Source organism: Doryrhamphus excisus, linkage group LG11 (assembly GCF_037039965.1).
Source record: "Doryrhamphus excisus strain RoL-2023G ecotype Guam linkage group LG11, RoL_Dexc_Guam_v1.1, whole genome shotgun sequence".
NCBI lineage: Eukaryota > Metazoa > Chordata > Actinopteri > Syngnathiformes > Syngnathidae > Doryrhamphus > Doryrhamphus excisus.
This window is the reverse complement of record NC_136367.1, coordinates 19,563,977-19,788,192: the sequence shown is the minus strand read 5'-3', so window position 1 is coordinate 19,788,192 and position 224,216 is coordinate 19,563,977. Positions and strand designations below refer to the sequence as shown.

At 41.2% G+C, this 224,216-nt stretch overlaps 18 protein-coding genes across 25 annotated transcripts; 7 read left to right on the top strand and 11 right to left on the bottom strand.

Annotated features, from left to right (window-relative positions):
• Positions 1-5,215: 5,215 nt before the first annotated feature.
• On the bottom strand, positions 5,216-58,979 carry LOC131099441 (uncharacterized). Its single transcript, XM_078794406.1, has 30 exons — positions 58,868-58,979; positions 56,528-56,628; positions 56,370-56,396; positions 54,294-54,435; positions 54,094-54,212; positions 51,919-52,001; positions 51,685-51,742; positions 28,427-28,559; positions 27,597-27,764; positions 26,608-26,712; positions 24,896-24,938; positions 23,512-23,587; positions 22,957-23,175; positions 22,312-22,399; positions 22,086-22,238; positions 20,533-20,630; positions 19,859-20,034; positions 19,542-19,771; positions 19,272-19,307; positions 17,414-17,563; positions 16,172-16,258; positions 14,602-15,975; positions 12,751-12,801; positions 11,722-12,078; positions 11,280-11,408; positions 10,112-10,165; positions 9,870-9,965; positions 9,601-9,681; positions 9,426-9,533; positions 5,216-8,429 (listed from the first exon to the last, which is right to left on the bottom strand). The coding sequence occupies exons 8-30, from the start codon at positions 28,463-28,465 to the stop codon at positions 8,424-8,426; spliced, it is 3,924 nt and encodes a 1,307-aa protein (XP_078650532.1). The 5' UTR covers positions 28,466-28,559; positions 51,685-51,742; positions 51,919-52,001; positions 54,094-54,212; positions 54,294-54,435; positions 56,370-56,396; positions 56,528-56,628; positions 58,868-58,979; the 3' UTR covers positions 5,216-8,423.
• An 894-nt stretch (positions 58,980-59,873) lies between these two features.
• LOC131099493 (L-rhamnose-binding lectin SML-like) lies at positions 59,874-63,528 on the bottom strand. 3 transcript variants are annotated; one of them, XM_058046049.2, is made up of 9 exons: positions 63,379-63,480; positions 63,266-63,295; positions 62,982-63,029; positions 62,748-62,880; positions 61,945-62,051; positions 61,507-61,551; positions 61,264-61,396; positions 61,061-61,170; positions 59,874-59,946 (listed from the first exon to the last, which is right to left on the bottom strand). In XM_058046049.2, the coding sequence occupies exons 1-8, from the start codon at positions 63,401-63,403 to the stop codon at positions 61,062-61,064; spliced, it is 630 nt and encodes a 209-aa protein (XP_057902032.2). In that variant the 5' UTR covers positions 63,404-63,480; the 3' UTR covers positions 59,874-59,946; position 61,061. The 3 variants fall into 3 exon arrangements, 2 of the variants coding, with proteins under 2 accessions (XP_057902032.2, XP_078650535.1); XM_078794409.1 differs by having other exon boundaries at positions 59,874-61,170; positions 63,379-63,481; XR_013629366.1 differs by lacking the exon at positions 59,874-59,946 and having other exon boundaries at positions 61,467-61,551; positions 63,379-63,528.
• A 132-nt stretch (positions 63,529-63,660) lies between these two features.
• On the bottom strand, positions 63,661-70,471 carry cdk5rap1 (CDK5 regulatory subunit associated protein 1). Its single transcript, XM_078794407.1, has 14 exons — positions 69,927-70,471; positions 69,748-69,851; positions 69,628-69,662; positions 69,423-69,523; positions 69,118-69,328; positions 68,904-69,028; positions 68,689-68,817; positions 67,403-67,500; positions 66,756-66,853; positions 66,621-66,676; positions 65,932-66,062; positions 65,702-65,851; positions 64,739-64,879; positions 63,661-64,617 (listed from the first exon to the last, which is right to left on the bottom strand). Exons 1-14 carry the CDS (start codon positions 70,177-70,179, stop codon positions 64,474-64,476), a joined length of 1,776 nt encoding a protein of 591 aa, XP_078650533.1. The 5' UTR covers positions 70,180-70,471; the 3' UTR covers positions 63,661-64,473.
• A 762-nt stretch (positions 70,472-71,233) lies between these two features.
• Positions 71,234-73,886, top strand: ghrh (growth hormone releasing hormone). Its single transcript, XM_058080696.2, has 6 exons — positions 71,234-71,319; positions 71,409-71,516; positions 71,891-71,989; positions 73,254-73,358; positions 73,465-73,590; positions 73,660-73,886. Exons 2-5 carry the CDS (start codon positions 71,425-71,427, stop codon positions 73,568-73,570), a joined length of 402 nt encoding a protein of 133 aa, XP_057936679.2. The 5' UTR covers positions 71,234-71,319; positions 71,409-71,424; the 3' UTR covers positions 73,571-73,590; positions 73,660-73,886.
• Positions 73,795-81,625, bottom strand: rpn2 (ribophorin II). Its single transcript, XM_058089076.2, has 18 exons — positions 81,516-81,625; positions 81,044-81,234; positions 80,837-80,932; positions 80,206-80,381; positions 80,061-80,136; positions 79,831-79,965; positions 79,187-79,363; positions 78,983-79,101; positions 78,481-78,586; positions 77,979-78,070; positions 77,784-77,898; positions 77,502-77,693; positions 77,345-77,431; positions 77,148-77,243; positions 76,864-76,939; positions 76,037-76,166; positions 75,534-75,627; positions 73,795-74,552 (listed from the first exon to the last, which is right to left on the bottom strand). The coding sequence occupies exons 1-17, from the start codon at positions 81,526-81,528 to the stop codon at positions 75,576-75,578; spliced, it is 1,929 nt and encodes a 642-aa protein (XP_057945059.2). The 5' UTR covers positions 81,529-81,625; the 3' UTR covers positions 73,795-74,552; positions 75,534-75,575.
• A 75-nt stretch (positions 81,626-81,700) lies between these two features.
• mybl2b (MYB proto-oncogene like 2b) lies at positions 81,701-87,678 on the bottom strand. The gene is made up of 15 exons (XM_058089094.2): positions 87,392-87,678; positions 86,894-86,990; positions 86,751-86,822; positions 86,578-86,670; positions 85,916-86,136; positions 85,702-85,831; positions 85,565-85,624; positions 85,171-85,383; positions 84,650-84,922; positions 84,427-84,569; positions 84,248-84,347; positions 83,410-83,520; positions 83,083-83,193; positions 82,872-83,000; positions 81,701-82,655 (listed from the first exon to the last, which is right to left on the bottom strand). Exons 1-15 carry the CDS (start codon positions 87,409-87,411, stop codon positions 82,527-82,529), a joined length of 1,902 nt encoding a protein of 633 aa, XP_057945077.2. The 5' UTR covers positions 87,412-87,678; the 3' UTR covers positions 81,701-82,526.
• Positions 87,679-88,238: 560 nt separating this feature from the next.
• Positions 88,239-91,528, bottom strand: ift52 (intraflagellar transport 52 homolog (Chlamydomonas)). 2 transcript variants are annotated; one of them, XM_058076425.2, is made up of 14 exons: positions 91,393-91,499; positions 90,972-91,022; positions 90,816-90,903; positions 90,580-90,709; positions 90,414-90,489; positions 90,266-90,337; positions 90,052-90,178; positions 89,887-89,970; positions 89,756-89,824; positions 89,522-89,676; positions 89,158-89,245; positions 88,752-88,860; positions 88,531-88,676; positions 88,239-88,469 (listed from the first exon to the last, which is right to left on the bottom strand). In XM_058076425.2, the coding sequence occupies exons 2-14, from the start codon at positions 91,007-91,009 to the stop codon at positions 88,428-88,430; spliced, it is 1,224 nt and encodes a 407-aa protein (XP_057932408.1). In that variant the 5' UTR covers positions 91,010-91,022; positions 91,393-91,499; the 3' UTR covers positions 88,239-88,427. The 2 variants fall into 2 exon arrangements, with proteins under 2 accessions (XP_057932408.1, XP_057932382.1); XM_058076399.2 differs by having other exon boundaries at positions 90,972-91,528.
• A 700-nt stretch (positions 91,529-92,228) lies between these two features.
• LOC131135863 (uncharacterized) lies at positions 92,229-92,982 on the top strand. The gene is made up of 2 exons (XM_058082249.2): positions 92,229-92,410; positions 92,493-92,982. The coding sequence occupies exons 1-2, from the start codon at positions 92,386-92,388 to the stop codon at positions 92,948-92,950; spliced, it is 483 nt and encodes a 160-aa protein (XP_057938232.2). The 5' UTR covers positions 92,229-92,385; the 3' UTR covers positions 92,951-92,982.
• A 528-nt stretch (positions 92,983-93,510) lies between these two features.
• acot8 (acyl-CoA thioesterase 8) lies at positions 93,511-95,758 on the bottom strand. The gene is made up of 6 exons (XM_058083370.2): positions 95,541-95,758; positions 95,142-95,278; positions 94,844-95,069; positions 94,568-94,725; positions 94,286-94,477; positions 93,511-93,862 (listed from the first exon to the last, which is right to left on the bottom strand). Exons 1-6 carry the CDS (start codon positions 95,723-95,725, stop codon positions 93,744-93,746), a joined length of 1,017 nt encoding a protein of 338 aa, XP_057939353.2. The 5' UTR covers positions 95,726-95,758; the 3' UTR covers positions 93,511-93,743.
• A 473-nt stretch (positions 95,759-96,231) lies between these two features.
• phactr3b (phosphatase and actin regulator 3b) lies at positions 96,232-123,957 on the top strand. 3 transcript variants are annotated; one of them, XM_058083327.2, is made up of 13 exons: positions 96,232-96,534; positions 103,785-103,943; positions 104,032-104,106; positions 104,221-104,361; positions 105,307-105,525; positions 105,604-105,811; positions 106,007-106,197; positions 108,230-108,383; positions 119,374-119,429; positions 120,896-120,957; positions 121,362-121,502; positions 122,656-122,732; positions 122,980-123,957. In XM_058083327.2, the coding sequence occupies exons 1-13, from the start codon at positions 96,429-96,431 to the stop codon at positions 122,993-122,995; spliced, it is 1,605 nt and encodes a 534-aa protein (XP_057939310.2). In that variant the 5' UTR covers positions 96,232-96,428; the 3' UTR covers positions 122,996-123,957. The 3 variants fall into 3 exon arrangements, with proteins under 3 accessions (XP_057939310.2, XP_078650530.1, XP_078650531.1); XM_078794404.1 differs by lacking the exon at positions 96,232-96,534 and adding an exon at positions 100,926-101,249; XM_078794405.1 differs by lacking the exon at positions 96,232-96,534 and adding an exon at positions 101,696-101,875.
• Positions 123,958-125,589: 1,632 nt separating this feature from the next.
• Positions 125,590-128,442, bottom strand: ppp1r3db (protein phosphatase 1, regulatory subunit 3Db). Its single transcript, XM_058076888.2, has 2 exons — positions 128,104-128,442; positions 125,590-128,033 (listed from the first exon to the last, which is right to left on the bottom strand). Exon 2 carries the CDS (start codon positions 128,013-128,015, stop codon positions 127,128-127,130), a length of 888 nt encoding a protein of 295 aa, XP_057932871.2. The 5' UTR covers positions 128,016-128,033; positions 128,104-128,442; the 3' UTR covers positions 125,590-127,127.
• Positions 128,443-129,283: 841 nt separating this feature from the next.
• Positions 129,284-138,166, top strand: LOC131131862 (solute carrier family 41 member 1-like). 2 transcript variants are annotated; one of them, XM_058076850.2, is made up of 10 exons: positions 129,284-129,564; positions 133,274-133,381; positions 133,532-133,603; positions 133,672-133,816; positions 133,889-134,035; positions 135,174-135,318; positions 135,409-135,488; positions 136,749-136,883; positions 136,972-137,120; positions 137,445-138,166. In XM_058076850.2, the coding sequence occupies exons 1-10, from the start codon at positions 129,412-129,414 to the stop codon at positions 137,607-137,609; spliced, it is 1,299 nt and encodes a 432-aa protein (XP_057932833.2). In that variant the 5' UTR covers positions 129,284-129,411; the 3' UTR covers positions 137,610-138,166. The 2 variants fall into 2 exon arrangements, with proteins under 2 accessions (XP_057932833.2, XP_057932824.2); XM_058076841.2 differs by lacking the exon at positions 129,284-129,564 and adding an exon at positions 131,855-132,640.
• Positions 138,106-153,966, bottom strand: LOC131131871 (carbohydrate sulfotransferase 11-like). The gene is made up of 3 exons (XM_058076861.2): positions 153,565-153,966; positions 145,765-145,844; positions 138,106-140,717 (listed from the first exon to the last, which is right to left on the bottom strand). The coding sequence occupies exons 1-3, from the start codon at positions 153,656-153,658 to the stop codon at positions 139,875-139,877; spliced, it is 1,017 nt and encodes a 338-aa protein (XP_057932844.2). The 5' UTR covers positions 153,659-153,966; the 3' UTR covers positions 138,106-139,874.
• Positions 153,967-156,682: 2,716 nt separating this feature from the next.
• Positions 156,683-164,175, bottom strand: txnrd3 (thioredoxin reductase 3). Its single transcript, XM_058069789.2, has 16 exons — positions 163,838-164,175; positions 163,475-163,535; positions 163,027-163,136; positions 162,507-162,614; positions 162,292-162,364; positions 162,070-162,189; positions 161,833-161,975; positions 161,472-161,587; positions 160,403-160,628; positions 160,183-160,275; positions 159,986-160,062; positions 158,952-159,108; positions 158,739-158,846; positions 158,548-158,643; positions 157,544-157,678; positions 156,683-157,472 (listed from the first exon to the last, which is right to left on the bottom strand). The coding sequence occupies exons 1-16, from the start codon at positions 163,952-163,954 to the stop codon at positions 157,410-157,412; spliced, it is 1,803 nt and encodes a 600-aa protein (XP_057925772.2). The 5' UTR covers positions 163,955-164,175; the 3' UTR covers positions 156,683-157,409.
• Positions 164,176-164,299: 124 nt separating this feature from the next.
• Positions 164,300-172,907, top strand: bin2b (bridging integrator 2b). The gene is made up of 13 exons (XM_058069801.2): positions 164,300-164,591; positions 165,469-165,641; positions 166,802-166,882; positions 167,652-167,706; positions 168,242-168,336; positions 169,015-169,110; positions 169,183-169,290; positions 169,571-169,656; positions 170,705-170,780; positions 170,848-170,930; positions 171,000-171,684; positions 172,303-172,395; positions 172,483-172,907. Exons 2-13 carry the CDS (start codon positions 165,549-165,551, stop codon positions 172,591-172,593), a joined length of 1,662 nt encoding a protein of 553 aa, XP_057925784.2. The 5' UTR covers positions 164,300-164,591; positions 165,469-165,548; the 3' UTR covers positions 172,594-172,907.
• Positions 172,908-175,286: 2,379 nt separating this feature from the next.
• On the top strand, positions 175,287-215,438 carry LOC131127666 (integrin alpha-5-like). Its single transcript, XM_058069774.2, has 30 exons — positions 175,287-175,628; positions 187,686-187,810; positions 189,811-189,911; positions 190,004-190,124; positions 191,207-191,268; positions 191,389-191,434; positions 191,520-191,645; positions 192,328-192,372; positions 192,611-192,654; positions 192,788-192,844; positions 194,660-194,712; positions 196,104-196,312; positions 196,847-197,038; positions 197,105-197,150; positions 197,231-197,344; positions 198,931-198,986; positions 199,193-199,350; positions 202,472-202,609; positions 205,949-206,016; positions 208,662-208,812; positions 209,464-209,556; positions 209,883-209,962; positions 210,533-210,613; positions 210,717-210,822; positions 211,385-211,543; positions 211,632-211,736; positions 212,940-213,053; positions 213,802-213,903; positions 213,995-214,117; positions 214,600-215,438. The coding sequence occupies exons 1-30, from the start codon at positions 175,435-175,437 to the stop codon at positions 214,681-214,683; spliced, it is 3,153 nt and encodes a 1,050-aa protein (XP_057925757.2). The 5' UTR covers positions 175,287-175,434; the 3' UTR covers positions 214,684-215,438.
• Positions 215,439-215,593: 155 nt separating this feature from the next.
• On the bottom strand, positions 215,594-220,646 carry svbp (small vasohibin binding protein). The gene is made up of 4 exons (XM_058079833.2): positions 220,486-220,646; positions 220,166-220,303; positions 218,983-220,063; positions 215,594-218,498 (listed from the first exon to the last, which is right to left on the bottom strand). Exons 2-3 carry the CDS (start codon positions 220,277-220,279, stop codon positions 219,977-219,979), a joined length of 201 nt encoding a protein of 66 aa, XP_057935816.1. The 5' UTR covers positions 220,280-220,303; positions 220,486-220,646; the 3' UTR covers positions 215,594-218,498; positions 218,983-219,976.
• On the top strand, positions 215,612-218,750 carry fbxo2 (F-box protein 2). Of its 2 annotated transcripts, XM_078794402.1 has the most exons (7): positions 215,638-215,702; positions 216,333-216,394; positions 217,220-217,288; positions 217,494-217,620; positions 217,980-218,072; positions 218,148-218,286; positions 218,368-218,750. In XM_078794402.1, exons 3-7 carry the CDS (start codon positions 217,252-217,254, stop codon positions 218,500-218,502), a joined length of 531 nt encoding a protein of 176 aa, XP_078650528.1. In that variant the 5' UTR covers positions 215,638-215,702; positions 216,333-216,394; positions 217,220-217,251; the 3' UTR covers positions 218,503-218,750. The 2 variants fall into 2 exon arrangements, with proteins under 2 accessions (XP_057936637.1, XP_078650528.1); XM_058080654.2 differs by lacking the exon at positions 216,333-216,394 and having other exon boundaries at positions 215,612-215,702.
• Positions 220,647-224,216: the final 3,570 nt, after the last annotated feature.

The following is a 224,216-nucleotide window of genomic DNA, read 5'->3' as shown; positions in this document are numbered from 1 at the left end:
AAAAAGTGTCCTTATTGGGACTTAATAGAATGATAATAATGACAATTAATTAAAAAAAACTATTTTGTCCAGTTGTGCAGTACATCAGTCAAAAGTTTGGAGATGGTGTTATTGTATGGGAAAGTGTCTGCAAACATTTGACTGGTAGTGTACATAATGTACAATGTACGTACAATTTTTTACAACAGCTACAGTGGCTGAACTTTAAAAACAAGATTTTACAAAGAATTGCTTCGTAAGAGTTCTGATGATTTTTTTTCCTTAATCTGCAGTGCACACCATGTAGTGGTCACAAATCAGTCACAACCACCCGCATTCAGATTCTCACCATACCTGTTGCCCTTCTTTTTCCTGGCCCTCCTATTGAAAGGGTCCCCAGTAAATAAAATTAAAAAATAAAAATTCAAGAGAATATTTCTTTATTTTCGGAAAATGTCCCTAATTTTCAAATGCAAATGTTGACAGGTATGATTTCCATGCTGTCTGCACTAAAGTCGGCTGTGTACTCCTGATCAACACATTTGTAAAATTGCAAGAATTTTCATTTTGCACTATTGCATCCTACGGAGGTTCTAAGTAGCGCTTTTAATACAAAAAGAACAAATCCTATCCTAATTTTGAGTTAGTAATGGAACAAACGTGGTTGTCTGTGTAGCATTATAGAGTGTGCATACAGGGAGCGGAGTTGCTAATGGCCATTTCCCACCACAGTCAAGTTTTTTAAACACTGGTAGTCTCGCTAAAAAGTGTGATGACCACATTACACGTTACTGTTACACGAAAACTTAAACGAGAGGCATCTTGAAGTAACCTCTTTTTGTGAGAAACTTTGGACTGTCCAGTCTCTACTTCCGGTTCAGATTCTGGATCCTACACAAGTGGACATTTTAAAAAGATGAATCGCAGTTCATGATCAACCCCTACAACTTGGGAATGTGGCCGACCAGTTTGGAGTTGGTGTGCCTGGAGGCGACCGTAGTAGAATAAATTAAAAAAGACAATTTTTGCGGGACGATCAAAATAGAGCTGGAATAGGTGCAGATTCTGGAAGATCTAGAAAGCTTTTTTTTTCTAGAAAGCTGGTTATTGTGTGGAGCTGCTCTATAGGTGTCCACAACTCAATACAAAGGGCTGGAAAACGAGCATAATCGGTCCCCTTTAAGCATTATTTTATAACACACCTAAAATAGCAATAAAATGTTCAAAAAGGGATTCAGTAATGATTAGCTATATTGTTTTTGTGAATCACCCCAAAAATTGGTTTGTGGATGCTTGTGTGATGTCGTTCCAACATGGCTTCATGGCAGGCATCCATTGTCTGGAACTTATTTTTTCCATTTTTGTGAACTACCCCTTGCTATCCATCCCCAAATGTTTTCAGTTGGATTTAGATCAAAGGAACATGAAGGATGGTCCAAAACTGAGATTATTCCTCTTGAATCAATTGTTAGATGGACATTGCGGATTGCAGCATTGTCCATTACCACACAAACGAGGGCCTTCAGTCATGAGTGTTGCCCCCTGCAACACAACAAGCTGCCGTTTGACACTCTTGCATAGCCTGAAGCTCCACTGAATTATTCCACTGAAGGAAAAAGCAGTCCAGATCATGATGGCACCCTTGCTTCACTGTGCGGTGTGGAAAACACCTCAGGTGGGACCTCCTTGACATGCCAGTAATGTCGGAAGCCATCAGAGCTCATTTACGCTACATTTGTTCTCATTAGAGAATAAAACTTTTTTCCACCTTTCAATGTCCCGTGTTCTTGTGCAAATTGCAAACTGGCAATTTTGTCCCGCTGAAGAAGATTAGGGTTTTGAAGATATTTTTTTATTCTAAAAAATGATGCCGTCTGATGGTTACAGTAACAACTTGCAAGTAGGCTAAGGATCGTCCCGGGGGCTTGACGGACAGCCAATCGGAACCTCCAGCTCAGGGCTGGTGACATATTTTGGGTCTGCTACTATATTTTGGGTCTGCTAAATGACTGTCTTACCGCAACCGACCACAGCAGTGGCTCGCTGCGAGAGGCCTCGCTTATGTAGCTCAACAATACGACTGCGTTAAAAGAGCGAAAGCTTTTTTGCCTTTGCCATGAAGAGATCATTACAGTGTGACTACATGACAGAAAATTAATTTTGCCAAGATGAACAGCCTATTTCACTATAATGGTTATTTGCAATGAATGGCTTACAATGACTTTGTTGTCTCACTCCCATTTCTTCTTTTTGTGTTTTCAAGCTCTACTTAGAACCTCCTTCTGATCCAACAATGTAAAATTTAAATTCTTGCAATTTTTCAACTGGTCTTAAAATTTTGATAAGGCGTGTATGTACTACTGCACTACCAGCGGCCTACTTTTTAAAATATGAATAGTGTTCTAAGATCCTTTAGAAAAAGATCCATGGAACAAAGTGACTGACTAAAAGGCCGGCATGCAAGGATTCTGGTTCCAGTCCGTTTTGGTAATAGAACATCTCTTGGAGACATGCTTTTGACTAATTAAGAGAGGCGTTCAATCTCCTGTGGGTCCCCGTCCCGTACCGGTGACCGAACCCGCGTGGCTTTCCCATGCTCCTCTTTCATTTGGTTAGCCCTGTGTGAATAGCGATTCTTTGCCTTCTGTGTGCCTCATCATACGTTCAAAACCCTCAGGTCCTTCAAGAGCCTTAACTTATCATAATGTATACTGAGGACAGGAGATGCATAGAACTATGATGCAGCCGCAGTGATGTTTACATGCTGCTGTGTTGATACACGCCGGATGTTGTCAGCTTCGGGAGGGGAACGGGGGCGGGGTCTGCTCTGTGTGGCAATATATATATGAGTTCTGGTGCATTTTTTTATAGTTGTGTGATTTAAGGACGAGGATTAAAGACAATGCTGCTGATCTTTCCTTTTCCCCGGCCATAGTCTCTTGATGCCCTATGGAAGGACTGTGCAGAGGTGCTGTACAGTCTGTATGTAGCTCTATGCTCTAGGGAAGTGCACTGTAGGCTACTGGGTCTTGCGCTGAATCATGCATCGGTGAATATGTAATATACTGTTTTGTACACTTCAAATCATTTATATGAGAGAAACTTTCTAAAAAAGGTGACTTATTTGCTTTGTATGTAGAACTGTTTCATACTAACTGTTGCTCAGCATGACTGTGCTTAGTCGTCTTGCTTCAGGAACCTGCAACGTTCATATGGGTCATGCCCGGGATAGGTTTATGTATATTGTATGTGTACCATGACGTGAACAATCACTGGCCAATCACGGCCATGCTTCTGTCTCGAGTCAGCCTGCCTGACGTGTCCTGTCAGCTCAACGCGAGGGGTTCCTCTGTTGCTTTGTTGTTTATATTGTGTTAATAAAGGATATTGATTTATATAACGATGTCAGTTTCTGTTTGGCTTTACCTTGACTTGTGGAAATCCAACTCAGTCCAAAGAACAAAAATATGAGGCATAACGGATCTCTGGAGTTATTTAGAAGTTGGGAATACCAGCTCCGGAAAACTACGAACCAAGACAGGATGCGTTGCCATGGGAACCCAAGCCAAATGGGGACAATAAAGCAGACGCATCGATGCGGCATTTTCGCTCTGACTTCACTTGACGCCTACCAACGAATACGCTTGCTTGACCCCCATCTGCTCGAGCCGGTGACGGACTCGAACCGAATGTGACTTCACATGCAACCCGGCAATTATGAACATGACGGTTGTGTTCAAGGACAGCGTGTAATTTAGGTTGCTACATTCATTATTTGTGACGTGCTCGCCGCTGTTGGCTAGGGGGTTGTCTTGTTCGATTTCATGTCTTTATTCAACACACCATGCACACTCACCCCTTTAGAAGTCTTTTTAACAGCAGGTATCCTATGAGATGAATGGCTTGAGTTCCTATGTTCCCGAAGACAATGTGAGAGGGGTAGCTGAGTGAAAAGAAAGAGGAAGAAAGTGAAATATGAAATCTAAAAAAATAACAATATGAAATAACAAACATTTGAAAATGAAAATAATGTAATTTAAAAATAAATGTCATATTTTTTGTATTGATTGTAATTTTCCGTAAATGAAAGTCGCGTGACCAGGCCAGGCAGCCATTTTCTATATCGCTTATCCTCATTTGGGTCGCAGGTATGCTGGAGTCTATCCCAGCTGACCCTGAACTGGTCACAAGGTAAATATAAACAACCATTCACACACATTTATACCTATATTTGGACAATTTAAAGTCACACAAGCAGAGATTCGAACCAGGATCTTCCCGATCTCATGACTGTGTGGCCAACATGCTAACCAGACATGCTAACCGTGAGGCAACCAGATATGTTTTATAATTTATTTTTATAAATTTAAAAATCTCTAAATGTAAGAAAATTTTACCCGTTCGATACACAATTATCAAACAAAACAAAGGATCACCTTGCACTACGCCAGACGCCATACATTGTCTAACGAGCCTGAATGTAGCCAGGTGGGGGTGCTAATCTGCCAGTGGTTGCCTTTCCCCCCCACCAATTTAAGGGTAAAACTGCATTGTGAGGTATGATATGATAATTTTACTCAAAATATGATAGTTAAAAACCAATGCTATGGTAACTGGTCATTTCCCATCAGACAACACTGATCCCAGGTACGTCTTCCTCAAAATGGCAGCATTTCAGGTAAGCTAATTTCCAAATGCTTGCCATTAAAGGCTGTTTAAACCCCTTTATCAATAATACTTCAATACGGTGTCAAAAATTCAATACAACTACAATTCAATAAATATACTGTAATAAGAATATGTTCTTATTGTGTTAAGTCACAGAAAATTCCTTGTTTATCGTAAAAATGGCCTGATGTGAGTTGTTGGTCACACAAATTTATTAGCATAAATGCTAATTAGCCACTCAATAAATGTCAGTTTGATTTATTTTTCATTAATGTATGTTTTAGTCCTATCGAAAGTACAGTTTTAGTACAAAGCACAAGACGTGTAAAAAAAATAATAACGTGTTCCATTTATGAGCATTATTTGTGCCGCACAACAGTAAAGTATCCAGTTACTGTTCTAAAGATGGCCGCTTGATGGCAGTATAACCTCATAAGTAAGCGGTAGAGCAGTCAAATTATGTTATTTTCACTGATTTTGTAATTATTATGAACATTTGCGCTACATTGCTGAGGGTCCTTGGGGGTAATATGTCTTTATGGTATTATAATGAGAATCAAAGACAGGCTTTGTAACATATCGAGACATTTATTTATGCATGTATGTTTTCATTGAAGACTGAAAGCATAATACAGCACATACACACCACCATGCAATGTATTACAAAAGCCTTTAGAATTGAAGGTGAATTGTGTTTAATGCTTAGGGCGGAACAAAGCTTATTTCCCTTATTTGTACTAATGCTGATTTGTACTTGAACTGTACCAATATACTTCTGCAACTTGCTAAACTAACTTAGATTTATTCACAGTCACATCCTTTCCAGAGAACTATACACACTCAACTAGGCCACTTTTTTGTCTGTATGTGCCTTGTCATCATCTGCACAGGGGCTCTGGCTCCTGCACTCCAATTATAAGACAAATATTTATATGAAATTCCTAGCTCCTAGTTGTGACAGTTCTTATTCTACCGGATAACACTCAGAAATATGAATATATATAAATAGGTAAGGCTCGTCTGGGCTCCATTTCAGCACATGGCGTGTGGAAACTCTTCATCATCATCGTCTTAAGTAGTGTGCCCTACAGCAGATATTATCCCCAGTCTGAAGCGCGAGTGCTGCATGCAGCTGCAGCCTGGTATATCATATATACTGTTTATCTATTCAGTAGTGGGACAGGATGTAAGGACCGGACAATGAGAATATCACAAGCTGTCGGTTCAGCTTGAACTATCGCTGACTGCGTGCTGTAGCGTTTTATTACACTTCGATAAGAATTACAGTTCACAGTTTTCTCCCTTTGAGAGGACAGCTGATAAGTATAAATGTCTGCTTATTGCGAGTCTCACAAGCAGCGTGCTCCATCGCTTCGGTTACCAGAAGCACGAGATTAACACCGACGGCAACGCGGCTCGGGATCTATCAGAGGGATTCATGTGGATGGTAGCAATGCAAGCAAGGTATAGTATTGAAGGTCATCCAAGAAGTATTCAGCACTGTCTAAACTGGAAGAGAAAGCACAGGCCTCACAATCAGTACTGCAATAAATAATACTTCAAAAAAGAAGAAAAAACTATGAAAAACAGTGTTTCCCGTACATTCATGTATTTGGACTGCCACAAATACGAGTTGGCCCTCACTCATGAACACATTATAATGGGACTGTCTGTGGTTGACACAGCTCTGTACAGTAGCTGTACGCATTGTAACTCCGCACTTTAAACACAGCTGCTGAGAATAATAAGACAATAATAAAAATAAGGGATTAGTGACTTTTTAATCAGACCCTACTAGATATTCTTTTCAAAAAAGTGACAAGAGACTATTGAACACACGGATGTCTCTTCTCAACGAGCTGCTGTGGGCTCCCGAGATTGCAGTCCTGTGGGAAACACTGAAAAGGAATTGGTATAAAGGAGGCTTATGTACTGTAAAGGATATTAATGGTCCTATACAGATACAGTATACACCCATTCTTCTATGTTACTATATCGACAGGGGTTGGTTATGTAGGACGAAAAGTTGAACTTATCACATGTCAATCACAGGGAAATTATAAATGTGTTCAAATGTCAGGTACACTATATAAATCACTGCACTCAAATCAAATGTGCCTGTTATTCAAAATGGAAGGTAAACATGAGCTACTTTCAGAAATGACCAACACAACAGCTCCCCAGCCCTTATAGTCTCGCTTCTTTCTCACATCCAAAAACATTAAAAAAGAGTGAAAAATTAATTATTACAGATTTTGTTGTTGGTAGTGTAGTGGTTCACATAGTTGACTTTCATGCAGCAAGCATGTTAAGGTCACAAAAGCAATAGGTGCCACTCCCAGTGATGTATTCTTTCTGAGACTGAGGACTAGGGCTCAAAACGTCATAACTCAATTTGGAATAATAAGGTCACAATATTTTTAGGCTTTGCAACATCATTGTGATGTTAAAAGTAACAGTGAAAATACATATTGTACTCCCAGTATGGATTTGATGGAACAAAATGAGCAGGACTGCTTTTCTGTTGGAATTCAATTGAGTTAATTGCAAACCAAATGTTGCCACTACACAAAGCACCTATAGCAAAGTAACAAAAGATACAAAGGTGGCATATAAGCATGTTCACACCCAAAGAATGAAAAGTCCAACATCAGAGTATAACATGTACTGTAAACCATATTGGATCCTGTAAGCCAAATGAAGTAGAATTAGGCCTTTTAGAAGAATTTAAAAAAACAAGTGCATAAACATTTCTAAAACATATTAAACATTTATAATTCATTAGCCCCTGACCCAGAAACAGAACATTTCAAAGAATGCTGTAATAGTGATGACAGAAATGGAATAAGAATAATCATTCTCAACAGTTGAAGACAGCTTGCAAGGTAAAATCCCCCACGAATGTCTCAGTTTTATACCAGAGTCCCTGAAAATCCGAAAAAGAGTCCACCACAATTTGGTCCAATAATCTGTGGAGGTTTTTTTGGAAGTTGCTTGACTCGTCATGTCAGTGCTGCATAGAGGACCAATTCATTTCCCAACATAAAAATGTCTTTCTTTGCTTTCGTGAGACCATCCGTGTATTTAAATATATATATATATATATGCATATATATATATATACCTTCTCCAATTTTGTAATTGAATCATGCAGATTATAATAATCTGATAGTATACTGATTTACGTATCGAGCAAACACTGCACAGAAGTTTAATGTTCTTCTGATAAAAATGTAAAAAGTTTGTAAGACTGTTGAAGGTGCCATTAACCAAAAAGTGTCAACATGGTGAAACCTGTATCACCAGCATTGCGCCGCTTCTTTTATCTAATCCATGAGCTTTATATATATATGTTATCATTTCATGTCATCTATGAGAGAAGATGATTGTAATATAGGAAGAAGTCATTTGTAAATAAATGTTAATGAGGCAAAGGGGATCGGCAGTAAAGCGCAAATGCAATAAATCTCACTGAAAAAAACTGTTGCCAAATCCTCTAACCAAATAATCCTCCAATAGATGATCCTCTCTGACCAATCGGGTTTGATATAGGCTGTGACGGGAACAGGAGTCCGGATCAGAGTCAGAGTTGGAGCAGAGTCACAGTCGGTTTGTCTCAAAGGACAGAGGAGGCGATCTACTGCATCGTGGCTCACAGTCTGTTCTGTCAGTGTAGGTAGTCTTTAGGAGTACAAAGTCCTCTTATCAGATTGGTGGCATGCTGCACCGGGAGAGGATCCTCTCATGTCCCCCGCCTCAGGAGCCACCATGTCCAATCAGGACTGTAAACGGAAGAAAATACAGATTTGATGTATGTTGGGGATCATTGTCTTGTTGGAATATCAAAATGTCAGCCATCTAGCTGTTGATCGGAGCTGAATTTTTAGAATTCTTAATGGTTCCATCCACTGGTTCCATTCAGTGCACCTGTACCACTGCAGCAAAATAGACCCGGAGCACGATGCTACCAATTCAGGTGAACTTGATTTGCAAATGTCAGTCAAATTTGAAGGTCTTGATTTTGGAGCAGGTGCTTCTTTCTTGATCAGCACCTTTTCAGTCAGTCCACAGTGATGAAAACTGAAAAACTGGCTTCACTGTGCATCCATCCTTTTATCCGAGGGTTACGGTATGGATCTTGGAGACCCACCCAAATTACCTGAATGAAGTTTGTACGTACAATCGTGTGAACTGATGATCTAGGAATCTGTATTTGGTGGACGTTAGACACCTTGAGTCTTCCAGACTTTAATCAGTTGGGTTCGAACCCACACTTGGCTACTCTGTCAACTTCAACTTCTGCTTCCCCAGCAAGACTTTTTCATTTTATGACCCATCAGGGATGTGGTCAGACGCCATATCATACGTTAAAACCCTCTTCTTCCGAGAACATTCTGCTAATTAAACAGGTAGGTTTTTATTTTGCCCACATAATAAATATTGACTTATTTCAGCATGTTTAGCTGTAATTAGTCCCTTTGTTGGTGTAAACATCCTGCATCCCTCTGGCTTGCTCTTTTTCACTTTAATGTTGCGAAGAGCTGCACCATGATCCTCCAAGGAGATTGGTGCATGCGTAGAAAGCCCACTCCAATGATTGGTAGATAAAAGTGTTAAACATGCAAGCGGGATCTGGTTTCCAATAGCATCTGATCCTAGCACGATCTAATTAAAAATGTTTCAACGCCTTTTTACAAGCTGGTTTTAACAAAATTCATGTCATAATTCATTTTTATGTGTGCATGTAAAGACACCGACTGACGTTTTCTCTCCTTTACCTTCTGTAGTTCCTCAGTGGGAGACTCAGTCTCCCTAATAACAACTGCTTTTGTCACCAGCATGTCAGGATGCTGCTGCTTGGCCTCTTGGATCGCCATGGCAAGAGCCTGCGGACAGGATCATAGTTTTAAGATCAACTGGCTAGCATGGCGTCCTGTAGTTACTCTTCCTCACCTGATGTTGGTCTACATCATCATCGCCTGTGATGATAATCCTTTTCTCAATTCTCGTCTCTGAGTATCCTCCTTTGACTGTCTACGGCATGCGAATAGAAATAATAGGATTTATTATTAGACATTTATTAGGACTTGCACATTATCAACACCTTGAAAACTCATCGAGATGTTCCTTGGTTTTTGCATTGACTTCCTACTGGCAGTGGTGAGAAAGCGCTAAATATACACATAGATACATATCACTTCAGGCAGCTCTTCATGGATTACCTTGGTTACTTGAGTTGTGGTTGCAGTGGTGACACTTTCAGCAGTGATGCTCAGCGGGGACACAATAAGCTCTTTACCTTGGACATTGGCTTTAATCTACACAGCACAAGTACGAGTGAAGGCGTATAATGTGTAAATATGACAGACAAACAAGCATTCACGCTCACATCTTCAATCCATTCCAGCCCATACACTCACACATCTCACTGATACGTTCAGCAGTATCTTTATCAATCACTTACAGGTGATCCATTTTCTTTCAGGCTGACTGGGGCCTCTTGTGTGAAGGAGCGCTTCTGTATGAAGGAGAAAAATGTGTCATCAGACATAGAAAATAAAATATCATACAACTGAACAAGCCCAAAGCTGTTGTAAGACCAACCGGTAGAACAAAATTTATTTGAGGGAATACATTTTGTCTTTTTTTTAAATAATGGGATGCACTGAAGAGTTCAGCAAAACACACCTTGAAGGCAATTGGTGTCAACTAAAGTGGATTCTTGCAGAATTCTTTCCTCTCTGATGAATAAAAAACCCTTTCATAACTGCGCCGTGGATCAAGAACTTGACAGGGTCATCTTATCTTTGTGAAAGTCCGAAATCCAGAAATGCCTCCACAAATTTACACTAACTTCAGGTTGCCAGACGTACTACTACTTAACACCATGCAATCAAGAAAGGACGTATTGCTCTTTGGCTTCTAAGCATCAGCCACAACCAACATGAGCAAAAGATGGCTTGATGTGCTTCAGATGTAATCGTGTGACCCCCACGCATCTTGAGCCTAACTTCAATTAAGCAAAGGTCAGAGAAGTGTTTCTAATGATTCAATTGCCTTTACAGTTCTGTAAAGTAGAAATATTGCAAATATTACCGCAAGTATGGTACAGTGGTACTCTAATACATATGGTTCTCTGACTGTGTGAATAAACTGAGCATTATTTTTGCTGAGAGCAAATTATGGTTAAAGGTATTATTATTATTATTATTATCAAGGTATTATGGCCATATTGTGTCTTTTTTGATACATATAGATCTATGTATCTATGTTCTATGTATATGGAGTATAAGAAATGCCAGGACATTACAGTTGTTTGCATCCTGCAGCAGTCAATGTCCCTGTGCTATTGCTGAGGAACAAAGGTGTTGTCTCCCTCTGCTGGTGCAATAATATCAACACAAGACATGTTGCCAATACATGACGTCATCCTCTGGTTGCTGCAGATACACACAACTACAAAGATAAAGTGGCACTTTTGAAGGCATTAAGTCAGCAACACTTCCAGATACTATGCAAAAACGGTTTATATTCATGTGTATTTATCAGAGAGCAAACCAACGAATCAGCACCGGAGAAAAGTCGTAATAAAATAGTAAAACACAGATTGTATAACATCATTATTGATTTACCTGTGGTGAGACGTTGATGGTATTCATTTGAACCTCCGATCCATTGGTGTGAGACTCCGTCTTGGAGTCGGCCCTTTTAAGCATCTGGGCCATACTCACAGCGCTGGCGTCTCTCTTTGCCACAGGCGGCTGTGAAAAACAATGTCAAGAGTCAAGTTCTGCTTCACAATGAGTCTGACTGAGTGTATATATTCATGAAAAACTGAGAGAATATTTTAAAAATAGGGGATTTATTGCAATTCCAAAAAAGAATGGCTGATGAAATAATAATGAAATGGGTTATGCAGTGGAAAGAAAATATAACGGCGGCTCCACAAATCAACCTGAACAAAAACACTGACAAAACGCTCCAAAATTCAAAGAAGATGAAAAATGAATGATGAAAGGTAGGATGAATCCATGAGGGAATGCAGACAAAGGATGAAAACATTCATCCGTCTACCTCATGAAACAGTCCATCTTCAGGGGGTTTCTCTATGGGAGATTTGTCCCTTGAGCCCATGAGACACGCCGAGTAGAACCTGGATGTTTCTTCAAAGTCCTCCCGTGCCACCTCGGGCTGCCTCTCCTTGGCTCCTGAATCGGACAAGCCTTTAGCCATGTCATCCATGCAGGGATGGAGGTCTGTGATGACGGTGAAGTCGACCTCAGCCTCTAGGCTCGATGTGGAGCTGACTGTCATGCTGGAGCACTTGCGTTCAATGCCCAAGTGGGGCTGTCTTATGCAGCCCAAATTATCCCGCTCCTGTTCCTCCTCAGGAGTTACAATTGCCTCGGGCTTGCTGTCACTCAGCTCCTTCTGGGAGGGGTACAGACACAGGGTCCGCTCTTAGATAACGTAACTGCAGACTCACGGTGGAGATGCTATGAAATGGGATGGATGCAATTTTCTTGAGAGGTTCACGCGTGTTGGTACATTCACCATCCATTCAGTCATTATTTAAGAGATGAGACAGGCACTGTGAAGGTTCTTTTGAAGTGTGTGAATAATTGAATCCAAATTGCCTCTACGGTTCCTTGAGCTCAAACTCAATCTTGATTGAGTACAATGGTTATGAAAGAAAAATACCCCATTATGAAATTAGATCCTTATTGATGTACCACTTTAAATGCTGAAAATTCCAAATCACTTCAAGCTGGTAAGTAAATAAAAATTCTTTAGCCAAATCAGATCCGGTACAAACAATACATTAAAATTAAGCTTTTGTTTCAAATAAATGTATTACAAATAGTTAAAAATGTTTCAAATAGCGATGTGATTTTAACAGACGGCCTCAGCAAGAGACAAATACAGGACTCCTTTGAACCCACACATTCAATTCAAGCTCATCTCGAAAAAGCAACACATTTTAAGTAATGTTAGCCTCCGAAAAAGGAGTCTGCCGTTATTTCAAACTCATGCAATTTTACCATACGGGGTAGCAATGAAGGGCGGAGTGAGTGAGAATGGCTTTGAATACAAATGAACAACCTTGGAATCAGTGAATGGCTCATCACAAACAAAGGGTGCAGGGACTGGCTCCTGCAGGTGGAAGCAGAAGAAAGAGCACTTTTAAAGACAAGCGGACGTTGATTGAGGCCCCCTAAACAAACATGCATTCCATCACACTGACTGGGACCCAGTTCACTAGTGGATGAACACAAAGTTAACCCAAAGTTTGGTGAAGAAATGCACATGGAGCAAATCAATATGCACGTACCCAACAGCAAAATTGGGCATGAATGAAAAAGAATTCTGCAGAAAATGAAGGGAATGCACTTCAAAGATATCAAAATGGCCAGCGAAGTTTGTTCACATCCTCTGGGATGATACATCCATGGTCATTAGGTACTGGTCAGTATACCAGAAAAGGTGCAGGGGAGCACAAGAGGGCCAGCATAGCTACATGGACCGCTATCTCCTGCTCAGAAAAAAAAGCCAAAACTCTGAAAATGGAACAAGAATGAACGCCATGCAGATTTGGTGCCTGTGCGTACAGCCTGGTACCACTCAAGTGGGTGTAGGCAAGTCTGTTAGGTACCACTGCAGACCTTAACGAGTTGTTTGTCTGCTTCAACCTGGTAGTGCACTCACGCTCACATTCACACTACAGACAGTTTAGAGTCTCCAAATAGTCGAATATGCATGTTTTTTTCAATGTGGGAAAAAAACAAGACTATCCAGAAAAAAACTCACAGAAACCATGCATGCTAACTTCACACAAAGATGTCCCAGAAGAGATCGAAAGCTGGATCTTCTTACTATGAGTTAGACGTGCTAACCACCACACCACCGATCTGCCCAGATTTCAAATTTAATCAAAATTTGGGATGGCTTTTGCCTTTATTTTTTACGGGGGTATATCCTTAAAAGAAATTATTCATTTCATTCATTTTCTACCGTTTATCCTCACAAGGATTGCGGGGGGTGCTGGAGCCTATCCCAGCTGTCTTTGGATGATAGGCGGGGTACACCCTGGACTGGTGCGCCAGCCAATCACAGGTCACAACCATTCACACTCACATTCATACCGAGAGAATGATTCCAAAAGACAAGACCACATGTCAAAAACGGCGCATTAAAGTGCTACTAAAGTCCAACAGGAAGTGCCATCCAATAAGTTGACTAATCAATCAGCTTCCCGTGTTGACAGTAGAACCACACTTTCCCACATGGTTTGATTCCAGTTTGATCCTGATTTAGTTGATGCTTGCCTGTGAGGTTGTTTACATTGACCCACGGGGAGTCAATGTATCACAGTAGTACATAGTACAGTAATATGGTAGTAATGGCAGTAGAGTACAGTACATGAGCGTTTTATCCAGGTAAACAGAAAGATTAACGAATACCTTTCTGCAAAATATTTTTTTAATCTTGATTCTATTTAATATTCTTCAGTGAACTGTGCCATAACCAATTTAACACATCATTCAACTTGGTAGTTTTGTGTGACAAATTAATGAATAGCAATGGTTTTTACCCCATCTTAGGCACATTTTTGCTTTTTTGTTTGGGACAATATGCAAATAGAATGCAAATGATATGGTGATCCAGCGTGACAATGACATGGAAAATGAAAAACCCAGTAGAGCAATAAAATATGAGCCTTTTCTCCGACAATGCAAACAAAGTCAAAATCCAAAGGTCGAACTGCCGTCATGCAAGTTACGCAAGACATCGGCACATCGGTACCAAGATGGGCGACCAACAACGCTTCACATTAAAGTAAAGATGGATGCGCTTGAAAGGCACGGAAAAAGGGGAAAAGTAAAAATGCCATGCAAGCCTGAAGCTCATGCGATGCTAAACTTCCAATGACTGAACAATAACACCAACAGTTACCGAATGTCTCTTCTTGGCTGCTTCGAGCTTCGGCTCTCTGACCGCATTCCGGCTGTTGCGTAGTATGAGTCCTGATTCTCTGGCCTTCTGGGTTTTCACCGGTGGAGCCGGAGGAATCATTTTAGGAAGCGATGAGTTCTTTGAGGTAAAAATCTGACTTTCTGAGGACCCTCTGCAGGGCTGGTAGCTATCATCAGAATGGTCTTGCTTCGTGATGCTTTCCACATCAGTTTCAAATGCCGGATGGAGCGTGGAGACGTCAGTCCAGTTGAGGTCCGAGGTTCCCTCTGGAGAGCCAACCGACCAGCGGTATTCTCGTCTTAAATTACGTGTGAGCTCAGCCTGTGCGGTCTTGTCCCTGTCATCCTTACACGCTATGCTCTTTGACCGCTCTGGTTTGAGAGGAACAATCCTGGTTATTTCCGACTGATGGCCGCCTGACAACCGGTGGAGAGAAGTTCTCTGACGTCTGTCTCCCAGGAGACCTTCGATATCCTCCACTCCGGAGCTACTTATCTTTCTCTCATGCGTCCTGACCTGTCGCAGTTTTACCTCTGCTAGCTCTTTATTGTCAATGAAGCCCTTTCCCCTTATCTTAATTACACCCTCCCCTTTTATACCGGAAAATGAGATGTCAGTGTCGACTTTTCCAGGTCCGTTTATTTCTGCCGGGCCAACCTGGTTCCGGCTTCCTTTGGGTTGTTCTGTATCTTCACTGAAAACACCCTGACATTCTCCTGACACTTGGTTCTCTTTGCCCTCTTCATAGCGCCAGAAGGTCTCAGTCTTTTCTGCTTCCCGGTTAACTTTCACCATCTCCGCTGCTGCTGATTGACAATAATATCCTGTTTCAGATGTTTTATCCGAATTATCATCCGAGTCCTCGTTTTCCTCTGCAGTCGAATCGCTTTCTCCTTTCCCAGATACAAGGTCTGGAGGTATTCCGACGTTTAGGCTCTGGGGTCTCCTCTTTTTTCTCGACTTTGAACCCGTATATTCCTTCATCTGGTGCGAGACCTCGGTCTTATTGTCCTTTGGCGCAGAGCTTGAAGCTTCAGACGGTTTTCTTGGAGATTTGTCTTGAGATAAGTCCGCATTTGCCAATAATTGAATCTCAAAACGACCTTTGCTAGTGGGCCGCTGCTCAGAAAACATAGCCGACTCTCTGGCTGTTTTTGTTGATGGAAATTCATCAATGTGGCTTTTCATTTCTTTTCTGTCAGACCCTGTCACCTCAATATGCATCATCTTGGCATTGTGTATCACTTTTTCCTGTTGTTTTTTCTCCCAGGAGGAATCAGATGTGGGAGAGTTATTTTCCTTCACTTTCCAGTCATGGTCTTGTTTTTCAATCAATACCCACTCCTCAGAGCCCTACGTTGGTATAGATTAAACAAAGTTAGACATGCCCAGCATAACTGCAACAAGTCATAGAATCTCCATGATTGATGACATTTTGAGGAACATGCATTCAGATACAGACAAAATGTTGCGGATTTTATCATAGGATTGTGAGGTTATGAATGGTGACACATCATCACGAAAGAGGAAAATCGGAGAAATATTCAACCTCAGGTGAAGTCGCCAGATTCTTCTGGATGAACCCCTCAACAAAGAGGCTGTTAATGGGGTCTGCTGCCACCGCTCGGCCTCCCAACTGGCCGGCAAGAGAACGGTTGAAAGAGATGGAAGAACAGCCATTAGTACTTTGGCTGGGTTGGAATATACGTAGTAAACCAGACTCATGCAAGAGAAAAATTATGCAAAAATGTTTAGTGCTAGATATTATCCAGACATGCTATCCTGAGTCCTTGACACTCTTCAAAATAACAAGCCTAAATCATTTGAAATGCACACAACTACTTTGCATGTTCGAAACAAATAAACCATAACCATTTTATCCAAAGCCATCACACGTACGAGTTCCTCTGGATGACTTTGACCTGTTTTCGACAGTTAGGAACATTCCCCATGATCAACGTTGCTAGCACTCGCCAGTAGAATAACAAGACACAAAATAGATTACATTTCCTGCTGTAAAAAAATGTTTGATATTCCGCGGGGATAAACTCATTCTCGACCAATCTGAATTATTTTCTGGAGACAAACCAATAATGACAACAAAACTGCCCAAATGTGCTCTCAAACACAAAGTACAGACCAGCGCAACCAAGGTCACTTGCGAAAGGGCTCCCCAGTACAATGTCACATCCGAAGTCAAAAACCAGCACAAAGTGTTCCAACACGGTCACGCTTGTCACTTTTGCATCAACGTTCATCAGTCACTGATGACTGAGGAATGACTGAGGAATGACTGAGGAATCACGGGCACTTAGAAGTTGACTGTCTCGCTCAAGGACACTTGTCAGTCACATTCAGGTACTTCTGAAATACTGTCCAGATCCTCCAAGAGTAGCACAGATATAAATACCTGATAAGGTGCTTTATCACAAAGACAGTTATATGCTGTGAAATGTAACACTATATTGACAAAAGACTCCACACGTCTTAATCATTCAATTTGTGTGTAAATTGGAGAAAAGGCCCGTGTTTGTACCGTGTAATTGTGCCAATCAGATGTCAGTTTGAACTGCATACAGGAAACCAAAATACATCCTGAATTATTCAACGACAATAGAGAGATGAAAAAAATTGACAAGGATTTCAAAAAAATATGTGCTGCCAGAGCGTGGCCAGACTGGAATATGAATAAGCTTTGACAGAAAAAAAAAAATAGATCAAAGGTCACTGAATTTGAAATATTGACAGTGTGTCAAAAATGGTGTTAAAAACAGCCTTATTTCCAACTCACAGCTTTTTTATCTGGTGTGCCGGGTGGCGAGGTTGCTGACAGACGCTTCTCACGGCTCATCAGCTTGCTGTTGGGCTCCCTCAGGGCTCGCTTCAGCTCATTGATACTGGCTTGGTGCTTTAGCAAGACATCCTGTGACTTATCCAGAAACTGGGTGGCATGATGCGGAGGGAGGAAGACAAAGAAGGGCAAAGGAGATAAGCTTACATCGGACTGCCATGACAGCATTTGCTGTTGCATTGTGGATTTGTGCATGCACATGGACATTATGTGAATGAAAACGTATGTATGAAAAATACTGCTAGATAGTTCTATATTTTGTGTATTTACACACAAATGCTAACTGGCCAAAAAAAATTGCCACCACCAGGACTTAACTAAGCGAATAGGATTACGGTTGCTGCAACAGTTCTACAAACATGTACACATTTTTCATACTTTTGACCATTAAATACGCTTATATTATTCTCTTGACTTCAGGTATGCATTTTGTTTCATTGACTTTGTGTCTCTAAGCCTATTGGCTTTACACTTAGTGAACCGTAAAGCTTTGGATGCAACTCTGGACACAAACTCTATTGTGAAATTGCAGAAACTTGTGGAAACGATAATAATAATAATAATAATCAAAGATCACGGCAATCCAGTGAAATATAACCGTTTTGCCTGGCAGTGGCGTCCTGCTCCAATTGACACAGCTGGGTTGCGGAAGCACAATGGACAAGTATGATAGTTGAAAGAAGCAAAGAGTGCAAGGTCGGGGAATGTAAGTGGAAACGGTAAAAGGCATGCAGATACATAGAAAGGCTAATTTCCGCCACATGTTTTTACATATAATATGTTATGAAATGCATCCCAGGTGACACGTTATGAGGTAACACAGAGGTAGGGAACCTATGGCTCGGGAGCCAGGTAGGGCTCTTTTGATGACTGTATCTGGCTCTCAAGCATTTCTTACCACAATAAAAATTTATTTTTGCTAACATTTTAAAGTAAACCATCACAGAAATGACTGTTAAAAATAATATTCAAAATCAACAACTTTCTTATGCATTTTAATTCGTCCATCTATATTCTGCTGCAATACGGCCAACCATATCTATCTTTCCTGATGATATTTTCCAGGTCAAACACCAAAACCTGATTATTACTGGGTAATGCTGTAGTCTACCTCGGTCATTGAGATGTCAAAAAAACATGTAAATGTAAACTTTCCTCCTTTAGTCAAATAGCTAAAGCTGCAGAACCAAGCCTTCTGACGAAGATGACCAAAAGAATGAAATACGTCTACGGAGTACGGTGCAAAACTATGCAGCAGCAGAAGTATTAATGGCAACAAGTATTTGATTTATTATTAGACACTGCGCTGCTCACGAAAGTGTGCTGGCCACACCCCATTGGCGTGGAGTAGTGTGCCTGGTCTACGTAATTAGAGCCCATTATCTAAAACTGTTGGTTTTACATAAAAATGCACACATTTTATTGCATTCAATGTTTAAAAAAAATGTATATGGCTCTCACAGATACACATTTTAAAATATCTGGCCTTCATGGCTCTCTTCGCCAAAAAGGTTCCCGACCCCTGAGGTAACACATCATATGTACGGTAAATGCAGAATTAAATTCCTCAAATATAACCTGGGATGCAAATGAAAAACCCTCCAGCAGGTGGGAGCAAGGAAAGCAACAGAGAAAAGGAAGAGATACAGGCCAATTTGGTGCAAAAATGGCGCCGTGAGAAGGTTTTGATGATGACAATTCTAAGGGCTCTGTAACACAAATTGTTTTGGTGGGGCTCCAAAGTGCTTTAATTGCAAGACCCCAAATGGGGCAGAGACCAAATGACCAGGCTATGTACCTCCTGTTTACTGCCAACTGGCGATACAGCCTCATCCTTTTGGCCAGCAGAAAAAAAAACAAGAAAACCAATGTTAGGGACAGAAGATTTGGCCTGAGTTAAAATTTTTCAGCATGGTGAGAACACCATAAAGTGGGATTAATGAGCGCTGCAGTAGAAACAGAAGTGGAAGGAAAGAGTTAGCAAATAGCAAAGCATGGCATTAAGCCTTGGAAGTGTATTTCGAACTTTGTTAAAAGAAAATTCAAGTCAAAAGTAATTCTGAGGTACCATAATTTCTTTCTTCTTGCTGGGAGTGACATCTCCATCCTGGTTTTCATCTCTTTCCGTGTCCTGGCCCTGCTCATTGTCCAAATCCTCCTCGTCTTGTTCCAAACTGGGCTCCAGCTCAGTCTCCTGCTCATCCACAGATGGGCTGTGGAGATGACGCTGCTCGCTCACGCTGTGGTGGAAGAGGCCATCGTGATTCTCACACATGGCTGACACCGGCCGGGAGAACTCTGGTGGTAATGAGAGCTGAATTGTCTCAACCGGTAAAAGCACAACGCTTGCACCCAATACTAGCTAATGGCACCAGCGGCTAGTACCTCCATCCAAACTTCTAGACAGCAGGTATCTCTTGCTGGTGGATCGTTCAAAGTGTGGAGCGGGCCTGTCAATGAGAGCGCTGGCCTGTCTGGTTTGAGCCTGCGTTCTTCCGCTGTATCGGAACTTTGAACCCATCACCAAGAAGCCCTTAGGAGGGGGCTCGGGAGAAACCAACCTGTTAAGGCAGAAAGTTTATTCCGAAAACTTTTCTTATTATATCCCTTGCCGAAAGGCAGCGGAACAAAGGGGGCACTGGAGCTGGAAATCAAGTCCGGTTTTCCCAGCGGATTTCGACTCCCAAGCCAAACCCCTTTTAAACTGCATATTGTATTTTATGAAAAGTGCAGATTCTTTAATTTCCTTTGTGGTTTAGGCCAGTCGTGTTCATGAGGTCTAGAATGTTACTCAATTTATAATAAAAGAACTTTGGTGCTTTAAGAGCCATTTTTTCATCTCGTACCTTTTCCACAGTCTTCCTTTCATTGCCATACTTTAATATTACTGGTAATTGCCTTGAGGAATATCTCAAGATACTACAGTCACATGACACAATGCAGGAAAGTGAAGAATAAAAATGCACGATAATGAAAACGCTCGGTTTGCTTTACTAGCAGGATCAGCAAACCAAGCGTTTCCAAGACAGAGGAATCAGAGGAACAATATTGATACTTACCGGAAGAAGGTGTGATGCTCAATGCAGACTTTCCACAGCCTTTTGGCAGCTCGGTGGTTGGGAAGCTTAAAACCAATAGTGCTTTCAAACTGCTCATACTGAAGGGGGGAACAAAGGACCAAAGTGAGTGGAAGTTGAGCCTTTTAACATAAAATTAGGACTGTCAAGTGATTAAAGAAAGTCATCCAATTAATCACCATTTTGAAATTAATCCTGATGAATCAACAGGTGAAATATGCCAATTTTTACAATACTTTCTGAATAAAAAGTAACTGATAGGATGTATTTGTATGGATTAATAGCTCCAGTGAACTGAAAATTACACACAAGCTATAAGACTGTACACGTCTGAAAACTGCCTAACACTAGTTTCTCTAATGTAGGCTCCAGCATACCCCCGTGATCCTAGTGAAAGTATATAGCATAAAATTTGATTCGCACTTTTTACCGCATTATTATGATCTGCATTTCAATAGAATTTGCATGTTTTGAGTGCAGATGTATTATCTCTTCCTCAGTAAGAGATACATTACTTTTTTTTTCTTTTGTCTTTCTGTTTATTTAGACCACACATATACACGCATAATGAGGACTTTTTTGGCGTGTCCATAAATGCACCCCGCTGTCGTCTACTGACTATGGGGAATTGTCGTTTTCGCGAGTTGGAAATACATACTCCATATGGTGTTGGAATTACACTGCTCATGATGTATTCAGGTCAGAATAAAGTTATTAAAAAAGCGCCAGACTGTGTGTGACTCTGTGGGGACACCGTCTGCCATCATCACAGGGAGGTGTGGATGATGATGATGATGATGAACATGCATTATGTAATTAATGAAATCAATTAGTTACTGCTATAAATACGCTATTTTTGACAGCTGTAAATAAAATACAAAGTTAAGTTTGTGTGGGAGTGAGTGTTAAGAATCTAGTATGTGTCTGCCTCTTTGTAGTATTTTTCCACCAGTCATATGTAAGTGGTGTGCAACTCCGATTGTGCTATGTGAGTGTGTGTGTGTGTCAAGGCCTTCTATGAGAAGCTAATACACTCAATCTGTGACCTGGATGCTGATTTTTCTTTGCACTTCTAATTGTTGATTGTTGATGTTGTTGATATTGAGTGGTGTTTTTTTTCTTCTTCTACATTCATCAAATGTAAAAATATTTAAACGTGATGCATGTTCAGGCTTTGGGAGAGAGGTTTTCCTGAGCGCAGCTGCCACCCTCTCTTGAAGGGACTCTTTATTTGGCCCAGTCACAGGCTCACTGTGCGGCTGTCACTAGATCGGGCGTGATGGAGGCGGTCTAACACAGTGATGCTCAGCAGGGAGGAAAATCAATAGTGCTGCCTTACGGAGGAGCAAATCAATTAGTAATTGGTGAATGATTTGATCATGAGCCATCTGCTCCGGATGTATGGAGATACACATTTTTTGAAGTGACACGGTGACACTGAGTGATGTTGTCAGGCTACTCGAGTCACTGGAGCAGGGTTTTTGACACTGATAAATATCATTGGAGCCCTTGTCGTTATTCAGCAGGAGGTATACCTCTCCGGGTCGTATCTTAATGTAGAAGTTGCTCCTCTTATAGGAGATCTTAAGGATCTTTGGCCAAGCAAAGCGGTTGATCCTCAGCCTGTCACGGTATACCAGCAGGCCGTTGGCGCAGACACCCAACATTATGTCGATGCCTTCCGAATCCTGCAACGGGAAAATAAGACAGCAAAAGTCTCAAATTGTTTACTGCTGGTATTCATAAGTTCATGCGGCTAACCTTAGCATGGTGTAGGTCCACCCCGTACATGGACAATTTCTTTGCATTCTCCAAGAAGTTAATTTCAGCCTCTGCTGGAGTCATACCCCTGTGGGTAGAAAATCGGTAAACAACATACAGGAATACTTCGTTATCACAGTTAAACGGTCCCAGATACAACTGTGGTCAGGGAATACCCACAATGTAGGATTCATAGGAAATAGAAACTGTTTATGACTTTCTAAATACGTTTTTAACACTATTAGAGACCTCTAGACAGGAAATAATACCCCTATAGTCGCCTTTACAATCATATTACCCAATATGATAATAATAGAAAATAAGACATAGTATAGACTCATGCTTGAGTTCCTTGTTTTTGTTCATTTTTTTTACTTCAGGTTTCATACTTCCTCAATGTAACATAATGTAATATTACTGACACCCGTGATCAGTGTAGAATACTACATATCACAGTGTGTCTCTGCTTGAAAATACTTGGTTTTCAAAACAAAATCCTTAACTTTATCTCAAACAAAGATGGCAAGACGGTGTGATGAAATATTTTGAAATAACGTGAAAAAGTCATTAAAAAAATGGAGATTAGAGATTTGATGTCTGGTGGATAAAAAAATCTGATCGATACGCCGGCGTGTGAAGTCGTACTTGTAGTTCCGATGGAGCTCCATCACTCTCTCCTCCAGCTCGCGGGTTTGATTGGGTGCAAAATGGAAATCGCTGACATAGTCGGAGCCGTGCTCATCCTGATCATGGTCGCCGAGCTCTGCTTGAACCGTATAGGAACCCAGCAGGGCGTGGGTGACAAACGAGCACGGCAGGCGACCTGACAGCATGTCATCCCTCAGCTGCAGACATAGGTAGTATCTGTCAGATGGAAAAAAAGGGGAGGAGAGGAGAGCTTTGGAAGTCAAACAAGGCTGAGGAAAGGCAAGCTCCGGCACGTATTCAGCAGAGTAAATCCCCGGCTGTTAGCAGCATTCCAGGTCTAATCCTTAACGGAGCGGGGGATTCGGTTTGCTTTGACGTGAGAGCAAATATACCATGTAAATTGTTACGGTACTTCTACATGAAGACAAAATATTGAGGAAAATTAAAAATAGCAAGCAATTGACATGTGACTGAATTCATATTGGCAGCACATGTGCCCCCCCCCCCCCCCCCAACAGTCGATGCCGTTTGATTGTGTGCTTTATACTCTACCTGGTAATATCTTCGGTGAGCTGAGAGGGGTCTGGAGGGTAGAACTTGACGGCAAAGGCAAAGTGCCAGAGACAGTCTGCAGAGAGAACGAGAGCTGAAAGCTTATAACTGTCATGTCTGTCCTAGAAAAAAAGAAAGGATGTACACTCCCCTGACACTTGGTACACATGTATACTAGAATTAGATCCAATACAAGGGCTGTAATTCATTCAACCTCTCCCTCTCCCAAACCAACAGCACTTGTTAGAGCATTAGCTGCAGCCGAACACGAGTCCTGTCAATGCTTGGAAAGTGTACTGCAATCCAGTATCAAATCTGGATGTTGTATACCAATTCATACGTAATGGTTTCTTCCTTGTTGTCCAATTCTATTTTGTATTTGGAACTGAGACAAGTGTGACATAATCAGGAAAAAAATTAAATTCTAATCATCTGCCATTCATAAAAAAATATCATGAAGGCTGTCGCCGTGTGAATGAAAGGCTAAAACAATGAAATACTTCATCGTTTTGATCTGAAAGCTGTGTGGACGGTCCTCCCTCTCCTCCCACTTTCCAAAAATATACCGTATTTTCCGGACTATAAGTCGCACTTTTTTTCATAGGTTGGCTGTTCCTGCAACTTATACTCCGGAGCGACTTATAAATGAAAAACTGTTGATGCTACATAAACACTGGACACCTTTTCTGTTTATGTTTATTTTTTGTGTAGCTGAATAACCATTGTGTTAGCATATCTTGCACCTATTCAGCCTGTTCTCTATTCTTTTATTAATGTTAGAACTTGCCTTCCAAGAGGACTTAATGTCTGTTTTGGTCAAGTAGTTAAAAATAAATTACCCGCAAAAAATGCGACTTATACTCCAGTACAACTTATGTATGTTTTTTTCTACCTAATTATGCATTTTAGGGCTTGTGCAACTTATACTCCGGAGCGACTTATAGTCCAGAAAATATGGTACATGCCTGAGTCTCTAAATTGTCGGGATAGCACCATAAGCGAAAACCTCGTGAGGTCCAGAAAACGGATGGATAGACTTTTACTGCAAATACTGATCCACAGTTGCAAAAGAACGCTAACAGTCGTGTCTTGATGCAGCACCATAGCATCAAAAATCAGCTGTCTCAATTGCTCGCATTTATTTGCAATTTGCAGATGGTCTCGGCACGTAACAACCGCAAATATTGAGGATCGTCTATATTTACATTTTTAAAACGGCTCATGTATTGGATTTTGTTAGATTCCGTAGTTATGCAGACACAACGAGGCTGGTAAGTGTGAATGAGAAGGATGGCGTGCGGACATGAAATTTATACAAATTGTACTGTGCGGTTTGACTGAAAGTAAAATATCTATTATCCTGGCATCTCCAGAAGACACTCACTGCGCATCTGTTTCTTGATTTCCTTGGAGGGGTCCAACCAGTTCTGGAAGACAGAAGGCAGAATTGACTCAAGGAAGACAAGAAATATGACAATTGCAAACACTGATGACACATTTTCCTTTCATTTCCGTTGGTGTCGCTAATGAAAGAATCTTTCTATGGTTAAATAAAGCCAGTGAGCCCTCCGCTGCTGAGCAGTTAAAACGTGCACAGAGTCAATTTGATGGAGCATCTGTTTCTTTATTGTGTTGCAAATGGCTCCTCTTTACCCTGCTGCTCTTATCGTATTTGATCATGCAGCAAGCTATATTGCCAGCCGGTGGCACCGTTTATTATTTGGCTGCTAGAGGATCTCATCAGGGTATATTGACCCAAAGTAACACTGGCTGTAAATCCTGGTATTTAGATGCTCTACACACTCGCACTGGAAATTGAGCACATATTCTCTATTGCAGATATATAATACTGTATTATTAGGTGTGGTTTTGCCAAATATTTTGTTTATATATTTTGGAGGACAAGATTAAAACGTGACAAGAAAAAAAACTATCCTGGCCGCTAGACTTAAAATAAATTAATTGATTATTCACAGAATAAATGGAAAAAAAAGAACTCAATCATTTTGCCGGCTTCAGTATATTTCCACGTGCCATGTGTTTCGCTTTTCCTCATCTGATGCCTCCAAACCAGCAGGATGGGGGTTCAACCTGTGCATTGCTTTCTTTTTATTTCGCTATATAACATTCAACAACATGTCTAAATTCTTTTCAGTGAAAATTTTAAATACAAAGCTTTACTTGCTATTATATCCAGTTCTTTAATTATAAATACAGATCATGTAAGGTCCCAGTGCAGTTCAATGTAACGTTGTGCTTTTGCATTTACTTTTATTTTGTATCTTTCATGTGAGTTTACTTCTGTATAAAGCCTCGCGCTTCGCCCCAATCATCAAACATGCTAAATGCATCAAGTCCCAACAAGTCCCAACATGCTGTCAAATTGTCTCTATGCTAATGACAGTTACAATTTCAAAGGGACTCTTTTCTGTCTTCAAAAAGGCGAGCTGTTCCTCTGTGGCCCGTTGTGCAATCACATACCTGCTGGGGAGACCAGCCTCTGTCAAAACCTGCAACCTACCAATCAGACAACATGGGAACAGACATAGTGCCCCCCCCCCCTTTCTGCTCACTGTAGTCAATTATTTCATTATATCATAATAAGCCGCTGTGCACCCTTACTTATCGGCATAGATCTAAGTCAAACATACCCACAGCTTCTTTCCTCAAGCAGAAATAATTCAACAGTCATTCAGTCATGTTACTGTAATGTTGGGTGAGACACACAAGCACCAGACCTGATCGCCGAAACAACAGGTAATGTGAGAATCTTGTCTCATTCATCCATTGTCCATGTCTCATTTAGGTAGAAAATGTCACCCAGCAGTTAGTAAGTCATTTCTACTGTCTACGGGTTAACACAAAAACAACATTATTTGCGAATTCAATTGAAAATGCGCATCTTGCATTTGAATCTTTCCGTCAGCAGCATGCAGTCTGACTAAGCACTTCCTCTTCCCATTCATTCCAAAGTGATGGAGAGTGAATATTGGAGGGACTCAACCCAGCCAACAAGTGAGAGGAATGCTGATTTCTTTGTGCATGTTTTCGCACTCAAATGACCCATTACAAAATTACAGCGAGCAACCCGCTGACCTTTTGGGTGTCTGCGTCTGCAAAGGTTAGGCCAAAGTAGTCCTTCTCCAGCAAGTTGAGGTGCTCGCACACCACGTCTATCAGCGTCTGTCCTTTGGAGTGTTTCTGCAATGATCAACGTAGAAATGGGTTGTTTGGTTCACTAATAGTGTTTCTCACAGGACACACTGCTATGGCCGTATAGCAAATATCACTGACAAGATAACGACAAGGCTGAAGGACACTCAAGACTCTTGGTGGATGCCAGTTATTATTGATATGATGATAAAAGTTTTATTAAAATTTGGCAATGAGACCAGCTTTGTTTGATGGTGGCTGAAAAAATGTGTACACAGAAATATTTGTTTCCTTTTTTAGATTACTTGGACCAAAGAAAAGTAATACGACATTTTAGTTTACACAATATATTTATGCACCATACAGTAGTATGAAAAAATATCCGAACCTTTTGGAATTTCTCACATTTCTGCATAAAATCACCATCTTTGTCTGTCATTGTTTGCATGCTATCCTCATTAAAATATGAAAACCTATAAATGTTTGGGTGGTTTCATTTAAAGCAGACACTGTTTTTTCATCTGTGTGATTTTGACAAAGATCAGATCACATTTGATGGTGATTTTATGCAGAAATGTGAGAAATTCCAAAATACTTTTTCATACCACTGTATGTAGTTTCTGAACTTGAATATACTGTATATTTTCTTATGTATTTACAATATTTCAGTTATACAGTTTTTCTTCCATCCAAGAGAGAAATGTCATGATTTCCCATTGCTGGCCTAACCATAACAGATCTGCGCTATTTTCCTGGTTGACTTTTTATAAAGCAAACGTAACATTGCTCTGGTCTGGCACCCGCCATGAGCGCTCAGCATGGCATCTCTTTTATTTCCTTCGCCTGCCTCATCCACTCTATGCTCGTCTTAGAACCGGAGAAAATAACAGTATAAAGAGAACCCGTCCCCGCGTGTGTTTTATGGTGCATACCTCAATGTCTCCTTTGAAATCAGACAAATCCAGCAGGGCTACTTTAAATGGGGTCGTTTTAAGTCGCTTGGAGCTTTTCTGTGGTGATTTCAGGTTCCTGTTTGGGGATGTCTTCTCAGATGTGTCATCGCTTTCTTTGACTTCATCCAGAAGCTTGGAATTCTGCTCCTTTAGTGACGTAAAAGTAACAGGAGAGTTAGTTGCACACATTCAGTTTATTTATTCAGTTTTTTTTCTCATTCACCACAATGTCATAATAGTGCAGGTAAACTGTGGGGAAAAAATATAATTTAATATTTTTGTAGTTAGAGCATAGAAAATGTGTTTCTGACTTCTAACTACCTTTAACATTATTAGAGCCCTGTAGACATAAAATAACACAATATTGTCATCTTTCCACTCTTATTGCTGCAGGGACTCCAGACGAGCCAACAAGCTAGCGACAAAAATATTTATCCTCAAATTTCTTCTATACCACTTCCACACTAAATGGGAATAAAACATTGTTTTCACCCTATTATGTCAGAGATGCCATGGCTGACTTCATGACTACGCGTTGTGTTAAGGTAATGTCATGTAAGGTAATGTTTCATTGTTTTGTGTAATTACTGCCGCCTAGTGACCAGAATACTACATATCACTTATATTCGAGTATAATAGGCCTAAGTCTACCTCCTCCTTCCAAGCCTTTTCCTGGTCAATTAACTTTATACTATTGTTACCCATATTCTTCATATTTGATTTACTTAATAGATGTCATATAAGAAAAAAATGTTGTTTCTTTAGTTGTAGACATTTCACTCGACATTAACACCAGTTAACATGCCCACCTGTTTGGCCATTTTGCCATCCAAGGCTGAGCCCTGCATGTCTGCCACTGCCCCCTGTGGTCTGGGAGGACTAATGGCCTCTCGGTGACACTCAAGAAGCACACACTTCTGTCACTTGAGCCAAGACAGCAACCTGAAACAAACAATCACACAAATACTTTCAAGAGATATAGAATGATATATTATACAGTGCAATATTCCACAATGTCTTATTGTATGATTAGTTTTGTTTTGTTAAGTCTTGTAGGGCATCTGCCTTGTATATGTGTACTTTTCCTGCACAAGACATAAAAATGATGTGCATTATATCGTCTTGCTCAACATCCCCCACTGTGGATTTGGAACTGCGGATTTGTATCATTGCCAGTGAAACAAAAACATTTGCTGTCACACCAGATTGTAGTGTTTTGAGATGTAAGATTTAAGATTTAAGTGGGAAAGAAAAAGAAGCAGTTGAAAACAAAATGATGCACTTTTTGTAATTATGTTTTTGTTTTTTGTTTTCACATACAGTCACCCCCCCCTCACACTATTGTGTTTTCTATACTCTAACTACAAAATATTCAATTTCTTAAAGGTGAACTGCACTTTTTTGGGAATTTATATGTACTAGTTATCTGTGCTAGAATGCACAGAAAAATCTTTCACATAAGGATTGAGAATGATGGGAAAAATAAAAAAAAGTGTGTTTCCCCTTTAACACTGAATCCTATCCTAAATTAATTTATTACAGTCTGGCCTGGAACGCTGTCAACGAGGAACAACTGCAACGGGAAATTCCTCCTATGAAGGCATGAACTTTAATGACATGGAGACCACAGTGCAGGACCTTGGATGTCAGACCACAGGAGAAGAATCTGATCCCACAAGCCCAGAAACATAATGCTGGTGAGCCAGAACTAATTGTTCACTCCGGTTCACTGAGGGATCGGCATGACTTATTTCACAAGGTAATAGGATTGCCAAACCCTTCCTCACCTTTAGTTCTTCCCTGCTAGTTTGTCAATACGACACCATCATTTATAATCACAGTGTTTGACAGACGCGAACGCAGCTTTTCATTTCAACAGACTGCATTTAAGCTTGGGGAGCATTAAAATAATGATACAGTATAAAAACAAACAAAAAATGTCATTATGAGCCAAGTGGAGTGCACTGAATCTTTATGAACTGCGAGGAGGGAATGCCCAAACGTTGACATTATTTTTAAATGACTGATAGGGTGTTCATGTAAAATAGAGCTTTTTATTTCCTATTAGAAACTGCGAGAATGGGTGCGCTGGCAGGTTGTTTGCAAGTATTCCCTTACAGGTCACAAATCGTTTCTCCTGTATTTTGCTTATTTTGTATATATATTTTGCTGCAAAGCAGGATTGATTTAGACTATGAATGTGCATAAATCAATGGATGCCAAAGAGGAAGAAGGTCGTTTACATGCCGGCTCTCTGCAGTACGTCCTCCTGCCTGCCTTGTTGTCCAAAATGAACTTCAGAAGATTTTAGTGGTATTTTTGAAAATCAACATGAAGTTTGTTTAATTGATTATTATTGACAAAATATGCAACAAATAGGAAAGTGATGCCAGCGAAATACCGCAGTACTGCACTTGGAAAAGTGCAAATCCAAGCAAGATTTGAAATCAAAGTCAAAAGTGCTGACTTATTTAACTTAAGTCCCTGAATTACTGGTTGATGTTTCGTACAATAACAATAACATTTGCTATAAAAAAAGAGGACAAAGCTTAACAACAGGTATGCACTCAACAAAAGCATACGTTTGGGGAGCCATAAAGTACTTGAATAATATTTATATTACTTAAAATAAGCAAAATAATTCGACAGCAGAAAAGGAAAACGTGAATTCTGTTGGCAGATAATTTTTTGCCACATTTAAATAATAAACAATAAACATTTATCGTCAGCGCAGTGAAACAAGGTTTGTTTCATTGCTGACTCTGACCATTTTATAACATTGTTACCATTTGTGGATATTGGGTAGTCAACATGTGTAGGGCATATCTATGATTAATCGGTTATCAAATTAATCCACAACTATTTCAGTATTTCATTCAAAATGTTAAATCTGCATTGACTTTGGAAAACTTTCTGATATATTACAGACTAAACCACTTGGTTTGTGTTTGGTTCATATTGATTTGGTCCATCTAGGGCCTAACTGATTAATCAGATTAATTGATTGAGAAAATAATCATTAGTTGAAGCCCTAAACGTGCTGGCAGGAAAGGCAAATTTAGTATTGCACTATTTTAGTGTTAGTGTTGGCCTTTGACGTCAGTTTACTGAAAGTCTGAAATAAATAAAGCCTCCATTATGGAGACATTTTCTCAGAAAAATGAAATAAATTGCAAAATGAACACAAATTGATGTTGCAGAACACAGCAATAGAACTACGTGGATGTGCTCATTTCATTGCAACAGACTGTTACCCACAATCGACCCAGTGAGCGAGACCACTGCAGAACAATACGCAATTAGAAAATGAATGTGCCGTGTGCTTTGCAGCGTGCATACCGGAGTGACAAAGTGTTGCGTATCTACCCTCATCGGATATCACAGGCAGAACGTTCCAACTTTGGATCCTTATTAAAGCCTCCAGAATCATCCCTGGCACGTCTCCCGCCCCGGTCTAACCAAGGGGGTGTGCATTAGTCTATGAAGGCAGACAGAGAGGGCATCAGGGAGGCAGTGCTCATGTATGCATGTCTGTGGAAGAGTACTGGCTGAGCTCAGAGAATCAGTTGCCATGGTAACAGCTCTGCTAACATTTTTTTCCCCTCACACCTGATAGTCTCTCTCCTCAGAGGGGGGGTAGATACAGTATACAAACTGATCAAGGCAGGAAGATGAAGGGCCATATATGAATTTGAGTTTTTTATGTACGTAATCCATGCAAGACCCATGAGGGTCCGTTTATGGGTCATGTGATTGTTGTTAGCAACTGAGATGTTGTGAAGTGGTTGTTGCATGTTGTTCCGTGGAGAGTAAACGCTTTATAGTACTTATCCTCCACTTCTCATTCTCAATCACAGCTCCGCATTTAGTGACCCTCGCCGTGAGTAAAATATCAACACAACAGCAGCATGGACGTAGCGGTGTCGCTAAATGCTAACGCTCAGGGGTTCAAAAATCAAAGTCCAGTTCCGACCGCGAGGAACAACACAGAACGTGACAAAGTATTTCTACCTAGTGGCTGCGCCGGACCTCCACTTTCTTTCATATCGTTTCCGTACGGTATGACGCACAATTTTATACAGTAAAGTCTCGTTATATCGATATCGGTTATATCGAAGTACTGCTTATTACGATACTATTTTCATTTCCCGGCAAATTTCTAGTCTTTTATGATATAATTAGTTCCGTTAGTACGATACCCGGTTATTATGATAATCCGGTTACTACGATGCCCTTTTCATCTCCCGCCAGCCAATTTGGTCTGCTTATATCGATACAAAAGCAGCGTAATCAATCTTTGCTTAAGGATTTCAATACCAAAAAAGAACACGGCGAACGGCTGCTTCCAGTCAACTTTATTTTTCACACTTCAGAGCGCAGCACACACAGCGATTCCCGCACTTCCTGGTTCACAGGTCATGCTCAACCCGCCCCACATAGCTGGCCAAACACATGCCTGCAACAGAAGAACCAACTGACATAGCATACACACCTATTCCACACCTATTAAGACACAAGCGTACAAATACATGTATTTAATTGTGTTGTATTCAGATATCTTTTTATCGCTTGCAATAATCACTGTTTTTCATATGTACATGCTGCCTGCAGTTGGTTCTTCTGTTGCAGGCATGTGTATGGCCAGCTATGTGGGGCGGGTTGAGCATGACCTGTGAACCAGGAAGTGCGGGAATCGGTATGTGTTGACTGGAAGCAGCCGTTCGCCGTGTTCTTTTTTGGCATTGAAATCCTTAAGCAAAGATTGATTTAAGCTGCTCGACATTGTTCTATACTATAGAACAATGTTCTATACTATAGAACAATGTCGAGTGCATTATTGCCCACTTTTAATGCAGTTCGGCGCAGGATCGGATATATCGACAGTCCGGTTATATCGATATTTTTTCCAACTTCCGACAATATTGATATAACAAGACTTTACTGTACTTGAAACCGGTAACATGCCCAACGTGCCTTCCCAAAAAATCCAATACGCCAACTCCACTATTTCACTTTGCAGTAAACACTAAGCATCTGAAGAGGTTGTGAATAAGTCTGACACATGCTCCCAAAATACGTCTGATGTGTGACAGCCCTTCTGATCTACGGCACAATAGATTCTGTAAATCACTGGGAGTTTTTGACAGGGACAAGGACACTCACCGCCATCAAACATAAATTCACCGCTTGGCACACACTCGCAACGGCACCGAGACTCTCAGATGATGCTTAGTGTTTTCTTGAAGGCATCTTGGTGTCTCTGGGGTCTGACTTCAGTCCTCACTTCAGACCACGGTTCCCTCAAACATCCAAGAACATTTGATATGGGACGGCAAAAGGTTATTAGCTATATCAGAAAAGGCAGGTTGATTGATTGTGCTCGATGCCCAGCCCACAGATCCTATTGTATCTGTCTGAGAAATACCAATCGATCAAGTCTTTTCTAACATCAAAATGAGTCATACAAATACTGTATTTATGATTCATGGTGAGATCTGATCAATATCGACGAATACTCAAAACTGAAATATGGGTATTGTATCCAGAAGTGAAAAGATCAGTAAGAAAAAACACAGACGAGCTGTTGTTTGTTTGCTATTAGCAGTACTACGTATATATGTCTGTCAAGTCATCTTGCACATCTTTCAAAGAAAACTCCTAATGACAAGTTTTGCCGTTACGGAACTCTCACCCTCGTTCTCGTTTGCCTTTGAAGCAACACGACACACACAGAGGGAAACAGTACGGAGATTTCTTTTCTTTTTGGTCGTTTGTTAATTCATTTTCTTTTGGTTGGTTGCCATGTATGAATATTTCATTCAGTATCTGCTATATTTTTCTACTTGTGTGTTTTAATCACACGCTTATGACTATTCTCATGTTATTTGCAGATGTTTTGCATTGCATTTGCATGTTATTTCTTTCCCGTCTTTGGCTAAGACTATTTTCATATTTAGTAACAAAGAGGAAAAAAAAACATTTGTTTTAAACAGACATATTTATGCTTTAAGTGTTTTGTTTCCAAAGTCAATTAGTTTTCCGTTCACACTACCTCCAAATGAATTTTAATTCATCCCGCATTTCAGTGTGATCTCTGTGTTGTGCAAGAGGCTGCCAGTGAAAACAAATGCCAACAACCTTCATGCATAATATTATGCTAATGGCAACGCTGAAATGCACTTTGAAAAGGCGTGACCTTGTCGTAGAGTTCACTGGAAAGCGGCGCCCTGGGTAGAAATACAGCTAGAGCGTAGAGAAGCGTGTCACCGCTGTGCTTATCTGTCTGATAAAGGACATGCCACACCACAGAGCTATCATCCATACTCATAGCAGTCACCTGAAATATCTTTCTTCCTATTTCCTTTTGCCCGAGGTGTTTGTAGGGACATCGTAAATCAGCGAGAGAACGGTGGTGCTCATAAGCCCTCGCGGAAGAACTCATCTCGTCTTTGCTGTGTTTGAATACAGAGTACAGTGGTACCTCGGTCTTTGTTAGTTCCTTCCAAACGGATGGTTCGATTACCGCTCCCTCGTCATATCGTGGTTTTAATAAATTAATAAATGATTGCTGTTTCGTGGTAGTTCGTGGTCTATTATTAGTCAAAACATATTGAAATGTGGCTGCATGGTGGATAAGTGGTTAGCATGCAGGCATCACAGCTAGGAGACCCGAGTTCAATTCCACCCTCTGCCATTTTTGTATGGAGTTTGCATGTTCTCCCTGTGCATGCATGGGTTTTCTCCGGGTACTCCGGTTTACTCCCACAAATTGTCCGTAGGTATGAATGTGAGTGTGAATGGTTCTTTGTGTATATGTGCCCTGTGATTGGCTGGCGACCAGTCCAGGAACAACTGGGATAGGCTTCAGCACCCCCCACAACCCTCGTGAGGATAAGCGGGAGAAAATGAATGAATGAACATTACGTTAAAGGGAAACATAAGCACATGTTTCTTTACTCTTTCTGTGCATTATAACGCCAGAAAAATAGTAAATATGAGCTAGCTAACAATGCATGTCAATGGGACACACCTACTTGTATGAAAACCGAGGCAAAAGTTTGCATACAAACTTTACTTCGGTGCAGTAAAACGCATTTCCAAACACCACACATTCAAAAAGAAAACAGAACTACAAAAATGGTTGAATTTCAAGAAGAGCAGCGCTTCTTCAAAATGCAAAAATGACTCTAAGGCACATCTCTAAAAATGTTAATGGAAGCAGCCTCTTGAAATCACAATGTACAATTTAATTGAGTATCACAGTGGAGGACACCTAAGAGGTTTTACCGCAAAAGCCTTGGCTCCCACCTCAGCACTCTCGACCACTGCACCGCTAGCAAGAGAGCCACTCAGCTACCGTTGGCTAATGGGCAGCTCCAAGTTGGGGGGAGACTAAGTGAGTGCGGACACGAACAACCATTGGCATGCCGCAGATGCAAAGAGGAAGCAGCTGAAGGACATTTCTAAGGGTGTGTTTATTCGCTTGCCACACACACTGAGCCTAATCTGTGATTCTCCAAAGAGAGCGGCGGACTCAGCAGAATATTTGGACCACGGTCTCTTTCTATTCCACGCCATGCTACATCAGGCTCCTCCACATGCATGACAAATACCACATGATGGTGCGAGGACAGAAACAGGGTGTACACATCAACCGTTTGCAAAAGACTATTTCCCGGAAAGACAGTATTCCAACAGCGCCTTCAGCATCACCCCGACTTCCTGTCATGGCCCATTTGGAGTTTATTCCCTGGCACGCAACGCAGGGACAGGCACAAAGCCAAACCATATGGCAGTCAACATGCAGTAGTACGGCGCTCTGCAGAAGAGCGTAGCTGAAAAAGGCAATACTACAGTAACGGATGTGTCTGTGATCTAAGAGGTTTTGCTTGTGTGGTCTGTGAAGGACCCTTTGCTCCACGACACCTTTGCCAGTAGACGCCATCAAAACAAAAGCCGAGCCACACTGCTTCAGGTGAGGAACAGAAGGTGTACCGCCATGTCGACATAAACACGAGTAGCCTTCAAAGAGGTGGTTGAAGTGAGCTCCATTTTATCTCTTCTCACTCACCAGAGCCCCTTTTATGTGAAATAATAAGCAATTATCTGCAACCAGTTCCATTCCAGCAGGCAGATAACGTGACACGCTGTAGATCTCAGCCGCCTCTGAGCACTGCAGCAGCAGTAATCACTGTGGAAGCTGCCATGTAATTATCATGTGTGAGGTTAAGGACAGTCCTACACGCTAATTACAACCTCAAGACCTGAAACTGAGAAAAATACTACAAAGTGGGATTTTTGGTAATGGTGGTTTATTTTGAAGCGGCTTATGAAAATGACAATAAAGCACATACGGTTACCCTGAAACAATGAAACATGGCTGAAAAGTATTAGGAAGAAGCACAACTGATTTAATCCTCTCTTTGCCGCATCTCGGCAATTACTGACATATATACTGATTATATCTTTAGAGCGCACAGAAAGGGTCATGTCTCAAATGCTGATTGTGGATGAAATTTCAACACCCCCCCCCCCCCCAAACCCCCTCCAAGAAGTGTGGTTTTCTTTTAAGGATAGGTTTGAAAATGAATGGGGAAAAAGGACAAAGTACAAAGCCAAATATGTACCACTTCCACACAGAATGGGAGGAGAACTGTTCGTTCTTTCTTTTTATTTTAATTGGTTTTATTTTTTTATACTTTTATTGCTTTGCTTCTTGTTTTTAATATCTATTTTACTATTTTATTTCTTAAATGATCTTTTAGTTTTGGATTATTACTTTTTATTTTACTAGTCTGTGCAACACAAATTATAAAATGTGCTATATAAATGAAGTGGATTGGATTGGAACTGTTGGATGTCATGTCGGAATTTTTTATTTTTTCTCTCTCTCTCTGCAACTTTAAGTGTACTACTGGTTACTACTTTTTTGTCGAAATTTTCATCCCTCCATCATCAATTCATTAGTTTTTTAAAAATGCCTTACAGCGAGTGAAGGATATTCTAAGCGTGATGTAGCAAGGGATGAGGGATGATGCAGTCTTATTGAAATATATAGAACTTCTTAATATATTTACAGGTGTTGCTTTGCCGATTTTTATGCAGTTTAAGTCATAATTGTGAGAAATATTTTTTCTTCCCTGCAACCACATGAGTTAACATATGCTAGTCGCTGATGGTGTTCTCATGTTTTGGTTGACAAAAATGTAATGTTTGCGCTTGAAGTGGAACAGCAACGAATGTGAGTACTTCAAACGTTCAATGTGACTTCCTGTCACTTAGAATTAACGCTTACAATGTGAGCTTTAAAAGCAACACTTCTTAAAACCGTATCGTGTACCAGCTTATGTCAGCACTGAGTACAGTAGCTCCTCCCCAAACCGTGAATGGAATAAGCAGTATGGAAAATAAACAGATATTTATTCATGTACATTTACAAAAACATCAATGGCTAATTCTTTTTTTCTTGGTCATTTCTAGAAAGAGAAAATCATTAGTCGGTGTGTTGTGTTGCTGCGGCGGGAGGGCAGATGTGTTTCACGGTTGACTAAACCATTTTGGGATTTTTGTCAACACAGCTTCAGACTCTCAAACCAAACAATGAGTTTTGGGAGAACGGGCGACCAGGAGAGCATCCCTCCTCGTCTCTTTTTGCTTCACCACTAAGCATTCTGAAATGAGATCATGTTGTCTAATCATTAGATTTAAAAGAAAGATTTGCTGTTTAATATTGATCCACCCTAAATTCAAATGAGTTAACTCAATTTGCAGATTGCAGTGTTACATACGCACAAAGGACTGTAAGGGAATCGATGGGAGAACAAGCTAAGATGTTCATGATGCTGGTTTATGTTAGATATAGTACAACACTTACCCTTGATGATAGTTGCCATTTAGAAATCCACCACTGGTAATGAGACAGTTGTGTCATTTTAGTTCAAAATGCCAAACTATTCCTTTGTACGTGAATACTTCAGAAGGTCCGCAAACTTTAAGCAAGCAGGTGACCAAAAACTGCTCTATAATTAACACCGAGAGACCCACCTTTCAGATCACCAACCGAGGCTTTTTCATGTATTTTAATTAATTTGCTAATTCAGTGGGAGAAAAAAAAAAATATATATATATAAGCTGCACATCCACCTCCCAAAGTATGATGGTGCCACAAGTTCCATGGCGTTATGAAAAGGGGTACACGGGCTGCTTTGAGGTGCTCAACTCACACAGGGAGTGCAAATATCAAACAACGTTATGATGACACCGAAAAAAGTGTTTTCATGTCATGCTGTTAGAAGCCTGTCCATGCGGTGTCTAAAGTTTATTTTTCACATCTAAGCTCAAAATGTTCTATCATCTTAACCTCGGGAGAGGTATCGGCGCTACTGCAATTCAACGCAATTCGATTATGATGAAGTGTTGATTCATAACAAACGTTATCATAGTATACTTTTCATATGAAGTCAACACTTTGATTTTTACACAGGCTTTGCTACACAAAGGAGAAAAATACTAATCATCATCATGTTCCAAAATTGAACTACCCAATTTCATTTTCCTTCTGGGCTGACCAATCAAAATTTGAAAAATGAGGAATTTTCCTCTGAGATTGGTGCCAGTTGATTAAAAATTGAATAAATAACGTGATTATTTTATTGTCAAATCTCACACTGCATGCAAAGAGGTAATTAAGTCGTTACCGCTGAGAGTGATAGGAATAATTGGATTGCACTCGGTCAAACTTTCTAGTTTCAGTGTGTTCTCGCGTGCAGGGATTCCCAGCAGGAAAGGTGAACCCATTTAACCCTTACAATTTGGAAACAGTGATTCTTTCTCCGCTTGCCACCTGACAGACAACAGTCGGTGCATTTTCATGCGCTAAAAAGAGAATTATTGCAAGAAGAAACGTCACATGAAGACGCAGGCTATTCAGTTTGGAAACCCTGTTCCTCCTGCATTAAAAAAACATTTCATCGATTGATCAACAGAGCGAGCTTTCTCTGATAGCGGAAGTCTCTGTGGAGAACTGAAAGTGCAGCATTGACAACAATCCATTCACAAGACGAGAAGACAACGCAAAAAGGAGAAGGGCATTTTTACATAAAGAATGAGACAATTTAAAGCTATAGAACAGGGGTCTCAAACTCAATTTACCTGGGGGCCACTGGAGCTAGGGTCTGGGCGAGGCTGGATCGCATCAGGTTTTCCAAAAAAAAAAAAAAACGCATTTATTAAAAACAGAAAAATGAATAACCTTTGCTTTGGTTCCGATTTTCTACAAGAAAAGCTCTGATAAAACATTCCACTGTTCTCAAATATATTATTTTTTTAGTTTTCTACACAAAATAAGAAATAAAAAAAATAAACAAATCAAGAATAAAAAAGCAATCAGTAATAAATAAATATAATAATAATAATAAAATGGCAAATAATAAGAACTTAAGAAACCACATATGGTTAGACAAATTATTTTTTTTCAGATTAAAATGAACAAAGCATTATTAGAGCCCTGTAGACATGACAAAACACGACTATAGTCACATTTATACTTATTTTATTTACAACATATTGCGCAACTGCAGGGTCTTGAGACACATGCTAACTCGCAAACTAGAGAGCTAGCGACCTAAACGGTAGACTTCAACTTATTTCCTTTAAACTTAAATAGCCAAAAACTTACCACTTCCACACGGACAGGGAGGATAACTATTAACAGTTATTTAACCTTTAACATGAACATTAATCAAACGTAATCATTTTTTCTGGGTACATGATACCATACAGCATCCATATCAAACTTGCGCGGGCCGCACTAACTTTAAACTTTCATATCAAGGCGGGGGCCTCAAACTAGTGTCCTGCGGGCCACATTTGGCCCGCGGGGCGCGTGTTTGAGACCGCACGTATGAGCCTAAGCATGTTTGCCCTCTTCGTGGCTTCTTCCTCCACCTTGTTGAAAAACTTCCACAGCTAAACGAGCTGAAATGGCCAACATCGCCACCCAGAGTTTTGGAGTCACATGGACTTTGGCCAAGAACCCGACTCATGTGTGCATGTGTCAGACTTTGCGTAATACTGCATCAAGTCTAAAACCCAGAGTAGAAATATTTGCTTGGCTTGGCAATTATGTAATGGGAAGTTGCTCAAACACACACACACACACACAGGAAAACATGAACACAACTCAACAACTTTACTCGGTCCTCCATGGAAACTAACACACATCAAACAGTCGGCAGACTTGGAATAGCAGGACCGTGTCACTGCAAACAAACACACATTAACCACTGCGGTGTGTCTGTGTTTCTATGACGCCACAAGCGTCTCTTCATTCCTCCCACTTATGAGCAAAACATTCTGCATCGGTGTGTGTCTGTGTGTGTCTGTGTGTGTGTGAGGGTGGATGGAGGTGTGTGCGCCTTGTCAAGCAGCTCGACTTGTTTCCTTGTGGGATGTGTAATTTGTAACAAGTCTAGTATGAAGGGGGATGAAAAAACAAAGAAAAAACGAAGAGCAAGTTAAATCCTCATTAATAAATAAATGTTTTCTGGCAGTTCTTTAAGTTAAAAGAGGAACAACGTGACCTAAGGCCTACATGTGCATACTGAATATTTACTGCTCATATGTACCATCACAGAGGTTATACCTCAACAATGCTGGATTCCGCATACTGAATATTTACTGCTCATATTTACCATCACGGAGGTTAGGCCTTAACAATAAGTGCTCCATAATGAGCTTACAGTGTGGTGTGAAGTTCAAAGATGCACAAAAAGATTGGCCATCCTCCAGATCATATTGAACACTGAACATGCAGCCTTGGACAGCTGTGGATCTCCATAATGTTCTGATGCAGCTCTGTTGTAAAAACCTTCCAATCCCACAAGGCTTGGTCCCATTGAAGCCACAAATCACACACGAGCCGCCGTCCTGGAGGTGAGTACAAGGTGAGGGCTTTCTCAGAATCAGCTCGGGCTTAAATGTGAGCGGTTGGTCACCTTCGAGACCTTCAGGAATCGGTAGCAGAAATTCTTACATCTAATCTTCCCTGTCATATGTCTTCCCTGAGCCACAGCCAGAGTTCCTTTAATGGAAATCTGTCAATTTAAAAACCCATCCGTTCAGAACAATGGGAGAGTGGAAAAATACGGAAGAATGAGAAAGATGTGTGAAGGCTGCAAGCATTGACCGTTATTGCTCATAAGCTAGTGATGACCTTTTAAATGACATGAACAATTTGTGTTGACTCCAGTTTGGACCTCAGAAACAAGTTGTTCATCTTTCTGTGTGTGTTCTATGAAGAAATAAACCACACACACAATAAAGATGGTTGAAGGATTCCCTGGATGGAATCTGTCTATGAAGCGGTCACCAAAAACCCGTCAATCGTGTGCCACTAGTCGATCTTTGGGAATTTGCCGGTCGATCACGAGAATATCAGAAACAATATACACTACCGCTCAAAAGTTTGGGATCACTTGGAATTTTTTGGGCCAGTCTGAAATATGGCTTTTTCTTGGCAATCCTGCCATGAAGTCCAGCAGCCAGGTGACGACCTGTGAGGCGTTTGTGTCTTAAACTACACACTCTCAGATATTTTGTCTTTTTGCACAGTTGTGCATCGTTTTTCTGTCCTTGTTAGACCCAGTTTGTGCCGCTCTTTGAAGGGAGTAGTTAACAGCATGGTAAGAGATTTTAGTTGCAGTTTGGATTTTTTTCTAATCATCTATTATCCTTATAAAATGATTAACTTGGATTAGCACTTATATCAGGAGATTGATGACAGTTATTGATAGTAGGCCTCTATGCAAAAATGTAGATCCTTCTTTAAAAATCATCTGATTAATTTTAATTGTTTGTGAAATGGAAAAAAGTTGTTTGGGAAATGCATGAAAATTGTGTTTCTCTTTGGAAAACAAAGAAATTTGCAAGTGATCCCAAACTTTTGAGCGGTAGTGCATATTATTACCGTAAATTCCGCTACTTTTTTCTTGAAAATTTTAATCCTGTAGATTTTATTCCTTCAAACACATCTGTTTCTGGAAAAAAGTCACCCGTGGCTTACATCCCCGCCTTGACCTTGTGGTCCTGTACTCAAATGTCATGCCATCAAGCACCTTTCACACAGTCAGCAGGTACACAATCCCCTGAACATACGTATAGAATGGCGTCGAGCAAGATGACATAACAACATACCAAAACACAAAGCCATTCTGTCCATTCTTCTCCTACTCCTTTTCACCTACCATACCTGGCTGGCTGCCCTGTTGAAGTAAGAGAAGCTGAATGTAAATGGCGTTCTGTCCTGCGTCAGCCACATCTGAGCTGGGAATTGAGTATTAGTGGCCATTTTAAATCTCATTCACTGACGTACAAACATTCAACTCTGGAGACAAAACTATCAATACTGAGCTCTTCGGTATTCTCAGAGTGAAATTGTGTAATTGGCTGAGACAAATACAATAACCCAAGGGAATGGTTTCCCCTTTTAACAATGTTATTTGCCTGACCTTTATCCAAGAGTGAATATACATGACTGGCTTTGACCCACACAAGCTTGATGAGTTGGCATACTAATTCCTCACTGCATCCATTCTCATGAACGGACATAATTGACATGCACCGTCACTGATAAGCCACAGAATAACGTTAATCATGCAATGACAGTTATCAAGTGATTGACAGTATGGGTTTCAGGGGCGCACACAACCAACGAATGGATGCTGGATGGAGATGCAAGGTAATTGGAAGGCTAAAAAGTACTGTTGTATTTATTATATTGGTCCTCATTGGTTTCATACAAGTTTCAGGTCACGGATGAACCTTCATAGTATAAACACAATTGATTAGACTTTTCATTGACTCTGAACTTGTGCATTTTAGCCACGTTTGGAAGACATTGTTTGAACAAATAAATATGAAGGATGGCAACCCTGCCTTTGAACAGACATAAAATAAACTCAACAGAAAAGAAATACGTGACCAACACTGCTCATTCGTGCATTTCATCTTCCAATACAAGAGTCCACGGTCCATTAGCACTCACTAGCGCCGAAAGGAGCTATTTAAATTTGATGCTCACTTGCTGAAGAAGTAACATTCTCAACTAAGGTCAAAACTGTGAGGCAATTATAATTACCAGTCAAGGAGCACCAAGAGTCATCTGCACTGAAGTCTGTAGGGAGCAGAGTTGCAAATTGTTTTCTGCTGACCACAGACCTCATGAAACAAAACGCAGATTAGTGTTCAACATTTCCAGTGAAGCCGCGATAGTTGTGTGGATCGTATCCTACGCTTATTTACTACATTGTATGTGTGGGCGCTAGGAAAAAACATTAGATGTTTGCAATGGTTTGTATGTAAACACAAGTCTCTTCTGCTCTGAGTACATCCTGTTGGACTGAGTTCCCAAACGACGGTTGCCAAAGGTTGGGTCTGATGCGGCTCCCGTTAATGCCACCTGATCCAAAAACTACAATCCTCTGAAGTGATCTAGTCCAGTAATGGGCCATTGTACCATTTTGGTTCTTGGGGAACATATCCCAAAGCGATTACGAACTAACAAATTGCTGTCTTACATCTTTATCCAGATCCTTCTGTGTAGAACAAACAAACTGTGAACAAAACAATACCTTTCACACCTTTGGCAGAGGCATTCACGGCATAAAAATTCCAAATTCCTTTTACCTTAGCAGACACCAAAACAAATCCCACCACAGGGCTTCTGTTCCCGCTTCTCCTTCAATATTGAGATTGAATTAGATGCAGCGTTTCTAATTGTGAAACGTTTTGCCTTGGAGTTAGATACAAATAGACTACAACTGCGTTGTGTTACGTTTTAGTTTTAGCACACTCGCTGGAGCCTGAAGCCAAACTATTGGATGTTTTGAATTTGTTACACAGAATCAAGGACAATTCAAGAGTGATTTCTGTAAAAAGTGGATAAAAGTGGATGATAGTTGTTCTTCTGACTAACAGGGGACATGCTGTTGCCATGGTTGTGATTCTAAAAGGAGCAGCAAGTGGCGGGCGGCTATAAGAGACTATACAATCTCTGCTAAGCACACAATAACAGATGTTAAGCTTGGACTCATTCTTCTTTGTGATTCTCCGCCAGCTTCCACATGTGTTGGTTCCAATGAATGGTCCATTTGGGTTATTGATTGAGGACATTTTTAATTTAGATTTGGAGGAAATAGTGCATCATCCACGGTCCTTATACAAGACATACATGTCTTTCTCTTTTCTGTGCGTTCTGAAGATATAAAACCAGCAAAAAACTGGCAGCTAATTAATGCACACCCGCAATTAAAAACCCTTTCATTTTTTTCCCAATTCCGTTTTTTCCATTTACATTTTCGGAATTCAATTTTTTACATTTTGCATTTTTTCTACCAGCCTAGTATGTGTACGTTTTGGGTTAGTGACTAAAGTGTCCGTTAACTGAATGAAAAAATGCTTGTATTTATTGATGCAATACATCAATTGAGAAATGGATGAAGCCTAGCTAACTTTCTAATGTGATGTCAACCACCGTAGACGTTGCTACAAAAGCTTGTGTTGAAGAGCTTCCTTCCTTTCATAGCATCCAGATAAACACATTATTTATTGAAGTTGGCACCCTAACTCGCTTCTTAAAACCTCACACGCACAACATGGTCTGCCAGAGAGAAAGAAGACGTAGCAAGAAGGACCAGTGTTACCAATTTAGCGAGTATACATTTTGTGAATATTCAGAGCCTTCTGATTCTGTCGGCTTTTGCTCTCAGTGCCAGATATTTGTGAAGATGAAAATGAAAATTGAGTAAATGTGTTATTGACTAAATAGCTACTGAACAGTACAGCAAAGAACGTAATCTGTGGGTTGGAGTGTTTGGTAGAACCGTGTGATGTTGAAAGATTTGTATTGAAAAAAAGTCCAACTGACGACGCAAGCTTTGAATGAGAATGTGTATGGAAAGCTTTGTATGACAGTTTGAAAAAATACCGAGACAACCTTGTGTGAGTGAAGTGATTGACAGGCAGTGTGTGTAGGTGAGCAGAAGTAAAAAAAAGAATGCTTTGCAGGGTGTGAACCAGCTATCAAAAAACAAATACTGTAAGCACACACAGAGGCGAGAAGAGACTTGGAACGACTCATCACTAAAGCTCCTTAGTTCATTTAGCTAAGATGGATAAAATTTCAGCACAACCAAAGAAGATCGCAATACCAATGTATTGAAATTGAAAGATTACTTCCCACCAGAGGTTTTATGCAGTTTTTAATTTTTTTGTAGCCTAAAAGTGCAATATGTTCCCAAACAAACCACATACAAACCAGATAACATAAGACATAAAAGGAGCTGAGTGTAGCACTGAGTTCTGCCAAGGCACTTGTGTTCTCCAGCTAACACTAATGTCTTCCATTGTACATGTCAAAATAAATACAAATACACACGACCTTATCGTGGCTTGTGCTAGTGGGTTGGGATAGTAAACTCAGTCAGACACGTGAGCCAGAAAACCAGACGACAGCTAAATAAGGAATTTAATAGTCTCTGGCATTTAAAGAACTGTTTGTTTGGATCAACAGCATGCCACCTGTCATGCCAATTATTTTTCTAGCCAATGCCTAGCAGTGTGTAGACGCACCAACATCCTAGAGGAACCACCTATTTCTCAGTCAATTTTCTCAGACCAGCACAGGAAGACCAAAGTCAGACTAACCCCTGGACCGAGCCTCAATCCATGAAAGAACAGAGGATCCCAGCTTTCATCACAGTTAGAATTAATTGTGTTTTATTTGGATGTCTGGTAACTACTTCATATGGCTAAAAAAGAAGTGTGGTCATTGCCTTTATGCTATTTGGTGGTCAATTGTTATAAAAAAAAAGTCTGAACTCTGACCGGTTGAAGCAAATGTTCTTTGACCCTTTGGTGAGCCACCTGTTGGAGACCCTTGCTCTAATTGGACTTATTTTTGATAGTTGAAGACTCGCTGTAAAAACTGCATTGCAAATCCTGTCGCAGACTTCGGTGTTAAACATTGGGGTGGGCCGAATTAGAAAGCTAATGGGTTGTATTTGGCCCGAGGGCCATAGTTTGCCCACACCTGACCTAGACGCACATACATGTACAATGAAAAGCCTATGGACTTGCACCAACAAAGAGATGCAAAGCAGTTGAGATTCAGTTTCTTACTCAAGGGCATCTCTTTTCAAAGATTACATTTCCAGCAACCAGTCACGATTCCCATATTTTTGCCCTGAGCAAAACTGCCCAACCTAAGTCTAGTCCTTACAGACAAATCTGAATGCTGATGTGGTAGAGAATACATATAAAATCCACCAAGATTCCGAAGTAAACATCTCGGTATCATCAGCATGTAAACACACAAAAGACTGAAGTCTGTAAACACGCTGAGCACACAGACGATGAGCATAATGACTGCAACTGCCGTTCAGCCTTGCAACCAGTCTGACAAGTTTAGAAGCACGGCTGGCCAAACGGGACTGGGAGTCACCTGTGCATTTAGTCATGCAATAAACAATGCCAAGAGGACCCTTGAAAGTACTTCATTTCAATAGAATTCATCTGCAAAATGACTGTACTGCTGTAGTGCACTCAGGAGGAGTCCGAGGATCTTTCATTTCCTAGTCATTTTAAAAGTAGATGTCATATCTTCAGAATCACAGAACAACAGTACTGGATTTCAGGCTAGTTATCTTCATGGTGATGCTATTGATGCTATATCGTCCTTAGAAGCTATTCTGACTAATGAACGGACATTACCGCACCAATTTCATAACTTCATTGTTACCTGTGCATGTCATTTAATAACAACATTGTATTCCTTTAGCCCATTTCTAATACCGATATAGCATATTCTTCATCAGACACAATATTGGTCTGAGATGGGATTGAGCCAATCCAGTATCGGTAAGGGGTTCCAATACCAGCGTATCAGAAATTGCCAAAACCACTTGTGATAATTCCGATCCATGACCCACGTCTGTGCTTTAAGGTTATCAGCAAACATAACGAGAAGAATATCAGCAAACATAACCAAAAAAGTATCAGCACCACACTTGCATCGCAGCCATGTGGAATACTGTGGAATACTGTGGAATACCTGCGGAATACTTGAAACTGCAAAAGTGCCTAAGGACAATTCAGTAGTCACTCAACCTAACATGAATTTTTCTGGAATGTGGGAGGAAGCCGGAGTACCAGGGCCAATCATTAAAGCGTATTTTGAGGGATCGGACCCACGTCTGTGTTTAAGGCTATCAGCAAACATAGCGAGAAGAATACCAGCAAACATAACCAAAAGAGTATCAGCACCACATTTGAATCGCAGCCGTGTGGAATAATGTGGAATACTGTGGAATACCTGCGGAATACTTGAAACTGCAATAGTGTCTAAGGACAATTCAGTCGTCACTCAACCTAACATGAATTTTTCTGGAATGTGGGAGGAGGCCGGAGTACCAGGGCCAATCACACAAGCGTATTTTGAGGTCAAATGCTACAGTATGCAAAATCTTGGGAAAAAAAACATCAAAATATATGAGATGGAGAGACAAGCATTTTTACACGGCAGTAGGAAGAAACAACCTAAAAGATGTATCAGCCATCCCATTTCCCCACACAAACCAACTCTGTTGGAGGTTCCGCCTCATTGTGGAGAAGCTGAAATAAGCAAGGCACTGTGGGTATCGCTACACCACATCAAAGACAGCCAACAACACGATAACGCTCATCCTTGAGAGTCTGGGGGGTTGTTCAAAGGCAGCAGTCAAAACGAGAGCCAGGGAGTATACAACAGAAACAAGAACGAGGGGGGAAGAAAAGGAGAGGGGAACCTGCTGACTCACCGCATCAGACTATCTGAGCGACTGCTGCTGCTGGGGGGGGGGGGCTCCTTACCTCCCCTCCCCGCCCCATCTGAAAAACAGCAATGCTGTATAGAGATATCATTCTGAGGTGAGAAATAAAGCATGAAAGAGCGTCTCCTTTTTCCAAGCACCCTGACTGAATGGTGCAGTCAGGAAAAAGCTAGCGAGTAAGTACCGCTGCTGCCACTGAAGCCCTGATCAGGCACACAGCAACCGCATGAGCATCGAACACAACAGAGGGGTTATCCATGCTTAGTCTGCACTATTAAAGACCACATCCACACTCAATTAAATGTCCATGTATACTCACCTGGCACTTCATTAGGTAAATGCTCTGACACTCCCAGAGATGCTTTCTTTTAATAATGCCGTACTGTGGTATAGAAGTATGCTGCATCATACGCATTATGATTGCGTATTGCTTGTCTCGTGATGCTAACAAGGCTATTCCAAATTACGAAAATTATGCCATGAATCCTTTTCTAAACCAAAAGACTAATGCGGCATACTTGGCTGCGTTGGAAAGCTAACACCTACGCTCATGAGTATTAATGTAGTAATCACACGTACAAAATTTTTGGGCCGTGCAATTTTTGGCATAGTCACGTTTTGTTTTGTTTTTCTGTGGACAACGTAGTTGTGGCGACCATGAGGGAGTAAGAGCACAACATGCATGGATGATGGATGAAATATCTTGACAGCACCGATTACGTATGTAATCGTACGAAAGACTCGCTGCCATAATGACAGAGAATAAGAACAGGTAGCAGGAGGGTCCACTGTTGCCAATTAGTGACTTTGTTGATATATTTAGCCAGGAATCAAATCCCGATAGATAGTGAAAAATCTAGTAGAGACTTTTGGAGACGCTGACGTTCTTCCCAACGACCAGGGACTACTGCTGTTTTTTTATGTCAGAATTTAATTTGTAGTTTTAAACATAATTGTTTTGCTTTTTTAATCATTTTGTCTGCCACAACAGATTTCCTCTGTCCAAATCACCTGTTATTTACAGTCCTGTGGGAAAAACTGATCTTCCTACAAAGTTTTATCAATATGCATATTGGATTAAGTTATTAAATATGCAACACAGGTGCCCATGTAGGAAGGAAACATGAGAAAGGTTCAGGTAGGAGGAGCTCATTGGACACTTCATCCATGTCAGTTTGAATTGCAAATTCACACACAGGAACATGCATTCTCACACTAAAAGTCTCACTCTATGATACAGTATGAATACACCGCAAACGCCTGAGGCATTTTGCACCAAAAAGAAAGATCCAAAATATGTTTTTCTCTGGTATTTCTCCGGGTACTCCAGTTTCCTCTCACAATCCAACAACATGCTTGTTAGGTTCACTGGCGACTGTTCTTCTAGTTACATGTTGTGTTTATGGATATCGAGCAATTACCGTAGCAACACACGACCCGGCAACCCCCAGTACCCGGGAGGGGGTCCTGCTGTTATAAAAGGTTAAAGCCAGTTACTGAAGAGCGGAGGAGATGTGTGAGGTTTGTAGACTCCAATGCACGCAGACGAGGCTAGCATGACACAGCGGACACACACGTGTATCTGTGTGTTGTGTATCTGCTTAACAATCATAGTGAGATAAGATAACCTTTAAAAAATGAATATTATGATAAACACAAGATTGTCCATTCATGAATTAATTCAATTCGAGAGCCCTGAACTGAAGGCCAAGATAGTCAAGCTGTTACAGAAAGAAAGAGGAGACCGACTGCATGTTTTCATCATTTTTGCGTTTCTGTCAGCCCCCCCCCATACAAACCCATTGTGTGCTTATACTGGTTGCCAAACCAACCAATTAATGCAACTGAGTTGAGAGCACATATGTTGCACACCAACAGAAAACGGCGTTAACTCCCTCGTGTCCTCGGTCTAAGCCATCACAACGCGGTACGATGTATGTAAAAATAGGAACGGATACACGTCTTTAGGCTTTTTCCCGTCTGGATTCACCACAGTGAGTCAGGAGCACGTTTGATGTAGTTTACTTTTTACACCTGTTACCCATCCTGAAGTATTTCCCTGGCTGGGAATCAAACCTGCAGCATCTACACGTACAGTAAAAAAATCAATCAGAATTTCACTGGGATTGAAAAACAATGTGCATCCACTTGGTGCCGGATTTGGAAATACAGTAAAGTCTCGTTATATCGATATCGGTTAAAACGAATTACTACTTATTACGATACTATTTGCATTTCCCGGCAAATTTCTTTTAAGATATAATTAGCTCCGTTAGTAGGACACATGGTTATTATGATAATCCGGTTACTAGGATGCCCTTTTCATCTCCCGCCAGCCAATTTGGTCTGCTTATATCGATACAAAAGCAGCTTAAATCAATCTTTGCTTAAGGATTTCAATACCAAAAAAGAACACGGCGAACGGCTGCTTCCAGTCAACTTTATTTTTCACACTTCCACCACCAGAGTGCAGCACACACAGCGGAAAACACCCGTCCCTCGCGCCTACCCCTCCGGGTGGCAACACCTTCCCTATCAATAGTTCAGTGTGAATTATGTTCCGGGGTGAATTATGTCCCGGTAACCGGTAATCACTACAGCGTAAGTTTATTTTTATTTACTGTAGTACAAAATTTATTGTAGTACAAAAGCATGCTAGATACGCAATCCATGAACTCAAGGAGAAAATTACATGCCATATCAAAGATCCGCCCACTTTTAATGCAGTTCGGCGCAGGATCGGATATATGGATAGTCCGGTTATATCGGTATTTTTTCCAACTCCCGAGAATATCGATATAACGAGACTTTACTGTACTTGCATCCAGATGGGAATGGATTGCTGGTTAAAAATGACAGAACTATAGAACGTGTGTCAAACTGAGGCCTGGGGGCCAAATCGGGCTCACACTTCAGCTTCATTCGGACTGCGGTTTAAAAAAAGAGCATTGAGTTGACGCACAAAATCCACAAATATTCTTAATAAGTGTGCACTTTAACTCTTACACTCTGTACCAAATAACACCTTAAAGAGGCATATGACAGTCAAAGGTGATCATTTAACTACAGCAAAGCATGCTGGGAAATCTGCCCATTCCACAGATGCAAACAGTTGTAATATGATATTGGCTTGCAATTTCTGGTCACCGACCCCCCTGTGGAGTTCGCATGTTTTCCCCGGGTTTTCTCCGGGTACTCCGGTTTCCTCCCACATTCCAAAAACATGCTAGGTTAATTAGCGACTCCAAATTGTCCATAGGTATGAATGTGAGTATGAATGGTTGTTTGTCTATATGTGCCCTGTGATTGGCTGGCCACCAGTCCAGAGTGTACGCCGCCTCTCGCCCGAAGACAGCTGGGATAGGCTCCAGCACCCACCGCGACCCTCGTGAGGAAAAAGCGGTAGAAAATGAATGAATGAATGAATTTCTGGTCACGTGGCAGCGACGGGTCAGTGACGCCAAGCAGTTTTTCGGGTCACCCAGAATGCCATACCTTAGTGTGATTGTAGAAGCGATGTGTTAATATAGAACGTAAAATGAAAGAATCACAGAAAGGAAAGAATAATAAGTGATAAATAAGAAGGGAATCACATAAGTAAAAACAGCGTCTACATGTCTGAGCTTGTAGGAAAAACAGTCAATGGATTTTCACCTGTGAAAATTCAAAGCCATGGTATGCAGTGCATATGACCCAGTAGCAGTGTGTGTGTGTGTGTGTGTGTGTGTGTGTGAGGGTGTGTGTGTAATTACAAGTGGGTGTGTTTGACAGGCTTGGGCACACACCGAAACAGCTGATCAGCGAGGCTTACACACAACTTGGTTGTGACATAAGAAGCCAAGAATGAAGAGAGCCTTCCCAGCTTCTACTGCATGCACATGATGATAATAAACAACACAGAAGGCGCAGAAAAGACGCTCCAATTGGCACTTAGCCGCAAAAAAAAAAAAAAAATCCTTCTATGTCATCCTTCCGCTTCTAGTGGAGGTCAGAAAGCAAGCATGAAAGTCCCAACGTGTTGTGACATCTCCCACTGGAAAAGCGGTGGAGCCATTTTTATCCATGAGCACCGACACAACACAGCAAAAAAAAAACACCGCAATTGTTAGGACGCAGGAAGGACTCACATTCAACAAGAGATTTTGCGCCAAAACATGTTATGACGACACACATTGAAGAGAAAGGAATATTAAACAACATACCGTGTTAGATAAGAAGACATCCAGGAGGGCAGCGTTGGTGTTTAAGGCAATCCTCCGCCTTTATTCCCCGGGTATGACAGAAAGAGTGTGTGTGTGTGTGTGTGTGTTTTGCCGGTTAAAATGAGAGAGGGAGCGGAGGAGGAGAGAAAAAAAAGAGGGAGGAACGCTGTCAAACGGAGAGCAAAAAGACACATGTATACATGGAATTATGCGTAAAAGCCAAACGACGCTTGCCTCATTTTTTTTTATGACGAGATCTCCATCCGGCCATCAGCAAGTACTCGCATTTCCATCCGCAGCAGGAGCAGCTGTGCCTCCTGTCAAACAGGGATATTTACAAGCCGTCACATTGGACGTAAAGTTGGCCCTCTCTCTGATTTCGGGATTCAAACTACATCAGAAGGGTTGCTGTTATTTCGCGCTGTGTCGTCAGCACTTTCCTCTTGATTGCATCACTGAGTCGGACGTCATAGTGGAGGGCGAGCGGATCGATACAAATACCGGCAATGTCAATACCATAGTGCCACCCGTATCGGATCGATACTATCTTAATGAGCTCGATATTTCAGTTCTTGTCTGTTTGTTTTGAAGTACTGCACATCTGTGTGCTTTTTCTGGCTTGTGCTGCTCATGTTTGTAGTATTTTTGAAATAAAGTTCTCTATTCTGATCTACAAAATAAAAGCAACGTAACAAAATTTGCTAAAAATTATATATAAAATATCGACAATAGTGGCTCTGTAGTTACTTGGTATCGAATCGATACCAAAATTAGCTATATCGCCCACTCCTGCCATTCGTGTGGTTTTCGCCACTGCAGTGGTCTTGAAGGGAATAAAAGGAACCACAGTTGTCACCTGGTTTTTCAAAAATAGATTAATAAATCATTGTTTTGCTGTTAAATATGGTCTATTATTACATATTGTTGCCTAAATTAAGTATTTTGAAGCATTAAAATAAGTAAATTAACTAAAATACAAATACAGTCATCCTCGTTTATCGTAAAGTAGCATTCAGTGTTGGTATAAAGAATATTTTTGTAGTTATATGCCTACAAAACAGCGTTATGACTTTCTAAATATGAGTTTTAACATTATTAGAGCCGCGTAGACATGAAATATCACCCCAATAGTCACTTTTACACTCATATTATTATTGTTTATAGTACATTGTACAGGTTATGGGATCATTGCAAGCTAGCTAGCACAGCAAGCTAACTAGCCAACATTCAACAAGACAAGGTTATTATTGTTGCTAAAGGAAGGAACGTATGACCTACACTAAATGTTCACGAAATGTTCTAATGTTCGTTTTGGATGTTTCCGTTGTAAAGTGGTATTCCACCCCCGTTGTAGCACTCAGTTACAGTCTGTTAGCATCAGCTAGCCATATACGGAATTGGATGTGTTACTGGAGTTGGAACATCCAACAGTAAACTTAATTGGAGAACATTCATTCTGGTCATTGTTGGCATGAGCACTCAGAAGTTTTTTTTTTCTTTCCAGTATACTTTTTGTGTGGTTAATAACTACGTAGAGGCATGTTTTAGGCTTAACAGTAGTGGATATGACTACAAAAAAAAACACTCAAATATTTGTGTTAGCCTTTCACTATCCCCATACTGATGCTGAATTTAAAAAAAAATCCACAGGCAAATCAAGTGAAAATAGATCATCATAATTACTTAATTCAGCAGCACAAAAGTGGCTTATTTACTCTTCGTATCTCGACTATATTGGTTAATTGGAGCATAAAGGTGACTATAGGGGTGTTATTTCATGTCTAGAGGGCTCTAATAATGTTAAAAAAAAACTTTTTCTATGTTCTATTTATGAAAATGTTCAATTTATAAATAAGGAATCCTACTTCACAGTCGGGTCTGGGACCGATTTACCTTTTTAGCTGATCCTTGTCTTTAGCTACCGCAAAATGTATTCAAGTTCTAGTTCATATTTAATAAGCTCATGTTGTGTTTACACTGTTTAGTTCATTACCATATTATCCCTAGTGGGGTCCACTTGAGAGATGTATGATTTTTTTTCAGTAAACCATATGCTCATCCCCCTGAGATGATAAAGCGGGTCCAGCTACTGGTTCCCAGAGTTTGGGGAAAGACTCAGAGGACATCAGCAGCATCCTGTCTCTTCCCTGTGTGCTGCTTTTACCCGGCCGTCCCTCCTTGCTATCTGCTGACCCGGACACGGCTACTTCCTTCTTTGCATTTGTTCCACAATCACATGAACTTTCCTCTGGTGGTGGAACGCACTATGGAAAATGCAGTATCTCTCTTGGGTAGGTGGGGGGGTTGTGTAATGACAGCAAATAAGGACAATATGTTGTCAAAATGATTCATGGAGCCTGGATTTCTATAAGCAGTATAATACTTCCGGAAAAAAATGTATTTTCTTACATAGTGTGAGGGATTTCGCATCATCTCTGTAGTGGTCTCCATATCTGCACGGTGTCATGGGGGTCAGCATGTCATGTTCCACCGTGTGCGATGACGACGACAGTACAGCTTCCTCACAGCTGCACAGGAAACCATCCGTGACTTCCTGAACCAGGTGACATTTCATCTGTTCAAAATATCAACGCTCTGCCGCCACGGACCTCCATCGATGTCTCGGTCACTTTTCATGCCAACTTTGTGACGGGGTGACATTGCAGCAATCTGGATGGACACCTCATCGGGGCTTTGAAGGGATGCCATGACATCATTTCCACACCACTGCTTCCGGTGACAAGGATTGGGCTCGGAAAAAGAAAACAAGAATGCAGTCGGTCAAAATGTAATGTTTCGCTGACCCAACCCCGACCTCATGTTTCTGACATTTTTCCACTATTTTTTTAAGTTCCCTAACAAACTAAGAAATTTAGGAAAATCCCTCCAAAAAACAAAAAAAACATAACAAACAAGAACCTGCTTTTGCCCTATTATATGAAATTTGTCAGTTTTTTTTGTAAAAAAAAAAAATTTTTGTCAAAAAATTTTTTAGTAATTTTTTTTGTAAAAAAAAGAAAAAATCAATAAAAAATATCAAATTATTTATGGGGACTTAAGAACATTTTAGGGAGTCTGAAGACCTCCTAAAATAGGCCTAATGACACCACTGGATTAAACTATGGCTCAACACCTTAATCAATACAAGTTCAATGCAACTCTAGCATGGAGGTATAGTGGAGATTTTGGGGTGGGGTCGTGCTTGTCACTGCCATCCTTCTATAAAAAGATAAAGCCAGTGTTTAGTTTTTTGACAGCACCAGCTGGAGAGCAGGGTTAAATATATCTTTATGATATGATGAATGGATAAATGTGACTGCCAAGATGGAGGATTATGGTACCCAAGCTCACCAGAAGGGGATCAGACTCTTACAACAAAGTATCATAACTTTTCCTGACGAAGGATAGCGTGCATGTACTTCATAACAACATTTTTTGTTTCATAAAAAAATAAAGAAATAAGTTGTAAGTTGAAGTTGAAGAAGTAAGTTGAATTATTGTCTTCTTTTTTGTTATTCATGAAATGAGCCACCTGTGTTAACATTAAAAAAACAATTTAAAAAAAAGCAAAAATATGAGTTTTTAAATGTTTAAATCCAGCAGCACATCTTATGAAGGCAGTGAAGAGCGTACGTGAGAATATAAATTAAATTCGCCGAGGATGTTTCTGACAACTACGGTCAGTCAATTTAACCGCTTTAAGTAATGAAAACTTGAATGATGCTCATTTGACGACAGTCTGGAGAGTTCAATTATACAATCCGGCGCAGTAATTCACACGGACGTGTAAAAGTGCTGCAGGGATTTATTTTGAATGAGAAAAAAAAAAATCACAAGCAAAACGAGAAATGTCAAGTAAGCAAAGGTCACTTTCATGCTTTCATTTTGCAGCCGCCAGATATGTCAATAACGCGTCGGGAACACCGTAATGAAGCCTCTAATTATGATCTTTTTGGGTCATAGAACACAAACGTCATTGATGCATCATATTGAGACGGTGCGGAGACATTTAATTATGCAAACAATTTTATTCCACAGTCTGTGCCTCGGGCCTTTATTTTATCACCACCAAATAACACAATAGATAATTAGGAAATGGCTAAGCTCTTGCGGAAATACCTCAGGTATTGTTTTTATGTCTTTATAAATGAGTTATTTCATTCATTCAGGGAAAATGAGCGGATACAAAATGATGCAGTCTTTGCAATGTTGTGGAATGTCACCGGATTACGGAAGACGATGCACAGTACGATGGGAATGATTTTCCATCTTGCATTGTTGAGGCCATGGATGGCTGCCCGGGTCCCTCAGCTGCGTGGCACTGGGGCATAAACAAGCCTTCTATCTAGGGCACATTACTCCTTTTATGCCTCAAACACTGAACCATTGATCTGGTGCCCCCCGCTTGGCCTCCACGCCAACGCAAGCACAAATGAAATTAGATTTATTGAGATGTTTCATATGTTGCGAAACCCATTTGCTTGAAATCCTTGAGAGTCAACAAGTACATGCGTTTTTATATGAGTCAGCGATATTGTCCACATTGTGGAGTTTTGGGGGTACCGTATATAAATTGCCCTAAAGGCTCTAGCATGATGCAGGACCCCTGTACCCCTACTTGAACCATCTGTTCCAGTATCTGCCATTGGAAAATGTAGAACATAGAATAGGTGTGTCTCACTTACCTGCCTCTTTTTAGCTGTTTTTACAATCTAAGGACGCAAAAAAAAGAGGATGCATTAGTTAAGGTCTCACATAAGGATTGCAGATGATGGACATTTGCACTTTTCCTTGAACTTCTCCACTAATGTGGTTAGCAGAAGGAGATCAATCATGCATATACCTGTGGGCTTCCTCCCTCTGCAGTCAACTTGGGACTTGCCATCAATTTGTCTCTTTGCCTCTAGAGGTCAGCATTGCACTCCTTTGACTCTTCCATCTGCACTGAGGACACATCGAGGATGATGAGAACCAAGGTTCCTCAGAAACAACTCTCAGCTCTAAGAGGAGATCAATACCGGAAAATCTTCACGGATTTAAATGGAATGAAACATTCATCCAATATCTGTCTTTTTATGTTCTTCATAACGTACCTTAGTTATGAGTTCCTCATTCGTACTTCATTACTCCTCGTTAGTTCTTCATTGGTTTCTCAGTCACTACTCTAAATGCATGTGCCTTAGTCATTAGTTCCTCAATAACTACTCTATATTGGTGTGCCTTAGTCATTAGTTCCTCAATAACTACTTTTATTAGCTCCTCAGTAACTAATCTAAATTGATGTGCCTTCGCCATTAGTTCCTCAGTAACTACTCTATATTGATGTGCCTTAGTCATTAGTTTCTCAATAACTACTCTATATTGATGTGCCTTAGTAATTAGTTCAGTAGTTCCTCAGTAACTACTCTATATTGATGTGCCTTAGTCATTAGTTCTTCATTAGTTCCTCAATAACTACTCTATATTGATGTGCCTTGGTAATTAGGTCAGTAGTCCCTCAGTAACTACTCTATATTGATGTGCCGTAGTCATTAGTTCTTCATTAGTTCCTCAATAACTACTCTATATTGATGTGCCTTGGTAATTAAGTCAGTAGTCCCTCAGTAACTACTCTATATTGATGTGCCGTAGTCATTAGTTCTTCATTAGTTCCTCAGTAACTACTCTATATTGATGTGCCTTAGTCATTAGTTCCTCAATAACTACTCTATATTGATGTGCCTTAGTAATTAGTTCAGTAGTTCCTCAGTAACTACTCTATATTGATGTGCCGTAGTCATTAGTACTCATTAATTCTTCATTAGTTCCTCAATAACTACTCTATACTGATGTGCCTTAGTCATTAGTTCCTCAATAACTACTCTATATTGATGTGCCTTAGTAATTAGTTCAGTAGTTCCTCAGTAACTACTCTATATTGATGTGCCGTAGTCATTAGTACTCATTAATTCTTCATTAGTTCCTCAATAACTACTCTATACTGATGTGCCTTAGTCATTAGTTCCTCAATAACTACTCTATATTGATGTGCCTTAGTAATTAGTTCCTTAGTTCCTCAATAACTACTCTATATTGATGTGCCTTAGTCATTAGTTCCTCAATAACTACTCTATATTGATGTGCCTTAGTCATTAGTTCATTCGTTCCTCAGTAACTACTCTATATTGATGTGCCTTAGTCATTAGTTCATTCGTTCCTCAGTAACTACTCTATATTGATGTGCCTTAGTCATTAGTTCATTCGTTCCTCAGTAACTACTCTATATTGATGTTCCTTAGTCGACCTTCAGAAGCTTGTTATTTCTTCCAGTATGGAAATAAAGAATGTGTTATTACCTTCGTCTAGTGTGGTTTTGGTGCCTGGGACTGGTGTCAGATGGTCTATTAAGAAGGCCCTCATCATGAATGGAAAGTGGAAGGTCAAGTACAACAAATAGTGTGAGTGAAACCAGATAAAATGCTAATCATTTCTTTAGGGTGCTCTGATCTGTATCTCGTAAAAGGGGGGACAGTGGCTCCTTTGATTTGAGCGTGACTGGACTCGATATCGGTACGAGTACCACCATCAGCGTTAAGTGTGCGGCAACTGTTGGCAAATATCGAATTCCACGGCGGAGCCAGGTAAAAAAAATCTGAGATGCAGGGAAGGGAAGGACATACTAAAAACCTACGCCATCCAACCCGACAGCACACTCTCTCCGCTCCTCATCCTCAACTTGGCAAGTTCACAAGTTCACAATTACACCTTTCTAAAAACAAGCATTCCATTTGTTTTCTCACGGCGTTGAACTCTGACAGGGCGCCGGTGTCAGTGCCCAAGTGTGAAACAGTGGCATGAGGGGAGCTGGACTTCTCACCTTGAGCAAGTCAGCTTCAATAAAAATGACTAATTATTTCCCAAAAGGCCAAAGTTCCATGTCGGGAAGTACATCACATTGTCCTTTTTCTTCATTTCTACAGACCGAATCTGACCCCGGGGACAAGTGATGTGGGAGGCTTCCAGGTGAGACATTAAGAAGCAAATGACAGCATTTATGGTCGACGGCAGCAAGAGGAACTAACCTGAATAATAAACAGGTCAGACCTCTTGACAGTGTGGTGGAGATGGTCCTGAATGGTGACTTGCGTTATGTTAGCACGTCAGTGTTTCAATAGCCGTTTAAAGATTGAACATATAGACTTACTGGAGCCCTGTGGACGTGAAATAACACCCGATCGTCATCTTTAATCTTCATTGTTTACAGCGCATTGCAACTCTGAAGGTGCATGGACTCGCTGGATCCGCTGCGTGGACTTGTGACTGGAAAACAAACAGCGCTATGACAGAGACGCTTTGCAATATTTCACTGTAAAATAATAATAAAATAATATAACGCTGAAGTAGATCACGGTTTTGGAGGATTCTATGCAAAGTGAAGAGTGACTCTCCGACTGATTTATTTATAGCTTTGAATTCAAATATTGTGTTCAAATATTATTTCAGACGTTGCCTTTAAGTCAACATAAAACATTGATTGGTGCGATTGTGTAACAAGTCAATAATGTGATTCAAACTCTGGTTAAAGAGCCCCATGTGCAAGAAATCGGTGTAAAACAACCAGCATTTATGGTGATAATTAACTATTATAAACGTAATAATTAATTTCTCACAGTTATGTGTGTACCTAGAGCCTGTTTATTGTCATGGAAGCAAAAAAAAAAAAAAAAAGGACATCAGTTTCTGCGGGTTCTAAATCAGGGGTGGGCAAACTACGGCCCGGGAGCCACATGCAGCTCACCAAGCATTTGAATTTATAGACTTACGGGCTCCTGTATTTCCGGGAGGTGTATTTCTTCAGCAAAAATGCTAAGCTAGCATGATGTTACTGTTCAAATGTCACCTTTATTAACTGTACACCAAATGATGGAGGTTTCGCCTTTTAACATATAAAAAGACTAAGGAAAAAAATAATCAAGCCCGCTCTTGTGGTTCATTTCAAAGATCCGAGCTGTAATTCGAACTGAAGTGGTTGAACTCGGTGTCCAGTGAACTGATCTTATCGTGAGACATCTAGTTCTCAGTGTTTGATTAAAGGCTCGATATACATCCAATCAACTGCTAATTGAATTTTTGTCGGGATGTTTGGTGTAGCAACACGTGGGCAAAGTGTAAGCGGTGTGATCACAAAAAGAGGCATTGAGTTTTGAGAATGACGAGGCACATGATCACTTTATTTATTTCATCTTGTGTCGACTCGTGCAAAGAGTCAAAGTTCACGTTCCACTGCAGACAAAAAAATAAATTGCAACTAGTTGTTAGAAATAAAAGCAGCAGAAAGCAAAGAAATACAAAAATGCAACTTATAGTCATTGTGGATTTTTGATGATGCAACTTATACGCCTGAGTACGGTACTTCAGGGAAGCTCCGATCGATTAGCCACCAACATGTCGCTGCGTCACGTAGGGTTGCCAACACCCGTATTGAACCGATAAGGTACAGACCTTTTACCGTATTGACTCGAGAATCAAACCAAGGCTGTAAAAACTTAATGGTTGGAGTTTGACAGATGGACAGATGGACATTGGCTCTGCCAATCAATGCCAGCGTATTTGATCACATCTTTATCAAACCTATTGCTGCCCATTTGCATCTTTGTTTATATACTTCAGCTCCTGAGCTAGAAAGCTTAAGCCTATCTTCTAAATGTGAATTTTTACCACCATGACATTTTGTTTTTGCAATGCAATTAGTTTGGAGCTTGTTTTTGCCCTACAAGGAAGTGGATATATCATTCATGGGGTATTTCTGACTTGGTGACTTTCAGTGGCTACCCCGATGGTCGGGGGACAATCTGGCAAAATGCGGTTCTGTGGTGCAGAATTAGTTCAGCCTAACCGCCGTTTCCGTTTTATTTCACTGTCGCACACAACTTTCCGTGAGGGAGAAAACGAGAACCGCCTGCCTTGTGGAGGAGCTGTCAATAAAAACGCATCTTGCTGAACTGCAATGTTCGGTAAGTTTTCCATGATTACTTTGGTCCATTCTGAAGCCTGATTCAGACTCTGACTGCTGAGGAGAAAAATTCAGCACGGCAGTTTTCAAAAGACCCCAAAGCCCATGATAGATTAATTTGGGTATTTTTTTTTTTTTACACATTTTAGCCCTAAAATCCCACAATGTAAGCATGTTCGAAATGAATATAGGACTCAATATAAGACCATTTACCATTTGTTGGTTATTGAAGCTGACATAATATATTTGTAGTATATTCACTGACATATTTCACCCTTTTTGTAAAATAAGACCGTATGGAGCCTACCAAAGCTTATATCGTACAGGATATTCCACTTGATGTTTTCCAAGGTTCTGAAGAGAAGGAGAAGCAGAAGTACTTACATTAATTGGTACATTGATACTCCACCTCCAGGTACTTATGTGTGCCCTCGCAGGGATCCCCAAAAATGTCATTAGTGGCGTAGACGGAGCATGCGTTTCTACCGTTGCATCTGTGCCATACAAAGAAACACAGAAGCACATAAATTACTGCTGATGTTAAATCAGCATGCAGTTGATTGACAGTGATTGCGTGATAAGATTACCTCTCTCCAACTTTAAAAGTACGTCTCGAGCATTGAGTATTTTCAACGCGAAACAAAGGTTGACCGCTAGAGCAAACGGTGTGGTCACTGCGGCCGTAATCAGCATGCAGCACAGATATCGTCTTGCCTGGATCTGATACAAAAAAAAAAAAGTTGGAGGGGAAACTGAGTGGTTCCACAGGCCAGTCACATGACACGGGTACCTTGTGTCGTCTACCGGTTCAAATTGAAATGTGACTTTACCACACTGCAGGTGAACAGCGCTTCCCTCACAGGCCACAGCACGTTCTAGCAAGAACAAAAAACAAATAAAGACGTTTTTATAAACACAAACGCCCGATCCCAAAGAAGTATTCATATCTCCTTTACATTTTCTTTTTGTAAGCGGCAACTGATATTTCCCTGAAACTTACTTATGTTCTACTGCTTTATGATTTACGTAGTGACGAAATGGAAGCAAATAGAGTCACTTGAGGTTGGCTAAGCCAGCTTCAATTTGGAATAAGATGCTGTGGACTGATTAAATTAAAATCGAGTTATTATGCACAGCATTCCAGGACAAACACTACCCACAGGAACATTTGGTGGTGGATCCATCATGCTTTTTGGGGCCGTGTGGCCAGTGCGGGTACTGCTAGCGGAAAGCTGTAAAACTGTACGCCAGTCCAAGCAGGCACTAACTTGTTGGTATGCAGGTGTACGTAGTCTTTAGATATCGGTGGATTCCTGGGCAGCGACTGGCTCCCCAGGCATGCATCTGGATTTCACACTCCTTGTGTAAATGACATCTGCAGGGACAAAGAAAGAACGTCATGCACAATCCAGTCATTGCTTCTTCAAAGGTTCCGGACAAGTGTTTTATTGCAGTTGATTGATGCCTCAGAGTGTTTATTTCTTCAGCAAATATTATAATCTAAGACTAACAGGTTGAGTACTCATGCAAGGACACCTGTGACAATTCCATCTGCTAACATTAGTTATTTATAGTATTTCAGATTGGATTTTATTCCTGGTGCTCGCCTCAAAAAGTGAGTATATCTAGCATTGGTGAAAACCCGTGTGGGAATGGTAATGGTAATGGTTTTATTTCATTTGAACATGCATCAGATTACAATTGAATGCATCCCATAATCAGTTCACAGTTCCACATGTCCAAAAGGAGTAGGAAGAAGCAAAGCTTATTAAATTCTACCCCTCCATCTGGTACTTTTACAATCAGTAACTGTTACATTTGTTCACTTCCTGCTTTCCTAATATAGTTTAAGTTTTGTTTTTTGTTTTAATTTTTTGTCACATACAGAAGTACGAGCTGAAGTACTTCCTGCCTTTATAATATATATATTTTTTAAATAATTTTTACATTTTAATTCTTTTTTAATTAAATTTTAAACAATATTATTGACCTGTGATAGACAGGTGACGGGTCCAGCTCACCCTCCCCTCCTCTTTTTTTAATAATTTCCCTGCTGATGGGTGTGATGTACCTGTTCTTGAAGATATTCCCCGTAAAATCATCCTCAGCGCACTCTGTGAGTTGGTCTGCAGGTCTTCCCTCAGCACAAGTTGAAGAATCTTCACGTCCAAAGAAAATGCTGTTCACCCGAAGGACCCCGGAGGCTGTTTGACAAGACAAAAGATGGGGACCACATAGTATTGTCACTACGAGAGTAGCTGTGCTATTTGTATTGTGTTATTGTGTTAGTGCATGAGAATCTTACCACAAGAGATACGCTGGACGTTGGCTCCTTCGCAGGTGGTCTTTACGTCTGTCAAGACAAATATGGACACTGGTTCACCCTATCAATATCTTTTCACTTTCATAAACATTTGGGGATACAAACTCAGCTTTTTTTTTTTTTACTTCTGATGTAGTTTTAGTTTTCTGGTTTCATTGTATTTTTACTACTGCTAGCCGCACGGTGGTCAGGTGGATGGATGGACATTGTGCTGTGGGTCAGTAAAATAAACCATAATAGTACACAAATAAAAAAATGAATATTACCTGCTCTCACATGCAGCGCTGCTGCAAGCACTGGAAAACAAAGAGCACTATTAGAGAAACGCTTTGCAATATCTCACGGTAAAATAATATTACTAAGTGGTGATTATACTTACAGAGTATAACGCTGAAGTACATCATGGTTTCGCAGGATTCTGTGCAAAGTGAAGAGTGACTCTCCGACTAACGGTATTTATAGCTTTGAATTAAAACAGGTGTTCAAATATTATTCTGGACCATGCCCTGAAGTGACTATAAAAACATTGATTTGTACTATTGTGTAACAGAAGTCAATAATGAAACGCAAATTCTGGTGAAAGAACCCCATGTGCAAGAACTCATGTGTAAAACAACTGGCTATTATGTTGATAATTAGCTGTTATAATGTAATAATTACTTTGATGATGTCCCTTATTGTTATGGGAAAAAAGACACATTTACACATATGCGGTTTCAGCAGATTCTAAACGATACCAGTGATGTGGATGACAAAACTCTGCCCTGAGCTGCCATCCCTTCTTTCCTGGAGACTTTTGGCAAGGCATCAGAGAACAATGGAATGATTTTTAATGTCAGATAATATCGGCCCACTAATATTATCAGAATGATATTGGCATAAAAATGTCATGTCAGTATCATTTTTTTCCCCTATAATGAAAAATATATAGGCCTATGGGCTCCCCTATTGTTTTTAATGGCTTAATCCCTAATGTTTTAACTAACATTCAGCGAGACAAAAGCATAGGGACCGTCTACAAATGTTTTCTTCAGGTGTACATGTCCATGAACGCAGCTCAGGATCGTCTGTGCTGCTTTTACCACTTTTGAATTGTATCAATCGAAATGATTCCATCCATTATTATTGTTTATTATTTATTATTATTGTTTATTGACAAATATGAACAAAGTGTGATTTTATAACAGTGTTGTTAATGTGATCACAAGTTTACTTGTAATGGACTCACGAGACAATATCAATGTGAACTCGGCAAAAAGTAACTGGAGGGTTCCTGGTTTGAATCCCGCACTTTGGACACCCTTGATTTAAGCACATCTAACCTAATATAATAATAATAATTCAGCTTGTACATTGTGTACATTACAATAATGCACCAGGTCCTAACTGTGTAACACAAACATGGAGCTCATACGGTTGACATTTTAGAAAAGCTTTTATTTCTAAGTTAACCTGTCAAAATTGCTGCTCGTGGTCAAGTTGCAATCACGGTTGGTTCTGTCGCCAAATGTTCATCACATCGATACCTGGGCAGATGTTGGGCCTGCATGAAGGAGCTTCCAAGGGAGCTGTGGCACAACGCTTGACCTCTCAGGCTCTGTGAGCTGGATGACAATATCTATGGTAAACAAGAAAAGACAGATATAAATAACTATGCATGGATAACGTCTCACACACACTACTGTACATTCTGGAGTTGATGTGAAATAGACTGATCCATGCTATGGCTCTAATCTCACCTTCACCAGTACGTAGTCCCCAGCGCTGACCGCAGCTGTATCGGACTCTGCAGACCGAACAGCCACATCCTCCCTGGGAAAGATCACTCTCATGTTGCCATCTGTTCTCCCACACAGCTCCTTGGCAGACCTCTTACTCTCCTGTAGTCAACACATTTGGCCATGAGCGCTGTTGCTTGGTAACATAAGGTTACGGTAACCCAGTACAATATGTGCGCACCTTCTACTCGGAGGCATCTTTGTTGGACGTTAGAAATCCATTTATGGAGTTTTACAAACATTTGGGAATAAGAAAAGGGGAGATGCTTTTAGGCTGCTGAGATTCCAAAGAAGCATCATTGCATAAAAAAAACGCAGAAAACCGTAGGAGATGACAGTCGCGTACAACTGATGTGTTTATAAGACCACAAATCCGCAGAAGGTGGTCACAGAAGGTCAGAGGAACTTCAGTGTGCTTAATGGAAGATTCTCTTTAATTGGGTAAACAATAGGCAACACTGAATTAACATTGTGCAGAAGGTTAAAGCATTGTAAGGAAATGTGAAAGCTTTAGTTCCAAATAATAATGGTTTTATTTCATTTGAACATGCATCAGATTACAATTGAGTGCATCCCATAATCAGTTCACAGTTCCACATGTCCAAAAGGAGTAGGAAGAAGCAAAGCTTATTAAATCCTACCCCTCTATCTGGTACTTTTACAATCAGTAACTGTTACATTTGTTCACTTCCTGCTTTCCTAATAGAGTTTAAGGGTTTTTGGGGGTTTTTTTGTAGAACATACGGTATCTATTAAATCGGAAAATTCAATGATTTCTGTTGTGATTTGACGACGTAATCGTGGTGCAATTTCGCATCACAAGTTATTGTCCGACTCCCCAACCATGATGAAACACTCCGAGGGCGACATGATGGTGAAGATACCAGCCAGACCTCGTGGAAAGGTCACCAGTGCAGTACTCACCCCCTCCACCAGGACAAGCTGCGTGCTGCCAACAAGAGCAGCGTTGACCCTTGCAGCTTCCTGTCTGAACACACTGATGCACTCCTCCAGCCTGTGTTGCTTAACCGCTACTGGCACGTCATCTTGGAGGGAATGGAACGCATGGGTTTTCTAGTTGGGAAACCCAAATTACAGTTTTTTTGTTTTAATTGCCGATTTGAGTGATTTTTTTTTTCGAGCATTTTACTCACCTTTCTCATACTGTAGGCAAAGAGGAACCCGATGTTGTAGCCCACTTCTCTGATGAGGGACAGCGTCTGCTGGTGGTCTTCCTCTGTCTCACCGCAGAAGCCTGAGATGAAGTCACTGCTGAGACTGACCTCTGACACACACATGAAAAAGTTACCTCGAGTTTAAGAAAAAAAACATACAAATACACCCGTAAAATATAATACAGGTGTTCTTTACCTTCAACACATTTCTTTAACTTACATTACGTTAACTTGCAGCCAGCCTGACGCGACATAGTGATTCAGTGTGGAAGTGGTACATTTCTAGCTTCTTGCTTTGCCTTTCTTCTTCCACACTCAGTTCCATTCATATTATTACATTCACAATTATTGTAAACTTAACTTATGCTATTATTAAAGTGAAAGCAGTCTCTTGTGTCGCTTCTGTGGTGTAAACAAAGCTAGCAATATTGTCAGAGGCTACGTGTGGCAGTTTAATGACAAACGTCATAGTTAAGAGGGATGCTGATTTTTTTTTAATGCCATGCGATCGACCCACATTCTCTTCAGATGTCTTATTATTGCTTATCATGTCTATTATATCAGCTAATACAGGTATAAATGTGACTATGGGAGTGGTGTGTTATGTTTTTGGACTGTAGGTGGACTACAAACCCAAAACAACCCAGTCTGTGTGGAATAAAGCCTACCTGGAATAATACTCCTGATGTTCCGTACCAGCTCAAGATAAGCTTCTCTTGTGTAGCTGTAAAACAAATGTTCAGATGCAATAAAAAAAAATATATATATAGTTTTTTTTTCACAATTCTGCAAAGGTTTCTTACCCACGACGCATAGCGTTCAAAACCTGAGTGCTGCCACTCTGAGCTGGAAGATGGATCTGTTTACAAATGTTTCCTCTCTCTGCTATCAAATGCAAAACCTACACATCAATAAAAAAAAAGTTAATAAAGCAGGTAAAATGGGGAAGCATGTCTACCTAAATGTAGAATTGACCAAAAAAACATTTTTTTAAAGAAACTTGGTCACTTCACACTAGAGGTAGAATGAGCCAGAAGGTACATCAAGTCACGGCGCCAAGAAAAAAGGAGCCAAGCTTAACTCTACAGCGTAGAGTAGACAATGCAGGGGTGCTGAAACCCAAAGTGCTTTCTAAATATTCAGACCGCATTCTTACAATGTTATTAATATTCCGACTGTGTTCCAACTACATTTGAGTTTAATGTGCAAGAATTATTCGAGACAGGTTCGAATTGTAATATTAGTATTCCAACAGGCGTTCTTACAAATTTTAAACCCTCTAAATGTGGGACTGTTTATTGGCCACAATGACCTTTTTGGACTTGGATGAGGGCTCGACATTGTTCTGCTCCTTCCTTATCACTATTGTTGTTATCAAAGTGCTTATATTGGACATTTTAGATGGACGCCACTACAAAATATATTTTGAAATTAAAAGGTGTTCATGTACCTCATCGGGAAAGTCCTTAGGATGGGGTGACGTGAATCTGATCCTCATGTCGGGATCCACCTGGGATATTCTATCCAGCAGGTCAGAGAAACGCAGACCTGACTCTGCTGATCTGTTGTTTGGAGTACCTCAGGGCTCTGTTTTTGGGTCCGATTTTGTTTTTGTTATATGTTCTCCCTCTAGGAAAGATTATCCAGGATTTTGATGATGTCTCCTACCATCTGTTTGCTGACGACATTCAGCTGTACTGTTCTTTTAAGGCTTCGGAGATACAAAAATTGAACTCTTTAATGAATTGTTTAGTGCAAATAAAACAATGGCTCGGCGCAATTTCCCTTCAACTGAATTCAGATAAAACTGAGGTGCTGGTGATTGCCCCTGATGAAGTTATTCCAGGGATCAAACAGTATTTGAGTGCTCACAGCCTGTCTTGTAAGTCAAGCGTCAGAAATCTTGGAGTAATTTTTGACAAGGAAATGTCATTACAGCACCACTCAAAGCAGCTCACTCGGAATTGTTTCTTTCAGCTAAGAAAAATCTCGAAACTCCGAACGATTGTATCTAAAAGTGAGCTCGAGATGATAATCCATGCCTTTGTGTCTTCTCGTTTAGACTACTGTAATAGTTTGTTTTCTTGCCTAAACAAAAAAGAGCTGTCTCGTCTGCAACAGGTTCAAAATTCTGCTGCGCGGTTATTGACCCGATGCAACAGAAGGGCTCACATCAGACCGATTCTGAAAGCTCTCCATTGGCTCCCAGTCTCATTCCGTGTGAATTTTAAAATCCTGGTGCTCACTTTTAGAGCCTTGCACGGCCAGGCCCCTGTCTACATACGAGACTTGTTGCGCCCCTATACCCCCTCTCGGAGGCTGAGATCGTCAGATCAAAATTTACTCATGGTCCCTCGTAGTCGTTTTAGGACCCGAGGAGACCTATCTTTTCAGGTTGTTGCGCCGAGGCTCTGGAATGACCTTCCACCCTCCCTGCGTTCGCTTGACTCTGTCGATGCATTTAAGAGTAACCTTAAAACTCACTTGTTTTTGCAGGCATACCCAGCTCAGTAGATTTAGGGTATTATGACCATCATATATTTATTTAGTCTATTTTATTGTATACTGTTTTTATGTACTGTTTTATGTCTATTTTTATTGTACATTGTTTTATTGTTTTATTGTATTTTTATGTGTATTTTAACCCTGTGTTTTGCCTTTTGTGAAGCACTTTGTGACTTTTGTCTGAGAAAGGTGCTATATAAATAAAACTTACTTACTTACTTACTTACTTACCTCCCTGTTTAGCGCGGTACACCGTCTTAAAGCCGCGGCTCAGCTTGGTGGGAATGGCACCACAGAACTGCTCTTCAGATGTGTCTCGGTAGCTGTTCACATTCTGGCCCAGCAATGTCACCTCCTTCACTCCCTGAAAGGATATTCACCACACACATGAAATCAATCCATAAATGTCACTTCGCTTTATTTTTTATTGAATAAATTGTTCTAACTTGCCTGGTCTGAGAGCATACGCACTTCCTGGAGAACAGAGCTGACAGGTCGACTCCTCTCGCGACCGCGGGTGAAGGGAACAATGCAGTAGCTGCACATATTGTCACAGCCCCGCATTATGGACCTGCCAGACCAAATGGCGTGAGTCACTTGAGGATGAATTAGGGTTAAAGACAAGGTAACACCAGAACGTGTCCGCTTGACACGACTTACACGAAGGCACTGTGCCCCTGCGGAGAGCGGTGGACCGGCATGACGTCAGCGTAGGTCTCCTCCAACGAAAGCAGCAGGTTGCTTGCCTGTTGACCTCCCTCGGCCACGGTCAACAGACGGGGGAGATCACGGTAGGCGTCGGGCCCAGCAAGAACATCGACAAGCTTCTCACGCTCCAAAAGCTCCGTCTTTAATCTCTCAGCCATACAACCTGGAGGAGCATACACAAACCAGGATTATTCATAACACAAAAAAACATTTAATATGCTGTTATTCATCAAAAATTGCATGTACAATTGCAGTACCTAAAATCCCAATTTTCATCGGTGTACGACTCTTCAGGCGTTTCTTCTTCATGGCTGTCAGTTGTTGGAGTCTGTTCCAGATCGTTTGTTCAGCTTTTTCTCTGTTAAATAAATAAATACAACAATATAATACGGTCTCAAATGCAAAAGTAAGCATAAATTATGGACATGCTTGAATAGGGATTATTCTGTGAACTGCTCCTACCTTATGGAACATGTTACGAGTAGGACAACGTCTGCCTGCAGACACAGAAACGGGTCAAAACAGGTTGACTACTTCGTGGCTACAAAAATACACAAAAATACACCAAAGCCAGCTGAATACCTCGTTTAGTTGTGTAGTACGTTGATAGCCTTTGTCGTGTAGTATTGACCAGGCAATCTCAGTGTCGTTTACATTCATCTGGCATCCATAGGTTTCAAAATAAACTGTGAAAAGACAAAGTATTGGTTTTACATCACTCCCAAATAACCCAGAGTAACTTTGCAGACGTATGTCATTACCTTTGCGTGAATTCCCCATCTCCAAGTCATCAGGAAGATACTGGTGTTGGTATTCGCTGTCTGCGGCACTTTTTTTCTCACTTGTGACTCCTCTGATGAAATCATGAAAGCTTGGACCAGACGACATTTTAGTTTTCAATGTTTGCCTCCTTTCATTTGAATTACAACACAACCTGACCCGGGAACACCTGAAGGGTAACCACATTTGGGGAAAGGAAAATAATGCACTACTGAGATTTCTCAATTGTTTCATGTTTGTTTAGTTTATCGCTAGTTATACTCGTTTAGATATCAATGCTTTCCAAATATATTAATCTATGATACTAAGCAATTGAGGATAGCAGCGTGAGCCTGTCATTCACCAAGATCATAATCTGCTATTTTCAAGGCATCGTCAGGAAACTCCGGAAATGGCGAATCTTTAAAACCACCACATTGGCTACAAGTGATAGAAATAAATGGTCTAAACTGTACCGAAAAAGCAAGCATTTCTATTGTTTTATATACACCAAAAAGTACAAACATTTCACAAAACTATAGCCGTTCTGTATCGATGCGCGCCGTGAAACCAATACGGAAATGTGTTACAAGGAACGCTCTTGTTTGATTCGCCTGGCAGACAAATGTCCGCCCCTGCAGTCCGTCCATCACGATGATCCGTCGAAACAAATAACTAGCATTAAGGTTCCGGCAGTGTCTTTATATTCAATATATTCAACTCAAGTTGCTTATTTACCATAGAGATTTAAACAAAACAAGACATTTGGCAAATTTATTATTTAGAAACTCTTAAACGTCCTTAAAATGTATTATGTTAAGGTTATTTACTTGCAACATATACTTTATTTATGTGTTAACAGCCATAATTCCGACTACACCAGTACAGTAATGTTTAATTTATTGAAATATATTTACATTTACACACCTGTCAAGTGATCTCCTATATGTAAATTGATAAATAAAACTACTAAACTATGTATGAATGTACAAGAGATGTTGGTATAACTATATAATACTTTTTATTATTTATTCTATCATTAAAAATACACGTAATAAATAAAAAATAAATGCAATTGACATTATTATTTTATATTATTATTGTTATTTATGCTTCCAGAAAAACAGTGCCAAATAAGTACTTGCAATACCTTATACTTAAAGTTGTAATATCAGTTAATTTGAATGAAATATAGAGCGGGTGTGCAAACAAAGTTCAGGAGAAGGTGTGATCTTTTGTGATGTGGGAGTGGCTGGAAGGTTGAATATAAAGTGACTATGGATGCAGGGAGCACAATCAGGGGTGTTCCAGTAGTTTGTGGCAGTGAGAGATGATGAGAGTGGGCATCACAGCGTAGAGAGGAACTACAGGGATCACACACTTTACTTACAGTGGGTAAGTCAGTGTGCGTGTGTGTGTGTGTGTGTGTGCATGTATTTGTGTGGTCGAGGTAAACGAGCATGTCATTTCCACTGCTGTCATAGCCGTCCATTCTTCTAAATGACAAGCTGTATGATGGAGAAAGCTGCACTGCTGCTGTGTTGTTGCCTGGTGGCGTCTACATCAGGATCCCCACTATTCCCATCCATCAGGTAAGGTCCTCTGTGTCTCATTATCATCTTTAAAAGAAGTGTATTTTAATGTTGGAGGGGCGGAGAGGTCATTTCTTTTCCTGTTAAGCTTTCCAAAATGAAAAGATGTAATTAAACACAAAGATGCAGTGCTTGGGAAGAGGTTTTCGGTTGTTATGCTAAGTAGGGGCAGAATGTCGGTCTTAAGTGCCTTCATCCCGCTATTCGGGGGTCAAAGCAGCAAGAGTGTGTGTGTTTGACGATTTTGTGTGAAATCTGAATTAATAGAATAACATCTAGGTTATAATTGGAGCTATTTCTTTGAAGGAAAAAAAAGTCAAGCATATAGCGTGATGGAGTTGAACGTTTCTTTTCTTTATTGGGGTTTTTGTCAGGTTTGGCCAGAGGGACACAGCAATCCTGATGACATCTTCTCTAAAGAATCCAGCGCAGTTTGAAGACACAAGTTCTTCCCAAGAAAGAGAAGAGTTACGGTCAGAATGTTGTTATTGTAGATTGTAGTGTATTGTCTTTGATATTTTATTCTTGCCAGTACTGTATAACTAGTGTTGGGAATGTTACTTTAAACTTTTAACTTTATTAGTTACTTCTCAAAAAAAGTAATTGAGTTGCTAACTGAGTTACTCCACTACTAAAGTAACTAGTTACTAGTAAAAGTAACTATTACCCCCCTCCCCCACAGCAAAGACGGTACCATTACAGCGGTTTTAATTTATTGCAGTCGACAGGTGTTTCTGTGGGTTTAAGTTGCTCACACAAGACGTGGACAAAGTTTTTTTTCGGGGACATAATGTACATTTTACCTTTGACATCAACGAGGTTGAAGTAGTGTCTGTACTTCCATTCGGCAAACGCTGTTTGGACTGCTCTAAGCACCCGCCCACCCAGTTCTCTGATTGGCTGAAAACGCATTCATACTAAACCTTAGCCAAACCTCATTGCTAATGTGCTCTAAACACCCGCCCACCCAGTTCTCTGATTGGCTGAAAACGCATTCATACTAAACCTTAGCCAAACCTCATTGCTAATGTGCTCTAAACACCCGCCCACCCAGTTCTCTGATTGGCTGAAAACGCAATCTTACTAACCCTTAGCCAAACCTCATTGCTAATGTGCTTAAGCACCCGCCCACTCAAGTTCTCTGATTGGCTGAAGACGCAATTTTACTAAAACCTGAGCCAATCCTCATTGCTTATGTGTTTATCCCACATCCATTACTTGCAAGAGGGGCAAACACATGAATGAAATGAGGATGTATTACTGCCATTTCTATGACTTTGTGGACTATTTCCAGTCTTTACCAAGATTGTTGCTGTCATTATTTACTCACAAAAGGCGCAATTGCATTAACTATATGACACATTCTATATTGGAATTTGTATAACTTTTTGGAGCCATTATTTTGTTTGTGCAAAGTCTCTGGTGTCATTAATTACTAATTAATTATTAAAAAGAGGGTCTATGAAAAGGCACATACTATTATGTATGAATTTGTGGACTATTTCCAGTCTTATCCGGAGTCGTTCTGATGATTTATTTTTGCTGTTGTCATTAATTGCTTGAAAAAAGGGCGATTTCCATGTTATACTATTTTCAGTATTAAGATATTTGTGTATTTATTCATTTGTGTCTAATTTCCTTCATGTATACAGATATTCCTCATAAGATATTAATTTGAACTCTTGAAAGGAAAGAATCAAGTATAGATTCTAAAATGTTGGTTTCAATGTATTTCAGCTTAGCCCGCCACGCCGACGCCATCTTTACAAACAGTTACAGGAAAGTCCTGGGCCAAATCTCTGCCAGGAAGTTCCTTCAGACCATCATGGGCAAACGCCTGGAGTAGGTATCACCCAATCAATCCAATCCTTCCAATGCGTGCAAACCTATTGTTCCTGCAGCACAATGGAACTTGAATCATCAAGTGTTCTCCCCCAACCCCCCCCAGAGATGGAAGTGAGAGTTACATGAAACGCCAGTCAGATGTCTACGAGGGAAGATATAATGAAGCTCTGACATCCATCCTGAGCAATCAGAGATACACGAGGACTTGAAGAAATGCAGCGAGGCTCGGGTAAACACGACAAGCTAATACTCCCAGGAAGCTCCGAACGTTAGATTTTTTTTTCTTTGTTCCCTGCAGACTGAAGCAGACACACGGTGTGCTCCTTTTCAAAACCATCTCAGCTTGATGTCCCTGACCAAAATATCATTTCCCCCTTATTTTCATGGAAGCATTGAAGAAAAGATCCACAATTCATAATACCTGTATTGTCAGTTATTGTATGTTAATTTTTTTTAATTGTGTAAATTAGCAATGTTGGCTTCAAGTGTTGTCAACATTTGGAGGCCTAATCATAATAAAAATTAATATATTCCTTCGTGGGGCTCGTGAATGTTCTTCTTTTTGATCAATCCAAAGTAGTCTTAGACACGACACAACAAGCGCTGTCAATCAAAAAAAACAGAATAGGCCCGTTAATAATTTTTTGTTTAGTGTTTAGCATGACACAATATGTTGCTACTTCCAATGGGTCTGCTGCACACTTGTGTACCAAATTCATTGAACACTTGCATTCACACCTCCAATCATTTATTTAATATTTTCCGTTAGAAAAAAACATATCCTCAAATTGCCCGTGTGTTAATTTATCTGGGGGAGGGGGGGGGGGGACCAAACTTTTCATATTAAATGTGAAACCACTTCTGCATTTTCACATCAAAGTCAAATCAGGCAGAAGTGGGTCAAATCTGCAGTGGAGGTGAGAACTCAAGAGAGGGAGAACTCAAGAAGAATGTACAAAAAAAATAAAAAAAAAAATCCAGGACTTAAATTCTGTCAAGAAACCACAAGAATAAAAAATTAAAAAAAACACAAAAAGTCCAATAATCTCACAGGAAGATGAAGTGCCACGATCAGATCAGTGGCCTTGCGGCACCCCAAGTGGACTCAAATTCTTCCTCTGTCATTCGGTTTAAATGTCTGATTTGATGGTCTTTTTTCCCCCCATTTCGTTGGCTTATTTTTTCTCAATTCTGTAGGGGGAAGAAAGAAAGAGTGCATATTAGTGCTTTCATACTCTTTACACTTGACTTAGTGTAAACATCCATGACGTGAAGATGCTACATGCATTTAAATGTGGCGCAGGTAATGTTACTTGGATGGAGGGGGGGGGGGTGGAACATACAAGAAATAACCATGGCTGCTAACTAATATCCAAATAGGCCTGCCACGACAACAAATTTAGCAGGACGATAAATGTGCTACTAAGTTATTAGCAATTTTTTTTCATGGAGCGAGCGACACCGTCTATAAGCGCGCACCATTCTGCGCTATTAGGACGAAGGCTCAGCTGCACCTCCAGTGGTAGGTTTGTTTTCTTATTTGTGAAAAGTGAAAAGGATGGTTGTGTCAACGAGGTTGGCCGTGTTCCCCTTCTTCTTCGTCACTACTTTCAAACAAATGCATTCATGCTCTCACCTTGTTGATTTGGATTAAAAACAAAAAACATTCCCACACTGGGGCTGTTCCGTTTGCCTTGAAAACCACCTCTTCTGTGCCGTTATTCATGTTAGCGTATGCCGGCTCACAAGGCTAACCGCTAGTAGCTCCGCCTCCACAGAGGCTGAATGAGATAAGGGTTCATTCAACCATAGGACCAACGTGCACAGACAAATGCAGAGTGAAGCCTCTTGTCATCCAGCCTGTGTGGTCCAGAGAGATGCAACACACACACATGCACGGGGGGGCATAAATGACATTAATAGTTAGATGAATTGATTAATTGATCAATTATCATGACAGGCCCATATCCAAACAATCCCACCGTATCGGCTGGAGTGGAAACCAATGGAGGGATTAGTGGAAAGTGATCATGGTGGGGGTGAATGCAAGGCGACCCAGCATATCAGTTGGGATGAGTGATCACCACACAGGCATGCATGCTGCCAGCCTACATAGAGATGCACTTTGGGGGGGTGGGGGGTGGCGGGTACAGCCTAGGAGGAAGCCCTTACTTCAGCCTGGGGAGCACAACCAGCTCCTTTGTTACAGGCGATTTATCGGAGGCTCCTATACTTTGCCAACCTACTACTTTGCTCGGCCGCAATCCTGAAAGAGGAGTAAGAGACAGCGACGTATAGAAGAGAGTAAGAGATTGGACAGGAAATGGAGACGTCCTCACTGAGTCATCATTAATTGTGGTTTGCCACTCGTATCATAAAAAGGCTGTGTGTTGAACAAGGAGAGGTATAAGTGAGACAAACAACGTCTTGAGGCAGTAACACAAGTGCCACATGGCTTGTTGGACGCTTAAGGGGGCTCGACAAGAGATTGCCCACTTGCAGCATCTCGCTCGCAGCCGTGCTTTTCCCAACAGAGAGCAACATGGAGAGCCACTTTTCTTTCTATTTTCAAGCAGCAAACTATCGAGGGGGGCCTCTAGAACATCTGAAAGCATCAGATTCCTCTCAAGGACTAAGGAGTCTTTAGCGCCAGGTGCCGTCGCCGCCGCACGTACCTCTTCACCGCCTTCTGAGCCAGCATGCGGTTCCCGGCCAGGAATGTTACACCCCCGATAATCGCCAGGTACTTAAGAGTCTGGAACATGTTCAAGTGGGTCCAGTAGACGTACATCAGTCCCAGCATGGCTGGAAAACAGAATCAATATCACATTTTCATTCTTTAATGGAAAAAGGTAACAGCATCCATTGTGCTGGTTGTGGATTATGTACATATTAAAATTCCACATTGCAAAATTAGAATCAGAGAAAAGACATAGGCATAGAAGTTAAGTTAGCAGTTCCTTATCGTTTTTTTAGTTTAGACAGTGTACTTCCGGTATTACAATACATACATCAATGTAGTCCAGTACGTCCATGCATTGTAATGGAAGCTTTGCTCTTATTACCCAATATGTAGACAAATAAGAGTAAATAAGCCACTTACGACGTGAATAAAACTCCTGCACGACTAGTGTCATAGTAAATGCGTTCCCTTGTGCCTATAGAGTGAGGGATGGCTGTACAGCGCTTGGCGCTGTTAACTGGTTCCAGGCCCGACCATACTTGTGAATTACTGCTAAGGAGGATTCCTTTTCTTTAAATTGGATATTTTGGTAGTTAGAGCACAGAAAAAAACATGTTTACAACCTTCCGGACAGTTTGTGACATTACTAGAGCCCTCTAAACACAATAACACCCCTATAGTCACCTTTATGCTCTTATTAGCCAATATAGTAGGCATAAAAGACATAAAATGAGCATAAGACATAATACAGACTTGCGCGTTAGCATTGGGAGCCACATTTATTATTATGCAGAGGTAAGACTATGTTGAAAGACTAACCTGCATGCCCTGCATGGAAGAGAATGGTGCTGGGTGAGAAGCTCAAGTTGGAAATGTTGGCTCCAAGCTTAATCCACTGCAAAGGGGAGAAGAAAGACGCAAACAAAAGGTGTTTATCATCTTACACTTCATACATGCGGCTCATTCCAACAATATCTATTAGGGTAAACTAAAACTAATACCATGGTGTTCATTGAGATGATAAACTGCACATTTAAAAAAATATTAATAATAAGATGATGACAGCAATGATTTTGCCATTTAAAGATGGCGTCCATTATTACCAGGATGAGCAGGAGCAGCAAGGGAGACAGGACGAGTGCGGTGAAGGTGTTGGAAACAACAGTTGGGGGCTTCTTCTCTGGTTCCCTGAATAAGTGCTGCAAAAGTGGGAGGCAAGATTCAAGCTGGGATTCAAAGCAACTGGTCTTGACCGGTTCCACCTGGTTGGCAGGAACATTGTGATGAAAATGAGCTTTACCTGGATCTCTGGTTTGGGTACGTAAAGAGTCTTGGGCTGAATAGCAGCGGGGGCTTCCTCATCCACAAACTTCAGCACAACATCAGCCTTTGAACAGATCGATAGTGAATGTCAACAAGACAATACGGACAACGCTGACACCTCACCGAACACTTACCACGTTCCACAGGATTGGATTCTCCAAGGTGGCATCCCCAACAATCAGATACAGGGAGTAGGTGCCGGAGATCGAGTCAAACTCTGATTTGAGTTTTGCCGTGTCTAACTCAAACTTATACACGCTCTTGTCGGGCTCTGCAACAAAAACAACCTCTTGGCCGGTTTTCTGATTGTGCAGTCGAACAAAAGTCTGCGACAGAGGAAACAAACGGGAAGACATTTAGACAGCTCGCCCGGGGTGTGATGCCGATGTGTTCGGCTCCAAATCCCGGTTACAGACCTGGTGGGGTGTGAGTTCAACCCCGGTGTTGACATCAACCAGCTGAAAGGACATAGCAAAGTTCTGGTGGCTGTCGGCTGTGAATGGGCTCTTGGCTTTGGAGGGATAGTTGACCCTGGATCAGTTCAAATCATTTGGTTTTTTTATGGGTCAGAAATATGTAGACGGTAAAAGGTGCAAGTCTTGAGTTCTAACCTGGTGGTCTTCGTGCCGATGCTCTGGTCCTTGTCCACCACAGAGAGGTCCATGTTGGTGATGGACACCTCAGTGGACACTTTCATTTTGAGCTAGATAATAATGTGTAGGTAATTTGTCAGTCAACTTTGATAAAACCCATACTGATAAAGATTTATATTTAACTGCACTTGGTCCACACAGAAGGACGGGAACTTGTTGTCAAACATCATGACTACTAATACTACCACACCACTACTATCAGGTAAACCAGAGCCCTCGGGTGCTGCCTTGTTGTAGGTCTTATTTAGCGTGAAATAGAACTGCTAAAGTACTCTTTAAAGCAGCTTGGCGGCATCAGGGTTTCATCATTTCAACTGCAAAGCCTAGAACCTGCAGGTTTGTCCGGTTATTTCACCATTAGTGGAATTCCACACTGCGCAAAAGTCGGGCCTTGGGTGTGGGCCTCGCTAGAGATGACATGTCTTATGTACGTAAATGTTAACAATAGATAGAAACTCACCTCAACGCGATTGGCAATTAATCGGCTATCTCCAGTCACAGAAACAATAAACTGGTAATATCCACTGGCCGGTTGCTGGGACATGAAGTTCAGTTCAAAGACGCCACTGAAAAACAAGGAAGGATTTCCATGTTAGTGAATGCATCATGGGCGTGAGTGTGATTGGTGGACGAGCAAGAAGTATGGTTGTCACTGGAGCTGAGAGCTATGGAAACACGTGTGCGGGTCCTCTGTGTCAGGATGCTACAATAGCTTTCATATAGAAAAATCTACACATTGTTATTTTATTAATTCAACCAAATCACCTTATTGTATTTACAGGACAGTGTCTCTTTAATTTGACTTTTTGGACTAATTTGTCTCTCTGAAAGTTTGTGAAATGTTACTACGGAGGAGCTCCATAATACAGTTGGCTATAATGTGCATGTTGGTGTGTGAGTGTGCACTCTCAACCTAGAGGCAAGACAAAGACTAATTATATCCCCCCCCCAATGATACATACTCATTGAGTGTGAATGGTGCTTGGCCAAGTATGATGGCCTTGGAGGCCATAGAATAGACAGACTCCACTTGCACGTTGGCTGAAGCCAGAGGCTGAGACATGACGTCGGTAACAAGGAGCTGCAAATCAAGAGGTAGAACGAGAATGACCAACCGATGTGATCCATGTTCACCAGAATAAAGCCGTTATTTCCAGCGGTCGTACCTGCAGAGTTGGCTGGCTGTGCGACACTGTGGCCGGGCCATGAGTACCGATGACAACTGGAACGTGGAAGCGGTTGTTGGAGAAAGTCGCGGCAGCATTCGCCACGCTGAAGGCCTCAGCCAGGGAGTCCCAGGATTTCTTGCTAAAAATGGAGTTCACCAGCTGAATGACTTGGTCCTTGCGAGAGAGAGAGAGAGCGAGAGAAAAAATGCTAAGTGGTATAATTCCACTTTTAGGCCCCGCAGTAACGAAGTGAATGAAACGCTGTCATTGTGAGGAAAAAGATCGCTTGTGTTGGATTTGTATATGATATGTAAATAGCTTACATTAATAACACAAATGAAATTGCAAGTCTTTAACCACAAACACAGGCATTACCGTAGTTTGTTGAGGATTTTGTAGGAATATGTGAGGTCCGACATCCCATTAGAAAAGTTAGCCAAGCTACATCATTTCTGTAATACTGGCCAAAATTGTGCAAAGACATATTGCATCAAGGGATTTTTCCAATTTCATTAACAAACATTTTATTTACAGTCACAAAAGGACCCATGCTATGCTAGTAGAATAAGTGTATAAGTGGATAAGGTAAAACTTAAAATAGGAAATAAAATGCAGCCGTACGCTTAAAAGAATATTTATACCTCTTTGAGGGGGGGTTCCATATCAACATGATCCGACAGGGAATAAGCCGCAGTCACAAACATGGCAGTGGCCTCCAGTCCTTCTTCAAATTGGAGGTAGATGCCACCAAGATCATCTAAACGTGCCGTCAGATCCTGTGAGTGAAATCAGGAAACAACAGCATTCATGTGGCGGTCTGACAAAGATAATTGCTGCAACAGCACCACCTGGTGGAGGGCCAAGCACTCACCTCAATTTCCTCAAGTATTCCTCCAAGCTCTGTCTGCTGGGAAAGGCGGGCGGCGGTTTGCAGAGCTGAGGTAATACTGTGCAAAAGGTAGCGTGTAAAACATGAAACTAATTTGGGCACACAAATCCCCCCCCAACAAACTTACGCCACCACATTGTCCTCCTTGTTGATGCGAGCTGTGAGTGCACCTACGACTTCCTGAGAGGTCAGAGGAAGGCCCAGGGAACTGAGCGCGCTCACAGCCCTGTGAATTTGAGTCATGGTGGAGTCTTCACTCACAGCGGCCAGGAGGATGTCGCGGGTTTCATTAGACACAGGAATCTAAGTGGTGAAGAAAAGGCTTAACATTATGAGGTCATACCAATAAATCCCATAACATTAAAAATATGTCTGGATACAGTGCACCATGCTGGGCCACAGAAGGTGGCTCCCTCTGCTCTATATGTATAATGTCATGTCATGATATCGGATGAGGACAAAACAACTCCACCATCTGCTTGGATGTGTTACCAATAATGTTTTTTACTGTACAGTTCCAAAAGCAAAATCTACAGTATATAAGCGTTCTAAAGTCAAAACAAGGACCTCAAGAAACTGGACAAATATTGACGATGACAACATTTCAGCGACAAGGAATGAGAATTGCTACAGCTGGAAGTCAACAACATATCTTGCACTTTTCCTGCAGGTTCTTGGATTTTGATCAGGAGAGTCTATGGTACAAAATCTAGTACAAAATCCGGTAAGATCAATTATTTGTGGGAACATTTGCATACCTCACACCCAGATATGGCTTGGCTGGTCTCCGCAGCAAAAAAGAGCGAGTCGATACTAGTGGGATCCAGCTGGGATTTCAGGAACTGGCACACTTCCTGTGTGATTACAAATCATCACTCAATTTTAGTTATGCTGAGCACAAAAATAAAAACGTTCAAGAGGGTTGTCTTTTGAATGGGAGGGAATAATGACAACGTTTTACACACCTTGTGATCAGGAACAGAGGCTCCAAGCTTGGTGAGGCCAATAACAGAATAGTATGCTGATTCCAGGTCAGTGAAGGGCTGGCTAAGGAGGTTTTGAAGGCGGGCAACGTCGCTCAGGGAAAGGAAGTGTGCCGGTGTGAGAGTCTGAGCTCCAGTCAGAGCCAGGCTAAGGAGGACCAACCCGAGCAACCCTGTGGACACAAGGAAATAATAGTAGTAAAAAAAATCTCTGCAGATATGCACCGTTTCGATTTTAATAGACACACAATGCCGACTATGATGTCTGACGTTTGCTACACAGCAAGCTAGCTAACTAAGGCAGTACATGAAGCAAGACGCTACAGTCGCCCACATGTTTTTCTTCTATACATTCACGAAGGTAACGCGATATTTTATACTTAATGCAACCAGCACGATATACATATGAAAACATGCACAGCTTTATAGAGAAAAACGAGTTTATTTCACTTACTGAACCGTTCCATGTCTGGCAGTCTAATGCACCGTCACCAAATCGCACGAGTACTTCCGGTGCAGAGCCCACCTCTCCGGAAAGATGTAATATCCGGTTTGACATTTCACAATAATAGCATGCCTCTGCGACGTTTAGCCCCAAAGAGTCAATTTCTTTTCAGATATTTTATTTAAAGATGTTTAACACAATGCAATGGAACATTAATGTGGATGAAGCGCTGTGGCCAACGTGGAGGAATAGAAGTTAGAAGTTATGGACTATACTCATCTGATAACTTGTCAGTTCCATTCAATTCAACATCTCCATTTAGATATCAAACATTTACATAAGACTTACAAACAGGCTTTAACATGTTTCTATTATGTCTGCAAAGAGCATGTATTTAAGGCCTAAGATGAGACACACTTTAAAAGTATACAAATCCCACAAATTGAATATTTACAATATACACACGTTAACCTGGTCTATAAATTTGAAACATTCCATGCAGGCCTGACTTCACAACCCAGTCGTTGCCTACCACATGCAACTGTTTGATGGCTTTGTAGTCACTTCAGTTGGTAGTTTTAGTGTGGATATATGAGACAATGTTCATGTAATTCAAATTAACACCACATACAAGATCACAACCGTTTTTTTGGATGTTAAACAAGCCAAGTATAGTTTGCACAAGGATTTTTTTAAAAATTACAGACGCCAAATGCAATGTAAAAGAATTTTCATTGAAAAGCAGACAGCAATGATTTCTTTTTTTTTCTTACTGCTTGACTGTCGATACAGGGCAATTGAATGATCTTGTTTTCAGGCCTTAAAAAGGCCTTTGGAATGAAACACAATCTAAAAGCCTTGATATTATTTCAATGTATCACTACTGAAGTTATTGACTTAAGGTACACTGTTCAAATGTGTTATTACATTTACAAGGCCCGTCTTCACAACGGGCTACGACGGCAAACAACGGAACCGTGTTGTGTTTGTGTGACGAGCTGGTACAAAGGTGCGAGCGAGCTAAGTCAACACCAGGGCTCGGTTGGGAGCGTGGGATTTGAGGGAGCGAAGGTAGCGCCTTGCTTTCTCTGTCATGATGAGCTGATCTTTGGTTCGCCCGCAGACAACTGTCTCCCACTCCTTGGACATCTGATGAGAAAGAATAGCATTAGGCCTCGGGAGGAAACGATTTAAAACAGTTGATGAATGAATGACACAGGCGGTCCTCGTGTTACGGCATTATGTGTTAAGGACGTACACACTCTCATAACAGAGTCTGAAGAATACTTCCTCCCATAAGTCTTCTCTCCCTCTCAGGAGAGCACAATCAGCTCATGTATGCATTCATCGCAGGATGGGACTTACTGGAGCTGGAGGCACCGCACTAGGAAATATAGTGCTGTCACACGGACCCACAAGGAAACCTTGATCCAAAATATTTTCACGGCTTTTACTGCAAATTGAGGAGCTTAAGTGAACCATCACAGGCTCTTCCTGTAAGCAAGGGGGAGAAAGCAAAACAAACAATGAATGAAATATGCTTATTAAGTGTGACAAATATTTCTCACAGTGTTACCTTGATGCTGCAATATCTGGCTTCATTCTTAGTTTTGCGCTTGGATGTGGGCATCATTTGGCAGTCGTCTAGGGCCAGTGACTTCCGCACTTTCTTCACAGGAGGTCGATGCTAGGAATAAGGCAAGTATGTCTTTGGTCAAAGTGGGTCGTGAAGTTGTCTATGTAGAATTTTATTTAGAGGACCCCTTCTTTGAATCTTAATCTTATTAGATACTAATATGTGGGAACATGGGAACTCAATTAAAAATATTAAAAACCGATCGGGAGCCGTACCATTCGATGGTCCAACAGAAACGATAACGTAGCAGATAACTGTCAGACTTACCATTGCCTTGCGTCTTTGCTCAGGAAGAGTTGGAAGTTGGACCGTCAAGTCCATCCCGACGTCTCTTAGGATGACTTCATTGATGTCATCCTCAAGGTTCGGAGTCTGAGGCTGTCACAACAAAAAAAATTAAAATATGAATCGAGTGCGGTCGGCGTCTACATTTCTACATTTGTCACGCGGCACTCAGTTCAACTCAGTTCATGAGAAGAGACGATACACAAGATGACATTTTAACATTACTATTCAAAAAATGCAATGAAAATATATATTAAAAAGACAATATACTGTAGTTTACTCATTTAATTTCTACTATGTTACACTCTGTGTGTATGCTGGGAGCCCCGCCTCCACCCACCGAGACATAGAGGCTATATGACGCACAAAAGGGCTTACTTCGTTCATGCCGTTATTCTTTCTATGTAACAAATGCGCCAAAGTGCTGAAACCAATGCACAAAGTGAAGCCTACCACTGCCTGTTTGGAGGCAGGAGATGAGGTTCCTTTTCATTTACTGCGTGATTCAGTCATTTACTTCAATATATTTTGCGCTGACTAAGAAATCTTGTGACAACCCTAGTTAACATGGTATGTTTACATGCCAAGAAACCAGTAAATAATGGAAAAGTTTGCTTACAGGTGCGGCAGGAATGTTAAAAGGAAATTCTCTGCATAAATGACAATGATGTAATACCGTATGCATGCTGGGCCGGTAGTCGGTAAAGCAAACGCCCACAACCAATTCTGTTTTCACTTGTCCGTCGTGGAAACGGCAGTGGTTGTGAGATGTTGGCATCTGCGCCACGTAAAGCCAACAAGCACCTAGATTAAAGCTTACCAGAGGCTGCAGAGGGCCATACTTCTCCATGGCATTTTTGAACGGCGTCGGAGTGCGTGGCATTGTGCAGAGCTCGGACTTGTGGTTGGGTGTGACAAATCTACATGAAGAAAAACCACCAACGCGTGACACTCGGTTGGGCATCGTCGGCCATCACATCTGAGTTCGAGAGCGCTTACACCGAGTTTTCCTTTTGAGTGATGGGGGTCTTGTCTCGCTGTAGAGGAGTGGTAACGATGGCCTTCTGGCTGCACACCGGCGTGGAGGTGAGCGATGGGTTCTCCAGGTCATGAGTATCCTGTTTGGTCCACAGGTTCAAGAACTGTAACGATATCGAGAAGGTGAGAAACTGCATTGCTCCTTCGCAGTGGCAACATCAAAGCTTGAAAAACAGAGGACTACTTGAGAAGGTGAGAAGGGTAGAATTTTCACTGGTGTGCTCTTAGGTGTCATTGCACTATTAGCATCAGGAGACAAGGCCACGTATCTGCGACCTCTGTGACTCAGGATGGAGGGGGGAGTGACCCCGCCAGGGGAGATAGGTATGAGTTCTCCTTTGCTTCCTTTGCTCAACTCCTGCAGGGCGCTGCCCTCCAGACGGAACTGGTGGCGCTCTGGGCTTGGGCTATCTTCAGCCAAGTCAAAGGCTTCTAGGTTACACCAGCCATCGAGATCCTGCAGGAACAAAGAAGCATCTTAGGGAGTGACCACACTAGATTCTCTTCAATCATTACAGTCATTCTATGACATGGCTATGTTGCATACAGTACGTCCGTGTCGTACTGTATGTTTCAAAAAAATAATAATTTGGATAAGTGAGGTCACAAGTCGCAACTGTGTCTAAACAGGAACATTCCAAATACTTCATGCACAAAGGTTTTCTAATTTGGGGCTTTTGAGGGGGGGGTATGAGTTATTCTTACCCCATCGACCATGTCGAGGACCTCCTTCAGGGGCCCAGTGGGGGAAAGAAAGCCAGAGTTGTCCACCACCCAGCTGGTATAATTCATCTCTCCCATGTTGTCCGCTTCAGACATGAGACTGGAACCATCTTTTGGGGAGGGGGCTATAGGCGAAGGACCTGCCTCCTCGTTGGGGTCTCCATTAACAGCGGCTGAGTCTGACATTCCTTGGAACTGTTGGAGATATACACAGCAATATAATTTATTGTATATTTCATGCATATGAAATAAAGAGAACATATACATATTTTTATACATAAAATTATATTTTATATACATAAATTATATATAATTTTATATACATAAAATTCCCTCAAAAGTACATTTTCCTTATATTGTGTGAGTAGTTCCTTACTGGGGGATGCGTCTCCTGCCCTGGGTCGCGACCAGCACCCTCTTGACAGCCATTGAGCATCTGTGTAATCAGTGTTCACATATAATAAATATACACCGATGCAAACACACGGGATCATTTCAGACATGACAGCCCACCTGGACATCTTTAACACGAGCTAACAGTTCTTCGACCTCACGCAGCGTAAAATCCTCCCGTGTGTAGAAGCCCATTTCTACCTTGCGCTTAATGGTTGAGTTCCAGTGATTCTTCACCGCATTATCAGTCCTGTTGGGGAATATTTCCAGCGAGAAGGTAAGAGTGTCTTTTGGCAATGGTTTCAAAGCCAGACCCCTTTTATAGCACATTTACCTTCCTGGCAGCAGCTTTGCAATCTCAGCCCAGCGGTTTCCGAGCAGGCAGTGAGCCTTATAGATAATGAGGTCCTCCTCGGCCGTCCATGAAGATTTCTTCACACTGGGGTTGAGATGGTTGTGCCAGCGCTCTCTACACTGCTTACCAAGCCTTCCCTTCAGATGCTTGGCAACCACTGCCCATTGTTTGTTTCCATAGACATTTACAAGCTCGATGACCTGGAGGATGATGGGGCAAATCTAAGATACAACGGACTAATACCAAGATACTTAGCTTGATACCGTGGACAGAACCGACAGAAGAATTTCAGAGCCGTGTCAGCTGGATTAAGGTGTGGAGTGTGTCTTGCTTTAAGCAGTGTTTCCTATACATTCATTGATTTGCGGCGGCTCGCTATGACGAGTCTTGGACGCCACAAATAGATTCGGTGTTACCCGTTTGCCTTGCTCATGAACACATTGTAATGGGACTGTATGTAGCATTGGAACTCTGCCTCTTATGCATGATTTGTGAAGTGTTGTCTCCTAATATTTTGATATTATTCTCGCAAAATTGCTAATTTTTCTTCCATATTTAGTGATTTTGTAGAATGTGCCCATTCAAAACAGTCACAGTCCACAAATGGCACCCGGGGCCACACTTTGGACCCCCTACCATACCTTGTCGTCTTCTTCTTTAGTCCATGGGCCTTTAATCAAGTCGGGATCCAAAACTTTAAACCAGCGGTGCTGACACTGGTGTTCAGTGCGATTCTAAACAAAACAAAGACACGGGGTGACACCACTATACATATGAAATCCGTATTTATAAACAATATTGTTCTGATACTCACTGGTATGTGCATGGCTACATTTTTCCAGTTATTCTGTCCCAGTTTTTGAACTTGTGCCTTCAGGTGTTCATCCTGTCAGAGATGCAAATGCCTTTAACAAGATGTGGATGCATGATGAGAGTGTGACGGCGGTGTCAGGTCACCTCCTCTTGTGTCCACTTCACTTTCACTTTGCCACCCTCCCTCTGCTCTGCTACATCCGAGTCAGTGTCAGGATGCATGGTGTCCTCCCCATCTTCGCTGAGTGATAAAGGACATTCACACAGTTGTTGAGTTTCAACGCGTAGACAAGAAATCCCAGCTTGGTTTGTTTACGATTTATTTAGGATTTACGGTTAAATCATAAAGCAAACGGCTGCTTGTCAAGTACAGGACGTTTGGGTAAAAATTTGATGTTTTTGAAAACCTGTGAAAGCATAGAAAGAATCACCCGGGAGTTACAAGTGCTGTTCCGGAAAAGGGCGGTTGGTACCCACAGCATGTCAATGAGGTCAAACGTTCTCTTTAAAGTTTACGTTTCACGTTAGTCAACCAGATGTCTTACGTACAACGTCGAAACGGACACTTTTTTAACGAGTTTTGGTTGTCAAATAAGTTTTCGATGATGAAGTGAATTTAGTTAACAAAGATTAGCAACTTACCCGCGCGGCCGCCAGGACATGTCCCACCCGTTTTTCTGTTGTTTACGACCAGACGGCTTGTCGAACTGCCCCTGTATGACATGTACATCAATGTTTTGTTTTTTCTCTTCGGCTGCCTGTTGCTTCTATGTGCGGCCAGAGGTGGGTTTTGGTGGCTCTCTGATGTTTTGAGCAACGGCTAATGCACCCATCCAACTGTGGCTGCGCGCCCGTCTGTCCGCGCTCTTGTATTCCTATCTCGCGCTCTTCCTCTTCCCTGAAAGCGAGCGAGTGACGTAGGTGCGCAGTACATGTGCGCGTAGAGAACAGCCGTGTGCAATGAAACCTTAAAGTGGTACAGCGCCGTTTTTTCACGTAGTGGTCAAACAGGGGAGTTGCGCCGCTAGATACTTTCCCAAAAAGTAATTAGTAACGAAATACCGTCATAAATGTAATTTATGAATGAATGTTAACAGTGATTTAACGTTTTAAATATTCATTAATTACCTGTTATATGGGAAAAGGGTAATGGCAAAATTTCAACATTTTCTCTTTAAAAAGTGCATTTTTGCTGTATTATTAAGTACTTAGGTCTTTCATTGTGTGCAGCAAGCTGCTGGAAATCAACCAGTCTGTGGTTGCCAGTTTCCTGTACTTGTGGCTTGTTAGGAGAGCAGCACCAGCAAAAAAGACACAAACCGGATGGATAAACTGATTCAGAATGCCAAACACTCAATCAGCACTCAGTTGGAAGCATTTGTAACAGTGAGATACAGGACAATAAACAAACTGCTAACCTTCCGTTCACCTACCATGAACACACCAATACCTCCCCACATTCATGAAGGATATACACAACAAGACCTAATGGAAGTATCAATGACTTTATTTGCTGGAATATTTACAATATATTTTCCATGTAAATGTGTATAAAATATTAAGCTCATAAAAAAATGAACCTGACCACTTTGAAGTCTCAAAGAGCATCATCATAGTCGTGACAGTTGATATGAAATCAATTCTTATGACTGTAATTTTTAGAGTAATGTGAACGCAGTCAAGATGGGGTGAAGCGTGCCTCCGTGTTGACATCGTGCTCCTGCGAGAATACAACACAATGTAAGATGACGCCAATAAAATATATATTTCAACGCTCTCACCTGATTGAGTTTCTTGAACTCTGCTACTTGAAAGAAAATGTGCTCCAGTATGTGCTTTGCATCCCTTTGGTCTTTGTCCAACTTGGGGGTCACACCCAGAATTTCGCCACATTTCCGGATGTAAAACTCCAGATCATCATCTGTACCTGTAAGCAGCATTTAAATCTGTCACTCTTTGAACATATGCTGTTTTCCATTCTATTTCAAAAGACTCTACTTACATTTATTAGTCAGCTGTGCCAGGCGCACCTTCTCGGAGGAGAATGCTTCATCTAAATCAAACAAATCCAGCGTCGGGGGGGACAAATCGCTCAAGATTGGAGGAAAGACCTAAAAGGTTAAAAAAGGTGTTTAGAGCGCTTCAAAAACAAAATGAAACTCTTTTTCTTTTGTCACCCAAGGGAGACACTGTTTAACAGTTTAAGTGACCTAATTACATGTGTGTGTGTGTGTGTGTGTGTGTGAGAGAGGATGACAAACAAGAGTACATGAGTGTGTGTGTGATCACTTGGACATGATGACAGCTCAGACGATGTTGTCACTCTTACTTAGCGTGCTTGGGTCAACGTCACGCCTAATGTCCGTGTGCTGATGTTTTGCACAAGTGGTGCATTTGTTATCACTTACTGCAGGTTGTAGCTGAGGCAGAGGGGTCTCAAACTGTGGTGCGATGAGCTGAAGCGGTTCGTCTTTGACATTAAGATGCTTATACACGCTGTGGAAAACAAGACAATCTTAACAATGAGGGAAAAAAACAACTGTGGAAGACATAAGGAGTTCCATTGCAGGGGGTTGCCAACGTGTGAGTCGGGCAGTAGCTTGAGGAAAAATGGAGAAGAACATACTTTTGTAAACATACGCTAGGAGTCAAAAGTTTGGAGACACTTTCTCATTCAATTGTGTGAGTGTGTGGATTGCAGAGTTCATAATTTGTGTAACTATGAACTCCACACTTTGAATACCGTTGAATGTGTTTATGTGACAATTTTACCTGATGACTTGGGGTAAAGTGTCGGTGGACAGATTGAAAAAGGAAACATCCAGAAGAGACGTGAAGTCCCGGGGGTTTTCATCTCCCTCTTGGAAGTACTGCGTGAGCTGTTCCGACAAACACCCGATGTGCGGCAGCATGGTGTAATCTGTGATCTAGATTGCACAAACAACAAAACAATTTTTCCAAACAATTCTTCTGTGAATCACTCTCCTGTGAATTGCACAGCCTCACCTCTGGGTCTTCCGCATCGATCTGATTCAGGTGGATGCTGTCAGTCATCAGCCACTGGATCACGACACCCTGCAACGACACAGAGAATAAATAGCGGAGATTGGCGAAATGCTGCGTAATTCCACACTCACCAGGATTTTACTGTTCTCCTCCTTGTCTATGAACTGATCACTGAACATGTGGCAGGAACCCACGACCACCAATTTGCCCGCCTCCTAAATGAGAGGCAAGGAATACTTTAGTGTCACCGAGCAATGCATGGAATGAGCATACCAAATATTTTTAAGATATCTGACCTTTCCTTGATAGAAAGCCACCACTGGTCTGTGGAGGGGGAAGCAGATGGAGCCAGTTGAAAGAACAGCCGCAGCTGGCTTAATCACGTTGAGTGTTGCGCCGTACGGGAACACAAATGATAGAGCCCTGCAAAAATAAAGATGAAGACTTAAAGAAAAAGTAAACATTGTATTTATATACATTTGTGTACATGTATGAAAATAAACCAGTTACTGAGTGTTATTCCCAATGTTTTCATCTTCACTTATTCCCATCATTGCTTTGCCGGCAGCCCGACTTATCTCTCTTAAGAAGAAACAGGAAGAATCTGTTAGTATGACACGCAATTAAAAACATATACGCTTCTAAAGTTGCCACAAACCTGTTTAATACACCATCAGACACAAGCGCCTCCTTTGGATGATAGTATTTGTAATACCTGGTCCGAAAAACAGAATCTGTGATATAGCAAAGAAATAAATTAGTCACAACATCAACTCAAAATGACAAACTACAAAGATGACATGGGAAAATATATTCATATGCACCGTTATTAACCATAATTCCAAACTCTTCCAGGAGAAAGTTGATGTTTGTGTCAAATTTCTTTTCTCCTCCTTCCCCAAGCATGACAAGGACGTTTCCTCCATCATCCAGGTAGTGCTTCAGTACTTCCAGCTAAAAAGAAACAGCAGTGTGGAATATTTTTTTCATAAGTTAAGTGCATACAACCTTAGCCATGACAACAAAACAATTACCGGGTTTTCTTCATTTCATATCTCACCTCTGATGCTGTAAATTTCTCTCTTGGACCAGCAGTTATCCACAACTTGACACCTTTCATCTTATCCAAGGACAGCTCTTCCTTCATACTAGGAGCGAGAACAGTTCATAAAACAGTGGATTTGAATCCAGTAGGTCTTAAGTCATGAATCCTTACCTTTGAATTTTCCACTGAGTCCTCAGCTGCTTCTGCATGGATTTGTATCCACTGTGGGTGGTAAATAACTCCCTTTTTGAGGCATTGAATACAACCGTATTGTGCTGTTCCTTCTCCATATTTTTTTCACATTTAATCACTAAACATTCGCTTTACTAAGCATCTACCCAAAAAGAACCAAGCCTCGCTATATTGCTAATTGGAACGGTTTTTGCTTGATTAAATGTAACATTGGATCGGGTCAGTACGGTAAACATTCCGCCATGACTATAATGCAGCCAATAAGCTTGCTAAAAGGACGCGTAAATCATGACTAGCTGTTAAGCTAATAGCTAACCTTACGTTAGCTTTCGATTAAGTCATGTACTCCGTCCTGCCCAATTACTTCAATAAACAGCGAGCAACATTACCAATAACATACTTTTATCAGTAAGGACACGTATCCAAAAGAGCTGCTTGTGTCGAGGAACTGTGGAAGACATTGGTTACCATGCACTACTCTAACATAGCAACCACTTCTTCTTCGTCGGTTCTTCTTCTTCGTCCACTTGTAGTTTTTTTTAAAAAACAACTTTATTGAAATCAATCTCAATGATAAAAACGCCTTGAATAAATATTTAAAAAACTATATTTAAATTAATAAGAATTAACTACATTTTAACAATGTGAGTAATATTTATGCTTTCAAAATGTTTATTTAATGTATTTCCGCCGAGAAACAAGAATGCTACTTAAAATAAGCAATAAGATACAGGGATTAATCGTAATGTTATTTCTTAAAGTAACCCAGGGGAAAATTAATGGAAAATGATTAACTTTTGCTCGAGCTCACAAAACGTTTGCGAAATAACTCAAAATTCTTTGTGCTAGGGAACACAAAATTGTTTGCACCAAGAGCATTGTACTTCCGTGTTCAGAGCGGATGTTTGTAACGAAACTTCAAAGTAAGAGCAGCACATTCGTTGAGTTTCTCATATGATTGCTTACTTTTACGACAAGCAGTGCACACCATCGAAATAATCTGATGTCTTACTAATTAATGCACAGTATTTCCTTCCAACTGCCAGTACTCAAAAGAGTACTCAAAGAGTGCTGTTCTTAATTTGAAGTTTAACAGCAAAACATCCGAAAATGAACACGGATGTGCAATGGTCTTCGCGCTGTTTTGCATTCTTTAACGATAGAACGCACAATGTTCTATCGCAAAATTTGATCACCCCCATATATTAAATTAAAAATGGAATTCTGGTGAGAATGTGTCTGATCTCCTGTTGCGAAGGTGTCTCCGCCCCCTCTTGATGACTTGATCTGCCTCCAGCTGAGTCAATCAGCTATCAAGTAGCTTCAAACACTTAAAAGCTGCCTGAAATTCAGTTTGTTCTCACTGGCTGACAAAAAATAAATAAAAAAAACAATGGAGAAAATGTGTCCTCTTAAAGGTAAGGTCTAATTAACATCTGTCCCACTATGTTGATAATTCACATCTATTCAATAAACTTTAAATAACATTTTCTCTTTTAGATATGAGCAGTTTTGAGTGTTTTTCACCATCAGAGCTGGACAGGAAGTTCTTTGGGGAGCAGAGTCTACCATCACTGGACCAGCTGTCGATATCAGCCAATGGTTCTGATTTCAAACCCCCCATCCTGGCATCTCTCTGCGTGCCCTCAGACCTGGCATCTCCACCTCAGGCATCTTCCCTCAGTGACTTGAACAACCAAGACGCTGAGAACTGTCACCTGAGGGTACCACTACAGGGCAAGTCATCTACTCCCTATATTCTCCTTCAAAAGCAAAAAGCGGTTGCTCGTATTGACCAGTCGTACAATGACCTTACGGCCTCGCAAATGTCTTGGGATGTGTCTCTGATCAAGTCTGAGAACAGCCCCAAACTCTTCATGGACTCGAGCACTTTGGAGACCGTGTGGAGTCCAAAACCGCAATGTCAGCTACAGCATAGACCGGACGTTTCTCCTTGACTTGGCCTACACGTTCATCAACTGGTTGACCAAGATGGTGGCCTTTTTTTTTTTTTTTTTTTTTTTTAAACAAATGTCATTTAAGAATTAATAAAGTTTAATATGTATGAGTTTGCTTGAATGTATATACTTTTAAGTACCGTTTAGCGCCCTACCATGGTAAGCAGCAACTGACCCTAGAAACCTCAAAAGCCACCGTCTCTGCAAATTCATTGAAAAGCGGATAAATATTGCAATCAGGTAAATGTGCATTGAATGTAAAACATCTGATACATGTAAAAGTACGTACATGTATACGGCATCTAGTTTTTCAGCATGATACAAAGGCTTGCAATCCAGCCACCCATTTTCTATACTGCTTATCCTCACTACGGTAGTGGGGGTATGCTGGGGCCTATCCCAGCTGACCTACAGTTGTTTAATTTCAGTACATCTACAGGCACACTATGGGGATTAAACTTCATTAGTCAGTTTATAGCAGTATAGATTTACACCGATCAATTACACAACACAGCTGTCTGAAAAGCTGACAAAACAATTGTTCCAAGATAATTGTACTCTTTAGAAAAACGTTTTATTGAAAGTACATGCAATTTAATGAAGTACCCAGACGTTTCACAGTAGTGGTTTAAGGCGAAAATCTCTAACACTGACAGTGATTAGGCTTAATATTGTTTAATAAATAAACAGGCATCATTTACTCAAATATTTAAATTTGTAAATAAAGTATGTACATTTTCAATAAAATTATTTTGTTAAAAATACAAAACCTACGAAACGGTGAGACTGGTGTCTAGAGTTTGCTGGGCTGTGCCGCTGGTTTGACTCTGAGGACGCCCTCCTGAGAACAGGAGGCAGCCAGAACGCCATCTCTTCGCCACAAACGGCCTTGAACCAGCCCTCTGCTGCCTCCTGTAGGATAAACCACGAATACAAAATTCAGGTCAGGTAAAAACCCATCCACTCACATTACACCTAGGACAATTGAGTCTCTAATCAGCCTGACGTCCAGGCTTTGGGGATGAGTTTGCCATGCTCCTGAGGCATCGTGCTGCCCATAAACCAAAAATAAAAGAAGCGGGTCTTTTATAAACATGGCGGCAATGTCCTTAAAAACATTGTGAACAAGATAGCTGTATGACATCACAGCCTCTTTACATGAGACTTCTGAATACCTTAAACTGGTATTCATGCTTAAATGTGCATATTTATGACAAATAATAGGCCGTATTGAACCATGAATACCATGATAGAAGCCATGAAATTGTAAATGTCGATCAATTTCTCGTGTGCTGAACGTCATCGCAACCAATGCAAAGTGAAAGAGATGCTGACCTGCCCATGGGCTCTCACACTCGTACAACATCCATTCATCGCTGCGGAATGTGTTGTGGAACCACATGGCGTGGTCCAGGGAGGCCGAGAACTTGGCCCTGTAGTTGGGATAAGGCAGCATTGCGGTGCCCAAAAAAGCAAAATCTGACACATAAGCAGCAACGCAACAATGCAGCTTCACGTTGCCTTCACCTGTGCACAAACACAAAACATACCAGATCTCACATTTAAATACATCAGACACCGAAACTGCTTCCATCATGTCAAATAAGGGAACTTTACCAATGTATCCACGTGCTCGAACCCAAAATAATTTCTTCGGGTCTGCTTCGGCAAGTCTGTCAAACTGTGGAGGGTTTACAGGCTTGATCTCAATGGGGACTTCGTTTGCCAGAAGTTTGTTAAGGCCCTGCTTTGCATGTTCAGCCAGGTTGGGTTTACTGTACGGGTACATTTGACAAATCTTACATTGATGTGTATAGAAAACAGTTGTTCCTTTGACGGCATCCAAGTCCCACAAAAGTACAGGAATTTGAAGTTAATGATCAGTCTCTCTACCTGAGATAAAGCTGGATGAGTTCCTCCACAGTAAGGAGCTCCTCTGGCGGTGTGACCACCGGCATGGTGAACTGGTGCTGAACGGGGCTTGGCTGCAACAACTGGAAGGACGCTTGGCAGATCAGTATAGGTTGTCCATGCTGGATGGCCTTCACAGAGCGCACCGTAAAACTGCGACCGTCTCTAGTGCGGTCCACCTGGTACAGCACGGGAACTTTCGGATCCCCTAAACAGGAACGATGAAAATGTTCAATGCACCTTGCCTTCTCTGAGTGCACTTTGTCAAGATCTATCTTACCTGCTCTGACAAAGTAGCAGTGTAGAGAGTGGGCATACAGATTATCATTGACAGACTTGGCTGCAGCAACCAGGGCTTGACCGATTATTTGTCCCCCAAACAAACGCTGAGTGCGGGGCACCCAGTGATGTGTCCCCCTGGGGAAGAAATTAAGACACAACTGATAATACTTGCAGTTATGGCGGTTTACAGTGCATCATAACATATATGATCTGAGCCACATCAAACGCCAGGGAATGACTAGGATAGTGTATAAGAAGTTAATGACAGCTGCGGCTATTTGCCATGTTAAAATATTATTCATTGACACTTTAAAATAGATGTAAGTATGTTTACCAGACATACAATTTAGAAAGCCGGAATCAATGGCTGTGGTATGACGTCTTAGCCCATAAGTACCTGTACAAGTCTACATCGAGCATCTCCAGGTTTAAAACGCTGGTAACCAAGACGCTCCTTAGATCCTGGCTGTATTTAGGAACAACGTTCTCCGTGTTTTCATCTTCTGTTGACTGTGTTGACATGGGGGTTGTTGTAGAATCACCGCTAGCATGACGTACACTTGCCACTTTATCTTCCGCCATGTTTGTTACGCGACTTCCGGGAACTTGGACACTTTCACTTTGCGTTTGGAGTGCTCACCGAAAAGTACGGCGCCAGTACCCGGATGTTGCCTTCAGGAGTTGGAGGGAACGACTCGATGACGTAGTACGCAGCAGCACAGTTAAGGATTTATGTTTGTATCAAATCAGATTTACATACAAATGTACTTAACGTATCGTATGAACGGAATTGGGTCGAATAATTTTTTTTATTATTTATAATATGTAATAAAAAGGAATCGATTCATATTTTATAACTTTGTTTATATTATGTTTGATTTGTATATTGTTTAGAAATACGTTTGTTCATAAAATAGTTTGTCGCCTAAATTATTTGCCCTGTTAAAAAATTAATTAAAGGCACAATCATGAAATAATTCAAAGAGCCTGAATATTTTCAAGTAAAAAGTATCAGTATTGGCAACTGACACTGTATTTAGGTGGTATCGGATCGATAAGAACATGTGCAGTATCGACCTCCCCCTGTGAATACTGTTTGGATGCGAGAAGGTGCAGGAGCGGCTCTTGAAGGCGACAAGATGCGACGTTCGTGATGACTGTCCTCCCATCGAGGACCAAGAGCCGCTGCATAGCATCAGTCCAGCTGCATCATTATATCTTTTGCGCCACTTGATGCCGGTCACCTTGCGGTCACGACTGTTGCCTTGTGGTTATTCTCTCCGTCATGGCATCGGACGGCCTGGGAGATTACTGCGTTTTCCAGCGGGGAAGATCGCACAGTGACCCGAGCAGCGTCACCGAGGTCCGCCTGGACGAGGCGCAACGTGCGGGTAAGACGGGAAGGGGAGACATGACCCACACGCAGTTTAGAATGAAGGAGGTTTGTTAGGAAATGTATATCGATGGGATGGACCGGGATCGTCTTAAATGCTGTAAAATATGATATGGCTACTTTTGACTTTGATGATGTCATTCATACTGCTTCAGGTATAATGAGGTGTCTTCCAGTTTGACATATTGGTCGATACTGCAAATTTTGTTATCGATCGGATACCGAGTACTGTAAATACAGGCCTGTATTACTGAGTTCAAGATCCTTTACTGATTTTATGATTATTATCAACAGCATATACTGTACACACAACAAGGAAATACAATATCAACAATACATCAATTGACTTGGTAATTTGTGTGTTTACATTTTGTCATAAAACGTCACAATTTTCTAAAAGAGAGAGAAAATAATAGACAATCTGCAATAATAGATGGACCATGAAGTGGTGAAGGAAAGAAGCAAAGGAATTTGAGATTACATAAAAAGATGCAGTGCAAAATCTAACATCACACATGACTTGCAGTAGGGTGAAGCTGATGAGAGTGCTTCTTGTGTATTTGGTTGTTTCCATGGTTATATAAATGGCAGGAGGCAGTACTTGGCATTCTAACTGTGAGCTGTCATGGTGCACGGTGTCTCAGAACACGCTCACACGAGGTACTACTACTACTGCAAACCTTTTTTGCATTTATATGCCACAGACTTTGTAGTTATGGGTAAAATAAAAATTCAGTGGAACCGGCTGGAGTTAGATGTTCATGAAATGTGATAGTTGTGGCTTAAAGCGAACGCCACGATGGACAAAGAGCATAAATGTCAATAACGGGATCTCATTGTCTTTGGCTTTCTGTGTGAAGCTGACAGGCTGGCCTTGCGTGGGTTGTTTCTGGTACTCCATCTTACGCCCACATGTTGAAAAACATGCATGTTCGGATAAAGTAGCGGTATCACATGCAGCCTGTGGGCCGGATCAGTAAAATCGTAGAATAATTACCTACAGCATTTTTCTTGGAAGACGTTCTTGGGACGTAACGCCGACAAATAGCGGAAAAGCTCATATAATGGCCGCAACCATGAAAAGCTAAAAAAATTCCCAATTTGATCCTCCAAAGCAGGGCTGTACGGCTCACAGTACAGTCTAAAAATACATTTATTTAAGAAAACAACAGCAAAAATGGTCATTTTACGATAATTAATTCTACATATTGCGAGAATAATATTACAAGAAAAAAATATCTTATGGGGAAAAAGTCATATTTTTAGGAGAATAAAGATATGCGATTTTAGGAAACATAATGTTGAAATACTAAAGAAAAAATATTATATATATATATTGTGAAAATATTTTGGGAAAAAGTTCATACTAATAATGCTTTATAATTTTTTTTCTATATGCAGCCCTCAATGGAAAAAGACTTATTCAACATTTAAAATACAATTTTACACACCTTTAGAAACAATTATAAGCACATGTCTTGTCAAAGCATCTTCCTGCTGGAAAATGTTATGATATTGACTTGCCTGACAGCGCCCTCTGCTGGATTGATAGCTGTAGATAGTGCCATCAAATCACTTTCTATTCAAGAAATCTTTTACAATATAGGGCAAAAAGAAAGGAAAACAGAAACAAGTCAGGGTTCGACCGTATGATACTATTTGACCGATCCAAAATCTGTGCTGAAATGTTTTTTCTTTTCCTATGTCAAGCAGGGTTTAAGTAGAGTCGAGTCTTTTTAGTGGTTACTAAAAGCATGATTTTATCCACTGTGTTAATTTATTGTGCTTTCATTTGAAGATTCTATGTTGCTGAACTACTAAGTCACGATACAAAACATCCAACCCAATTTATTAAATCCTAAATCCCTCTGAATCAGTTTTGTTGACTTCAGTTCCCTAAGCTTTTAATCAATCAATGAGGAAGTAAAGGCTGTATACGTAGTTGAGTATTTCAATTCATTCTTAAGTGCTTTGCTACAAATTGCCCCACAAATGGACACTTCAGATACTGCTGATCGAACCCACATTTCTCGATTCCCCTTATCTGTTCATCCCACGCCCATCATCCGTTGTGTGGCGTGACAATGATGAAGGACCACACCAGAAACACTTTATTCACTGCAATGTCAGCAGAATAATGTCCGTCTTCCTGATATGAATTCAAACGTAGCATTCAAGCATTATGGATCATTTTGCTGTCAGATAATATTTCACGGAAACTTATTGTATATGATGGTGTTCAATGTTAAAGGGGACCTATTATGCTCATTTTTCATAGACACCTATAGAGCAGCTACACACAATAACCAGCGCAGAAAGCTTTCCAGTTCTTCCAGAATCTGCGCCTATTCAGCTGTATTTATTTGAATTTCTTGTTTTCCGCAAAAACGGTCTGTTTTAATGTATTCCACCCATGGCCCGCCCCCACTCCTGAGTGATTAGAAGGACTTGTTGTTGTAAACGGCGATGTATCTTTTTTAAATGTCCGCTTTTAATATCAAGTCATCCAGAATTCAATCCGTAAGTAGAGACTGGACAGTCCGAAGTTTCTCAATAAAAGCTTATCTGGCTTACAACCACGCCCATATTAGGATGTCCGCTCCTCTGTGACATCACAAAGCAGGAGTTTTAGCACGTCCTCTGAAATTGAGCGTTTTGAGCCATCCCAAACTTCCTTCAGGGCTCACTACCAAAAGCGGAAACTCCTTATTTGAAACTTTGGCATAGTTTAACACAAGAATACAACATTTTAACTCCATTTATAGCTCAGAAAAGCGATGAAAGCATAATAGTTACTTATTGATTACATTATTTTTTAACATTTATTTCTTGTGGAAATGTCAAGTTGACCGAGGATGTCTGTTCATGCTTTGTATCAATGCAAAGTTTGTTTCAGCAGCTCAGGCTCATGGACTTAGTGTAGAAGATGCAGAGCATCGACTGACTTATAACCCTACGGGCGGGTCATTATAGGCTGTTCATATTCATCATCAAGTCTCAGTTTTTTATGACCCTGTCAATGTGTGTACACATTTGCCAGACTCCTTTAAATCAAGTATTGTGCATATTGAATGAGAGCCGCGTTCACTGAGTGGTCTATGGCTTTGTTTATCTTCTTTGCTTACTGCTTGAATCCCAGAGGGGAAATACAGCCATTTGACTTTCATCATCCGTGATGTACTCAGCCCTTCCTGCTGTTCACGTTGAGTGGCCCTCTCCGAAGATCGATATGGAGCCGCAAAGCTTTTGTTTACACATCAAGTCATGTTGCCTGAATAATTGATCATTAATCTCTTGGGAGTGCAAGAGACTCGATACAGGCTCAGAATCACCCATACTGGTGTAATGTACTGAACACCTTCAAAGCTGCTGTACCGACCTGGCCGACCAATTAGCATCAAAACCTGGACATCTTTATAACATCATATAACTGTATTTGACACATGCTTCATGTGTGATCGACTTAGGTGTTTATTTTGCTATCATGTAAATGTGTTAATTTTAATGTAATTGAAGTGCGAGTCGTATTTATGTTTTAAATTGATTATTTTCTGTTATTATGTCAACAATATTGAGTAATACGATTGTAAGATTGTAAATATTTTAGTGTTATTTTATGTCCAGAGAGCTTTAATAATGTTAAAAGATTATTTAAAAGGTGGTCAACTCTGAAAATATTCTTATATAATATACTTCCTGGGTGTGCAAATGTTACTGGAAGTGACGATCGCAATAGTTTTTCTTTTGACGAGTATTAGGGCCACACGGGAAAATTTTGATAATAAAAGTTGTAAATTTACAAGAGAAAACAAGAATAAAGTGGTTAATTTCCAAGAATAAAGTGGTGATTTTACATGAATAGAGTTGTCATATTACCTGTAAAAAAGTAATAATAATAATAATAATAATAATAATAATAATAATAATAATAATAATAATAATAATAATAATAATAATAATAATAATAATAATAATAATAATAATAATAATAATAGCACAGCTCTTCAGGAAGGAAGGAAACTTGCCTCTTGCTTGAGGCAAGCTTTTATTTATAATGTGGCAGCAAAACACAAACAGATTAGCATGTTAGCATAGCCCTTCTTACGTCCTCTTTCCTTTTCAAAGTTGTCTCTCCTGTGGCCTTAAACAAAGGTAATATGATGACTTTTGTAAATTTTCGACTTTTTTCTTGTAAATTTAAAACTTTATTTTCCAAAATCTGAGATTTTTTCATGTTTAATTGTGAATTTAAACCACTGATTGAGTCCCGCCCCTTCTGTCACATGATGCCGATGATTGACGGTTGGAGCGTGTTGAATGCAACATCCGGGTACTGGCAATGTAGTAATGTACTTGTCAGCGTGAACGCACTTATGTACCTATATCTTACTTACTGTATTGTGTTTGTTTGTCTGACAACACTACTCGTCCGTACGCAGTGTGTACGTGTGCGTGTGTTCTAGCGTAGTTGCAGTCCGGAGGGGCGGGGTCCACATGGCACATCATCCACCCGCTCCGCTCACTCACCCATCCAGAGTATGACAACCCCCTCATCGCAGCGAAAGCCGCTTTCCACGGGTTTTCAACGTGATGTCTCACCATCTGTATTTCTCCACCCGTTAAAACGTCATCTTCTGCTCATTCGGCACTTTTGGAATATTCTGACGCGATAACCGGCAGCCTGAAGAGAACAGCGGTGCAGCTTTCTTACATGTGAGTGTTTTCATTTTGACAATATTGTCAAAATTGTACAGTTGGCTCAGATTTATGGTCTTATTACGGTTTAATACTTCACGCAGGTCCAGTTTAGTGTGTATAAATGTACTGACGTTACTTTGTCATCAATCTAATCTGATGGGATAGTCCTTATTATTTTTGCATAAATCAATATTCATAGACTTTGTATTGATTGTTTCATGATGTCCATACTAAATATCACTGGATGGTGTTTGACCGATGCACATACAGTAGGCGTGCTGCGTTTGCAGAAAAAAACACCAGAACCTTACAGCGCTGAATAAATATTTCAAGAAAAGTTACCAATTATGCGTCTCGGCGGCTTACATTATGCATTATTATTTGCCGGGCTGTGATTGGCTGCAGCTTTCTGTCCCTCTGTGTGGCAACAGCCTTCCCATCCGCCCAGCAACTCCCTATTCCTCATGCCGTGGTGATTCTCTGCCTCCCAGGGCCTTCTCTGCAGCATCCAGCGTGGTAACCATGGCAACGGCAGCCTGACCCTGTGCGTGCTGTTACAGTTACTGCACGCTTGACCTGAATTCCGCATCACATCATATGGAGGCAGCCATTACTTGGCAGTTGACCTGCTTCTCATTATGGTTGGTGAAGGCGCTTTGTGAGAGTCTGAAGTGTTCGTGTGATGAGCACTGATGGCTGTTTTTAAGGAATTGTCAAATTTTGCCAAGGAAAATTGTGGCCGGGGGGTGAGGGAACATATGCTGTGGATTTAGAAATAACTGACAGAGAAGTGAAGAATCCATGGATGGATCCCTGCACAGCAGCCCACGACTCAGCTGTAGGCTCCCTGAGGTGTCAGCATCTTGTCAGAACCAGACTGTGTAGGAGTGTCTATTTCGGTCCGTTCTCTCCCAGGAACATCTTTCTTGCAGCAGGAGTGGTCTCAGCTAGCCTAGGGTGTCCATCACAGTAATCACTTCTTTATTATTTAGCCGACGTCCAGAGACAAACGCTGATTATGCACATTGTCGCTGTGGTGACACATCGCTGGTCGGAGACATTTCCACGTACAGAGATACGACCGTGACTTATTAGAGCTGTAACTAAAACTTTGTCCAGTGTCGTGAAAATGTCTCTGGAGGCGGCCAATTGTACCGGGGGCGACTCCCATCCGCATGTTGGTGCATTCCTGCCATCGGCATGCCGATCCCTGGTCTCGGGAAACTGCACTTGACTGAATGATGCCGTTTGTGTCGCTCTTTTATAAGCCTTCCTAATGGTACACATGCTCAATAGTCACTCCCTTTTGAGACATACCACTGAACTCCAGTGATTTTAAGGAGTGGTCCATGCAGGGAGATATCTAAACTTTGCACGCAAAGACCCCATGGTCCTAAAAACAAAAATAAAAAATTGCGTTTTTAAAAGTCTTTCAGCGCATTATGTGCCATGTGTATTATATTGTATGCTTGTATGTTAGCACGGGTGCCGTTATTGATACCCAACCTTGCACCACACCCTCGACAGACGCATTCATAATATTTCTCGTGCAAAGAAATTATAATTGAGCTTCCAATAGAGTCTTACTGATTCGCAATCTTAATGACAGAAGATATGAAGGCAGGGGGGGATGCACGGTGGATGAGTGTTTAGCGTGCAGACCTCACAGCTAGAAGACTCAAGTTCAATCCCATCCTCGGCTATCTCTGTATGGAGTTTGCATGTTCTCCCTGTGCATGTGTGGGTTTTCCGGGTACTCCAGTTTCCTCCCACATTCCAAAAACATGCTAGGTTAATTGACTCCAAATTGTCCATAGGTATGAATGTGAGTGTGAATGGTTCATTCATTCATTCATTTTCTGCCGCTTATCCTCACAAGGGTCACGGGGGTGCTGTCTTCGGGGGCGAGAGGCGGGGTACACCCTGGACTGGTCGCCAGCCAATCACAGGACACATATAGACAAACAACCATTCACACTTACATTCATACTTATGGACAATTTGGAGTCGCTAATTAACCTTGTTTGTCTATATGTGTCCCTGTGATGTGCCCCGCCTCTCGCCCGAAGACAGCTGGGATAGGCTCCAGCACCCCCGCGACCCTCGTGAGGATAAGTGGAAGAAAATGAATGAATGAAGGCAGGGGTGTCCAATATGTCCAATGCTACATTACCACTCTAATACAGTATTTACAGTTACTAGCATCTAAGATCAGGCCAGTTTTAGCTCAACAAGACTATCGTTCCTGACTAGCACCTTTGGAAAAAGGCCTTTGTGCTGTCGGAAACAGATTTGACTGACTTTCAAGGCACTAAATGTTACATAGTATACCAGTTTGGGGCGGGAGTCTCGCCCATGTGAGCCACAAAGAGACAACGCCATTCCCTGTCTTTCCCCTTTCCTAATTTAGACTCAAATCAATTTTGCATCTGTGACCCACATACGCCGCCTCTCACGTGATGAGGTCTCAGCCAGTTGTGTTCCAGGTGATGCGAATATGAAATTTCCTCAGTCTTATTTTAGCTCAACTGTCTGCTTTTGTGTCCCAAGACGTAATGGACCAACAGAGGGTGCTGCAGTCTGGGTGCCTGGTCCCGGGGATTCGTACGCCGCCCGTACGACGCAGCAGCAAGCTGGCGAGCCTGGGACGTATTTTCAAACCGTGGAAATGGAGGAAAAAGAAAAACGAGAAGCTGAAGCCCCCAGCAGGTGGGTGCAGGTCGTTATTGTCCCATCAGTGGCAGTAAATCTCCGTTCCATTAGTGGATGACTTTCATGAGCGCTTTTTGTTTGGCAGTGGTGGAGAAGAAGGCGGCTTTGCGACAGAAGCAAGATGACCTCATCAAACGGAACCCCGGGGAGATGGAGACAGGTGCAGTAATGCCCCCCCCCCCTTACGCACACATTTGTGCAAAATGTTATTACAGTCGGCTTGCTTTGCCACATGATCTCACATCGTGCTACAAACACCAATTCCATCATGCAGGGGCAGATCTTGCTTGTGGAGGTAACAGTGAAGATCAGGACACCCCGATTAACTCAGACGGAGAAGAAAGAGATGAAGAGCCCATGGCGCTGCTGGCTAGCACCACTGAAGATCAGGGCAGTGACTTAGAGACGTCAACAGGTACGACAAAGATGTACTTTACTTGTAGCGTGGAACCTCGGAGGCGGGGTACACCCTGGACCCCTCGCCAGACAATTGCAGGGCACATACTGCATAAACAAACAACCATTGGCACTTACATTCAAACCGGAGTACCTAGAAAACCCACAGAGAGATGACCAACAGGGATTCGGACCCAGATCTCCTGACTGTGTGGCCAACATGCTAACCGCTAGGCCACAAATATGTCTCAGTTTTTGTACACCGTCTCGGGTAGTCTAGTCGAAACCCAAACAATGCATCCAGTAGCTGGACAGTGGTTCTTTTAGAGTTAGGACACTACAGACAGATTCCAGCCGGGGTATCCTTTAAGTCATTCAAGCACTGCACGGGGGGTGTTCAAGTGCACTGCGTTTTTTTGAGTTTCCATCTGATAGAGATGTCACAAGACACTAGTCGAGATTTTTACTTTACTTTTAAGAACTTTTTACTTTTCTGCATTGTATGTGTGTATGCCAGTGGCCCCGCCTCCACCCACTGAGACAAAAAGACAGTATGCTTTATAAGGGCTCACTCCGTTCATGCCATTGTTTTATGGAATAAAATGAAAATGATTTGCTATGAAATGTGTGGACGAGATTAATTGTATTTACATTATTCTTTACAGATTAATCACTGTGGTACGAGTAATTGCATGTAATGTAGCATCTTTCAGACCATTTGTTGTCTTTGAAACCTTAAAATATGAAGAAAAAAATACCTCCACCAAAAATAAACATGTGTTTTTTTAATGTCTTTATAATGCTTCAAATGTTTATTTTGTAACAGAAGTCCACAAAAGTGTGCTAATAATAAAGCTAATAATTAGCTGACTTGACATACTGTAGTTAATGACATAGCTTCACTCTAGATGGAGCCATAGACTTCACTAACAAAAAACGTCTCCATTCATCTTTATCCATTTAGCTGAAGATGTGATGGAGGATTCTAAGACGGTGGCTGATCCCAGCCAGAGCGACGATGAAGACCACGCCTCACCGGGGGACCCCTGCGAGGAGCATTCGCAGGCCACCGAAGGCAGAAAGGAAGTGTCCTCCCATCCTCAGAATCCTCAGAGACGTGCCAGCACCCCTCCTGGACCCAACCTGCCAGTCAGAGTTCTCACCAGGCTGGGCAGTCTGGATGGTAAGATGACCCGAATCGTCATATCGGGGTTCGGGGCGTCCCTGCTGGTTTCTTGCCGCATCTCATATCCGTTTGCAGGTGCGCCGCCGGTGAGAGTTAAAAAGTCTCCCGCTACGTTGCCAAGGAATTTCTCGCTTCCCAAAGACCCTCATGGCTCCCTGTTAAGAGGCCGGATGTTGACGCCCACGGGGTCCCCCCACCTCGGTGCACTACATTCCCAGCTCCCCCCCAGTTGCATCATCGAGGAACTGCACCGTGCTTTGGCCACCAAACATAGACAAGACAGGTTGGCTACTGTTGGAAAAGAGTTGCTTCAGTTTATTTGTTCACTTTAATGCCTGATACCACTAAAGGTGCATTTGTTTTCCCAAATATAATGATCTATATTACATCCATATTATATTATATCCATATTATTCAAAAAATGTCATCCATTAGCTCAGTTTTTTTATTTTTTATTATTGTTTTTTTATGATATCAGCTTCCAGATGCCGGAGATACGTGCCTCTCCCAAACGCAGATTAGATGGTCGCCTGTCACGCACCACCAGCACCGAGAGGGAACCCGGTGGCGAGGCGCAGAGCAAGAAGCAGTCTGACGAGAACAAGGAGAACCGACGTCTGGATGAGTACTTCAGTGACCAGGACAGCTGGAACGAGTCCGTGATCTCTGGTACGTGTCCTCCTCACATGCAGACACGCTTTTACTATAATCTGCCTTTTTATGCAGCAAGCCAACTAACACTGGACGCGTTTTGATTGGACAGCCAGGCTGCGTAATCTCAGCTGTGTGTTTACACCGAGGGCATCCAGTGGTTGACTTACTGGTGTTTGGTTTCAGTGGCCTGTCAACATCTGCCGTGGTGGCCTAATTCTTGACTTATCATGTGGGTCAGTAGAGCACGGCGGCATGCACTTTCATATCGTAGGTGTTGGGGGGGGGCACTGATAAACTGTGGCGCTATGCATCACTTATATATTGTAGTCTTTGTGTTTAAATGCTATGGAAAAAAATGCTATCTTCAGATAGATCATTTGGAAAATGATTTAAAAAGTTAAAGCTGCTCAACGCCCTATTAGGGCCACATTCAAAAAGTAATCATTATCTGAGATTTTCAGAATAAATTTGTAAATTAATGACAAAAAAATTGTAAATTTAGTGAGTACAAAAATAATTAAGTTATAAGTTTACAAGAAAACATTTTTTAAAAAATGATGAAAAAAACATTGCTAATTTATGAGAATAAAGTCGTAAGACTTTACAATTATGATGTTTTTTCTAGTAAAGTTACGAGAATAAATTCACAAATTTGTGAGACAAAATCAAATTCTGATTAAAAAGTCATAAATTTACAAAAATAAAGTCATAAATTGATGAGAATAAAGTTGTAAATTTGAGAGAAAAGGACTTGACATTTTTTTCCCTGTAATGTTAAGTGAATAAATTGATAAATTTGTGAGACTAAAATATACATTTATAACAAAACAGTTGTAAATTAACAACAAAAAAGTCATACATTTACGATACAAAAATGTATCCCAAAAATTACAAGAAAAGCCCTAAATTTACAAGTAAAAAAGTTGTAATATTATGAGAATAAAAGCACAAAATTAAGTCATACATTTACAAGAATAAAGTTGAAAATTTGTGAGAAAAAGAGTTTACATTTATGACTTTTTCAGACTAAAGTCATGTTAAAGTAATTTTTAAAAAAGTCACAATAATACGAGAATTCCATCATAAATTGGCAACAATGAAGTTGTAATTTCTGAATAAATTGTCATAAATTTACAACTTTATTGTCAAAATCCCAGATTATTTTAATACTTTTCTGTAACGGGTATTGAAAGCTGTAACAGCTATGAAAAGGGGCAACTTCGGCCTTAGGCAAAAGTAATAATCAAAAGTAATAATCTCTGATGTTTTTTTTTTCATGTGGCGATTTTTGAGATTTTGAGCGACTTTAGCTTTTTAAATATCCAAATGATATATCTGCTTTGTATATCTTGTGAATTTAAATTTTTCCACTTAAAATTCCAAGAACAAGACCGTAAATGAATTATCCAAATCTCAGATTCCTTTTTCTTTCAAAGTGGGCCTAATATTTGTTAAATGAGAGTAGCCAGTTTGCTGTGGACTTATCAAGCCACCCGAGGAGCTGCTTAGCTGAGCGCAGGAGAGACATCTGCCTTACCTGCTGTACGTTGTGACTCACTGCCGTGGGCGCAAAAAGATCCACAATCAAAATCAAGCGCAGTCTTCAAAAGCGCTGCACGCAAGGAAAACAAGCTGTACCCAAGCAAAGTCAATGTAAAGCTGTCACTGAATCATTCTACGCGGAGGCATAGCTTTGGGCGATCTTTCTCTCCCAAAGCCAAAATCCAATACTGATAAACATGAGGGTCTTGGAATACACTGAAAAATATAATATTCATGTTTTTCCAGGCAACATGTCCCTTTAAAAGAAGTAGTTTTTGGAGGAATGGAATGGAAAACACAATGGAAAACGACAGTGATACAACAAAAAATTTGTAGTTTAATCAGGTTTTTCTAAAATCTAAGGATCAGGCGTTCCAAAAGTACGCCATTCCGAGACCCTCGGTCACGCTACCGTAGGTCAGAGAAACAAACAAAGCTCTACGGCTGTAGCCTGAAGACATCTGTGCCATTGTTGACCTTTATGTTTGTCTAACAACAACAACAGGGACCCTCCCGCGCAGGATGAGGAAGGAGCTTCTGGCTGTGAAGCTTCGGAATCGTCCGAGCAAGCAAGAGCTGGAGGACCGCAACATCTTCCCAGTCCGCAGCGACCAGGAACGGCAGGCCATTCGTCAGCAGATAGAGATGAAGCTGGCCAAGTGAGTGGCTTTTTGAGGAACCCCATTAACACAGTTAATACATTAATACAGTAATATGGAAGTGGAACCACCTATTAAGTGCACGCTATAAACCTTGCAATCCAGCCTGCCTTGGTGTTCCCAGCGTCAGTGTCAGTGAGTGACGTGTGGGAGTTAGCTGCATCCGTGTTAATCCGGAAGAAGATCTAGTAATTCTACAATTTGATCAAACTTACTTAAGATTGGTCGGATCAACAATTTTGAAAGTGAAAGACAGGAAGTGTTTATTGCTCATGCCTTTATTCTGTAATCAAAAACAAACGATCAACAAAGGTGAAAGTCTGAACGGTGTATAACCCCCTCCACAAAGCAACCCTATCTGTGGAACATCAGTCAAAGAATAAAATAAACAAAGTAAAGCAAAAGTGGAAAATAGAGCAAAAATGCATAAGTAGACCAAGACGAGTAAACAAGACAAAAACAGTGATTAGCAGCTAGCATTGTTCGGCTACAAGCTACAACTCAGCATTTCAAGAATGTTTGATGGACAGGACAAATTGACTGTGAGAAAATACACAAATGGCAATTCTGCAACTATTAGCTTAATTGCATAATAAGCTACCGGGGATTAGTTCGGTTCCAAGTCCGAACAAATGCTGTTATTGTCCTTTTTGGGTCAAAGCTTGTGTAGGGTAGAAAAAGAATGCAACCTAATCATAATTTGTGTTACATAAACGGTGGTAATCTGCTGCAGCCAAGACTTTAATAGGATTAACAATCAAATCAGGTTAGTTTGCTAGTGAGTACTATCGAGAAAGTGTGTGCCGGGAGGATTATGCAACGCTCGGAGTGGAACAGTGCACCCTGCGCCCAAAACCAAATACCTTGTTTGGGTAGAGAACCAAGATGTCTGACAGTAGCCGACTTCACAGAAGCGCATGGCGTCTGGTCGGGATGCTTTAGCTGCGGTAAAAGCCTTCGAGCAAAGGGTTGACTCTTCCCAGTCACATCTGAGAACAGACTTTATTTACGTTTGACCTGCTTTCTGCTGCCGATTTAGATTGGGACAGAAGCGCCCCTGTCGATGAAGGAAAGTCATAAGTTCATAAGCCCAACAGTTCTGGCTAAAGGCTAAGGTTATGGGTTTGGTTATGGGTTTGATTTTGGGTTAAAGTGTTACGGTTAGGGTGAGGGAGACTGAAAAAGCATAACTTATATGAACTTGTATGAATTTCTCCCCCCTTTTTTCTTTCATTTTCTCAATATTTCAACTTTCTTCTCAAATCATATTTATACATTTTCTTTTTGTAACCCTATTACATAATGTAACTTTTTCCCAAACCTAATTTGCCAAAGTTTTGTTTGTTTGTAATAATATTACAACTATTTTTCCTAATTAATTACTGGGATTTTTTTGCTTTTTAATTAATTGTTAAATTATTTTTTTGCTAATTAATATTAATATTTTTTGGCTTCTGCTGTTGTTTTTTTTCTTTTATTTTCCACCTATTTCAACTTTCTCCTTGTAAATGTTCTTCTCCCCAGTATGACTTTATTGCCATAAAATTTGGACTTTGAACATTATGAATTTTTCCGCAAACTAATCATCCCCCAAAATTACAACTTTGTCTTTAAAAAATTGCGTATTTTTTCTTTAGTATTTCAACAGATAGATAACAACCTTTTTCTGTAAATATTAATTCTTGTAAAATTTTTGCAGATTTTTCCATGCTTTTAACTATTTTTCCTTTTTTTATGATCACCCCTGGGCTAGGGTTCGATTAGGTTAATTAGGGCTACAAGTAAAGATTATTTTCTTAGTCGATTAATCTGAAGCTTGTTGTTTCAATTAATCGAGTAATTGCCCCAACTCATGGCACATTCTAGAAATCCATCCATTTTCTATAACGCTTATCCTCATTAGCGTCGCGGGGGTATGCTGGAGCCTATCCCAGCTGACTTCGGGCGGAGGAGGGCGACACTCTGGACCGGATTTTTAAACAACAGCAATAAAAATGAGATAATGGTGTAATAATATATCCTAGTTGAATTCAAACTGAATATCTCTCTGACAGTCGCAATCAAAACTGCGTATAACGAGGAAGACTATTTGATACAACTCCAGTATTGTGTCCAATTACAATTCGCCGCTGTAGTGAATGTTGTGACTGGTAAGAGCAGCTGACAAAGCCAAAGCTTACATCACACCGGACAAAGCTGTGCTGTGTCTTTAGACTGAAGACAATTGTACAATGAAAGCTGACTACAAGTGGTAGACATCGTAGTAGAATAATGGAAGAACAGTAAAAATATAAGTATTATGTATTTCATGGCTAATTTGCATGAAACTGAAGCTACAGCTTTAATTAGCTACTTTATATATTATATTATATTATATTATATATATTATATTATATTATATTATATTATATTATATTATATTATATTATATTATATTATATTATATTATTTTATTTTATTTTATTTATTATTTTTTATTTATTATTATTTTTTATTATTATTATATTTAAATATTCACTTTATTAAGAACAAAAAAGCATTATTGTATTTAAAGGCCGCAATAAACACAGTCGTCCCTAATTACATTGTGGTTTGAAGATGGTGGAATCGTGATATTTCAAAAATTACATAAAAAATTATTTTTTATCAAATTCCAAACAACGCATATTGACTGAAATTTGCAGTTTGATTCCAGCCTGAGAAGACGAGCTGAGTCACAAGTGTTCACGGCCAAACTGAATCTGGGACAGCCAAGTACAGACGCACATGGCGCTTGAATGAAATCCTTAGTTGGGTTTTACACAAAGAGGGAGTCAGTGAAGGACAGAAGACGAACGTGCAAACAATAGGCGTGAAATCCTGAAAACAGAAATACCAGCCAAAAAGAAATGAGAGCAAACACAAGAATAAGGCAAGGAAGGAGCACAAATGGGGATCGATGGCGATGGCGGCGGATGATACCGGGGAACGGCAGTTTAGAAAGAAATAGCAGGACTAATAAGGGGTGCACTTTATTAAAACAAATGAGGCAGAATTTGTATCAAAATATGATCTTTCTAACAAAAACAAAGACTTTCTGTGTAAAAATGCATGCTCAGCAGCAGCCGTGGGCACCCCCCAATCTTGATCACATGACATTTTTGAGATCAATAGTCGAAGCACCCCCCTCCAAATCAAACAGTGGACTACATTCGAAGTCCAGAGCGGTGAGGCATTGCTGTATTCTTTTTCTGACCGGCCATCCCACTTCTGACACCAACATCGAAAATCGAAAGAAAGACCACCTCTTGAGGAAGTGTGAGCTTCTCGGGGTCGGGCATCACATATCTCCACGTGCCGTGTGTGCACACACCCTCACCAAAGGCATTTCACAGCTGTGTGTCCATCTGGATGGCACAAATAGCTGCGCGTGCAACTGACTCATTGTTATTCCATGTGGTCCCCACCCACACACACACACACACACACACACACACACACGCACGCACGCATGCATGCATGCATCATTTACCGATGTTGAGAATTTGCCAAAAACTAATTTGCCTAGCAAGTTGCTAATGGCACTCTATTGTGCTTATGTAAATAACTCTTGCATAAGAACAGGAAGGGGTCGATAATGTGTCATTAGGGAGAGGTGTGACAGCGGAGACACTCTTTGTATAACCACGGCTAAAGGACATATTGTAGGTCAGAGTAGTGACCTGTTATGAGCCTCTTCCCTACAGTAAGGCTCTATTTTTTTCCAAAATTCCGTTTTTTTTACCTTTAATTATGCAACAGTAAATAATACATCATTGGACGAATTTGGGGCTGCACAGTGGTCAAGTGGTTAGCGCGTAGACCTCACAGCTAGGAGACACAAGTTCAATCCCCACCCTCGGCTATCTCTGTGTGGAGTTTGCTCCGGTACTCCGGTTTCCTCCCACATTCCAAAAACATGCTAGGTTAATTGGCGACTCCAAATTGTCCATAGGTATGAATGTGAGTGTGACTTCCCAGTCTACCTCCGACTACCTCTTCCATTTCCACCGTGAGGACACCAAGGTGTTCCCTGGCGCCTTCTCCCGGAACATCTCACCAGTGAGACTTCCGGAAGGCATCCAGGCTACATGCCTGAGCCACCAGCTCCTGACCCTCTCTCTTAGGGTGAGTCCAGCCACCTTACGGAGGAAGCTCATTTCAGCCACTTGTATCCACAATTCCGTTCTTTCGGTCACGACCCGAAGCTCATGACCATCGGTGAGAGTTGGGACATAGATGGACTCAGCTAACTACGGTCTGATTTTAATGAACCAAAGAGTGAACCAAAACTGGTATTATGCTGTTTACATGCAGTGTAGAATGCACAAAGGGAGATAAGAATTGATTTCTGGGAAATAATTCACTCCAGAAAAGAGACTTCAAGTCTTCTCTGACCGCTGCCTCCCTTCAAATCTGCAGGACTGCATCACATGTGACATCCGCTCACTCCTCTGGCTGCTGTCAGTCAAAATCAAGGACACCTTCTAGTCCCTACCGAGTCACTATTACATTCATTGTTATGCATTTGAATGAAGACCTTTCATTTGTGCTACGAAGCAAAGTTCCATAACCTCAGCTTAGCAGTCTGCCGCAGAATGCCCAGCAATGGTTTGGCTGTGCGTAGCGGAAGGGAACCCTCTGTTACTAAATTTAGCCAAATGCTGCAGCGGCAGCAGTAGCCATCATCAATGTCCGATGTACGTCACAGCTCAGCTCTCCCTCACCTCGGGCTCGTTCTGATGGAGATCCGGTTATCCCTGTGACCGACCGCGCTGTCCCTGCTATGGTCTGTCATTATACGCATCTGCATCACACACAGAAACAAACGTTAAATAAAGATGATTCGAACGAACAAGGGTCTGCAGAATGGGTGCTGGAAGCTCAGACACTTTGAAGGTGTCAGAGAGTGAGGCTGTCCAACGTACCCCCTTAACCTCACTCTCATCCTGGTCACAACACCAATGGAACCCACCTGGTCCGGCCTTGGAGCTAAAAGTCTGGAGTCTTAAGGTGTTAAGGTTGAGGTCAGGTGTTCACCAAGGTTGGGTTTTGGTCCTCTTTTCTGTACAGATTTGGTTTATTGGTTTTCCGATCTGGCTCAAAGCAGGATCGGCACAGGGACAGCTGAGAGCACTGATCATCGAGCTAAAAGCCTGGACTGTCAACTGCGTGTCCAGCACAGGTCTTAAGGTGTCAGTGAGGTTGACCTACATACCTCGAGAGACTTGTGAGAAATCTTTGTTGAGGTCAGTTGTTGTTGTTGGTGTTCACCAGGGTTGGGTTTTGGTCCTCTTTTCTGTACAGATTTGGTTGATCTGTTTTCCGATCGGGTTCGAAGCAGGGTCGGCAGAAAGAGAGCTGAAAGCGCTAACCATCGAGCAAAAAGCCTGGACTGTCAACTGGGTGTCCAGCACGAGTCTTAAGGTGTCAGTCAGGTTTACCAACGTACCTCGAGAGAATCGTGAGAAATCTTTGTTGAGGTGTTCAGATTTGGTTTATCGGTTTTCCGATCGGGCTCGAAGTTGGATCAGCAGAAGGAGAAGTCAGAGCGCTGACCATCGAGCAAAAAGCCTGGACTGTCAACTGCGTGTCTACCACGAGTCTTCGGATGTCAGTGAGGTTTACCAACGTTCATCCGTGTTCGAATTCGTAAGAAATCTTTGTTGAGGTTAGGCGTTGTTGTTGTTGGTCACCAGGGTTGGGTTTTGGTCCTCTGTTTTCCGAGTTAAAAACCTGAACTTGGAAGTTTCAGCCCCCTCCATAGATTTTATTTGAGATTGAAGTCCAAAGACTGGCTAGGCCAATATAAGATCTTAATCTCAATCTTCTTAGGACACTCCTTTGTTGCCTTGTCCGTATGTTTCTGGTCATTGTCATCCAATGACAATCCATTGCGGCAAAGCGTCTTACAAATGTTTTCTTGGTGAATTTCATGGATTGTGAAGAAACGCCTAACCCATCTGTAAGGGGTATTTTTGCCTATAAGTCCGAAAGACCAACAGCGAAGTGTAACGCTGATGATTGAAGTAGCCTACTTGCTCATTGAATCAATTTACCGAGTCTTACTGTACGTGGACCAGTAATTGCGGCACAAGAACCAATTTCTGCTGACACGGCAGCTGCCTTCAAGAAAGAGGGCAGAGCAACTAACCACAGCTGCTGTGCTGCCGTCCACGAATAAACCTGCACTGCATTGGCAATGCAACAGCTGAGGTAGCTAACATAGCTATGTTAGTTAGTCCCTGTGGGGGATTTGGAATCACTTTGATTCATGTTAACCAACCTTACAACCTGTAATAATATCTCAAGAAGAGAAGACTTACATGTTTTTTTTCTTGCTCTAGCTTTGTTGCTCGGAGTGACATCGTTGGCATCCCCCCCACCAGTGACGAGCTTGTCGTTGGCAGATAGCGAAACACAGTCGGAGAGGCGTACTCGCCGGATGACACATCCCGGTTATACTGTATATGGCTTGTTGGGGAAAAAAACTCCAAATTACACGTTGTCACTCCAGTCGACTAATACTGCCTCACATGCAGTAATTCACGGAATACAATGGGCTTTTTTTACCGCCATCTCGCAGCAAGTACGTTGTAATTGAACTGTCAAATCTGAAAGCTTCTATTCCCACTCAGTGAGCGCTTGTTGCGTTCATGCTAAATTCGTTAGGCATTATTGGCAAGTGACGTATATTATTTTGCATAGGCAGGTACCTTAGTGGAGAGTTAACTGGACATATTTATATTCGTCAGAGCAGGATGCCTGGTCAGCATTTGTCCGTGACCTGCAATTGGCTGAGTGAAATTATTATGCAACTAAATGAGACATTGATTTTGACATAGAGTGTTGGATAATGGGCGGGCCGAGTTAAAGGGGACTCTCAATATCCGGAAGGTAGTTGACCTAAATCTTTTTACAGATCATATATATATATTTATATATATAAAGTTTTTTAGGAAATTCTTTCTATTTTTTGGTATTATTATTATTATTATTAAACTAAATCACCTTTTTCACCATACTCAAATACATACCAGATCATATGAGCACAACAAAAACAAATACAACTAAATGACATTTTTCCTTCTTGTTGCAGAAAAGCCATAAAAAAGCCAAAGAAAATGCTAATCCTTTGATGTCTGCTGAACTAAGTACCAATGAATTCCAGTGAGGTCTCGCCCCATGTCATGCATGACGGATGGTTTGAGAATCAACATTTTGCGCCATTGTTTTGTTTCTGTATAGACCAAAAACGATGGATGTTTAAATTTTTTTATGCAAAACATTGCTTTTTGCATGGCAGACCAGGTCTTAATTAGGTTTATTATGTTTTTGAACCCAAATGTGCAGTTAGGAATCATGAAGGTTTTGGTTGGAGAGTCAGGCCATACGATGTTCTAATGCGGTGTATAATTCCCCGTAGAACAAAACAATTAGCTGTATGCCGAAGTCTCATGCAATATATGTTGACGTCCATTTCCAAATGGTACACCCTTAAGGGTGTTCATTTGCTGAGCTGTACTTTGAAGTGGGAATTTCTTGGAAGTGCTGCACAGAGGGGGGTCATGTGACTCTTAAGTGCTGTAACCTAGGCATGTATTCCAAGCTGAACAATGTTATCATCCTCCCGGTACTGGAGAAACAGACGAGATCCCTCATGATTCACTTTTCCAATCCCAATAATTCACCATCAGTAGCAACGGAGGGCGCTGATGCGATGATATCGCCATTTTTCTCAAACACATTCCTACACTGTATTAAATCCGTGACCTGATAACGGAAGACTACCGGGTCAACAGTCTTGGCGTGAAAGTTGCATCAGTGCTTTTGTTTTGGTAGGCTATGACAAAAGCGGTTTCCTTGATTTTCCCTGGCATCTCAACCCAAACGCCCCCCCCTGACAGAGAGACTCCGTCTCATCCAAGCGCTGCGCCCCGCTGTCCTCGGGCGGTGTGACTGAGGAGGACTGAGCGAGGCATTAGGACACTCCTCAGTGGGCAGGAGGAGCCCTGCCCCCGGTCCCCGGCCCCGGCCCCAGTCTTATAGCGCCTGACTCATCCCGCTCTCCTCCGCTCGCAGCGGTCTGACATTCTCATCAGCGTTTGCCGTTCAGGGCAGCTCATGGCTTTGACAGGCTGGTTGGGGAGTTCACTTAACGAACAGGGAACGTTTACCTCTGACCAAGCAGGACCTTGTGACTAAAGGACCGTTGGGAATATTTGCATCAACACTCTGGTTGTGTTGGTTTTTGGGGAATTTTGGGGGAAAAAAATCTCCATTAAATATTAGAACACCAAGAACATGCAGTACATCTTAGGAGGAATACAGCTGGGGTGGGCTACTGCAAATTTTTGTATTGATACTAAAGTACATACAGGGCCAGTGTTTCAGGGTCATACCATTATTTGGTCATTTGTTGGTCATGGTTACAATCACAATAAAACATACCACAAAAATAGTGAAAAATATAACACTATATAGTATATTATGGATGTTCAGATCAGGGTTTTATGCTGCTGATACTGATCCTGATGAGTAAAATCGGCCGATACTGATACCAATATTTTTTGCATGCTCCCAAATCCAAATTGAGGCGATACTCATCCCCAATATTTTTGTGCATAATTCATTTTCACACACTTCCATAAACGAGACCCCTGCATAAGCACCGCAGCTGATGGCATAGCTTGCCGTTTTCAATATTGTCACATCTGCGAGTGTTTTCTGTAAGCCCCCGCTAGTCCCAATCACAGCTGAGCCTGCAAAAGCTTATTTTAGACGTGTGCTCAAGGTGCTGTTGCCTCTTTGTCATTATTTTCACGGCAGTGGACAAAATGGTTCGTCAGCTGATTCAACGTCTGTGAATGCATACTTGTTGGCTTTTTTACATGCAACAAAGCAACTAAAGTATGCATATTAACTCATTCAATCCCAGCCATGTTAACATGGTACATACCAAAGGAAGGATTGAATTAGAAAGATCTTAAGTTTCACTTAATAAAAATCTAGCAATATATATTTAGCCAAAATGACTATGCCACAACATAAACAAAACAAAAACATGGTTGTTTTACATCAAAATAACACCATGAACTATTTAAAATGCTCACATTGCTAATTAAAAAAGTAATTGAATTAGTATAGAAGAGCCATTAGAGGCCGCAAACATGTTTCAGATTTGATAAATCACATTGCGGTTACAAAATGTGGACTCATTTTGACAATTTAAGACGAATGATGCCGACTGGCCGTGCTGCAAACCTTCTGCCCACTCCCATATCTGCTCTGACAAAGACGCCATGTTCTTTCTTGGCTGAAAAATCCATGTAGGTCAAAACAACACGATGAAGGTTCTTCTTTTTTATATTTAAAGCTCTGATGTTGACTTCAGTTCCTTTCATTAGTTGTGTTTTGTATCTTTTGGTCTTTTATGTTGGCTGGAATTCTCAAGCTGAGGTGACGTGGAATGCTGAGTCATGTTAGATCGGGGTTGCTTCACAGGTCATGTCGTGTTGTCACATGATCACTGTCAAATTGACGTATAGCAAGTGCTTGTTTGTTTGCACATGCAGAATTTATTGGTGAGTCAGCACGTGAGAGAATTATTTCCCCAACAAATTTATTTTTATTTGATATTCTGACACATCAAAATAATATAAAATAAAATTGATTCATTAAAAAAAGTTTTTTAATTTATAAAAAAATATTACATTATTTATATATTTATTTAGTTTATTCAAATATAATTGTTTTATTTATTTAAAAATTGGGCTAATTTAAATGGTTAAAAATACAGCAATGAGATGTGGCTGTAGGTGACCTCCTCTTGTACTTTGTATTAACGCCACCAAATACTGTATCTGTATCTAAAGTGATCAGCATCCAACAACCTCTGCATGCGTTTTAAGACGTATTTATCCGTTTTCATTAACCCAAACGCCAGATCCCAAAAATGTATTTATATATCTTTTATATTTTTTCAATTTTCAATGCGCATTGATAAATATACTTATTAGTTCCTTCAATAACAACAGCAGTGACAGCACTTACGATGTCCGCTCTCCTTGGGATGGCTGTGTTTTCCGCGGGATAAAAATAGTTTTTCACGCTAGCTGCTACAATAATAGCTGTAGCTTGGTTAATATCAAGTCAGGGTTTTTTTTTTGTGAGGGCTTTAGCGTCAAAATAGGTATTTTCCCCATGATGCCCTTTGCTAGCTCGCTCATATAAACTTGTTTAAATCCACAGAAAAGGGAAAGCAATATGTGTTCATGTTTCACATTAGGATTGTGAATGATGGGCAATATTCCCCCAAAAGTGCAGTTCCCCTTTAAAAGCAAAAAAATAAGCGCGGAAACTCGTGGTTTAGGACATTTAAAGTGTTTGGGTTAGAATAAAATGTCACCCACTCCCACAGGGCAGCTCAGGAAAAGTAAAGTGGAATACAAATGGTCTTAGGAGAATGGCAACAGCTTTTTAAAAGGATAGGAAGATAATGCCATCAATTAATCAGTGATAATGTTGCAATGCAACATGTCTGAAAGGGTGAATGTGCATTGTGTGTGTGTGTGTGTGTGTGTGCGTGTGTCCCACCCCTTTCTAGTGTGCTACAAAGGAGGCGGTGTGTGCTGCGCTCGGGCACTCCGCTCAGAGCGTACGCAGCATCCTCCACACATCCACAGGGAAGCGACCACATTCCCTCTGCTCAACTTTCCTCTTCCTGGAATATTAACTTGACGTATTTTCACAACTGAGCTGGATTTGACACTTTTGCTCCGATGTGGATTCCTAAATGTCCTAAGAGCCAAGCGAGGTGCCGTTTGGACCGTTTGTGGATGTGCGGCTCCAAAGTGCCGGTGGCACTGAGAGTCCGCCACGAACGCTTTTAGCCGAGGCTCGGCTGTGGAAAGAAGAGCCAGCAACCAATTATCGAAATGGTCCAGAACGTAATCTTGGTGTTCTTCCGCAGGAGGCTCAGCCAGAGACCTGCAGTGGAGGAGCTGGAGAGTCGGAACATCTTGAAGCGTAAGTTTCAAAGTTTGGTTTCATGTTTGAATCGATACTACCAAAGTAAGTGAGGTTGTAATAAAACACAAGATATTTTTATCATATTTTTATTCTAAAATATTGTATTTTAATTACAATATATTTGGTTGTTCATTTTGTAGCTTACTAATTTCATTCAATGAATTTCATTACAGTACATCCCAATCTTTAACAAACAATATATAACAGGTCCGTCTTGACGAGATCGGGTGCTTAATCAGCTTTGATGACTGAATCTTCCCCCTAATCCACTTTTTCCCAAAAACTGAAGCATGTGTAGACGGCCATTTTGATACATGGATGTCTATTAAAGATGCAATGTAGGTGAAAATGCAACAAAACATCCACAAAAATATTGTAGCTTATTTTTAGAATATGCCGAGGGCCAATTAAAACACATACTGTGGCCCCCGGGCTACACTTTGGACACTCCTGCGTTTCTCAAATTTGCACTAGAGCTTATCCAGTCTGCAGAAAGACTGTGTCGGATACTTCATATAGGAAAACTAGTACATGAACATCAAGTGGCATTTGAGGAATGGAGTCCATTGAGACATTTGTCCCAGCTTGTACCGGACACCTGTGAGCTGTGACCTGGGCAGCTGCTCGTGCCATCCTAAGCTCGTGTCGCCCGTCACAGCCCCCCCCCCCCCCCCAACGAAACAAAACACTCGTGTCACTCACTAGGATGAGAAAACTAATACCAGAATTACACAATGAAGTAAATACCTGAATACAAGCCACACCGTACATGGGATGTTTACACAGAAAGACACACTATAAACCTTGCAATCCTATCTACACTCGGTGGTCGCAGCTTCGCTCTTTATTGCTTCACTACTTCCTAAATCTGTACTTCTGTTATCCATAAATTAGCCGCATCGTTGTTTAAGCCGCACGGTTCAAATGTAAAATGTGAAAAAAATTAGTAGCTTCTAGTACAGAATTCATGGTACAGTCATCCCTAGCAATATCGCCTTCCGATGATTGCACAATTTTTCTGATATTAATTACTTAATTAACGATCCCTGTTGATAGTAGTATTCTTGTCACTAGGTTGCAGTAATGACACAAAGCGTTACCTTACATTATATTACCTGCATGTCCGACATGATAGAGTTCTCCTCCCACTCTGTGTGGAAGTGGTAAGTTTTTGGTAAGTTTAGAATCTATCAATTTGATGCTAACTGGTTAGCTCGCTAGCTAGCGGCCTCCTTGAGTTCCTGCGTGTTTTGCGCGTGTAATGTGTAATTTAATTAATTAATTGATCATGGTTGAGTCTGGAACCAAGTAACCCCCAAAAAACGAGGGACATGAAAATATTAAAGTGGCCCGGTGAGTCAATGTTTAGGTCACGGTTAAATGTTACGCTTGAAAAAGGTTAGGATGTTTGTTAAAAATTGGTTGTCCTCATGTGATTTTTTTTTTTTTTTTGTCATCAACAGAAAGAAATGACCAAACTGAACAGGAGGAGAGGCGGGAAATCAAACAACGTCTCAACAGAAAGGTACCCGATAAAAGCTATCGAACTTTTGGGTTGGTGTGTTTTTAAGTTTCATTTTTATGCCGTTCCGTTCGGACATCTCATGAAAGTCTGAGTACGAGATTTTCATGAGATTTTGTCAATTTCTCTTTGAAGAACTTCAGAAAGTCCAGTGATCAGTACCGTTTGTGACCCTTGACCCCTGACTAATCACAGCAGATTAGGCAAGGTCGGAAAAGATGCTGTGGAATCTGAACGTGTCGCCCAAGAGGAGAAGAATGCAGATTTAGTCTGCATACAGTTTGAGATTTAAGAAGATTAATTCAAAGAAACTTTCTATAGTGTTCTACTACCCAATCACATTTGAAACTGATAGGGCCCATTTATTGATTAGCAGTACCGCACTGACTAGTGTTTGTTTCGTGCAGCTCAACCAGCGGCCGACGGTGGATGAACTGAGGGATAGAAAGATCCTCATTCGTTTCAGTGACTACGTGGAAGTTGCCAAAGCTCAGGACTATGACAGGCGAGCAGACAAGCCCTGGACCAGACTGTCTGCTGCTGATAAGGTGAGTTGAACCATGTGATCGCTAGTCAAGAATTAATCACGGTTTTGGATTTTATATATCGCTTTCGTTTGTGTCCCGGTTTTGATATGGTATTTTTATGCTGATATTGGACCAATAATTATTGGTACGGATAATTATCGGACATCCCCAGAAATTCATCATCCTTACCATTTCCTAGTGCACATAGTTTTGTGCATGTGGAACTATAATTATTCTCAGTGAAATATGCTATGTTTTAATATTTGTGGGAGTCAGGAACGGATTAATTGGATTGACATCGTATGTTCTCATTTTTGTATGACCTTTTGGGATGAATTAATAACAAAAACTTGTCGGATATATATGATGTAATGGTAATGGTTTTTATTTCATTTGAACATGCATCAGATTACAATTGAGTGCATCCCATAATCAGTTCCCAGTTCCACATGTCCAAAAGGAGTAGGAAGAAGCAAAGCTTATTAAATCCTACCCCTCTATCTGGTACTTTTACAATCAGTAACGGTTACATTTGTTCACTTCCTGCTTTCCATAATACAGTTTAAGGTTTTTTTTATGTGATCATGCATTAAAAAGTGCACTGTTGAAAAAATGTAATAGTTGCAGTATCTTATTGTATTTTGCTGAACACTGAAACACTACCGAAACTCCATTCCTAGGCCGCATTGATACACATACTTATGCTAGTTTTGTCAACAACAGCATCATAGACACAGCGACAACACTTACAATGTCCCCTCTCATTGGGATGGCTGTGTGTTCCAGTACAAGATGTGCTCTCCAGTCCTCAGGTAAAAAAAAAAATGCTGACGGCAAACAAGCATCTTGAAGTCTTTGTAGCGAAATTGAGACCTGGAGGACCAAGCGGCTCATTATTTGATAGAAGCCAATCATGAGCTATGAGAAAACTCACAACATGCTTCTCTAACCATTGGAAATTACAGGAGGTCAATAGCAATACAACAGTCTGACTCATAGTGTTATCTATACACTAAACTCATCACACAGCAACTCAACACTCAAAAGGTATACCTAATAAATATACAGTTCAAGCAGTTGCAGTCGTACCCGTATCCCTTATTGTAAAGTCTTACCAGATTAACAAAGGGGAACAATGGCGGCGCTCATGGTGGCTGTTGCTTTTGCTTTGCAGGCCGCCATCAGGAAAGAACTGAATGAGTTCAAAAGTACGGAGATGGAGGTTCATTCTTCCAGCAAACATCTGACGAGGTTAGTATGTCAGCGATCTCGCTCTTTGCCTTGTGACATTGTGTAAAGCTCGTATCATATCAGTCCCTGCAATAATCTCTCTTGCTTAATACCTCCAAGATTATGCGGGGTTGCGCGGATGCTAGACCCCATTCTTGAGAAAAAGTCACTAGCTGCTCTTTGAGTCTTCTGAGCTTAAAATAGAACACCTGATTGATGAAGCCCTAGCGTGAGCGTAATTAGCCTCTCTTTTTTGTCCCCTCTGCAGGTTCCATCGGCCTTAGCAGGGTTTCTTCTGTGAAGAGCTGCTGATATTTGGTTCAGTCCGTGAAGCCCTTGCAGTGTCTTCCATGTGTACCGGCCCACAGTCAGTGGATGTCCTGATATTTGATATATCCAGCAAACCTTGGAGGCTATGTCTCTGGAAAAGGAGCCGCGCGTAGACCAGAAGACACGCAGCAAAATCTACTCAGAGGAGCACTGACTTTCATTGTCCCGGATACGTCTTTTGTAATCAGACTCTTTTGAAAGACTTTCTTTACAATGCCACGGGGGCAAAAGAGCACGTGGCCCGGTCGTTCTGTTCCACTCTTGTTTGAGAAGTCACCCACCACCCCCGTCCCCGTCTTCACTCACACTGGTTCCGTTGATGATGAGTTTCATATCGGCAGCATTGATGTTCTTAAAGAGAAACCTCGTCTGTGTAGAAGACAACATCCCTTTGTCAGCACTATTTATTGTCTGCACAATACAGGTTTTCAATTTGTAACAAGCGTGGGTTTGTCTTGTGTTGACTTTGGAGCTGGTGGACTTGAGTCTTGAATGAGGAGATCCCGGAGACGGGATTTGAAACCACCATAAGTCTTGAATCACAAACAATTCCAACCGTTTCTGAAACTACAGGTTCTGCAGATTCAAGTGATATGCAGATTAGAGAAGATGAGGCTTTGGTCCCAAGCAGAGTGGGGGTTTGATTACAAACGAGAGCAAGCCTGTCGCGCTATTTATGTGAGAAATTTCTACAATCACACACCAGTTTTATGTTGGCGATACTGCCGATACTCCATGAGTGAAATCGTTCGATACCAATACTGATTACGTACATGCAGTGTAAATGTTAAAGGGTCACCAAGGGTTTTTCTTGAGAGAGCTACTCATTTTACTGACATTTGTTTTCATTGTTTTTTGAAACCAAAGTGCTTGTTTTACCAGAACATGAACAAAAAGCTGGTAAAAAAAATTATAAAAATAAAAAAATTTGTTGTGAAATACCAATTAAAAAATTCATTGTGAAATACCAAAGGTACCTTAGGTATTTCACAATGAATTTTTTAATTTTTATAATTTTTTTACCAGCATTTTGTTCATTTTTTTTAATTAAAAATTCATTGAAATACCAAAGGTGAGTACTTTTGGTATTTCACAATATTTTTTTTTTATTTTTATATATTTTTTTCACCTTATGAACTAAAAAGCAGGTTTTCCCTCCTCTGCTGGGCCCCTCCAGCCGCATCCGCCGTCCTCTGAAGCGCAAATGCAGCCGACTCTCTCTTCTGTGCCCTCGGCATACTGGAAAGGAGACAAAATGTCGGCACTCGCCCGTCAGCTTGGCACCACTGAAATCAGTGAAATCAGTCAGGAGTATGTAAAGGAGATTTCAAGATAGATTACAAGCAAAAGCCACTACTGTGCATCAGTGTTTACATTTCAGTTCCTACCAATCCCACAGCAAAATGTCACTACTCTGCCTCGTCACCAGCGCCGTGTTGCATAACCGCACGACAACCAGCACAAAATGACAACACCAGCTTTGTTAGGCTGCACGACACTGACTGGATTGCCTTCTTTGTTCATAGCAAAAGTCATCCATCTTGCAGGCATGCAAGAACCTCTTCAGGAATGAATCCAAGTCCGGCTCTTTAGGCAATCATTGTTTATATATAGCACGCTCATGACGTAAGACCTCATTTGAACAATATGTTCCATCTAATATTCCGATTTGCTAAATTAGGGAAGCAGAATATTTGAAATCTCAGTCTAATGCAAAGCATTTAGAACATGATGCGGACTACTACCACAATAATAAACATCAACACGCCCATGTGTTTGCATTCATGCAGCCGTCCAAGTTATAGCAGGTCACATGCTCTTTGATAGGACTCATCTATCATGTTTAAAGCATGTCATAGTCTGCAGTGACATGCTCAGATGGAAAAAATATCTCCAAGGAGCCAAAGGTCGCAGCCTGCCAAACACTTCTTTGGCTGTCGCGACGGTGGAAACTTGACGGTGAAAGGTCACCCGGCCATGTGATCGCACCTCGGACACCAAACAAGGTCCTGAATAAAGAACGGGGTCAAGCCCTGTTGTTCAAAGTAAACAGTAACAACAAACAAGCTGCTCAGAGTGCCAACACTTCATTTAGACCACACTCACTGTGTGCAAACAATAAATGACGTTTTAGACATTTGTCACATGAGATACGCAGAAGATACCATGTTTGCTTGTCTCTGGGTCAGCACATCAAAGTGCAAATTTAGCAATTGATTTTGCAAAGCTGCAAAACTGGTGAGAAGGATTATCAAAAGCATGGCGCTCATCTGAGAAGGTGATGTAATCAGTGTTATCTTAGCCTCTAAATGAAGGTTAATATGGGAGATCATGTGTGTTTGTTAGAGTTCTCCTGTAGTGATATCCTGCATACTAATGTATGATAATGGCATTTCACTTCTCACACTGGCTTGTAATACAGAAAATGTAAGATCCGATATTTTGTCTGCCCTTTTTGGTTCCAGACCCGACAGCAATTAATGAAAATCAGCGATATAGGATTCATTGTTAATAAATTGAATATTTTCGTTTTTTTTCGTTTAAAACGGAACACAGAAAACCTATTTATGTGTAGACATGAAATAACACCCCTATATTCACCTTTACACGACTATTATTCACTGTTTACAACACATTGCACAACTCTTATACTGCAGGGACTAGCTAGCTAGGGCTAGCGAGCTAACCAGTTAGCCTCAAATATATTTGACATGAAATAACACTCCTATAACCACTTTTACACTCTTGTTATTCTTTTTTTTTTACAACTCCTATGCTACAGGAACTAACTAGCGAGCTAACCAGTTAAAATCAAATATATTTGAAATGAAATAACACACCTATAGCCACTTTTACACTCTTGTTATTCTTTGTTTTACAACTCCTATGCTACAGGAAGTAACTAGCGAGCTAACCAGTTAGCCTCATATATATTTGACATGAAATAACACACCTATAGCCACTTTTATACTCTTGTTATTCTTTGTTTTACAACTCCTATGCTACAGGAAGTAACTAGTGAGCTAACTGGTTAGCCTAAAATATATTTGACATGAAATAACACACCTATAGCCACCTTTACACTCTTGTTATTCTTTGTTTTACGACTCCTATACAACAGGAAGTAACTAGCGAGCTAACCAGTTAGCCTCAAATTTTTTTTAAGCCAAAACTTACCACTTTCACACAGACTGGGAGGACTCCTATACAACAGGAAGTAACTAGTGAGCTAACCGGTTAGCCTCAATTATATTTGACATGAAATAACACACCTATAATCACTTTTACACTCTTGTTATTCTTTGTTTTATGACTCCTATACTACAGGAAGTAACTAGCGAGCTAACCGGTTAGCCTCAAATATATTTGACATGAAATAACACACCTATAACCACTTTTACACTCTTGTTATTCTTTTTTTTTTTTACAACTCCTATGCTACAGGAACTAACTAGCGAGCTAACCGGTTAGCCTCAAATATATTTGACATTAAATAACACACCTATAATCACTTTTACACTCTTGTTATTCTTTTTTTTTTTTTTTTTACAGCCCCTATCCTACAGGAAGTAACTAGTGAGCTAACCGGTTAGCCTCAAATATATTTGACATGAAATAACACACACCTATAGCCACCTTTACAGTCTTGTTATTCTTTTTTTTTACAACTCCTATGCTACAGGAGGTAACTCGCGAGCTAACCAGTTAGCCTCAAATTATTTTTTTTACACCCAAGAAGCCAAAACTTACCACTTTCACACTGACTGGGAGAACTTTTTTCACTCTATCATGTCGTAAATGTCATGGCTGATGTCATGACTTTATGAAGTGTTAAGGTAATGTAATGTCATGTAAGGTAATGTAATATAAGGTAATGTAATGTAAGGTAATTGTTGATGTTTTGTGTCATTACCAGGGCCCATACTTCCAATAATAACACACCTGCTACTGGCTATTTGATATGAAAAAAGGAATCATAAAAACCCTCTATGAACAGCAACCTTTACTTCCAACCTAAACTATAGTGCAAGGGTGTCAATAGCAGCTGTAGTGTGTGCAAATGTCATACCGCCCCCTTGCGGCCACTCATGTAAAATGCAGCAGACTGTCCTCACATTCCCTTGGAACAGTCACCTTGTAGCAGTGACACGTCAGTTTGTAATTGCGCCCGTAGTTGTTGTCCCAGTGATGTGAGCCTCGGACATGATAGCAGATGGCAAACTCCAGCACCGCTCCCGGCTGCAAAATGAAAGGTGGCACCGGCAAACGAAAGCGGAAGATATCCGTCCCTGGAACGTTGTGTTCCCCGGGGGCCCCACCAGACACCCAGGATGCTGTTGTATCCGTGCTGGTTCTCCAGTTGGTAAAAGAGTAGTGCACTACGACTTTTTTCTCATAGTCTAAATTAAGTACTTGTATGGTGCCGGTTATTCCCAAATCGGTGCACAAGACCTGACCCAGACACACGTATTGTGCACGCACACGCTTCAGGAAGTCCGGTTGAGCTGCCATGTTCTCAGGGAAACAGGGTTTAAAGTGAGGCAGGGATAGTTCCAAAGACTTCCCGAAGGCCATCTCGGAGCTCATGAGGAGTCTGAACATCACATGTTGCGGTACGAGGGGTCGATCTTTGACTTGGAACACCTTGACTTCCTCTAAATCGAGGCCCAGCGAGTCCACAAAGCGAACCTGCGGGCTTCGGCGTTGTCTCCTCATCTCTGCAGGCGTCGAAAGAGACTGAGCTCGTTTCCTCACGATGGGTTTGGTCGGAGGATGGCTGGACGAGCTGAGATTTGAGTCCGTCTTTATCGAGGGAGGTCTCGGGCCTGGAGGGCGGATTGGGACCGGCGCCTTGGGAGGTTGAGGTTTGGGATCGTAAATGTATCGAAGGTGAACGGTGGTGGGTCGGCTGATGGACTGGACCTGGCTCCCGGTCATCGCATCTGTGTTGCCGCGTCTCCACGCCATGTCCATGTTGTCACATTAATTTGCCTGGGAAAACAAAAGCTTGGTTATTATTTCTGCATAAAAGACAAATATACTACATAAGTAAAAATCAAACCTGTTGCTCAGATGTTTTCTTCTTGCAGTTTTTGCCACGAACTCCACCGTTCAAGCCGGAATCCAACACAGAAACTCCAAAGAAAACCAACATTCTCAACAGGAAACAATCAGGCAAGTGTTGGTCAACAACAGTAATGCATCGCTTTAAGCTCCTTTCAGCTCAGCCCTTGACATATAACCTGAGATCTTAACTGGAGGTGGGGGGTGTGGAGAGAATATTTATAGCAGATAGTAGTGGGCTGTCCCTTCCTTCTCTAATAATACCTGCAGTGATTTCATAACATTTCAGTCTGCAAGTATTTTTGGCCTGATTAGAAACATGGAAAAACAGTAGTTCTGTACTACAGGAAGTAACTATCGAGCTAACCAGTTAGCCTCAAATTTATTTCTTCTACCAAGAAGCCAAAACTAACCACTTTCACACAGACTGGGAGGAGAACTTTTTTCACTCTATCATGTCATAAATGCCATGGCTGATGTCACGACTTCATGAAGTGTTAAGGTAATGTAATGTCATGTAAGGTAATGTAATATAAGGTACAACTCCTATGCTACAGGAAGTAACTAGCGAGCTAACCGGTTAGCCTAAAAAATATATTTGAAATGAAATAACACACCTATAACCAACTTTACACTCTTGTTATTCTTTGTTTTACAGCTCCTATGCTACAGGAAGTAACTAGCAAGCTAACCGGTTAGCCTCACATATATTTGACATAAAATAACACACCCATAGCCACCTTCACAGTCTTGTTATTCTTTGTTTTACAACTCCTATACTACAGGAAGTAACTAGCGAGCTAACCAGTTAGCCTCAAATTTTTTTTAAGCCAAAACTTACCACTTTCACACAGACTGGGAGGAGAACTTTTTTCACTCTATCATGTCATAAATGCCATGGCTGATGTCATGACTTCATGAAGTGTTAAGGTAATGTAATGTCATGTAAGGTAATATAATATAAGGTAATGTAATGTAAGTTAATCGTTGATGTTTTGATGACCTTTACTTACAACCTAAACTATAGTCCAAGGGTGTCAATAGCAGCTGTAGTCCATACAATCCTGTATATCGGTGTGCAAATGTCATTCAGGTTAAAGTCCATGGCGCCGCACTCGCAATTTGGTAACAACGAGCACAGACTCCAATCTGAATTTCTGTATTTTACTACAGCAAGTAATAAATAAAGTGTAAATAGCCATAAAAAGCCAGTAGTGGCAGGCAGTCACTGAACACATGGGACACCGATCAGCAAATAGCGTTGGTCTTTCAGTTGGCAGGACAGGAAGTTGGCACACTTTGGTCAATGAAACATCCAACTAACATCATGCCGGAGAAGGAATTCCCAATCCTATCGTGGACAGAATCCTCCAGGATCATCTGCCTCCAGGTGATGCCTTCATGTGTGCTGGCTGGACTCGGCATGGTGATGGCGGGGGTGCTGCTGGACCAAGTGCAGGTTAGTGTCAGCTACTAACTTAGTGGAGACACGGAATCTTGAAAACTTTTAATGAGTAACTGTCGGAAAACGATCATTGGCTCCTTTCATAATGACTTTATTGTTGGGTCTGCAGCAGCAAAAAAAAGAACAAGACTAAGTTCCAATAAGTTGTCTATATGTGATTGATATCTATCACATGTTAGGCTACAGCTCTTATCTACAGTACACCAAGATCTTTAGCTACTGATTTACCATCCGAAGCAAAGTAGAAACCCTGGCAATAAAAAATAATAACGGCCCAATCCATCAAGTGTCAGGAAAGCTGCCGCGGTCCACAACAAGCGGTCCATATCCGTCCGTCTGTCCGTCCACGCTCGCTGTCTCTCTCAGACACGACCGGATTTGATTTGTGACCTCCAGCTGTTTGGAGGCAACAGTGACCTTGCGGGTGACCCTGACCTTGTGTAAACAGAATAAGCGGCCACACAGCAGATTTACGATTTGATACTCAGACCACATGGAGAGTCTATTTACCTTAATCAGAAAATGTTGGTCAGTGTTATTAACGTGTTAGCTAAGACGTTGATATACGTTGTTAGAAATCCAAAAGTCCAATGAAATGATACAATGGCAATTTTCTATGGTAGTTTCATTCACATTTGCGATGATCCCTCTATTTTATTTCATTTATTGGGTATATATTAGGATATTTTAAGTGTCTTTTTATATGTATTTTGTAAGTGCTGTATTTTCTGGACTATAAGTCACACTTTTTTTAATGGGTTGGCTGTTCCTGCAACTTATACTCCAGAGTGACTTATAAATGAAAAAACTATCAAGTAGTTTGTAAAATAAATTAGCCGCAAAAAATACTCCAGAGCGACTTATAAATAAAAAACAATGCAAAAAATGCGACTTATACTCCAGTGCGACTTATGTATGTTTTTTTTTACCTAATTATGCATTTTTGGCCTTGTGCGACTTATACTCCAGTGCAATTTATAAATGAAAAAACTGTCAAGTAGTTTGTAAAATAAATTACCCGCAAAAAATGCGACTTATACTCCAGTGCGACTTATGTATGTTTTTTTTTTACCTAATTATGCATTTTTGGCCTTGTGTGACTTATACTCCAGAGTGACTTATAAATGAAAAAACTATCAAGTAGTTTGTACAATAAATTACCTGCAAAAAATGCGACGTATACTCCAGTGCGACTTATGTATGTTTTTTTCAACCTAATTATTCATTTTTGGCCTTGTGCGACTTATACTCCAGAGTGACTTATAAATGAAAAAACTATCAAGTAGTTTGTACAATAAATTACCCGCAAAAAATGCGACTTATACTCCAGTGCGACTTATGTATGTTTTTTTCAACCTAATTATGCGTTTCTGGCCTTGTGTGACTTATACTCCAGAGTGACTTATAAATGAAAAAACTATCAAGTAGTTCGTAAAATAAATTACCCTAAAAAAATGTGAGTTATACTCCAGTGCGACTTATGTATGTTTTTTTTCGACCTAATTATGCATTTTTGGCCTTGTGTGACTTATACTCTGGAGCGACTTATAGTCCAGAAAATACAGTATACTGCCAATTGTCCAGTATGTTATTATATTGTAAACTGCTGTATTTTGCAGCAACTGCAGTTTATCAATAGAAATAAATAAACATAGATTAAAATGACTACAAAACAAAATACTGCCAATATTAGGAATATTTTTCATCGCTCCTCATTCATTCAAGTTGCATCCAGGAGTCAGGAGGGGGAGCCGCAGAGAAGAAAGAAGCATTGTGAGCCATGTCCTATGTCCCAAAGTCAAATTTCAGCATAGTCATGGTGCTTCAGATGGTGTGTGTATGTGTGTATGTGTGTATGTGTGTATTTATGTAAGGTGGGTGACGTAATCACTACAGTGCAGGCTTTCTGTTCTCATATACAGTATGTGTACTTTACAGTGTAAACTAATGGCGGTGAAGAAGATCAATGAAGTTCAATGCATTTTAAAAGAAAAGGTCACAGTACGTAAATTGAATGTATGGCTCATTTTTTGGGATATTCGGGAACATCACGATTATATTTGATTTCCTCAAGGAATGCAAGGTTTATTTGCGTCCCCCTTGCCAGCGCCACGTGTCTGTGACAGGTACAGCACCTGCTGCTGCTGCCTGGAGTGCGTCACACCCACTGAGGACATCGAAGAGCACAGGAAGGAGGAGCTATAAAAAAAAAAAGGAGCGGAGGCGGGTGCATTGAATAGGAGGAGAAGGGGGGGGGCAGGAAGACGAAACCGCAGCATCCACTATAAAACACACCTTTACGCCAGACCCGACCAGGCAAGGCTCACGCCACTCAAAAGGCTCCCCCTTCACAGTCGTTTGCAGCCTGATGAAAATGAGGAAGGTGGTCTGGATGAGCCAAGAGAGGGAGCCGTGGGAGGAGAAGGAGGAGAAGGAGAACACTAGAGCTGAGAAGAAGCTCCTGGCCTTCTGGATGTCCTTGACACACAGGACATGGACCCTTTTTAGGCCCCGTGAGAGACCTGGTTTCCAGCGCTCGGCGTCGGCAGCCCGACTCCTCAAAAGTGAGGCATGAGTGTGTGTGTGTGTGAGAGTGTGTGTGTGTGAGTGTCTGTCAGTTGCAGAGTGTTAGAAGAGGCCTCACAGACCTGCTGTCAACTGTCAAGCTTTGTGTGCACCATGTGTGTGTGTGTGTGTCCCGATTCAAGTGGATAAAAGCTGCTAGTTCCATTCCTCCATCATTACAAAAGTGGCAAGTCAAGGCGGAGCTCACTCACGGACAAGCGATGAGATCCTTCCCTCATGTGGACATGGATATTTGACTGGCAACCTTTCAGCGGCTTTTCATGGAACAATGGGTTAACTGGGACCAGTCATGGTGGTGACCCATCTGGCGCTGGAGCTGTGTTTCCAGGGGAAGAAACTCAGAGGCTTCACTTGCAAACTGACCCGCTCGGCTCAAGGATTCCTGCCCGAGAGTTCTTGGATCATCGCCGCCCAGGTGCTGCTGCCGTATCTGGTGTCCGGACTGGGCATGGTGGCGGCCGGGATAGTCATGGATGTGGTGCAAGTATGAAAAAAAAACTGTTGAAGATGGTCGAAAATATTTAACATCACTATTTGAAGCTTTAAAGCAACAGAAACACATTAATAGGCTGCTGCCTGGTTTGATTCCCTGCATGTGGAACCTTAAGGCAGTCTAAACTATTGTTATTAAACTACCAGTATTAATCTATGAGCCTTATTTATGTCTTAAACCGCTATTATGTCTACTATATTAGGTATATTAAGTGTAAAGGTGACTATAGGGGTGTTATTTCATGTCTGGAGAGCTCTAATAATATTACAAACCATATTTAGAAGGTTGTAAACAGGGTTTCTATGTGCTAGCTACAAAAATATTCCATTTATAAAGAAAGAATCCTACTTATCACGGTTGGGTCTGGTATAATTAACAGTGATAAACGAGGGATTACTGTACATTGACTTAGAATTGGAGCTACTTACAAAAATAATAAATTAGAATTTAAAAAAGTGTGTGTTTTTTTTCTCTCAGTCCTCACAGCTGAGTAGATGGGGATGGTGGGGAGTGGCCCCCGCTGGGGGCACCGAGGGAGGGGGCCGAGGGGTCTGTCCCTCGTGATGGTATGAGAAAAAAATAACAGACTCATCGAGCTAAGGGGACGCTGTGGTATTTTTTCAGCACTGGGGGGTGTTTCAAGAGATCTCCGAGGTTTTTATCTTGGTTCCTGCCCTGGTGGGGCTGAAGGGGAATCTGGAGATGACGCTGGCATCCAGACTGTCAACAGCAGTGAGTGGAAACACAAAGCCGCATACACATACACTCACCACATTGCAACTAAGAACTCCAGAAGTGACAGTGAGGGGGCAAAATGTCATGAAAATCAGGGTGTGGAATTCTGATGATTTGGGATGAGGGTCCTGCTCCTTCCACCTACAGGCCAACACTGGACAGCTGGAGGAACCTCAGCAGCAATGGAAGACAGTTTGCTGTAATCTGGCTCTTATTCAGGTGATACACGCACATCGGTTTAACATCACAAGCAGTCGTGTGATGGATTCTGACGCAGTTCTGTGAAGGTCCAGGCCACAGTTGTAGGCTTCCTGGCAGCCCTGGCGGCCGTGAGTCTGGGTGGTGTGAGCAGAGGAAGAGTGGATGTTCTTCATGCCGCCATCTTGTGTGTGAGCAGCGTTACCACCGCATTCGTTGCTGCGCTGGCTCTCGGTCAGACAAAGACGACAACATGGACGTTATGGTTATGAGTACACGGTCATCATCCATCTTGTACTGCGGCAGGTCTGGTGATGGTGGCAGTGATCGTGGGATCCAGGAGAGTGGGCATCAACCCAGATAACATAGCAACGCCCATCGCGGCAAGCTTGGGTGACCTCATCACTTTGTCTTTGCTTGCGGGCATCAGCAGCTTCTTCCTGTTCTATAGAGGTGAGAGACGACCTACAATAACCGCCCATTAAGCTATATAGACAAATTAAGAGATCCCTTACATAAGTAAATACATGGATACCGATTTTTTTAGTGTCTGACTTGGACTTTTCAAGATTATTTATGGATTTTCTAATATTTATTTTTAATTTGTTGATCAAGAAAAAATCTAAGAAAAAACAGGACAGCATTTTAGGCAAACAAACCACATTTTTGAACAACATAAAATATAATATATCGAATCGACGCTACCCTGGTATCGATACGGTCGATTTTGAATCAAACCACTCTGGTTGTCAGGTAAGCTAGCTAATGCCAAAAGCTTAAGATATACAAGGTGGTATTTGCTAACAGTGGATTTAAGCTAAAACTAGCCGGAACAAAATATAAACAACTGTGACAGAAGGTCCCAGCAAAACACTGGACAGGGCAAAATCTAAGGCTGAAAGTACTAACAACATTTAACGGCACTTGAGGGCATTCCGGAGTGTTTAAGAAAGCCTAATTGGAAATATTAAGGAAGTGTGCAGCAGTGGCTCCACCCCGGAACTCCAAAAAAGGCGATATGCTGTGCCGCGAATAGACGGCAGCAGCACGAGGCACAAAACAGGATCATGACATAATGTAACAAATCTTTGACATTAATTAGCTGTATTTTAGAATTGTGACACCGATTCAAAATCCGAAAAATGGCATAGTGTTATGCTTTGTTTTTCTACTGATCTATGTATGTACACCTTGGGGGAACTATTGTTTACTATCATGTTTCTGCGGAAGGTGAAGTGTGTTACTCTTGTGCTACTTAATGCATTTTAAAAACACGTCAATTTCAGTGCTTTTTAAAGAGTCTTGATAACTCATTTTATTTATTGTTATTATTGTTGTGTCACTATAGACACACGGAACGGATGTATATGCGATCAGAATTATGCAATTTGAAGTTTAAAAGGCTGACATGTTAATAATGACTTGCATGTTTTTAACAATCCATATGCCGTTTGATTATGGCGTTTGTAGCCACAAGAGGGCGACAGTATCCACAGTTTGGGGTTCCTCCCAATGGACTGTTAAATACTATTAAAATGGCATACTGTATATTGGATATACTTTATGTATTCTGTGCTGTGATACTGTCCAGATATGTGGTACCTGCCTCCCGCAGTGTGTGGCCTTTTCCTGCTTCTTGTGCCAGTGTGCGTGCTCATCGCCCGCCAGTCACCCCCCATCCGAGAGGTCTTGAGGTCAGGCTGGCAGCCCGTTATCTTGGCCATGTCGGTCAGCAGGTGAGCTGGTAGGTCTCATTCGTTCCTCCCGGACAAGAGCAAACACTTTTCAGTGACTCCTGTGTTGTTGTCTCCGCTGCTGTTTCCTAGTATTGGCGGTCTGATTCTGGATAAGACGGTGAGCGATCCAAACTTTGAGGGTATGGCAGTGTTCACACCAGTTATCAATGGTGAGTGAGACAACATGTTGAAGTAGATGCTTGCTAGTTGTACATAAACAGGGATAATAATCATTATACTGTATGTACAGTATATCTAGCAGGTTAAAGGGGTTGGAATTTCCCATAATACATTCCTTTAGATGATGTCATCATTTAATTTGCACAATCGGCCATGATGCAAAACATTGGCTAGAGTGGAGATTTCAAAACACAGTGCGTCAGTGTTTGTGTGTGAACCTTTTGTGATGTGAATGAAACCTCGTTGAATAGTAGAACATGAAGTTATTGACGTACGACTCTTGGTTTCGTGTTATGCAACGCATTCATGATGTTTCCTGGGCTCCGTGTACGTGTGTGTTGCTAGTATCGCACTATATTGATGGACAGATGCATTGGAATTTTATATCTTCAATATATTGCCTTATAAAAGTGTGTCGTTTTTCCTTGTTTCCTGTCTTCAAACAGACAGGAAGAGGCTTCACTCTGTGCATTGGTTTCAACACCGTGCCGTGTTTGTTCCACAGAACAAAGGCATGAACGGAGTGAGCCCTTTTGTCAGTCATATAGTCTCTTTATCTCGGCGGGTGGAGACGGACGGGGCTGCTGGCATACACACAGAGTGCATAAGAGTGTAACGTAGTAGAAATTATATTAGTAGATTGCGATCTATCTGTGGCGGTCCAAATGTATATGTGGCAGACCGCCAGATATACATAAATGTATGAGAAACACTGCTAGGTTTTAAGAAATAACCACATAAAAAAATAAATCAATAGAAGCAACCCCTTAAAAATACTGCATCTCAGTCAAGTATACAGGATGCGCTTCGGGTCATAATTTCAGTCGATAAATCACGAGTGACACCGGCTTATATTTCAGTCAGCGGCAGGACTGGCAACTTTATTGAAACGGCACGCCTGACATGAATGCCAACCGTGTGTTTAGTCTTCTATTTGTGCAGCATCTCTCCCATGCCGACTCTTTCTGCATGCGCCGCCTTCCCCGTACAGGAAGTGCATTTGCATTCCACCACAGCACTTTCACTTCCTGCAGCATTGACCAGAATGCTCCTCGTGTTTGGTCCGGCTCATACGGATGCACCATCATTGATGTGACCATGAAGGGAGAACAGTGTTTCCATGAATGCTGCACAAAATTAACTTTTAATTAACTTAAAATAATTTTTTTTACACTGTTTGTAAATATGCTTTCACTGGTGACCCCACTGTGTTAGGTGGCTAATACTGGTATCAACACTTGTCCGTGCAGGCGTAGGAGGAAATCTGGTAGCCATCCAGGCCAGCAGGATGTCGACTTTCCTGCACCGTTGGAGCGTTCCTGGAGCTCTCCCATTCAAAATGACAAAGAACTGTCCAGGACCTTGTGCTACCTTCTGCTCCTCAGGTCAGAGCCACGAGAAAATGAAATACAATTTAATACAAAAAAAGAATTTCACAGCGATTTGTACATTTTGGTTTCTGCTTTTGTTTAGATGTGAATTCCAAATCTGCCAGAGTCCTTGTCTTCCTTGTCGTCCCTGGACACTTGCTCTTCTTATACGTGATCCACCTTCTCCAGGCCGGGCACACAGCCATGACAGTCACCTTTATTGTCTGCTACCTGGCTGCAGCTCTGCTTCAGGTCAGATAAAACTTCCATCCATCCATTTTCTGTACGGCTTGTCCTCACTGGCTTAGCATACTAGCGGGTATGCTAAGCCTAGCCTAGCTGTGATTAGATCAATAAAATTTGCAATAAAACCAAATGTGCTCAGTTGACATCATTAGTTGTGCAACTCAAGATGACAGACAGATATTGCAGAACAAAGTGGTTAAGTGAACAAGCTTGTTCAGGGGTCCAAAGACTGAACCCTGTGGAACACCACTAGAAACAAGAGCTAAGGGGGCATTGAGTCGGCAAATGGAGACAAAGGCAGTCAGGAGACATGTCTCTGTCTCTGACCAGGTGCTGATTCTGCTGTACGTGGCCAACCTGATGGTGAGGTGGCTGTGGCAGAGGGGCTTGGACCCAGACAACTTCTCCATCCCCTACCTGACAGCTCTGGGCGACCTGCTGGGAACGGGTTTCTTGGCACTGAGCTTCAGACTCATTTGGAAGATCAGCTTTTGAGGACCATGCAAGACGGTGTTTTTAGCCTTGTGACGCCGGGATACGTATGTTGCTTGGATAAATTCTACTGCAGATATTAGAATATGTAAGAAAAATACAAATAAAACCTACTTACCAGTTAATTATCAGTTGTCATCTAGCGTATTTAAATATGAAGGTATGTTAACGATGCATCAGTGGTTAATAATCCACCATATAAATTGCAATATAGACAGTAGGATTTCAAGTTTTTGTTGAAACGGTTCTGTGGACTACCCCGGTACACGTGGTCCTGATATGCATGTGACAAATTGTAGGATTTTTGCATTAAGCCAACTTGACACGTTCAGGAATTTTGACCCCTTTTGACCCAGTTTTGCATGCCAGTGAGTACATTTGTTGTAAACCGGTGTGAAGTGTGTTTAAACTGGAGAACGGAACATTTGGTTTAGAGTCGGACCCAGAAGGGTCCAGTTAACGACAGAAACCAAGGTTGTATTGTCCTGAGGTTTGTTGTGTTTATTGAATGTTATGTGTTCACGTTTGTATGTGGTAATCTAACCTGCATCCACACTGACCACCACATTCGCTTTCATTCACCAGTGTGGGCGGCTCCCACGGCAAGGTGGGTGAAGTGCCTTGCCCAGGGACACAACGACAGTGACTGGGTGGAGGGAGCGACGATCGAACCGGTACCACTTTTTAGGTTTACGTTTCAAATATAGACTGGATTTGCATTCCAATAACACAAGTCGACATGAATTTGAATAAAAATCCAATGATTGATTTCAGAAATCCCACGCCCACGCCCATAAACGATGTTGCTAGATCACATTTATTTGAAAATTGTGACCGAAACTACATATTGGCCTCAGTCCAAAAAACACAATAAATTAAAACAACAGTTATAGTAAAACAATATTGTTCTACATTCTAAAATAAAAAAAAACAGGCACATTTTTTTTTCCTCTTGGGGTCAAAATTAGGCTGACACTCAAAAGGCACATATGAGACATTCACTGCCCAGATGCAATTTGAATACTTTCATTGCGCTGTTGTAACGTCTCCCCACAAAAGCCATCACATTTATTGTGCAAATCTTTTGAATTGAAAAAAAAAGAAGAAATACATTTAAATTCAATACATAAATGTATTTTTCACACTTTCACAGACAACAACAACACTGGTACATCGTTTACAGTAAAATACAAAAATGAGCGAGTTCAACTTTTGTTGAACACTTCTCTCCTGTTTCAAGGAAAAGGGCAAATTTTTTGGCAATTTCACCCATCATCCTCAGTCCTTATGTGAGACATGAATATACATTTTTCTCTTTTCTGTGCGTTCTGAAGATAAACAGAGGCAGCTGATGGGGCGCCCCTGTTCCGCCTAAAAAGCCTTCTGAAAAAAACCTTTTAAAAATGGCCAAAAATGCACCATTTACACTACCGCTCAAAAGTGTGGGATTACTTTTTACTACAATTTTTATGTCCAGTCTGAGATATGGCTTTTTCTTGGCAGTCCCGCTATGAAGTCCAGCATCCTGAAGTCGCCGCTTCACTGTTGATACTGACACTGGTGATTGACAGGTACTACGTATTAGGTGACGACCTGTGAGGCGTCTTTGTCTTAAACTACACACTCTCAGATATGCAGCGTTTTTCTGTCCTTGTTAGAGCCGGTTTGTGCTGCTCTCTGAAGGGAGTAGTTAACAGCATGGTAAGAGATTTTAGTTTAGATTTTTAGATGGGTTTTCTAATAATCTATTAGCCTTATAAAATGATGAACTTGGATTAGCAGCCATACCAGGAGATTGATGCAGAAGACTGACAGTTGTTGATAGTAGGCCTCTATGCAAAAATGTAGACCCTTCTTTGAAAATCATCTGATTCATTTTAATTGTTTGTGAAATGCATGAAAATGTGTTTTTCTTTGGAAAACAAAGAAATTTGCAAGTGATCCCAAACTTTTGAGCGGTAGTGTACATAATGTGACCTGCATATCAACTAAGCTGCAACAACATTATTATTACTGTTAAACATTGTTTACACCAAAGAACTACATTACTGGCGTAGTGACACCGGCTAGCTACTAGTCGCCGAAGGACTAGCTTCACCAAACACTCGCACATCACCAGCGCATCGTCGCCACCCTCACAATGCTTCAGGACGATTGGGGACGATAGGCTAAATTTGAAAAAGTGCACTTTTCCTTGAAGTTCCTTGAAGGTGTACATACGTACCTTGAAGTTTTTAGCGTTGTCCCGTAGAGGAACGATGTGCCTCATCAAAACTTGAGGTATGCCGGCACGGAATAGTTAAACAACAGGAAGTCCATACGAAAGAGGTTATACAGCTTCTTCTGATAGAAGGGGCTGATGTTGCGGAAGAACTGGGCGGCCATGTCTCCTGTAGTCCTGGTGCTTTTGGACGAGGTCGGGAAGCTGACCTGGTCCTCCACCCCGGCCAGCCGCAGCACGTAATTGGAGTCCTGCTCCAGCGTCTCATACTTGCCCACCACGTCGTAGTGGATGAAGCAGGGGTGGCACAGCGAGTGCACGCGCTCCCAGTGCTCGTTGAAGGGCTCCTCCGACTGGGTGGCCGGGTCTACGAGGTAGTACACAAACTCCTCGAAGGAGACGTCGTCGCCTTTCTCCAGAGCTTCCGGCTGCGGGTTGGGCCGATGGCGGCGCACGATCTTGGTACCGTAGCGTTTATGGAAAGCCGTGTTGTAGCTTCGGGTGAATTTGTTGCGGTACGCCGACACCAGCCGCTCGAAGGGCTCGCGTACGAACACGAACTTCAAGTAGGAGCGGAGCCGCTGGTTGATCTGGGAGGTGGAGTACTCGGACAAAGCGCGGAGGTTTCCCGGGACGTGGGCCTCGTTTGCCGGTATCGCCAGCGGGTCTCTGTGAGATCCGGCCGCCCCGGTCAGGACCATGAGCACCCGCTTCCAGTTGGTGCAGGCCACTTTGGGCACGTAGCAGTACAGCAGGCCGTGCTGGTCGTCCACGATGACGTGCTTCAGGTCCTCCTGGATGAGAACTCTACGTTTTCGGGTGTAAGAGCGGCACGCTTCTTCTAACAGCTCCCTTCTGCCCTGATGGATCGCCTGAACTGCCGACTCAGCCTACAAGGGAAAAGAATTTTAGTTAAATCCAGTAACCTCCTGATCGTGGCGGCCCCCCCAATGCCGCCTACAATAGAATTCACACTCCAGTTCATGAAGTTCAGCTTGGCCTCCTCATGGCACAAACCCCTTATTTACTCCTTGCGTTCGCTCCGTTTGGCTCGCCGACTCACGCAGCGGTCAGAGCGCCAAGCCCGGGTTTGACTCCATGTGTGGTTCCTCTGTGCTTGTTGGCAGATATGAGAACATCAAGGGTATAGAATCCAACCTCACACCAAACACATCTGTGTGCTCGATGTGTTCAACACGCTCCGTCATGTCAGCGCTGGGTGGGATTTCCATACTTCAGACTTCCATACATTTTGTCAAGCTCGCCGGGATCCTTAACGCCAAACAGCTTGTGAGAACTTTCTCCAAGAGAAGAGCCCCGATGCTCTCAGCGATGACAGGCCTGTTCCGAGGGACTTTGTTTATATTCTGAGCACAGGCGAACTCATCTGTGAACTCGGGATCGAACATGACAAAGGTTACTTATTGGATTCCTCGGCCGGGGAAAAAAAAAAGACAAAGAGACAGAAGAATTTTAATGCTTTAGGCGGGGGAAACTGCAACACAAATAAGTCACTGCTGGACGGCGGCCATGTTTCTTTTTGATGGGGAGCTCACTCTACACACGGCGTATTATTTACAGGTTTTTCTCAGTTTGTCCATACTGCCAGTTTTCAGACCAATTATGTTCCCCATTAGGGATGGCTGGTATACAGTATCAAGGTTTTACCATGTTATATCGCTATTTCATTCAACTGTCAATCATATTGACCCTGACATGTACATCTAAAAAAGGTCCAGGATCTGCTAAACCAGTTTTTGTGTTCCCTGCATGATGGGTGCAAATCTACTTAATAGCAACTGGAGGACAGAGAAAGAAATAAAATCATCAAAATTTCAATGTACAAATTAAAACACAGTAATCAGCAATCTTTTTAGTTTCGCCTGTCCAGTCCCCCCCCCCCCAAATCGAATACAGGCAAAGCTTCTGAGCTCTTCATCGCCTGCAGCTTCACGCTGCCAAGACAAACACATGAAGAAATGTCACCGCAGCCATTTTTTTTACCTCCTCCCCACCCAAAACCAAATTATAAAAGTATTGGATTGGCCTGAAAAATACGTCAGCGAGATTATGGGAGATTTGCAATCCAGCCAGGATTTAATCCGGTGAGTTGAAACTGAGATGAGCTTTCGGAAGCAGACATTTCTACTTACACTCTACTTACATACACTGCTTCTTATTTAAATGTAAGAAGCAACACATCGTACGCTCTCACTTTACAATAAGATATACAAAAATACTTGAGTTACCCAGGAACTCATGAACAACTAATGAGTAGAGTAGTTACTGGGGAACTAATGAAAAAACGATGGCTTTGGCACATGTTATAAATTAGAGTAGTTACTGATGAACTTATGAAAAACTAATGAGTAGTTATAGAGGAACTAATGAGTAGTTACTGTGGAACTACTAAGAAAAACTAAGGACTAAGGCACATTTAGAGTAGTTACAGAGGAACAAATAAACTAATGAGTAGTTACTGAGGAACTAATAAGTAGAGTAGTTACTGTGGGACTAAGACACATTTAGAGTAGTTACTGATGAACTTATGAAAAACTAATGAGTAGTTACAGAGGAACTAATGAGTAGTTAATGAAGAACTAATGAGTAGTTACTGTGGAACTACTAAGAAAAACTAAGGACTAAGGCACATTTAGAGTAGTTACAGGGGAACAAATAAACTAATGAGTAGTTACTGAGGAACTAATAAGTAGAGTAGTTCCTGTGGGACTAAGACGCATTTAGAGTAGTTACTGATGAACTTATGAAAAACTAATGAGTAGTTACAGCGGAACTAATGAGTACTTACTGAAGAACTAATGAGTAGTTACTGTGGAACTACTAAGAAAAACTAAGGACTAAGGCACATTTAGAGTAGTTACAGAGGAACAAATAAACTAATGAGTAGCTACTGAGGAACTAATAAGTAGAGTAGTTCCTGTGGGAGTAAGACGCATTTAGAGTAGTTACTGATGAACTTATGAAAAACTAATGAGTAGTTACAGCGGAAGTAATGAGTACTTACTGAAGAACTAATGAGTAGTTACTGTGGAACTACTAAGAAAAACTAAGGACTAAGGCACATTTAGAGTAGTTACAGAGGAACAAATAAACTAATGAGTAGCTACTGAGGAACTAATAAGTAGAGTAGTTCCTGTGGGACTAAGACGCATTTAGAGTAGTTACTGATGAACTTATGAAAAACTAATGAGTAGTTACAGCGGAACTAATGAGCACTTACTGAAGAACTAATGAGTAGTTACTGTGGAACTACTAAGAAAAACTAAGGACTAAGGCACATTTAGAGTAGTTACAGAGGAACAAATAAACTAATGAGTAGCTACTGAGGAACTAATAAGTAGAGTAGTTCCTGTGGGACTAAGACGCATTTAGAGTAGTTACCGAGGAACTAATAAACTAATTAGTAGTTACTGAGGAATGAATGACTAAGGCACATCAATTTAGAGCTGTTACTGAGGAACTAATAAGTAGAGTAGTTCCTGTGGGACTAAGACGCATTTAGAGTAGTTACAGAGGAACTAATAAACTAATGAGTAGTTACCGAGGAACGAATGACTAAGGCACATGAATTTAGAGCTGTTACTGAGGAACTGATAAGTAGAGTAGTTCCTGAGGGACTAAGATGCATCTAGAGTAGTTACTGAGGAACTAATAAACGAATGAGTAGTTACTGGAGAACTAATGAAGAACTAATGAGTAGTTACCGAGGAACTAATGAAAATCGAATGATTAAGGCACATCAATTCAGAGCTGTTACTGAGAAACTAATAAGTAGAGTAGTTACTGAGGGACTAAGACACATTTAGAGTAGTTACCGAGGAAGTAATGAAAACTAATGAGTAGTTAACTAACAACAGCTGTCATTCCACATGGCAAAGGTTATCGTCTGGAGACAAGAAGCCACACCTAATTTTGAAAATAATGCTTCAAAACTGGTTGGAGACTTGAGACACTCTAAAATAAAACTAAAAAAGACACTAAATACTTACTATAATACTACTATAATATTTCACATACAGTACAAACTACCAAAGACAGCACTAATACAGGCAACAATACAGGCAATACAATCATGACCAATTAAGTAAGATTTATTTCGGATTTATTACATCTTTTGGGACTTTGAGTAACTGGAACCACTGAGGACTGGATGTTCAGGGTGGGAAAAGTTCCCAATAAGAGGAACTGCCAAATGTCCCGGAAAGAGCAGCATGTTCTCGAGCAACCACCTTCGAGTAAACAGTCAAGACCGAGAACTGACACTAAAGAGAGACAATTCTTTGGTGGGTGGGGGTGGGGGGTCAGGTATTTCAGAGTGGCAAGACTTCACCATTACTCCATAAGTGTAACTGCAATGACATGAGTGAGGTCCAGAATGTGGTAACGAATCATTCAAGGCAGCACTTTAATCCCCCAAATGGCTAATCTGTAATTGGTGATGGAACACAAAGTCATCTTTTGGATTGTTGTTCAGGTTTTTCAGTGCTGGGCGTTCAGCCAAAACCCCCATCAGGTATCAGTTTTGGTGTTTTCACAGCCAGAACAAAATCCAATTCTGCTTGGACTCTGATTCAAAAACAGAGTGCTCAGATTGCACCGTTCAGCACGATATGGGTATTGGAACGTCGTCTGCTTTGACAGTCGAGGCGTTGTGATGAACCCCTGAATATGTTGTGATTTTTGGCTAAAACACCTTAAAAAAAACCTCATACCCAAAGTCATCCATCTATTTTCTATGCTGCTTATCCTCACTCGGATCGTGGGGGTATGCTGGAGCCTATCCCAGCTGACTTCGGGTCAGATGTGGGCTGGTCGCCAGCCAACCACAGGGCACATATAGACAAACAACCCAGGCTTTCATGTTGACTAAGATGCACTGCGGTTGCTAGTCTTGCGATGCGATGGTTCATGTCTCAACAATCGATACATCTTTAAGGCTTTATGACTGACTGCTATTGATCCGGGACTCTAACATGTCTCCGGGCTCTAACATGGCAGAGATGTACTTTGGCACAAGACCATGAGGAGACTTGTACACAAGCAGTCTATTCTCAGAGTGACAGACAGGAAGCCAGTGAGGAGACTCAGTAGTGGACTATAATATGGTCATATTCCCTGGTTCTAGTCAGGACTCGAGCAGCAGCATTCTGGATGGACTGCAGCTGCTTTACGGTCATGGTAGGCAAGACCGTTCATTTCAGTGAACCGGATCATTCCGATTCATTAAGTAAAAAGATCCGTTCATTTCGGTCAATTGGCCCTGTGATCTCCCCCTGTGCATAGACCCGGTCAGCCGTGTCGAGTCAATCCGTTCAATCATGTTCACGTTCGTTCCGACTCAACAGAGCAACAACACGTGATGACTAGTGGTGTATCGGTCATGAACGAACAGGTCAAAAGAACTAGTTCTTTGTTGTGAACGGAATGAACAAAGTCACAGAGTGTCGGTCAATCTCTCGGTCTCAGTCTTTCAGTCAGCTAACGCCACCCACCCACAGAGCGAGGCGTGACGATAGGATAAGACATTCAAGCACACGGATAGTCCCGCCCTGCAAAAGGAACGGTGAACTGACTCCCCAGACAATCTAAAAAAATTATTTGCAACTGAACGGACTGAACGGATATTTTAGGGGCGGTGACCTTGTTCATTCCGTTCAAAAAAAGAACTAGTTCTTTTGACGCGATCGTTCATGACCAACACACAACTACTTCAAATCAGATATGTGGTCGCATCGGTTTATTTTTCCACCAAGTGTGTGATATCAGTGGATATCAGTCAAATCTCAGCGACAAAAAGGGAGCGCTGCAATATCATCATAATAGATGGCGGACTATCAGAGGGTTGATCACCATATTAGTCATGCTGGTGTAAATTCCCAATCAGATGATATGGACGATTAGAATGGTGACACTGACCTGGTCGCCGTCATGAAGTGTCTGCAGAGGACTCCTCCTGGGCTTCTGCCCGATGCTTCCTTCTGCATTTTGCTCCGAGGCTGAGAAAACATAAGTACCAGTTATTTAAAAACATGATGGACGAGGTTTTGATCCAAGTGTAAAGATGGAAAATGTGTTTAGTTAAAGCATCGCTCCAGGTCCATGTGGGGGGGAAAAATATGTATCATATGTATCACATGGAACATCGGGAGCCGATGGATGCAACCCAAAAACGTCAAGCAGAAATCCTACTGGGATCTGAAGTAGACAGTATATCAAAATATTGAAACCAGTAGGATTAGAGGCAATAAACATGCAGATGTGCTGCGTAAATTTGATGTAGGAGTGTTGTAAAGGTGTTCAAAAGGTTGTCAGTCCATGGTTTAAGACTTTTTATATAACTGTTTAGAGACTCTTAATCCATCATGGACCGACGAGGTCTTCAAGGTCAAGCTCGTGGTGAGTTTATTCCCCCCTTTGCATCATGTGTGCATTGACATGACACTGATTGTCACAACTTCTGGGATTTTCAAGGTTCAAGATTTTGGCTCACATCTGCAATGCCGAACATGATCTTAAAGTTCCTTTGCCAAAAATGCTAACTATTTGACCCCTAGCCCCAGTGCTGGCAACCCATACTCGTCCACGAGTCCGCCTCGGGGCTATTCCTGACAACATGACCCCAGCCGCTGACGACTGGATGTAGTTGAGCGGTGCTTAGTCACAGTTTGACGACTTGATAGGATTTTATGAGACAAACACAATGAATGATGGCTTTAATGTGAAGCTGTAAGCAGGCTACAAAAATTACAAACGTTATAAAAGCAGTTGAGCTCACGGCGCATGAATGATTCATTGCTGAAATTGAAAAAAAGTCGCTAGACTCGTCATTTTTCGGTGGGTTGCGATGTCACATATAGCGACAAAATCGTCACGTTAGCAACATGATGCTACCACGCATCGAATAAGCAGAATGTTACATGTAAAGTTAAATGTAACATGAATTACCACCAATATGGGGCGACATTGACATTGTCCATTCATTTTCAATGGGAAAAAACGGCACTGAAAATACTGACAGTTTCTTCCTGTGGATGCAAAACAGTTCCAAATGTGAACATTGTAAATACTTCTTGGTGTTATATTTGTAAAGAAATTGTTATTTTGATGTAAAATAACCATATTTTGTGTTGTTTATGTCGTGGTATAGTTGTTTCGATATTAGTTAGGAACTGATATTTTCCTGAAACTTACCAATGTTCTACTGCTGATTACTTAAGAATGGAAAAAGGTGGAAACAACTTTCATTTGGTAGATTCCATGCTTATATAGTCATAGAACACAACATTATGTGTGCCTTGAAAGATCGTCTAAAATGTGATAGTCAATTGAAAAATGTAACGTTTTTTAAAAAATGGCTATAAATCTAAAGTAGAAAAACGTACACATTCCTGAACATGCATTGTAGGTGCACAAGACATTCAGTGACACTCGCTCCTGGGCAAGGAAGCATCTGCAAAGACAGCTTCAAGCTAGAAGAAAATAGAAAAAGCAATTTCCAGCTGTGTAATATTAAATATTAATATTTAACTGGGATTTGAAGAGGACTTAATACAAATATGACGCACCTCCGAGTGAAGATGATGCACAGACGCCCATTTTTTTTAAAGCGAGCAGCTACTGTCATTTCCCTTCTTTCCTGATCAAAATGCAACAGAAAGATCACACAGATGGCCCAGATTACAAAAAAAGACTCCTGGCAGCTTGAAGCAATTTTGTGACCAATTATTTTCACATTAAAAAGGATTCACCAAGATAGCCTACTTATGTGAATCCATTTCAGACGGATAATCCTGCAAAAAAAATGTAGCCTCATGAAATTATTCATACTGAATCGGAATAAAGAGATGAGCTTCTTCCTGAAGGACATGATTCAGATGAGTCCAGTTGCTGCAGGGCAACCAGTCTCTTTTCCAGGCCGAGACATCTGTTTCAACCTGCATGCTTCATCTAGAAGATGACCAACTCATGGAAGTGGTCACTTATTGCACAGTACCTGCTTTCATTATACATGCATGCAGTGCTTTTGTATTGCATTTTATTACTTCAACCTGAGGCCCCACAATCGACCTACAGGGTTTATTTACTACACCGGAGGAACAATATACAACCATATGTAATATGTAATATGTAATATACATAAGGTTCCATGCAATTATTTTTGAGTCTCTTTCAACACAGCAGGACTGTCACAGCTGGACTAGAAAATGTTTGGGTAAGGACTTGTTATGAGCTTTTGATACCGCTGTGGTTCTTTTTTTTCCACACTGTGTTGAGATGGAGCCAAGCAGCTTGACACAGCTGTATTAAAACCAACAACTGGATCATATGAGGAAATATTCACAGCCACACGAAACGTTGTAGATATGCCAGCTCATATGTTGCGCTATAAATCCTACCCCAGAAGGAGACACGTAGCGTACGCTGAGTCTAAACTCCAAGTATACGGATTCTCTGTATCAGTCACATATTGGTCAAAATGACCGGTTCAGATATAAGTCGTCTGATCCGATCAAAACGCCCAACCAAAATGCTTATTTTAGGCCAAATAAAGGAATAGGAGATTTTTACTTTCACTTTGTTCCCGCTAACCTTTGGTCTCTACTTGCTAGGTCAGCAAACAGATAACAGGTTCATTCATTCAATCATTCATTTTCTACCGCTTATCCTCACGAGGGTCGCGGGGGTGCTGGAGCCTATCCCAGCTGTCTTCGGGCGAGAGGCGGGGAACACCCTTGACTGGTTGCCAGCCAATCACAGGGCACATATAGACAAACAACCATTCACACTCACATTAATCAGATAACAGAAAAGTACCTATATCCACATTCTGTGATAGAGGTAAAAAATAAAATTAAAAATTAAAAATTAAAAATTAAAAATTAAAAATTAAAAATTAAAAATTAAAAATTAAAAATTAAAAATTAAAAATTAAAAATTAAAAATTAAAAATTAAAAATTAAAAATTAAAAATTAAAAATTTTAAATTCCACCCTCGGGCATCTCTGTGTGGAGTTTGCATGTTCTCCCCGTGCATGCGTGGGTTTTCTCCGGGTACTCCGGTTTCCTCCCACATTCCAAAAACATGCTAGGTTAATTAGCCACTCCAAATTGTCCATAGGTATGAATGTGAGTGTGAATGGTTGTTTGTCTATATGTGCCCTGTGATTGGCTGGCGACCAGTCCAGGGTGTACCCTGCCTCTCGCCCGAAGACAGCTGGGATAGGCTCCAGCACCCCCGCGACCCTCGTGAGGAAAAAGCGGTAGAAAATGAATGAATGAATTTTAAATTTTTAATTAAAATAATAATAATAATAATAATCATCATAATGGTGTGTTATTAGTGTGAATATTGGCCCCTTTAACTTTATTCTACACTGTGCCGCGGGAGACGAATGATCTGCACTTCTGCAACTCCCGTTTTAGAATGCCGGGGTGTGGAATGCATTTCCTAAACACCGCGGCATATATGCCACACGCTTCATCCAAGGAGCATTTGAAGGAAGGAAGGAATATTCCTATTGGTTTAACCCTGGCTAGACCCAAACCTGCGAAGCCCTTTCCTCTGCATTCCTCCCGGCCCCTTTCAGAAAGAGCAGCAATGCAAAAATATCGAGAAGCCGATGTGTGTTCGTCCTGTTTTTGGTCATAAACGGACCTCTGTGTTTACGTCCCACTGCGAAAAGAGGGCCGCCCGCCCCAACCCTCCTTTGGCCTTTCCTGCCAAAGAGCTTAACTGAGAGACACACTGTACAAGGGAAAGCGTGATCCTTTTAGCTCCCAAATGTGTGTTTAAAGGGTGTTAGTGCAAAGGCAGGGCATGTGGGTGGTGTAGTGTCTGTTTATTGACTCTTCGGAGAATGTATACACGAGTGGATACAAGGTGACAGTCCAATTTGCATTTGGAATATCATCTTTTATTTCGTTTTCTTGACAAACCAATTGGGTATTTTTAGAAATAAATCATTATTTTTCACTTTCCCTGTCAAAAAGACCTGAAGCAAACATTCTCAATGTCACTGCAGGTGTTTTCCGATGAGGCTGAAGTGCTGAGCAGTTAATTTTTATAACTTCCATGGCCTCCAGTCAAGGAGGCGTGTTGAGTTGGGAACCACACGTGCAGCTGACCCCAAAGTCCAAACGACTTTCTCAGAAGCTGCAATTACCCGCTCGGAACTGGCAGCCTGCAAGCATCTGTAGCTGTCAAGGTTACAGCAGACATATACGTTTACGTTCTCGCTTTTATTAGAGGAGGAAGATACAAAGACGAGATCCTGACAATGCCACGGAGCAGCTGTGTGCAAAGTGCAGACCCCCCTACCCCGGGGGCTCACTTTAAATGAATTCATCATGAATGACACACGGTCAGCGTATATTGATCTACATTTGGATTGGTTCGGGCATAAACCAGGGGTGGGCAAATATTTTGACTTGTGGGCTGCATTGAGGAAACCAAATTGTCCAGGGGGCCAGAAATATATTTAACACACACACACTATTTTATGCTTATAATTTTGAATTATTGACTTATTTGGCTAATTCTATCCGTAAAATTGTTGTACTATCATCTGTATGTTCTCACTTTATGGTAATTGTAATGGTTTTATTTCATTTGAACATGCATCAGATTACAATTGAGTTCATCACATAATCACATAAACTTAATTTTTTTGTTTTTATTAATCAAAAAAATATATTTTTAATTTTTTTACATTTTTTTGTCACATACCGAAGTACGTTTAAATATCAAACCACATCAAACTATGTCAATAAATTTGATAGTTTTATTGTTGTTTACTAAATACGACGTCCGACTTGCAAGTCATGTTGCCATGTTTGTATGTTAAAAGTATAAATACTTAGAAAGCGACTGGCGGGCCGGATTCAAACACTTGGCGGGCCGCATGTGGCCCTCGGGCCGTAGTTTGCCCACCCCTGGCATAAACCATTCTCTTCAACGTGCAACAAATCGCAGCCAAATCGCAGGGCATGTATAGACAAACAATCATTGGAACCCAGGTCTCCTCACAGTGTGGCCAACATGCTAACCACTTGTGCACCGTGCGTGCCCCTTGTTTAAAACTCTTAGTGAAAATCATAGTGTAGAGTTATTGACATTTTTTTAACGGCTTCATTACGATACACAGCAATCCCTCGTTTATCGCAGTTAATTTGTCCCAGATCCAACAGTGATAAGTGAATTCCCGTGAAGTAGGATTCCTTATTCTTTTATTGTAGTTTGAGCATTGGAAGCCTGTTTACAACCTTATAAATAAGCATTGACACCTAGTGACCAATATAAAATACTGCAGATCATAAATTTCGTCTTCTTAATTAGTTCATTTAGCCGTTCTTATGCCTGAAAATGCTTAATTTAGGCAAAAATTTGCTTAAAAATTTATACTTTCTTTCTGCGCTAATAGGCCTTAGTCAACCCCAAAATAGAATGATTTATTAATAATAATACAATTATAAAAAAACCTTAATAGACTGAAGCCATGATAGTCGAACCGCGATGTGGATGCTAGAGAACACAGATTAGAACCGCTGTTCCTCCTCATTGAGAGGAGCCAGATCAGATTAGGCATCTGGTAAGGATGCTTCCCAGATGTGTTCAGGGCACCTCAGATCAGTAGGAGTCCTCAGTGTAGACCCAGGACACGCTGTCCCCGGGAGAACCTGGAGGAAGTGGCCGGGGAGAGGGAAGTCTGGGCTTCTCTGCTTAGGCCGCTGCCCCCGCTACCTGACCTTGTAGGTATAAGCGGAAGAAGATGGATGGACGGACTGATGGATTGCGGGTTGTAGTCCATTCCACGTCACATCTCATTTAGAAGCAGCATCTCTCTAGTTTAGCCTCTGAACTTTGTGAGATATTGACTTTTGGAGTGAGATAAAAATCACAAGTATACACTAAAGTTCAATGCAATCGCCACAAAAACGTACTTCAAATGTATAACAGCTCATTTCTTAGCGAGTCTGACAGCACGGAATGCTTTTCCTTGGCAAACCCTCAAGGATTAGGAATAACTTCATACATAACCCTTACCCCATGTTGCACATCGCACGTCTCCAGAACTAACTCAACTTCCTCTACCCAGCATGGGATATATAAGCTTTTTTTGGCACATCATATTGCAAGGCATGTCTGAAAGAGGCCATTGTGTGTGCCCAAGAGATCCTGGAAGGATTGACTTTGGGCCAACAACCCTGGGACTAGCTAACTGCAGCTTCTTCTGGCACTTTGTCCACCTTTATCATCCACGGAGAAGTTCTGAAATAAAATGATTCCTCATCTCACTGCGCCTTTTGTGTACGTTTGCTGCTGAAACAGGGAATTATCACAATTTGTTAGAGAATACTTTGGATTTTCTTGCTAATATTTGAATCCATAATTTTTTTTTTAATTATTATTATTACACTTCTCATTGTTCAAGTTATAATCCTGAACGCCTGATCCTAATGATTTATGTTTTTCGTGCGAGAAGCAAAAAAAGATGATGACTCAACTCTCCACTAATGTATTGTCACTTTAGAGTAATTTTAAGCCACAAGGTGGCAGAAGTACATTGGATAAGAACTCATATGGATGGAAGAATCACACATGACAGGAAGGAGGAAGTGAGACAGCATAGAGGAGTGTAACATGCAGAAGGTTTAATAAAAACGGTTTTCCTTTAGTAGTTAGGAACTGATATTTTCCTGAAACTTAGCTATGTTCTATTGCTGATTACGTAACGACAGAAAAGGGTATAAACAAACTTTTTTTTTCAGATGAAAGACAGGAGTCTAATCTTTATACTACGAGTTTATAAAGCCATAGAACACAATATTCTGTGTGCTTTGAGAGACCTGTCAAAATGGACAGATCGGTCTTGAAAAACGCCTGGGATTGAATAAGTTCATCTGATTACAATTTTTATTGTTTTTATTGTTGCAGTTCTTTGACAGTTTATGGTTGTCAGAGAACTTCATTCACTGAAAAGATACTGCAAGTTTGATTATTGGGATACAATGCGCTATATACTGTATTAAAGTCAACTGGGTAAACATAGAGTAGTCATTTTCCGACACGACACAATTCAGATTAGTGAGTCCAGACAGTCACTATTGTTGTTACAGACCAGATCTAGACTAGTCCGCTTGCTGGACTCGACTCCACAGTCCGTCCATCCATCCCATTTCACAGATGGCCTTTGTCAATCCGTCCGTTGATTGTTCACCACTTAACCTATTCCAAGACCCGGAAAAGCTGGAACTACTAATGGAATGGGTAGCCAGCCAATCAGAGGGCACATAGAGACAGCCAACAGTTCACACATTCATCCACACCTACAGTCGCCGACTTCAAAAACGCAGGAATGAATCCCAGTTATGTACATGATATTTGTATATACTGTATGTATTCATCTTCATATACAGTACATCCAGAATAATGACACTTGTACGCCCGAAAAGGAGTAGGAAGAAGCAGAGCTTATTTAAATATTTGCCCCTAATGTCTATCAATGATAATTCACCATTATTTGTATTAACAATAGTAAGAGCCTAACATGAAATATGAAACATTGTTAATAATATCAATTGGACATTTAAATATATAAGCATGTCTTGACCTGCAGTGGTTTAATAAACACAATATGAATAAAAAGTGAATGGGAGAATATGAAATCAATCCCATTGAGAAAGACAGGTAGATAATGCCAATCTATTGTTGCTCACCTGGCTTCATGTTGCTGTTAAAGTACAATATGACCATCACGAAGCATCCGAGACTTAACCCAAAAACCATCCGAAAGATTTTGGGTTTCCTCATCCTGAGTCTTCGGGCTTCGATGGGCCGAGCGGACGAGACGACTAAGCCGTTTTTGTTCTACTTTATCACGGGTAGCAGCATCGATCCGTCTCGCTGACATCTGCTGCTCTTTAGCGGCCAGCACATCCTCGCATGTCCGACGAGGAGGACGCGACGCCGGCGGCAAGTAGCTCCACTTCCGAGGCTCGACCGAGTGAAGGGTTCACGGTCCACACGCGTGTCAAAGAGGGCCAGGCAGTTCGTTCAAGGGGGCTTTAGAAGCGTGGTAGTGGCTTCCTTCCAAACGCTCGTTGCCCGGTTAACCCTTCCTTGTCCCCCCCCCGCAGAATGACCACTGCTTGGTCGGGGAGGGGGTGATCCATACATCGACAATATCGATACCAAGGGTAGTGTCAGTATATGGTTGTATACATTGTTGATATTGTTATATTTATATATTGTTTACAATTAGAATTCATATTTTCATGTATGAGCAAGTAAATATGATGCTCTCGTCTCATAATTATGACTTTTTATGTCATAATTTCAATTTGTCTCTTAATTATTTGACTTTTTATCTTGTAATTATGGCTTTTTTATATCATAATTTCGATTCATCTCATAATTAGGTCTTCATATATTTATTCATTTAACCTTTTGGAGTAATTAATGGAATTGGAATTAATTGTAATGAATGGAATGTCCTATGTATGCCTTTAAATCAAACTTTTATCTTTAACTTTTTAACTCATAATTAGTACTTTATTTGCTACTAAATAATTATAATTAATTTGAGGTTTTTATCTAATAATTGTGACTTTTTGATCATTTGTTACTTTTTAATCTCGTAATTATGACCCAGCATTTAGGTATTTTTTTCTTTCAGTGGCCCAAACGTGTTTCCGTAGCATCAGTCTTGGCTTGGTATCGAATCAATACCCAAATGTGCAGTATCGCCCACCTCCGAGGTTTTACAAGGTTTCCTCCCAGTAAATGAGGGTGGTAGCCTTACAAAAATAAAAGGTTCATATGGGCTCCATAAAGATGATACAATAAATGCAATAAAATGGTTACAGCACAAGTATATACAGTATATACAGTGTACTGTATGGTTACAGGATAAGATCGATGATTTAAATATTGTATTAAAGAAAAAGTGGTCATATAATCACAGTATCTTGGACAGGTTCCATTGTTAAATCCATTGTCAGCTCTTATTTTGTAATTGAGGTTGAATGAGTTATTTTCCGGTTCCGTCGCCTCAGAGTTGGGAGCATTTAACTCAAGCTCCAATGAAACGTACGTGTTTAGTTGTTCTTTTTCGTACTTGACCTTTATTGTATATTGTATTTGCATTTTATTCTTTAGATCTAGTCACTTAATTTCAAAAGTTAGATAAATTTAGAGGTAAAAAACTTTAGCACCTTACACAGACTCTGCTGTATGTAAGTATGCTACCATAACGATATCAAAAAGAAGATTTATCTGGAATATACATGTGGTGATAAATATAGTTTTGACAATATTGACATGTATGTACTTGCTCTATGTATTTAACATCCCAATTGCTCAGTAGTGTGTAAATCCGAAGGTTGTGTCAATGTGGAGCAATATTACATGAAAATGCAGTGCTGCCCTCTAGAGGCCAAGTCAGAAACAGATTTGTACAAGAGGCGGTTGACGTGACGTCATCAAGAAAACAACTTAATGGATTTCTGTAATGTTCAGACCATAGTGTGTGTATTAGTGTGAGTATATTTTCCAGACATTTCCATTATGCTTACATAAAAATTAGGTTTAGACAGGTTTACGGGTAAATATTGTACAATGTAATTTCCGGCATGAAATGGCCATTCCCCCCAGGCTGAGTCTATTTATCATCATAATGAAAATGTCAGGATGTGTTACGTCACCGTGGCTCACCCCACTGACTCATACGGTCACTGATAAGGGGTGTGTTGAAACTAGCAAGTCATCGTGGAACTGGGATTACTTTTTAACTGCTGTCTGATTGCAGGGTCAGCCGTTTATTAAAGTGCACTGAATGCTCAAACGATTAAATTTACAGTACGTGAAACTGGTGTCAGTAGTGGACGAATCGATCCGAATTCAACATCAAGACTGACACTTTATTTTAAACTTATTACTGCCGTAAATGATTCCTTTTGCTGACTCGAGTTCTAATGAGTCACTTACTTAGGGATCGGGTACTTGATGTACTCGAATAACCCATTAGAGAGCGGCTTGTCCGGCATGTTACTGGTTTCCGTGAGTCCAGATTCAGTAAGAAAACTCACGAGTTTTTATCGAGTCGTTCAATATTTGCACATCTCTTTACCAGGTTATGACTTTTTGGAAATAACAAGTTAGGTAAGCTAGCTCTTTTCCAAAAGCGTATAATTTTGGGGGCATTTAAAAAGATTTAAACCCAATTCAAATTTGTGAATAAGTTCTATTACCATTATACTGTTTTTATTTATTGAATTACTTCATAGAAAACAAGCTAGGAAAATATAGCTGTTGGGCTTTTAGCCTTGAAATTAGTGGAAAGCAACTCAATACATTAAAATAAATGTACAATATATTACACAAATTCAGAGTATTTAAGAAAAAAAGATAATCAGAAATGAGTTCAGATTATACATTTTCCTCCAAGCATAAAGTAGGTCTGGGTTCTAATGGGTTAAAACCATGTGTTTTGGAGGGCCATTGGAATAACAACACAGGGAAATGAGCGCCTATGATAAAATAAGCTTATTAAGTACTAAATAGAAGAGACCCATCAAAGCCTCGGTGGTCATGACAACCCAAGCAGGTGACGAGCCGTTGTCAGATGATTGAACAAAAGGTTCACACCAGTCCAGATGCTACTGATCAACACGGAAGGGTGCTATTATTTCTACGCGGCTCTCTGATGCATCATACATGAATAGCCCGTCCACTTCAACAGGAATATTTTTTGATCCACTGGCCTAGAATACATTCACAAAACGCATGACACAGCAACCTTGCAAAGCTCAATTACGAACAGTACAAAACAGACAATACTGAAAAGACGCTTTATTTTATCTTGAAAGGGAAGCTTGAGCGTTCTGACACCAATGAACAAGCGATTCAGACTTGTCCCCATATCGGAAACGTCTTTTACAGACACACTCGGTAATTATTGGACACTCTAGGAGGCTAATGCGGTATAAACAGCCTTTCAGTACACCATTCAGGAGTAATTTCATGGTCATTGTGGTCTAAAAAGTGGCTGTACACACACCAAGAGGAAAACAAGCATTAAATTAGCCAACTACAAGAAAACATTCAGTACATTTGTATGTATTGGATCAGGCACAGTTACCCATGAGCTGTATCAATTCCATACATTGTTACCATTTGAGGAGTCTGAGAAGGGGGAAAGAGGGGGGTTTGGACGAAGGGGTTGGCAAACCATCAGGAACTTCTGCAGAGGGACATCGATCCTTGCCCACCTCAGCAGTTTGGGTTACGGGCAAGAACGTCACTAATAGCTCAGGCACACACACAAAGACATCCACAGGAGCGTCGTCTGTGTGTGTTCCCTAGCTCCCCAGAGAAGGACACCGACGGAGCCTAGTAAATAATCAGCAAAGTAACCCCGCTGTTAAGCAGAGTGCTCTCATATCAAATTAGCACCAGTCAGAGTGACTTTGCATCCTGGCTTCCTCCGCTCTCGGAGCAAATCGGTACTTTTTGTAGGAGTGGTTACGGAGAGAGCACCCTGCTAAACAAGCAGGGTTTAACCTCAGCAACCAGCCGTGCTGATGTCACCGCCAGATCTTTTAGTCACTTCCATGGTGGTGAAGACCTGAGGTAGAAAGCCATTAAGTGAAAGATGAAGAGTTGTGACATGCAACCATTGACCGTCGGCGTCTTTACCTCAGCACAAGTTGGGTGGATGCCAATGGTGCCGTCTAGCTGGGCCTTTGTGGCGCCACATTTCATGGCTGCCCCAAAGCCTTGCGTGACCTCTCCTGCATTGGGACCCAGGTAGTGGAAGCCGATGACTCTGTCCTGTTGTGAGAAAACTGAATTTCAGTATAAAGAAACTTAAGACCGCAATGCAATTCGAAGTTTTAAAAATAAACCCTCTTCTATTTTCTACTATTTTGGGGCCACTCGACATTCTACAATGCACTTCCCTGACTTTTGCTGGCTATCACCTTTTTCTTCATTTGAACAACTGGTGGTATCTGCAGCTAGCAGGCATCGGCTTGTTTGTGTGGCTAGTCTGCCGCTACTCCTCTCTGCAAAGTCAGAAGTGATCTACGTCAGATATACTGTTGTGCAGACGAGTCCTAATAATGATTCTCATGCACTTACCTAGCCCAACAAGCTACAACGGGTTAGCTAGGTATAAAGTTCCCTCAGATGTACCAATCTTAGCCTGCACTGCTGGTGTCAAAAGAGGAAGGAAGGACGGCAAAGATGTTGTAATGGCTGCTGAAATCCATTCTACCTTTACTGACCCTGTTCAAACAGAGTTCATTGATCCGCCCCTCACTAATCATTTACCCACTTGGAGTGTATTTTTTTTCCAGGCAGGTGTCCAAGGGGCCTCCATTTGTGTGCATGGACTCCATTGTAAAACATTGCGTATTCAAAAATACATATACAAAAAATATTCCGATCTACAATAATCGATAAAGCCATTGCTATATGTGAATCAAGCAAATAAAATTATTATTTTTTAATTAATTTGGGTGCCCATTGATGCCTTACACTTCTGTGCTAGCTCTACGTTTTCCCTGTTTTGTCTGTGTTCACCCCCCCATGCAGCAGCCTTTATATAAATGAGGCCCCTGAATTGTGACGGTTCTCTTATCACTGGCCACTTTCTCCTAACTATTTCCAACCCCTGTATGAAAACAGTCAAGTCTCACGTTGTCCAGTTTGTTGCAGATGATCTTGGCGTAGCATCGGTTGTTGTCCCTGCCAGGCACAGTGAATTCCAGAGGCCAGAACAGACTGTGGTATACCTGAACGTAAGGGCCAAGCACATTGGGATGTAAAAGACAACACGTATCGATATCCAACACAGGTCAACTTCAGGGTTCATGTACAAGTCCGTTACCTCAAGGTTGTCCTGTCCGTACAACTCTGTGGCTCTCTCCTCAGACAGGCCGCAGGAGCCGTACTCCAGCGGAGTGAAGACAGTGGTGGGAACGTTGATGTAGTCGCACTGTGGACAGTTTAACTCACATTTATACAATGTTGGATTCCACAACTGCATAATGGAGGGTTCATTATGTTTTTAAAATAAGTTGTAATGTATACACTATGCTACCTTGATCGTTGAACCCCCAAAAAGGCGCCTGGCCAGCAACTTGCCAGCCTGGATAGCAACAGGGGTCAGTTCCCACTTGGCCTCCAAGATGTCTCCGATGGCATAGATGTGGGGCACGTTTGTTTGCTCTTCATCACTGACAGGAATTTTGCCGTTCCTGGAAGGTGACAAAAAGGTTAAAAAAGAAGAAATCATGCTTCATTTCTGCTGACATAAAAAGCTAGCATAAATGGCACTGATGAGACGAGGAATTCCTAATATGATGCCATCCCACAACGCTACAAAACGTTTAGCTTGGAATGCATTAAGGAGTTCTGTGGTTGAGAAAAAGACAATACAGGTGGTCCTCGTCTTGCGTTTTCGCAGTAAAGACATGGTTGATCAACCACCTCCTTGTCATCCTTATCACATCCTAGTAGACGTTAAAATGCAATCATTATCCGTAGTCATCATAGTGACAGTCAAGTTATTGAGACGAGCACGGACAATATTGAGCATATTTTTCCACGGCGCACTGTGCTGTAACTAGTTCTATATAAGAATTATTCAACAATGCACAGCAGAGCAGCAGTATTTGGGTTAAACTTTGCTGCCGCCGCCTCAAAATATTACTATACAGTCACAAGACTGAAAGCACATGACTCAATGCTCTTTCAAGACTTGCCACATGCTACCTTAATCCCTGCTGATCTCCTTGCCTGAACCAGTCCGACATTCACAAACCTATATTAACCTAAACAATGAAAATGACTTAAAAAGCTCATTTTAAAGATACATTGAAAATAAGTTCCTACAATTCTAGACTCTTGAACTTTTGACATTGCTGCCGTAGAACTGACAAACACTGATAAGAACCCAATCAGAGACAATACAAGAGACAGTGTAGGCTCTGCCATATTGTGCAGCCCCCTCCCACCACACACACCACCCTGCAGAGAGTCATGTGACAATAACTGCTGAATCACCATGACTCTGACATGCAACTTCAAAAAAGGTACAGGTCATGAATAATAAATCCAAAAAATAAAACTTACTTTGGGTTAACTTTGACTCCTATCTTGTCCAGCCCAATCTTGTCAGTGCATGCGTCTCGACCCACTGCAATTAATACCTAAAAAAGGACCCAAGAATGCATGTTTAAGTTGATTGAAACCCGCTCTTGGTGGGCAACTTTCAGAGTAAAAAGTTTTCAATATTATCATGCATATCCGTACATTATCTTTCTACTTACAGTGTTGTACTCTCCCTCGATGACCTCATCAGTCTCAGTGGACTTGGCTGTCACCTTCAGCCTGCCGGGGGTGCCTGCTTCTAACTCCTCTATCTGCCAGACACAGCAGGCCCAGAGGACAAGTTATACATCCACGTTGTCAGTGGATGAAGGTGATACTACGTTAATACGCTGTATTTTAACAGCATCATGTTACCTGTGCAAATGAGCGAAAACCTACCTTTACAGGGACAAATTTCCGGATAAATTTGATGCCGTGCTCCTCCATGTGCTCACCGGCACGGTTGGCCATCTCTTGGTCAAAGCCCCTCAGCAGAATGGAGCGCACCATAACTGTGACGTCAAGACCCAGGCCGGCGAGGAAGCCGCCACACTCCAGAGCGACGTAGGATGCGCCAATTACCAGGGTCTTCCCAGGGCAGTACGGTAAGGAGAAGAGGTCATCGCTGGTGGAAAACCGACACAAGGTAGAGCGTCAGTGTTGGTGGTGATTGACACGGATAAAAAAAAAGGTAACGGCTGTGCTGCATCAACACAAACGGGCTGTCAAACAGGCCATACAGGTTCCATTTGCAGTCGGATTCCCATAACAAGTCCACTCAGCCACTTTGTTTTCTATTTGACTATTTGAATTGTCAAAGCGACATTCTTAAAGTCCTATCACTCAAATGGGGTGTTCCACTTCACTAGTGTTAATATATGTACATGAGACGGCATGCCCTGTGTTGCCCAATACCACTTAAAACGCTACAAACAGCTGATAGTGGCCCACCGGTTGCAGCACATCTGTGGCAATGTGCCAGTTACAGTTGCGTACAAAATTGACTCGGTATTAACAAGTTAAACATGTTTAACATAGAAAAATTCTTCAGAAATAAGATACATATTGTGCATTCAACATTTATTTTCAACATGCATTCATTTCTGCTAGGTGCCAGTGACTATTAAGTAAAGATGCTGTACATGATACTATGTTTTATTTTGGAAACCAGGCAACCCAAACTTGGAGACAACACATGTGACCAAAGATATTTTAGCAGTCTGGAGTTTGTCATGTCTTATCTACACAACCTCCTTTCGTCAGGGGAATTATTGGACTAAATAAGCAGCGAGAGCCGGTTGCCCGACTACCAAAATAGCCCATAAATAACCACTTGAGAAGTCAATACGTGTTTTTAGTACTCGACTTCCCATTGAATGCGCCAGTGTATTGTTTAGTCGTCGCTGTGGCAAAAAGAACCTAATGGATTGGGTCAAATATACTCTCTATATATGAAATGTACTCTCACCTTGTGATGCAGTAGTCCTTGTCTCCAGGAATACCCATGTAACGCGGCCTTTCGCCTGTTGCCAAGACGAACTTAGCTGCTGTGTAAAACGTCTCTTTTCCTCGTTTGTTTACTGCCTGCGTCCAAATACAAACACAAGGTTTGAGATCAGCACTGTATCATTGTAAAACCACACAATATATAATATAGTATGCAGAATTGCATATGTTCAGAATGTTTGGACTTTTTTCAGGAAAAAGGGCAGTTAAGTCTGCCTAAAAGATTCAAAAGCAGCAATCTAATCTCAGTGCTTTTTTCGTATTGTATGACGTATTGTTCACAGTTGCAAATAAAGTTTCATATCAGGTAAAACAGGTCTCACCTTGATCTTGTGTGGCTCTACGAATTCAGCGTAGGCATTGACATAGTTGACGTTCTTGTCCCTCAGCGCCACCCTGTAGCCCCAATTTAGCGAACCGATGTAGTTGTTCACTGCCGTCTTCATCGTCTCCCAGTTGTGTTTGACTGATAAAAAAAAGAGCAAAAGACTACCCTCATTAGTAGCAAGACAAAAAAAACAACAAACTAATTTCCTGTGCCAAAGAAATGAACTTCTTACCTTTTTCATCAAATTCCCAGCCATATTTGCGTGCGTCCTGCATGGCTGTGGCCAGCATGGCAGTCTGATGCATCAGTTTCTTGGGAATGCAGCCAACATTCACGCATGTTCCCCCTAGACCTGATTACCACCGCAGAAATGAATTGCGTTGATAAATACACAGTACCTTGACCAACTTCCCACATTAAAAAGAATACAGCAAATGGCCAAGAAATATCCTACCCCAAGTGGTTCCTTTAGGCGTAGGAACAACATAGTCCAAAACCATGACCTTTTTCCCCAAAGTCGCAGCTTCCTGATGTCAAAGAATAGAGAAAATAAACACATTCAGTTATTACAGGAATGCATGATCACTTGTAGTGTTTTGTAGTACCGGCACCATAAAGCCATCACTAAAATGTTACAACAGGTCACTTTGTTACATATCAGTACCTCACCTTTGAACAGGACAGGCCTCCAGATCCTCCTCCAATGACAATCAGGTCGTAGTCATAGGCTTCACTTTCTGCGTTCAGAAGCTGCTGAAGGCTGCCGTCTTTATGGGCCTGAACAACACAAGCAAAATAACCACGTTGACCAGAATATTAGATGCGGCTTGACAGATTGAGGACTCTTTGCAGTAAAACATTCCATCTAAAAGCAATTGTGCAGCATCACATGACCAAACTCAAAACATTCCTAAATAAAATCATATCAGCTGGGTTGAATTCATGGCTTATTTTATATTCTGCTGCTTTTTGCCAGCTCATATTTCATGAAAACCTTGAAGTGAAACCATGAAGTGCAGGGCAAACAAACTACTTTATGTGCAATATTTCATAAAAACCAAAACTAGGGTGTACAAAAGCCGAGGTTTGACCGTAGTCTGGCTGCAAACTCTCATCGCTCAAGCAACTAATTTATGTCAGCAGCATGACCTAAACCAGAACATTGCATTATTGAAAAGGATGTACTCACCTGCATCGTTTTATCACAGCCACCGACATGTCTTTTGTTGATGAAGACATTAGGGACAGTTTTCTGTCCGGTCATCTCAAGTAGCATTTCCATGTAGTTGGTTCCATCCTCTACAAAAGTAGCGTGGAAAATAATGTGTTGAATGTCAATCCATTTATCTTGAAAACATTTAGAACTTAAATCTAATGTCCCCAGCCAGGACTGATTTGATACATTATGTAAACAATGACCATTCACTGTACTGTACGTTAGAATCTACAGAGAAGCAAGCAAGCAAGAAGAGGTTGACTCAGATATGAGGCCAAGACATCTACAATGACTCAGCAGCTTTTGCACTGCTGCAAAGGAAAGCCGTGTTTCATTATCAGGAAATGCTAGTCCTTGTGTTAAGAATTGACAACAGGCACATCATGCTTAGTAAGCGTTGTGAAATGCAATAAAACCTCACCTAAGAGATCCAACTCCACCACATTACACTCAACTTTGAGCTCTTTGAACAAGTCTTTTACCTGGAAAAGGAACATAAATTGACAAATGCATTTAAACACGCTCGACGGGTATATAGATTGTACAAATTCATAGGAAAAGAACGTTAGCTATTAGCCAATTCGTGATTCTAATGTTAAAGGCACCCAACAAGTATATAATACAAATAGTTGCGTTCTACCATGATATTAAGAATGTGTTGTAGTCCCAACAAACATGCCAGCAATTAGACCCGGCCCTTTTACTTCGCGGGAGAATAAGCTAACTAACTTCGACATTCAAAGTCTTTCATGATTAAAAATTTTTAAAAAATCAAATACCGTACCTTGACACAATACGGGCAGTAACTTTTGCTGAAAACCATCACCTGGTTGGAGTCAATGAGCGACTGTATTCGGGTTTTGAGGTCATTCTTCCCGGTGTCATTTTCGATGGGAGGCATTTTCAATCTATTTCCGTCCAAGCCTGCTCAAGGCACGCTTCAATGGACGGCCGGTGACACACGAAGAAAAACTGATAGGCTACAAAGTTTCTTCGACTAAATATACTAAAATGTATCCTTCTTTAGCCTTTCTTGAAAGGAACAGACTGACAGATAAGCCGACAGATCGTCACCATTCGCCTCCAACCCCAAAACCGCGCCTGAATGCGCCAAACCTACTCCTTATGCTTTATCGTCATACGTGTGGTGCGCTCGATTTATAGTACTTTCTGCACCGTCGATTAGTTGTGATTTTGTCACCATGCTCTCCGCCCACGCGGCCAAACCCGGTGAGCAAACCTCCCCACTTACAAAAAACGTCACCGGACCGTCTAATTACAAGTCATGGAAGTACAAGCGCAACAACAAATAATCAGTCGCATTGAATGTACGTGCTGCATAGGATATGACGTATAAACATCAAATATAACTAATAAGTTATCTATTCGTCAAATGTAAAACGTCGTGTAAACGTTTGGTGTATAGTCACAAAGCCCAAAGGGGTGTGGAAATGGTCCTAAAGTTAAAAGGACCAACACAAGCACCGGTTGTGGACGAGTCATCCTGAGTAGTTGCTGGTATCTAGCGCCGTTTGTTGGTAAGAATACGCTAACACAAATGTCAACTACGTTCAGTTTGTTTCCTTAACAAAGTATAATTACACAAATAATGTCACGCTTTGTTTAGTGAATGACACTACTGCATAGGTATCTGTCATGTATCCATTGTGCTTTTGTCTTGAACAAATCCGAGCTGTTTAGATGACGAAGATGACAATTGAAAATACACGCGGAATCAAAAGTAAAAAAAAAAGTTTTGTGAATATTTCAGGTATGGTAATTGCAGCTCCAACGGTTGCGGTTTGCTGCCCTCAGGTTGTTTTGAGGCCCATTTGAATGCAGCACCAATACACGTTCGACTCTTTCTGAGAACCGACTCTTTTAAAACCGACTCTTTATGTGGCCTCGTATTTTAACCTAGCTTAGCCAATGTGAAGGAGTTGTGCTTGCCTAATTTTGTGTGTTTTTACATTTTGAGCTATTAACAAATCCACACTCCTCCTTGGTGAGAGCATCCGCCCCGTTATTGAGAAGATTGGCTTAGATATGGGATTATCTTAATAGCATGTCCATCAAAACAAAGTACAAAGTTCCCCTGTCCTAAACTGAGCTGAGCGTTTGGGGGGAAACGGCTTTTATGATCATCCTGTAGCATCAAAGCATCCTCTTTTGACGCATCATTAATCCACACATGCTTTTCAGGTGAGTCCATTTCAACGCCTGAAGGCTGGAGCCCACTACACTTATCAGCTATGATTTTTAAACACACTGAGACATGTTATCAAGACCAAGCACGCGGACCATGATGTTCAGGAATGCACTCCCGGCTGCTCCCTGCTTGTTGCGTTACTGTATACGTGTGTATCCCGAAATCATGACATTTGCCTTGTTGCTCCACCTCCATCCCCTTTATAGGAGGCAGACGTAGTCACCCAAGAGGAAGCAGACCAGAGGCGGAGTTCATACTGTTGTAAAGCAAGCAGAAGAGCGGGACCATGGCTGAGAATAAAATGGGTCCAAATCTGCAGGCTGGCGCTGGATTCCTCGCTAAAAGGGTACAGAAGTCATTGAATCGCGCTCAGGAAAAGGTGAGCTGAGATACTGGTTGGGTCTTGTAAAACCACCAGTACTTGTATAAATATGGAGAAAGTGATGAACATTTTGTAGTATTACAACCTAAACTTAGTCATTGACAGTTTTTCAAGAGTACCTTTACTTTGTTTGCACACTAATTTCTGTAAAATGAATTGTTTTGGAAAAATGTCACCCTCACCTTTGCCTGTCATAACATTACAGTGTTGTTCAGAACCACGCAGCTGTGTGCATACTCTAAAAGCCACCACTTCCTGATTGTGCACTTCCTCTGCTTGCTGAACTCTACCCCCTTTTAAGTTTGAGGGTGACTTAATAGTTTAATGTAACAAATCAAAAGCAGATTTATCTCGGCAGATTAGATCCCACTCTGACACTGCAAGACCCGAATATTATTGTGGATGTTCTGGATTTCTTTTTTCTGTTGCTGCATAAAAAAATGAAGGTCAGATATGGATTGGCGACTTTTGTTACCGATTTTTAAAGGTGAAGGTCGTTTATGTGGGAAAACCTGCAGCTGGATGTTGATGCACTGGCAAAAGTTATTGTAATCGTCCAAAATAATCGTCCACTTCTGGGTATCTTTAAACATCCCATCACAGGGAGATTATTATCGGGGAATTAAAGATGTTGTTCACACAGGAAATGCATCAGTTGTGGACATGGACGGAAAGCAAAACAAAGTTGTTGCATTTGTGTTGCTATGGTAATTGTGAACACAAAGAAACAACATTTTTCAATTTGCTGTCCCCTCAAAATAACTCATCACAGAATTGTTAATGTCCAAACCGCTGGCCTTCACTTAAAATGTAACAAATTGGGCCCGTATATTGTGAATAATTTAAAGAAAGAAAACACCTTTTGAAATTTCACACTTAACCTTTCCAGCGGTGCGAGTATCATTCCTCTCTTCTATTCTTCATACAGTATAAAAATGTAATATATTGTGGAGAGAAAGCCTCTCAAACACTCGGTTTAAGATCTTTTTAAGCCGCTGTTCACCTTGACAACATGTCACAATCTACGAATACTGTGAAGTGAATGTTTTGTGCTACAAGCAGTAAGATTTTGATAGTTTAGAGCTCATCTAAAGTCAAAAGATATGAAACTTGTGGCCTAATAAACTCTTGACAATGTATCTTTCATGACAATGCAGGTTCTTCAGAAACTGGGAAAAACCATGGAGACCAAAGATGAACATTTTGAGCTGTGTTTGCAGAACTTGAACAAACAACAGGTAACTGAGCAGGCATCACCTGTTCTATAATTAGAATCGAATACAGTCAAATAAGCGTATATTATTTTTTAGCTGCTGTTTTTTCCTTTCTTGTTACACATATTCACAGTCATGTCACTTATAATTTCATTTGCTTGACTCAGCCATAAGCAGGAGAGGAATCAAGGTCCTGTTTTCCCTGTTACCATGCAACACATCCTGGACATTGGAGGGAACCCTTCCATTAAGCAACAGGAAGCTACCATTTTCACTTCATTTATGAACCTGGCACTGCATTTAAATATTTTGCAGCACCGTAGAATCAGAGTTTGACTGTTAAAAGACATCAGTCTATTCTAGTGTGGACTGCCCAGTCGTGGGGTACCAATATGAAACCAGTTTTGCCAACCTAGCGACTGTCTTTCATTCAATCTTTCATTCCAAACAAATCGAGACAATAGCGGAGTTGTACGTAAAACATGGTTTTATAGTTTAACAATTGTATGTGGTACCTACTCTTAACCCCACACTCTGCACGGTGGCGGGTATTTTGCACTACCTCAAATTCAAACTGCGCCGTCTTTAATGAAAAAATGAAAATATGCAATTTGGCCGACTGCTTGTCCCGCAAAATTAGTTTTCAGTATGCTGTCCTTGGTGGAAAACGCTTGGGCACCCCTGTAATATACTTAGTTATTCCTGTTCATGTGTAGTTGCACTTTTGACAATCCTTACCATCAGCACTTAATGGCACATACCGGAATTTAACTTCTGTTTTTGTCTCACACAGATGGATGGAAGTAGGTTGTTTAAAGATGTTAAGGCCCACTATGCCGCAGTGAAAGGTACGTTTTTTGACAGTGTGCTTTTTTTTTTTTAGATGAAGGAGTTATTGTTATTGAAATAGGGGAAGTGACTTTGTTCTATTTGTGGATCATTTAGTCTGTTTTGCAATGATGTCTATGTTGCTTTGTACAAAGAGAGAAAGGATCATGGAGTGAAAACACTCACACTTTTTCTAAGCTACTTTTCAATATGACCAAGTCCCTACCTCCGACTATAAACATAGAGCATATATATGAGCATTTAACTACATTGTACATGTCAGTGATGTCAGCTGGCTGATGTGGGGGACACATGCCATCGATCCACGCTACCTTGGTAGATCGCGATGGACTCAACAGGAACCCCTGCTGTGTGTTTATATGACTAATAAAGTATAGATTTTCCAGTGCTGTTAGCTACAGCTACTTTGAGTCCCAGCCAGGAAGCTGGTGTTATTTTGGCCTTTGCATCGTGGGGGCGTAGAAACACTGACATGAACCTTGAAAACAATACCATGTCAATGCACAAAAACGGTTGTCTTTTCTTTTTCCACAGCTGTACATGAGACATCTAAGAGAATGTCTCAGACGCTGAGACACATCTATGAACCTGACTGGGATGGCGTGGAGGACCTTGCTGCTATTACAGGAGTATGTCATTTTTTCATGTTCCACTAAAATATTTCAAGGGCAAAAAAAAAAAAGAATTACCTTAGGGTAATAAATGGCTGCAATTTGTTGCAGTTGGTAAGCTAGCCAACAATATTAGAATTTTTTTTGTCATGAGTTTATCATGAACATGGGCGTCACTAGGTTTTGAGGACATGGGGGCTTAGCCACCTGGAGATGCACAGGATATGAATGAATGTAGTAGACATTGAAAAAAAATCAAAATATCCCAAAAAACAAATAACCGGGATATAACTTTCCCATTTTTGGACAGATTTAGTGGAGATACTCAATTGTTTTAGGCCACCATTAAATTCACACAAGTACACACAATCTGCTCTGCAACCATTCTGTCCAGTGGACAGTGATCAATTATATAATAAGCATCATTATATTATTAATTAGCCTATTATTATTACTATCATAATTTTTCTTATTACTACTAGCAGTAGTAGTAGGCTAGTATTAGCCTGCTTTTGCCCTATTATATGAAATTTGTCAGATTTTTTTGGCTAAAAATAAATAAATAATATAATATAATAATAATATAATACATAAAAAAGTAAAATTATTTAGGGGGACTTAAGAACAATGACGCCACTGATCATGAATAAATAACGCTAGGTTTGACTAAAACGAAATCCATAATTGTGTCTCAAGAGTGAAGACTTGCTGTGGAATGACTACGAGGAGAAACTGCATGACCAGATTGTGCGCACGATGGAAAACTATACAAGCCAGTTCCCTGAAGTCAAGGTAATTAGACACATTGAATGGAACGCTGAACTTCTGAAAGTCCAATTGAGCTTTTTTTTTTTTTTTTTTCAGGAGCGTGTCGCTAAACGTGGTAGAAAGCTGGTGGACTACGATTCAGCACGCCACCATCTTGAGGCGCTGCAGAGCGCCAAGAAAAGGGATGATTCAAAAATAGCTAAGGTAGCGAGCGTACAGTCGGGGGCTCAAAAGGTTTGAGAATGACGCAAGTTTGCTGCTTCACTGTTTGATGTGACGATGTTGTTCACCAAAGCACTAACTTATCACTTTGGAAAAGGCCTTGTCACTAAACTGTACTGAGACGTACATACATTGTGTACTATATGCACATCACCATCATGAAAAGTGAGGCAGCAGACTTTGTGAAAATGACCATTTGTGTCATTCTCCAAGGTATAGTATCACTCTGGAATCGAAAGTGATACCATCTTCTATTTAACAGGCAGAGGAAGAGTTCAACAAGGCTCAGAATGTCTTTGAGGAGATAAATAATGAGCTGAGGGAGGAGCTGCCTGTCCTCTATCAGAGGTATGGTCGAGAGGCCGCTGCATAGTTCAGGTCTGATAGTAGTGAGAAAGCCAACTTGTTTTTCTTATTTGGTATTCAGGCAGGGCTTCTGAAGCCGCTTTGACAAAATGCCCCATATCTTTATGTACGTACATGTACGATATGATCTCAGAGCATTCAACATGTTGCTTCATCATCCAAGCAGCACAGTGTTGCATAACAACGCCTCAGGCTGGCCCACTATTAGCTGTGTTGTTAATCATTTTGATGTAACAAAATGCTGGAATTTGTTTTCAGTTTGAGTTACAAAGGCATCGATGCCGTCCACTGTGAAGCACTGAGCAACATCGTAGTTTTCCCTTGGATAAGCCTGTATAAAAATGCAATCTCATGATGATGTATGTTCTACATTTTCTACTGTATTTGGCTCATTCAACTCTTCATATAAATTTCTAATTTAAAACATCATTGACAAGTTTACTTTTTAATTTAAAATGCTATTTCAAATTCAACATTTTTAATTTAAAAGTTTTCATATTTATGTAATTTTTATTCTAAAATATACTTATGAATGTTATTTAAAATTGTACTTAACATTTACTTAAAAATGACTATTTTTAATTTAAAATGTTATTTATAATTTCAATTAATGGTATATATAATTTAAAATGTTACTTTTCAATGAAAAGTTGTATTTGAAATATTTGTATTTCATTTTGATGATCATATATTGTATTTTTTATTTTAAATGTTAGTTTTAATTTCATCTTAATTTATAATAAAACATGTTTACTTTGAATTTTTACTTTTAATTTAAATGCTAGTTTAACTTTTATTTTGATTTCTAATTTAAAATGTTGTTTTTAATTTCATTTAAAATGCACTTATTTGAATTTAAATGTTATGCAACATTTTACTGCATTTTTAAATGAAATGTCATTTTTATTAGTTTATTTTAATTTGGATTATTATATAATTTGCATTCTTTTTGAAGAATATAAACTATATCAAAAGATTATGTCCCAATTGAGTTTATGCGGATAAAGTGACTTGTGTTTTTTTTCTGTAGCCGCATTGGTTGCTATGGGACAGTGTTCCAAAACATTTCAAATCTGAGGGATGTCTTCTACAAAGAAATGAGTGTGGTAAGACACGACACCTTTTCTCTTCTTCATTTGGAAAGCACATACTTATGATTTTGCTCCCTTGCAGCTTAACCAGGATTTATACAACGTGATGAAAAAAATAGAGAATCAACATTCCGGGAAAGCTTTCATCATCAAGGGTCTGAGCAGGTGCAATAATTATTATAAAACATGACAAATAAGTGGAAAAAAATAAAACAATTCTTTGTTTTTGCACAGCATGTCAGGGAAGTCCAAGAAGAGGAAGTCCTTGATAATCTCCAATCCAATCCCGTGCAACACGGCCTTCCCGTCGGATCACATGTCCATCCTTTCATCAACCCAAAATGGGAAAAATGCTTTACCCTCCTCACCTGGTCCACAAACTCCGCCCAACTCGGATGAGATGGTTGCAGCAGAGGAGAGCGGCGCCCCCTCCAAAGTTGCGCACTCTTCAGACTCGGATCTCAGTTCCAGCGGCACCAACTCCCCCAAGAGACAGTCGCTGTGCGTCAGTGAGCACAGCGACCCAAGCACGGGAAGCGAAAGTCCAGAGGAGGTGGAAGCGGAAGCCGAACCCGAAGCCGAAGTGGAAGCGGAACCCGAAGCCGATCTCGCTACACACCAGTCTGACAACTCCGACCTGGGGGTCCCAAAATCTGACCTTGCGAGTCAAGAAACACCCGGCCCTTCTTCTGATTGCGCCAGTAGTGAAGCACCACACGTTCCTGAGCCGCAAGACGATGCGAGTGAGCCGCCATCAGAAGACGACAAAACCAAAAGTGCACCCGTTCCCGCCCCTCGAGTCTCTTTCCGCTCCCAGAATTCGACGGCTCAGGAGGAGCAGGAGTGTGAGGGAGCATGTGACATGAAGGAGACCACTGTATCAGGAGATGACCACGATGCAGATGAACTTCTCTCCAAGGTAGATGCCATGTTGTCGTCGTAACGCCAATGTTCCTGCTCAGCCTTGCCTCAACTTACAAATACAATCAGGCAGGTTTTCCATCAAGGCCACATACCCCCATTTTAGCTGTTTTTTTTAAAGGGGACCTATTATGCTCGATTCCAACCCTTTATATTGACTTATGAACTCCTATAGAGCAGCTACACACAATAACCCGCACAGAAAGCTGCCTGGCTTTCCCCACTCGTCTTGTACAGTTAACAGCTTGTACTCGGGCAAGCCCATATATGGAAGTCTGGTTCATTGTGATGTCACAGTGAGCCAGTGTTAGAAAAAACTCTTTGAAACCCAGCGTTCAGAGCCATCCCAAACGTCTTTCAGGGCTCACGTCCAATCTGAACCTCTGGGATCGTTTAACACGAGAATACAAGTGGAAATACCTTAGTTTTCTTTTTGTTAAATTACATTTTTAGAATGTAATTGACACACTGCCATCATAGTCTACCTAGTATTATTTGGGTGTAACTAGCTAATTTTTTACCCATTTTTGTCCAGTTTTTACAATTTCTGGTACTGCATAGAGGACCGCTTGTATTAGGTTGGTAATGTACTGATGTAATTCATCTTTAATACCAGTGGGTGGCGCCAGAGAGCCATGCAGCCTCTGAAGGTGGCCAGCTCCAGTGCGAGCAGAAGGACATCCTCCTGGGGCTTGCTGGTGATGAAAAGGTTTGTCTGTTTTTTATAAATCAGCTCCTCCTGTTTTGTTTTTTTCTTCCTGATGTGTTGATTTAAACGTACAAATGTTTGCAACAGGAAGAACTGCCGACGTGGGCCAAGGAGGAGAGCGGGAAACTATGCCTCGATTCAGAAAATCACAGCGGGGCTTTCTCAGAAGACGTCATCGGGCCTGTTGAGGCAGAGTGAGGCAATAGTTTGTCTCTAATAGTTTGATTCCTCCCACAAACAGCTGGTGACACACAAACACACGCACACACGCATGCAAGGTTGAAATTGTTTAGGGTGTGGAAGCAGCACGGAGAAATAATTCTTAAATGTTGTGATGCAACATGTGAAACTAAATCTCACGAGCGGCTGAAGTGAATTTTGCCAGTATTTCGATGAAGCTGCATTTTATACTACAGTATTTTCAGCTTTTTTTAAAAAATTCTTCCTAAAAATAATGTGAAGCATTTTTTTTTAAATGTGTTCTCTCAGATATATCAATAAAGGCCAAGTTATAAAAAAAAAGTTGTGTGGTTTATTGAAGGGGAAAAAGTCATCCAAATAACACATCCATATCATTTTTAAAGGAACAGCATCCTATTATCTTTTTCATATTTCATTCTACACAAACCAGGTTTTAATCTGTTTTATTGTGTGTCTGCTAACCTTAATGATTGGATAATGAGGTTCCTGTTGAAGATATTCATCATGCTTATTTATCAATAAGTCAGCTGGGATAGGCTCCAGCATAGAAAATAAATAAAAGGATGGCTTATCGCTGTATAACTGCATGCTCATACTGATGTGTTTTTCATACTAATTTGGTCCGGGCAAAAGAGGTGTGGACTCAAGTCATGATTTTGATGACTTTGGATTCGACTTCACATCAATGTAAATGACTAATCCTGATTGCTATGTCAGCACTTCATACATGAATTCTGCTTCTCGCACTTTTGGTTCTTCTGAGTCATTTCTGGTTCTGGTACCCAAGAACACAGTGGAGTTATTTTTCTCAATTTGGCAATCTGGTCCCAAATGCTGATAGGAAATGATTCAAAGCTGAACTCCTTTTTCCTCTAAAGAAAATCTGTCTTGAACCTCAGATGGACATGATGAAGGATGATGACCAACCTAAACCATAAACCATCCAAACAAGGAGAAACAGCCTTGCTCTCATTGGGCTGAATGGTAGGCCATGTTGCAGTTGGTAGTTCTTGCCAGTAGAGGTCAACAATGATAAGTGTCCAAAGACCAAACCAGGGGTGCCCTAACTTTCTCCACTGAGTGTTGCATTTTGAAAAATGAGGCCACTTTTGATGTTTGTAAATCAACCAATGCAGTCATGATAGAATGTTCTAGTATTATAGTATTTTGACTCATAAAATTACTGCTGTTAGGGTTTTTCCAATCCTTCATTGTCCATTTACTACGTTTAGAACGCTGCTGTTGCGTCTTTATGAAAGCACCTGGCTTTAAATTTATGTTTTTAAGACAATCCTTTAGTCGTAAAGATATCTTTGTTCCTGTGCCTTGCAGGTATGATACATGAGTCACAGATGTTCAAATCCAAGGGCCTCCTTATCACGCCCATCCATGAATATAGTGAAGGAGTGCAGAAACAAAAACAACCTGTCATTCTGCAAGTTTGCACCTTCGGCTCCAACAGGATGAGACAAACCTGCAGATGGATGGATGGATGGATGGATGGATGGATGTCTGGGGGTATTCCAGGTTTAGTCATCATGTTTTCTGTCTTGACATGTGAAGCACATGGTATCTGGAATGTACTCACAGTAATTCAAATTTTCCACATTTCATGATGAAAATTATAAAATTAATTCATTTTTTCCCTCATAACAACACCATGGAAAAAATATTTGAAAAATGTTGATACATGTATTAAAAATATAGGCAGGAAAATCAGTTGAAAAACAGGATGCAGCTCTCTCAGTCCAGGGCACATGATTTTTTCTGTTTTTAATTTTTAATACATTCCCAAAACATTGTACTCATGTTGTCATAATGAGGTGTTTTCCAACATTCCATTTTGGAATAACTAATTAAAATGTGGGAACTGTGTGTAACACTGTATATATGTAGTTCTCCCCCATTTACTGCGGTTAATCGATTCCAGCCCTGACCGTGATAAATGAATTTCCAGGATATAAGATTAATTGTTAAAAAATGTAATATTTTGTAGTTACAGCATAGAAAAACTGTTTATGACTTTGGATTTTTAACATGATTAGAGCCCTGTAGACATGATGACAGGTTACCACTTCCACATGGAATGGGAGAAAACATTTTTTGCTATCATGTTGGACATGCTGTGGCTGACTTGATAACTTCATGCAGCGTTAAGGTAATGTAATGTAAGCTAATGTCTTGAAAGAACTGATGAAATTTTGATGGTGGTTCGGATTCAGGAACTTTTTAGAAGATACTTTAACAAAAAAACGTGGTCAGAGTACTTGTTTGGGACATTTAGCTTTCCTGTTACGTCATGCTAGGTGTTAGCATTTTTTTCAATTTTCATGAATATGACCTTAAGCAGACACTAGCAATATTAGCATGTGTTAGCGTGTCAACATTAGCATGTTTAGCATTTACATTTGTGTTAGTATAGTAGGTGTTAGCATATCAATGTTAGCATTTTTAAAGTCATTCAAACCAATGGTATGTTTTCACGCTAATATTTATAGCATCAATCAAAAGGCAAAGGTGCTTTTTCTTGTTATTTATATATTTTTTCTCCAAGTTCTGTTGAGTCTGGTCAACCTGGAAAGCTCCTCCCCCAAATTAGGTTGGAGAGCATCCTCCTCCTCCTCCTCCTTGCTCCCTGCTCTGACTTTCCTTTCTTCACATTTCCCCCTTCTCCATCTGGATCAGTACACTGGAACCTGCTCGGGCTTCAAGAACCTCCGACCACCACCTTATGGTCAGACCTAAAGTGCCCCCACCCACCCCCCCCTAGAGAACAGCACGGATGATGCGTTGTGCGCTTCGGCTCTTCAATGACAGAGGAGACGCACCGAAGGAGAGATGGGCACCTTTTCTCCACTTCCATCTGCCAAACGTCCTTGCACCGCGTTGCTAGAACCGGCGGTGGTTCTGCTTGTGGTTCTGACCCGGCTTTGCGCTGCTTTTAACTTGGACACCGACGAGAGCGTCGTTTTCAGCGGACCGAGCGGGAGTTACTTCGGTTATTCTGTGGAGTTCTTCACTAACTCTTCGAGGTAAGTGCTTCATTAGCAGTATTATTTCATTTAGGTTCATTTTTTAACCTACTTTATGGTTGGATTTGTCTGTATTGTTTCAAATCATGGACGTGAATAATTTCAATATGTTCATGCATAAATAGCTGTTGGATTTTAATATAACATGCAAGGAAACATGTCTCTTTCTCATACACACACACACACACACACACACACACACACACACACTTGGACTGGAATCCTGGCTTGTGTGCTGATTGGAAACAGACCCACAAAGTGTGTGTGTGAGTAATGGTGTTGCACTAAAAGTCATGGGTTAAACTGCACAGCAGCCCAGAGCGGATGTTCTTATGAATATCACATTTTTTTTGTTTTTCTGGCATATTTAGTGACATGAATTTAGTCTGAATGCACACTTTATGTTAATTCCATACGTCTCCTTTACAAAGTGATACTTTTTAACCTGCTTATTCGGCTTACTGTTGATCTCGGCTTGAATCAGCCTAGTTTTGTCCTGCGGTGCATTCTTGAATGACAAGGAATCTGAATCTTCTGAATGAATGTGCTGCACATGTGATCCAGATGTTGACACCTCCTGATAACACGGAACAATTCATCGATAGTATGATACACTATGACAAGGCTTCGGACCGGATGTTCCCACATGCGGTCCCACGAGGGGCCACTGAGTTTAGAGTGTCCAGAGAGACGTATGCATAATCCAGTGATACTCAGGATCATCGATAATATCGGTAGATGTTACGATATTATCGGTCGACATTGGATTTGCTAGGATTATTAGTGCTCATTAGCGTATTTTCCAGACTGTAACTTACACTTTTTTCATAGTTAAGCAAGTCCTGTTAGGGTTAAACCCAAAACATTATCACCAACTGTGAAAGAAGACACAAAGACGTGAGATATAGGCTTGCAAGGAGAGTAGATCAGAGACTGTTCAGCAACAAATCTCCAACCAACTCTGAAACAGTCTCTGCTCTCCATCCTTTTATTAAAAGTTAGGTATGCCCTATTACATGAATCTCATCCTAAGGGGAGGGGGAGCAATACAAATTGGTTGAGAACATTGAAGCATTTCTTCAGATAACAGGAATGAATGGTTCAAAGAGACATCCTGGTTCCGGGTGCCTCAAGGACATCCCGTTATCGTGTGCCTGTAAGATGAATCATACAACTGTGTGATATATGTGTGCAATAATAACTTGGATATAAGTTATACAAATGTGTATTCTATGTGTGCAATAGTAACTTGGATAATATAAGGCAATGTAATTAAATGATATATACAGCTTTATTCCAACATTTCCCCCCTGTTTATCCAATTTACTCATCGTAGAACATCATTTATTGATCACTTCACAAGGATTTTCGATCATAAAATCATAAACACATGAGAAAAAGTTACACCTAGAGGAAAAAGGGTGTCACTCATAATCACCTGGATCTGAAAAAAGATCAGGAATGTTAAAAGATGTTTCATCGTCATAGTCAACATTATCTTTATCAATGTTAACACTGTCCTCGTCGTCGTCATGTTGTGGAATGAGTGCGTAAAGCTCCTGAACGTGTAACTGAATAGGTGTAATAGCAGAAGATATCATCTGGGTGCAAATCCTGCGAATAATGGGGACACAAATACATCCACACACTGCCAGAATGCTGACAAAAACTGTCACTGCCAATGCAATTGTCATTAAAAGTGGCTTCCACTTACTGAAGAAATCAGCGAACCCAGACCACATAGAGGTATCAACACCTGAATGCTCCTTCATCTTCTTGTTTAGGGACTGAAGCCCATCCAAAGCCCTGGTGAGGCTGCCATTTGCTGCTGTATTGTTCGGAATGAACGTGCAACACTTCTCACCAAACAGGGCGCAGACATGTCCTTTCTCCGCCAACAACATGTCAAGAGCAATGCGGTTCTGAAAAGCCATCAAAGATGTCGCTGACAATTGCTCATGAATTGCTTGAAAACCATCTTGAGTATAATTTCCTAGCCTCTGCACATTGTAGTGGATGTAGTTGATCCTGTCTACATTTTTATTTATCGTTATCCAAGGAACAATAGATTCCCACCCAGCTGCTATCTGATTAACCAGTTTGTAATCATCAGAAACACCTCGTGGAACACCTATGGCATCGATGTATGTTGGGTCGTTGTCGCTCCATCCTGGTGCTGAGCGCTTGGTCCGATACCAAGAGCTTGGAATGACGGAGGAGAGTCCAGCAAAAAGTTCTTCAGCAGTCAGTTTGTATATGCTTACTGGCAAGATGAGGGTGACAGATGCACACAGTCCTGTGGTATTGTAGGGTAGTCTGTCATAGATGGTGTTTTCTCCACACCACCACCATATGTCACTCCGTGATAAGGGTGTAAAATATTCATCCACAATTTCAGTTTCAAAACACTGAGAAGCACTTAATGAACCCAATATTGTACCAGTTCCAATCCTGTTGATACACGTGAAATTTCCCCTTGCAACTTTATTAGAAAACAGTGGTTTCTTCTTCTCTGGACCTGTAAGAGGGAATGTTTTATCAAACATGGCACAACTCCCTGTAGGATTGGTCTTGGCCATGACCTGTAAGAGACAACTTTTATTCAAGACAGAAGGAACTATTTGTAGTAGTGGTCTTGGTCCCATGCAAACCACACAGTCCTGGTCTGTGGTGTTTGCAGCTTGTTCCGCCATGAGTAACCAGTTGTTGTTTTGGCCTGACACACCAGTAATAACTTGGAACCAGTCATCATTAGTTTGAAGCATTGTTACTTTAACTCCTGCTCTAATTGTTGCTTTAGTAAGTTCTGGCTTCTTTAGCTTAGCCGTATAAGTTTGACATAATTGAATCGGGTAACATGTGTCGTATCCTGTTCTCCATTGGCATAACAAGAACTCCCAGCAGGAGCAGCCTAGCCCCACACACGAAGTATCTTTAGACGGAATTGGGCTTAGAAGTTGTCCTGAACTCAGATCTACGGTTAAGATTAAAGTCTTGCCATTGTTCTTTTCTACAAGTGACAGAAGTGGTCTTTGATGCCTAGCATACTCGGTTGTAGTATATGATGACCAGTCATAACCTTGAGGATCTGCCACTAATGTTTCCCAACTCCCTTTCCTATCGTTAATCATATACCAAGGGCTCTTATCTGGTGTAGCGTGCACTCCCATGTGACGTAACTGAGCAACTGTTAGGGTGATTACCGTTGTTTTATTTTGTGGAATGCACACTCTGAGTAGGCTGACATGCTGGTGTTGACCACAGGCAGGGTCGGTGATATCTTGCTTTATGTTTAACTCAGAGTATCGTTTGCCAGGCCGATGTATCTGTAACTGTCCATGTAGCAATAAGCTAATTCCCGTGATAATTAGTCCAAGTGCCGTCGTCAATATTACTGCTACTCCTATTTTTGTTTTAACCTGAGCCATGTCTTCAGGTATTCCCTGGTTGCCTCTAAAGTCTTACAAGGCTGTGGACAATCTTCACCGGGTTTGAGACGACTACACACTAGAAGTGCAGCCCCCTTTGTAGTCGGACTTTACCTTGCAAGACGGTAGGCACCTTGAGAACCCTTCCAACAAGCCCTTTTATTTATTATTTATTATCTTTTTATGCCTTTTTTTTTTTTTTTTTTTTATACGATGAGTTCTACAATGTAATTCCTACACTGAATTTGACGATAGGAACAGTTAATTTAGTCATACTTTAGAACCTTTTTGCAATGAGTTAAATGAACCCAAGAACCCCTTTCCGCTATTTTAAGTGCTGTTGGAGTTGTCAATAACACTTGATATGGGCCTTCCCACTTTGGTGAATGCCAATGTTTCTTCTTGATGCTTTTAATCAGAACCCAGTCTCCTGGTTCTACCAGTTGGTCATCCTGTGGAAACACGGACGTTTTGTTGTCTTCAATAAGTGATTCATTTTCACGTTTAATATTATGCAGTACTTTTCTCATATAGTCTGCTAGATTACTATCATCGCTTGTTTCCCATTCATTTTTAAAATAAGGTAATCTGTATGGTCTACCAAATAACATTTCATAAGGCGTTAATCCAGTCACACTTGTTATATTAATGTGTAATTTTACCAAGTCTAAACACTGTGTCCATGGTCTTTTTGTTTCTTCCATACATTTTTTCAGTCTATTTTTAATCGTTCCATTCATTCTTTCAACTAAACCTGCACTTTGTGGGTGATATGCACAGTGTCGTTTTAAATCTATATGGAATGCTTTCCCAATATTATCCAGTATTTGATTTACAAAATGTGATCCGTTATCGCTGTATATTCTTTCTGGTATGCCGTATCTAGGTATTATCTCTTTACATAATGCTTTGGCTACCGTTATTGCATCAGGATGTTTAGTCGGAAATATTTCAACCCATTTGGAAAATGAATCTATTATTACTAGACAGTATTTCTTTCCCTCACTTTGGTTTAATTCTATGAAATCCATATGTATGTGTTGGAATGGATATTCTGGTTTTGGAAACTGTCCTCGTTTTGGTCTCATATTGCCTTGGCTATTGTGTTTAGCGCAAATTAAACATGCTCTACAAAAATTTTTTGAATAGGAAGTAAATCCATAAGTTGTATAAACGGTATTTACTAATCCCACCATCCCCCCTGTTGAGACATGGGACTTCCCATGACTCAATAAAGCAGCCCATTTAAACAAATTTTTAGGTAGGATTGGTTTATGAACGGGTCAACAATATATTCCGTCTAATATTTGTGCTCCCTTCCTGAGCCACATGTCCCTCTCTTGTTTAGGAGATTGTTGTTGCATTTCACGGAGCAAGTCACAACAAATCTGATCCTCCTGTTTCAAACCCTTTTCTTCAGCCTGTAGAACCTTGACTTCCCCTAAGGCCGCTTGCTTAGCTATTTTATCAGCGAATGCATTCCCTAAAGAAATGTCATCCGTTCCTGAGGTGTGCGCAGCACATTTGCATATAGCTAATTTTTTGGGTAAGTGTACGGCATGTAATAATTCTGTCAACAGTTTAGCATGAGTAACCGGTTTCCCCACAGATGTAACCATACCCCTGTTACTCCAGTATTGGGCAAATGTATGGGTAGTAGCATAAGCGTACTGACTATCAGTGTAAATTGTGACATTTTGATCCTTCATTAATTTACAAGCTTCCGTGAGAGCCGTAAGCTCAGCTGCCTGTGCAGAAAAACTTTGTGGCAAGGCACCTGCCCTTAGAACCGTATCGCGTGTAACCACAGCAAAACCTGTCCTCGTCTTCCCCAAGTCATCCTTGCGGGAAGACCCGTCAACAAACAAAATCTGACCCTCAAGCAAGGGTGTGTCCTGCAGATCAGGCCTACTTTTAGATGTTTGTTCAGCCAACGCCTGACAATCATCAGGCACCCCATCCTCACAAGTTGGAATGAGTGTGGCTGGGTTTAATGCTGTGCACCTTTCTATTGTCAAATGGGGTTGTGACAACAGAATAGACATGCATGATAAATGCCTCGCAGGCGACAAAAATGTCATCTTGGTCTGTAGTAGCAAAGCGGAGACAGCATGTGGTACTTTCAACACTAAAGGGTGAAAGAGGGTCATCCAGACCTGTTGAACTTCCGTTCCATTCAGATGGTAGGATTGTCTTAGATTTTCCATTTGAGTCACACATTCAGCTATGTCCTCTTTGGGAGAGGGTATCCCTTCAAGGGCCTTCTTGATGTCATCTTTTGTCCAGGTCCTAAAAACCCTAATTGTCAAATCTTCACCATTTTGACCTGCTCTGGGGTTTGGTAATTCAATGAGGGGACAAAGATCTTCTAGCGGAGGTACATCTTCTGGTAGACGAGATGTTCCTGAAGAGAACATGTTTTCTCTACCAGTTACCATTTTCTTTGTCCAATCACCTACACTGCCCTGCGATCTAGTATAAGGCACGTTTGGTGCAGTAGGTGCAGTAGGATGTAAACTAGCTGCACTAGGAGGAGAATAAACTGGTGGTTTATTATCTTCCTCTTTTGGTGACCTTCTGTCCAACATTTCTCTTGCTTCTCTGTACGGCCCTACATACTCATCATCTTCTTTTCTGTGAAACAACATGGTTGTTTTATCTCGCTCCCTACATTCTTGTTCCTGTTTTTTATCTCTCTCCTGTTGCTGCCTCTCCTGTTCCTCTTTTTCTATTTTAGCCTGCTTTGCTCTTTTTTCACCTGCCTCTCTCTGTCCTGCTATTTTCATCCATACGTAAGTATGCTGAATACCTTCTTTGTTCATTTGTTTTTCCTTACAGTTTGTTTTGTTTCTGATTTTTTGCTGTAAGTCTTTTATTCCCGCCGTAGAAAGTTTGCCGTTAAAATCATATTGTTTTATCCAATATGGTAGCGGTTTTAGTGCTTCTGGATCTTGTTTTTTCACCACTGTTCAATCTTTACATTCTAGTTTGTCTATTTCTTTTTTACATTTTGACAATTTGGTCCCAACTATGATGAGTGCTCCTAGGGAGTCCTAAATAGTTGGGGATGTTCGTAGTGAGGTGGTGATTAACGTCTTATTGTGGTAATTGTCAAGCTTCTACCCCGGTGAGGGCGGACAATTCTTGCCTTTGCATCCACAACAAGTCACCACTTACAATCTCACTGTTTGGTATGGAGTTCGAAACCTAGTGGTTATCTTACTCCCATTTACACTCTCATACACACTGTACACACTGTCATGCACACTCCTTTAACGCGTTTTCCTTATGCCAGAGGACGCCGCCGTCCTGACAGATTTTACTGTATCTTTCAACAGAGCGAGTCTATCCCTCTCGCGTAGACTTAACTGTATCTTTCAACAGAGCGATCAACAGAGCGAGTCTACCTTCGCGCGGACTTTTACTGGACTTTGTACCTGATAGAGTCTAGAATTGTCAGGGTTTTATACCTTATCGCCTAACTCGTCTCCCCTTGAATACCGGTATTTTATTTCACTTCACACATTCCCTTTTTAAGTGAAATATGTACTCACTCACGCCTCTGCGATCCTGGATCTCCGTCAACCGTCGGATCCCAGCCCGAGAGGGAGGAACCAGTCCCGGAAAGGGTATTGATTGCTGTGGCCACAGACTTGCCTGGATCTCACTCCCACGCTGGAATCCTCAGGTCTATTGGAATCCGGCTCGAAGGACCAATTTAATGTTAGGGTTAAACCCAAAACATTATCACCAACTGTGAAAGAAGACACAAAGACGTGAGATATAGGCTTGCAAGGAGAGTAGATCAGAGACTGTTCAGCAACAAATCTCCAACCAACTCTGAAACAGTCTCTGCTCTCCATCCTTTTATTAAAAGTTAGGTATGCCCTATTACATGAATCTCATCCTAAGGGGAGGGGGAGCAATACAAATTGGTTGAGAACATTGAAGCATTTCTTCAGATAACAGGAATGAATGGTTCAAAGAGACATCCTGGTTCCGGGTGCCTCAAGGACATCCCGTTATCGTGTGCCTGTAAGATGAATCATACAACTGTGTGATATATGTGTGCAATAATAACTTGGATATAAGTTATACAAATGTGTATTCTATGTGTGCAATAGTAACTTGGATAATATAAGGCAATGTAATTAAATGATATATACAGCTTTATTCCAACAAGTCCTGTGACTTATAATCAGGTGTGACTTATATATGTAAATATACAATCATCCCTGATATCGATCTGTCAATCAACACAGCAAAGTACATGCCGGCAAGTCCTAAACTAAACTAAAGTAAACTAAAGTAAACTAAAGTAAACTAAAGTAAACTAAACTAAACTAAACTAAACTAAACTAAACTAAACTAAACTAAACTAAAGTAAAACAACCTCAGCTATCACTGGGGACTTTAAGAGGAAGTGTTATGTCACCGGAAGGCTCGTTTATACATAATTGATGACTGTCAATCAACACAGCAAAGTACATGCCGACAAGTCCTAAACTAAAGTAAACTAAAGTAAACTAAAGTAAACTAAAGTAAACTAAAGTAAAGTAAAGTAAACTAAACTAAACTAAACTAAAACACCCTCAGCTGTCACTGGGGACTTTAAGAGGAAGTGTTATGTCACCGGAAGGCTCGTTTATACATAATTGATGACTGTCAATCAACACAGCAAAGTACATGCCGACAAGTCCTAAACTAAACTAAAGTAAACTAAAGTAAACTAAAGTAAACTAAAGTAAACTAAACTAAACTAAACTAAACTAAACTAAACTAAACTAAACTAAACTAAAGTAAAACAACCTCAGCTATCACTGGGGACTTTAAGAGGAAGTGTTATGTCACCGGAAGGCTCGTTTATACATAATTGATGACTGTCAATCAACACAGCAAAGTACATGCCGACAAGTCCTAAACTAAACTAAAGTAAACTAAAGTAAACTAAAGTAAACTAAAGTAAACTAAAGTAAACTAAAGTAAACTAAAGTAAACTAAACTAAACTAAACTAAACTAAACTAAACTAAACTAAAGTAAAACAACCTCAGCTATCACTGGGGACTTTAAGAGGAAGTGTTATGTCACCGGAAGGCTCGTTTATACATAATTGATGACTGTCAATCAACACAGCAAAGTACATGCCGACAAGTCCTAAACTAAACTAAAGTAAACTAAAGTAAACTAAAGTAAACTAAAGTAAACTAAAGTAAACTAAAGTAAACTAAAGTAAACTAAAGTAAACTAAAGTAAACTAAAGTAAACTAAACTAAAACACCCTCAGCTGTCACTGGGGACTTTAAGAGGAAGTGTTATGTCACCGGAAGGCTCGTTTATACATAATTGATGACTGTCAATCAACACAGCAAAGTACATGCCGACAAGTCCTAAACTAAACTAAACTAAACTAAACTAAACTAAACTAAACTAAACTAAACTAAACTAAACTAAACTAAACTAAACTAAACTAAACTAAACTAAACTAAACTAAACTAAACTAAACTAAACTAAACTAAACTAAACTAAAGTAAAACACCCTCAGCTGTCACTGGGGACTTTAAGAGGAAGTGTTATGTCACCGGAAGGCTCGTTTATACATAATTGATGACAGGAATCTTAAATGTTTAGGCTTTTTCTACAAAGTAAAAATGAACATGACACCGTATAACATCACCACGTCTTTGTGAATTCATAGCTGGTCTAATTATTTTCATAGCTCGCTCAGTTTACCATCATTAAAATGTAGACATCGGAAGGGAAGATTATGGACTAATTTCTGGATGCTAAACAACTGATGTGGAATTATTTAGCTCGTGATATATCTCTCTAAATCAAACTATTCTTGCTGTGAGGTGAGTAAACAAGACGGCAGGAAATGCTGCTTTCCAGGGCGAGAGTGCTTGTTTCTGCTGGAGTCATGCATTCTGACAATTTAGCCAGTTTTGCTAAGTGTTTGTCACTATACTATCTTTGTCTAAGTCCCGCATGCAACTCATTCATAGAACTGAAAACAGCTCCTTCATTCAGGTTGGGAATATTTCACTCGGAATTAAACAAATTAGATTGAAAGTCTTTAACTGGGGCTGGAAATAGGTCAGCGATATATAACGTTGTCATGAATTCAGTGATGCGGAATGAGATTGGGAGCTCGGTGAACTTGCTTCCTGGTAACCGTCGGACCAGGAAGCAAGTCAACTTGAGGGGTATGGAAATAATAATACTATAGTCTCTCTTTTATCGCACTTAATTCCAGACCCGATCGTGATAAGTGAATTTCCAGTATTTAAAACCCCTTTACAAACTTCTAAATATCGTTTATAACAATATTACGGCCCTCATGACATGAAGCAAAACACCTTAACACGCTTAACTTACTCATAACGATTAAATATTAACAAGAACTTGCAGTAAACTTTGTTTTCCAATCAGGCCACACAGAAAAGCGTCAGATACTCAGGTCAAGATTCCATATGGTTTGATAAAGAATTGACAAATTGACAAATCCCTGTGGAAATGTCACCATAAGGCAACGCCACTTATCAGCCAATCCACCGCTGTTGCTTGATCCCTTCACACTGACTCACACTCATGTGACCGTATATCAAAACAACCAGACTTCACTGAGGAAACCAAAGAAAGGGGCCCATTTAACCAGGATTGACCAGGAATACTGATAAATGGAGGCCCTAAGCATGCACAAGTGAGGTCGCTATCAAAATATCAGTGGTAGTTGCCGCGTGTGTGCGGCAGTGTGTCACGATAATGAGCTTGATTATGTGCTTTTATTTATGGTGACCTGCCAAGGCACGCACGTCCCATAACTCACATTCGCAATCCAAATATACACGGATGATGCTGCTGATAGTGGGGTGCTTTACTCGGCTGACCTCAGTGCAGCGAGTGTGGGTCTGTTCTCGTTCAGTGACATTGTGAATATTATATATATATATATGTATTAATATTCATGGTTGTGTCTATATGTACCAATTTTGAAGTTCCACGAAGCCCCAGGTCCCCACAAACCGCCAGATTACATCATATACCAGGATGTCCCTCATTGTAGGGGTTTCATAAGATCTCCTGTCAAATTAATTAATGTTCTGTGAATATTATATATATATATATATATGTATTAATATTAATGTTTGTGTCTATATGTACCAATTTTGAAGTTCCACGAAGCCCCAGGTCCCCACAAACCGCCAGATTACATCATATACCAGGATGTCCCTCATTGTAGGGGTTTCAAAAGATCTCCTGTCAAATTAATTAATGTAATTAATCAAATCAATTAATTAATCAAATAATTAATCAAACTAATTAATGTGATTAATCAAATCAATTAATTAATCAAATGAATTTGAATTATTAAAATGAATTTGAATTAATAACCATTCATTTGACTTAATTAAAATTAATTTGAATTAATTAAAATTAATCTGATCATTTTGCCGGCCTCAATATATTGCCATGTATATATTGCTTCACCATTGGTTTCAGCGCCTTGGCACATTAGTTCCATAGAACAATACCATGAACGAAGTGAGCCCTTTTATCAGTCTCTTGGTCTCAGCGGGTGGAGGCGGGGCCTCCAGCATACACACAGAGTGCAAAAGTGTAGTCTAGTGACACTGAAGAAGTGTTTGTGAGTTGGAGATGCATGGATAGATACATTGCACTGCTGTTGATGTGTTCAGGTTCGGGTCAGAATAAAGTTCTAAAAGAGCGTTTGTGCTATTGTGTCTGAGTCTGCCGTCCCATTTTTGAGGCCATTTGAGAACCCCAGCTCCCAGCCAGCCATCTTCTCCATTAGCAGATGCTCATGCTTAATGGAGTTAAAGGAAAGGAATGCACATTTTCTGCCCTGACAAGCAAATCCTGACACACATCATAAAGCGCTGAAAAGCCTGTAAAGAAATTTCAAGCAGGATGTTTTTATTGGACGTGTTTTAATTTGACTCTGAGGGTTTTCTGCTCAAGACATAGACTCGATGAAGGATACCTATGCGGATTGAAACGTCAGCGAAGTGGCGGAGTAACACGTCGTCGCGTGGCTCCACTGAGAGGAAGAACAACTTCACTTTTGTTCTCCTTAGTTAACTGTCGAAATTCGACCTTTATTGTTTCTCCCACGGCAATGAGGCTGACCTGTCCAGTTTGGGGCGGGTAAAAGAAAGTGAAAGTGAAATTGTTGACATTGTTAAGATTGGCTTCATGCACGGTCCAACAGGAAGTTAAATAAGCGCATGTAGATGTCTGAGTGTATACAGTGGATAAATACGTACATACATTAGGAGGCCCTCTGGTGGGGGTCGTCTGTGTGGGAATCTAATGAAAGCATATAAATATCCCTGCTGTGTTCTCACAAGGGTGGATGGGGTGGTGGGAGTACACAGTCGGTCTGATCTCTGCTAATGTCATCAGCCACCGTTCTCTTCATTCACTCGCAATCTGGCTTTCGAAAAGGCCGTGTGGAAACTTTTAAATCTGTTGATTTGCAAAACACACACAGAGACTCATTTGGGTTTTTTGAATATTGTCAAATATAAATAATATATCTTTTTAATATACATGGACAGGTCTCACATAATAATGTGACTCATTTTGTTCTTTCTTTTTGTTGTCCAGTGTGAGCATTCTGATCGGCGCCCCGAAAGCCAACACCAGCCAACCTGGCATTACCGAAGGAGGAGCGGTCTTCCTGTGCCCCTGGAACCAAACAAACTGCAGCATGATCAACTTTGACAAGCAAGGTAGGCCGTCTTAAATCTTAATCTTAAATTCACAGTTTGCTTCCACAACTCATGGGGCGAAAAAAATCTCACTATTTGGGTTTAATATTTAGTAAACGCTCAGCTTTGCCTAACTACCCATAACGTGGATGAGATGAGTTATGAGGCCTTGACTTCTTAGCAGCTCCTGTACATGACCCCGAGGTCAGATGTACGGCTCCCTGCCATCTCAAAGCCCCTAATCCAGCCTCTCTGTTGGGATAGAAGCCGGCCTTTCATGTCTCCCTTGTGTTTTAATAATGGCTGTAACTTTCCTTCACTCCACCCCTTAGTATGTTATCCCCTTTCTGCAATGGGTTGTGTTTGCAGTGTTTCCACAGGACTGTGATTTCCTGCTGGACTCAGGCCAAGCGTTGTGGACGCTGTCGCATTTGGACAGAGTCACTGCAGGAACGGTGCTGCCTCCATCTGTAAAATAAAAAAATTATCCATAGGTATGAATGTGAGTGTGAATGGTTGTTTGTCTATATGTGCACTGTGATTGGCTGGCCACCAGTCCTGTGTGTACCACGCCTCTCGCCCGAAGACAGCTGGGATAGGCTCCAGCACCCCCCGCGACCCTCGTGAGGATAAGCGGTATTGAATGAATGAATCTCTGATTTTGTTCGCTTCTTTCATCAAATTTTGTCAACATTTCATGTTGGTTTTTGTCGATTAATCTTAGTCGATTAATCTGAAGCTTGTTGTTTGATTAATCGAGTAATTGTTAATTAGTGGTTTGGTTTGCAACAGATCAGAAAAAAGGCAGAAATGTCCATCACTGTTTTCCGAGTGGTTAGCGCGCAGGCCTCACAGCTAGGAGACCCGAGTTCAATTCCACCCTCGGCCATCTCTGTGTGGAGTTTGCATGTTTTCCCCGTGTGTGTTTTTTTTTCCGGGTACTCCGGTTTCCTCCCACATTAATTGGCGACTCCAAATTGTCCATAGGTATGAATGTGAGTGTGAATGGTTGTTTGTCTATATGTGCCCTGTGATTGGCTGGCCACCAGTCCAGGGGTGGACCCTGCCGCTCCCCCGAAGACAGCTGGGATAGGCTCCAGCACCCCCGTGACCCTCATGAGGATAAGCAGCAGAAAATGAATGAATGATTTTTTTCCAAAGTTAGGCAAAGCTGGATGGATACAACAATAAATAAATAATAAATAAATAAATAAAAAAATAAAAAATAAAAAATAAAAAATAAAAAATAAAAAATAAAAAATAAAAAATAAAAAATAAAAAATAAAAAATAAAAAATAAAAAATAAAAAATAAATAATAAATAATAAATAATAAATAATAAATAATAAATAATAAATAAATAAAATGGAATACCAAAATAGTTGTTGATTAACTGGATAATCGATTAATCATAATTCATAGATTAATTGTTGCAGCTCTGTGCCAAGCGACCATGATAATTACATACACTATAGCGACAAAACGATTGTGACCATTTTAACACACACACGTGTTCACTCTCAATTTCCTCATCAGGCACACTTCGGACACACTTACAGAAAGCAGCCGCATATATAAATAAACATACCGTAATTACAGAAAAGTTTACACAGTTACAGAGAGGAAGAGTTGGGTAATTTGGCAGGAAAGCACACACACCCATACGCCCCTATTAGTCTACCACACTCTCTTTTAATCACTCTTTCTTCTGCACAGTCGGGGACCTCTTAAAACAGACTCTGTCTGTGCGGTGCGGCCGTTGGAATTACAGTACCAACAAGGTCCAATTACATTTGACTTGTTTGATGTCGCCCTGAAAGGGGACGGATTAAGACCGCACAACAGTGCCATAATAACATAATAACAGTTTAAAGCCGAGGAACGCTTTCACATTAAGCCTTGGCAACACGACTTCAAACACTGATGACCTGGAGCTTATTTTTACGACTGGAAGTGACAACACATGACACCAGGGACTTTTCATCCCAGTTTCCCGATGTTTTGCCATCTGTCTTTTTCTAGGTGATCAGTATTTTTATATCAACGAGGTGAACACTCAGGTTGAGTTCAAGTCCCATCAGTGGTTTGGAGCTACCGTGCGTTCCTACGGCAACAATATCCTGGTAAGAGTCACTCTGTGATTGTTGATCTAGTAGTTGTGCTTGGATTCGAAGCATGAGAAACAACTGTGTGTGTGTTTGTGTGTACCTTTCAGGCTTGTGCTCCCAGGTATTACTGGAGGACCGAACATGACACTCCCTTTGCCGATGTTACAGGAACTTGTTACCTCTCTGACAGTCTCAAATCGTTTGTGGAATACGCCCCCTGCAGAACAGGTGTGTGACTGCAAAGTTAGCAATTTGATGTGTAGATCTCCGCCTATTCGCTCCCTCACATCTTTGTGGATTTCCTTTCTTAAATTGGGAGTCATTTGTTTTTATGGTAATGTAAATAGATGGCGCTATCCGCAGGGGAAAATAAGTGTTGCAGCTATGAAACCAGCAGAGGGTGCTGTCTTATAATTCAAGTCCAACAACATTTTCCTGCAGGAAGATGCTTTGACAAGAAGTGATGTGATGCAACTGCATGTTTTAAAAGTACACTGATGCATGCATTAATCCCTCATTTAATGTGGTAAATTGGTTCCAGACTTGTAATACAGAACCGCTCCAGAACCGTAATAAGTGAATTTACGAGAAGTAGGATTCCTTATTCATAAACCAAAAAACACATTTTGCTTATTGAACTACTCCAGACATGAAATAATGCTCATACACTCACCTTTACACCCATATTACCCAATTTACCATACATAATAAGACAAAATATGGCATATCAGACATAAATAAGACATAGTCTAGACTCAAATCAAATATTTTCATCGTGAGAGCATGGAAAACCTGTTTCAGACCTTCTAAATACCGTTTTTAACATCATGAAAGCCCTCTTGACATGGAATAACACCCTTATACTGTCTTTCACACTCAAATGACCAAATATAGTAGACATAGTAAGAGAAAATATGACATATCAGACATAAATAAGACATAATATATACTCAAATAAAATATTTTCATAATTAGAAAACCTTAGAAAACCTGTTTCCAACCTTCTAAATACAGATTTAACATTATTAAAGCACTCTACACATGAAGTAACACCCCTATATTCCCCTTTACACTCAAATTACCCAATATAGTAGACATAATAAGAGAAAATATGACACATCAGACATAAGTAAGGCACAAAATGTATCAAATTAGCCCACTGTATTTTTTAATTTTTCTTCATGTGGCTCTCGGTGAAACAGGATCGGACACTATTGATATGATGTATTAATATTTACTGAGACGTCTGTTTAAGAGGGAACAATATTGGCCAATCATGTACTGCAAATATTTTGGTGTTGTACCTGCAGAAAGGCACGGACCTGCAGGACAGGGCTATTGTCAAGGAGGATTTAGTGCCGACTTCACGAAGGTAAGAGCAATATTTGCTGGGCGTCGGACATCATCCCACTGCCAGGCAGCGGAGATTAGGGGGAAAATTACACACTTTGTTTTTTGGTTACGCGGAAATTCCTGCTGTTGTGCTTTTCAGGACGGGAGGGTTATTCTTGGTGGACCGGGCAGCTTTTACTGGCAAGGTGAGCTCACGTCAACGCGAATACCTTTCGGAGAAAGTCACGTTCAAAACGTCAGGTAACTCTTTGCTACCCGACTATTTTACAGGTCAGCTGATTGCAGCCACGCCCGAGGAGATCGTTAAGGCTTACTACCCTTCGTACTTCTTACTGTCGGTTGCCGGGCAGATGCAAACGGGGCAGGTGCAGGGCAGCTACGATGACAGTTACCTGGGTGAGGAAGTCACTTTATCACAATATTGATGTACTATGCCTCCATACATTAGTCCGCAGATACATTTTTCTTGGGCTTGGATATTCTAAAAATAAAACATCCATTCGTTTTCTATGCCGCTTGTCCTCACTCGGGTCACGGTGGAATGCTGGAGTCTATGCCAGAGCGGCGAGGTACACCCTGGACTGGCCACCAGCCAATCACAGGGCACCAACCACTATTCACACCTAATGTGGGAACCCCCACGCAGGGATGCCCAAACGGAGACTTGAACCTGAATCCCGGATTTCCTGACCGTGTAGCCAACATGCTAACCACTAGTTAGCTAACCACTTTGAATTTGATCATTTTGCCGGCCTCAATATATCGCCATTGTGCATGCGTGTCTGAGTTCCTTTGTCTTTTGCCTCCGAAAAGGGCAGGAAAAGAGTTCACTTTGGTACATAGAACAACGGCATGAATGGAGTGAGCCCTACAATACAATCTCCGCTCGCGTACATATGAAGTGCAGAAGAGTAAGGCAGTAGAAATGAAATTAGTAGATTGAAATACATTGTCATCATTTTTACGTTTTTTTTATTGTACTTTTCTTAGAAGTAACGCTGTAATATTATGTCATCACATAACTAATAACTAAGAACATCTTTTCCATCTTTTTCAAACTTGTCTCGTGTCTCTGCAGGCTATTCTGTGGCTGGCGGGGAGTTCAGCGGGGATGATGAGGAAGGTGAGGGGTCATGTTGTCCAAACACACAAAGGGTGTAGGGTTTGTTGACCCCCCCCCCCCCCTCAGCTCTAAAACCCCTTAGTCTCCACACACATGACTGAGTATGTCTCCTGTAGTTTTGACATATCGACGAAAAAAAAAAAAAAAAAAGACCTCAGAACCGTGTAAACATTGTTCCGGTCCTTTGATGTCGGCTCTCGTCTTTCTAACCTTTTGCCCCTCGCTGTCCTTGTTGCAGATTTCATCACAGGCGTTCCAAAAGGACTCATGCTGTATGGTTTAGTAAGGAGTCATAATACATTATTGATTCGACATAATTCTTAAAAATGCAAATGCTCCTTTTATACACAGCAATGTGTTATGAATGAATGAATTTGGTTTTATTGGCTTATAATGAGGAATCTTCCCCATGCAGGTGAGCATATTAAATGGAAGGGATATGACGTCACTGCTCAACGTGACAGGAGAGCAGGTATGTACATTTTGACTGGACTTTAGCAAGGTTCCGTTCACACATACATGTAATTTGACACTATTTTTATTTATGAAATGAAATTAAATCGTAAAAAGTTTCAAGGATTCAAAAGATAAAAAGACGACACAAAACATGTTTTGAGTATTTGAAGGAGTTTGGACATGCCGGCTACGTCAGTGGGAATCAGTTCTGTGCTACGTTGTGTATTTTCGCGACATGTACGAACATGTGACCAACCCAAACGTGCGCTTTTGCGACATGTGGGAGATAATCAGCGGGTGTTTAGAGTTGTCAAGCTCGGCATGAGAGGTGCTAAGTAAACGCTTGTAGTGAGCGATGTCAAGGCAGGACTGATAGACGCTCTCTGCGGGTGAATGCTTTGCTCTGTCGGCTCTTGGACCGAGCTGTTAAAGTCAGCTGTAAAAACACCTCGGGGGGGGAGACCCTCTTGGTTTAAAAAAAAAAAAAAATCAGATTGTGTCCATTGTTGCACGGTGGAATTTCTACTGCTTTGTTATTGTGTACTGGGTTTGGGTTTGGTAAACGTAAATTCGACATTCAGAATTCCAATACTAGTTTTGCTGATTGTCAACTCAAAGGCAAACATTTTACAGCAAATTTATATAGTATAGATGGTATTACAAGCCCAGAACCGTTTTTTATACGTATATTCTCAAGAGTCAATACTATAAAAATGAAATGTGGCTATAACTTCATGTTTCAAATTCAGATTTTTCACTTTCTTATTGTCAGACTGTTCTGGACCCCCAAAAAATGATGTGGTGGGCTGAATCTGGCCCCTGGGTCTTGACTTTGATACCTGCACCATAGTCCATGGCTTTACCAAACTCCTCCTACAAAGTCAGTCATAGACTTACAGCCGAAGGTGTCCTGGTTCTGGTGGTCCCAGTGCACTTATGGAGAACCATTTGGGCAATTTGGGGTCAGTAAAGAAATCCAATAACATAACAACACCAGTTTACATTGAGGAGGTTGTTATTCCCAATCATCCAGAAGGATACTTAGGTCAGGGTACCTGAAGGTGCAGGGAAGTGACGTTCTCGTCCACTAAGAACGACTCGAACATGTAGGCACTGAGTTAGATAAATGAAATTCCATGTCCCAATAACTAGATTTGGGACGCTTTAACAAAGACCAGATGCTCGTGCTGGACTGCCACCCAATGCGCAAAAGTACCAGACTGGTTTGCCCCCGATGTGGGGATCCCATGTGGCTTTCTTGGGCCGTAGGGTCTTGGGTTCTGTTCATGAAGGCCTTCCAAATCACTCCTTATCTGGGTGTGTTTGTATTAGGGGACCCTACCGGGGGCGTATGGCCTCTGACAACATGGCTCCAGCGGATTTGAACTTTGTCCTTTACCTTACTTCATTGATACTGATACGAGGAGCGCCGCATGATGACGACTGTAAAACAATCTGTGGCGTCAAGGCTTCTAATCTCACAACCGCCGCAAAGCGAGGCAAAGCGAGGCAAAGCGAGGCAAAGCGACGCAAAGCGAGGCAAAGCGATGTAATCTGACCTTTATTGTCATGTGTCAGATGAAATGAAAGCAGAACAGCAGCGCTGTATGAATCACTACACCCGAGACACCCACCTCGTCTATTCTTGTCCTTACAGAAGCTCTAGTAGAAAGCTACTTGCGAATACAAACACCCCAGGGGGAGTTTAGGAGGAAGCCTCTGGGGTTGACACCGGAGCGTACATAAGCGAGGAGGGAGAGAGAAAATAAAGAGATCCATGCAGAGTGATGTAATTAGAGGCTAACTGAGTCTTGTTTTTAATCTGTTCCAGATGGGGTCCTACTTTGGCTACGCAGTAGCAGCCACTGACATCAACAATGATGGGTGAGTGCATGGAGTGACGATGCACAAATGAGGAAACATCGGGAAAGGGGAGGAAAAAGAGGGCGAATAAGGGATTGATGGGATTTAAGATGGGATTTAAGGGGAAGACGTGGGTCGTTATGACAGCCCATAAAAATGGTTCCTCTAGTTGTATCCACAGCAGTCATTTAGGAACAATTTATTGGGAAATTCATTCATTCATTTTCTACTGCTTATCCACACGAGGGTCGCGGGGGTGCTGGAGCCTATCCCAGCTGTCTTCGGGCAAGAGGCGTGGCACACCTTGGACTGGTCGCCAGCCAATCACAGGTCACATATAGACAAACAACCATTCACACTCACATTCATACCTCAATTAACCTAGCATGTTTTTGGAAATCGGAGTACCCGGAGAAAACCCACACATGCGCGGGCAGAACATGCAAACTCCACACAGAGATGGCCGAGGGTGGAATTGAACCTGGGTCTCCTAGCTGTAAGGTCTGCACACTAACCACTCATAAAACAGTGATGGACATTTCTGCCTTTTTTCTGATCTGTTGCAAACCAAACCACTAATTAACAATTACTCGATTAATCAAACAACAAGCTTCAGATTAATCGACTAAGAAGAGAATCGTTTGTTTCAGCCCTAAAAGGGCAAAAGGAGGAGTTATTATTCATTCATTCATTTTCTACCGCTTTTCCTCACGAGGGTCGCGGGGGGTGCTGGAGCCTATCCCAGCTGTCTTCGGGCGAGAGGCGGGGCACACCCTGGACTGGTCGCCAGCCAATCACAGGGCACATATAGACAAACAACCATTCACACTCACATTCATACCTATAGACAATTAACCTAGCATGTTTTTGGGAATCGGAGTACTTGGAGAAAACCCACGCATGCACTGGGGAAAAAATGAAAACTCCACACAGAGATGGCCAAGGGTGGAATTGAACCCTGGTCTCTTAGCTGTCAGGTCTGCGCACTAACCACTCGGAAAACAGTGATGGACATTTCTGCCTTTTTTCTGATCTGTTGCAAACCAAACCACTAATTAACAATTTCTCGATTAATCAAACAAGCTTTAGATTAATCGACTAAGAAGAGAATCGTTAGTTGCGTGCAATTACGTGCAATTATACGAAAACAATTATTGGGAAATGTTGACTTAAATATTCCACAAATGTGATGCTGAACACATTCTGGTGGACTTCTGATTGGTTAAGAAAACTAGAAGACACTGTGTAACTTCTAGTGTACTGTATTTTTGTGTACTTTTGTAGTGTACTTTTTATCCAATTCCTCTTTAAATTGTGTTATGGCTTTTGTTGTTGTTGTTGTCTTGACAACAGCCAACAATATGATAATATCACATCCTGTGTACAGTTAAACATGTCGACTTCCTTCCCAGACTGGATGACCTGGTGGTAGGAGCTCCAATGTTCATGCGTCGCGGCTCCAATGGACATTTGGAGGAACTAGGGAAAGTTTACGTGTACCTCCAGAGGGGGCCTTTGCAGCTGGAGCCCACCCTGGAACACCTACTCGGCCGTCAACCTTTCAGTCGATTCGGAACCTCACTGGCGCCCTTGGGTGATCTCGACCAGGACGGTTTCAACGGTATGATTGCTAATTGAGTCGCTGATAGTGTTGTGGTTTTCTGGGCTGATTCTGTTTGTGTATTCTTAACGTGTGGGTTCGGTTCCCACCCAGTGATGGTGTGATAGTGAGTGTGAATGGTTTCCGGTTCCCTGCGTCCCGCCCCACAGTGGCTCTATCGAACATGCACTGAGGAAATGATCTAAATAGAGAATATGATTCAGGTTTATTTAGTACATATTATTTTTACAGCTTGTCTGTATTAAATATAAAATGCATATTGGACAGAATAATGAGTCACTGGATTATGATTCAAGACTGGTTTTTGTTGTCCACCCACTGTGGAAAGCCACCGTGTGCTCATGACTCATGTAATAATTGGGAAGCTGCTCTTGGACCATGATGTTGAGTGACATTGCTTAAAAAAAAGAGGCCAACTAAATATTCAGCAAACCACAAAAAATATGTTACTTTGGATCAGAGGTTCAAAGAAATCAATTATGTAAAACCACCAAATAATAGATGCTAAACACTGTGTGCTCTTCCTGTGTACAGACGTGGCCATCGGCTGTCCCTACGGGGGAGAAGACCAACAGGGCCGGGTTTTCATCTACAACGGTTACTCAGGAGGACTGAAGGCCACGCCCTCTCAGAGTCTTGCCGGCCAATGGGCTTCCAGCTCTTTCCCAGCCAACTTTGGTTTTGCGCTGCGCGGCAACACGGATCTGGATGGAAATGGTTACCCAGGTAATGCATTCCAGTCTCGGCGTCCTATTAAATTCCAGTCCCCGTTTTAATAACTTACTCCCGCAGACCTGATTGTTGGCGCTTTTGGGGTGGACAAATCCGTGCTGTTTAGGTGAGTTTACAGTCGTTACTCCAGCAGTGGAAGAGCAGATAAATAGATGTTTTTCTTTGTGGTACCGTGCCTTCACTCAGGTCTCGACCGATAGTGAACGCGAGTGTGTCTCTCACAGTACAGCCAACCATTTTCAACCAAGAAGAGAAGCTTTGTGAGCTTTCCACAGGGATTGGAACCACTGCCGTATCCTGGTATGAGCACACTTTTCCTCTAAAACCTTCACTTGGGGCTACCATAGTAACAGGAAGCGTATACGTTGATTTATCCCTGTTGTGGAAATGTCTTTGGCTCTTCAACAAAAAGCTTAAGTGTTTCACTAGCTCTCTAAAAATAACCAAACGTGGAAACTCTTAGAATTGTCCCGTATTGAGAACGTCAAATGACTTAATATTCGCCAGCTTCCTGTCCAAGCTGCTTCTATCTACAAACACGTCATTCTGAGACCAAACAGAAAAAGAAACAGCTCTGTTTAAGCCTTATTACACGTGGGGCTGTTTTAGACTTCTAACAAACTGCGGGCTGTTTTTCCAAAAGGTTGATTAGTACAAGCTCTGTGTTCGTGTTTATTGGGGTTTGGGAAAACGTTAATGGGAGGAAGTAGAATAAAGGTGGAATCATCATACCTGGCCTTATAGCCAAGCTTGTTTCGGGGAGGATGTGGTTGGCATGCTTGTCTCATCTTGGCTTGGACCAGTTTAGAGTTGCTTGTGTGGGATTTTTCTGGGTACTACAGTTTCTCTCCAGTCCAAGAACATACATCCCGAACAACAGTGGACCACCATCCCCACTAAACAGTCTGCAAACAAACAAACAAACAAATAACTATTTATTATTATGTAGTGGGTGCCAGCAGAAGTACATAGGCAAACAACGCTCCCGGATGCTGAACATCAAGTTGACAGTCTAAGCTTTTAGCTAGAGGGCTAGCACCCTTGACTCTTATTTTATGAGTCCCGATTCAAGCCCGGTGAGATGTATCATTGTAAGATTGAAGAGATATACCGTATTTTCTGGACTATAAGTCGCAGTTTTTTTCATAGGTTGGCTGTTGGCCTGTGACTTATACTCCAGAGCGACTTATAAATGAAAAACTGTTGATGCTACATAAACACTGGACACCTTTTCTGTTCATGTTTATTTTTTGTGTAGCTGAATAACCATTGTGTTAGCATATCTTACATATATTCAGCCTGTTCTCTATTCTTTTATTAATGTTAGAACTTGCCTTCCAAGAGGACGTCATGTCTGTTTTGGTCAAGTAGTTAAAATAAATTACTTGCAAAAAATGCGACTTAGGCTGCACGGCGATCGAGTGGTTAGCTTGCAGACCTCAATCCCACCCTCGGCCATCTCTGCGTGGAGTTTGCATGTTCTCCCCGTGCATGCGTGGGTTTTCTCCGGGTACTCCGGTTTCCTCCCACATTCCAAAAACATGCTAGGTTAATTAGCGACTCCAAATTTTCCATAGGTATGAATGTGAGTGTGAATGGTTGTTTGTCTATATGTGCTCTGTGATTGGCTGGCCACCAGTCCAGGGTGTACCCCACCTCTCGCCTGAAGACAGCTGGGATAGGCTCCAGCCACCCCCGCGACCCTAGTGAGGATAAGCGGTAGAAAATGAATGAATGAATGAAAATGCGACTTTTTCTACCTAATTATGCATTTTTGTCTTTGTGCAACTTATACTCCGGAGCGACTTATAGTCCAGAAAATACAGTAGTATTTGCCCGTGTGTATGCACAATATCTATTTAATAATTATTTCATATTTTCTTCAGTGTCAGCCTCAGTTTCTGTGTGCTGGCTCATGGAAAACACCTCCCTTCTACTTTAGGTGAGACCCCCCCCCCCACACACACACATACACATACACAAGTTATGTGGATTGCAAGCATGCACCTTATCTTTCTGCATTCTGTACCAGACCAAGATAAAAGGCATGTTTTTTTTACACATGCAGAGTGTTGCATGTGTGGTTTTTACATTTATATTTATGCAAATACTCCATGCCTTTCCTTTTCCTTGTGTGCATATTTAAAGGATTTGCGGTGGAAATTCAGTTGGACAAAATGAAGCACAGCCAGAAGAAATCTGTCAGGAGGACTCTGTTCCTGGATAGTCAGCAGCCCAGTCTGGTGAAGACCTTGCGGCTCACCAATAGAGAACGCCTTTGTCACGACACCAAGATCTATCTACGGGTCAGTCACGTTATCCCACCTGTGTGTCTTCCCAATGAAATACACATGAATGACATCATGTCATCATGTAATTGATCACCATGTAAATGTGCGATAAAACAATGCTTTGTAGAAATATATGCATACATACATATATGCATACTTTGCTGGAGAAATACAGCAACGTAAAAGGTCAGGAAGAAGCCAGCTTGCAAGCACCATTAAACTTAAATTGTCCTCAGTAGGGTCCGGACTTCCACAAAAAGCAATGTTTTTTTTGGATCAGCACCAAAGTGTACTCTTGACACATTGACTGCCTCCTGTTTGAATTTGTTACAGAGATTCATAATTCATTGGAGTGGCCTTTTATTGTGGCCAGGCTAAGGTACACCCCTGCATCCCGATATGTGTGATAGAGGAATTATGAATGCTCATTTTCAGACAGAAACAGGCCTTTTGTGTACATACAAAAAGTTTTTAAATGTCTGTCTATCTGATTTTGAGGCTTGCACGCTCCCCCAACACAATCTGTGGAGTGGCCTTTTATTGTGGCCAGGCTAAGGTACACCCCTGCATCCCGATATGTGTGATAGAGGAATTATGAATGCTCATTTTCAGACAGAAACAGGCCTTTTGTGTACATACAAAAAGTTTTTAAAAGTCTGTCTATCTGATTTTGAGGCTTGCACGCTCCCCCAACACAATCTGTGGAGTGGCCTTTTATTGTGGCCAGGCTAAGGTACACCCCTGCATCCCGATATGTGTGATAGAGGAATTATGAATACTCATTTTCAGACATAAACAGGCCTTTTGTGTACATACAAAAAGTTTTTAAAAGTCTTTCTATCTGATTTTGAGGCTTGCACGCTCCCCCAACACAATCTGTGGAGTGGCCTTTTATTGTGGCCAGGCTAAGGTACACCCCTGCATCCCGATATGTGTGATAGAGGAATTATGAATGCTCATTTTCAGACAGAAACAGGCCTTTTGTGTACATACAAAAAGTTTTTAAAAGTCTTTCTATCTGATTTTGAGGCTTGCACGCTCCCCCAACACAATCTGTGGAGTGGCCTTTTATTGTGGCCAGGCTAAGGTACACCCCTGCATCCCGATATGTGTGATAGAGGAATTATGAATGCTCATTTTCAGACAGAAACAGGCCTTTTGTGTACATACAAAAAGTTTTTAAAAGTCTGTCTATCTGATTTTGAGGCTTGCACGCTCCCCCAACACAATCTGTGGAGTGGCCTTTTATTGTGGCCAGGCTAAGGTACACCCCTGCATCCCGATATGTGTGATAGAGGAATTATGAATGCTCATTTTCAGACAGAAACAGGCCTTTTGTGTACATACCAAAAGTTTTTAAAAGTCTGTCTATCTGATTTTGAGGCTTGCACGCTCCCCCAACACAATCTGTGGAGTGGCCTTTTATTGTGGCCAGGCTAAGGTACACCCCTGCATCCCGATATGTGTGATAGAGGAATTATGAATGCTCATTTTCAGACAGAAACAGGCCTTTTGTGTACATACAAAAAGTTTTTAAAAGTCTGTCTATCTGATTTTGAGGCTTGCACGCTCCCCCAACACAATCTGTGGAGTGGCCTTTTATTGTGGCCAGGCTAAGGTACACCCCTGCATCCCGATACATATGTGTGATAGAGGAATTATGAATGCTCATTTTCAGACAGAAACAGGCCTTTTGTGTACATACAAAAAGTTTTTAAAAGTCTTTCTATCTGATTTTGAGGCTTGCACGCTCCCCCAACACAATCTGTGGAGTGGCCTTTTATTGTGGCCAGGCTAAGGTACACCCCTGCATCCCGATATGTGTGATAGAGGAATTATGAATGCTCATTTTCAGACAGAAACAGGCCTTTTGTGTACATACAAAAAGTTTTTAAAAGTCTTTCTATCTGATTTTGAGGCTTGCACGCTCCCCCAACACAATCTGTGGAGTGGCCTTTTATTGTGGCCAGGCTAAGGTACACCCCTGCATCCCGATATGTGTGATAGAGGAATTATGAATGCTCATTTTCAGACAGAAACAGGCCTTTTGTGTACATACAAAAAGTTTTTAAAAGTCAAGTCTGTTTTTTTGTCTGTTTTTGTTTCTGATTTTGAGGCCCCCCCCACCACCATTTTTTCGACATATTTGTAAAATGTCCCAAGCGAGGTTCTAAAATGCCATGCTATGTTTAAAAAGAACTTGACGCTACTAGAATGTAAACTGGATATCGAAGTAAAAAAAGTAAACATCCAAATAGCTGAACTGTAAGTGGATGCAACCACGAAGCATCGCCTGGAAGCCTTCTATAACTTTTTATATTTGTTTTTATCGGAGTCATAGAACATTGTGTTCTGCACCTGCAGCACCCGGTTGTTGCAATTACTGTATCTTTTCGGAACGATACAAAGGTTAAAGTCATTTCCCGATGGAGAAGGTTTGAAGTTTGTTTGAAGTGCTGTTTTTAGAAGCACTTATGACTGAAGGCTGAGGCCAACCGACAACAGAAGCAATCTTCTCATCACTCGGTGGTGGTCTGATCAAAGAGCAGGCCTGACAAAAGCGATCAAGGACATAATGACTGCGGCATTTTTGTTCGTCGACGGGATAAGAGGTGGTTTGTCCTGGAACTGGCAAGCATCCTGTCACCTGTCAGTTAACGCTAACCTGATGCTGCACCTTTTAGTCCGTCTGTACTCACATTTTGGTGGACGGAGGAACTGAATATCTTCGAAGAAACAAAACAGACAAAAGGAAGAAAATGAGTCGATTTGAGGACATTGAAACGGTATTTGGGGAGCTGCCCACTACACCACTACACCACTACACCACTACATCTAGAGGTGAAACATGGATTTGCAGTGTGTTTGAGGAAATTGTTGTTCTTCATCCAGGAAGCAGTTCTTGTACAGAAACCCAAAGAAACGTATGCAGTACTTCTCCTCTTTGGACGAAAGTGTGGTAGAGAACAGACCAAATTATGGACTTATTGCTCCCCTCCTATAATACTATAACATCTAGTATGCTGAGTGTACATTTACAATACACTATTATATGTGTGTAATTCATAGATCCTTCAACATTTCCCATCTTCATCTTCTCTGTTACTCAAGTGCATTTTTTTGTTTTGGTTTGCAGCCAGAAGGGGAGTTTCGGGATAAACTCTCCCCCATATTCATCAGCCTGAACTTTAGCCTGGATCCTCAAGCCCCAGTGGACCAATCTGGCCTCAGACCTATCTTGGATTATGAGACCGAACAGCTAATAGAGGAGAGGGTACGTACGTATATCGCCTCGTCCATAGCATGTGCATCATTTCCTGCTATATTCAGTACCGGTCCAAAGTGTCATACTTTTTCAATTTCCACTGCTGTGCAAATTTTTGGTCAAAAACAAATATTCATGTATTTTTTTCCCCCAAAATAGACCCCTTTACCCCCTAAAAAACATCTAATTCACCATTAGTGGGTAATATCATGTACATATCATGTACATGTATCTGTTTTTATCGTCTCTTGCCTCCAAACAGACAGGAAGAGAGTTCACTCTGTGCATTGGTTTAGCACTTAGACGCTTCGTAGAACAACGGCGAACAGAGCGACACCTCTTGTCAGTCAAGGCCGCTAGCATACAAACGCAGTGTAGCTTCCTGAGTAGTAATGGAAGGAGGGAAAAAGACGCTTACGAAGCCAAATGCCACAGTCGCCGTAAAATGGTGTTCTTTCACAGAACGTCATCGCAAAAGAAATACTGTCCCTTAATACAGTTGCATTACAAGAAATGCTGCAAATGTTTGACAGACAGTATGAATTTTCTGTATTGTTTTGTGACACGGTTTGTCTGCTTGTTTACTGTACTTTTCGTAAAATTAATGTTAAAATCTTGACTCATTTGGTTCTCGTGGACCCGATCTCATGCATCGTCTCGTCTTGTGAGTTCGGTGAAAAAACTATGGATTTTATTGTTATTTGATTCTCCCGTGGGTTTTAGCTAATGACTCCTTGTCGTCCCGTGGTGGTTTCCTGTGAAACAGGACAGTCATATTAAACTTCCCCAGTTCTGTGCCACCACGGGAAACTTGTGCATAGCATGTTTTACACTCGGCTTTTTGAACTTTAATAAACAGTTCTGAAACACTGTTGGGGGAAAAACACATTGCGGTCATTATGAGCATGATGTAAGGATGTGTTTGATGTAGGATGTAGTATTTGTATACAGTATTACATACAGTATACCGCAGCCCCAGCACAGTACTTAAATACCCACAGACCTGGAGATGTAAGCATAGAACCGTCAAACTGATTCCCAGTTGAAAGGGAGGCGATCGCAGATGGTCATCTCATCTCCCGCTGTTTTCAATTAGTCTGCTGCAAATTTCCAATAGCATATACGGAGGTTACAGGCCACCATTTTGAAACTGACATGAAACACGCAGCCCCTTTATGGTTGTGAACCTCATATGGTCGGAGGTTAAGGGTCAATCCCAATAGAGCAAGAGCTGATTACTAGACTTGGGTCGTTTTTTTCCACCTCTGGCCAAACGATGTGGGTTACGGAAGACTGCTGAGCTTTGGTTCTGCAAAAAAACACACAAGGAGAACTGACAGTTCTGTTTGGGTGGGGTGTTGCTCTGCATTCAGACATCTGGATGTAGTTTGTTTGTACGCGTTGCCAAGCGCTCTCGTCCAAGGGACGGCGCTCTCCGGTCTCAGCACGTGCTCTTGAAGGTGATGTCTACATGTGATGTGCATATGGGAATGTATACATCGCTGGCGTGCTTTCGGTTCTGTACAGAACACAGCCTGGGAACCTTTAAGAAGAGACTGTCAACGTAATCTATTGCTGTTCTTCCTTGTCTTGACTTAAAAGGAAATGGCAGCTTTCCAATCCATTTATTATCAATAAGCACAAATCATCTGATTTTCCAGCATGGAGCCCGACTCTGGACTGGACTGCAGCCTATAAATGCAGGATATAAATGACTATAATATGGCTATTGCAGAATATACAGATTATAAACAGTATGCACAGTATGAATGTGACAAGATATAATAACTAATATGTACAGTAGTGCAATGAAGTGACTATGATACAGTGTGGATATATATAGGGAAATAAATAACTAAGCTGTTCCTGAACCTGGTGGTTCTTGTTCGTAGGCTCCTATAGCGCCTCCCTGAGGGTAGGAGTATGAGTCCAAATCGTCTCTAATGGCCGGTCTGGGATCGAATGAGTTAACGTTAACATGAGCTAATGCAGTAATGTTGTTAGCTCCGTGGTGATGTGCCTTTGTTTTCATAATGATTTATAATTGGTTGCACTGTTTTACAGATTATTCTTTGCATGGCATGCATGGCATGTTGTTGGGGACCAAGATCCCAGTTCACCACATCTCACCACAGCTTCATAAAGGGGGGAACATTGTCAATGTAATGAAATGTAGCAGCAGTCCTGAGTCACACGGATGTAGTTTATAGACGCTACATCCTGCCTGACTTCGACAAACCCAGACACATCTTTCAACGCATTATTTGTTACATTGCATTTTATTCCTCACCTGTCGCTTTCTTGTACCGCCACAATGGACCAGAACAGCTAAGCTCTTCACGTTGTTCTGGCAGATTCCACCGTCTGAGTCTGCTGAGCCGGCGAGGAAACACGTCTGACGTGAAATATTAAGACAAAAGCAAATGAGAACATTCCTGTCTGTTGGGTGTTAATGACCGATATCCTTGGTAGAGAACCTGGAAGCGGAATCTTCCCCAGACAAACGTTAACCATTGCCAGTCTGAATCGTCGGCCTCTGTGGCATTCTTTTGAATTGTAATGTTTCCCATATGTTGGAGTGATGAGGGTAACAATAACAGTATAGTCCTGCGCCGAGACAAATACTTGGCAAAAGGAAGAATAAAGAATGAAATTGCATATGATCGCCGAGCAAAGACAATAAAGTCCAATGAAATTAGATTCATTGGAGTGGGTTTCTACCCAGCAATTTGTCATGTAACACCAAATGAAGCCTTCATGCTGTTAAATTTGAAGGTTACGGTTAAGAGGACTTTCCCCTCAAAAATGTAATAATTATTTAGATAACAACCCCCGTCTCTGTTACTCAAATGGTCTTTTCCTCCCATGACAAGTTACTTTAATGGTGCAAACATGAGACACCATACCGAGGGTGTGTAGTCTTTATCCTTCCTTCATGCTTTCATTAAATCCTCAATCTACTCCGACTGGCGTCTGTAAACATTCACTTCCTTGAAAGCTTTTCTCTCGGTATACATTTTAGCTCTGCAGTTTTCCCACGCAATATATCTGCAAAGAAAACTGCACTTTTTTGGAAATTTGAGATAGAAACATACTCTTTACTGTGTGTTGTAAAGATATACAAACAGATAAAATAGACAATTAGATAATTAATGCACATAATGGGACACAACTATTCTATTCCACCTACAAAGGCCGCTATTAAAACACCTCCAAAACATCCAACAAGGTTTTATATCCAAGGTATTATATAACCATGTAGTAGCAGGCACGTTCATGAAAACAAAAACAAAAGTTGTCCTTTAACATCTACCTCTTATTCTTTTCTCTGTGTCCACGTTTTCTCAGGCCCAGATTCAGCTGGATTGTGGCGAGGACAACATCTGTGTTCCTGACCTGAAATTGGCCGTTTTTGGGTGAGAGGAAATTACCTTTCTATCACGTAGCATAATCCTCCGGGCGGCTAAATTCCTGTCTGCGGCTGATGTTCCTGATGTAGCATCGAATCACGCTGTCCAAAAATGAAGCAGCGTCATCATGAAGCGGTTGCTCGTTATTTTCGCTGGTTAGGTGGAAATGACACAAGAATTGAAGTGAATGTCGGTGGAACTCACAAAGGAAACGATATCACTTACGGGAATCACACTAAGCATTAACGTATAATGACTTCTGTATTACTTGATTGTGTGGATTATTTCCAGTATTATTTCGAGTCCTTTTGATTATTTTTTTGGCGCAAGGTAGCTGCTGACATTAATTACATGCAAGAGGAGCGATCGCATTCATTATACACGGGCTGATCCTGGCTGACTTCTGGTCCGATACCGATATTGCAGCCTTGAATATCAATCCCATATCTGCACAAATCACTCATACTTAAATATTTTGTTGTGTGTAATGTTATGAGGACAACATCTTAATACATTTAGGTTAAAGTTTTACGGCTCGGCGTAATATAGCAAGGTTTGAGATGCTAAATTAAGCAATTAACCTGACTTTACTTATTCTGTGGCACCACGGGAAACTTGTGCATAGCATGTTTTACACTCGGCTGCAATGTTTTTTGAACTTTAATAAAAAAAAAAAATACACACGTCGAATATCCACGCTCTGTCTGTTGCTCTCTGCCGGATAGACTTGGTGGACCGCAGTCTGGAATCAACTGCTGATATCGGAGATTTTCGACACAGGACGATATAAATCAGATTTATGCCGATATCGGCATGATATCTGTTAATCAATATCGAATCGGGACACCGCTAGCGAGCAATCTGCAGGTTTGACTTTTGGATAATTTTGAGTGTTTGTGTTTCTATCGTTAACTCATTCATTACCAAAACGATCTCAACGACGTTTTCATACGTTTTTACGTTTTTTGCGCGAGTCATTTGAATTTGAGTACGTATTGTCGGGAAATTTTAACACATGCACACACACGTTGAAAGTTATCCTTGAAATGTATCTCTTCACAAAAAGTTGTTTTTCTCACATTTTTAGTCGGGAACTGACATTTTCCTGAAACTTACTAATGCTAATAATGTTCTACTGCTGATTACTAAAAAAAAAACGATGAAAGACAAGAGTGTAATCTTTCTTTTGATAGGTTCTGTGTGCCTTGAAAGATAAGTCACAGTTATCTACCGGTACTGAAGGGGTTGCCTTTTGAAAATGACTGGGATCGAATGAGATAATACCTTGCAATGAGCAAACATATTAGTTACATAATTCTATGTCTCGTGTGCACGGAATTGTGCCGGACCCCGGTCGACCTTGTCCAGTCATCAGCAAAAGTTAAACAACTGATAATACAGTAAAGTCTCGTTATATCGATATCGGTTAAAACGAATTACTATTTTTTACGATACTATTTTCATTTCCCGGCAAATTTCTAGTCTTTTATGATATAATTAGTTCCGTTAATAATAGTTCCGCCATATCAAAGATCCGCCCACTTTTAATGCAGTTCGGCGCAGGATCGGATATATGGATAGTCGGTTATATCGGTATTTTTTCCGACTCCCGAGAATATCGATATAACGAGACTTTACTGTACTTGTTTTTTGAAGGATGTAAGGTCAATCTGAAAGAAAAAGTCATAAAAGTAGGAATCCAACGATTACAAATAAACGGGGAATAAGAATTTGACACATGCATATTGCGTATATACATTCATACTCTTGGTTAATCAGGTAACATTGTTTGTTTTCTGGGGTCGCGCCAGACATTTGGCAACCTCTTAGCTCGTTCACAAGGCAAACAAACACTCTCTCCTCCATTTCAGCTCAGTTATGAGGAACACATTTATCTCCATGCCCATGTCATTTATCTCGGCTACAGAAACATGATCAGCTGTCAAAATGTTCCCACAAAAACTCACATTGAAGTGATTCAGCTGTTTCTCTCCGTCTACCTAAAAGATGACAAAGTATGCGGTTCACAAGTGGCCAACAGATGTCTGTCGCCCTCTTAAAAAGGAGTGAAAATATCTACTGTCCCTTCTCTGCATCTCCTGAGCGTCGGTACGATGGTATCAGTGTGACTTCCTCTGCATTGGCTTAACTTGCCCAGGCTTAATTCAATTCAGCTGCTGGTCTTCTTACCTTGCGAGGGGTCACAGCGGAGGGGGGAGGGTAAAGGAAATGGAGAATCAAAGAGGAACCCTGGTTTTCTGGTCTGTCTGCTCAATAGAAACAGTAATGTGTCTGGTTGGGGGGGCGGGGGCGAGCGGTCGAACCGTGCCGATGGGATTTACTGCAACAGTGAGAGTGTGTTTGCACACAGGAGCGTCACTGTGAACGTGGATGAGGATAGGATGTGGGGCGGCTTTCCTGAGACAAATCACTGTGATCAGATGTGGGTCGTTCCCCCGGTTGGTCATGGACGGTTATCATGAGTAAATGCTCTCTGGGGAACGCTCCACACAAAGACCACTTGTGAGGACTCGGGACCCTGCTTTTCGTTACATTTGGTTGTCAAGTTGACTACAAAATCCACCTACATTATTGCATTGTTGTCTTTGTGATTATTATTATTATTATTATTATTATTTGTGATTACACAGCGACCGAACAGAAGTTTACCTGGGTGACGAAAACTCCCTGAGCGTGACCTTCAATGCGAGAAACGAGGGAGAGGGCGGTGCTTACGAGGCTGAGCTTTATGTGCTGCTTCCCCCAGAGGCTGACTACAGAGGGATCGCACGCAACAATGCGGTGAGAAATACGCTGTATAATCTCGAGAACTGAATATGACAAAGGTACTACTAAAGGTATTACTGGATAGTTACTGGCTACTTGGATGTGTGATCGAGTACTTTGGTGGAGCCATGGCAGGAACCCCCGGTAGCACGTAGGTGAGACACCAGAGACACCAGACGGCGGACTTTTTTTTACTTTTTAACGTCCTTCTAGCAATATTTTTTGTGATATGTTTTGCAGGGTACAAAACTTATGTCACTCTCACAAATGACAGCTTAGTCTCAGACGTCAGACATGATTGTATTGGGCTTGGCACTCCACCATTAGCATAGCAAGCTAGCATGCTAACTAGTTAGCCTCTCCAATTTACTTACGGATTCTAAACTTTAAAAAGTTTCTTGACCGGAATTGGGAAGAAGGACAAAGAAGCAAAAAAATTACCACTTCCACACAAAATGAGAGGAGAACCTTTTTTTTTCCACTCCAAGCAGGGTGCAAAGTAATTTAATGCCATGTCTCATTACTGATGCCTGGTGACTAAACTGTGATAGAGTGACTTTTTTCAGTATTTTATTTGAATTCACCACGTGTCACATGAAGCCAGGAAAGTGACCCGGAAAGTCGGACAAGCGGAGCCCTGAGTGACAACCATTGTATCTGTTCCAGAGTTTGTCTCCGCTGACGTGCAGCTACGAAGCCGAAAATGACACCCGCTTCCTCAATTGCGATCTGGGGAACCCTATGAAATCTGGCACCAGTGTAAGAACCAGTAAAACGCACACAATGTTCTTTTCTTTCACAACAATCGTTGTTCTTCTGTAGCATAAATCCCAGACAAACAATTTCATAATATTTTGACACTCTTGTGGTATATAAACTTTCATTTTTATTTTCTATTTCAAAAAGTTAGAGGATATCAAAGACCAGAAAACAGAACCCGGTCTCAGTTTATGATGGGCCTGCAAGCTGTGGGGGCAGTGTACAAATGTTTTTAGTGCTGTTTAGCGCCGTTTTATTGCCTGGTAAAACAGACAAACAAATTACAGAAAAATGTGTCTTGAATTAACCAAGTTCGTTTCTTCTAGTTTTGGGCTGGTCTTCGATTCACAGTTCCAAGACTCAAGCACACTCAGAAGACTGTAGAGTTTGAGTTCCAAATAAGAAGGTAGGTATTTTTATATCAGGGGTCAACACAATCTATGGTCAATCCGACAGTTCATTCAAATTCCAAGAATGGAATGGCACTGGGGGGGTGGTGCATGGGAATTTACCCATCTAGGAATTTACCTATCTAGTCTACACTTATTTTGTGGACTTGGTAAAGTCATTTGATCGTGTCCCTTACATTGTGCTCTGGGGGGTGCAGGATTTGTGGCATGTTATTAATTGCCATTCGGACCTTAAACCTGGTTTGCATTGCCAGCAGTAAGTCGAGGCTTTTTAGCCGGTCGTTGATTCTGTTCATTATTTTTATGGACATAATTTCTAGTTTTTGAAGGTGTCTGGTTTGGGGGAGTTAGCATCTAGTGTCTGCTATATGTGGATGATGTGGTCCTGATTAGGGATCAACCGATGTTTTTTTTTCGAGCCGATGCCGATACCGATTTTTTTCCATCACTCTAAGCCGATAGCTGATTTTGCTTGGATTGCGGCTGGTTTCTTCATCCAGAAGGGGCCCGGAAAATGGATTAGGATATTTTTGAAACACTTATTTTCTCTTTGTTTTATATTGTAGCAAAAATGCTAACAACTCCGAGAGTGAAGTGGTGCTGTTCGAGCTGGAGGTAGCAGCAATGGCTGACATCATTCTGCAGGGGTGAGGCATCATTGGCTGCTCTACCTGAGTCTGATGTATTCATTCATATTGGTACTTCCGCTTCGGGGGTACTAGCGATAAACTTTCACGTCATCTGTTGCAGTGTTTCTCGACCGGACAAAGTCTTCTTCCCTCTTCCTAATTGGAGTGTTAGTCAGAGTCTGATTCACGAGCAGGACGTCGGCCCTGAGCTTCAACAGGTCTACGAGGTACGCCGCCATTTCCAGCTCCGTTCTGTCATTATTATTATTATTATTATTATTTAATCTGTGATAGGCTGCACGGTGGTCGAGTGGTTAGCACGGAAACCTCACAGCTAGGAGAACTGAGTTCAATCCCACCCTCAGCTATCTCTGTGTGGAATTTGCATGTTCTCCGGGTACTCCGCTTTCCTCCCACATTCCAAAAACATGCTAGGTTAAATTGGCGACTCCAAATTGTCCATAGGTATGAATGTGAGTGTGAATGGTTGTTTGTCTATATGTGCCCTGTGATTGGCTGGCCACCAGTCCAGGGTGTACCCCGCCTCTGTCTCGCCTGAAGACAGCTGGGATAGGCTCCAGCACCCCCGCGACCCTCGTTAGGGTCAGTCAAAATTAAAGCAGCTCAATATCATTTTCATTTATTGTGCAGCCCTGTTTTGTGGTCTTCCGAATAATCCTAAATATTTCCATAATCAAATGATGTAATAATAGTAATTAACGTAAGTAAGTAACGTTTTCTTAGCAATCATTATGCATATGGATTCAAACCATCCACTTTGTCTTTCAGTTGGTTAACAATGGCCCTAGCGTTGTCAGTCAAACCACGTTAGAGGTGAAATGCCCGCTGAAGGCTCACGGCCACGACCTTCTCTACCCTGTGGAGGTGATCACCGAAGGACCAGTCAGCTGCTCTTCCAAACACAACCTCAACCCACTGAAACTTAAGGTGCAGACACACACGCAAAACGTGGTTAAAAATCCTTCTTCGTTTAGTCTCGGACTGCAATGGAAATGAATTAGATTTATGCCCTCAGCTCCAGTCTCCAGCCGCAAGGAGCCTCGTCTCGCTGAAGTCCACAGAGGAGCATCTTGTCCGTAGGAGGGAGGTCAAAGGCTCCATGGCCGAACAAGGAAACTTGGTAATTACAATTTAGATGTTTTCTTAAAAAACTACCTGGGAACATTTATTCCTCATGTTGACTCTATAAGTCCGATTAAAACCTTGTGTCTATGTTTTTGTTGGCACGATTCTGTCGGGATTGTTCAATGTTTTTATTTGAATCATTCAATAATAGCAAAAGCTGTAAACACCAACAAAGAAGAAACAGCTAAAACGTCAGAAAAAAGAGCATCTGGCTCAGTGTAACATTTGCAATCATGGACATAATTAATGTTCAACATATTCACTTATCACCTCATACTTTGGTACGTGACAAAAAAAACAAAAAAAACCAAACTTAAACTATATCAGGAAAGCAGGAAGTGAACAAATGTAAAAGTTACTGATTGTAAAAGCACCAGATGGAGGGGTAGGATTTAATAAGCTTTGCTTCTTCCTACTCCTTTTGGACATGTGGAACTGTGAACTGATTATGTGATGCATTCAATTGTAATCCGATGCATGTGCAATTGAAATAAAACCATTACCATTACCATATAGTGACATATCATCATGCATGGTGGTGTTTCGTTCAAATCCTGAATTTTACAACCCTGCTCCAGTATACATTTGGAGAAAGCATTCTAGATCTTCCCGAATCTGCACCTATTCATCTGTATTTTTTTGGATTTCGTGGTTCCTGCAAAAACAATCTGTTTTAATGTATTCAATCAACGTCCCGCCACGGGCACGCCCGCTCTGCTGTGGTTGGTCACACCGCCGAACGTATAGAAACACTTCCGTTTTTGAAATAAAACCATTACCATTACGGTGCAGAAATGCCGCTTATCTCAAGTTGGGGCGCTACATCGGACATGACGTAAGAATGCAACCTCGAGGCTTCTGTACATGCAAATTGTTTCAATTCTAATGAAGTCAGCAGGGAAAAATGGGAATATGACAAGCCCTGAAAATGGGAATATGACAAGCCCTGGCCCGCATCTCCTGCTGTGTGCCGTAATTGCTTATGAGAGGGAGTTCATTATGTTCCTGATTTACTGGGCGGCCATTGCACATCTTGCATCACTTCCGACTTGTGTTGCTCAACCACAGTAAAAGATGTCACCAAATAGAAAAAGACACGTGGTTCTAATTCTGTTGAGTGTCACTAAACGTCACTGAAGTCATTCCATTGTGCATTCCTGAATGTCTCATGGAAAGTGATGACTGTGTCCCATCACAGACGTGCTCGACCGTGCAGTGCTGGCGGCTGAAGTGTAACGTCGGGCTGCTGAAGAGAGGAGACAGCGTCATCCTCAGCGTGCACTTCCGACTTTGGGCAGAGACTTTCATGGAGGTGAGTCTGCAGAAGTAATTTCATTGAATTCCGTCTTAAGAGGAAAAGCCGGGAAGTGTGTGCATATGCTGCCCTCTGGTGGAGGTTGTTCATCTACGCTGCCAGATGAGACCTAAACGCTACATGGTGGGGCTCTACAACTTTTTTTCAACTGAGAGCTTTTTTTTTGCCCATGCAATTTTTGGCGGCGACTGGTTCTGATCTAGGCTTAAAAAACATTACAGCTATAGTTTCTTCCATTCAAACCTCTCCACTACCACGGGCAAGACCAAAGAGCTGTTTAAAAGGACCTCAAGGACCAGAAAGAGACCAATACTGGCACAGTGATGTAGAAATACAAGAGTCTCCTCCTTCTGGACCTCCATGTAAGACTTGTAAGACTAGCTGGGTCAGGAGGATTTTGAGAAAGCTGAGGGACCAGCCCAGAATTACGAGACAGGAGCTAGTTGATGATGTCAAGGGAGTTGGGAGCACACTTTGCTGGAATGGATTGAGATCCTGGAGTGTCTGCAAGGTCCATGGCATCAACTTGACTCCCAACAACAAACTGTCTAACCTGGAGGTGGAAGAATTCTGCTTTGGAGATGTTTCTCTGACCTAAGTCCACACCAATTCTGGACTAGACTTAATTACTTTTCAGTGCTGTCCACCTAACGTCCACAGGACTTTGACCGTTCAACTTTATGATATTATTCTGTTTTAGATTTTGCTATTTTTGATATGAAAAACTGTCCTTTTTTGTCAACAGCGGGCCTATAAGCAGTATCTTTTGGAATGCTCCGTTCAGTTCACCGTGGACAAGGTTCCCTATTCCAGTCTTCCCAAATCCAAGTCATCAGGCTCTAAAAAGGTAATCTCTTCATATTGACGGCTTTTGAATGAATTTGTCAAATTTATGCAAGTGGAAATGACTGAATGGGGCGTGGCTTTTTGTCGTTCAGGTGGTGACGTCGGTCCTGTGGAACAAACCCGATAGCCTTTTCTCTGTTCCGTGGTGGATCATCGTTCTGGCTGTGCTAGCCGGGCTGCTTTTACTCTCCGTGCTTATCTATCTGCTGTACAAGGTAAACAAGATAAGCGGTGGCGTCAGTCGCCATTGTTCGCTAGTCTTTTACAGTCAAATTACGGTAAATAAGCCATTTAAAGGACCCGTTTGTTGCTACAAATGGGGAGCCGAGTGGCCGGTGGGTCTGAAGTGACTTTGGTTGTTCAGGGTTGAATTTTAGCTTAGCATGGGTCACTGCAGCAACAGAAGCCCCCTTTTTTATTAGGGATTGTTTCCGTTGTGAGATAATTAAAACCTGCAATAAAAGCCTGTTGTTTCAGTGATCAAATCTGTGTTTCATCTAGTGATTGACACCTAGAATACTAAATATCATCCACAGCATCTTTTGATATATTTTAGCTCATTTAGCCATTTTTAGGCAACAATACATCAAATAACAGCCCATATTCATTAATGAAACAACATAATTAATAATAGCGCTTACTTTCCCTGATAACTTAAATTACATTTATGAAGCACTAACTCTGTTATTCCTTCCAGATGGGCTTCTTCAAAAGGTCAGATCCATACGGCACAGCCATGGAGAAGGCCCAACTCAAACCCCAGGCATCCTCGGAAGCCTAAAGCCCAAAGTGGAGCCTCCAGAGCAGCTGGAAAATTGGAATAATATCACATTTGTGAAATATGAATGAGACTTTGTAATGATGAGCAGGAATTACTGATGGACATTTGGGGGTGGGGGGGTTGTATCACTGGAATACGCATTATCTGGTGCTGCACTAAAATATCAGCCGTGAAGAAGAAGAAGAGGGAATGCAGGTGAGGCTGCACTTTCATTGATGTTCTTTTTGTTTATTCCGGATCAGAACAAGGTCTTTAATCTAAGAGGGAACAATCTAAACAGAAGCATATCTTGGGGGTTTTGTACAACGTGATGAAACACTGATATGCATATGAATTTTCCTTGGGTTCTTTAATGGCGAATGTTTTTTCATGTCATTTCTCTTTACTCCGTCCACTCTGCACACTGGTCCTTTAAATGCTTGTTTCGGTTCAGGAAACACCAACAAAAGGCCCCTAATGCTTTGGTATTCCTTCCCTCTCAAAATATTTGTCCCCGTTTGCAAGCGCAGTTGGTCCATTCTCGGTGTGACTGATGCTATTTTTGAAAGAACTACACACTTATTGTTATTTATGCCTCGGTGTCATGATGTCGGTGGTTGAGTTGTGTACTGTACTGTCATGTAAGACAATCCTGATCAAACTGCAATGCTTAACTTGAACATTTCCTCTCCCATATTGGGAGGTACTTACTGTGTATATTGTAATGTATGCTATATATATGTTGTGCTGCAGAATAAAGCCTAATTTTGTATATCCATCCTGACGTATTGTATGCAGAGGGTCCTACTGTAATATCTGTGTTGGTGTATTATCAGAACGTCTATTATATGTGTTGTGTTTTCCCTGGTTGGTATTTCTGCTGAGTGTGTGCATGTGTGGTTCTGCTGAGTTCCAATAGATGGTTGCTCCCTCCCCACCCTTGCAATAAAAGCCCCCGTTGGCACAAGGACGCCTCATCGCCGCAGAGGAGCTCAAGTGTCCAGAGAAGTAGACTGAACCTCGACTTGCCCTTCGGAGCCGTGAGTAACCGTCCTATGTCTCTCATAGAGATCAGTGAGTTAATGGCTGTATAATGTTCAATTGCTTGCATAGTATATTGTAAATAGAAGGGGGGGGGGGGGTGACTCAGCTGTATTTGCAGTCTTCACACTCAGTGACTATGCATTTTTCATAAATGTTACTGTAACAAAACCTACAACCGGAAATGCTAATATTCAGTAGGATTGTATGCTATGCTTACAGAATAGGTCCAACTGTTATTATTGTAGACCCGTAAAGTTGATCACATTAAACCACATTGAAATCAAACATGACACTGGCTCCTGTGAGCCATCCCAGGTGGCTTTCTGCTGACTGACATCTTCTGTCAGTTGGATGGCTCATCCTCTGTGATGCTTCCTATTCAGCATCTAATGAGGGCGGATTTTGTGCTGTGGGTCAACAGATCAGGCATTTGTGCTTTCATGACTGCTGGGATTCCAGTGTATTTGTGCATTGTTAGCATGCTAACATTGGCGTGCTAACATTTATAGCCATTTTCATAGGCAGACATGTATATAAACAGATAACACTGTTATGCTAGGTGTGTATAAACAACAGTTTTATGCTAGGTGTTAGCATGCTACACTTTTTTTTATTTATATAAACAGCAGACACCGGAGTACCGGGAGAAAACCCACACACAGGGAGAGCATGCAAACTCCAAACAAAGGTGCCCAAGCGGGGAATCGAACCCGATCTGCGTGGCAAATATGCTAACACGCCAACATGCAAACCATGCATCCACCATGTGACCTAACATTACAGCTGTTTTCATAACCAAATCATTATATAAACGCTTAACACTGTTATGCTAGGTGTTAGCATGCTACACTTTTTTTAATTATATAAACAGCAGAAACCGGAGTACCGGGAGAAAAATCACGCACAGGGAGATCATGCAAACTCCACACGGAGGTGCCCAAGTGGGGAATCGAACCCGATCTGTGTGTCAAACATGCTAACATTCCACCATGCAATCTAACATTATAGCTGTTTTCATAACCAAACAATTATATAAACACTTAACACTGTTATGCTAGGTGTGTACAAAAAAGTTTTATGCTAGGTGTTAGCATGCTACACTTTTTATTTATTTATGTAAACAGCAGAAACCGGAGTACCGGACACAGGGAGAACATGCAAACTCCACATGGAGGTGCCCAAGCGGGGAATCGAACCCGATCTGCGCGGCAAACATGCTAACACGCCAATATGCAAACCATTGCATCCACCATGCAACCTAACATTATAGCTGTTTTCATAACCACACACTTATATAAACACTTAACATGGTTAGGCTAGGTGTTAGCATGCTAAAATTAATGTTAACATGCTAACAGGTTGTATGCTTTTTGGGTTAGTGAAGAAAATGTCCATTAATTAGATGACATTGATAAATGCGATACATCATCCCTTACATTAAAGCGGTGAAAACACATTGCAGCCATTTGTTAACTTATGCTAGTGTTTAAGGCCGGTGTTTTCTTCTGTTTAGACATTCTTAGGTGTTCTTAGTGTCCTGTCATCATGGCCAGAAACCTGCTAAAGAATCCCAATGGTGAAGGTAAGGTCCTGAGATGAGATTTTAAGAATGTTGCGAATGTTAAGATTAGCCGTTCCTTATTAGCCGGCTTAAAATGACTGTTTATTTGGTGCATTTTAGTGATTAGATCACTTCTGTTAGATAAGCATAATCCTAAATAAAATAAGAAAAGGAGAAATTAAACAGCCAGTACATCTTGTCAATATGACTTTGAACTCCTTCATAGAGCAGCTGGAATTTTGGGAGCTGATGGAGAACGGTGGACGCCAGTGGAGGGTGGAGGACATGCCGGGGGACTGTGGCCATGACTTTAGCAACACAGCTGTGATGAAATACTTTGCAACCTCCTTTGAGTGAGTGAATACTCTGCCCCTAGTGGAAGTACTGTACATTCAACCTAATCATTTCTACTGCGGGGGGTGCCCTTGAGCAAGGAAGGCAACTGTCCTGTCCCATTTAACAAGGTTGGATTTATTTCGCTAATGCACAAGCTAAATTTGACCTATTTGTTCTTCAGTGTTGTGCGATCCAGGCCAGCAATGCCTTCTCTGCTGGCCTAACCATTTTGCAGAAGCACTGACCCACACATCAAAAATACATAGTAGTATTTATTCCATTAAATTATATTAATCGATTATTATCTTCATTTTGTAGCTTTTTCCAGTGCTTCCAATAGTGTGTTAGATTTGTTTTTTCGCCCTTTTCATTCGAGGCTGTGCCTGAAGAGACAAGTGATTGACCTACCAGAGGAAGGTTTCACTTGCGAAGAGCTGGATGCCCAACCTGTTGTAGAGGTGGAAGACTGGTGAGACCCCCCCAAATCTCCCCTATAGGTGACCAGGCGTCATGGCTTAAGTCGTTTGTGACTAACCTTTTATAGGTACTGTGGGAGGCAAGACTGTGGCTGCACCTACCAAATGAACGTGTGTCTGCTTGATGAGAACCACGAGGTCTTAGAGGAGTTCAAACCTGAACCCGTTACTCTGGATCCAGAGTGTGACGACTGTTCATGGAAACAGGTGACACAGACAGGAGACTTCCCCTCGCCACGCTGGACTTGGTTGTCATCTGACAAAGTGGGTTGTTTTTGTTTCAAACAGGTCTCGCACACATTTTCAGGATACGGTCCCGGCCTGCGCTTCATCTCCTTTGAACACGGAGGGAGAGACACGAACTACTGGGATGGCTGGTTTGGAGTGAGGGTGACTGGGAGTTCTATTACTGTTCAGGTCTAGAAAAGAAGACAGAAAAAATACAACTATTGGTATGACGCTTTCAATAGGACCACTTTGCCTTCTGCACCGAGCTTCCCACTGGAAGGGGGCTATTTTTCTTCCCTTTATCGATAAACTTACTATACCAAATATTGTAGTAGTTGCTTGTAGTATCACCTCATTTATCTATGACAGAACCAGGATACCACATTGCATCATGGATATCTATATTGGTTTATTTAACAATAAAAAACATGAATACACACTGAGCTGTTGTCCATGCTTATTAGCAATAAATAGATAAAAATGGCTGTGAATGCACCTCATGTTATTGTCTATGCTATTCACTCGCTACGCCACCACAAGGTGTGTGTCCTTCTGCAATTTGGGTCGATTCCTGTCACTGAGGGGTGATGGTTTGGACACAATATATACTGTATCTTGTATACAGACACAGAAATTATTGAAACACAACTTATGATTATTGTTGCATTACATTACCTTTCACACTGCATGGAGACTGGCGCTGGATCCAGCAAAGCCGACCCGATATGCCACGGCTGAGATCAAATGGGGAAAAAGGTTGCACTCATTCCGTGTGGAAGTGGTATGTTTTTTGGCTTCTTTGTCCTTCTTCGCCACTCTGTTTGAAACACTTAAGTTTAGAATAAGTACATTGGAAAAGCTAACTAGCTAGTGGCTAGTTATGTTTGTAACATGGCTGTTATGTTTAAATGGATTTACAACTACTAAAATGTGTTAACTGTATACACATTTTGAGTAATCACCGTTTCAATGTCTGATTTAAAAGGTACACGTATTTATCGTGGCCAGAAATGATAGAAATCCTACTTCATTCAAACAAAAGATGTCTTGAGGTTAGACATTAAAAACACAAGAGTTGTACACAAACACGGTGCAAACTACTATTGTACGTATATGCCGAAAAATTAACATATGGCACCAAGTGTTACGTGCATGAGTTCTAACAAACCAGATATTTTTTGTTGTTTTTTTAAACAAAAACATTTAATAGGGCTGCACTCTTTTCACCCTGTGATCCCCTGCTAAGAAAATGAATTCTTTATACACGGCACACAATAGTAAAAAACAGTTTATAAGAAAAATGCTACTCTGCTAACTGCTCCCCGCCAAGCATAATAATTACAGAAGATAACATCAAATGGTACATTCAAAGCAACATAACCAGATTTGGGTGGCAGTAGCTCGATAGGTAGAGCCGGTCGTCCAGGAAAAAGACGATTGGAATGCATCTTCCATCCCAGTTACTGCTGTCCACCAGCTACGGGTTCAATACTGCACTAACCTCAACCTCAACGCCTTTTGGACGACTAGCAGTCATCTTGAGATATGGTTGAGTGTTGGGTCAGAGAAGACAAAAAAAAGGCAACATAACCTTATCCAACCATAGACAACATCTCCCTTTAGCAGGTCTTTGAGTGGGTATGGCTGGGTGGTCCAACTGAAAGGTCAATCATTCTCCTTGTGCCTGCATCTGCTTACAAAAGGTGTCAAACTGCTGTTGCTCAAGCTCAGTCATCACTTTGTTCAAAGCGTATATCTGTACATGAGAGAGGGAAGACATTTCATAACTACATGCAGTATAAATATAATCTTCACAGTTCGGATCAGGAGTGTATATATTACATAAAATCTGTTTTACCTCTGCTCTCTGTCGCTGTTTGAGTTCCTGTTGTGCAGATTTCTGTTTGGTTCTGTCTCCTCTAGTTGGAGTAGAGTTGAGCTTTGGTTTGTCCTTCCGGCAGGCAGGTTCCATTGTGATTGTCCAAAGAGGAAGGCGCTATTTTATAAGCAAAAGGAAAGGAATTAGATCATTCTGTTCGAATTCTGGATCTACTATCATTTCACTGTACGCAACAACGCTGTACAGGCCACACCGAGCTCACATATTCACGTACAATGTGGGCTACTAAGCTAATTTGAATGTTAGCCGAGTAGAATGCAGTTGAAAAAAAAAATTACCTGAATGCAGGATAATGTGTAGTCAAGGGTGTACGCCCACACGTCCTATGTATATATTTATTTATACTAAATACCACAAATAGCACATAAAACAAAGAAATCGTCGCTGTAACGAGTATAAAGGGCGAAGCTCCGTCCTCGCGATGGAGGAAAACAGCTGCCGCTCGTTGTTGTACATAAACAAGTTCGACTAGTAACACGTGTCAGCATCACAACGGTTCCGACAGAGAAAAGTTCCGCGGATTTCCATTCTTTCCCATTCCCAGTCTTTTACAGTGTTGACATTATTAAAATACGTAGTATAACAAGTAGAAGTATTGTTTTGACTTTACTGGATCATTTCCGTCAGCAGTGCAACGACAATAGCAATTTTGTGCCGAAAGTGTGACGCAGATCGACCAAACTCAAAGTCAGTAAGTGACTTTGTCAACATGTATTATTATAAAACTCTTTATATGTAATTTTTTTTTTTTTCGCAATTACAAGCAAATTTATTTTCGATTAACCTATTTGAAAAAAAATGCTGGACTATGACCACAAGATGTCGCCATTACATGACAGTCCATATATATTTCGGTTTTGTGACATAATTTAATAAAGGGCGGTAGTTTTTCAGTATAAGCCATAATACTAGTGAAATAATAGTTAAAAAAAGTTACTATCAGTATTTGCAGTCAAATTTGAGATTTGATTCAGATTCAGACTCAGTACTTTACAGTGTTTGCAGTAGATGAGCAGAAAATATTTTACAAATGAAAATAATGTACAATTAAAAAACTTGAAATGAGGTGATTTTTCTTCCCAGAGCTAACTTACCCGAGACATAAACATTTCTATGCTTAAACTGAAACTTATGTGCATGCATGCCCTCTGGCCGTGCTGCACCACGGGACAATTTATGGAGCAGCATACCAACGGTTTACCTGGATTTATCCTCTGACTGCACAATAGCGCTCCGCTTTGGAATAATATCCTGCAAAGCAAGACGTTCAAATATTGGCAACAACTGGCGGACCTCCAACTGTCCGCCGACACATGCATACACATTACCGCTAGGTCTTCATCTCAAATACTTGATATTCTGCCTTTGTCTTTCCAAATTAAACTCTGGATGTGAAACTCTGACTGCACTTTCACACAGGCAGCGTTGAACACACAACCACACCACAATCTCTGACCCTGCTCGCCAGGCTACCAGGCTACCGAAACACACACACACACACACAGCATTCATACTCATACGTAAGTGCGGTGTGTACAAATCCCCGTAGGCGTTTACATTTATACGCGCTACGTCTGTCAGGACTATAAATAAATGACCACGTTGACTGTGCCCAAAATAACTGGACACACTCACATGCATAAACATGATTCTGTACATCCATGCATGCCCCCCCTCCCCAGCAAAAACACCGTAGCACCCGTCAGGCCTCGGGAGATCGGTAGCATCCAAACCAAACAGTGAGTGATGGGCAGGATATGAGGTGCCAGGCAGATACACACACTAACGCACACACACTCGATGTGCAGCGTCCAGAAAGGCCATGATTCAGTGCGAGTCTTCGTCACGCTCATTAAGACACAAAGGCCTTTTTGTCATAACCAGTGTGGATCCGGATTGGTTTTATGAAGTATGAACAACATTTATACAACTCAAATCCAATCAAATTGAGTGATGTGCAGCGAGGTTCATGGCTGGTAGGGCATGACTTCTTTGGAGTTTTGGTTTTTAGAAAGAAAAATAATAATAATCATAACTCACTTTTTTTTAAAAATTATTTTTAAATCCTTCTTAGTCCAAAAAATACATAGCCTAATACCCGCCTAATTTCCACAGTGTTACCTTGCAATTGTATGGTCATATCACTTCGGTACGAGGCACATTATTTAAAAAAAACAAACAAAAAACCTTAAACTGCATTATGGAAAGCAGGAAGTGAACAAATGTAACAGTTCCTGATTGTAAAAGTACCAGATGGAGGGGTAGGATTTAATAAGATTTGCTTCTTCCTACTTCTTTTGAACATGTGGAACTGTGAACTGATTATGGGATGCATTCAATTGTAATCTGATGCATGTTCAAATGAAATTAAACCATTACTATTACCATTACCATTACCATTACCATTACCATTACCATTACCATTACCATTACCATTACCATTACCATTGCATTGTTCCAAGTGTGAATGCTAGCCTCCCCCCACAAAATAAACCATATATGACTGACAAGAGGTCTCGCTCTGTTAACTGTTGTTCTATTGAGTGTCTCCTCTCTGTTTCTGCAAAAATTATCAACTTCATTTTCATTTATTGTGTGATTAATTTGTGTATTTATTATCCCCAGGAGTAATCGCATGATGTTTTAATCTCTCGAGAAATCTACCTCAAACCGCTGTCACTCATGTTCAATTCCTCATCCACTGCTCAGCCAATGAATGGAGGGGTAAAAGTCGGGACAGGAAGGAGTGCAGGCCGATGAAGGTGACGGCCGTGTTCTTGGACAAAGGAGAACAGTGGATCCTTTAAGCCCACGTGGGACAAACAGCAGGGTCAGTGTGTTTGGCCGGGCTGTTTTGCCGCCATTTCTCTTTCTCACTTTCTCACTCTCGGTCCCAAGTGCTGCTTCTCATTAGGATTATTTGTTTTGGCCGCTGCACAGTGGCATTCAACAGGCCAGTAACGAGAAACCGCACACATGTGCACACAAGCGTGCACAGTTTTTTGTTTTGGCACTGATCAGGTGGCTCTTCGAAGAGCTACTAAACATCAGCGAGCAGGGTTCGAGTTACGGAGGAGCAAATCGACTTATGCAGGGGTCTCTGATACATAATCAGCATATTTTATTTTAAGGTTGCACAAAATGTGGTAACTTCTGGAAAATATATTGTTTTCATAATAAGAAAAAATAGTTCTAAATTGTCCATAGGTATGAATGTGAGTGTGAATGGTTGTTTGTCTGTGATTGGACCCCGCCTCTCACCTGAAGACAGCTGGGATAGGCTCCAGCATTTCCCTTAATGAGGTTAAGCGGCATAGAAAATGCATGGATGGGTCTCAAAAAATGTTGATAATATTACTTAATCATTAATTTGGAGCACAATTTGCTATTGTGACTGGCTTATAAAAAATAAAAAAATTAAAAATTAAAAATTAAAAATTAAAAATTAAAAATTAAAAATTAAAAATTAAAAATTAAAAATTAAAAATTAAAAATTAAAAATTAAAAATTAAAAATTAAAAATTAAAAATTAAAAAAAATAAATAAAATAAATAAAATAAAATATTTTTACTAGGTTCTTTGAAGGTTTCATCCCATCGTCATCCCATAGAAAATAAATTGGGAGCAAAATAGAATTCCAGATAATTCCGCCTACAATTGTATTGAGTGCAACTTCCATCATCCTTCTGTCCTCTAAGGAAAAAAAATCTGACAGACGTGCGCGCACACACGCACACAGAGCCAGTGTTTCTCGTGTTTATGTTCCACCGAATACTGAAACCCGTTTAGTCTAGATAGAATCAATAATAACCCTTAAAGAGCTTGTCACAGCGAGGCTGCTCCAGCCCACAGTGGGCCAAGTCAGAGAAAACCTGTGTGCACAACACACACTCCCATTACTGTACACAGGCCTAACACACACCGCGGGAGACAAATGCAGCGTTCTCTTCTCTCAGCGAGTGCAATTTGGACCCCTACCCTCCCCAATTTTCTGTCTGGGACAGCCTGT

Coding starts and splice junctions, on each gene's coding strand:
- LOC131099441 (XM_078794406.1), bottom strand. CDS start 28,465: ATGCAGGGCTCAGCCTTGGATGGCAAAATGGCCAAACAG. Junction 26,713..27,596: donor ATTTCAAAGGAGACATTGAG/GTATGCACCATA, acceptor TGATCATTGCAG/AAACACTCCAAAGGACAGAC. Junction 22,239..22,311: donor TGGACCTACACCATGCTAAG/GTTAGCCGCATG, acceptor TTCCCGTTGCAG/GATTCGGAAGGCATCGACAT.
- LOC131099493 (XM_078794409.1), bottom strand. CDS start 63,403: ATGATGTACTTCAGCGTTATACTCT. Junction 63,296..63,378: donor GTACTTCAGCGTTATACTCT/GTAAGTATAATC, acceptor TTTGTTTTCCAG/TGCTTGCAGCAGCGCTGCAT. Junction 61,552..61,944: donor GTACACCTGCATACCAACAA/GTTAGTGCCTGC, acceptor TGTTCTTGCTAG/AACGTGCTGTGGCCTGTGAG.
- cdk5rap1 (XM_078794407.1), bottom strand. CDS start 70,179: ATGAAACAATTGAGAAATCTCAGTAGTGCATTATTTTCCTTTCCCCAA. Junction 69,852..69,926: donor GATGGGGAATTCACGCAAAG/GTAATGACATAC, acceptor GTCTTTTCACAG/TTTATTTTGAAACCTATGGA. Junction 66,063..66,620: donor CATCAGGAGTATTATTCCAG/GTAGGCTTTATT, acceptor TGTGTGTGTCAG/AGGTCAGTCTCAGCAGTGAC.
- ghrh (XM_058080696.2), top strand. CDS start 71,425: ATGACAAGCTGTATGATGGAGAAAGCTGCACTGCTGCTGTGTTGTTGC. Junction 71,517..71,890: donor CCACTATTCCCATCCATCAG/GTAAGGTCCTCT, acceptor GGTTTTTGTCAG/GTTTGGCCAGAGGGACACAG. Junction 73,359..73,464: donor ATCATGGGCAAACGCCTGGA/GTAGGTATCACC, acceptor AACCCCCCCCAG/AGATGGAAGTGAGAGTTACA.
- rpn2 (XM_058089076.2), bottom strand. Junction 78,587..78,982: donor GCACCATTCACACTCAATGA/GTATGTATCATT, acceptor CTTGTTTTTCAG/TGGCGTCTTTGAACTGAACT. Junction 78,071..78,480: donor TAATTGCCAATCGCGTTGAG/GTGAGTTTCTAT, acceptor ATTATTATCTAG/CTCAAAATGAAAGTGTCCAC.
- mybl2b (XM_058089094.2), bottom strand. CDS start 87,411: ATGTCCTGGCGGCCGCGCGG. Junction 86,823..86,893: donor TGAAGTGGACACAAGAGGAG/GTGACCTGACAC, acceptor CATCTCTGACAG/GATGAACACCTGAAGGCACA. Junction 85,384..85,564: donor GGCAGGAGACGCATCCCCCA/GTAAGGAACTAC, acceptor TATCTCCAACAG/TTCCAAGGAATGTCAGACTC.
- ift52 (XM_058076399.2), bottom strand. CDS start 91,090: ATGGAGAAGGAACAGCACAATACGGTTGTATTCAATGCCTCAAAAAGG. Junction 90,338..90,413: donor TCTGATGGTGTATTAAACAG/GTTTGTGGCAAC, acceptor TTTCTTCTTAAG/AGAGATAAGTCGGGCTGCCG. Junction 88,470..88,530: donor AGTTCAAGAAACTCAATCAG/GTGAGAGCGTTG, acceptor GTATTCTCGCAG/GAGCACGATGTCAACACGGA.
- LOC131135863 (XM_058082249.2), top strand. CDS start 92,386: ATGGAGAAAATGTGTCCTCTTAAAG. Junction 92,411..92,492: donor GAAAATGTGTCCTCTTAAAG/GTAAGGTCTAAT, acceptor TTTCTCTTTTAG/ATATGAGCAGTTTTGAGTGT.
- acot8 (XM_058083370.2), bottom strand. CDS start 95,725: ATGGCGGAAGATAAAGTGGCAAGTGTACGTCATGCTAGCGGTGATTCT. Junction 95,070..95,141: donor CTGCTACTTTGTCAGAGCAG/GTAAGATAGATC, acceptor GTTCCTGTTTAG/GGGATCCGAAAGTTCCCGTG. Junction 94,726..94,843: donor CTCATCCAGCTTTATCTCAG/GTAGAGAGACTG, acceptor GTACCCGTACAG/TAAACCCAACCTGGCTGAAC.
- phactr3b (XM_058083327.2), top strand. CDS start 96,429: ATGGCATCGGACGGCCTGGGAGATTACTGCGTTTTCCAGCGGGGAAGA. Junction 96,535..103,784: donor GGACGAGGCGCAACGTGCGG/GTAAGACGGGAA, acceptor TTGTGTCCCAAG/ACGTAATGGACCAACAGAGG. Junction 108,384..119,373: donor ATAGAGATGAAGCTGGCCAA/GTGAGTGGCTTT, acceptor GTTCTTCCGCAG/GAGGCTCAGCCAGAGACCTG.
- ppp1r3db (XM_058076888.2), bottom strand. CDS start 128,015: ATGGACATGGCGTGGAGACGCGGCAACACAGATGCGATGACCGGGAGC.
- LOC131131862 (XM_058076841.2), top strand. CDS start 132,446: ATGGTGGTGACCCATCTGGCGCTGGAGCTGTGTTTCCAGGGGAAGAAA. Junction 133,382..133,531: donor CATCCAGACTGTCAACAGCA/GTGAGTGGAAAC, acceptor TTCCACCTACAG/GCCAACACTGGACAGCTGGA. Junction 135,489..136,748: donor GTTCACACCAGTTATCAATG/GTGAGTGAGACA, acceptor TTGTCCGTGCAG/GCGTAGGAGGAAATCTGGTA.
- LOC131131871 (XM_058076861.2), bottom strand. CDS start 153,658: ATGAGGAAACCCAAAATCTTTCGGATGGTTTTTGGGTTAAGTCTCGGA. Junction 145,845..153,564: donor TAACAGCAACATGAAGCCAG/GTGAGCAACAAT, acceptor ATGTTTTCTCAG/CCTCGGAGCAAAATGCAGAA. Junction 140,718..145,764: donor CACTTCATGACGGCGACCAG/GTCAGTGTCACC, acceptor TTTCCCTTGTAG/GCTGAGTCGGCAGTTCAGGC.
- txnrd3 (XM_058069789.2), bottom strand. CDS start 163,954: ATGCCTCCCATCGAAAATGACACCGGGAAGAATGACCTCAAAACCCGA. Junction 162,615..163,026: donor GCTGTGATAAAACGATGCAG/GTGAGTACATCC, acceptor TGTGTTGTTCAG/GCCCATAAAGACGGCAGCCT. Junction 160,276..160,402: donor GGAAATTTGTCCCTGTAAAG/GTAGGTTTTCGC, acceptor TGTGTCTGGCAG/ATAGAGGAGTTAGAAGCAGG.
- bin2b (XM_058069801.2), top strand. CDS start 165,549: ATGGCTGAGAATAAAATGGGTCCAAATCTGCAGGCTGGCGCTGGATTC. Junction 165,642..166,801: donor TGAATCGCGCTCAGGAAAAG/GTGAGCTGAGAT, acceptor ATGACAATGCAG/GTTCTTCAGAAACTGGGAAA. Junction 169,111..169,182: donor GCCAGTTCCCTGAAGTCAAG/GTAATTAGACAC, acceptor TTTTTTTTTCAG/GAGCGTGTCGCTAAACGTGG.
- LOC131127666 (XM_058069774.2), top strand. CDS start 175,435: ATGGGCACCTTTTCTCCACTTCCATCTGCCAAACGTCCTTGCACCGCG. Junction 199,351..202,471: donor ACACCAAGATCTATCTACGG/GTCAGTCACGTT, acceptor TTTGGTTTGCAG/CCAGAAGGGGAGTTTCGGGA. Junction 209,557..209,882: donor CTATGAAATCTGGCACCAGT/GTAAGAACCAGT, acceptor CGTTTCTTCTAG/TTTTGGGCTGGTCTTCGATT.
- fbxo2 (XM_058080654.2), top strand. CDS start 217,252: ATGGCCAGAAACCTGCTAAAGAATCCCAATGGTGAAG. Junction 217,289..217,493: donor AAAGAATCCCAATGGTGAAG/GTAAGGTCCTGA, acceptor ACTCCTTCATAG/AGCAGCTGGAATTTTGGGAG. Junction 218,073..218,147: donor GTTGTAGAGGTGGAAGACTG/GTGAGACCCCCC, acceptor AACCTTTTATAG/GTACTGTGGGAGGCAAGACT.
- svbp (XM_058079833.2), bottom strand. CDS start 220,279: ATGGAACCTGCCTGCCGGAAGGACAAACCAAAGCTCAACTCTACTCCA. Junction 220,064..220,165: donor AACAGCGACAGAGAGCAGAG/GTAAAACAGATT, acceptor TCTCATGTACAG/ATATACGCTTTGAACAAAGT.